Genomic DNA, 288358 nt, shown 5'->3' on the forward strand with positions numbered 1-288358 from the left:
TACGAAACGATGCTGTCGGTATTGTGAAAAATGTGTGCAGAAAAGAACCCATCTCAGCACACAGAAGAAGCCTTCACTGGCTCCCAGTTGAAGCCAGAATCTGCTTCAAGGCACTCACTTTGATACGGTAGTGTCATTATGGAGAGGCTCCAGCTTATCTTAAAACGTCCATACCCCTACGAGATCGACTAGATCCAGTGAGTGCATTTGCCTGACCATTCCAAAAAGTTACTGATCGAGAGGTTTGGGAAGATCTTTCCCTGCTCTGGCTACTCATGCATGGAACAATCTGCCCAAAGAGCTACGTGCAGATTCAGTCCTCCTCAATTTTGGAAGATGTCTAAAAACCTTTTTATATGAATAGTCAGATCGTCTCCCCCTCCCTCCTCTATTCATCCACTTCTGCACCCTAATGCCTGTGGGCTACGGCACTATATAAACTGATAAATAAATAAAAGGAATAAAATCCCACCTACCATACAAAGAAAGAATATTGCAAGTCAATTTACAGTTCTGTGACCTTATAAAGGAACTCAGACTTCGCCCTCATTCCTCTATTTGATCACAAAACTCCTTGATCACTTGCAATATCTTTATAATGTATGGTAGGCGGTTCAATATCCCATATATATCTTCCAACACAATAAAGCATTACTAAATTGGTTGTGTTATCTTCATGAGCGCTCTCTTTTAGCCAGAGACAGATTTAACTGTATACCTCTTAGAGTGGTAAATGTAGTCTGGTTCAGCATCCCCAAGAACAGTATATGGTCTACTTTGTGGAGCACCTAGTGAGAATGTATTGCACTTTGTGCATTTTTGCCCCTGCATATGACCAAATGAGAGCAACAACACTAGTTCCTCTATTGAGAGGAAAGTGTTTTGTTCACTCTCAGGCTGCTCCTACGTATTTACTAGTGGTGGATTATACACCGGTTGGATGGACTGTGCTAATGTATCTTAAGCATGCTGTAAAATATAGGAAACATCAAATTGCAAATCTGTAATGACACTTTGAAATGTTTTATTCTGGATTTTTATATGTACTATTTGTTAGCTGTATTGCTTTGTATTAGTTAATGTATTTCATCCGAATAAATGTACTTGATTGATTGATTGATTGATTGGAATTATGTCTGAAAAGGTACATCTGGCAATTGTCATTTTTTCTTATTGCATATTATTTTGAGAGACAATTATATCCCCTCTTTGTATGATCTTTTCTCCACTGTTTCTTTGCAATTACACCTTTCCACATCCATTCCCTATCCATTATATATATTTTTATATATATTTTTCAAGCATGCATAAAAAAAGAATAACCAATCTATCTTATGTGAGGTTGTACATGCATAGATGCCCTACTCTTCAAAATATCCTTAGTCTTCATGACTTTTTCAATAGAACATCAGGTTTAATTCAGTTGAAATATGTATTACTACCTGTACCTGACATAGCATATGGTGATCTAGCACTCTTTTTTCTCTCTCTCTCTTGATCTCTCTCTCTCTGTATCTCTCTATGTCTCTATCCATGCCTCTGAGTGCGATATCTCCCTCTCTCCCCCCTCTCTCTCTCTCTCTCTCTCTCTCTCTCTCTCTCTTTCTCTCTCCACCTCTAGGTCTCTCTCTCTCTCTCTCTCTCTCTCTCTCTTTCTCTCTCAACCTCTAGCTCTCTCTCTCTCTCTCTCTCTCTCTCTGTCTCCCCCTCTCGCTGTCTCTGTCAGTGTGACAAGAGGTAAAATACAGATAGTACTGGAAAAGATTTAGAAACAGGTTGTAACTTCAATAAATTGACAGGCATTGCAATAAAAACTTTCATTGAGGTTTTTGTGGAGTTAAAGGAATGGTTCGCCCAAAAAATTTTATTTCAAAAATAGATAGGCAATATAAAAAAAAACGATTGCCATTTTTTTTTTCTTCGAAGTCCCTGTGTAAATTTTGAGCAATTCAAGCTCAAAGATAGCATATGGGGGCGTCCATTTTGTGAAATGGATGCCCGCCGCTGTGCTCGCTTTGGCTTTTGCGGCACTAATGAAGGAAACAAAAGCTACCACTGGGTGGCTTTTTCTTCATTGGTGCTGTACGCAGAGGACGGGGACCGGAGACTACAGGCAGAAAAGCTGGAGGAGCCCGGAAAACTTCGAAATAAAACCGCAGCTGTAAAAACGTTGTATTAATGTTTGCGGTAGCTTTTGAAGCGACCGCAAACATAAATACAACGTTATTGTGTTTGAAAACGGTGCAGTTTTTCATTCTAAGTTTCTCAGGCTCCTCCGGCTCAGAGGATCCTGAGAAACTCAGAAAGAAACACTGCAGTGTTTCTGCCTGCCGTGGCTATCCCCCAGGAGAGCACCAGAGACCCAAAGTGAAAGCAAAGGCAGGCAGAAACACAACACGGTTGTGTTTACATGCCGCTGTGTTTCTGCCTAAATCTGCTTTCCCATTTGGGGCTCTATGGGAAAGCCCCAAATGGGAAAGCAGATTTAGGCAGAAACACAACGCGGTTGTGTTTGAAAACGCTGCAGTTTTTCTTTCTAAGTTTCTCAGGCTCAGAGGAGCCTGAGAAACTTAGAAAGAAAAACCGCAGCGTTTTCAAACACAATAACGTTGTATTTATGTTTGCGGTCACTTCAAAATCGACCACAAACATAAATACAACGTTTTTAAAGCTGCGGTTTAAAAACGTTGGCTCCTCCAGCCTGGAAAACTTAGAAAAAGACAACGCAGCTAGTGCTTATTTTAAAAAATAAATAAATAGCACTTACCAAGATGCAGCTGCAGGTTTTCTGCCTGTAGTCTCCGGTCCGCGTCCTCCGAGTCTCGGCACCAATGGAGGAAAAGCCACCCAGTGGTAGCTTTTGTTTACTACAGCTGGCTGGCTTTTCCTTCATTAGTGCCGCAAAAGCCAGCACAGGCGCGCAGCCATTTCACAAAATGGATGCGCCCATGTGCTTGCTTTTTCAATTTTTGAGCTTGAATTGGTCAACATTTTACATAGGGACTTCGAAAAAAAAAATGGCAATCGTTGCCTATCTATTTTTGAAATAAAAATGTTTGGGCGAACCATTCCTTTAATGTTTACTTGTTTGTCATGGCTGTGTTGGTTTGAGGGAAGATATTGGGCCATATGTGGGTGGAGTAATGTGTCTGAGCATAACAAAAGGTTTGTGCATTCCAAATTCGAAATTCTTTATTTTTTGGGGTAACATATGGACATTAGCAAATATGTGTGCGTGGTGAATGACTGCTGTTACTGGTTGGGAGTGACTGTTTTAAAGGCATTTTTTAATTTTTTTTACAAATGATAAGTGAAGTATCACATGAAGTCCATATATGAAAATTATTATATATTTATGTTAAGTCTGCATTCCTAAAGAAACAACAAAGGAATATTGCGTTATGGGTGTAATGCAATACTACATAGCTATGAGTGAAACACCACATTTTTATAAAGAAAGTTCATATGTCAAAATGCTATTCTAAAATATTATGAGGATGCACAACCGGTTTTCAAATTAAGTTGGTAGTTATAGAGTTAGGACCTTTCCCTTTGTGTTAGAGAAAAAATGCAAGTATATTCACACCCCTAAGGATTTGAATTATATGTCATAGATCACATCATAATATGAAACTGAAGAGCAGGGGAACCCACTCTCTGCATTTAGGAGCTACACATTTTTTGGAAAGAAAAATCCAGAGGACACAATTTACGAAGGCAGAAACATGATTTATTTAATGAATATGAATATTGAGTAAATCAAGAACAAATCAAAAGCCATAATTCAATGCAAGAACATGATATATATATATATACATATATATATTCAATGAAAAAACTTTGTTAAAGGGACGTTATGGTTCAAAGTAAAACCGAAAACCCCCTGAAATTCGGCAGTTATGGTAAGATAAGCAACCATAACTCGCGCCACCGTGCACTGCTAACACTAACACCCAGGACATCAAAGATGGCATCACAAATGTCATTGAGGATTCGTCCAGAGGGAGCGAAGTTATAAGCCACCCAAAAAATGCTCTTCCTATGGAAATACCAACTTAACCATAACTACAAGGACGCTATAATGGTTCATTTATATTTGCAGTCTGGCTGCAAATGAAGAATAATTAAATATGGATTTCGACTAAAGTTGACTCAGTTCCTTTAATTTACTGTTATTTAACATATTTAACACACGTCCTATGTGCATTTGATAAATAAAATGGTCGGTGTCTTTTGATCGTGTGATGTCACTTCTTGACACATCACTGTGGAGTCAAGGCTTGTGTAAGGTCCTTTGCTCGTCCCTTAATATTTTGCTAAAATGATGCACATGTTTCTATCATAAACATCATACTGTAAAATCCCAAGCAATATCTCACAACACCTGGTTTGTTGGGCTTGTTTTGTGGATACTTGGGGCCTAATTTACAAAGAAAGCGCTAAGTCTGCGCTAACTACTTTGCAAAAGAAAGAACTTTCTGCAGACGAGAAGAATAGCGTGGGGAGACAATACATGGAAGCAAAAGCACAAAGAAACCTGCTGCACCAAGAATAACAACTTGCGCCCACAACATGGAAATGTGCCCTGTCAAAAAACCTTTGCGCCAGACCCATTTAAAAAAGGAATCAAGAATTACTTACAAGCAGTCACCATTACATCCACCGCTCTCGTGCAACTCACAAGTCTACGCCCCAACCCCCTAACTCAAAGCAGCACCGCGTACCCCAGTAAAACAGTGCCTCGTCCCCCTAAATTAAGGAAGCACCCGCAAACACCAGTAAAACTGTACCTCGTTCTTCTAAATTAAAGCAGAAACCGTGAACCCTAGCTGAACTATGACTTATCCTACTAAATCAAAGCACCACCAGCAAGTCCTCTCTCCTCCCAATACCCCCTCTGACCTCTGCCCCAACCTCCAACCCAAGGCACCAACTGCAAGTTCGACCTCCTCCCAGTACCCCCACTAACCTCCACCCCCAGACCCAACCCAAGGCACAACCCGCAAGTCTGCCCTCCTCCCAGTATCCCCACTGACCTCTGCCACAAAACCCCAAAACAAGACACCACTTGTGAGTCCACCAACCTCCCAGTACACCCACTGACCTCAGCCCCAACACCCCAACCCAAGTCACCACCTGTAAGTCTGCCCTCCTGCCAGTACCCCACTGACCTCTATCCAAACCCCTAACCCAAGGCACCACCTCAGGTCCACCCTCCTCGCAGTACACCCACTGACCTCTACCCCAACCTCACAACCCAAGGCACCACCTGCAAGTCCTCGCTCCTTCCCTTCCCCCCCACTGACCTCTGCCCCAAATACCCCACCCAAGCCACCACCAGCAATTACTTCTTCCCATACCACCACTGACCACTGCCCCAAACCTACAACTGAAGGCACCACCTGCAAGTCCACCCTCCTCACAATACCCTCACTGACCTTTGCCCTAACCCCCAACCCAAGGCAACACCTGCAAGTCTGCCCTCCTCCCAGTACCCCGACTGGCCTCTGACCCAGACCTACAACTCAAGGCACCACCTGCAAGTTCACCCTCCTCCCAGTACCCCCAATGACCTCTGCTCCAACCTCCAACCCAAGGCACCATCTGCAGTTCCACACTCCTCCCAGTACCCCGACTGATCTCTGCCCCAACCGCGAACCAAAGGCACCAGCTGCAAGTTCGGCCTCCTCCCAGTAACCACAATGACCTCTACCCCAAACCTGACCCAAGGCACAACCCGCAAGACTGCCCTCCTCCCAGTATCATCACTAACCTCTGCCACATACCCCCAACCCAAGACACCACTTGCAAGTCTGCCCTCCTGCCTCTACCCCCACTGACATTTGTCCCAACCTCCAACTCAAGGCCCCACCTGCAGGTCCATCCTCCTTGCAGTACACCCACTGACCTCTGCCCCAACCCCCAACCCAAGGCATCACCTGCAAGTCCGCCCTCCTCCCAGTACCCCCCCAGTACCCTCATCGATCTCTGCCCCACACATCCCACCCATGGCACCACCTGCAAGTCCACCCTCCTCCCAGTACCCCCACTGACCTTTGCCCCAACCCCCAACCCAAGGCAACACAAGCAAGTTTCCCGTCCTCCCACTAACCAACTGATGTCTGCACCAAGACCCCAACCCAAGCAATCACTCACACATCTGCCCTCGTTCCAGTACCTCCACTGACCTCTGCCACAAACCCCCAACCCAAGGCACCAGCTGAAACCACATCCCCCTTCCAGTATCCCCACTGATCTCTGCCCCAACCCACCAATACAAGGCACCACCTGCAAGTCTGCCCTCCTCCCAATACCCCTATTGACCGCTGCCCCAAACATCTACCCAAGGCACCACCCACAAGTCTGCCATTCTCCCAGTGCCACCACTGACCCCTGCACAAAACCCCCAACCCAAGTTCCCACATGCAAGTCTGCCCTTCCCACAGTACCCCCACTGAAATCTTCCCCAGACCCCAACCCTATGCACAACCAGCAAGTCTGCCCTCCTCCCAGGTCCTCCAATGACCTCTGACCTAACCCCTAACACACGGCTCTCTTCTGAGTGCTGCCACTGACCTCTGCCACAAACCTCCAATGCAAGGCACCACCTGCAAGATTGCCCTCCTTCCAGTACCCCCACTAAACTTGCCCCAACACAAGGCACTACCTGCATGTCAGCCCTCCTCACCTCTGCCCCAACCTACCAACCCAAGGCACCACCTCTAAGTCCACCCTCCTCCCACTAATGTCTGCACCAAGACCCCAACCCAAGGCACCACCCACACATCTGCCCTCCTTCCAGTAACCCCAATGACCTCTGCCACAAACCCCCAACCCAAGGGACCAGCTGAAACCACGTCCTCCATCCAGTATCCCCACTGATCTCTGTTCCAACCCACCAATACAAGGCACCACCCACAAGTCTGCCCTCCTCCCAGTATCCCTACTGACTGCTGCCCCAACCCCCAACCCAAGGCACCACCCACAAGTATGCCCTTATCCTAGTACCTCCACTGACCTCTGCCCCAACTCAAGGCACCACCTGCAAGTCTGCCCTCCTCCCAGTACCCCCACTGACTGCTGCCCCACCCCCCAACCCAAAGCACCACCTGCCAGTCCGCCCTCCTCCTGGTACCCCCAAAGACCTCTGCCCCAAACCCCCAACTGAAGGTACAAGCTACAAGTCAGCCCTCCTCCCAGTACCCCCACTGACCACTGTCCCAAACCCCCAACCCAAGGCACAGTCCACAAATCTGCCCTCCTCCCACTACCCCACTGACCTTTTCCCCATCCCCCAACCCAAGGCAACACCTGCAGGTCTGCCATCCTCCCAGTAACCCAACTGACCTATGCCCCAACCCTCCAACCCAAGTTCCCACCCTCAAGTCTGCCCTTCACCCAGTACCCCCACTTAAATCTTCCCCAACCCAATGCACCACCAGCAAGTCTGCCCTCCTCCCAGCTCCCTCAATGACCTCTGACGTAAACCTAAACCCAGGGTACAACCTGCAAGTCTGCCCTCCTCTGAGTACTGCCACTGACCTTTGCCACAAACTTCCAACCCGAGGTGCCACCTGGAAGATTGACCTCCTTCCAGTACCCCCACTAACCTTGCCCCAACCCTAACCCATGGCATCACCTGCATGTCAGCCCTCCTCACCTCTGCCCCAAGGCACCCCTCCAAGTCTGCCCTCCCCCCTGCACCCCCACTGACCTCTACCCCAAACACAACACAAAGCACAACCTCCAAGTCTACCCTCCTCTCTGTATCCCCACTGATCTATGCCACAAAACCCAACCCAAGACACCACTTGCAAGTCCACCATCCTTCCAGTGCACGCTTTGACCCAACCTCCCAACCCAAGGCACCACCTGCAAATCCACCCTCCTGCCAGTACCCCCACTGACCTCTGCCCCAAACACCCCACCCAAGGCACCCTCCACAAGTACACCCTCATGCCAGTAACACCACTGACCACTGCCCAAATCTACAACCCAACACACCACCTGCAAGTCCACCCTCCTCCCAGTACCCCCAGTGACGTTTGCCTCAACCCCAAACCCAAGGCAACACCTGCAAATCTGCCCTCCTGTCAGTACCCCACTAACCTCTGCCCCAGACCTACAACTCAACACACCACCTGCAAGTCCGCCCTCCTCAGAGTACCCCCACTGACATCTGACCCAACCCCAAAATCCAAGGCACGACCCGCAAGTCCACCATCCTCCCAGTACCTCCACTGACCTCTGCCCCAACCTGCAACCCAAGGCACCACCTGAAGGTCCGTCCTCCTCCCAGTACGCCCACTGATCTCTGCCCCAAAGCTGACCCAAGGCACAACCTGCAAGTCTGCCCTCCTCCCAGCACGCCACTGACCTCTGCCACAAACCCCCAACCCAAGACCTCACTTGCAAGTCCACCATCCTCACAGTTTGACCACTGACCTCTGACCCAACCCCTCAACTCAAGGCACCACCTGTAAATCTGCCCTCCTGCCGGTATGCCCACTGACCTTTATCCCAACCTCCAACCCAAGGCACCAACTGCAGGTCCATCCTCCTCCCAGTACCCCCACTGACCTCTGCCCTAACCACCAACCCCAGGCACCACCTGCAAGTCCCCACTCCTCCCGGTACCCCCACTGACCTCTGCCTCAAACACCCCACCCAAGGCACCACACACAAATACGCCCTCTTCGCCATACCCGCATTGACAACTGCCCCAAACCTACAACCCAAGGCACCGCCTGCAAGTCCACCGTCCTCCCAGTACCCCCACTGACTTTTGGCCAACCCCCAACCCAAGGCAACACCCACAAGTCTGTTCTCCTCCCAGTACCCCCACTGTCCTCTGCCCCAGACTTACAACCCAAGGGACCACCTGCAAGTCCCACCTTCTCCCAGCACCCCCACTGACCTCTGTGCCAACCCCCGAACCCAATGCACCTCTGCAAGTATGCCTTTCAACTAGTACCACCACTCACCACTGCCCCACCCCAAACCCAAGGCACCACCCACAAACCTGTCCTCCTCCCAGTACCCCCACCAAGTTCTGCCCCATTCCCTCAACCCAAGGCACTACCCACACATTTGCACTCCTTCCACTTCCCCCACTGACCTCTCCCTCAACCAACCAACCCAAGGCTAAACCTATACGTCCACCCTCCTCCCAGTACCCCCACTGAACTATGCTGCAAACTCCAGCCCAAGGAACCACCCACACGTCTGCCCCCTGCCAGTAACCCAACTGACCTCTGCCCCTAGCCCCAATCCCAGGCACTGCCCGCAAGTCTGCCCTCCTATCAGTACCCCCACTGACCTCTGCCACAATCCCCAGCCCATGGCACCCGGTATAAAGATGACCTACTCCCAGTACCCGCACTGACCTCCGCCCCAACCCAAAGCACCACCTGCAAGTCTTCCCTCCTCCCAGTAGCCCCATGGACCTCTGCCCCAACCCCACAATCTGAGGGACCACAGCAATTCCACCTACCTCTCAGTACCCCCACTGACCTCTGCTCCAATCCCTCAACAGAAGGCACCACCCTCAATCTGCCATTCTCCCCATACCACCACTGACCTCTGCACCAAACCCCCAACCCAAGTTCCCATCCACAAGTCAGCCCTTCTCCCAGTACCCCACTGAAATCTTCCCAAACCCCCAACCCAATGCACCACCAGCAGGTCCGCCATACTCCCAGCTCCCCCAATGGCCTCTGACCTAAACCCCAACCCAAGGCACAACCCACAAGTCTGCCCTCCTCTGAGCACTGCCACTGACCTCTGCCACAAACTTCCAAGGCAAGGCACCACCTGCAAGATTGCCCTCCTTCCAGTACACCCACTAAACTTGCCCCAACCCCCAACCCAAGCCACCACCTGCATGTCAGCCCTCCTCACCTCTGCCCCAACCCGCCAACCCAAGGCACCACCTTCAAGCCTACCGTCCTTCCACTAACTCCACTGATGTCTGCAGCAAAACCCCAACCCAAGGCACCACCCGCACATTCACCCTCCTTCCAGTACCCACATTGACCTCTGCCACAAAGCCCCAACCCATGGCCCCAGCTGAAAGTATAAACTCCTCCCAGTATCCCTACTGATCTCTGTCGCATCCCACCAATCCAAGCCACCACCAGCAATTCTGCCCTCCTCCCAGTACCCCTACTGACATATGCCCCAACACCCCAACCCAAGGCACCACCCGCAAGTCTGCCTTTCTTCCAGTACCTCCACTGACCTCTGCCCCAACCCCCAACCCAATGCACCACCTAAAAGTCTGCTCTCCTACCAATACCCCTACAGAACTCTGCCCCACCCCTCCAACCCAAGGCACCAACTGCAAGTCCACACTCCTCCCGTTACCCCTGAAGATCTCTGCCTGAGCCCCGCAACTGCGCAACTGAAGGCACCACCTGCAATTCAGCCCTCCTCCCAGTACCTCCACTGACCACTGTCCCAACCCCCAACCCAAGGCACGACCCACAAACCTGTCCTCCTCCCAGTATCCCCACCAACCTCTGCCCCATTCCCTCAACCCAAGGCACCACCCACACATCTGCACTCCTTCCAGTACCCCCACTGACCTCTCCCTCAACCAACCAACCCAAGGCTAAACCCATATGTCCACCCTCCTCCAAGTACCCCCACTGACCTATGCTGCAAACTCCAGCCCAAGGAACCACCCACACATCTGCCCCCTGCCAGTAACCCAACTGACCTCTGCCCCTAGCCCAATCCCAGGCACTGCCCGCAAGTCTGCCCTCCTCTCAGTACCCCCACTGACCTCTGCCACAATCCCCCGCCCATGGCACCCACTATAAAGATGATCTACACCCAGTACCCGCACTGACCTCCGCCCCAACTCAAAGCACCACCTGCAAGTCTTCCCTCCTCCCAGTAGCCCCATGGACCTCTGCCCCAACCCCACAACCCGATGGACCACTGCAATTCTACCTACCTCTCAGTACCCCCACTGACCTCTGCTCCAACCCCTCCAACAGAAGGCACCACCCTCAATCTGCCATTCTCCCCATACCACCACTGACCTCTGCACCAAAACCCCAACCCAAGTTCCCACCCACAAGTCAGCCCTTCTCCCAGTACCCACTGAAATCTTCCCAAACCCCCAACCCAATGCACCACCAGCAAGTCCGCCCTCCTCCCAGCTCCCCCAATGGCCTCTGACCTAAACCCCAACCCAAGGCACAACCCACAAGTCTGCCCTCCTCTGAGTACTGCCACTGACCTCTGCCACAAACTTCCAATGCAAGGCACCACCTGCAAGATTGCCCTCCGTCCAGTACACCCACTAAACTTGCCCCAACACACAACCCAAGCCACCACCTGCATGTCAGCCCTCCTCACCTCTGCCCCAACCCGCCAACCCAAGGCACCACCTTCAAGCATACCCTCCTTCCACTAACTCCACTGATGTCTGCAGCAAAACCCCAACCCAAGGCACCATCCGCACATTCACCCTCCTTCCAGTATCCACATTGACCTGTGCCACAAACCCCCAACCCAAGGCCCCAGCTGAAAGTATAAACTCCTCCCAGTACTCCTACTCATCTCTGTCCCATTCCACCAATCCAAGGCACCACGAGCAATTCTGCGCTCCTCCCAGTACCCCTACTGACATCTGCCCCAACACCCCAACCCAAGGCACCACCCGCAAGTCTGCCTTTCTTCCTGTACCTCCACTGACCTCTGCCCCAACCCTGAACCCAATGCAACACCTACAAGTCTGCTCTTCTGCCAATACCCTTACAGAACTCTGCCCCAACCCCCCAACCCAAGGCACCACCTGCAAGTCCACACTCCTCCCGTTTCCCCTGAAGACCTCTGCCCGAGCCCCGCAACTAAAGGCACCCCCTGCAATTCAACCCTCCTCCCAGTACCTCCACTGACCACTGTCCCAATCCCCAACCCAAGGCACCGTCCACAAGTCTGCTTTCCTCCCACAACCCCACTGACCTTTGCACCATCCCCCAACTCAAGGCAACACCTGCAAATCTGCTCTCCCAATACACCCACTGACCTCTGCCCCAATCCACCAACCCAAATTCCCACCAGCATATGCGCCCTCCTGCCAGCTCCCCAAATGACCTCTGACCTAAATTCAACCCAAGGCACAACCAGCAAGTCAGCCCTCCTCTGAGTACTGCCATTGACTCTGCCAAAATCTTCCAACCCAAGGCACCATATCAATATTGCCCTCCTTCCAGTTCCCCCACTAATTTTGCCCTAACCCCAACCCATGACACCACCTGCATGTCAGCCCTCCTCACCGCTGCCCCAACCCACCAACTCAAGTGACGACCTCCAAGTCTGACTTCTTCCCAATACCCCCACTGATGTCTGCATCAAGACCCCAACCCAAGGCACCACCCGCACATCCGTCCTCCTTGCAGTACCCCCACTTACCTTTACCACAAACCCCCAACCCAAGGCACCACTGGCAAGTCTGCACTCCTCCTGCACACCTACTGACCTCTGCACCAACACCACAACCCTAGGCACCACCCGCAGGTCCCTCCTTCTTCCAGTACCTCCACTGACCTCTGCCCCAAACTCCCAACTCAAGGCACCACTGGCAAGTCTGCACTCCTCCCAGTACCCCCACAGAACTCTGTCCCAACCCTCCAACCCAAGGCACCACCCACAAGTCTGCCCTCCTCCCGATACCCCCGAAGACCTCTGCCCCAACCCCAAAACTGAAGGCACCACCTGCAAGTCCACCCTCCTCCCAGTATCCGCACTGACCTCTGCCCCAACCCTCCAACCCAAGGCACCACCTCAAGTCAGCCCTCACCCCAGGACCCCCACTGACCACTGTCCCAACCCCCCAACCAAAGGCACCATCGACAAGTCTACCCTCCTTCCACTGCCCCACTCACCTCTCCCCCAAACATCCAACCCAAGGACCAAGGAACCACACTCACACCCCTAAAGTGTCTCATGGTCCTTTGTCCCCTTCTCTGTTCTCCCACCCCTTGTTTGCCTCACCGCCCCCCCCCCCCACTCCTCCGAGCTCCTACCTCCCCAGCAGCTGACTGGCCAGTGCAATACTACAGGAAATGAGAAACTGAGAGCGCCATTCTCAACTCATTTATTTTAGCTTCCAAGTCCATGTTTAGGCCTAGTAACCCCCCTCATTTGCCTGTAAGGTTTCTGATGATCTTGTGTCCCCTTCTCCATGGCCCTTGCGGCTTCTTTGCCTCTTTGTACCTCCCTTCCCATTCCTCCAAGCTCCTGCCTCCCCAGCAGCTGTTTGTTTGGTGTGACACCACAGGAAGCGCCTTGTAGCTGGTGGAGCTAGGGCAGCCTTGCCGAGGCAGCCAGTCAGCATAGGGTCGCAAGGCAAAGGACAGCTCCTGAAGAAGCAGCTCCACTCTGTGTGTGCCCGTGTTTGCCTGAGAAGCCTGCTGTAGTCAACCAGCAGTGACAGATAAGGTAGTGTTGTCTGGGTTTGGAGTACAGCCATTACTGTACTCCAGTAAAGCCCCACCACTCTTAAAACCTACTAGAACACCATGTGTGTTAGTCAGCCATATCTCACATTTAGCCAACCTGCATTAGTCATATCTCACATTTAGCCCATTTGTGTTAGTCAGTCATATCTCGCAATTAGTCCCCCTGTGTTAGTTAGCCATTTAGTGCATTTATATTAGTCAGTCATATCGCACATTTATCCTATTTGTGTTAGCCAGCTGTATCTCACATTTAGCTTATTTTCGTTAGTCAGTCATATCTCACATTTATCCCACCTCTGTTAGTAGACCATTTCTCCCATTTAGGTAATTTGTGTTAGCCAGTCCTATCTCGCATTTAGCCCACCTGTGTTAGTCAGCCATATCTCGTATTTACCCCATTTGTGTTATTCAGTCATATCTTGCATTAACCATCCTGTGTTAGTCAGTTTTATCTCACATTCAGCCCACCTGTGTTAGTCAGTTCTATCTCTCATTAACCATCCTGTGTTAGTCAGCCATATCTCGCATTTAGCCTACCTGTGTTAGTCAGCCATATCTTGCATTTACCCCATTTGTGTTAGTAAGTCATACCTTGCATTAAAGATCCTGTGTTAGTTTTATCTCGCATTCATCCCACCTGTGTTAGTCAGTCTTATCTCTCAATTAGTCCACCTGTTTTAGTCAGCCATATATCCAATTTAGCCCACCTGTGTTAATGTGGTAATGTGTTTTTAAACTTGACTGAAAACTCAGAAATAAACTTTGCACTGACCTGATTCAGACAAAGTGCTTGTGATAAGGAGAGAAATTCCCAATGACCCTGCACCCCTCTCCCCCTCTAATCCACAGAGTGGAGAAAGCAGAACTCCCAGGGAAACCCTCTGGGGAAGAAAACCCTGATGGATGCAATTCTCTAGTAGTCCTCGGGTTTCAGTCTTGTTCTTGAATAGGGAGCAAGCTTGATGAGTCTCCTTCTGATGTCCTTTCCACCTTGGTTAACACCCCTGAGTGAAAGAGAGGACAGTGAGGGATTGCTATGGCTGAACTGGTAGGTGATGTAAAGAGACGACATGGAATGACCCTCAATTGGATGTGGCTAAACTGCCAGGGCAGAGAGCCCTGTTACGGGTTGTGGGAGATGTGCACCGGGGGAGCCGTAGTTGCTGTTCTGCATAGTAGATATAAAGGAGGTTAGAGACAGAAGCAGGGACAGAACAGTAAGTTTGCAGAAGAACGGAGAGTCCTACCTCTGTACTACTGAGTCAAGAGTCTCTGGACTGCTGGAGACTACTGCAAGCGAAGCCGCTGTTCTCTGAGGAGACGGAGCGGGTGCTTGAAGAGGTCTGCGCCTGGTGTTGGATGATAATACTACAGAAACAGACAGGATCGGATGAGTTAGAAAGGTGAGAGAGATCCGGGGTGACAAATAATGCAAAAGGACTGGAAGGTGGAAGATGCACCGTTGCTAGGTAACAAAATCACATCTGGTGGAAACTAGGAAGTAACCGTAAGCGCGTGAGCAGCAGCTGAGGTTCGGGAGGGCTCCGAAAGCTAAAAGGCTAATTTAAGAGATTATGACACACTCAAGACAAATATTACGAAAGACGTTTTCCCTAGAATTCAAACTTACCAAGTATCTGCTGTGAGGAGTAGCGAGTAGCGACGTGCTGCCTCCAAGTCCTGGCTCCCAGATAAGCTTTTCCACAAAGCAGGGTGGGTGGAGCCATAGGCAAGGGAAGCAAATAAACTGAAATGCGACACTAAATTTGAGGCGCCATCTTGGGTGAAAGTGTGGTTACCATGCCAAGGTGTTGCCACCGAAGCCAGAGGGACCAACGCCTGCCATGGGCCATGACAGTTAGTCAGCCATATCTCACATTCAGCCCATTTGTGTTATTCAGACACTTATCACATCATGCCCACCTGTGTTAGTCAGTCATATCTAGCATTTAGCCCACCTGTGTTAGCCAGTCATATCTTGCATTTAGCCCTTCTGTATTAGTCAGTCATACCTTGCATTTAGCCCATTAGGGTTAGTCAGCCATATGTCCCAAGACCCAGTGGAACTTGTGGAGCCAATGACCATGTTAAGCGGGACCACAGGTGTAATGTCAAAACCGTGGGTGTCCACTCTGTGAATCTGGCCTTCACTAGTGATGAGGAAGAAGTACTCACAGGGGCATCCTTCTCTTCTGATTCCTTACCCTGTGGGATAAGAGCAGAAGTAGTCTTAGTTTTCCTGGGAACCTATAGTAGCTGGGTCACATGCCTTTGAGGATAGTGTCATGGTAGATGGGTTAGAAACCACTGCCATTAGGGATACATGGGCCAGCAGAACTGTGGTGGATTCCGCAATGGTAAAACCAGAGAAGCTAGCCAGAGCTCCTCTGATGCCCACCAAGTTGGCTGATGGACCCATTCTCAAGTTCCCAATTATGCCTGTAACTCTAGCTGTGAATGGTGGAGTAGTTAGGATACCTGTGAGTGTTCAGAGGAAAGTCCCTGGGAATGTTCTGTTATGATATGATGTGATATTATATGGCGTTTATAACGTGCCTGTGCACAAGCGTTTCTACGTGCCACAAGACAAGGGGGAAGACACAAGGAGGATAAGACAAAAAAATCCTACTAGGCCTTGTGTCCTTCGGATCGTGTAAGTGCAACAACAATAAGTGCAGGGGAAGGAGAGGGGAAGTGCAAGGGACAGGAAAGGGGGAAGTGCAATCAGGGCAACGCAGCACTGAGTAAGTGCAGCCAAGGCAACACAGCACTGGGTAAGTGCAAGGAAGAGGACTGTAGGGATTACAGTTACAGCCTCTAACTGTGCTGCTGGTCAAAAGGCAGTGCAAAAGAGACTGGTCATGGAGGAGTCTGGTACCAAGTGAGACTCTGAGGGAGCTAAGAAACCAGTCGGCACAGCAGACAGGTACGTTAGCAAGGGAGAGAGAGAGAAGGCAGAGGAGAAAAGAAGGGTCTTGAGGTGCTTCTAAAACTTCAGGTGGTCTGGCTCAAATCTAAGAGGGGCAGGGAGGCCAGTCCAGAGGGAGGCACCTGCAGAGGAGAGAGATCTACCTCCCACTCTCTTCCTGGGGAAGCGTCTGATCCTCAGAGAGTTGGAGGTAGCTGAGTGAAGGGCTGTACAAGGAAGGTATTTCAGAAGAGAGAGTTGGATGAATTGCAGACCCCAGACCAAAAAAGCCTTGTGGACCATGCAGAGGGTCTTGAACTTGATCCTTGCAGCCACTGGGAGCCTATGAAGAGCTTTCAGGGCTGGAGGGATACAGGCCCTCTGCTTGAGGCTAAGGATATGTCTTGCAGTCCTGTTCTGGATTAGTTGCAGGGGGCAAAGAGTAGAGGTAGGCAGATTGAGAAAGAGGCTGTTGCAGTAGTCCAGCCTGGAGAGAAGCAGGACTCTGGAGACATTGAGCTTCTGGGGGAAAGTGAGAAATGGTAGAATACCTCTGAGGGGCTGCAGCTAGAAGTGGGCCTTTTTGGCAAGGTCTGTGATGTTAGGAGAGAAGGAATGAGTGGATATGAAGATGACACCAAAGTGTTTTACTTCACAGGAAGGTGAGGTTAGAAAGCCCAAGGAGGGAGGCCAGAGTGAGAGAGGGAAAGCGGGATCAGGGGTCCCAATGAGAAGGATATCTGTCTTACTGGCATTAAGGCAAAGATCAATGGAGGCGCACCAATCCTGGATTGCAGAAAGGGAGTCAGGTATGAACGAGGAAAGAGAGGACACTGAGGGCAGCCTGAAAGTGAGTTGAGTGTCCCTTGCATAAAACTGAAAGTTAGAAGAGAAGGTGGAGATCAGGTGGGTCAAAGGGGCCAGATAGACATTGAAGAGCCAGGGTTAGAGGATAGAGTCCTAGGGGACACTAAATGTAGAAGGAGAGAGGTGGTGGAGAGAAAGGACCCAGGTTGGATATCAGAGAGACTTCCAGGAGGATGGTGGTCAGCCACACCAGGGCCTGGTCCGTGATGTTCAGGTTCACACTGAGTTGGTTGATCAAGATGGCATGATTGACCATGTCAAAAGCAGAGAACATGTCAAGGAGGATGAGGACAGGGGGAGAGCTGGAGTCGAGGCTAGAGAGAATCTTCACAAGTGTTCAGGAGATCGTTTTCTGTGCGTCTGGCCTCTCTGAAGCCACACTGATGGACATGGGGGCAGCCAGCAGATTCAGTGCGGAGGGTAAGCTGGGAGATGTCCAGCTTTTCCAGGAGTTTGCCCAGGAAGGGAGTGATAGAAATCAGGCTATAGCTTGCCATAAAAGTAGGATCGGCAGAATGGTTTTTTAGTACAGGGTGGCAGAGGTGGCCAAAGGAGGCATGAGAGATGTAGCGGGAGAGGAAGAGGAAAGCAAAAGAGTTTTAGTGGTGAAATGAGAGGCTAGGACCATACAAAGGGCCTGGGATGGAACAGGCGAAGTGGAGACTGCAGTAGGATTGGCCAGCTCCTTGCAGATTTTAAAAAGTTTGGCTCTGTTATTAGAGGAAGCAGAGACGCAGGCTTGGATATGGACCGTCTTCTTGGAGAGGACAGAGAGTCCAGGCCAGTTTGTCAGAGGATACTTCCAAAGCCCTCCACTTCCTCTCAGACATCCTACACTTGTGTATAAGGGCAGTCAGAGTCGTACCAAGTGTTGCACTTAGAGGTAGGCGTCAGATGGATTCTCATGACAGGGGCAAGGATGTCCAGAGTGTTGGAGATAGAAAAATGCATGATAGAGAGTGCTGTGTCAGGGTGCGAGTCAGACATATGAGTAGGTGGAGCAGAGAAAGTAGAGGCAAAGGCGTCCACTGACACTAACTTCATGGGCCGAATGACCAGGAAGGAAGGTGGCCGTGCTGGGGCCTTCCAAAGCAGGGCCCTCACATTAGCCCTTACTGAACTCTTCCATATTTATTTATTTAATTGTTTTGGTTTATAATAAACCTTTTCAATATAATACAAAAAAAATAAATAAATACACATTTTCACATAAATAAATAATCTGTCTGAAATATTTCATATTGGAGTATACAAATATCATCAATTACATTCATAAACAGAAAAGTGCAAATATAACATATAAAACAGTTTCAAAACTTCACAACAAGCACTGACCATCACACTAAGAAAGATCACAAATATTTTTCAGAAAAGCACTAACATGTAATATCAAAGTTACTGAATTTTCATGCCTCATTCTATGTCAGAGCCATTCCCTATTGACACAAGCAGTTGAATTCACAAATTGAGCAAAGTACGCAATATGTTGACCCATAAGCATGGGACAAATGAGTAATAAATGTTTAAGTGTTTCCTCCACCCCCTCTTTTTTACAAAATTGACACCATTGCCAACCTCCCTAAGTTTTACTTCTTACGTTCCTAATTTGATTTGTCCACATCACATTCATTCTACAACGCATGACTTGATTCTGGGTCGTCCTGGACGGATATTTCCACAAGTATCCTTCAAATTCGGGAAAAAATGTCCATGAAGAATAGGTCTGACTATACAACTTTGAATTGGACACTATATTTAAAGTGTTTAGGCAATTATTTGCCCTGATAATTAGTATAATCTTATTGGGTTTGTTTATTAAAGTGCAACGTGCAATGCTCAAATTCCTGAGCAAGTTTTCACCCTCAGTATGCAATTTCTTCATAAACATACATGATGAAGCATTTCCAGCAGAGACATATAGATATTTTTTCCTAGGCATAATACATTTCCTCCATAAAAGGAGTATTTTCCCAAGTACAAGTGAGTGCAAAGATGGGATCCCAAATTCTTCTCTAATAACTTCAATAGGGATACATTTGGGTAGAAAAAATAAAATACCCCTCCATAATCTACCCTCAAGAAGTTTAAGGTAATCTATAAAATCTGACGCAAAAAATTCCATACCATATAAGAGCCTCGGAATCAATTTCATAGTGTAACATTTCTTCAGGGTTTACATTGTAAACGTGACACATTTCTTTTCAATAAGACACATTTGTCTCAGAGCAACTTCAATGTTCGCATTCAACTGGGCTTTTATTAAAGAAAGTGAACCTGTACCAGAAAAACAGTAAGCAAGATAATTAAACACTGGTTGTATTTGAATGTGTTTTCCCTCACAGTACCATGTGTAAGCATTCTCAATCTTACTAGATTTGCCGATGCGGATAATAATAGTTTTTGTTGGGTTAATTTTTTGTTGTAGCTGAGAGATAAACTATTCAAATTCATTGATAAGACGTTTAGTTTAGTTTAGTTTATTATTTATAGGGCGCGCCATACCCTGGGGCATCAGGGCGCACAGGACAAGAATATGCTCAGCTTAGTTACAAGTACATAATAAGTAGTAACAGTACAAGGGTATCATACAATATACAGTATATAGTAGGCATATATATACACGGCCGGAACTAGGTCCAGAGCCAACACAGTTTTACAGGTGTGGGTATACCATCGGGAGTATACAATAATATATACAGTAGTAATATACATACAATATATAGTATACAATAATATATGCAGTAGTAATATACAGGTATCAGGAACATTCCAGTGCAAAAGGAAGTTGATTTAGATACTCTGGTATAGGGGTGCCAGTGGAGCTTCAGTTAGTTTACCAATGGAAACAGTCAGGACAGGGAAGTTAGTTAGGCGTCATTTACTCTCAGCCAATTGATCAAGTTCTGCCTGAATTTCGCAAAGGGCTGGGGTTCTCTGATGCCAAGGGGTAGTGAGTTCCACAGCTGCGCTGCCTTGACTGGGAAGCTCTGTCCTCCTATAGTCGCGAGTTTAAATCGCGGGACTTGTAGGCAGTTAGCATTTGCTGTTCTTGTGGGTCTGGTCGATGTTCTAGGGTGTAGCCTATCCTTGAGGTATGGTGGTGCTTTGTTGTTGAGGCACTTGTGGGTGAGGGAGGCAATTTTGAGTTGAATTTTATCCTGTGTGGATAGCCATTTATGTTCTCTTCTTACCGAGGATATATGCTCCTTTCTGCTAATCTTGAGAGCTGCTCTCAGGGCATTGTTCTGGAGGACCTGGATTTTATGAATAGTCTGTTTATTAGCCCCAATGTATAGTCCATTGCAATAATCCAGTTTGGAAAGTATGAGGGCTCTGGCAAGCGTGATGCAGCTGTCTGTAGAAAGGAATTGTTTGCTCGCTCTGATGAGTTTGCATGCGTATGCGGTAGCTGAGGCTAGGGAGTTAACTTGTTTAGCAAAGTTCAAGGTGGCATCTAGGTAAAAGCCTAGGGTCTTCACTTCCTTCGCTACTTTTATGTTGTTCCCATCGATGATGAAATTGGCATAATCCGGGCTGAGTTTGGTTATGTATGTCGGGTTGCCTAGGATAATGAGTTCAGTTTTGTCATCGTTCAGGCATAGGCCGTGTGTGGCCATCCATGCCTGAACGATGCTGTAGATTTTATTCACTAAAGCCAGATCCCTGACGTAGTCACCTGAAAGCGGGAGGAGGATCTGGGTATCGTTTGCGTAATTGGTGTAGGCAATACCCAGATGATCCATTTCGTCAAAGAGTGGCTTTGTAAGCCCACCTTAGTGATATCCAGAAACAAAAAGTAATCCGCATAAGCGAGCCAAGAAACTCAGACGTTACCCAATTTGGGCGAAACCAAACCTTTGTTGGTCAGAGCATTTTGAGCACCACTTACATATAAATAAATAATTGTTGGTGCTATCATGCAGCCTTGGCGTAAACCATTATGTGTGGGTATCTCTGTTGATAGCAGACCCTCTGAATTTAAACATACTGTAAGTTTAGTGTTTGTATATAGACTGATCACAATGTCCAGGAGATGTGTTGGCATACACAATGCACTCATTTTTTTCCATAATGTAACTCTGTCCACTAAATCAAAGGCCATACTCAAGTCCATTGATGCGATAAACATTGACCTTGCTCCCTTTCTCATCGTTTGGCTTTGTAAGCAGCGTAATATGAGAACCCCACGGTCAGTACCACATTTTTTCTTAAAACCATTTTGTTTATTGTCAAGAATGTGATTGTTTGAAATCCACTGTTGGATATCAGATAAAACCATTGATGCAAATATTTTAGAATCGGGGTCCACAATAGCAATCAGCCTGTAGCTTGCTGGGCACATACGTGAGCCTTTTTCAAAAATTGGTAATACTATGGAGACCCTCCAAGAGCTAAGAATACTCTTAGTCACCAACACATCACAAAATAACATAGAATTCTCGCCCAATATAATGGATTAAGTTTCAGAATTTTGTTAGAAAGATTGTTAGGTCCAGGAGCCCCCGAATTTATAGATTTTTTAATGAATCCACTCACTAGTCCCACAGAGTTAGCAACAGACCATGAATTATTTAGAGTCCGAAGTTGAGGTGTACGACCCTACACCCTTTTTAAATATACTCCCGAAATGACCTTCCCAGGCCTCCTCTGTAACAGGATTGAAGGCCAAAGATTTCTGACAGCATTCAGTGTTGTTAATAAGGTTCCAAAATGTTGCCGAATTGTTGTCTCTTAAAGTATTCAGCATCAGTTCCCCATCTAATTGCTCTCTTATACTTCTATGGTTAAACAGCCAATTTTTGTAATGCTGTTTAATTTTTTTCTTCTTTTTCTAAAACTCGTTCATGGACCTCAAAGTCTGTACAATGTCTTTTAATTTTCATAGTGTTAATCCTAGCCACCCATGACCTCTCCAGGGCATTAGTATTTTTAGCAATATAAGGTACAACGTTCTTTACAGAATACCTTTTTATTCATTGACACAAGGGAGACCCATCATATTCCTTTATCATTGTTGAAGTGAATCTCTGAGCCCTGAAAAAGGACCATTTAATTTGATTCCCTGTAGGATTGATCAGAATGTCTTCTTTATAATAATTAGTTACTTGTTGTTTTGTCTTACACGCTATTTCAATAGATAGCATACAGTGATCACTAACTTGTACTGCTTCAACATTGAAATTAGAAGTGTTATAATACAGTTCAGCAGACAGAAAATATAATCGATTATTGAGGAAAAACCCCTTTCCTTCCACATATAATGATCATTGAGGGTGAAATCTAAACCCCATAAATCCCCAAAATGTAACCAGAGAATACCTCTTAATTTCGGGTTCCCACTCCTCGAAACATGGGAGGTCCTATTTGAATATAGGACATCCCCAACCACCCTGTCTGTCACATCCCACCCTTGGTGTCAGTGGAAGAGATGGAGTTTGAACAGTTCGGGACACTAGAACTGTGGTTAGTGGTCTAGTCTCCTTCCAATATGGCCGACGGATGTTTATAGGTATTCTCTTCCGGGTACTTCCTTGCGTTGTATCCGTCTGGAAGCCGCTCTGTTTTTGGCGGCCGTTTCTTGACTGCGTTCGCTTTCACTTATTGAGTGCAATTTTTTGCACAGCTTTCTCGTCCATCTATCGTTTTTCTTTTACCTCTTTTGCTTCCTTTTCTGTGCTGAATCTTATTTCTAGTTCTGTATTCTAGTATTATATATTTATTTTCTTTGGTACTTGCATTTTATTATTACGCGGTTCGCGTCTAGCCTTTTCAACCTTTTCTGCCTTTTCATGTTCCATTCCGCTACTCGCTCTCTCAGAAGTTTCCTACGTTTCTCTCTCTTTCGTTCTTGGTGCCCTGCCGAACGTATTATCTATTCTTACATACTTTGTTGTTTGTTTTTCTTGGTACTTGCCGTTAACCGGTGTCGGTCTGTGGACCCGCCCCCATTTGGGGGCTGGTTTCGCGGTACGTTTGGGTATCATATTCGCTTCTTTCTTTAGATTTTGTTTTATTTTGTAGTATTTTTTACTTACCAGTTTTTCCTTACCTGATTATCGCTGTTACACTTCTTATTTCGTCTAACTTCCATTTGTTTCTTAACTAAGCCTTTCTCTTTGCTTATTTTGTCTGCATTGTTCTGCTTCCTCTGTTCTTTCGGTGTTGGTTCTTCTTTTCATCCATTCCGCCTTTCCTTCTGCGGATTCTTCATTTAATCCGTTTGCCACACTACCTCTTCTTTCCTTTTCCTTTGAAAATAAGGATTTGCATTATCTTGAGGATCTGTTATATCATCTATCCAGAAATCAAGAAAAACTTACCTTTAAGAAAGAAGAACTGTTCCATTCCATCAAGGATAAAACTCGATCCTACCCAGGGTTTTTTCTGCCATTACAAGGCTTTTTCCCTTGAAGACTTTGGGAGCTTGCTCCTTGGGGGCGCTTTGATCCTGCATCCTAACAGGACAAGGTGGCCTCTGAGGAAGCTTGCCCCTATTTGCACAAGAAGAAGGAGAAGAAACCAAAGGAGACCAAGAAGGAACGAAGAAAGAAGATCTCTGAAGGGCACAAACACATCTCTGAAGAATCAGGTGAGGAGAGGGAACAGGAGGGTACCTTAAAACATGACACTGTTAACCAAACAGTCGGCATTTAGGTCCCCGGCTATAATGAGTTGTCAAATAGCCATACGTCAATCTTTTCCCCTAAAATAATCAGCTCACTCTCCAGTTGAGCATCTGTGTGCTCGAGCGGATTCCAGTAAACATTAACGATAGGAAGTGGATATCCACTACCACAGGCCCCAATCATAAAAGTGACAACCAAAAATGATTGCACATTACTCCAGACCCCCGTTTTTGTAATCTGCACAGATTCTTTATGAGCCAGCACCAACCCTCCCTTTGAGTGTCCCTTAGCACCACCTGTAGTACATATATCATCCACCGCATCACCGTCCCAGCCCAACTTGTCACGAGCCCAAGTCTCCTGTAGTAGAACAAAGTCGAAGGTGGAAAGTTTGTCAGTCAGGCTAGCATTATTCAATAAATGATGACATCCCCTTGAGTTCCAGCTGACCAATTTCCAATAAAACACACCTTCTAAAGGGGTTTCCCCAGCTGTTTCAGTGAGTTGATCGAATCTCTCAATGAAAGGGCCAACCACCTCCAATCCTGACTATCAGGATTGTCTTCTCGCCTGGTATGATTAGATCCAACTTTTGTCTCATAGGACACACCATTCCCTGTCTTGGGCCCACTTCTGCGTGCTCCCATAGCAAGGATTGGGGAGGTGAATGTAAACAAATCAAATCCTCCACTTTGAAGAGATTCCGCTTCTTTCATTAGAAGGGATAATACAACAGGTGACGGTATGACCAATCTTACAAAGTCATATCTAAACTTATGGATAAAGTCAATCAGCAATATATCCGCTGAAGCGATAAGACTTAGTTTGGGTATGGATGCAAGCAATGAAAGAATGAATAGTCTATTCAAAGGCCGCTGCCCACCCTTGTTAAACATTGAACATAAGATGAGGCCTGGAGTTTCGGGATAACCCGGTTTTCTTAAATTGTTCACACAGTATTCAAACCATGTTTCCTCCTTCTCAACTCAACCCTCATATGGATAATCTAATGGTTCAGTTTTATTCATATTTACTTCAGCACCAGTGGTTTCACAGAAATGTAACTCGTTCATTTGATTAGGTTCATCACTCATAATCACCATAGGCTCTTTTAGGCCTTGACTTAAAGCCAAAACCTTCTGAACATTCTCCCTCAGTATTTCTTCATTAATACCGCATTCTGCAGTCAGTTTGTTAACCGAATCATTATTATTCATTTTCACAGATGTTTTTACCCCTTTCAAGTCAGGGTTGGGCTTTGGGGCAGTAAATAGAGTGTTTTTCGTGAAGGGATTGGTATTTGATTTGGCAGCATCTTTCTGGCCCAAACCTTTATTCACTGTTAAGCACTGCCCTCTGACGCCGGATGCGGCTGGCACAGATTTAATCTTTGGAGTAAAAGTCCTAAGGGCTTCGCCTTCATCTGCAACCCCCCATGCAGTCCCTTCCATATTCCCTTTACCACTCAAAACATCCATCTGAAACTCCTTGCTCAAGTCATTCACTGGATTTTTAAAAATCTCGAAAATGGCATTCAACCCATTCACCAGAGATTTTAATTGTTTAACAGTGTTGACAGGATCTCTTTTTTTTTCATTATGTCAAACAACTTATCCTCGCCTTCCAAGTATTCACTCTGAGTAGCTTGGTCACTAGAGTACAGTTTAGACTGCAATCCCTTCCCTCAGAACTGACCACCTGTGCACATTCTGGGAAAACAGTGGATGGTACGGGGGTACCGATGATGCCAGCATCTCCCTCTTTTCCTCCTCCATTGTATGTTTGAACCCATAATCTCTGAGAAATGTGCTGGATGATTTTTTGTGCAACTCCAGTTTTCTTTTTTGTTTAGTCTGTTTTTTTTCTTGTTTTTTAGCAGATTTGTTTTTATTTTTCGACGACTGTTCAGGAATCGATGGCATCATCGTCCCCTCATCCATACCTCCGGCAGCACAATTACTTCATTTAAAAACTCCTCACGAATGACATTTTCCACCAATGAGTCTGGAATTGTAATCACCTCCCTTGGTACCGCTGTTACCCAAACATCTTTTCCAACTCCACTCATATCCCACTTATCCACATTACATGACTGCTCACCCAAAGTAACCCCCTGTGTTGAGGACATTAGAGCATTGACCAGTCTAGACGGTAACAAGGTGGACGCCTCAGCTAGTTTAGTTAGGACTTCGGTTTGCTTACGCAATTCAGCAAGCATTAACCTGTTAAAGATGCCTAGCATCGTTGAAAGCTCGTCCCGCTCCCCCATCCCCTATTTTCTTCACCACACACCTCTGAAGTTAGAACTGGAATGGAATTCTCGGGCAGAAAAATCATTGGAGTATCAATGTAAGGTTTGTCATTACTAAGGTCGCCTGAGGAAAGGGGATCATATGATGGCAAAAGACAATTGGGGTTGATGTTTACACTCTCTGTTAGCAAATCCTCCATAAACAGAGGTTACGAGGGGTCCCCAATCTCCTCATTGCTCCTCAGTGCTGCCGAACAGTCCTGTGCACAATGCAGGAGGAGCAGAAGCTCCTCCTCATCTACACCCGGTAGGGGAAGGGGGAGCGCCCCAGCCCGTGCCAGACTAGCCCGCCATGTGCTAACCGCAGCAAAGAAGTCAGCCCCTGGCTCTTTCCTAAGAGATGGCATTTTATTTCTCCTCATACCTCCAAACCGAATGCACCCCTCTTGAATATATTTTTTAAGATCAAGGGACCGTTGTAGTTATCCAATATTATTTAGACCTCAAGAAATAATTTGATATGGTAACCAACAGAGGTCACACACTATTTACAATGAAAGTGTGATAATTACGGTTAAAGCTACCTAGTAAAAGAAAACTGGAAGCCCCCAGCCCAGAAACAGCCATCCAGCCACAGCACTTCCATGCACTTCCGTTGCGCGCGTGGTGTGCTTGCCCGGAGCTTTTATGGAGAGTGGAGGCCCGCGGGCTAGTCCAGTGGGCGGGGCAAAAGAGGCTGCACACGTAACAGGTAGCCAGAATGTGGAGAAAAGAGAAGCAGGATTTAATGTATGTAGACCTAATGCGCTAAGGGCACTGCAAAGCACTGCAGGGAGGGTTCGACCTAAAATAAATATTTACTTTAAAGTCCTTGCCCAAAATTCACAAGCCGCTTCACGTGGTTCGCTTTCACTTGTGCTTCCTTTTGGCGACGGGACCATGTAGGGCAGAAACAAACAGACCGGCAGTGGCCACAAAGATCAACGCGAAAGATCAGCAGCAGAGCTCCTCGCCAAACAGCCACACCACTTCCATGCACTTCCCTGTAAGGACCACCTTCAGCAAGCAAGTTCTGCAGTTCAGGGTGCATGGGGATTGGGAATTTCAGGCAGCCTTCTTCCTCTGCAGGTTCAGTGTCTTGGCCAACTGCCTCCACCTCAGTGATATGTGAGTTGAGGGGAATATTCTCTTTCCCTCTTTTTTGTTTCTTTACTCCCATAGCTTTGGGGAATTACCTCAGAGACTTAGATATTGTGGGAGATACATCAGAAAAACACTGCACTAGGTCTCAGACCAAGGCTGCCCTGGTCAAGTCCAAGGCTGAGCCAAAACCAAGGGGGAATCCTTGGGCATGAGGTTTGTACAGGTATAATTCAGCCTCTTCCCATTTAGGCGCAAGCAGTACAAGACTGGTCTACAAACACAACCCGAACCCAAGTGAGAACTTTCCCGGGCCTCATTTGGTATTACAGGAATTTTGTGGTGGATTTTGGAACCATAGCTGCCTCCCTGATTGCCCTTTCTACTCCAAAGAAAACCAAGAAGATCACTTGGTCTCAGGAGTATGAGAAGGCCTTACATGGCTTAAAAGACTCCCTGTGCCAAGCCCCTTTTGTTCTCAGGGCCCCTGAATATCAGAACACTTTTATTGTGCAGACAGATACCTCTGATACTGGGATAGGTGCAGTTCTATCACGGCTAGATGAGAAAGGCAAGTAACACCCTGTTGGTTTCATCAGCCACCAATTTAAGGACAGCGTAATGGGGTCCTTGAGTTTTCTGGACCTAGGCATCCACTAAGGATTGTTTGGTAATTGAACAAAGTACCTAGGATTAGAGTGGTGGCAGCAGACACTTTTTGGCAGCAGAACCTGACAGCTATGTTCTCGTGAGTGGCCCCCAAGTGTGGGCCCTCACCCACCACCATCCGGCCTCGCCTTCGATGTCCTAAAGCAGTGCCCTGCCAACAGATGGCTGGGGACCCCAACTCCTTGCAGAGCCCCAGTAGCTCTTCCCAGGGACTCCTACCAGAGCCCTTGTCCTGCCTGGGCCTTCAACTACTCTGCTTGCATAGCCTCTCCTACTTCAGCCAGGCCAAATGCTAAAACCTGGTCTTGTGCCCCGGTACTAGCACGGAGAAGGCCCCTTGACTCCCATGCCACACATCCATCCCACAGGGAGAAGCTTAAGACACTTACCACAGACTATTATGCACGTAAAACGTGTGGTCAATGGAGCCTGGCTGCAGACAAATGTGGGCAACATCTGGGCAAGTTGTATCCCAAGCCATCTGGTGGGCCTGGTCAGATGGCCAGTTGAGCCTCGCCGGTCCAGACCTTAAGCTGTCAACACTGCTCTCGGGGCCACAACCGGCATGAAACTGTCTGTGGGATGAGCTTCGATCAGCAGAATTTGTGCCCACTGAGCGATGCTGGGTAGTCAGCCACTGTACGCCACATTGCCTGCGACCACTACCGGATCGGAATTTTGCACCGTACACTTCCATCCTCACTCGCCGTTACTGAGGGAATCATGTTTATTTAATTTCCATCCACTTAGTAATATGCTTAAAACCAGTGGTTCACCACATCTGATTTGAGTTCTTAGGCAACAGAAGCTCAGGCGACTGCCTCAGGCCAACCTTCACACCCTCAGGGTTGTCTGTGGGACCCAAGCCTCAGGGCATGCCCCAAGACTACATGCTGGGGTAAAGGTTGGTCACACAGGTGCCAAGGGCACTGCTGGAGGGGTGGGATGGAGAAGCTGGGCCCATGCGCAATTTGTGTGAAGGGGCGGCTGTTCCTCGCACGCCTCCACCACTGGCGTGGGGAATGTTGGGGGGTCTGCGGGGCCCTTGGTAGGTCAGGCAACTACTAAACGAATTGGAGTCTTGCTGGTCCGGGGGACCTCCCCAGGCAAGCAGAGTGCGCTGCTGGGTACACCATAGCTGTCAAGTATCCCTGTTTCATGCAGGACCCCTTGAGCCAGTCCTTATTTGATTTCACACAGCATGGTCATGAGAGTGGGCAGAGAGTTTTTATGAGACCTCTTTGGGCACTTGTCCATTCAATCACGTCTAGCAATATGCACCTCTGACAGTCGTACCTGAAAGCATGCAACATGTACAGGCACCCATTGCTGAGGATCAAGCAGCATTGATGTTGCTCCGAGCCCCAACAAATTCCATGATGACACGCAGGGATCAAGTCCTAAAAAAACTGGAGGTACTCATTAACATATGGAAATGGATGTGATGTCACCAGAAATTACCATATCAAGGTGAAATATAAACATTTCATTCAATCGGCTTTGCATAATCATACAAATTGCACAGAACAAATTGCATTTGCTTTTCATAAAATCAATAAACACAAAAAAACTGAGTGGACATTTTCTTCTATTAGTGTTTTGAATACGTTAAAAGGTGTGCATGTTTTAAAATCCAAGAATCAATAACAATGTTTTCCCAGGAACATGCAATCCTGAAATGTGACATTTCAGCTTTAGTTGTTTGCCAGTTTTCATTAGCTTATCTGGGGCAGTGGTGAAGTGCCTGGCCTGTGAATCTAGTGACCACAGTTTGACCTCTGAGGGTGGTGTAAATTAACAAGTTTAAAATAGACAGGGCATGTTTGCTCATTTTACATGCAGACTCTAAAATACCCAGGGGGACTGCGTCAACACTCACACAAAAGTGGGTGAACTCCTTCCACCCATTTGTGCACTCGACTTGAGCCCTGATGACATGCCATGTCTGGCCCATCATGCAGAGGGCTGAGAGATTACACAGAAAGTAAATGCTCCAACATGTCATTATCAGACATTCATACACATGTGTCAGTCTCAGCTGCTGAGTGTGGATGATGCAATCATCATTTGCAAATGAGCAACCCATAGAGGTGTCATGCCGGAATGTGCCTCACATGCCCCCAACATCTCAATCTGGCAACTGTTCCTGTCTGAGTACTTGCTGTCAGCAACTCACATTGTATGCACACAAGTACAATGTATCACCAAGAACTAACAGATGTCTGTCATCACATATGGCCAGCATCAGCAAGAGGCTGCATGCTTGTAAAGGGTTGTGCAACAAACATGCCATGTCCAGAAGAGATTACCTCAAATCATGTATATCCATACAGAACACAAAAACACTGCAGAGAGGAACATCCTGTGGGTACTCACCAGCACTTAGATCAACACATGCAGGTCAAGTATCCCAGCATGGACAGCTTGGTTGACCCTCTCCAGGACCCAGAGGTAAAGGGATGACACCCGAGGGTGGCCTGCATGATGCACCCCCACACTGGCACCTGCTTCGAGGGCCCCTTTTCCTTCACCTATATTCAGTGCCTGAGGTCCCCCCAGCGTTTCTTGGTGTGGTGCACAGTACAGACTGCTACCCTCTCCTCATTGATGGCAGCTGTTTTGCCTCCCAGATCTTCTGACGTCCACATGTCCCAAGCTCCTTCGTATGCAGTTTGAAGAGTGTGTCATAATGGGCCAAGACCTGCTCTCCAGGGATGCCAACTTTGGTGGTGGTAAAGTTGACAACCCTCAGCCTCACAATGTGAATGCTGGTTGATGTAGTGGATATGGCTCCCTCTGAGGCTGGTGGCATGCAACTGGACCCTGACTATGTGTGCTGTGGAGCTGTGATGGTGGAAAAGAGGGGTGGAAGTCCAAAAATTGCAAATGAGGTGGTCACAGAGCCTAACAGTTGAGCCACAGGATAACAGGCAACGAAGGAATATCAAGCCCTCCATGGCAGTTCTGGTGGTCAGCAGGCACCAACACACTAACAGGCACTAGGAGATGGTGAGGTTTGGAGGCAATCTAGGGCAGGAGGAGACAAGAAATGGCATAAGGCAGTGGGAGCAGGTATCACCTATGAATTAATGAGGCAGCAGTGTGAAGATCAGAGCAACAGGCCCCAGCACGTAATTTATACGCTGCACACATAGAACCTATGTGCCTGATGCATTATATACCATGCGCTCCCTTGTGTGCACAGTGCAGGAGAAATGTATGGTGTGCAACATGCATTTTCTGTCATGCACAATTATGGAGACATTTTGGGGTTGAACGCCTAGCTCATTTCCTGTCATGTGGGTAAACAGACATTTAGTTGGTTGAACGTGTATAGCATTTCCTGTTGTGTGTGGAGACAGAGTTAGTTATGGGGTGCAGCATGTACCTGTCATGCACAGAGCTAGACATTGTTAGGGGTGCAACGTGCATGTTGTGGAGCTGGTCATTTTTGGGGGGGGGTGCACATGGATTTTGCAGCCAGATTTAAGACTACCTTGCTGACTGCACCATGAGTGGGAGTGCTCTACTTAGAGGATGAGGACAGGGAAGAGTGCAGAAAAAAGTTCACCTACTACACATGGTGGTGAACCTACAGTTGTCCCTGCACAACCAATGTCCACTAGGGGCAAGAGGAGCCATCCTGCAAAGCAGGAAGAGGCAGCACCCCACAAAAAGGTACAGGTCAAAGAGAAGTGGCTACCAAGGAAGAAGTGCTTTTCAGATGAGCAGCTAACAATCCTCACAGATTGTGTTTCTGAATAGCAGGTCAACTCTACCCTTGGGATGGCAGTACCCTTCCTATGAAAAAGTGGTGGAGGATGCGGCAGGAGCATACAGACCACATCAATGCCTGTGGCATGTGGAGGCACACTGCTGTAGAGGTCCACAAGAGGATTGGCTACCTCATATGTTGGACCGAGGACAAGCTCGGCAGCAACGTGGCCTCTCCCCAGGCCATTGGAGGAAGATCACCACAGGAGGACGAGCTGACCCAATTTGAAGAGATCACCAGTGGGCTTATCTGCAGTGGGCAAATGGTTGGCATGGGAGGTATGGCCCCCCATGCAGCCACATCATGCGAGTGCCATGAATGCATGTCATGTGTGCTTCCATCTATGCATGATATGCTGTCAAATGTTAGTTCACAGTTGGCTCAGATTCCACTCATCCATCCATGGGTACTGTATTAATGGTACCATGGTCACTTCCATCACATGTTCTACATTGCAGGAGGTGGATGTGTAGCATCCTTGTGTGGTTGACGTTGATTTTACAGTAAACATTACTTTATACAAAATCTCACACCTATGGCAATACACCTATATCTGGCAATGGAACATGCTCACAGTTTCATGTGTGTGGATCGTGCATTATGAACCCAAATCATGACTCACACAGAATTACAGAAAGGTGTGAATGATCTCAGAGCCATCCATTCACTGGCCCTGGCCATCAGGGGACAAGGATAAGTGAAAATGTCAGTGCAAATATGCATGAGGCTCTGTTCCAGACAGAAGCTGCTGTGGCTGGCCAATAGATGTTTGAGTGATATACATTTCACAGTTGGAGTGTCAATAGTCTAGTGGCCACGCAAGTGCATACTGGTCACATCCATGTTGCACTCTCCTCACACATGGTTGAGTTGCATGTGAGCGTGAAAAACCACATATCTGGCTGAGGTCAATATGGCGATGGGGATTAGGAAGATTATGGCAACACATATGCCTGTTGGTTTCATCAGCCACCAACTTAAGGACAGCGTAATGGGGTCCTTGAGTTTTCTGGACCTAGGCATCCACTAAGGATTGTTTGGTAATTGAACAAAGTGCCTAGGATTAGAGTGGTGTCAGTAGACATATAGGTGAGACTTTCACATTTTGCAAGTAGACAAGTTTTGAGCAGAGGCTCAGTAATGATGCACAGCCCAACCTCCATTTGTCCACTGGGAGGACTTCTACTCTCATCCATGTCTGTATTTAGGTATGTTATCCTAATCCTCCAAACCATGACATGTTGCAGGGCCTAATATTCACCAACATGATTGCACAGGTCATCGACTGTCAGTCATCTATACTTTAGACGCACACTGATATCAGTTTGAATGTGTGATGTATGTGTGACGTACCATATTGTGTCTGTATGCACTGCATTTCACAAATGCATGCTCTGCTACATACTCACACATCTGTATATTGTTTTGTCTGTCTTTGTGCAGGTAATAACTCAGCAGATGAGGAGATGGAGGCACATACAACCACCAGTGCAGCCCGGGGTGCTGTGTCTAGTGAGAATGCCCACGTGCTGCAGAGCATCACCAGCAGGCCCGCCAACCCTTCGGTATTACCCAAATTGACCTTTTACAATTGACCGTTTGTCCTATTTGACCTACTAATCAATTACCTTTTTTACCTTCTTTACAATTGACCCTTAATTGGTACATGCACAATGTACCAAGAGTACAGCCATACAAGCTTGGGCCTTCTTATCGCACACTAGCTTTTTGCTGGTTCTTGCAATCATTTTCGACACAGGACTTGGTTAGAGGGTGGGAATAAGCCATCACTAAAGGTCCTTCATGAAGTGTTTAACAATCATTTTGTTAATCGCAGTTATTTAGGTGGAAGTGCAATTTAAACAGTTACATCATTAATGATGTGCGCTCTGCAGCATGTTTGTGTTCCGACCACACTCAGTAGTTTGTTTTTATACCCATCACACACTAATTTGACAGTCTTTGCTTACTGTTGTTTTTTGTAATTTTAGAACAGTTTTTAAACTGCAATGTATGGCCCGGTCCCCCTTCTGAGCATACCAGGCAAGACAAGACCCTCGCTTGGTGATTTCCCCTATTGCCAATTAACGGCATGGCTCTTAAATATTCTCTATTTATAACCGTGGAGCGGCTGGGGTAGGCCGAGTTAACAGTCTCTTGTGAGAAGCATTGTGGCCATAAATGTTGCATCCACAACCCGGGAGCGAACATTTTTCTGAAGGCAGTGGTTGTATTACCTGGATCTGAACCTTTACTTTTTGCATTTACAAGGGCAAATGCTTTACCTATTTTCATGAAGATCAAGTGCTGTACTGCCATGATGCTGTTCGGGGTTGGAAAGAGACGTACCAGGGCCCTACTAGACTTTTCAGAAGCCACCAGCTTCTCAGGTAACGCTTGCGATTTTCCTACAGGCCATACCACTTCTTTAAGATGAAGTTTGGCAAGTCCATGCCATGCACTGTGCTATTTACTGTTTCTTTTGGGGATTGTGGATATTAACAGCAGATGTCTGCTCTCTCGTGCATGCCTTTTTTTACGTCTGCAGCACACATTAAAATAATGTTGCACATCATTTTCTGACCAATTCTGGTAATGTATTTCGTCAAATTCTACAGGTTTGATTTCCCTGTATGCAGTGAGAAATAAAGTAGCAGTTTTTCTGCAGAAAATGAAAATGGCAACTTTATTTCTCACTTTGACGTGCCGATCTCAACCACAATGCTAGCTTTATTTAGGATGATCTTTTTCGAACAAAAGCGCATTTATGTTTTTATTTAACCTTGCGTGCAGCTTCAATGGACGAGCTGTTGCTCTCACAATCACTTTGTCTGTGAGCAGTTTTCTCGTGAACAAATGTCACTCAAGCAATTCGTATATATCCAACTCTTCAGATGATGCTGCTGAATCTTGAGTTCCTTGAGGCTGCTGAGTCTGAGGAGGAGACCAAGGAGACCATGGGGCGTGCTTTGGGAAGCCTTGCGCCAATGGTAGATTCAGTTTCTGTAAGATTGCCTTCACTCATAATGGACCCAGCAGCCAAGGCTGGTGTCAATTGAACGGTTGCAGACAACCAGCCAATGACAGTGCAACCCGGCTTGGAAGGCCCTGCACATAAGGTGGATATGTGCCTGCCGGACACTCAGATTGGGAGGAGGAGTTGCTTCGTGAAAGTGCCCAATGGGGTTTAGGTCCTGCAGCAGATGGCAAGGGACATCTATCACCTGGCTGAACATGTCATCTCCTCAACTGCTGCACACACTACTGAACAACCCCTATCACAACAGGATGGGAGAGAGGACACGCAACAACTGAGGCAGGCAATTAGCAAGGATGGTTCAGCTCTCCTGCAATTTCTGCATGATGAGTTATTGGCCTCCAGGGACCACCAGTGGCAGGTGATGGACAACTTGAGGGAAACACTTCTTGTGGAGATGTTGTCCTCAAGGGTATTCCAGCATCAAAATGCAGAAGCCCATAGTAAATGCCTTCAGGCATAACTGCTGTCTGTGAGGGAATACCTATGTCAAGACGTGGAAGCCCAGTGCAAATGTCTGCATGCAGAGATGTTGGCTTTGAGGGTATCCCACGTTAAGACGTGGAAGCACAGAGCAAATGCCGGCAGGCTGAGATGTTGACATTAAGGATGCTTGCCACCAAGACACTGAGACCCTGGGGCAGGCTCTGCATGATGAAATGTTTGCCACAAGGGATCTCCACTGCCAAGAAATGGCTTCCTTCGACAATCTCTCAAAATACAGTTGGAGACATCAAGAGTGAGAATGCATAATGACTCTGTGAACAATCACAACGTACATTACCAGAAACTTGAAGCAATTGGGACCATCATGCAGTTCAAGAGTGACCATGGTCAATGAGAACCAGGCTTTGGCACTACATGGCCAGAGTGCACGGTCCAAGGATCCACCACAGGATGGTGGTCCCAGTTGAAACATGCAGGTGTTTCCTTTGCCCATGTCCACACACACACACCTATCCTCTTGCCAATACCAGCCCTTCTTCATGTGCCCTGGGGTCCATGAGCCCCTGGAGGAGCTATGCAATTTGATTCAGATGTGTGGAACCCGTTCCCCCTCCATAGTGAATTCTATTTGCTTTGTGACCCAGTCCAAGGTAGACTATTTTCATTTTTTGTCATTGTCCAGGGTGGACTCTATTTGATTTGTACCCCTGTTCAAGGTGGACTATTCATTATTATTTAATGTTTTCCCTCATGTCAGGGCCATTGCCCTCTTGAGGGCATTTTCAGTCGGAGGACTGGACATACGGCCATGCACAGTGGAGTAAACTGACATGGTGTTGTGGACTGGTAAAGCCTCCCACTGTCACGACCCGTGACCCAGAACCCCACTGGCATGGTCACATGCCAGGAAGGGCTAGGACTCGGGGTTCATTTGGGGCCCCAAGGGTCTTACATTATCATCACAGACTCTCCTGGATTCAGTCCAGGCGCCTTTGGCGCCAGGCTCGTGTTCAGATTGGGACTTTTACTTGAAGGGACTACTTTTTCTGTAAAGGCCTGCAGCCAACACGGAGGCACCCATACATTCTAGTTCCTGAGAACCAGACTGTGCGGTGCAGTGTTTTAGGGTGTGGTAGCCCAGACTACTTTACCTGGACTACTTTACAGAGGACTACATAAGCCACAACCCAGCTACAGAACGTACTTCGCGTTATTCTGCAGCCAGCAGCGTGATGTTCATCGTGTTCGGAGACCAGCACCCGGCGATCCTGAAATAGCGGACCTGCAGAGGAGACAAAAGAACATCATTAGCAGTCTCAGCTTACCTGCAACTTTTCCATCCGTCGATTACTGCTGCTCGCGGTCTTCCATCGAGTTGGCAGCATCTTCAGGACATCACACACGCACCGGAACGAAGCACCTGGAGGGAGAGATAAAGAAGGACAACATTAAACAGGTTACTCACGGCATTCACAGCAGTAACCATAAAGTCCTCACCTGGCTGGGCATTTCTTGGCCGGTTCCACTCCCGAAATCTTCGCACGCCCAGAAAGACCATCGCAATCTGAAAAGGAATAAAGAATACAGGTTAGCCCAAAAAGACATTAGTGTGCCGCCACTTCGCACTTAACCTACCATCCATCATACGCTCCCGCGTCCATAATCCCGGCAGGCGCCTGATCCAAGCTGCGCAACCATCGAACCTCTGTACACCTAAGGGGGAAACAAACAAGGAAAGACATTAATAGCAAGAAAGAAAAGCAAAGGCTTCTAGAGACTGCCATAATCAGACTTACCTCCTTAAAGACACTTGAATGGTTGGCTCCAGTGAAGTTATCTCGGTCGCTTCAACCCGCAGAAAACTACGCGCCTCTGCGCAGAAAGCAGGACGGAGAACACGCCAGACATCATAACAAGGTGAGGATGGGGCAATCAGGTCGAGTCCAAGGGGCTGGTGGGAGGAAACAAAATCAGTTCCTAAGTCCAGTCCTCCTGTGTTTTCAGGCCCACCTGCCATAAAAGACATCACCCCGAATTTGGCACGTCCAGGGTGAATCCGGCAACCAGGGCATACGGGCGTCCCCCTGGATACCAGGTGAGCGTAACACCCATATACAGGTGCACATCCCATTCTACATTGATTCTCATATATTTAATATGTATGACTGACTCCTTTAGCTGGTTCAAATAAATATTCTATGTTTTTACAAGTATCTTGCCTCATCCGGTGCCCACACTTCCTGAGAGGACCACCCACCATCCTATTTCCACCCCTATGCTGGATAATGGCACTCCTTGCACCATTGCAGAGGCCCAGTGTTACAATGAGGTGGCGAGAAATGCACAGCACTACATCTGTACCAGCAGGTAAGGTTGTTCACTTGTTCACTGTTGATCATGTTCATGCCTGGTGATGTATGCAACCCAAAAGTGGCATACCATGGCACATTTAGGGTTTGCATGGATGATGTGATTAAGTGATGTTTGAGTTATAGTCACTATCACTGAAGATGTGAGTTTACCTACATGTCTGTGTGTTTGCATGTCTCCTTTATCAGCCATGCATGTGTTTTGGGTTTCTCGTTGCACATCCACAACGTACTGCTTGGATACAGTCTCCTTGGGATTTTCCTGTTTAAATGCTTCTGGTGGGAGCTGTGTGTCATTCCTTTTGCACTCCTGTCACGCCAGCTGCGCATGCCATCTCCTGCCATGTGTCATATTCAGTGGCCACTCCAAGATCATGTGTGGACTGTCATATTGGGCACTCTGGTGAATTCCCTGTCAGCCTCTGCACCCTAGGACTTGTTTGTGTGGTGTTTCCACATTTTCTCATGGGAACTGAGTTGACATTTCCATGGTCTATTTTGTTTTCCAGTGCACCCCTCTCCATGTTGTGCGCAAAACACCTGTCTGCCTCTTTCTTCATAGATGGATGATCCAGTTGATATGTATGCATGTGGGGGATGCTTGTAGTGAGCAGTGCATTGCTGGTGAGGTGCAGGTGCAGGTGCTGGATACCAGCATGTCCTTCTCATGTGTCATTAGTCATATGTCATGTTGCTGATGTGTTCCCATTAATATGGTTAATGAATGTTCATTAAGAGTGGTGTGTTACCATATCTTTTCATTCATGTTTGTGTATTCTGTGGTTGGCTAGTTTGCATTTCTCGTATTCCTGAAGAGCATATTCATGTTTGAATGGGGGAAATGTTGAGGTCCTCAGAGTCATGCATGTGGAGAGGGTGGGTGGGCAGCTGTTGATTTTCCTCAGTTCAGGAGCACTTACAGGGTTGTGATATGTGAAGGTGAGCAGATGCGGCAACAAAGGTGCAGTGGGAGATATCATGAACATCCTCACCTGCTTGCATAGGCATGCACTGTGGAATGAAACAAGGACTGGCTCAGGGAATCCTGTACGGAACTTGAAAACTTGACAGCTATGGCCTACCCAGTGGAGCCCACAGTCCACCGGCCCTGCAATGCTATAATGCGTTTATCTGTTGCCTGCCCTGCGAAAGACCATGCAGCCTGTCCCCATAACCCGCTTGGGTGTTGCCTCCCACAGGCAAGCAGCAGGTGGATAGGTTTTGCCAGGGCACCAAGGGCCCTTAACATCTGGGCACATTGGAATGCATTGCACTACCAGGTGGCTGCTTTCCAAGCCCGGCAATCTGGTATTGGGCCATAATAATGGGCGGAAGAACGAAATGAGCTGCATGCTCTAGAAATCAGATTTGAGCCAATTATAAAATGTACTCAATTTGGGTATATAAGGAGGCTGGACACTTTTGGGAAGACCTCCCCCCTTCTCACCCAGGGTACATAGACAACAAGAAAGCTTAGTCACCGTCCCCTGCAATACTGTAGGCAGTGTGTATGGGTCCTGTCTGTGCTCCACTTGATTCACACTGTCCAACCTAGGTCCCTATGGTGAAACCACAGCACCCCCCAAGCTGGACAAGGACCGCAACCCACTCAATTTACCAGGTCGGGTGCTGTAACCCCAATGTGGGCCTTTTAAGCCACCGCCGAGGATGTTTCTACAGCAGTTCAGAACAACTGTTTCATGGGGTGCTAACCCACCCTGTCACCACATAAGTACATGGAGAAACCCTTCCTCCTTGAAGTTGTACCTGGGCCCAGCCTCTCCCCTTCCACCCCCCACACCCCAGAGTAAGCTGGGAAACTTGTTCCCTTGTGGTTGACCTGTCCGCCTCAACCCATGTTTTGCTGGGGGGCACACTCTGATGCTTGTCTCCCGTAGTTGGCCCATAGGGTGTGAAGGTTGTCCAGAGGCAGGCGCAAGGCTCTCCCATTGCCATCCTCCAACAGGTGTGGCTACCGGGTTGATCCTGCCAGTGGCATATGCATGTTTCAAAGATTGAGCCATACACATGTAAGTACACAGTCTGTACAGTGACACTGAGAATGGCTCGTTGAATTCATGATGCTTCCTTTTGTAAGTGACTCCAATCAAGCAATCCCACTAAGTCAGTGCCTTGTCTGGGATGCCCAAGGGAAGCCCTTATTTATGTATTTTTATGGCAAGTTATAATCTGGATGATGAACTCTTGTATAACACCCCTCTCTTAGAATCCCCCTTGACCCCACTGAGCCAAGAAGTAGGCTTGTTTTGCAAATTTAAAAGGTTTATTTGAAAAATTAAACTATATATATATATATATATATATATATATATATATATATATATCACACTTCTATAAATACATTGATAATGGATAGCACAGTTGTGAATATGAGCAGTAATCAGCAATAGGTAATCCTACAGTAGCACAGTTCTTGATTACTTATGAATAGGAACAGAAGAATGAGGTGGGAAAGAATGCTTTATATGGTTCAAGGAAACACAATGATGAATGAAATGCAGTACAGAAAATAACTTGATATGGCTTCAACAAAAGACAATGTAATCACTTTTCCTTGACAATTCACCCCCCCCCTTTATGCAATATAAGGAGATGGAAAGAAGACCCACAGTTCTCAGGAATGCAATCAAATATAATTCAGTTCCCCCCTAGCAAGCTTAGAGGAAAACAGGTATGAGTTTTAACACAGGCAAGATACTTTGATGTGGTTGCAATTAAGTGAAAAATATGCTAAAAAGGCTTTTAATTCCCTATAGGGGGTTCAGGGTGGGTGATATCTAGTTTATATTAGTTCAGGCTCACTTTAGCAATGCTCTATGAGTAACTAGCAGGTTAAAACGAATTTTAGCAAAGGAAAGCAAGGAGCTGCTGATTTTTACACGTGGCTGAAATTGTGCAAAATGTCAAATCGTGGCAAAGTTAATTGCGTGCGTCGAGCGTAATTACGGAGGCCCTATAAGGAGTAGGAAGTCGGTTCTAGGTTCGTTGGAAATCCTAGAACCTTAGCTTTAAGATGACAGTTAAAACTTGCTCCTAGCACAAACGGTTCCAGAGATACGGGCGATTTAGTCAAGGTAGTTTTTCAGATTTGAAATTTTAAAGCTCAGAATGACAGATGACAGTTTTCAGTTTTAAAGATGACAGAATGACACGATTCTAGGAGGCAGTTCTAATAGGCTAAAATAGTTTGGATTAGATTATTTTAAACTAAGAGATTGGTTTTGGCACAGTGAGTACTCACACTATATTTATGAAATAAGCCGTCAAGGTCTGGTCAGGTTGGACGGGACTTCCGGCGAGTGGTTCTGAAGTCCTGGCTATCTGGGTCAGCTCTGCTCTCTGGGTCTGTCAAGCACCGGTTCTGCTCACAACGGTCTGGTTTGTGGTTCTCTCTGGTTCCGGATACAGCACTTCTTTCTGGATACTGCTACAGGTTCTTGCAAAAGTTCTTGGCAAAAAATTCAAACAGCTCGTCTGGCTGTTGAATAGTTTGGTTGGTTTTGAGGCTTGCTGAAGAGGATTCAGCTTGTGGATTCAGGCCTCTCTGCTACAAATTCTGGCGTTAATTTCTGCTACAGGTTCTGGAGATTGATGGATTTGAAGTCTGGATCTCTGGATGTGAAGTCTGAAGTCTCCTGGCAAAGCGTCCCGCAAGAAATTGGAAAGTGAATGTCCCTACCTGTCCTGCACTGTCTGCTTTTATGTGTTTAGAAAGTGGGTGTGTGCGTGGCATAACTGAGCCTGCCCCTCTCTACGTGTCATTGGCCCAATTCTCCCCTCTCCCATGATTGGGGGAAGGAAATGGATTGTCATCATGATGAGGTCTGTTTATGGGTCAGAGGATCCTCCCCTGGTCAATTTGCCCACAAATCTATATTTGATTCAAATACATATTTCCCAGAAACACAAGTGGTTGACATTACATGCACATATTACAGAGGAATTAAGACAGGTCTCTGTTCAAGCCCCATGTTCCTGCGAGCTGGGATTCAGAAATGACAACATTTTGCGCTTTTTGGTCGGTTTACCAATATCGGACATTTACCAAAAATTACACAAATGTGCGCAAGGAGTATGGACATTAATTGATGAAGTGTCAGATTTTTAACATGCAGACATCTGGAGTAAGACCCTATTTTCCGTTAGCAACCCCCCAGAATACACCACAGGGTCCTAACACCTCTTAAAACGTGCACAGAAAAATCACAAGAATAAAGATATTACTTATATAATTCTGACAAGTCCGTACTATGAATTATCCATCTTTTGTTTAACTTGTGCTCTGGCCCAAAGGGGTGTGGTTTCCACCAAGCACATGGTGGAGTTTATGGTTTGTCCACTTCCCCCAAGCTCAGTTTGCTCTCACAGGCACTGCCCCTCCCAGTTTCTCCCAAGAGGAAGCCATTTACGACCCCCCCAATATAACATTTGCCTGAGTCCAGAACAGGGCTTTGTTCAATTTACTGCAGTCTGCAGGTACCCCTCCCTTAATTCAATCAGAGAGGTGTGATCTCCTTTTGGTGGGGGCAGCAGGATGCAGCCAGGCCTGGGAAGAGTTGTTGAGCCAGTTCAACTCCGGTCGGGGGTAGTTGTCAGGCAGAATTCAATTTCTTTAAACCAAGCTTCAGCTAAATGTCCTGCTTGTTCCCAGTTTAAATCAAACTTACAATTTTTACACATGCAGCTAGAATGCTGATTCTAAGTTCAAAACCATGACATTTAACAGTTGCTAACTATGTGACACTCAAAAGTAGGTCACTCATTTAATTTAAACATTTCGATTTTAGTGGTTTTAAATCCAATTTCAATTAAGCTGCTGACATCCACAGCTCAGCCAGTTTTGTTATAAACATTGTTTTGGGCTCTTCATCTTTCCAGATTTAGTATGCACTCAAGAATTCATTCTGCCACATGTCTGCTGGTGTTCAGTGAGATTTTTGGATATCTCGCAATGTTTGAAATGGGAATTTTGAGCTTGCATTCAGAGAAACAAAGGGTGATTTTTAAAGTGATTTTTAGCTAACAGGCACTGCTGTTTTTCTCTTTGGCACCCCATTTCACCCATTGCTCTTCTGACCCAGCACGCTCGCACTGGTGGGTGGCAGGTCAGCCGATTATTTTGGTGTGCGCACAACTGCGCAGTTCTCCTGGACTCTGGGATGGAATGATGGGCGGCGACAGCTCATCCCCACATCTACCCAGTCTATTGGTTCAACATAGGTCAAAACCCTTGCCAAACCCCCCCGCCCGACTGCGCTTTGATTGAGTCAAGGGGAAGTCGGGTGTAAAGGATGTTTTGAGCCCTGAGCTGGTATGTCCGCATTATCTTCTTCCAATTCTGTAGATGGCACAGTTCAGCATCTTTTCCTCCACCCAGTTTGATCGATCAGTTCTCCTCGCCGGTCCTGATGGGAATATTGGGCGGTACCCCGGGCCCCTCGGATCTTTGCTCCCGGTCCCCGGTCGTCCTCCTTGGCCAGTCTCCAGTTTTCTTTCTCCTAGGACGACAAAGCAAAAGCGGCAATACCTATTCATAGACATTTTTCCACCACTATTGATATAGTGGGGCGACATATACATTTTATAAATCACGAGAATAGATCATAGCATTCTTATTTTGAAAAACAAGATATCATCATGAAACATTTTTTTTTTCAATCATAATATTTTAGAGACTATATGTGGGATATTTTAGGATGGGAACTGAATTAATATGGAGTGGTCCCCTCTGGTATTGCAGAGGACTCCTCCAGTTGCTGCAGAGTGTGCCTGGGATGGCAACCCTTTAGCTGATTTATATGTACCCACTTGTCTTCCCCTTCCGCCAGACTACCTTTGGGGATGCAGATCTTATATGCTACAGGGGAGATCTTGTCTATAATTTCAAACGGTTCCTTCCATGTAGGCAAACATTTTCGCTGTTTGGCCTGGTTCCTTTGGAAATTGTATAGATAAACCCGGTCTCCCACAGTATATTCCTTCCTGGTGGTCTTCAGGTCGTAGTGGGATTTCATGCTATCAGCTGATCTTTCTAGATTCCGCTGAGCATAGGCAAAAGCAGTTGAAGGTGTTTCCTTAAATTCTCCACATACTCATGAGTTGTGGAGGCATTTATCAACGTCTGCTCTTGGGTCCTGTAGAGCAAATGCTGGGGAAGCACCATCTTGCGTCCGGTCATCAACTCAAATGGTGACATTTTAGTTGCAGATGAAGGGGTAGATCTGATGGCCATTAGGACCAGAGGTAATCGAATATCCCAACTTGGCCCAGAATCTGCCACAAACTTTTTTAATATGCTCACAATGGTTCGGTCGTATCTCTCTACTGCTCCAGAAGAAGCTGTCCGGTAAGCAATATGTAGCTTCCTTTTGACCCCCCAGTATCTCCCACTACTTCTGTCTGACTCAATCCTTTGAGGTAGACCAAAACGGGAAAAGATGTGGTTAATCATCAGGGCAGCTGCTGTTTCTGCCTTGCAGTTTGGGGCCGGGAGACATTCCACTCACTTGGTAAACAAGCATGTGACGGTCAACATGTACTTGTTTCCTCTTGACGAGCGGATTACAGGGCCTACGAAGTCGATTTGCAAATCTGACCATGGCAGTGTCATCCCCCTCTTTTGGAGAGGCGCACGGTGTGTGAGGGATGATGGCTGAAATTGTGCACACACCAGACACTCCTTCCAGTATTGGTCGAGGACCTGCCCCATGTGTGGCCAGTATGCAACCTCTCTTAAGATTTCCAGTGTTGTATGAAACCCCCTATGACCGGCGGTGGCCGCATCATGGGCGTGACTTAACATCAGGCTTCGGAATGAGGTAGGGACCACCCACTGATCATGGCCAGCTTGGGATTTCCTTACCAACAAACCGTCTTGGATTCGGAACCTTTTTGGGCATTTCATCAACACTCTTAGGTCCTCCTTCCCAAATTTATCGGTATCCGTCAGGGGAAAGTTCCCCGGGTCCTCAATGTGGTAAAATTTACCAATTATTGGATCCCCCTTTTGAGCCGTAATTAAATCAGCATCAGGGGTCTCCTTACTCCATTGTGCAGTTGAAAAATCATTGTGAGCATTTGTCTGGGACCTAGTGATAGCAGTGACCTGGATTTCCCCCAACAGGGACTCTATTTCTATTAGATCCCCTTGGATGGCCCTGGTTTTGGCCAGCTGATCAGCTAAGTCATTTCCAGTTTTGTCTGGTCCCTCTACTTTGGAATGACCCTTGATCTTTTTCCAATAGATGGTCATCCCATTCAAGGTGACCAGATCATCAATGTTTTGGATTAACTTCCCATGTTTCAAGGGTTTGTTATTAGCACATAACATACCTCTGGTTTTCCAATTAACCAGGTGCTTCACGAACCCGTTCCGTACATAATCCGAATCTGTGATTATAACCAGTTCGTGGAGTTGATGTTGGACAGCAGTGAGGATGGCCTGATGCACAGCCATCAACTCTGCCACCTGACTACTTCGGAGACCAATTTTGTACCCAGCGGAGGGTTCTGGGAACTCCTTCACCCATTTATTCCCTACGCCAGCCACCAGTTCTTTCTCCCCGTTGTTGTCAACATGGTACGAGCATCCATCCACATAGACAGTGGGCATTCCCTCACACTTGTCTTCTTCAAAGACTTTGTGTGGGGAATTAAAGTATGCTTCCATGTTGTCCTTGATTTTTAGACTTTCGTCCTCGAGACAGTTTTCTCTGGCACAATCATGCAAGTCAGCCAGACCTTGTGCGAGGGGACTCTTCTTGTTTTGGCCATATCTGACCTCTACAGGAAAGCCCTGCATTGACAGAATCCAGGAAGTAATTCGGGAATTATTCACATTTCCGGCCCGGATTCTGTCACTTTGGAGGTATTGCAGAGGCTAGTGTGGAGTCTCCACTATTATGTGTTCCCCCTGGATGAACGGGCGGTAATTCTTCAATGCCCACACCGTTGACAGGAGTGCCTTCTCACAATCGTTGAATTTTTCCTCCACAGAGGATAAAGTTTTGCTCGCATAGGAGATTACTTTATTGACCTTGTCATGCTTTTGGTATGATACTGCCGTCAAGCACGTATTAGAGAACCCTGTCTCCAGGAAGAACTCCTTGTTTCTGACAGGGTAAGCTAGGCAAGGCGCTTGTGAGAGGCTTCTCTTGAGTTGTCTTACTGCCTCGGATTGTTCTGGACCCCATTCCCACTTGACCCCCCCCTTCAAGAGATGAATCAGGGGTCTGGTGATCTCTGCGTAGCCCTCAATGAACTTTCTGCTGTAATTAGTCAGTCCAAGGAGGCTCCTTAGTTCCCGCAGAGTTGTGGGATCCTTCAGTTTCTGGAGTGCTTCCACTTTCTTTTCCTGGGGACAGAGACCCTGAGGAGTAATCTCATGGCCCAAGAAATTAACACGGGTTCTACACCACTGTGCTTTCTGAAAGGAAAGTTTTGCTCCGGCGGCCCTCAACTGTGTCAGAACATAACGGATCTCCGCTATGTGTTCCTCCACAGATGAACTTTTGATGAGGACATCATCTACATAAGCCAGGTTACCCCTCGCACCCAGGTCAGGCATGGCCTTATGTAGGAAAATGTTGAATTCATTGCCGGAGTTGAGGTATCCGAAGGGAGTCCGGGTCCATGTCTACTGCTGGCCCCCAAAGGTAAAAGCCAGTTTGTATTGGTCCTCCCTACTGACAGGCACGGTCCAGTATCCATTGGTCAGGTCTATTGCTGTGAATACCTGTGACCCCTGAAACTGGGCCAGCCCTTGGTCAATGTAGGGCAGAGGCCATCGGGAAGTATGGACCCATTTGTTGAGCTCCCTAAGGTCGGTGCAGAGTCTCCACTGGCCGTTTGGCTTCAATATTCCCAGCACCGGATTATTGAAGGTGCTGTGTACTGGACGGATTATACCCCGGGACTCAAGGTTCTTAATTATTCAGGTAAGGGACTCCATGGATGCGAGAGGCAAACGATATTGCTTCACAAACACTGGAGTCATTCCAGGGTCTGTGGGAATTGTTGTGGTGTGGAAGTTGGTGCGACCACAGTCATATGAGTCTACCGCAAAGAGTTCTTGGAAATCCAAGAAAACTTGTTTCAACTTTTGCTTCTGTTCCAGAGTCACGCAGGCATCAGCTAGGTTGACTCTCTCTTCCACCATCTGCCTGAAGCCTGGAAAGACTTCTGGTTTTGCTATCTCAGCGGCCTCCTCTAGCTGGGTGGAGAAGTCCCTGGTCAGAGTGCTGATTTGGACTGGAGGCTTCAGGTGGGAAAGGCAGCCCTCATGGACCTGGAACATCACCTCATCCCTCCTGAAGTCACAAGTCACATCTTCCTTACCATAAGGGCAAGAAGTGTACACCAGGAAGTTCCCCCCATGCCGGGTGAAAATCCTGTCTGGTGGTGTATTGTCATCACTGTCACTGTCAAAACAGTCCTTGGGGATTTGTCCTAACAGTTAATTTCCTAAATCAATGGAGAAATGTCGCTCATCAACCGCCATTCCAATGATGGTGTATGCGGCTAGAGTCATACTCTGTAAGTCGCTGTTATCCGCCTCTATTGGAATGGTGTCATGTTCTATGTTGACTAATGGTGTTGGGTTTACCCCTAACCCTTGCTGTTGGAGAGAAGCATTTAGATGAATATAAGCATCAGGGTTTTTCAATTTTTGTCCTCTTTTAACTTTCACTTCCAGGGAGAATTGTCGGGTCCTTTCTGGGATGGTGACTTCCTCTTTAATCTGAATTTCAACTGCATAAGGTAGCAATTGAGCTGACCTAAATGCTTTTTCTGAATCATCAGAGCCCATGGGATTATCCGCTAATCGGGACCAAGCTTTGAACTTTATTAGGTCCAAACTAATGGCAAAGCGATTGAGAATGTAACTGCCTAAGTAAAAGGCGGCAGTGACGTCTCGCCCGACCCAACAATTATGGACTATGCGCTTGTTGCCAATGGAGATTTTGAGCATACACCTGCTTGGCAGGAGATGTTTGGAATTGGGTGCTTCCAGGTCCATTCCCCATTTATCTATCAGTTTGAATGTGGGAATGGCTGGATCTTTTGGGAGTTGGCGGAACATGGCTTCGCTGATGAAGCTCTTACCGTTGTTCACACACACTCAAGTGAGAACAGAGTCCTTCCCATCATTTAACTGAACAGGGATGAACAACTGCTCTCCAATTTGCTGAATATCAGCCAGGCTCTGAGCTGATTTCACATCTTTCTGGACTATAGGAGTGGGAGTGTCTGATTGTGGATTGGTAAAGAATTTCAGAGTGTTTCCTTCCAGTGTGGAATACCACCTTAAACTGGAAGGAAGGTTGATTTTCAGAAATAGAGAGGACCCCCCATCACCAGTCTGTTGTCCTACTGCTATTACTGTCACATCTGGAATTTGGTTGTTCTGGAAGTGAAATTCTACTTGGTCAGATTTTTGTTCAACCATGTGGCAGGTGCCGTTTAAACTAACATGGTTGACACTCTGTTTTAATTTTATTGGTCGGCTATTCTGGGTCCAGAGGACCTTGTTTACACAATCTATTAGGGGTGACAACCTTCTCAAGAGGTCATTCTCTAGTAAACAAGGGGTGCCCTCTGGAGTCACTAGTATGACCGGGTGTTTCACCTTGTGTCGCCCAATTTTGATGTCCAAATCTGCAGTCCCCTCGACAGGAATTTCCTTCCCGTCAAGGTTCTGCAGTTTTCCAGGAAGAGAGGTGAGAGGAATACGGTAATTCTCCCCCCTTCCTGCATTTAGTTCATCAAAGGCCCTTTTGGACAGAAGGGTAGCTTGGGGTCCAGTGTCCACCAGAGTCGAAATTGTACCCTGCCCCTGTACTTGTACCGGGGCATAATATCTTCCCTCCTTCTCCTCAAGGGGGCACAGATAATGCACATTTTTGTACAACTGGTGGGCTAATTCTCTGGTTTTGGACATTGCTAGCGAAGAGATTTGGGCAGAATTCTGTGGAGAGCCTGGGGAATCTGAAAGAAAAAGTTGGCAACTGGAAATGGTTTCGGGTCCTGGGCCGCCCCCCCCTTTTTGGATGCAGTCATCAGGATGGGTTGCACCCATGGGATTTTGGTATTGTTGGTTCTGGGATAGAATGATGGGCGGCGACAGCTCAGTCCCCACATCTACCCAGTCTGTTGATTCGGTTTTAGGTTCCCCTGGTTCCAGTTCTGGGCCGCCCCTGCCTTTTGGGAGGCAGTCACCAGGATGGGTTTGAACCAGGGGTTTTTGGTTTTGTTGGTTCTGGGATAGGATGGTGGGCGACGACAGCTCAATCCCCACATCTACCCAGTCTGGATTGGAATCTCTTGGGGCCCATTTTTCCTTGGGAAGAGTTCCCCCATCTCTGAAGGAGAAGATCCTTTCCCAGCGTCCTCTGAGGATCCCTCTCCCTCAAATTGGAAGACCTGTACCTCCTCCACAAAATGGGTCTGTTTGGGTCCTTTGTTTCTCCTACCTCCTCTTTGCTCTTTGGGTGGCAGACTTTCAGGGGTAGGAGATTTTGTTTCCGGTTCCTGGTTTTCCAGGGGCTGTTTACAAGTTGGGAAGGAAGCTTCCTCCCAAGCTTTACACCCCCCTTCCACTTGTGTCTCCTCCCTGGGAACCGGTGGGTTATCGGGGTGCTGCCCCCGTCATTGTTCTGGAGCACCAGGCCCAGAGTTTGGGGCATTCTACGGTGGCATGCTCACCTGAGGGTTCTGTTGAGCACTCAGTATGTGACCCAGATCCCGTGCCATATTTTAGACCTGGCGCTCAAGTTGTGAAACCCGCTCAGGCTGATACGGGGCTCTATTTTCTCCCCTGGGCTGATCCCGGGAAGGGTAGCTATCCCTTCTCTGGTAATACCCCGGATTGGGAAGATTTGGGTACCCCTCCACCCTTGGCCTCCCCTCTCCCGGATTAGGTTGTCTGGGCTCAGGGAATTGGGGAAAGAAGGATGGATGATTTTGGGGCTGGAAATAGGGTGGATACCTGGGAAAAAAGTTCTGCCCAGGATTTGGTGAATTTCTGCCCTCCTGGGGGAAGTTAGGAGGGAAGTTCCCTGGGTCAGGTGCTTGGCTGGCTCCCCCCCTTGGGCTGGAGGAGTCCACACATAACCCAGGATGGGTCGGTTTCCCTTGTAGCAGGGACTTACATAATCAGGGGAGCGGGGGACCCCATTTGTGGGACTACCTCCTCGACTCCCTGTCTGTGACTGGCCCGAGGGCCTTCTGGGCTGTGAATTATTTGGTGCAGGCAGGTTTTTAGGCCCCCCCATCTCCAAATCTAAAACGGGGGCAACCTTTACCTCTGCCACCTTGGCAGCAGCAGGGGTGCTGTTGGTTTTGGGGTTTTTCTGCGCATTACTTTTAATTTCTATGGGCTTCTGCACCTCATAGATCCGTGTAGCCTGTTCAATGACCCAGTCTAGTGACCTCTTCCCGTGAAAAACTCTCACTAGCTGGGTCATGATGTATTTGGGCAAGGCATGGAAAAAAGTATTGACAAATTCTCTGAGGTCCATGCTCACCATTCTGGTGGTCTGCGCAAAGGCACGCTTCAATTCATGCACGAATTCTTGTGGGGCCTGATCCTCCCCACATTGCAAATTGTAGGCTGCCTTGCGAGCCTCTTGAGGATTTCTATGAACAGAAAAATGTTTCAAGATGGCCGCCCTATATGCGGACCATCTTGAATGGTTTTGGTCCTCCAGCCCTGCAAAGAAACTGGAGTATTCTGGGGAGAATGTCCATTTGACGTACTGGATGCAGCTACTGCTGTCCTTCAAATGGAAAGTCTCCATCATTTGCTCTTAGAGCTCCAAGTGTTTCCAAACAGAATGCTTGGCGTTCTTATGATAAGGCCTGATGACACTCCTTATTGCCTTTATTTGTTTCAATGGGTCCTTAAGCAAGGCCCTTTTTGCCTTATTGGCCTTTTTGGTTCGGGTAACCCTGGTCCATTCATCCTCTGACTCCGAAGCACCGCTCCCAGAGGTGCCCGTCTGATCTTCCAGGTTTTCCCGGATTCTGCAAGCCTGGGAATGGCTCGTAGAATGTGGGGACCTGGTCTCCTGTGTCCTGTAACGCTCAGAGGAGTCTTCCGATCCCTCCTTGCTGACAGGATTTGCTGGGTACCCCCCCCACTGACCTAACTGGGCAGAGGTTTTCAGGATGCCCTTAATGGGCCTACTCTCCTGGGGTTCCCCACTAAATTGCACTGTGCTTGGGTGCCCATACCCGGATGCCCGCCCCTCCATTCCTGGGTGGTACTGGCCTATGAGCCCCATACTTTTGGCTGGATAGTAATCTGCCATTCCTGTGGCCCTGTGCTCATGCGCGCCAGGGGACATGGGGGTGGCAGAGTCCAGGGACTGGGAGAGATGAAGGCCTCTGGTACCAGGGCTCCTGAGGTTATGCTCAGGCGTTTCCCTTTCCCAGCGAACCTCATCTCTATCAGCCCCTGCTCCCTGTTGCAATGCAAGAGCCTGCGCTTTCATTTCCTCAGTTAAGGCCTTACTAGACTCTATCAGTCTCTCCTGCATGGCTACCTGTTGCTGGAGCCTATCATTGTGCTGACAGAGAGCCTCATTTTCTCTCTGTGCCTCCTGATTGGTCCTGGAGCATTGGGCCAGTCTCTGCTGCAGGAGGGTTACCTCCTGAGTCCCATCCCTACTGGCCTGCTCCTTTCTTGCCAGAGCCTCCTCCACCCTCCTGGTGTGCTCTAGCAAGTCGTGATGCTCTTTTTGGAGGTCACCCAGCCCCTGTAGGGCCAGGTGATTTTCTTCAAAGTTTTCTTTTAATTGGCAGACTTCCTGGCCTAAGGTGTCCCTTTCCTGACTAAGAGCCTGCATCTGTGCCGCCAGGTCATCCCTCTGCCTTTGAAAGGCACCAGCTTTCTGGCGCTCTTCCTGAAATTCTATCTGGGTGTCCAGGTCTTTCAGAATCAGTTTATTGCTCTCCTCTTTTTCTCTATCCAATTGGCTTTGCAGCGTGGCTACCTGCTTTGTGCATGCCCTATTGAAATCTATCTGTTGCTCCAGCTTTTTCTGGCTCTGCAGTAAGGAGTCCAAACTGTCTTGGTGCTCCTTCTGCAAAGCCAGAATTCTGGTATCCTGGTCAGCCTTTTCCTGTTGCAGGATATCCATATCCTCCTTCATTTTAATGATGTATTGTCTACTCTCGTTTTCTGACTCCTGGCTTCTGTGCAGCCTCTGCTCAGAAGAGACCAGGTCAGATTGGGCCTTTTCTATCGCCATCTGTTGCCTATTTGCCAGATCTTGGCCTTCAGCACATTTGTCCTGCATGGCTCCCAATATAGATACACATATGCCGCTATCCTGGCAATCTTATTGTGTTCATCTTTGGCCTTAGGAGCCATGTATAGTTCGCTCAGGGCCACATGTAAGGGGCCCTGATCTCTCCAGATATCTAACCCAGTTGCAGTGACCTGTTTTGTGATTGCCTGCAACCAGGCATCCTGGCCCTGCTCAGTCCATTCACCTCTCACAAATAGCTTATGTAAGAAGTGCTCTCTGGCTATTTTGGCACACTTCCCCCAAGCTCAGTTTGCTCTCACAGGCACTGCCCCTCCCAGTTTCTCCCAAGAGGAAGCCATTTACGACCCCCCCAATATAACATTTGCCTGAGTCCAGGACAGGGCTTTGTTCATATTCCTGCAGTCTGCAGGTACCCCTCCCTTAATTCAATCAGAGAGGTGTGATCTCCTTTTGGTGGGGGCAGCAGGATGCAGCCAGGCCTGGGAAGAGTTGTTGAGCCAGTTCAACTCCGGTTGGGGGTAGTTGTCAGGCAGAATTCAATTTCTTTACGCCAAGCTTCAGCTAAATGTCCTGTTTGTTCCCAGTTTAAATCAAACTTACAATTTTTACACATGCAGCTAGAATGCTGATTCTAAGTTCAAAACCATGACATTTAACAGTTGCAAACTATGTGACTGTGACGGTTTAGGTGCCTGATTTCCCTTTTCTCCCCCTTCTGTCCAGCTCTCCTCACCTGAACTGCCGGAATTACTGCTGGGATCCTGTAGCCGCCGTCGAGTAAGATAGTCCTTCTCCTTTTTTCGATGTGCCTGCTTGTCACGGAGGGAGGCCACCTTGACTGCTGCTGGGAACAGCTGGCCGGGGACCTCCCTTCCGGGACTAAGCCGAAAATAGGGGAAAAAACCCCAGATGGGGAAAAAACCCTGGGACTCCTCAGGTTGTCAGCAAGGTAGTATTGTACGTGGCCGTGTAGGTGAGCAGGAGAAAGTAATAAGCAGGATCCGCGTTGGTTGCAGGAACAGCAAAGCAGCAGGGGGGTCCTACTGAGTGGAAGAATCCCCGAAACCCCTGCCAGCCAAGCAACTAGCGGGGCGAGGACCAGGAATGGGAGGAGGTCAGGAAAAAAGCACCGGCAAGGCACCGGCAAGGCAGTCCAGAGAGAAAGCAGAGGAACGAAGGAAAAAAGGGGCGGAGCCTATCCGCGAGGACGGAACCGCAGAGAACTGAAACAAAAGTCGCCGAGGCACGGTGACTACAGGGAAAACTGGAGGAGAGAGAGGTAAGAGAAAAAACGTACGCCGTGAAGGGGCGCGAGAGCAGAGCAGAGCAGAGCAGAGCAGAGTAGACGGAAGCTGAACGGGGTAGGAGCGAAGAACCAGGAAGCAACGAGGGCTTCCACTGGACAGTTGCAACGCAGGGACCGCTGGGCCGGGAAGGTAATTATACTCCCAGCGGCCCCGCGTCGTGAGGAAGAAGCGTGATGGACACAAAGGAGGGACTAGTGCCCTGCATACCTGTGTCCTAATTTCCAACGCGGGAGAAGCCGCCAAGCGGAACGCCTGCGGGTGACAGTATGCCCCCTTCCAGACCGCATCACCCCCGGCTTCCCTGGGTGCAGGCGGTGAAATCTAGCGAGCAAGCGAGGCGCATGCACCTGAGAAGCAGGTTCCCAAGAGTCCTCCGACTCCGGATAACCCTTCCAGGACAAAAGGTATTCCAACCTGCCTCGATAGAACCTAGAGTCCCTAATGTTGGAGACTTCATATTCTGCTTGAGTGAGGGTCTGTGATGGAGCAAGTCTGGGCACTGGTCTGTGATGGGAATCGAAATAGAAGTCTTTAAGGAGAGAGGAATGAAAGACTGGGTGAATGCGACTTAGAGAAGGCGGCAGCCGAAGACGGTAAGCCACAGGATTGATTTTGAGAAGAATGGGAAAAGGACCCAGATAACGAGGGGACAGTTTAGAGGGTCTTGTCCATTTGGGTAGAAACCGGGTGGACAGCCACACCTTGTCGCCTGGCTTCCAGTCCGGACATTCTTTGCGATGTTTATCCACTCCCATCTTAGATCGTCTCCTGCTGTTCTCCAAACTCTGTAATGCTGTGTCATGGGCATCCTTGATCTGATCTAACACCTCTTCGGCCGTCGGGGAATTGGTGAAACTGGGAATTTCAGGGAGAAAGGACTTAGGGTGAACCCCATAGGTACAAAAGAAAGGTGAAAGACCTATGGCAGAGTGTTTGGCATTGTTATACGAGAATTCTGCAGTAGGGAGTAGGGAAACCCAATTCTCCTGGTGTTGAGTGACGTAACATCTCAGATATAGTTCGAGAGTGGCATTAAGTCGTTCCGTCATCCCGTTGGACTGGGGATGAAAACCCGAAGAGAGTGCTCTCTCAATTCCTAAACGGGTACACAGGGCTGTCCAGAATCTCGAAGTGTACTGGCTTCCCCGGTCCGAGATGATCTTGTCGGGTAGACCGTGTAGCCTGAAAATGTCTCGTGCAAACACTTCAGCCATCTTGGTGGCTGTGGGAACCCCAGAAAGAGGGGAGAAGTGTGCCATCTTGGAGAATGCATCTACCGTGACCATGATGCAGGTACATGATCCAGATTCCGGGAGGTCTACAATGAAATCCGTAGAAACCAACCCCCAAGGGCGAGTAGGCATTTCAACTTGGGTAAGTAATCCCAACGGTTTCCCCGTCGGATATTTTGATCGGGCACAAATAGGACAGGTCTTCACAAAGTCTAGGGTGTCTCTCCTCACGGTGGGCCAGGAAAAGGTTCTCGAGATGAGCTCCAGAGTGTTGATTCCCCCGCGATGACCCGCAAGGCGGGATGTGTGACACCAATCCAGAATCTTCTTCCGCAGCGGGCCTTCCGGAATGTATAGACGTTTCTTGAAGAACAGCCAGCCGTCTTTCTCTTGATAAGGAGAAGCGGGGTGCAACGCAATTCGAGGAAGCTCTTGACTCACGGCGGTCTTAACCCCTTGTAGGAAAGTACTGACCTGGGCCAATATCCGATTGTGATGAAACATGGGTTCAGTGTCTAGTGAAGCCCTTTCCTTGCTGGAGTCCTTGCGAGATAGAGCGTCTGCCAGACGGTTAAGCGAACCGGGAATGTAAGAGATCTGAAAATCATATTGTGAGAAAAGATAGGCCCAACGAGCTTGCCTGGAATTTGAGCACTCCATTTCTTGGAGGGCTTTCAGGTTTTTGTGGTCAGTCCTGATGAGGAATGGATGCCTGGCCCCCATGAGTAAATGGCGCCATTCGTCACAAGCCAATTTCATAGCCAACAACTCCTTTTCTAGGACCGAATAATTCAATTGGCTAGGTGAGAGAGTCTTGGATAAGTAGGCTACTGGATGCTCCACACCGTTGACAGTCTGAAGTAGAACCGCTCCAATCGCGATTGCAGAAGCGTCAGTCTCCAGGATGAAGGGCAAAGTCTGATCTGGGTGGTGGAGGATCGGAGCCGAGCAGAAAAGATGTTTGAGTAGTCTGAAACTGTTTTCGGTATCGGGCGACCAGTAGAACGGAGAGGCCTCTTTCTTGAGTAGGCGAGTGATGGGATATACTACTTCAGAGAAGTTGGGGATGAATCTTCTGTAATAATTGGAAAGTCCCAGAAACCTTTGCACCTCCCGGACAGATGTGGGTGCGGGCCATTCGAGGATGGCCTGAACCTTCCTCTGATCCATATCTATACCCTCTTCGGACAGCTGATAGCCCAGATACTGCACGGAAGGGACCGCGAATTTACACTTCTCAGCCTTCACTAACAGCTCGTTCTTTTGTAGACGTTCCAGGACTTGAGTGACATGCCCGATATGTTCTTGTAGGTTGGGGGAGTAGATAAGGATATCATCCAAATAGATGATGACGGAAGTAGAGAGCATGTCAGAAAACATTCTGTCCATAAATCTTTGGAACACAGCCGGGGCGTTAACTAGCCCGAATGGCATCACCTTATACTCATATAGGCCGAATGGAGTGCGGAATGCCGTCTTCCATTCGTCACCCTGGGAGATTCTGAGCAGATGATAAGCGTTTCTGAGGTCAAGTTTTGTAAATATTCTGGCCCCTTGTACCGCCTCGATGATGTCGGAGATAAGTGGCATAGGATAACAATCACGGATCGTCACCTTGTTGAGACCTCTGTAATCGATACAGGGTCTCAGATCAGTAGAGTCTCTTTTTTTTATGAAAAACAGAGGAGCCCCTGCTGGGGATTTTGAAGGCTGAATCAACCCGTTCTTCATATTAGTGTCCAGATAGTGTCGTAACACAAGTTTCTCGGCCAGAGTAAGGGAGAACATTCTGCCAAAGGGAACTAGGGCATTGGGTACCAGATCTATGGTACAGTCTTCGGGCCGGTGAGGTGGCAGTATGGAGTGAAGGTTCTCCCGGAACACCTCAGAGTATTTTGAACAATAGTTGGGCAATGCAAACACTCTCACACAGTCCGAGGTATAGGCCGTAACGGATTCAGGGCCCTTCTGGCTCTTCGGAGGAAGACAATGTTCGGTGCAGTATGAAGAACCAAAGCTCAGCTGGTTCTTAGTCCAATCGATCTGGGGATTGTGTTTGCGAAGCCATGTGATTCCCAGTATGATTGGGAAATGTGCAGCCCGGATAATGTCGAATCTTACCACTTCTGAATGATGAAAAACTGTTAAGGACAGATCTTCAGTGGTATGGGTGATGAGTCCGGATGATAAGGGAGAGCCGTCGACTCCTTCTATCTTCTGTCCTTCCTTCCGGGGTATCCTGCGTAGACCGACCTGGTCTGCCCACAGGGTATCAACAAAGTTGCCGGCTGCTCCGCAGTCCAGTAACGCGAGAGTCTCCACCTTCTCGCCTTTTACCGTAAGAGCGGCAGTAACTACCATGAGTCTGGTATCTTCCTTGGGTTCAGAAGAAGAAACTGTAAGCGAAACATAGGGACGAGTAGAGAGAACTGGAAACCCCCGGACACTAGTCCCTATTGATGCCGAGGGTGCTCGTTTCCCTGCCTCTTGCTAGGCAATTCAGAACAATCCTTAAGAAGGTGTTGGTCTGACCCACAATAGGCACAAAGTCCCTTTTCCCTTCTTCGCCGTCTTTCGGCAGCAGTCAAAGGTGCTCTTGTGGCGCCTATCTGCATGGGTTCTTCTGACGCGGCAGTGGAAGAGCGACGAGGGGGAGAGCATGCCCGAACATCCAGGGGGAATCCTGAGCCACGTTGTCTGCGTCTTTCTGTCTTCCTTTCTTGTAGACGATACTCGATATGCAGTGCAGCCGTTAGTAGGTCCGAAAAAGTAGGCGAGCGAGTAGACCTGGCTAACTCGTCCTTAATTTCCTCTTTGAGACCCCTCCTGAAAATGGCATACTGTGCAGGTTCTGGCCAGCCAGCGCCAGAAGCTACTGTCTTAAAGGCCGAAATATATGACAGGACATCCAAGGAACCCTGCTTGACATCCAACAATTCTTCAGAAGCAGTGAATGATAATTCTGGGCGTTCGAATGTCTGTCTCAGAGAATTCTGAAATGCTGAGTAGTCTTGAAGTATGGCATTGTTGCTTATGACTAGGGGAGTAGCCCAAGTCAACGCATTGCCGGTCATATTCGAGATTAGGAAGCCGATTTTAGCTTGATCCGTAGAGAAAGTGCGGGGTCGGAAAGTAAAGTAGACAGTACATGCCTCTAGGAATTCCTTCACCTTCTTGGGGGCACCGTCAAACTTTCCCGAGGATAGTATCGTAGGTGGTAGTTCTGGAGGAGGGGGTTCCCTGGCGGAAACCATTTGTCTAAGGAGGGCGTTCTCCGCCTTGACTCCCTGGAGTTCTTGAGACATAGCCTGGATCGCCTTCCAAAGCTCTTGCACTTGTCCCTCAGCGGACATCGTGTCTTTACTTGGCGTTGCAATCTGTGACGGTTTAGGTGCCTGATTTCCCTTTTCTCCCCCTTCTGTCCAGCTCTCCTCACCTGAACTGCCGAAATTACTGCTGGGATCCTGTAGCCGCCGTCGAGTAAGATAGTCCTTCTCCTTTTTTCGATGTGCCTGCTTGTCACGGAGGGAGGCCACCTTGACTGCTGCTGGGAACAGCTGGCCGGGGACCTCCCTTCCGGGACTAAGCCGAAAATAGGGGAAAAAACCCCAGATGGGGAAAAAACCCTGGGACTCCTCAGGTTGTCAGCAAGGTAGTATTGTACGTGGCCGTGTAGGTGAGCAGGAGAAAGTAATAAGCAGGATCCGCGTTGGTTGCAGGAACAGCAAAGCAGCAGGGGGGTCCTACTGAGTGGAAGAATCCCCGAAACCCCTGCCAGCCAAGCAACTAGCGGGGCGAGGACCAGGAATGGGAGGAGGTCAGGAAAAAAGCACCGGCAAGGCACCGGCAAGGCAGTCCAGAGAGAAAGCAGAGGAACGAAGGAAAAAAGGGGCGGAGCCTATCCGCGAGGACGGAACCGCAGAGAACTGAAACAAAAGTCGCCGAGGCACGGTGACTACAGGGAAAACTGGAGGAGAGAGAGGTAAGAGAAAAAACGTACGCCGTGAAGGGGCGCGAGAGCAGAGCAGAGCAGAGCAGAGCAGAGTAGACGGAAGCTGAACGGGGTAGGAGCGAAGAACCAGGAAGCAACGAGGGCTTCCACTGGACAGTTGCAACGCAGGGACCGCTGGGCCGGGAAGGTAATTATACTCCCAGCGGCCCCGCGTCGTGAGGAAGAAGCGTGATGGACACAAAGGAGGGACTAGTGCCCTGCATACCTGTGTCCTAATTTCCAACGCGGGAGAAGCCGCCAAGCGGAACGCCTGCGGGTGACAGTGACACTCAAAAGTAGGTCACTCATTTAATTTAAACATTTCGATTTTAGTGGTTTTAAATCCAATTTCAATTAAGCTGCTGACATCCACAGCTCAGCCAGTTTTGTTATAAACATTGATTGGGCTCTTCATCTTTCCAGATTTAGTATGCACGCAAGAATTCATTCTGCCACATGTCTGCTGGTGTTCAGTGAGATTTTTGGATATTTCGCAATGTTTGAAATGGGCATTTTGAGCTTGCATTCAGAGAAACAAAGGGTGATTTTTAAAGTGATTTTTAGCTAACAGGCACTGCTGTTTTTCTCTTTGGCACCCCATTTCACCCATGGCTCTTCTGACCCAGCACGCTCGCACTGGTGGGTGGCAGGTCAGCCGATTATTTTGGTGTGCGCACAAATGCGCAGTTCTCCTGGACTCTGGAATGGAATGATGGGTGACGACAGCTCATCCCCACATCTACCCAGTCTATTGGTTCAACATGGGTCAAAACCCTTGACACTTTGATGACTCCATCTGTTACTTTGATAACTGTGGTAAATTTACAGCAAATACATGCCAACAAATGCTGACCTCCCAAGATACATGCATTCATCAGACCAAGATCAATCCGCCCTCATGCAGCCGTTTTGGTAACTCTAGCTAACATTGGTTAGATCTCACATCCCTGTGATGGCTACGATACACTCTGATGTCTGGCCTACCAAATTCTGATGGTACTTCCTTTGCCTATCATGATCATCACAGGTAAGGGGGAGTCAGGAGTCAATTTTAGAGAGAGAACCTGAGAAACAGTTACCACATTTATAGAAGCCAGCAGGCACACACATTACCCACTCCCCATTCGGGAAGTAGTGAAGGAAATTCATGATACAGGAATGTTTTGAGGCCCTATAATTGGAAGGTGTACACTTTAAATCCTTTAACAGGGATTCATTGCAAAGCAAGTCTGTTGCCAGAAGCTGTGGTAATCCTAGCTCCAATAGCGTAAGTTAAAGTGTCTGTATTTAAAAAGATTGTTGGTGGATCTTGTGATCGAGCTGGCAGTCTGGCACGAGGTGCGCTAATGCCTGTCCCACCTCTGTCTCTAGGCACCACTTGGTGCTCTTGACTTAGTGTCCTTGGGGTCCAAAGTGTTCACTATTAAAGCATTAGATTGCTCAAAGCAGGCCAGTCACCTGCCTAGAAACTTCAGCTAGTAATGATGGAATATGACTCCAGTTGCATTTTATTTGTTTTTGGAACTGGGGTCATGATTAAGAGAGATTTATTGTGCCGCTAGAGCTGATATTCTTGGACCTTCATACTTCCGACTATAAATGATGCCAAGGATCGATCCAGCAGTGTTATTCCAATGACCTGCTGAGTAGCTACCAGGAAACCAAAGTCTTTAGGTACTAGGGGGAGCCTGGTTGCAAACTTGGAACTGAAAGGAATAGCTGGAAGGGCACCACCAGGAGTGGAGCCTCTGGTTTAATTTGACTCAACACAGGAAACCTCACCTGGCCCTGACACAGAAAGGATTGACAGGTGAATAGCTCTTTCACAATTCTATGGGGGCTGGTGCATGGCCATTCTTAGTTGGTGAAGCGGCTTGTCTGGTGAATTCTGATTACAAATAAGACTCTGCCATGCTTACTAGGTAAAACAAACCCCAGCAGTCATCGTTCAACTTCCTAGTGGGCAAGTGGTGTTCATCCACACGAGATTGAGCAATAACGGGTCTGTGATGCCCTTAGATGTGCAGGGCAATGCACACTGCACTGAACGGACCAGCATGTGTCTACCCTTCGTTGACAGGTGCAAGTAACACGCTGAACCCGTTCATGATAGGAATTGGGAATTGCAATCCAGTAAATGCAGATCATTGGCTCACTCTGATTAACTCCTGCACTTTGTACACACCGCCCATCGCTACTACCAAATGGATGTTTAAGTGAGGTCTTCGGATCAGCTCCAATGGGTTCAGCAACAGCCCTGGAATCTTGGAATGGACCAGCGCAAAGTCCGATCCATGAATCAGCAAATGTTTTTTGGCACGATGCAAAGTGTACTTTCACCGTGCAAAGTTTCTTTGCGCCACGCTAAATATTTTGTAAATTAGGTCCTAGTCAACTTAGCACTGTATCGGGGAGTCCACACATGTGCAAACAAAAACAATGTGTTTTACGCAAACATACATTTTTCAAATGGTGTGGAAGAGAAGGTTAATGAAAGCTTCTTCATTTAAAGCAATTATCAGTTAACAACTATGGTACTGTGCGGAATCTGAAATGCGCTGCTCATTGTCTCACAGTGTGAAAGTTATGAATTATACAGACTGCGAACAAAACTCCTTTATTCCAGCTATATTACCTCTTAATTAGGTGACTCTGCCACACGGTTCTCTTCTGTCCCACACGTGGACCTGTTTATGAACTAATTTACAGGTAGAGTTGTTATAAATACTGTCGCTTCACAAAAATAAATTTAAAGTTCCCTTTAAAAGGAGCTATCTTGATTTCAAAACAACTCCAAACATACAACATATGAGCTGTCCTGTAACATTTCCCAGTGGACGTCTTTTCGGTTGTGGTGCTTGCAATTGCAATATGCGCTTGCTTGACGTATGTTATTAGAGAAAGATAACAGACACACGCTAATACAAATGATGCAAAGAACACTTGATTTTTTTATTTTTTATTATTTAATTGCGTCTGCAGGTAGTAAGCACATCTAAACTCGGAAGCCAGAAGCAAATGTATGATGGTGCAAATGCACAATAATCATGCACACTTCCGCATTGCAATTCGCAACAAGAGAATAGTGACATGCAGCACCCTCGTCCTTCAGCATATGTCATTGCCCATGGTAGTGGCCTTGGATAGGGGTCATCTCAGTCCGCTTCTGGTTTCAGCAAATATTTCCGTTGCTGTGTTGCTTTCCATGCAAGCCTTTGTGCTTTCTTTGCACCGCACAACATATTGTTACTTGTTAGTTTTTGTTTTCGCCTTTACTTATGACAGGGCAAACCCAAGGCTCCCCTTTTAGCTCCTCCTTGTCACCTTCTGACTGTTCTTTTCCCGCGATTTTTTGTTGATGCAGCACAATGGCTGCCAGCATCACTTACACTCCAGGAAAAAGAACCACAGTAAGAAGACAAGGTACAATTGCTGTTGCAATCTCTGGGGATATGGGGGCACCAAATACTATGAGGCCAGGGTGACCATTGCAGATCAACTTTTGTACTACTGAGGCAGCAAGTTACAAATGTATGACTTTATCAAAACACGCTCCATTGCAGTCTGCAGGACTTGGGAAAGGTGACTGGCACTGGACAGACACAGGCCCAGGCCTGGTCTACTCCCAGAACAGGAGTGGACAGCAGAGCCAGCTTGTGCTGCTGACAGTGCCAACGCTTTTATTATGACTGGTTCCTTTGCCACAGTGCTGCGTGCATTTCTGAAGCTATGGCTCACGCACCCATCAGAGAATTAAATAAAGGCAACTCATATCTTGGTTCTCTTCACTTCTCTCTTCGCCTCGATGCTGTCTCTCTTACATTGTTCCCATACGTCTCTCTCTGTCTTTCTATCCTTCTAATAAACGACTGAGGCATTCAAGCAGAGTCATGACGACTACCATAGCAAGACCAACATATCAACATGTATGCGTGTGCTTGTGTACGTGTGCGCACGCACACACCCACTCTCTCAGTTGAAGAATGCAAGATGCCAATTTCAGCCATTGCTGCCTCTTCATGAACTCCACCTAGCTCCCTCTGTCTGCCGACCCAGCCCTAACAACTAGTCCAGTTGCCTGAACTCGCAGGTATCACAAGACTGGCAGGTCTCAAGCATAACAGTGAACGGATGGCAGCCCAAAATCCGGAGAATAAAAATAATAAAAAATGCCAAAATAATCACTGCACCTTTTTGAAAGGAAAACTAGGTGTATTACATGCAAAAAGGGTCTGTAGAACCTACCTGACATTTTGCTCCCTGATTTTATAAAGGGTTACATCTGTTTCTAGGCTGATAAGCCATAATTAACCATAGTAACATAATAATGAGTTGCAACACAATGCCACCATCCTCATATGCTACCACCTATATAGAACATGCTAATCCCCCCTATAGTCTCTTGACTGATTGGCCACATTTACGCTAAACCCATTCCCTTAGAAATGTGGTGCCTTACATCATCACTATCGATCCCAGGTATATGACTGGTGGGTTTGTATCAATAGGTTTGTAAATATGGAACCATCATGAGATGTGCACCCTCCTATTCCAGACGCGATTAAAATAACTTGGTGAGGCCAACCCTGTTTTTATTTTTTTTATTTTATATTTGTATTCAAAATAAATCAACATTTCAACATTTCAGCATCGGCCAACCCTGCTTTTGATGAGAAAATAGGAGGCTTCCACATTAACCCTGGCGCTATGGTGCACACAAGCTGCACCCCCGACTTTGTACTAAATGTATTGACAGAGAGGTCATTTCACCAAAATGCCAGGGGGTAGCAGAAGTGACATCACACAACCCTTGACCTCGGATGACATCACAGCAAGTAATGTAATTTGACCCCACCCCAAAGTTACATCACAGGAAGTGATGGAACACATCCTTTCAACCCATGACAAAACAGGAAGTGGACTCACATAGCATTGTTTCTGAGTACACTCTGAAATATACGTTTACGATATCACTGTAAAGTGATATACATTTCATACAAGAATGGATCACCATATGTATCGTTAATATCAATGCGTATAGGCCCATATTACTAAATCACTGTGAATGCAAGCAGACGTCCAAGGCCAAAGGATAATGATGTGTTATTATACAGCACTTATGCTTAAGCACTTATTATATAACAAATATACACACAATATCACCCTACCTGTGTTGGTACTCTTTATCAACCTCAGCAGGATTAAAGGCTGAGTTGACCTTGCTGTGAGTCGAACCTTCAACCTGCAGATCACACACACATTGCAGCAGCCAGCACTCAACCCACTGAGCTATCCTACCGGCTATAGCCATCAGAAAACCAGCCACTCCAGAAACAAAGAGCCACACGCTGCTGGCCACAGCTCATCATCCTCAATATAAAAAAATATATTATTTTGTAAAACTTTTTTTAGAGGTAGCAGTGGAGACCACAGGGGTAGCTCAAGTTGCGGCCCCTGTTGACCCCTAAATGCACCCATGGGTATTGGCATCTCCTCTGCTCCTTCTGTCCCAAATCACAAGAAGTTCTAGTCACGGCTTCCCACTTTATCTCCTCCCAGCTGTTGCTGTCCAGGGATGATGTGACCAGGGTACTGCTCTTGAGTCTGAATTTTGGGAATTTTCTTTGCTTAAGTTGTGTGTCGAGGTGCAATTCATATGGGGTGTTCACCCAGGATGAGGGTAGTACTGTTCCAAATCTTCGCCTGGCTCATTGGCATCACAGAGCCGTGTGCCTTATTATCATGAATTTGTCCTTCAAAGAGTGCATCCCTTCCTGATCTTCCATCAACTAACATTCTGTTCCCATCATGTTCAGGCCCCACATCTGGATACAATTAGTGCTTATCTGTGCAAAATGAATGCTTCTGACCTCTGCTTCTCTTCTCGGGAACGGGAAAGGGAATTGTTTTTGGAGCTGAACTTCGTTTCCGCAGCTCCACCCAAAAGCCTGTGTTCTCTTTTGTTCATTGTGTACTAGGCCGCAACATCAAACATGGTGACACTTCTCCCAAGTTAATACACTGACCTTGCTTCTACCACACTAGCTTGCTGGCTCCATCTTCCGCTTACTTCAATACTTCCTGCACATCACACTATTCTACATCACTACAATACATCAACTAAATACTGGGCTTATAATACTTCCCTATCTATGCCTATGCAACCACAACATTTATAAATGTGTTGCTCTTCTGTTTTGCTATATGTGTGTATCTAATGTGTATCAAATCTAACTAAAGCAACATATGCACTGTCTGTGGCACAAACTTCACTCTGCTCCTCTGATGTTGCTTTCTAATAGGTTTTACTCAACCTGAACCTTTCTGCCTGGCTGGGATGCTGCACGTGCATCCCAACATTCCCACCTTTAGTTAATACTCCATTACTTAACCCTTCTTTCTTCTTTCTATACTTGTCGTCCTTGGGTACCCATGCTCTACACACTTGACTTAAGCCCCCCGCTCCCTTTGAGCATATTCTTCTAGGGTGCAAGTCATGAAACAGCGCCCTCAATCTCCTGCCAAATCGAACCAACACTCTATATAATCTTCTGGGTTTGGTAGAGGTTTTGACACCGTCCCCAGGGGTTCTACAGGCCGCTCTATTATTACCATTTGTTGCCTGACAACCCTTCCCCACCTATCTGTCTGGGTGTACTTCTTTTTTATGAGAGGAGAAGCTTAACCCGCCCTTATTTAAATCATAATTGTGACTCTCTTCGGAAAAGTCTTCATGCAACACCTCAGGGTCATCTGACAGGAACAAAATATCACTAACAATAATACTATGATGGGAACCAGTATTTTTACAGCTATCTCTAACCATGAGGGGGCCCAAGAAAATATGGCCTCAAACCAGTCATCTGCATTCACTCCAGCTTCTTTCTCCATGGCAGTCCTCAAATTGTGACGGGCCCTTATTGCATGGGATAACCATCCATTGTCAGCATCATTTGGGGGAACGTACATACAGCTAGACAGTCCAATGTTCTTGCATACACCCCCGTATATAGCTGCGGTCAAGTCCAGAAACTTTTCGGTACTGGAGAGTCATGAGCCTAATGGCTCTCAAATCACTCTTAATTGAACTAAGGCCCTCCTCTGTCTGGGTTGCCATCTGAATCATCTCCCATCTGGCTGCAGTCTGCATACCTGACACCATAAGGAAGGCAAAAAGGGTTTCTGTCTTGGTAAAGAGCTGGTATTGATCGGGAATCAACTCTACTTTCTGGGAGGAGTCTTTGGACTGGTAATTAGGTCTCTTCAGCAAAAACCTCTGAGTGAGCATGCACATGCTAAATGGTTGGGAGCCTAGTTGGTTCTGGGGCTGGCACATTTAAAACTGATAGATGAGAATCAGTAACTACTAGAACTGCGGAGAGTAGGGTGGTCAACGAGCATACACTCCTCCATGATGACAGGAGGTGTAAATATGCATATTGTCCACACACCGAGTACCCATTCATTAATGCTGCCATGCCCTCAGTTACATCAGGGATTAATAATGTCTTATTGCATAGGCTGTTTGTTTCTATGGGTAAAGTGTCTTTTCCTTGAAATCAAAAAAGAGAACTCTGCCAGCCTTTGTACTTTAGCTGGTGTTTCGTTTGGCCCAATCCATGTCAAGTTTGGCACATAGTAAACCAATATTTTGGCACCACATCTTCAGGAAACCCCAGTCAGCCCCCACTACACAGCTAATACTCCTGCCACCCAACTATTGTTGGAAAACATGGCTCCTTCAATCTGCAGCAATGGCTACACCTCGCACCATGTCTTTCCTTTCTTCTTGGCACATTCGAAAATCATCCCTTTCCATAATTACTACTTGGACAGTGTGCCCTTGGAAAAGATTCCATACTCTGCACAGGGGTAAGTGTACCAGACACAGGCTATAAGAGGCAGCATTTCCTGGGGTATAAACAACTTGGTTGTGCCCGTCGCATGAGGTATCAAAGAGCTTGCAAAGCAGCTCTCATTTGACCTCTCCCTCCCCACATTGTGGATGTGGTTATACCACATGCTTTCCCATTCAGAGCGATGCACATTGGCCACAGTGTCAAATATAACTCCCTTATACTGATTGTATTTTATCTCATCCTCAGTTTCCCTCCTACTTCATGTTATCCCCAAGTGTGTTTCATTCTCAAAGACATTGCATAATCCTCCTAGCCCCTCCTTTATATGCCCCCACCATATAAAATTCACACAGAAACAATATACAACCTGCTAGGAAGACGAAAATATACAACATAATATATATATTACACAAAGTCTGCGGTGTTGCACCAGCAGAGGGAGAGAAAAAAACAGACAACCATGCAAACAACCGTAGATCCGTCATTATAGAAAAGGTACCAGAATCAGCTGTAACATCAAAAAGAGACCATAATAGCTTACATATGTTAATATCAGTGAACAACTGAGTCAGAAAGGAAACGTAGCATAAAGTAACAAGTCAATAGGGAATGTACTGCACGATGCAACTCATACTTGTTCAATACTTAAGTCAGTTAGGAGAATCAGGAATGTAATGCAATATGCAGCTTATTCTGGATCTATACTTAGGTCCCCTGCATGAGAAGGTGTAGCGCCATTGTGTGCCTTTCGAAGAAAGGATTAGTGAACCCGATGTCGGAACTACTTCACCTTAACAGCAAATGGTGTCACAAGCATCACAGTGAACAGCCCCTAGAACTTTTGCTGGTTCCAGTGACGGGCAAAATTATGAACGTAGATCTTCTCGCCTGGAAATAACTGTAGTGGCGGCAAGTTCATTTCATCAGTCACAAATGTTGCGGTTGCATCTTCTCTTCTAGGAGCAATCTGTCAAGTGAGCACTTTAATTCATTTGCTTAATTCACACAGATACACATGCAATTTCTCCCCCTAAACTCATGCTGCCTTATGAGCATCTGATTCTGTGCGTGTGTGTTTAAAGTGGTGTGTGCATCTTTCTCCCAGTCACTATTTTGTGCAGGGACAAGTGGTGGTCTTTGCTGGGCTGAGTTCACAAGCTAAACAGGGCCAGCGGGAGACATTACACATAACATGGACGGTTTGCTCTCCAGAAATCTATCACAACTTATGCCGATATTTCAATAGAGATGCAATCTCCTTAAATAAATCATTAAAAAGTGAGTTGCATTATCAGATTTTAGGAACTCACATACCCACCAATGAGGAAATACCTCATGTACTAGAAATGTTGCAGCATATTTTGCATCTGGCCGTGGACAGGGGCCAGCCTCTACCCAGCAGGAGAACAGATATACTACAACAATAAGATAATGGTAAGTATTACACCTGTTAGACATTTCCGCATAGTTAATGTGAAGTTCTCAGAAGCAGCCAAGTGGAATGGGGCAATGTGCCATGCAACGTCCTGAGTGTCTGGCCCGTGTTGTAGAGATGGTACGTTGTGCAGTTTGTCACAAACGTGTTGAGAAATTGTTGCATATTGAGGATGAACCAGTGCTCCAAAATATCTGAAGCAATGTGCTGTTTCAAAACATGTGCCAGGTAGTTCACCTGGTCAAAAGAAACAGCAACTCCTGTGGCATTATCACCTTACCTGTAATATTTTGCCTCCAAATCAGATCCATTGGGGACTGCGAGCAGCCCCTCTTCATCCACAAATCTTTCTCCTCTTGGGGGTCTATCCCTGCAAATCAATTATTTGTTTAATTGGTGCTGTAGTGTATGGAATAGTTAACTGTAACTGTAGATTTGCCACCTTAGGATATGTGCTGACATCTGGATGCCTGTGATATGGTGATCCTTTGGCAGCCTTGTTTGCTGCATCATTGCCGATTGAAAAAGGGTCTGTATTCTGCGTGTTGGAGCCGCATTTAACTGCGGCTACGAAAGGGGCAGGAAAATGCATACATCAGTATTTCAAATAAGGCCACATACTGCACAGGCATGCCGTCAGATATACAAAAAAGCCTCCTTTTTCCACTTGGACAACCCTTAATGTACAGTGGTGGGGACGTACACCAAATCAGAGAAAATGGTCAACAAGAATCTGTGAGATGCATCCAGTGCTTCAATTAATTTAATGAGTTCTGCTGCCTGAGCAGAATAATGTGTTGGTAATCTCATTTGAACAAAAACCTCATATTCTCCATCTATGAGGCACACTGCTGCCACACCTGTGTGTCCCTGGCCAGTCTTCTCATCATTGATGAGCCATCAATGAAGAGGACTCTCTCCCTCCTCCAGTGTGGCCTCCCGTGCCCACACCAAATCATCTTCGGGACATTCATAAGTGACACAATCATGTGCTTCATCTCCTTCCTCAACAGGGATAGCAATGAACTTGGCAGGGTTCACTGTGCGGCATCTTATAATATGAATGGAGGGGCTGGACAAAAATACTTCATACGTGGAGGCCCTTTGTGTGGTTAATGTGGATTTTGATCATTCTAGTATTGCGAACACAGCATTCTCTACATATAATGGAACTGAGCACCCCATAGTGATGGTTGAGATTTTCTCAATAGAGAAAACTGCAGCAGCCAAAACCTTTTCACAAGGAAATTGGCCCGGCATTACTGATTCTGTGGCTTTTGTCCCAGGGATGTTTGTTAGGCCAAGATAGCAGTAATTACTTGTCTGTCAGAATAAATAAAATTGTTTCCTGCAATCAGGGATTGCCAGTACTGGAGCATTACTTATAGCATTTTTCAATTCTGTGAAACATGTTATCATATTGCCTGTCCATATCAGAGACCCTTTCCTCTTCTGTGCTTTTTTGGTCTCTGCAGGAGAGGTTTTGTGTAACTGGAATTGTCAAAATTGCAAACTCCACAGCAGTTACACAAACTCAGGAATTGTTGCATCTCTTTAGTATAGTGGACTGTGTTGTATTCTACACTCCAGCAGCTCTTTCCAGAGTTACCCTTTCCACTGCTGTCGATATTATTTCTCAGAAACCCACAACCTCCTTCTGGCAATTTTGAATGTTCACCTTGTCTGCTTTGTATTCGTTGTCTGCAAGCATTGTCAATAGTGTAAACAAATCTGTTCTGCTCATCCCTTCTGTGGTGCTACACACTAAAAGATTGTCTACACACTGAATGATTGTACTCAGTACATGATTATTGCCCAAATCCATGTGTAACGCTCAAGGACTCCTAGTACCCCTGTGGGAGTCTGGTGCGTTGAAATATCTGCCCGCAGTAAATAAAAAGGGCACGATATTAGCAATCAGGGTGCAACAGGGTTGACGCAAATGTGTTTTTCAAATTAATTACAGTAAAATTGAGGCCTCTTTTGGTATGTTGCAAAAAATTGTGGCGGGATTCGGTACGGATGGGAACTCTGCTTCCACTCTCCTATTCAATGGTTGTAAATCTTGTATGAGTCTCCAACTTGACCCCTTTGCTTTTTTGACAGAGTATATCACTGTATTACACAGTGACTCTGAGGACAGTGCCCTGTCACCATAGTGCACTAATTTGCTGATGTATGCCTTCATCTGCTTCTCTTGACAATTGTTACTGTCGAAATCTAGGCAACACTGGTCCTTGCCTCAACTTAATACATACTGGTCCTATGCTCTTCAAGATCCCAATGTCATGTGGGCTGTCCGTCCATAAAAAGCTTGGGGCCTGTAGCAAGCAATCTTGTAAATGTGCAGGTATGCTTTGAGCAATAAGTACAGAATGTGGGACATTCCTATGCTGACTCATTATTTCACATGGAATGCAAACCTCCAATATAGGTTCACCGTCATTGTCACTATCTTCAAACAACTGTCCACCCAACAGCTCACTCAATGGTTGAGCAGGATTTACACACAAAACTGTTAGCCACTCGCCTCCCTCTTTGTCAGTCCCTATGAGCATTATTTTGTAATCCACACTCAACACCCCCTCAAAATCTAATGTGATATTACTACCTGGGACATTGACTTGGGGCACTGCTGGTTTGAAGAGAAATCCTGCAGCACTCTCCAAGACCTGTTTTGAAAATCTGGCACCAAACTCAACAAAACTGTTACTCCATATATAAACAAATCATGGTGCACGGGTACTCCCCTAGAAGCGCCCTCACTCAAGAATGCTCTTGTTATCGCCAGGACCCTAGCGTAACACATTCCAGGTGTGGAACACAGTACCCCTCCCTCTCAAAATGAAATGGTCATGTTCAATTTGGTTAACAGATCCCTTCACAACAAATTTACCGGCATAGCCATTGAACACTACAGTGGAGCTAATACCTCTCGGTTACCTACCTTGATGGGGATTACCGAGAAATATTTGATTCCGAAATGACCAAGGGAGAAAAAAAATGAAAGTAATTTTTTTGAAAATAACTTTCGGTTTTGTCTCCCACAGACATTTCCGACAACCCAATGCCCCCCACCCCATTACTTAGCTTCTTGGGGCACATAGCGAAGTGTGCCTGCCTCCGCAATCCCCTTGCGAAGCCGGTTCCCTTCCCGCACATGAAAGGGAACCAGTGTTGGAGGTCCTTTCCTTTCTTTTTATTAGTTCACTTGACCCCGGATTTCCTTTTTGTGGAAGGAGGGACACCTCTGTAACCCCCAAGGCCCAGAATGTTGATCAAGGGGAGTGGGAGAGACCCCTGCAAATCCTGCTGCCCTTGATCGACATTTTCAAAATTTATTTTCTTACAACGTCATTTTCCACATTTTCTCCCTTTCACTTTTGTTCCGTTCTTTTCTCTGGATTCCCCTTGATGGGTAGGTTTTCTGTGAATGGTACCAAATGTATTGCCCCAGAGTATCCCTACATGTCCATTACTTTACCCGAAAAGGGGAAGCACCTTTTCTTTATACATGATTTTGTTGCACCTGTAACAACCATGACAACACTTTTTTGTTGCATATCTCCACACCTACCAGGGGTTCCTCTTATGGGTCGGCAGTGACTGACAGGACTCATCATGAGTGTCATTATCCATTTGTACCCCTGGATATCCTGCTTTCTTCCAAACATCATCTGCTTGATACCCCAATACTGCGACAAACAAACTTTTCATATCTCCTACTGCCAATGTAATAACTGCAGTCATTTTCTGAAGCACATAGATCTGCTTGCCTGCTCCTGCGGGGATGGAGTGTAGCACCTCAACATATTGTTTCTATCCATGTGTGGCCCAGGCACATACTATGCTCTGCCAGAGCCCTTACGTAACAAAGGAAACTGCGCTCCCACGTGATTCGCTGGTAACTTCTTCCTCCCTCACTTCCCTTTTACCACTGCCATACGACCTGGTTGTGCCCTAAATCTTTGGCCTCACAAACTCTATACTCTTGATGTAACTCTTGGCGGCACCTCTTCTCCCTGCTCCTCATCTGTCCCCCATTCTTCCTCCTCCTCCGCTACTCCTGCATCAGCATCTGAACAGATGGATTTGTAATCTAAACTATAAGCTCACAGTCGCCCTCCCCTATATCTTTCATAATTGCAAACATCTTCTCTCATTTCAACATGAACATCTCTAATCACAGTGCTGTCAATTCTAAATAAAATATTGTCCGCTCTCCAAACATCTGTACCTTTCAGCGCTTGTTGCCCTTCTGCCCTCTCCTGCCTTACTCATGCAAGCTCTGCTTCTATCCTTCGGAGCGCATTTTCTAAATCACTTTGTGCCCTATTGTCTGTTTAACTCACGAGTGGGTTGCACGTGGCACTCGCTGCTAGGGGCTGCAGACATTTTTATAAGACATTTTTATAAGGTGTAGGTGCTTTAGTGCTGTTAGCATACCTTACAGCTGCTTGCATGGGGTAACACCCCTGTTGGTGAGGCAGAGTTGTGGGGGTTGTGCGGATTTTCGGGTGTTTCGGACTGCCCACAAGGTGCTCTTGTGACACTAGGTGAGATGGGGGTGATGCAAGGTGCTTGTACCTCTCCTCTTTTGGGATCCTCAGGGGCATCTTCCAAATCCTCTATCATTCTCCAAAGCTCGAGAATACCCTTGCTATACCATACTTATGTCCCCTTATATTTCACCACCAAATAAGTGTGCATGTGACTCAAAACCTCACAATTATTTGTTCCTTCTTCGGGCCAGGGCTTATATATCCCCCCTCTCGTATCAGTAACCCACTCATTGTGATACTTCATTATCTTTTAACGTTACAGCAGATGTGCGGTACACATATATTCGGGTGGCGTCAGGGAACTCATATTGTAACCAGGCCCTACCTCGTAAAGCTATCTCACTTCCTAGACACTGATCCAGCGGTACCAATCTTCCCCACCTTCCCACTATTATGCACCCTTCCCATTACCCCTCCCTTCCCTTGTCACCACACACACTAAACACTTTAGCCCACACGACTATCCACACCATTCAACAACCACTGTTTCAAACCAAAAAATGCAATAACACCTTAAACCACAAATCAATAAAAACACAAATATATACACAATGCTTTAGAGCCTTCCTCAATCTCCACTTTGAGACAAGTGCATGTACCTCCTTACGCACCCTTCTGCCGGGCAATGGTATCCCAGGTCTACAATATAATGAACCGTCACAACAAAATCATACTTCTTTACACAATGGTGTAGACCCTTCCTCTTTCCTCTTGCCTCGGAAAGAGGGAATTTACCTTCTCACACTCCACTGTGCTGAATGGAGGGTTCCCAGGTCCTCCATGTAATGGACCTTCCTCCTTAGTTTATTCCTTAGGTTATTCCACAGCACTGCCTTTCCTCCACAATCAGAGAAGTTCCAGTTAATCTTCCATCATCTTTTACCTGATAATATATACTGTGACGTCACCAAATACGAAACTACTATATACTGACACATGTTTGTGTCATACTTCACTTATTCCCCATCAACTCATTCATACACACACAATTTCCTCTTCTTTTTTTCTCCTTCAAAGGTGCACTTACATCTATGCATTCTCCTAAGTTCCCCCGATACGGGGTCCTGTAAACGGCCTGCACAATCTGATGGCAATGCCCTGTTACAAAGATCAGAGAAGCCTTCTGGGAACACAGCGCCTATGAACCTCTCATGCACAGAACTGGTTGCTGCAGGTGGGTGCCACCCCCCAGAATGCACAGCTGGGACAACCCCGACCTCACCGAGAGTTTTGGATCACCTGGGTGTCACCAAATTCAAGGGAATGCAGCCCCAAAACAAGGGAATGAAAACAATAAAACATGACAAAATAACCATTGCACCACTTTGCAAGGGAAAACACAGTTTATTGCATGATAAAAGGGTCTCAGACAGTCCAGTAAAACCAAACATACATGGAGCTCCCTGATTTTACAAAGTGTTGCATATGCAATAGGCTGATAAGACATAATTACAATACTAACATAATAATGATTTACAACAAAATCTTACCATTCTCATTAGCTACCACCTATAGAGCATGATAATCCCCACTATAGTCCCTTGACTGATTGGCCACATCTACGCTACCCCCATTCCCTTATACATGTGGTTCTTATCAATAGTTTCATACATTTGGGACCATCATGTGATGTGCACCCTCATGTTCCAGACGCGATCAAAGTAACTTGGCGAGGCTAAACCTGCTTTTGATGAGACAATAGGCTTCCACATTAACCCAGATGCCATGGCGCACACAAGCTGCACCCCAGAGCTTGTACTACTTTCATCACCTCTGCTCCTTCTGTCCCAAATCACAAGATGTTCCAGGCACGGCTCCCCCTTTATCTCCTCCCAGGATCCAGGTGCCCAGGTATGATGTGACCAGGGCACCACTGTCGAGTCTGAATATCGAGGATTTGTCTGTTTAATTTGTGTGTCTAGGTGTAATTCTTATGGGATGCCCAACCCGGGCTGGGAGCAGTAGTGTTTTAAATCTTTGTCTGGCATATTGGCATCACAGAGGCTCGATCCCTATTATAATGAATTTGTCCTTCAAACGGTGAATGCCTTCCTGCTCTTCTATCAACTAGCATTCTGTTCCCATCATGTCCAGTCTTTCGCAGCTGGATACAAATAGTGCTTTTAGCACACCATGGCTGCCTCTGACCTCATCTTCTCTCCTGGGGAAGAGGAATGTGGATTTGTTTTTGAAGCTGTACTTCAAGTTCTGCAGCTCCACACCAAGGCCTGTATTCTCTTCTGATCATCGTGTACTAGGCCTTAATATAAAAAAAATGTAATCTCTGCCAAGTTAATACTCCAACCTCGCTTCAACCATGCAACCTTGCTGACTCCATCTTCTGCTTATTTCAATCCTTCCTATACATCACACTATTCTACGTCGCACAATACATCAACTAAATACATGTGTTGCTCTTTCTATGTTGCTACATATGCTTATCTAATATGTTTCAGACTTAACTAAAACACCATATGTGCTGTCTGTGGTGTAAACATCAATCTGCTCCACCAATGTCGCTTTGTAATAGGCATTCCTCAACCTGAACCTTTTTGCCTGGATGGGATGCTGCACATGCATTTGCCAGGTAGAACTAGTACCAGTGACCTAGGACCAAGGAATCCCACACCGTGACAGGCCTGATTAAATGTTTTATGGGCTAAACGAAAAGCAATACAGGAAAACCTGGCAGGTAAGAAGACAGCTTGTTTAAAACAACACTGTTTGTTTACATTTTGAAGCAGTTAGTGTCTTTTGCTAATTTTCGTAGTGTACAAATTGCCATTAACAGGTGCATTTGTCCTGTTGCTGTGAGCGTCCTTCGAGGAATGCATGTTTTCACTGTGCTTTTGCGAATTTTTCCCGACATTGCCCATAAATTCTGTTCGCATTTTAATGATAAAATGCAGCATTTGATTCGCTTATGGCAACATTTTGACTAGATGTGCACATTGTATATTTGTTAGTTTTGTTTAGCCACGTTAGATTTGACTGCCATTGCTATTTTTGAGTGTATTTTTTTTTGTATCTGGTTTAAATTAAACCTTTACAAAAACCATCATCATAGAAAAAGAAATGCAAAGTAATCAGAATATTTACATAAATTACATAGAACATAACTACTGCTGTACAGATTAGACAAAAAATAGCAATACAAAAAACATCTAATAACATTCTTTCATAGCAGGTTTTTGGAATTATTCAGCATCACAATGTGAATCACAGCAAGCAACATGTTGAGAAAACACACCAAAATAAATGTGCAATAGGGGAAACAGGCGAATATTCCAACAAATTAAGGCTTTTGATAAAGGCTGATAGCACTAAGCCTTCATGAGCGTTTTGAATATTAAGACAATGTTTCCATACGTTTCCAGCTATACAGCCTAATCGATACTTCATAAGAGACACCATATATGTATTCCTCCCAGATGTTAGTGCATCACAATCCAGTATTAATTGCTTAGTAGTTTCCACACCCACATTTCAGAATCTACATGTCGGAAGCGGATTCCAACGCAGCCTAAGTAAGATCCCCCTATGATAGTGATTGGGGAATTGGGAGAGCAGGGTAGATAAAATTCCCCAACATTTATACTCATGAGATAACCGACTCATTGATGAGTAGGAATGGAATACATTGGTTGTTGTAGGCCAATCAAGATCGAACAGAGCCCTTTTAGCCTCCATTAGGTTGTTAATTAAGCTCTCCAGGTCATGGACAATTCTTTAAAGAATAACTTTGCCTCTCTTTCCAAGCTGGGCCATGTGATTGAAGTTAGCCTGAAAAGCACTTTTACATTTTGACATTTGATACTAGTGCTCAGGGTCTCATACAAGGAATCCGGCATTGGTGAGGCCAATTTTGAATATAACGTCAACAGCCACCACTCAACCCTGGCCGTCAAAGATATAACCACAAGTTCAAACCTGATGGCCGCTAAAGGTATTGCATTCAGAATGCCCAAGATCTTCTCCATAGCTTACCCTCAATCCTATCCAATAATCTAAATATGCTTTCATTGTATAGTTTAAGATCATATATTAATTTAGGGACAATTTTCCCTTCATAAAACATGAGAGCCAGTTTGAAAGAGAATCTGGCAAATTTCCGATCGATCTTAATGATCTGGCACTGAAGCTGTGCTACCTTTTGCAGAAGTATGTCTGTAATATTTCCTATACCTGCATGAGCCCCAAAATGGAACCCTAAGTATAAAACTGTTATGCGTGCGGGTTCTCGGAATGGTGTACGTTCTTTTCATGCAACCAGGAAAAACACGGGAATCAGCCGAACTTCGTGTAATGGTTCAAGGGGAGGAATACTTCGAACCTCGGTCTTCCGAGGTGGCTGGAGGTTGCCATGGAAGTTTAGCAATGTGTTGCTAAGGAGACGCAACGTGCGTGCTGGTTCACGGCGGTGATCATGTGATATTGGGTATTTAACCCCACCCCCTGCTTCCTCAGTGCTTCTGATCAAGCATTTTTGGCGCTACTTGTTTCCTGACCTTGCTTATTGTTTACCTGGTATCTTGAACCCTTGCCTCTGTGACCTGACCTTGCTTTTGGATTTTCCTAGTCTGTTTTGGTGCTTCAGTGATTTACTGGTTTTCGACCCATGCTTTCTGCCCTTGGATATTGTTATTGCCTAATCCTCAGTCTAGTTTACCTGTGTGGATTTGACCCGGATTGTTTAAATGATTTCTTTTGGAGGTGTTGACTTCAGTTACTCTTGTTATTTCTTGGTACTTCTTGTACTGTTAAACACAGTATCTGTTACTTTGTGGAACAGCCTCAGCTGCGCCGCGGGACAGCCTCTGCTGCAATGTGGGACAGCATCAGCTGCGCTGCGGGAGTGACGTGGGAAAGTATCCGCCGTCCAGCGACACAGCCTCCGCTGCTACGTGGGAAGGCCTCTGCCGTCCAGCGAAACAGCCGCCGCTGCAATGTGGAACAGCATCTGCTGCGCAGTGGGTGCGACGTGGGAAGGCATCCGACGTCCAGCGACACAGCCTCCGCTGCTCCGTTGGACAGCGTCCGCTGCATCGCGGGAGTTGTTTCAGCATTTGGTAAAACTGCAGAACACTTTAGCTTTTCGTATTCCTTCTAACTCAGATGGAAATCTGGTTTTTCTCTTTCATCATGAATCTTTGCCAGTCATACTCGTGTGCAATCAACCCTGGGATCCCTCAGGTAAGAATCTCTGTGTCTTTGCTTGTTATTGGTAGTTTAGTACTAAAACGGATTGTAAACCAGAGAGGTCATTTGTTTTTGCAGAATATTCCTATAATTTCCCGATTCCTGCTCAGATCGTGGTAAATCTTCTTAGGATAAATTCTATCATTGAGCATGTTAGTGTGGGAGAAGAGTTAGTATTTAGTGAAGCCACACAGTATACTTGGATACTAATTGTGCTTCTTTCCTTCTACAGCTACGCTGGTCTTGGAGGGATATCCAAACATCTTTCAATTAATTGATCCCTCTGTATGTGTGTTGTTACCATTCAGAGGGGTACATTGGTGGGAAGAATTCTTCTTCTACACTATGGGGTCAACCAGTGAAGAGGAATTCTGACAAAAACACTAAGACTATTTTTTATATTTACACCCTCAACGAGCCAGGAGGTATTGGTAGTTTTCGGCCTTTTCCTTGCGAATGCCAGAATTTTTGTCTTTCTAGGGTTGATAATAAGCCCATTCTCCCTGGCATAGTCAGAAAAGATTTTCAACAGCCTTTGTAGACCAACCCTAGCTTTGTGAGAAATCAGAACGTTGTTGGCGTATGCCACCCATGAAATCTTTGTTTGAGCAACCTTCAGGGAAATAAGACCTCCTTCACCCAGGCAATCATGAACGTCAGACAGATTCCGATTGACAAGCCATGGTGCCAGCACACATCCCTGCCTGAGACCCCGAAATGAGCATATTCTCCTAGAAAGATTGCCCAGTTGGTTTAGCCGAACCTGGATTACACAGTTTTCATAAACACCATTAACCAGACACAGAAGCCCCTCAGGCATGCCCCAACCAGCCAATTTCACCCATAAACAGCTCCAATCAACAAAGTCGAATGCTGCTGATAAATCGATTGAGGCCATATAAATGCAACCCTCAGGTGTCAACCATGCCGATTCTTGTATACATTTTACTACAAGGCCATTAATGTTGGTTGAGTGCCCTCTGCGAAAGCCTGTCTGCAGTTTATTTAGGCCATTGGTAGTGGACGCCCATTGTTGCTAATGAGTCAAAAGAAAGGCAGAAAAGATCTTGCAATCCGCATCGATAAGGGAAATTGCCTGGTAATTTTTAGGTTCAGACCTACTGCCACATTTAAAAATAGGTACAACATGAGCTGTGCTCCATGAGGCTGGCAAGATGGCGTTGGATAATACTGCCAAATTGCGGGAACAACAAAGTTGCCCAATTGATTTGGACAGCCTTAAAAGTGTTGTTTGTTAAACCATTTGGGCAAGGTGCTCGAGATTTTTACACTTTTTTAAAAGGAGTTAGATAGTTTTAATATCCAGGTGCGGCTGCCAAATATAGTCTGGTGAATGAGGGCAAGAACCCTGATCTGCCCCCACACAAGAGTTTATAAGCAGCCCAAGCATGTTCTTGGTGTCCTGCTGCTAGATCTTTTCATATCATCATCACTAAGGTGCTGAGGTTTCCTAATTTCCCCCCTCATGGTGGATTTAGCTGCGGCAGGATCTTCATTGTAACATTGTGGGGATCTAAATGGTCTAATTGGTTTAAATCCTGGATGAGATTGTACCCGGGTTACCAAGTCATGAAAAGAGGCCTGGATCTCATTCACATTAACATTTTGCATATTCCATTCCAGTGTTGTGGATTTCATATGAAACAGAGATTTTGGTTTAAGATGAGAATGTTAGATTCAGACCATCGGATTGCATTACCAGAGAAAGTAGTATTTAAATGAAACGAGCGAGTGTACTCTCTGGTAATCAGTCCAATATCAAAATCCACCCTAAGGATGGCATGATCACTCCAGTTGTTTCTAAGTAAGAGGAACAGCAATTTGTCAAGCATTTGTCCACAGAAATATAGTCTACCATGGAAGAGCTCCTACCTCCATACCAAGTATGCATATCTGTCTCATTAGATTGACTAGATAACTTGCCCACCAGGGGCTGCAACCCAAGTGCCCCAAAGCAAGACACCAGCCTCTGCCTTCTTGGTATTTAGAAGTCAGCGGAATCATGTCCAATGACAGATCCCATAGATCCCAATACAAGTCCTGAATGAGACAATTGGAATTAAAATCTCCTGCTACAAAAACTCCACCACAAGGATGTCTGGATGACCACACGGTTATACATTCACATACCGCCCTCACAAAGTGTGGAAGCTCAGAAATTCCCTTATGCCAGTATATATTTACTAGCAATAGATTTAGTGCTGAGTCTGCGGAAGAAAGAGAAACAAATGGAAGATCATGGAGGAGAACCATAGTCATACCCAGGGCTGAACCCACCGCAATAATAAGCATCCAGAGGCTCTCCCACCCTTGTTGGACTTTGCTGTTTGGGTGAGCACTTGACATCCATCCAACACTGGGGCACTAGTCAGCCAAGTCTCCTGTAGGAGTATGCAATGTGCCTTTTTGAGGGTAGCCATAGAAACAGGATTATTGAATAGATGTCGGCTCCCACAAGTGTTCTAAGATTTAAGACATAAGGCTATCTCTCTCTTCCCCGTACCCAACGCGATCAATGGTTTATGGGATTGGTTTCCACACAAATGCTAACGTAACTGCTGCCCAGTCGATATTCCCCCCATCTGCCTGTTCATCCACCTTACCCACTCTTCTACCACCATCACTGTGTGGCTCGACCACAATGTGTAACCCTCCCAGAGAACCTAAAGGACCATCCTCCTCTTGTACGATAGGGCATATTTCGAAACCCAGAGCTTGTTAACAGGATCATTAGGAAAGTACAAGTTGAATTGAGATAGATGATACTGGTGATAGAGTGGTTCTTGTCTGCGATAGCCACTCTGTGGATACCCGATGAACAGAGTAGTCCCAAAGCCGGGATTTCACCAAAAATAAGTAGGATGTTCAATTAAGACAGACCGGGAAATTAGAGCCCAGAGCACTCCACATTTTAAGTTGGAACTCCCCTTTAGCCACTGAGGATTCAGTTATCCACCCCCTGATTTCTGTTGGATTTGTCCCATATGGCATCATTCCCTCTAGCATGCTGCAGGATACTGTAGGATTTTCACCGCTGTGGGTCATCACATCTTGAATGAGAGTCCATCAGTGTTTGTTAGGTCAGAACGTTCAATCTTTCCAGGAGATGGCCCACACCAGCCACCAAGGTTGTATAAAGGTTAGATGGCAGATTTTGTAATATTTGATCACCTACTACCCCTGTGTCAGTATCTAGGACTCGACACCCAAGAGCTGGAGTGGATAGTTGGACAGCAGTCTGATTCACACTGCTAATTGGGAGACAGATAGACTAACAGTTTTCCCCATCTACCCACCAGATTCCCCTCTCCACCCTCCATATTATAACCAGTTGAACCAGAATTAGCTGCTAGATTACAAGCAATGGGTGATAAAGTTAAAGGCTGAGTTACCAACCTAGTAGACAGCAATGTAGACCCCCTCAATCCTAACACACTTCCCAGCACACCACACTAAGGGAACAGGCACAATGGTTTGAGAGTTAACTACAATGTGGGAAAACCCCTCTCATCACTCCAGACACAAGAGCTTATTGCCCCCTTAGGGATGGTCAAACAAGCAGGCATTGAAGATTCCCAAAGGACTAAGTCTGTCTGTGCAGTGGAGTCAGTCATAAGAGGCTTAGCTGACACCAGTTCCACTGGACTTCCTTCTTCGAGTAACAGAGGCATGCATGTGCAAAAGAATGGTTTGGAGTTAAGTCTTAAAAAATGTGTCGAGTCCTTTGCTGCAGGATTTTCTTCTTAGCATTTTTAGGTAACATCCCTTGAGATTGTTTGGTAGGCTGAGACTCCTCGACAGCCCTGGAGCCCTCCTGCTCTTTTGAGGGCAACAAAGGCTCTGTCATCACATCAATTATTGAGACACCCTTTGTGGTGGAGCAAACTAGCTGAGAGGCATTATGTTATAGGATGCTGCTCTAAAAATGGATCAGTAAGGATAGCTGGAGCCATTTCCATAGCAGGCAAATTCAATGTGTCAGAGATTTCAATTATTTCACTTGCATCTATAGGTCTCATATTTGAGGACCCGGGAACAGCTTCTGATAAACCCAGACCATTGCCTATTGGATGAAAGCACAGCTCTGACCCGATAAAATCAATTTGCAATTCACCTCAGATATCAAGGTTTTTGTTGATTTCAGCTCACTTCAAATAATATCTTACAATGATACAAAGGAGCTCAATACAATGTTTAAGGCAGAGACCGTCGGATGGGTGATGCAAATTCTCTCATCAACTTCCCTCATTGTATGGTGCATTGCAGCATTGTCATACTGATCTCCAGCCTCAGATGGTGATTCCACTCGAACCCGGGCATGGCCATCAGGTTCATTTGTTATTGGATATTGATCAATTATGTTAGTAAGGTCCATTGGGGTACCCAACAGAGATGCATCACACGTTTGTTGATGGACACTGCCAACATTGTCAAACAACGGAGACCCCTTGACGATGATGATTTCCACAGCCTGATCTGCAAACTCAATGATGCTAAGGTCTGTAAGATCTTTATGCCAGCAAGATTGTCATGCACTGTCATCACGGAGAGATCAAGCATTGCTTTTTCTCTTACAGGGGGTGCAGATTAGAAGTAGTGATCCAGAAAACAGAGTTCATTTGAGGAGTTTAAAGGTAGCTAATGCTATTCTAGAGATATTCACACATGCTCCAACCTGAGCACAATCAAGATGGGCTACATCCGTGCTTATCAGCCTAGCTGGATTGAATTGGTCGTCCAAATTTAGAATCAGTTGAGGTAACACTAGCACTGTAGATGGGTACGTTGAAACCTTCCTGAGCACTTCCAAAGTAGGGGGGAGGCGAAACCCTACATAGTGATGAAGATTCCTGTGGTATCTGGAGGACCTGAATGTTACATCTCATTGAGAGAGCGTTATCCTGATGTTCCCCAGGTACCCGAGCAGTTTCATGGCCTGGCTGAGTTTCAGAGCCAGATTGCCTTTGCAGTCCCAATCTCATTTTCACCAGTTACAACAAGCTGACAAGGCCAACAAGCTAATGGGGCCAACAGGGCCATCAGGGTCAGCAAAGCCCGGAAAATTAGCCAACAAAGCCAATGGAGTCTGGATGATTCACAGTTGTCAAGGACAGATCAGCATCACGTATGCCGGGTGGCAGGCAAAAACAAGAAACAGTTGGTAAGTGCCCCAGATCAAATGGAAAGAGTGGTACAATTAACCGTTGGATAGTTGGAATCTGATGTGGAAGTTAGCTCCGACTGCTGGTAGGTGCCCCAGATCAAAGGGATATGTAACTCCTGCAGCCTCTGTGGAGCATTATACAATTAGCAGTAGAGTAGTTAAAGTCCAATGAAGAAATTTGCTATGGTGCGTCACTTACCAGTCAGTGTATTATGGTGCAGCACCCAACTTCCAGCCACCCCATAGCCCTCAGACTGCAGACTGAACACTTAATGGATCACCTTGCGGCCTGCTTTGTGGTTTGGTCCGGCAAAGTGGAGAAAGTAGTAGGTGGGACTTGCAGAGCTCCAGTAGACACGGAAAAAACACTCCTCACACATCATAGCAGCAAAGTAGAGTGGGTATAATCTGCAGGAACTGCAGACTAGGGGTGTACTGAACTTCGGCTTCGAGTACGTATTCAGCCGAATTCCGACTGAAACTAAGCTATTCGGCTCCAGCCAAATAGTTTCTTGCTATTTGGCTCTTGCCAAATACTTTGAATTTCTCATTTGAATACAATGCAACAAGAACTCAGAAAGGTAAATATTGTCTTCAGTTTGTAAAACTGAATAGAATTAGACCAGCCACTTAGTCACAAGACCAGACAAATAGCTATCACAGAGCTGCAAAATATCTTATATTGTAATCTGCTCTTTAGGGCATGTTTTGTTACAGATTCTTAGACATAAAAAAGGCTCATCTTTTACAATTAGCCTGCAACAATACAGGAACATCTTTTCTTTTGGCGAATGTTTATATACAATGTGCACGTTTTTCAGTTAGAAAACTGAAACTGAAAGAAATGTGCATATTTCACTTTACGTACTTTCAGTTCCTGTCATGTCACTTCCCATTGCATACATCATAGTCCTCCCTTTTCTTTTTTTATGGATTTAGTCCTGAGTTTAACATTATCTGATAATCAGGAATGATAGGTTGAATATATTTGTGTATTGGCGAGAGGAAGTGGCGAGGATAAGTGAAAAGTGAGCAGCATTTGTTTGGGTGGGGTGAATGGTTGTAGGATGGAGTTAATGCATTTAAAATTTTCTCTTGACTTGTGTCCTGCATGAGCCAACATTAACCATTTTATGCATTTCTATGTTAGCTGTAAAGAAGTTTCGAAACTCGACCACATCATCTTTGCAACTGGATAGTGAAGGCAATGCATATGATTCACAAAGGCAGTTGCAAATTGCAATATCCATTTTGTTCATTGCGACCTAGTGCTTTTGCATTTGGGAAGGCTCCTACGTGAACTGGCACTGATAAAACTATGCAACAAACTTCTGTACATGTGGTCCCTTTGGTTAAATCTGCTTTTTTACTGGCTTTTATTCTTTAAATAAAGATGCTTCATTAATTACAATGAAGAGAAATAAAAGAATAGAATGCATTTAAACTGGTGCTTCTTGTTTTTTAATTGTGTTTCATCAAGTTTGGAACATGATTTATTAAATAAAGCAACAATGTGGCTTCGGCCGAATAGTTGACAAACTATTCGGTATTCAGCTGAATACTAAATGTGCTGTTCGGCATAGCCCTACTGCAGACTGAACACTTTACAGACCACATTGAGTATGTTGAGGCTTATTGTGTTGCTCTAAGATGCATTTTATTACATCAGAAGTTGTTTTGGGAGAAATCACCACTAGAAAAGCAAAATTAGTAAAATACTCCACCAATTTCAATTTGCCAGCAAAGCAGATTTTTTCCTGATTCACCTCATTGGCATTTAATTTTGATCACCTAGATTTGGAATTTGGGCAGTTTTGGCAAAATAATTCAGACAATTATGGGATGATGCATTTTACTGTCTGCCAATTGCCAGCAATTGTGGGCACACTGCAAAAAAAGAGAAATCAATACCGAAAAAACAACCAGAATGGCCCATTTCAGTGGATTGATTTTCTTGAGATTTACCAGTTTCACTGGCAGTGAATGTTGGCCTGTTTGTTGACCCATAATTGGAGCATTAAACATAGGTTGTGTTTTAAAAAGATTTTTTTTAAAAGGTTTATCTTAATTTTTTAGTAAAGGCTATATTTGATTTTTTTTATTGCATATAACTATTTATATATATATATATTCAGTGAAAAAACTTTGTTAAAGGGACGTTATGGTTCAAAGTAAAACCGAAAAACCCCTGAAATTCGGCAGTTATGGTAAGATAAGCAACCATAACTCGTGCCACCGTGCACTGCTAACACTAACACCCAGGACATCAAAGATGACATCACAAATGTCATTGATGACATCACTGTTGACATCACATGGCTGGCTCTCCCTTTTTTTCCTTTACTGACATATCTAAGCCACATAGTTTTCTTCAGTAACAGTCAGGAAGTACAAATTGAAAATGTACTATATCTGTAGACTTAGGGTCAAGTCACATCATATGAAACATATACATAGCGGAAGACACAGGCTTGAAAGAGAGCAATCCTTTCTGTGCATGAAGATAATCATTAGGGTTATCAGCACTTTCTCATAGTTTTATTTTTATTACTCTACCTTCCCTGTATATGCTCATATTTGTATACATTATACTCACTCTCCTTACCTTTGGGTGCAGTCACATCATGTGATACGCTTACATATGGTAAGTGCCAGCTTTGAAACAGAGCAATAGTTTCTCTGCATAAAGACAATCAGTTAGGTTATGCACTCTTTCTGCTACTACTTCTGCTTTTTTGTTTACTTCACTGTCCCTGTATATACTCATATTTGTATGTGTTGTTGTCTCTTTGTGTTTTGTCTGTAATAATTATGTATTAAGTGGGTTTTATTATCTACTTATTACATGTTTCACAGTACGCAAAACTCTAATAAGAAAGCAGTTATCATTTCACTATTCAACATGGCAAGATTATGAATATGGCACCTTCATCATGTCTGCTGCACACACTGCCTATGCTTCTGCATGAGTACCTTAGTATACTGGATAGAACTTCATAATAGAATGCTATTTATATCAATGCATTGCTTAATGCACTAATTAGCTCATGATATTTATCCCAATGATCCTTGACAGTTTTTGGTCAGCATTATAAGAATCCCTTGTACAGAGTTTTTATGAAAAGTAAATGCACATGTGATGTCATCAGTGATGTCATCAATGACATTTGTGATGTCATCTTTGATGTCCTGGGTGTTAGTGTTAGCAGTGCACGGTGGCGCGAGTTATGGTTGCTTATCTTACCATAACTACCGAATTTCAGGGTTTTTTTGGTTTTACTTTGAACCATAACGTCCCTTTAACAAAGTTTTTTCACTGAATTTCATAGGATTTTAGTAGCGCAACTTAACCATAACGTCCCTTTAACAAAGTTTTTTTACTGAATTTCATAGGTTTTTAGTAGCAAAACCTAACCATAACGTCCCTTTAACAAAGTTTTTTTACTGAATTTCATAGTTTATTAGTGCAACATAACCATAACGTCCTTTTCAATGGAGGAAGACCACTAGCATCCTAGGTTCTCAAAGTGGGAACCCGGGGTGGTATTTTTCTTCCCAAACTGGGACGCCGCAGGCAGGCGTCCCGGTGTAGGAAGGAAAATCTTTTACCAAGATGGACACCAGGGAAAGGGAAGGCAGGGTGTATAAAGAGAACACAACAGGGCATTGGCGGGGGGTCGGGAAGACCAGGAGAGAGAAACGGGGCATGAGCAGGGGGTGGAAAGAAGGGAGACACGGGGCATGGGCGGGAAAGAAGGGAGACACAGGGCATGAGAGGGGGGTGTGGGGGAAGAAGGGAGACACGGGGCATGAGCGGGGAAGAAGGGAGACACGGGGCATGAGCGGGGGGTGGGGGTGAACAGGGGAGACACGGCCATGAGCGGGGGGAAAAGGAGGGAGACAGACACGGAGCATGAGCGGGGGTGGGGTGAACAGGAGAGACACAGGGCATGAGCGGGGGTAGGGCAAGGTGGGGCCCCCACCCCCGCTCATGCCCTGTGTCTGCCCTGTTCCAACAGTGCAGACACGGGGCATGAGCGGGGGTGGGGGGTAAAGAAGGGAGACACGGGGCATGAGCGGGGGGTGGGTGGAACAAGAGGTCAACAAGGGGCATCATAGGAGGGGGGACAAGAGGAAGACACGGGGCATGAGCAGGGGGTTGGAGGGAACAGGAGGAAGACACAGGGCATCAGCGAGGAGTGGTGGGGACAGGAAGAAGACACGGGGCATGAGCGGGGGGTGGGGGGAACAAGAGGTCAACAAGGGGCATCATAGGAGGGGGGACAAGAGGAAGACATGGAGCATGAGCGGTGGTGGGGCAAAGGAGAGAGACACGGGCATGAGCGGGGGGTGGGGGGTACAGGAGACAGACACGGGGCATGAGCGGGGGGGCCAACAGGAGAGAGACACAGGGCATGAGCGGGGGGTGGGGAGAACAGGAGAGAGACACGGGGCATGAGCAGGGGTGGAAGGTACAGGAGACAGACACGGGGCATGGGTGGGGGGCAACAAGAGACAGACACGGGGCATGAGCGGGGGGTGGGGGGAACAGGAGACAGACACGGGGCATGAGCGGGGGGTGGGGGGAACAGGAGACAGACACGGGGCATGAGCGGGGGGTGGGGGGCTACAGGAGAGACACGGGCAGGAGCGGGATGTGGGGGGCTACAGGAGACAGACACGGGGCATGAGCAGGGGGTGGGGGGAAACAGGAGAGAGACACGGGGCATGAACGGGTGGGGGAACAGGAGACAGACACGGAGCATGAGTGGGGGGCAACAGGAGAGAGACACAGGGCATGAGCGGGTGGGGGGAACAGGAGACAGACACGGGGCATGAGTGGGGGGTGGGGGGTACAGGAGACAGACACGGGGCATGAGCGGGGGGTGGGGGGCAACAGGAGAGAGATGCAGGGGGTGGGGGGAACAGGAGACAGACATGGGGCATGAGCGGGTGGTGGGGGGGAACAACAGAGACAGACACGGGGCATGAGCGGGGGGTGGGGGGCAACAGGAGACAGACACGGGGCATGAGCGGGGGATGGGGGGCAAAAGGAGACAGACACAGGGCATGAGCAGGGGGTGGGGGGAACAGGAGACAGACACAGGGCATGAGCGGGGGGTGGGGGGCAACATGAGACAGACACGGGGCATGAGCGGGGGTGGGGGAACAGGAGACAGACACGGGGCATGAGCGGGGGTGGGGAGAACAGGAGACAGACACAGGGCATGAGCGGAGGTTGGGGGGCAACAGGAGACAGACACGGGGCATGAGCAGGGGGTGGGGGAACAGGAGACAGACAGGGCATGAGCGGGGCGTGGGGGAAAAACAGACACGGGGCATGAGCTCGGGGTGGGGAGAACAGGAGACAGACACGGGGCATGAGCGGGGGGGGTGGGGGGCAACAGGCGACAGACACGGGGCATGAGCGGGGGGTGGGAGGAACAGGAGACAGACACAGGGCATGAGCGGGGGGTGGGGAGAACAGGAGACAGACACAGGGCATGAACGGGGGGTTGGGAGGCAACAAGAGAGAGACACGGGGCATGAGTGGGTGGGGGAAGAGGAGACAGACACGGGGCATGGACGGGTGGGGGGGAACAGGAGACAGACAGGGGGCATGAACAGGGGGTGGGGGTGAACAGGGGAGACACGGGCCATGAGCGGGGGAAAAGGAGGGAGACAGACACGGAGCATGAGCAAGGGTGAACAGGAGAGAGAGACACGGGCATGAGCGGGGGTAGGGCAAGGTGGGGCCCCCACCCCCTCTGATGCCCGTGTCTGCCCTGTTCTAACAGTGCAGACACGGGGCATGAGCAGGGGGTGGGGGGGAAAGAAGGGAGACACAGGGCACGAGCGGGGAGTGTGGGGGGGGAGGAAGACACAGGGGATGAGTGGGGGTTGGGGGGAAAAAGGGAGACACGGGGCACGAGCGGGGAGTGTGGGGGGGAAGGAAGACACAGGGGATGAGCGGGGTTTGGGGGACAAGAGGAAGACATGGAGCATGAGCGGTGGTGGGGGGCAACAGGAGAGAGACAGGAGGCATGAGCCGGGGGTGGGAGTACAGGAGACAGACACGGGGCATGAATGGGGGTGGGGGGCAACAGGAGAGAGACACAGGGCATGAGCAGGGGTTGGGGGGCACCAGGAGACAGACACGGGCATGAGCGGGGGGGTGGGGAGAACAGGAGTCAGACACGGGGCATGAGCGGGGGGTGGGGGGCGGGGGGAACAGGAGACAGATATGGGGCATGAGCTGGGGGTGGGGAGAGCAGGAGACAGACACGGGGCATGAGAGGGAGGTGGGGGGCAATAGGAGAAAGACACGGGGCATGAGCGGGGGTGGGGGCAACAGGAGAGAGACACGGGGCATGAGCGGGGGGTGGGGGTACTGGAGACAGACACAGGGCATGGGTGGGGGGAAACAGGAGACAGACATGGGGCATGAGCGGGGGTGGGTGGGTACAGGAGACAGACACGGGGCATGAGCAGGGGGTGGGGGGCCACCGGAGAGAGACACGGGGCATGAGCAGGTGGGGGGAACAGGAGACAGACACGGGGCATGAGCGGGGGGCAACAGGAGAGAGACACGGGGCATGAGCGGGTGGGGGGAACAGGAGACAGACACAGGGCATGAGCGGGGGTGGGGGTACAGGAGAGACACGGGGCATGAGCGGGGCATGGGGGGTACAGGAGACAGACACGGGGCATGAGCAGGAGGTGGGGGGCAACAGGAGAGAGACACAGGGCATGAGCGGGTGGGGGAACAGGAGGCAGACACGGGGCATGAGCGGGGGGCAACAGGAGAGAGACACGGGGCATGAGCGGGTGGGGGAACAGGAGACAGACACGGGGCATGAGCAGGGGGTGGGGGGCAACAGGAGAGAGACGCGGGGGGTGGGGGAACAGGAGACAGACACGGGGCATGAGCGGGGGGTGGGGGGGAACAACCGAGACAGACACGGGGCATGAGCGGGGGGTGGAGGGCAACAGGAGACAGACACGGGGCATGAGCGGGGTTGGGGGCAACAGGAGACAGACACGGGGCATGAGCAGGGGGAAGAGGGGACAGATACGGGGCATGAGCAGGGGGTGGGGAGAACAGGAGACAGACACGGGGCATGAGCAGGGGGAACAGAAGACAGACACGGGGCATGAGCGGGGGGAACAGAAGACAGACACGAGGCATGAGCGGGCGGTGGGGGAGACAGACACGAGGCATGAGCGGGGGGTGGGGGGCAACAGGAGACAGACACGTGGCATGAGCTGGGGTTTGGGGGGGTTTGAGAGAGACACACGGGGCATGAGCGGGGGTGGGGGGAGGGAGAGAGACACGGGGCATGAGCGGGGGGTGGGGGGGAGACACACAGGGTATGAGCGAGGGGTGGGGGAGGGAGAGAGACACACGGGGCATGAGCTGTGGGTGGGGGAGGGAGAGAGACACATGGGGCATGAGCGGGGGTGGGGGGAGGGAGAGAGACTCACGGGGCATGAGTGAGGGGTTGGGGGAGGGGGAGAGACACACGGGGCATGAGCGGGGGTGGGGGCGAGGCAGAGAGACACATGGGGCATGAGCGGGGGTGGGGGGCAGGGAGAGAGACACACGCGGCATGAGCGGGTGGTGGGGGAGAGAAACACGGGGCAGGAGGTGGGGGTGAGGGGAGAGACACGGGGCATGAGTGGGGGGTGGGGGGAGGGAGAGAGACACACGGGACATGAGCGGGGGTGGGGGTGAACATGAGAGACACGGGCCATGAGGGGGGGAAAAGGAGGGAGACAGACACGGAGCATGAGCGGGGGTGGGGGTGAACAGGAGAGACACGGGGCATGAGCGGAGGTAGGGTAAGGTGGGGCCCCCACCCCCGCTCATGCCTGTGTCTGCACTGTTGGAGCAGGGGGTGGGGGGAAAGAAGGGAGACACGGGGCATGAGCGGGGGTGGGTGGAACAAGAGGTCAACAAGGGGCATCATAGGAGGGGGGACAAGAGGAAGACACGGGGCATGAGCAGGTGGTGGGAGGGAACAGGAGGAAAACACAAGGCATCAGCGAGGAGTCGGGGGGACAGGAGGAAGACACGGGGCATGAGCGGGGTGTGGGAGGAACAAGAGGTCAACAAGTGGCATCATAAGAGGGGGGACAAGAAGCATGAGCGGTGGTGGGGGGCAACAGGAGAGAGACACGGGGCATGAGCAGGTGGGGGGAACAGGAGACAGACACGGGGCATGAGCGGGGGGTGGAGGGCAACAGGAGACAGACACGGGGCATGAGCGGGCTTGTGGGGGGCAACAGGAGACAGACACGGTGCATGAGCGGGGGGTGGTGGGCATCAGGAGACAGACACGGGGCATGAGCGGGGGGTGGGGAGAACAGGAGAGACACGGGGCATGAGCGGGGGGTGGGGGAACAGAAGACAGACACGGGGCATGAGCGGGGGGTTGGGGGGCAACAGGAGAGAGACACGGGGCATGAGTGGGGGGTACAGGAGACAGACACGGGCATGAGCAGGGGGTGGGGGGCAACAGGAGAGAGACATGGGGCATGAGCGGGGGTGGGGGGTACAGGAGACAGACACGGGGCATGAGCAGGGGGTGGGGGGCAACAGGAGAGAGACACGGGGCATGAGCGGGGGTGTGGGGGGCAACAGGAGAAAGACACGGTGCATGAGCGGGGGGTGGTGGGCATCAGGAGACAGACACGGGGCATGAGCGGGGGGTGGGGAGAACAAGAGAGACACGGGGCATGAGCGGGGGGGTGGGGGAACAGAAGACAGACACGGGGCATGAGCGGGGGGTTGGGGGGCAACAGGAGAGAGACACGGGGCATGAGTGGGGGTACAGGAGACAGACACGGGCATGAGCAGGGGGTGGGGGCAACAGGAGAGAGACACGGGGCATGAGCGGGGGTGGGGGGTACAGGAGACAGACACAGGGCATGAGCAGGGGGTGGGGGGCAACAGGAGAGAGACACGGGGCATGAGCAGGTGGGGGGAACAGGAGACAGACACAGGGCATGAGCGGGGGGTGGGGGGGTACAGGAGACAGACACGGGTATGAGCGGGGAGCGGGGAGAACAGGAGACAGACACGGGCATGAGCAGGGGTGTGGGGGGCAACAGGAGAATGACACGGGGCATGAGCGGGCTTGTGGGGGGCAACAGGAGACAGACACGGTGCATGAGCGGGGGGTGGTGGGCATCAGGAGACAGACACGGGGCATGAGCGGGGGGTGGGGAGAACAAGAGAGACACGGGGCATGAGCGGGGGGTGGGGGAACAGAAGACAGACACGGGGCATGAGCGGGGGGTTGGGGGGCAACAGGAGAGAGACACGGGGCATGAGTGGGGGGGTACAGGAGAAAGACACGGGCATGAGCAGGGGGTGGGGGCAACAGGAGAGAGACACGGGGCATGAGCGGGGGTGGGCGGTACAGGAGACAGACACGGGGCATGAGCAGGGGGTGGGGGGCAACAGGAGAGAGACACGGGGCATGAGCAGGTGGGGGGAACAGGAGACAGACACGGGGCATGAGCGGGGGGTGGGGGGGTACAGGAGACAGACACGGGTATGAGCGGGGAGAACAGGAGACAGACACGGGGCATGAGCAGGGGTGTGGGGGGCAACAGGAGGCAGACACGGGCCATAAGCGGGGGTGTGGGGGGCAACAGGAGACAGACACGGTGCATGAGCGGGGGGTGGTGGGCATCAGTAGACAGACACGGGGCATGAGCGGGGGTGGGGAGAACAAGAGAGACACGGGGCATGAGCGGGGGGTGGGGGAACAGAAGACAGACACGGGGCATGAGCGGGGGGTTGGGGGGCAACAGGAGAGAGACACGGGGCATGAGTGGGGGGTACAGGAGACAGACACCGGCATGAGCAGGGGGTGGGGGGCAACAGGAGAGAGACACGGGGCATGAGCGGGGGTGGGGGGTACAGGAGAAAGACACGGGGCATGAGCAGGGGGTGGGGGCAACAGGAGAGAGACACGGGGCATGAGCAGGTGGGGGGCAACAGGAGAGAGACACGGTGCATGAGCGGGGGGTGGTGGGCATCAGGAGACAGACACGGGGCATGAGCGGGGGTGGGGAGAACAAGAGAGACACGGGGCATGAGCGGGGGGTGGGGGAACAGAAGACAGACACGGGGCATGAGCGGGGAGTTGGGGGGCAACAGGAGAGAGACACGGGGCATGAGTGGGGGGTACAGGAGACAGACACGGGCATGAGCAGGGGGTGGGGGGCAACAGGAGAGAGACACGGGGCATGAGCGGGGGGTGGGGGGGTACAGGAGACAGACACAGGTATGGGCGGGGGCCAACAGGAGAGAGACACGGGGCATGAGCGGGGGGTCGGGAGAACAGGAGACAGACACGGGGCATGAGCGGGGGGTGGGGAGACCAGGAGACAGACACGGGGCATGAGCGGGGGGTGGGGGGATCAGGAGACAAACACGGGGCATGAGCGGGGGGGTTGGGGGGCAACAGGAGACAGACACTGGGCATGAGCGGGGGGTGGGGGGCAACAGGAGAGAGACACGGGGCATGAGCGGGGGTGGGGGGTACAGGAGAAAGACACGGGGCATGAGCAGGGGGTGGGGGCAACAGGAGAGAGACACGGGGCATGAGCAGGTGGGGGAACAGGAGACAGACACGGGGCATGAGCGGGGGTGGGGGGGTACAGGAGATAGACACGGGGCATGAGCGGGGGGTGGTGGAACAGGAGACAGACACGGGGCATGAGCGGGGGGTGGGGGAACAGAAGACAGACACGGGGCATGAGCGGGGGGTGGGGGAACAGAAGACAGACACGGTGCATGAGCAGGGGGGCAGGGGGCAACAGGAGAGAGACACGGGGCATGAGCGGGGGTGGGGGGGTACAGGAGACAGACACGGGGCATGAGCAGGGGGGCAGGGGGCAACAGGAGAGAGACACGGGGCATGAGTGAGGGGTGGGGGGGTACAGGAGACAGACACGGGGTATGAACGGGGGGTGGGGGGAAACAGGAGAGAGACACGGGGCATGAGCAGGGGGTGGGGTGACAGGAGACAGACACGGGGCATGAGCGGGGGCATGGGGGGGAACAACAGAGACATACACGGGGCATGAGCGGGGGGTGGGGGCAACAGGAGAGAGACACAGGGCATGAGCGGGGGCTGGGGGTACATGAGACAGACACGGGGCATGAGCGGGGGGGCAACAGGAGAGAGACACGGGGCATGAGCGGGTGGGGGAACAGGAGACAGCTACGGGCATGAGTGGGGGGTGGGGGGTACAGGAGACAGACACAGGGCATTAGTGGGGGGTGGGGGGCAACAGGAGACAGACACGGGGCATGAGCGGGGTGGGGGATACAGGAGACAGACACGGGCATGAGCGGGGGGTGGGGGCAACAGGAGAGAGACACAGGGCATGAGCGGGTGGGGGAACAGGAGACAGACACGGGGCATGAGTGAGGGGTGGGGGGGTATAGTAGACAGACACTGGTCATGAGCGGGGGGTGGGGGGCAACAGGAGATAGACACGGGGCATGAGCGGGGGGTGGGGGAACAGGAGACAGACACGGGGCATGAGCGGGGGGTGGGGGAACAGAAGACAGACACGGGGCTTGAGCGGGGGGTGGGGGAACAGAAGACAGACACGGTGCATGAGCAGGGGGGCAGGGGGCAACAGGAGAGAGACACGGGGCATGAGCGGGGGTGGGGGGGTACAGGAGACAGACACGGGGCATGAGCAGGGGGGCAGGGGGCAACAGGAGAGAGACACGGGGCATGAGCGGGGGTAGGGGGTACAGGAGACAGACACGGGGGATTAGCAGGGGCAGCAACAGGAGAGAGACACGGGGCATGAGCGGGGTGGGGGATACAGGAGACAGACACGGGCATGAGCGGGGGGTGGGGGCAACAGGAGAGAGACACAGGGCATGAGCGGGTGGGGGAACAGGAGACAGACACGGGGCATGAGTGAGGGGTGGGGGGGTATAGGAGACAGACACGGGGTATGAACGGGGGGTCGGGGCAAACAGGAGAGAGACACGGGGCATGAGCAGGGGGTGGGGTGACAGGAGACAGACACGGGGCATGAGCGGGGCCATGGGGGGAACAACAGAGACATACACGGGGCATGAGCGGGGGGTGGGGGCAACAGGAGAGAGACACAGGGCATGAGCGGGGGCTGGGGGTACAGGAGACAGACACGGGGCATGAGCGGGGATGCAACAGGAGAGAGACACGGGGCATGAGCGGGTGGGGGGAACAGGAGACAGCTACGGGCATGAGTGGGGGGTGGGGGGTACAGGAGACAGACACAGGGCATTAGTGGGGGGTGGGGGGCAACAGGATACAGACACGGGGCATGAGCAGGGGGTCGGGGGCAACAGGAGACAGACACGGGGCATGAGCTGGGGGTGGGGGGGCAACAGGAGACAGAAACGGGGCATGAGCGGGGGGTGGGGGGAACAGGATACAGACACGGGGCATGAGCAGGGGGTGGGGAGAACAGGAGACAGACATGGGGCATGAGCGGGGGGCGGGGGACAACAGGAGACAGACACGGGGCATGAGCGGGGGTGGGGGGCAACAGGAGAGACACAGGGCATGAGCGGGGGTGGGGGGAACAGGAGACAGACACGGGGCATGAGCGGGGGGTGGGGGGAACAGGAGACAGACACAGGTCATGAGCGGGTGGTGGGGGGAACAACAGACACGGGGCATGAGCGGGGGTGGGAGAACAGGAGAAAGACACGGGGCATGAGCAGGAAGGGTGTGGGGGACAAAAGGAGACAGACACGGGGCATGAGCGAGGGGTGGGAGGAACAGGAGACAGACACTGGGCATGAGCGGGGGGTGGGGAGAACAGGAGAAAGACACGGGGCATGAGCGGGGTGGGGGGCAACAAGAGAGAGACACTGGGCATGAGTGGGTGGGGGGAACAGGAGACAGACACGAGGCATGCGCGGGTGGGGGCAACAGGAGACAGACACGGGGCATGAGCGGGGGGTTGGGGGGAACAGGAGACAGACACAGGTCATGAGCGGGTGGTGGGGGGAACAACAGACACGGGGCATGAGCGGGGGTGGGGAGAACAGGAGAAAGACACGGGGCATGAGCAGGAAGGGTGTGGGGGACAAAAGGAGACAGACACGGGGCATGAGCGAGGGGTGGGAGGAACAGGAGACAGACACGGGGCATGAGCGGGGGTGGGGGGAACAGGAGACAGACACGGGGCATGAGCGGGGGGTGGGGGGAACAGGAGACAGACACAGGTCATGAGCGGGTGGTGGGGGGAACAACAGACACTGGGCATGAGCGGGGGGTGGGGAGAACAGGAGAAAGACACGGGGCATGAGCGGGGTGGGGGGCAACAAGAGAGAGACACTGGGCATGAGTGGGTGGGGGGAACAGGCGACAGACACGAGGCATGCGCGGGTGGGGGCAACAGGAGACAGACACGGGGCATGAGCGGGGGGTTGGGGGCAACAGGAGATACACGGGGCATGAGCGGGGGGTGGGGGGAGACAGACACGGGGCATAAGCGGGGGGTGGGGGGCAACAGGAGACATACACGGGGCATGAGCGGGGGTGGGGGGGAGGGAGAGCAACACACGGGGCATGAGCGGGGGTGGAGGGGAGGGAGAGAGACACGGGGCATGAGCAGGGGGTGGGGAGAGGGAGAGAGACACAGGGGGCATGAGCGGGGGTTGGGGGGAGGACGAGAGGCACACGGGGCATGAGCTGGGGGTGGGGGGAAGGAGAGAGACACACGGGGCATGAGCGGGTGGCGGGGGGGAGAGAAGAGACACACGGAGCATGAGCGGGGGGTGGGGGGAGGGAAGAGACACAGAGGGCATGAGCAGGGGGTGGGGCGAGGGGGAGAGACACACGGAGCATGAGCGGGGGGTGGGGGGGAGGAGAGAGACACACGGGGCATGAGCAGGGGGTAGGGGGCAACAGGAGAGAGACACCGGGCATGAGCAGGGGGTGGGGGGCAACAGGACAGACACGGGGCATGAGCGGAGGGGCCAACAGGAGAGAGACACAGGGCATGAGCAGGGGGTGGGGAAAACAGGAGACAGACACGGGACATGAGCAGGGGGGTGGGGAGAACAGGAGACAGACACGGGGCATGAGTGGGGGGTGGGGGGAACAGGAGACAGACACGGTGCATGGATGGGGGGCAACAAGAGACAGACACGGGGCATGAGCGGGGGGTGGGGGGAACAAGAGACAGACACGGGGCATGAGCGGGGGGTGGGGAGGAACAGAAGACAGACACGGGGCATGAGCAGGGGGTGGGTGGCTACAGGAGAGACACGGGCATGAGCGGGATGTGAGGGGCTACAGGAGAGAGACACAGGGCATGAGCGGGTGGGGTAACAGGAGACAGACACGGAGCATGAGTGGGGGGGCAACAGGAGAGAGATACAGGGCATGAGCGGGTGGGGGGAACAGGAGACAGATACGGGGCATGAGTGGGGGTGGAGGGGGTACAGGAGACAGACACGGGGCATGAGCGGGGGGTGGGGGCCAACAGGAGAGAGATGCAGGGGGTGGGGGGAACAGGAGACAGACATGGGGCATGAGCGGGTGGTGGGGGAACAACAGAGACAGACACGGGGCATGAGCGGGGGGTGGGGGGCAACAGGAGACAGACACGGGGCATGAGCGGGGGATGGGGGCAACAGGAGACAGACACAGGGCATGAGCAGGGGGTGGGGGGAACAGGAGACAGACATGGGGCATGAGCGGGGGGTGGGGGGCAACAGGAGACAGACACGGGGCATCAGCGGGGTGTGGGGGAACAGGAGACAGACACGGGGCATGAGCCGGGGGTGGGGAGAACAGGAGACAGACACGGGGCATGAGCGGGGGTTGGGGGGGCAACAGGAGACAGACACGGGGCATGAGCAGGGGGTGGGGGAACAGGAGACAGACTCAGGGCATAAGCGGGGGGGTGGGGGGCAACAGGCGACAGACACGGGGCATGAGCGGGGGTGGGAGGAACAGGAGACAGACACAGGGCATGAGCGGGGGGTGGGGAGAACAGGAGACATACACGGGGCATGAACAGGGGGGTGGGGGGCAACAAGAGAGAGACACGGGGCATGAGTGGGTGGGGGAACAGGAGACAGACACGGGGCATGAGCGGGTGGGGGCAACAGGAGACATACACGGGGCATGAGCGGGGGGTGGGGGGAGGGAGAGCAACACACGGGGCATGAGCGGGGGTGGAGGGGAGGGAGAGAGACACGGGGCATGAGCAGGGGGTGGGGGGAGGGAGAGAGACAGGGGGCATGAGCGGGGGTTGGGGGGAGGACGAGAGGCACACGAGGCATGAGCTGGGGGTGGGGGGAAGGAGAGAGACACACGGGGCATGAGCGGGAGGCGGGGGGGAGAGAAGAGACACACGGAGCATGAGCGGGGGGTGGGGGGAGGGAAGAGACACACAGGGCATGAGCAGGGGGTGGGGCGAGGGGGAGAGACACACGGAGCATGAGCGGGGGGTGGGGGGGAGGAGAGAGACACACGGGGCATGAGCAGGGGGTAGGGGGCAACAGGAGAGAGACACCGGGCATGAGCAGGGGGTGGGGGGCAACAGGACAGACACGGGGCATGAGCGGGGGGGCCAACAGGAGAGAGACACAGGGCATGAGCAGGGGGTGGGGAGAACTGGAGACAGACACGGGACATGAGCAAGGGGGTGGGGAGAACAGGAGACAGACACGGGGCATGAGTGGGGGGTGGGGTGAACAGGAGACAGATACGGGGCATGAGCTGGGGGTGGGGAGAACAGGAGAGAGACACGGGGCATGAGCAGGGGCTGGAGGGTACAGGAGACAGACACAGGGCATGGGTGGGGGGCAACAAGAGACAGGCACGGGGCATGAGCGGGGGGTGGGGGGAACAGGAGACAGACACGGGGCATGAGCGGGGGGTGGGGGGAACAGAAGACAGACACGGGGCATGAGCAGGGGGTGGGGGGCTACAGGAGAGACACGGGCATGAGCGGGATGTGGGGGGTTACAGGAGACAGACACGGGGCATGAGCAGGGGGTGGGGGGAAACAGGAGAGAGACACAGGGCATGAGCGGGTGGGGGAACAGGAGACAGACACGGAGCATGAGTGGGGGGGCAACAGGAGAGAGATACAGGGCATGAGCAGGTGGGGGGAACAGGAGACAGACACGGGGCATGAGTGGGGGGCAGGGGGGTACAGGAGACAGACACGGGGCATGAGCGGGGGGTGGGGGGCAACAGGAGAGAGACGCAGGGGGTGGGGGGAACAGGAGACAGACATGGGGCATGAGCGGGTGGTGGGGGAACAACAGAGACAGACACGGGGCATGAGCGGGGGGTGGGGGGCAACAGGAGACAGACACGGGGCATGAGCGGGGGATGGGGGCAACAGGGGACAGACACAGGGCATGAGCAGGGGGTGGGGGGAACAGGAGACAGACACGGGGCATGAGCGGGGGGTGGGGGGCAACAGGAGACAGACACGGGGCATGAGCGGGTGTGGGGGAACAGGAGACAGACACGGGGCATGAGCCGGGGGTGGGGAGAACAGGAGACAGACACAGGGCATGAGCGGGGGTTAGGGGGGCAACAGGAGACAGACACGTGGCATGAGCAGGGGGTGGGGGAACAGGAGACAGACACAGGGCATAAGCGGGGCGTGGGGGGAACAACAGACACGGGGCATGAGCTCGGGGTGGGGGGAACAGGAGACAGACACGGGGCATGAGCGGGGGGTGGGGGGCAACAGGCGACAGACACGGGGCATGAGCGGGGGGTGGGAGGAACAGGAGACAGACACAGGGCATGAGCGGAGGGTGGGGAGAACAGGAGACAGACACGGGGCATGAACGGGGGGTGGGGGGCAACAAGAGAGAGACACGGGGCATGAGTGGGTGGGGGGAACAGGAGACAGACACGGGGCATGAGCGGGTGGGGGGAACAGGAGACAGACAGGGGGCATGAACGGGGGGTGGGGGTGAACAGGGGGACATGGGCCATGAGCGGGGGAAAAGGAAGGAGACAGACACGGAGCATGAGCGGGGGTGAACAGGAGAGAGAGACACGGGGCATGAGCGGGGTAGGGCAAGGTGGGGCCCCCACCCCCGCTCATGTCCCGTGTCTGCCCTGTTCTAACAGTGCAGACACGGGGCATGAGCAGGGGGTGGGGGGGAAAGAAGGGAGACACAGGGTACGAGCGCGGAGTGTGGGGGGAAGGAAGACACGGGGGATGAGCGGGGGTTGGGGGGAAGAAGGGAGACACGGGGCACGAGCGGGGAGTGTGGGGGGAAGGAAGATACAGGGGATGAGCGGGGGTTGAGGGACAAGAGGAAGACATGGGGCATGAGCGGTGGTGGGGGGCAACAGGAGAGAGACAGGAGGCATGAGCAGGGGGTGGGGGCAACAGGAGAGACACGGGGCATGAGCGGGGGGTGGGGGGAACAACAGAGACAGACACGGGGCATGAGCGGGGGTTGGGGGGCAACAGGAGACAGACACGGGGCATGAGCGGGGGTGGGGGCAACAGGAGACAGACACGGGGCATGAGTGGGGGGTGGGGAGAACACGAGACAGACACGGGGCATGAGCGGGTGGGTGGGGGTCAACAGGAGACAGACACGGGGCATGAGCAGGGGGTGGGGGGAAGAGGAGACAGATACGGGGCATGAGCAGGGGGTGGGGAGAACAGGAGACAGACACGGAGCATCAGCGGGGGCAACAGGAGAGAGACATGGGGCATGAGCGGGTGGGGGAACAGGAGACAGACACGGGGCATGAGCAGGTGGTGGGGGGCAACAGGAGAGACGCAGGGGGTGGGGGAACAGGAGACAGACACGGGGCATGAGCGGGGGGTGGGGGGAACAACAGAGACAGACACGGGGCAAGAGCGGGGGCTGGGGGGCAACAGGAGACAGACACGGGGCATGAGCGGGGGTGGGGGCAACAGGAGACAGACAAGGGGCATGAGTGGGGGGTGGGGAGAACACGAGACAGACACGGGGCATGAGCGGGTGGGTGGGGGTCAACAGGAGACAGACACGGGGCATGAGCAGGGGGTGGGGGGAAGAGGAGACAGATACGGGGCATGAGCAGGGGGTGGGGGAAGAGGAGACATACACGGGGCATGAGCGGGGGGAACAGAAGACAGACACGGGGCATGAGCGGGGGGAACAGAAGACAGACACGAGGCATGAGGGGGTGGTGGGGGGAGACAGACACGAGGCATGAGCGGGGGGTGGGGGGCAACAGGAGACAGACACGGGGCATGAGCTGGGGTTTGGGGGGGTTTGAGAGAGACACACAGGGCATGAGCGGGGGTGGGGGGAGGGAGAGAGACACGGGGCATGAGCGGGGGGTGGGGGAACAGAAGACAGACACGGGGCATGAGCGGGGAGTTGGGGGGCAACAGGAGAGAGACACGGGGCATGAGTGGGGGGTACAGGAGACAGACACGGGCATGAGCAGGGGGTGGGGGGCAACAGGAGAGAGACACGGGGCATGAGCGGGGGGTGGGGGGGTACAGGAGACAGACACGGGTATGGGCGGGGGCCAACAGGAGAGAGACACGGGGCATGAGCGGGGGGTCGGGAGAACAGGAGACAGACACGGGGCATGAGCGGGGGGTGGGGAGACCAGGAGACAGACACGGGGCATGAGCGGGGGGTGGGGGGGATCAGGAGACAAACACGGGGCATGAGCGGGGGGGTTGGGGGGCAACAGGAGACAGACACTGGGCATGAGCGGGGGGTGGGGGGCAACAGGAGAGAGACACGGGGCATGAGCGGGGTTGGGGGGTACAGGAGAAAGACACAGGGCATGAGCAGGGGGTGGGGGCAACAGGAGAGAGACACGGGGCATGAGCAGGTGGGGGAACAGGAGACAGACACGGGGCATGAGCGGGGGGTGGGGGGTACAGGAGATAGACACGGGGCATGAGCGGGGGGTGGTGGAACAGGAGACAGACACGGGGCATGAGCGAGGGGTGGGGGAACAGAAGACAGACACGGGGCATGAGCGGGGGGTGGGGGAACAGAAGACAGACACGGTGCATGAGCAGGGGGGCAGGGGGCAACAGGAGAGAGACACGGGGCATGAGCGGGGGTGGGGGGGTACAGGAGACAGACACGGGGCATGAGCAGGGGGGCAGGGGGCAACAGGAGAGAGACACGGGGCATGAGTGAGGGGTGGGGGGATACAGGAGACAGACACGGGGTATGAACGGGGGGTGGGGGGAAACAGGAGAGAGACACGGGGCATGAGCAGGGGGTGGGGTGACAGGAGACAGACACGGGGCATGAGCGGGGGCATGGGGGGAACAACAGAGACATACACGGGGCATGAGCGGGGGGTGGGGGCAACAGGAGAGAGACACAGGGCATGAGCGGGGGCTGGGGGTACAGGAGACAGACACGGGGCATGAGCGGGGGGGCAACAGGAGAGAGACACGGGGCATGAGCGGGTGGGGGAACAGGAGACAGCTACGGGCATGAGTGGGGGGTGGGGGGTACAGGAGACAGACACAGGGCATTAGTGGGGGGTGGGGGGCAACAGGAGACAGACACGGGGCATGAGCGGGGTGGGGGATACAGGAGACAGACACGGGCATGAGCGGGGGGTGGGGGCAACAGGAGAGAGACACAGGGCATGAGCGGGTGGGGGAACAGGAGACAGACACGGGGCATGAGTGAGGGGTGGGGGGGTATAGTAGACAGACACTGGTCATGAGCGGGGGGTGGGGGGCAACAGGAGATAGACACGGGGCATGAGCGGGGGGTGGGGGAACAGGAGACAGACACGGGGCATGAGCGGAGGGTGGGGGAACAGAAGACAGACACGGGGCTTGAGCGGGGGGTGGGGGAACAGAAGACAGACACGGTGCATGAGCAGGGGGGCAGGGGGCAACAGGAGAGAGACACGGGGCATGAGCGGGGGTGGGGGGGTACAGGAGACAGACACGGGGCATGAGCAGGGGGGCAGGGGGCAACAGGAGAGAGACACGGGGCATGAGCGGGGGTAGGTGGTACAGGAGACAGACACGGGGGATTAGCAGGGGCAGCAACAGGAGAGAGACACGGGGCATGAGCGGGGTGGGGGATACAGGAGACAGACACGGGCATGAGCGGGGGGTGGGGGCAACAGGAGAGAGACACAGGGCATGAGCGGGTGGGGGAACAGGAGACAGACACGGGGCATGAGTGAGGGGTGGGGGGGTATAGGAGACAGACACGGGGTATGAACGGGGGGTCGGGGGAAACAGGAGAGAGACACGGGGCATGAGCAGGGGGTGGGGTGACAGGAGACAGACACGGGGCATGAGCGGGGCCATGGGGGGAACAACAGAGACATACACGGGGCATGAGCGGGGGGTGGGGGCAACAGGAGAGAGACACAGGGCATGAGCGGGGGCTGGGGGTACAGGAGACAGACACGGGGCATGAGCGGGGATGCAACAGGAGAGAGACACGGGGCATGAGCGGGTGGGGGGAACAGGAGACAGCTACGGGCATGAGTGGGGGGTGGGGGGTACAGGAGACAGACACAGGGCATTAGTGGGGGGTGGGGGGCAACAGGATACAGACACGGGGCATGAGCAGGGGGTGGGGTGAACAACAGAGACAGACACGGGGCATGAGCAGGGGGTCGGGGGCAACAGGAGACAGACACGGGGCATGAGCTGGGGGTGGGGGGGCAACAGGAGACAGAAACGGGGCATGAGCGGGGGGTGGGGGGAACAGGATACAGACACGGGGCATGAGCAGGGGGTGGGGAGAACAGGAGACAGACATGGGGCATGAGCGGGGGGCGGGGGACAACAGGAGACAGACACGGGGCATGAGCGGGGGTGGGGGGCAACAGGAGAGACACAGGGCATGAGCGGGGGTGGGGGGAACAGGAGACAGACACGGGGCATGAGCGGGGGGTGGGGGGAACAGGAGACAGACACAGGTCATGAGCGGGTGGTGGGGGGAACAACAGACACGGGGCATGAGCGGGGGTGGGAGAACAGGAGAAAGACACGGGGCATGAGCAGGAAGGGTGTGGGGGACAAAAGGAGACAGACACGGGGCATGAGCGAGGGGTGGGAGGAACAGGAGACAGACACTGGGCATGAGCGGGGGGTGGGGAGAACAGGAGAAAGACACGGGGCATGAGCGGGGTGGGGGGCAACAAGAGAGAGACACTGGGCATGAGTGGGTGGGGGGAACAGGAGACAGACACGAGGCATGCGCGGGTGGGGGCAACAGGAGACAGACACGGGGCATGAGCGGGGGGTTGGGGGGAACAGGAGACAGACACAGGTCATGAGCGGGTGGTGGGGGGAACAACAGACACGGGGCATGAGCGGGGGTGGGGAGAACAGGAGAAAGACACGGGGCATGAGCAGGAAGGGTGTGGGGGACAAAAGGAGACAGACACGGGGCATGAGCGAGGGGTGGGAGGAACAGGAGACAGACACGGGGCATGAGCGGGGGTGGGGGGAACAGGAGACAGACACGGGGCATGAGCGGGGGGTGGGGGGAACAGGAGACAGACACAGGTCATGAGCGGGTGGTGGGGGGAACAACAGACACTGGGCATGAGCGGGGGGTGGGGAGAACAGGAGAAAGACACGGGGCATGAGCGGGGTGGGGGGCAACAAGAGAGAGACACTGGGCATGAGTGGGTGGGGGGAACAGGCGACAGACACGAGGCATGCGCGGGTGGGGGCAACAGGAGACAGACACGGGGCATGAGCGGGGGGTTGGGGGCAACAGGAGATACACGGGGCATGAGCGGGGGGTGGGGGGAGACAGACACGGGGCATAAGCGGGGGGTGGGGGGCAACAGGAGACATACACGGGGCATGAGCGGGGGTGGGGGGGAGGGAGAGCAACACACGGGGCATGAGCGGGGGTGGAGGGGAGGGAGAGAGACACGGGGCATGAGCAGGGGGTGGGGAGAGGGAGAGAGACACAGGGGGCATGAGCGGGGGTTGGGGGGAGGACGAGAGGCACACGGGGCATGAGCTGGGGGTGGGGGGAAGGAGAGAGACACACGGGGCATGAGCGGGTGGCGGGGGGGAGAGAAGAGACACACGGAGCATGAGCGGGGGGTGGGGGGAGGGAAGAGACACAGAGGGCATGAGCAGGGGGTGGGGCGAGGGGGAGAGACACACGGAGCATGAGCGGGGGGTGGGGGGGAGGAGAGAGACACACGGGGCATGAGCAGGGGGTAGGGGGCAACAGGAGAGAGACACCGGGCATGAGCAGGGGGTGGGGGGCAACAGGACAGACACGGGGCATGAGCGGAGGGGCCAACAGGAGAGAGACACAGGGCATGAGCAGGGGGTGGGGAAAACAGGAGACAGACACGGGACATGAGCAGGGGGGTGGAGAGAACAGGAGACAGACACGGGGCATGAGTGGGGGGTGGGGGGAACAGGAGACAGACACGGTGCATGGATGGGGGGCAACAAGAGACAGACACGGGGCATGAGCGGGGGGTGGGGGGAACAGAAGACAGACACGGGGCATGAGCAGGGGGTGGGTGGCTACAGGAGAGACACGGGCATGAGCGGGATGTGAGGGGCTACAGGAGAGAGACACAGGGCATGAGCGGGTGGGGTAACAGGAGACAGACACGGAGCATGAGTGGGGGGGCAACAGGAGAGAGATACAGGGCATGAGCGGGTGGGGGGAACAGGAGACAGATACGGGGCATGAGTGGGGGTGGAGGGGGTACAGGAGACAGACACGGGGCATGAGCGGGGGGTGGGGGCCAACAGGAGAGAGATGCAGGGGGTGGGGGGAACAGGAGACAGACATGGGGCATGAGCGGGTGGTGGGGGAACAACAGAGACAGACACGGGGCATGAGCGGGGGGTGGGGGGCAACAGGAGACAGACACGGGGCATGAGCGGGGGATGGGGGCAACAGGAGACAGACACAGGGCATGAGCAGGGGGTGGGGGGAACAGGAGACAGACATGGGGCATGAGCGGGGGGTGGGGGGCAACAGGAGACAGACACGGGGCATCAGCGGGGTGTGGGGGAACAGGAGACAGACACGGGGCATGAGCCGGGGGTGGGGAGAACAGGAGACAGACACGGGGCATGAGCGGGGGTTGGGGGGGCAACAGGAGACAGACACGGGGCATGAGCAGGGGGTGGGGGAACAGGAGACAGACTCAGGGCATAAGCGGGGGGGTGGGGGGCAACAGGCGACAGACACGGGGCATGAGCGGGGGTGGGAGGAACAGGAGACAGACACAGGGCATGAGCGGGGGGTGGGGAGAACAGGAGACATACACGGGGCATGAACGGGGGGGTGGGGGGCAACAAGAGAGAGACACGGGGCATGAGTGGGTGGGGGAACAGGAGACAGACACGGGGCATGAGCGGGTGGGGGCAACAGGAGACATACACGGGGCATGAGCGGGGGGTGGGGGGAGGGAGAGCAACACACGGGGCATGAGCGGGGGTGGAGGGGAGGGAGAGAGACACGGGGCATGAGCAGGGGGTGGGGGGAGGGAGAGAGACAGGGGGCATGAGCGGGGGTTGGGGGGAGGACGAGAGGCACACGAGGCATGAGCTGGGGTTGGGGGGAAGGAGAGAGACACACGGGGCATGAGCGGGTGGCGGGGGGGAGAGAAGAGACACACGGAGCATGAGCGGGGGGTGGGGGGAGGGAAGAGACACAGAGGGCATGAGCAGGGGGTGGGGCGAGGGGGAGAGACACACGGAGCATGAGCGGGGGGTGGGGGGGAGGAGAGAGACACACGGGGCATGATCAGGGGGTAGGGGGCAACAGGAGAGAGACACCGGGCATGAGCAGGGGGTGGGGGGCAACAGGACAGACACGGGGCATGAGCGGAGGGGCCAACAGGAGAGAGACACAGGGCATGAGCAGGGGGTGGGGAAAACAGGAGACAGACACGGGACATGAGCAGGGGGGTGGGGAGAACAGGAGACAGACACGGGGCATGAGTGGGGGGTGGGGGGAACAGGAGACAGACACGGTGCATGGATGGGGGGCAACAAGAGACAGACACGGGGCATGAGCGGGGGGTGGGGGGAACAAGAGACAGACACGGGGCATGAGCGGGGGGTGGGGAGGAACAGAAGACAGACACGGGGCATGAGCAGGGGGTGGGTGGCTACAGGAGAGACACGGGCATGAGCGGGATGTGAGGGGCTACAGGAGAGAGACACAGGGCATGAGCGGGTGGGGTAACAGGAGACAGACACGGAGCATGAGTGGGGGGGCAACAGGAGAGAGATACAGGGCATGAGCGGGTGGGGGGAACAGGAGACAGATACGGGGCATGAGTGGGGGTGGAGGGGGTACAGGAGACAGACACGGGGCATGAGCGGGGGGTGGGGGCCAACAGGAGAGAGATGCAGGGGGTGGGGGGAACAGGAGACAGACATGGGGCATGAGCGGGTGGTGGGGGAACAACAGAGACAGACACGGGGCATGAGCGGGGGGTGGGGGGCAACAGGAGACAGACACGGGGCATGAGCGGGGGATGGGGGCAACAGGAGACAGACACAGGGCATGAGCAGGGGGTGGGGGGAACAGGAGACAGACATGGGGCATGAGCGGGGGGTGGGGGGCAACAGGAGACAGACACGGGGCATCAGCGGGGTGTGGGGGAACAGGAGACAGACACGGGGCATGAGCCGGGGGTGGGGAGAACAGGAGACAGACACGGGGCATGAGCGGGGGTTGGGGGGGCAACAGGAGACAGACACGGGGCATGAGCAGGGGGTGGGGGAACAGGAGACAGACTCAGGGCATAAGCGGGGGGGTGGGGGGCAACAGGCGACAGACACGGGGCATGAGCGGGGGTGGGAGGAACAGGAGACAGACACAGGGCATGAGCGGGGGGTGGGGAGAACAGGAGACATACACGGGGCATGAACGGGGGGGTGGGGGTCAACAAGAGAGAGACACGGGGCATGAGTGGGTGGGGGAACAGGAGACAGACACGGGGCATGAGCGGGTGGGGGCAACAGGAGACATACACGGGGCATGAGCGGGGGTGGGGGGAGGGAGAGCAACACACGGGGCATGAGCGGGGGTGGAGGGGAGGGAGAGAGACACGGGGCATGAGCAGGGGGTGGGGGGAGGGAGAGAGACAGGGGGCATGAGCGGGGGTTGGGGGGAGGACGAGAGGCACACGAGGCATGAGCTGGGGGTGGGGGGAAGGAGAGAGACACACGGGGCATGAGCGGGGGGCGGGGGGGAGAGAAGAGACACACGGAGCATGAGCGGGGGGTGGGGGGAGGGAAGAGACACACGGGGCATGAGCAGGGGGTGGGGCAAGGGGGAGAGACACACGGAGCATGAGCGGGGGGTGGGGGGGAGGAGAGAGACACACGGGGCATGAGCAGGGGGTAGGGGGCAACAGGAGAGAGACACCGGGCATGAGCAGGGGGTGGGGGGCAACAGGACAGACACGGGGCATGAGCGGGGGGGCCAACAGGAGAGAGACACAGGGCATGAGCAGGGGGTGGGGAGAACAGGAGACAGACACGGGACATGAGCAAGGGGGTGGGGAGAACAGGAGACAGACACGGGGCATGAGTGGGGGGTGGGGTGAACAGGAGACAGATACGGGGCATGAGCTGGGGGTGGGGAGAACAGGAGAGAGACACGGGGCATGAGCAGGGGCTGGAGGGTACAGGAGACAGACACGGGGCATGGGTGGGGGGCAACAAGAGACAGGCACGGGGCATGAGCGGGGGGTGGGGGGAACAGGAGACAGACACGGGGCATGAGCGGGGGGTGGGGGGAACAGAAGACAGACACGGGGCATGAGCAGGGGGTGGGGGGCTACAGGAGAGACACGGGCATGAGCGGGATGTGGGGGGTTACAGGAGACAGACACGGGGCATGAGCAGGGGGTGGGGGGAAACAGGAGAGAGACACAGGGCATGAGCGGGTGGGGGAACAGGAGACAGACACGGAGCATGAGTGGGGGGGCAACAGGAGAGAGATACAGGGCATGAGCAGGTGGGGGGAACAGGAGACAGACACGGGGCATGAGTGGGGGGCAGGGGGGTACAGGAGACAGACACGGGGCATGAGCGGGGGGTGGGGGGCAACAGGAGAGAGACGCAGGGGGTGGGGGGAACAGGAGACAGACATGGGGCATGAGCGGGTGGTGGGGGAACAACAGAGACAGACACGGGGCATGAGCGGGGGGTGGGGGGCAACAGGAGACAGACACGGGGCATGAGCGGGGGATGGGGGCAACAGGGGACAGACACAGGGCATGAGCAGGGGGTGGGGGGAACAGGAGACAGACACGGGGCATGAGCGGGGGGTGGGGGGCAACAGGAGACAGACACGGGGCATGAGCGGGTGTGGGGGAACAGGAGACAGACACGGGGCATGAGCCGGGGGTGGGGAGAACAGGAGACAGACACAGGGCATGAGCGGGGGTTAGGGGGGCAACAGGAGACAGACACGTGGCATGAGCAGGGGGTGGGGGAACAGGAGACAGACACAGGGCATAAGCGGGGCGTGGGGGGAACAACAGACACGGGGCATGAGCTCGGGGTGGGGGGAACAGGAGACAGACACGGGGCATGAGCGGGGGGTGGGGGGCAACAGGCGACAGACATGGGGCATGAGCGGGGGGTGGGAGGAACAGGAGACAGACACAGGGCATGAGCGGAGGGTGGGGAGAACAGGAGACAGACACGGGGCATGAACGGGGGGTGGGGGGCAACAAGAGAGAGACACGGGGCATGAGTGGGTGGGGGGAACAGGAGACAGACACGGGGCATGAGCGGGTGGGGGGAACAGGAGACAGACAGGGGGCATGAACGGGGGGTGGGGGTGAACAGGGGGACATGGGCCATGAGCGGGGGAAAAGGAAGGAGACAGACACGGAGCATGAGCGGGGGTGAACAGGAGAGAGAGACACGGGGCATGAGCGGGGTAGGGCAAGGTGGGGCCCCCACCCCCGCTCATGTCCCGTGTCTGCCCTGTTCTAACAGTGCAGACACGGGGCATGAGCAGGGGGTGGGGGGGAAAGAAGGGAGACACAGGGTACGAGCGCGGAGTGTGGGGGGAAGGAAGACACGGGGGATGAGCGGGGGTTGGGGGGAAGAAGGGAGACACGGGGCACGAGCGGGGAGTGTGGGGGGAAGGAAGATACAGGGGATGAGCGGGGGTTGAGGGACAAGAGGAAGACATGGGGCATGAGCGGTGGTGGGGGGCAACAGGAGAGAGACAGGAGGCATGAGCAGGGGGTGGGGGCAACAGGAGAGACACGGGGCATGAGCGGGGGGTGGGGGGAACAACAGAGACAGACACGGGGCATGAGCGGGGGTTGGGGGGCAACAGGAGACAGACACGGGGCATGAGCGGGGGTGGGGGCAACAGGAGACAGACACGGGGCATGAGTGGGGGGTGGGGAGAACACGAGACAGACACGGGGCATGAGCGGGTGGGTGGGGGTCAACAGGAGACAGACACGGGGCATGAGCAGGGGGTGGGGGAAGAGGAGACAGATACGGGGCATGAGCAGGGGGTGGGGAGAACAGGAGACAGACACGGAGCATCAGCGGGGGCAACAGGAGAGAGACATGGGGCATGAGCGGGTGGGGGGAACAGGAGACAGACACGGGGCATGAGCAGGTGGTGGGGGGCAACAGGAGAGACGCAGGGGGTGGGGGAACAGGAGACAGACACGGGGCATGAGCGGGGGGTGGGGGGAACAACAGAGACAGACACGGGGCAGAGCGGGGGTGGGGGCAACAGGAGACAGACACGGGCATGAGCGGTGGTGGGGGCAACAGGAGACAGACACGGGGCATGAGTGGGGGGTGGGGAGAACACGAGACAGACACGGGGCATGAGCGGGTGGGTGGGGGTCAACAGGAGACAGACACGGGGCATGAGCAGGGGGTGGGGGAAGAGGAGACAGATACGGGGCATGAGCAGGGGGTGGGGGAAGAGGAGACATACACGGGGCATGAGCGGGGGGAACAGAAGACAGACACGGGGCATGAGCGGGGGGAACAGAAGACAGACACGAGGCATGAGGGGGTGGTGGGGGGAGACAGACACGAGGCATGAGCGGGGGGTGGGGGGCAACAGGAGACAGACACGGGCATGAGCTGGGGTTTTGGGGGGGGTTTGAGAGAGACACACAGGGCATGAGCGGGGTGGGGGGAGGGAGAGAGACACGGGGCATGAGCGGGGGGTGGGGGAACAGAAGACAGACACGGGGCATGAGCTGGGAGTTGGGGGGCAACAGGAGAGAGACACGGGGCATGAGTGGGGGTACAGGAGACAGACACGGGCATGAGCAGGGGGTGGGGGGCAACAGGAGAGAGACACGGGGCATGAGCGGGGGGTGGGGGGGTACAGGAGACAGACACGGGTATGGGCGGGGCCAACAGGAGAGAGACACGGGGCATGAGCGGGGGGTCGGGAGAACAGGAGACAGACACGGGGCATGAGCGGGGGGTGGGGAGACCAGGAGACAGACACGGGGCATGAGCGGGGGGTGGGGGGGATCAGGAGACAAACACGGGCATGAGCGGGGGGGTTGGGGGGCAACAGGAGACAGACACTGGGCATGAGCGGGGGGTGGGGGGCAACAGGAGAGAGACACGGGGCATGAGCGGGGGTGGGGGGTACAGGAGAAAGACACGGGGCATGAGCAGGGGGTGGGGGCAACAGGGAGAGAGACACGGGGCATGAGCAGGTGGGGGAACAGGAGACAGACACGGGGCATGAGCGGGGGGTGGGGGGGTACAGGAGATAGACACGGGGCATGAGCGGGGGTGGGTGGAACAGGAGACAGACACGGGGCATGAGCGGGGGGTGGGGGAACAGAAGACAGACACGGGGCATGAGCGGGGGTGGGGGAACAGAAGACAGACACGGTGCATGAGCAGGGGGGCAGGGGGCACAGGAGAGAGACACGGGGCATGAGCGGGGGTGGGGGGGTACAGGAGACAGACACGGGGCATGAGCAGGGGGGCAGGGGGCAACAGGAGAGAGACACGGGGCATGAGTGAGGGGTGGGGGGGTACAGGAGACAGACACGGGGTATGAACGGGGGTGGGGGGAAACAGGAGAGAGACACGGGGCATGAGCAGGGGTGGGGTGACAGGAGACAGACACGGGGCATGAGCGGGGGCATGGGGGGAACAACAGAGACATACACGGGGCATGAGCGGGGGGTGGGGGCAACAGGAGAGAGACACAGGGCATGAGCGGGGGCTGGGGGTACAGGAGACAGACACGGGGCATGAGCGGGGGGGCAACAGGAGAGAGACACGGGGCATGAGCGGGTGGGGGAACAGGAGACAGCTACGGGCATGAGTGGGGGGTGGGGGGTACAGGAGACAGACACAGGGCATTAGTGGGGGGTGGGGGGCAACAGGAGACAGACACGGGGCATGAGGCGGGGTGGGGGATACAGGAGACAGACACGGGCATGAGCGGGGGGTGGGGGCAACAGGAGAGAGACACAGGGCATGAGCGGGTGGGGGAACAGGAGACAGACACGGGGCATGAGTGAGGGGTGGGGGGGTATAGTAGACAGACACTGGTCATGAGCGGGGGGTGGGGGGCAACAGGAGATAGACACGGGGCATGAGCGGGGGGTGGGGGAACAGGAGACAGACACGGGGCATGAGCGGGGGGTGGGGGAACAGAAGACAGACACGGGGCTTGAGCGGGGCGTGGGGGAACAGAAGACAGACACGGTGCATGAGCAGGGGGGCAGGGGGCAACAGGAGAGAGACACGGGGCATGAGCGGGGGTGGGGGGGTACAGGAGACAGACACGGGGCATGAGCAGGGGGGCAGGGGGCAACAGGAGAGAGACACGGGGCATGAGCGGGGGTAGGGGGTACAGGAGACAGACACGGGGGATTAGCAGGGGCAGCAACAGGAGAGAGACACGGGGCATGAGCGGGGTGGGGGATACAGGAGACAGACACGGGCATGAGCGGGGGGTGGGGGCAACAGGAGAGAGACACAGGGCATGAGCGGGTGGGGGAACAGGAGACAGACACGGGGCATGAGTGAGGGGTGGGGGGGTATAGGAGACAGACACGGGGTATGAACGGGGGGTCGGGGGAAACAGGAGAGAGACACGGGGCATGAGCAGGGGGTGGGGTGACAGGAGACAGACACGGGGCATGAGCGGGGCCATGGGGGGAACAACAGAGACATACACGGGGCATGAGCGGGGGGTGGGGGCAACAGGAGAGAGACACAGGGCATGAGCGGGGGCTGGGGGTACAGGAGACAGACACGGGGCATGAGCGGGGGGTGGGGGAACAGAAGACAGACACGGGGCTTGAGCGGGGGGTGGGGGAACAGAAGACAGACACGGTGCATGAGCAGGGGGGCAGGGGGCAACAGGAGAGAGACACGGGGCATGAGCGGGGGTGGGGGGGTACAGGAGACAGACACGGGGCATGAGCAGGGGGGCAGGGGGCAACAGGAGAGAGACACGGGGCATGAGCGGGGGTAGGTGGTACAGGAGACAGACACGGGGGATTAGCAGGGGCAGCAACAGGAGAGAGACACGGGGCATGAGCGGGGTGGGGGATACAGGAGACAGACACGGGCATGAGCGGGGGGTGGGGGCAACAGGAGAGAGACACAGGGCATGAGCGGGTGGGGGAACAGGAGACAGACACGGGGCATGAGTGAGGGGTGGGGGGGTATAGGAGACAGACACGGGGTATGAACGGGGGGTCGGGGGAAACAGGAGAGAGACACGGGGCATGAGCAGGGGGTGGGGTGACAGGAGACAGACACGGGGCATGAGCGGGGCCATGGGGGGAACAACAGAGACATACACGGGGCATGAGCGGGGGGTGGGGGCAACAGGAGAGAGACACAGGGCATGAGCGGGGGCTGGGGGTACAGGAGACAGACACGGGGCATGAGCGGGGATGCAACAGGAGAGAGACACGGGGCATGAGCGGGTGGGGGGAACAGGAGACAGCTACGGGCATGAGTGGGGGGTGGGGGGTACAGGAGACAGACACAGGGCATTAGTGGGGGGTGGGGGGCAACAGGATACAGACACGGGGCATGAGCAGGGGGTGGGGTGAACAACAGAGACAGACACGGGGCATGAGCAGGGGGTCGGGGGCAACAGGAGACAGACACGGGGCATGAGCTGGGGGTGGGGGGGCAACAGGAGACAGAAACGGGGCATGAGCGGGGGGTGGGGGGAACAGGATACAGACACGGGGCATGAGCAGGGGGTGGGGAGAACAGGAGACAGACATGGGGCATGAGCGGGGGGCGGGGGACAACAGGAGACAGACACGGGGCATGAGCGGGGGTGGGGGGCAACAGGAGAGACACAGGGCATGAGCGGGGGTGGGGGGAACAGGAGACAGACACGGGGCATGAGCGGGGGGTGGGGGGAACAGGAGACAGACACAGGTCATGAGCGGGTGGTGGGGGGAACAACAGACACGGGGCATGAGCGGGGGTGGGAGAACAGGAGAAAGACACGGGGCATGAGCAGGAAGGGTGTGGGGGACAAAAGGAGACAGACACGGGGCATGAGCGAGGGGTGGGAGGAACAGGAGACAGACACTGGGCATGAGCGGGGGGTGGGGAGAACAGGAGAAAGACACGGGGCATGAGCGGGGTGGGGGGCAACAAGAGAGAGACACTGGGCATGAGTGGGTGGGGGGAACAGGAGACAGACACGAGGCATGCGCGGGTGGGGGCAACAGGAGACAGACACGGGGCATGAGCGGGGGGTTGGGGGGAAAAGGAGACAGACACAGGTCATGAGCGGGTGGTGGGGGGAACAACAGACACGGGGCATGAGCGGGGGTGGGGAGAACAGGAGAAAGACACGGGGCATGAGCAGGAAGGGTGTGGGGGACAAAAGGAGACAGACACGGGGCATGAGCGAGGGGTGGGAGGAACAGGAGACAGACACGGGGCATGAGCGGGGGTGGGGGGAACAGGAGACAGACACGGGGCATGAGCGGGGGGTGGGGGGAACAGGAGACAGACACAGGTCATGAGCGGGTGGTGGGGGGAACAACAGACACTGGGCATGAGCGGGGGGTGGGGAGAACAGGAGAAAGACACGGGGCATGAGCGGGGTGGGGGGCAACAAGAGAGAGACACTGGGCATGAGTGGGTGGGGGGAACAGGAGACAGACACGAGGCATGCGCGGGTGGGGGCAACAGGAGACAGACACGGGGCATGAGCGGGGGGTTGGGGGGCAACAGGAGATACACGGGGCATGAGCGGGGGGTGGGGGGAGACAGACACGGGGCATAAGCGGGGGGTGGGGGGCAACAGGAGACATACACGGGGCATGAGCGGGGGTGGGGGGGAGGGAGAGCAACACACGGGGCATGAGCGGGGGTGGAGGGGAGGGAGAGAGACACGGGGCATGAGCAGGGGGTGGGGAGAGGGAGAGAGACACAGGGGGCATGAGCGGGGGTTGGGGGGAGGACGAGAGGCACACGGGGCATGAGCTGGGGGTGGGGGGAAGGAGAGAGACACACGGGGCATGAGCGGGTGGCGGGGGGGAGAGAAGAGACACACGGAGCATGAGCGGGGGGTGGGGGGAGGGAAGAGACACAGAGGGCATGAGCAGGGGGTGGGGCGAGGGGGAGAGACACACGGAGCATGAGCGGGGGGTGGGGGGGAGGAGAGAGACACACGGGGCATGAGCAGGGGGTAGGGGGCAACAGGAGAGAGACACCGGGCATGAGCAGGGGGTGGGGGGCAACAGTACAGACACGGGGCATGAGCGGAGGGGCCAACAGGAGAGAGACACAGGGCATGAGCAGGGGGTGGGGAAAACAGGAGACAGACACGGGACATGAGCAGGGGGGTGGGGAGAACAGGAGACAGGACACGGGGCATGAGTGGGGGGTGGGGGGAACAGGAGACAGACACGGTGCATGGATGGGGGGCAACAAGAGACAGACACGGGGCATGAGCGGGGGTTGGGGGAACAAGAGACAGACACGGGGCATGAGCGGGGGGTGGGGAGGAACAGAAGACAGACACGGGGCATGAGCAGGGGGTGGGTGGCTACAGGAGAGACACGGGCATGAGCGGGATGTGAGGGGCTACAGGAGAGAGACACAGGGCATGAGCGGGTGGGGTAACAGGAGACAGACACGGAGCATGAGTGGGGGGGCAACAGGAGAGAGATACAGGGCATGAGCGGGTGGGGGGAACAGGAGACAGACACGGGGCATGAGTGGGGGGTGGAGGGGGTACAGGAGACAGACACGGGGCATGAGCGGGGGGTGGGGGCCAACAGGAGAGAGATGCAGGGGGTGGGGGGAACAGGAGACAGACATGGGGCATGAGCGGGTGGTGGGGGAACAACAGAGACAGACACGGGGCATGAGCGGGGGGTGGGGGGCAACAGGAGACAGACACGGGGCATGAGCGGGGGATGGGGGCAACAGGAGACAGACACAGGGCATGAGCAGGGGGTGGGGGGAACAGGAGACAGACATGGGGCATGAGCGGGGGGTGGGGGGCAACAGGAGACAGACACGGGGCATCAGCGGGGTGTGGGGGAACAGGAGACAGACACGGGGCATGAGCCGGGGGTGGGGAGAACAGGAGACAGACACGGGGCATGAGCGGGGGTTGGGGGGGCAACAGGAGACAGACACGGGGCATGAGCAGGGGGTGGGGGAACAGGAGACAGACTCAGGGCATAAGCGGGGGGGTGGGGGGCAACAGGCGACAGACACGGGGCATGAGCGGGGGTGGGAGGAACAGGAGACAGACACAGGGCATGAGCGGGGGGTGGGGAGAACAGGAGACATACACGGGGCATGAACGGGGGGGTGGGGGGCAACAAGAGAGAGACACGGGGCATGAGTGGGTGGGGGAACAGGAGACAGACACGGGGCATGAGCGGGTGGGGGCAACAGGAGACACACGGGGCATGAGCGGGGGTGGAGGGGAGGGAGAGAGACACGGGGCATGAGCAGGGGGTGGGGGAGGGAGAGAGACACAGGGGGCATGAGCGGGGGTTGGGGGGAGGACGAGAGGCACACGAGGCATGAGCTGGGGGTGGGGGGAAGGAGAGAGACACACGGGGCATGAGCGGGGGGCGGGGGGGAGAGAAGAGACACACGGAGCATGAGCGGGGGGTGGGGGGAGGGAAGAGACACACAGGGCATGAGCAGGGGGTGGGGCGAGGGGGAGAGACACACGGGGCATGAGCAGGGGGTAGGGGGCAACAGGAGAGAGACACCGGGCATGAGCAGGGGGTGGGGGCAACAGGACAGACACGGGGCATGAGCGGGGGGGCCAACAGGAGAGAGACACAGGGCATGAGCAGGGGGTGGGGAGAACAGGAGACAGACACGGGACATGAGCAAGGGGGTGGGGAGAACAGGAGACAGACACGGGGCATGAGTGGGGGGTGGGGTGAACAGGAGACAGATACGGGGCATGAGCTGGGGGTGGGGAGAACAGGAGAGAGACACGGGGCATGAGCAGGGGCTGGAGGGTACAGGAGACAGACACGGGGCATGGGTGGGGGGCAACAAGAGACAGGCACGGGGCATGAGCGGGGGGTGGGGGGAACAGGAGACAGACACGGGGCATGAGCGGGGGGTGGGGGGAACAGGAGACAGACACGGGGCATGAGCGGGGGGTGGGGGGAACAGAAGACAGACACGGGGCATGAGCAGGGGGTGGGGGGCTACAGGAGAGACACAGGGCATGAGCGGGTGGGGGAACAGGAGACAGACACGGAGCATGAGTGGGGGGGCAACAGGAGAGAGATACAGGGCATGAGCAGGTGGGGGGGAACAGGAGACAGACACGGGGCATGAGTGGGGGGCAGGGGGGTACAGGAGACAGACACGGGGCATGAGCGGGGGGTGGGGGGCAACAGGAGAGAGACGCAGGGGGTGGGGGGAACAGGAGACAGACATGGGGCATGAGCGGGTGGTGGGGGAACAACAGAGACAGACACGGGGCATGAGCGGGGGGTGGGGGGCAACAGGAGACAGACACGGGGCATGAGCGGGGGATGGGGGCAACAGGGGACAGACACAGGGCATGAGCAGGGGGTGGGGGGAACAGGAGACAGACACGGGGCATGAGCGGGGGGTGGGGGGCAACAGGAGACAGACACGGGGCATGAGCGGGTGTGGGGGAACAGGAGACAGACACGGGGCATGAGCCGGGGGTGGGGAGAACAGGAGACAGACACAGGGCATGAGCGGGTGTTAGGGGGGCAACAGGAGACAGACACGTGGCATGAGCAGGGGGTGGGGGAACAGGAGACAGACACAGGGCATAAGCGGGGCGTGGGGGGAACAACAGACACGGGGCATGAGCTCGGGGTGGGGGGAACAGGAGACAGACACGGGGCATGAGCGGGGGGTGGGGGGCAACAGGCGACAGACACGGGGCATGAGCGGGGGGTGGGAGGAACAGGAGACAGACACAGGGCATGAGCGGAGGGTGGGGAGAACAGGAGACAGACACGGGGCATGAACGGGGGGTGGGGGGCAACAAGAGAGAGACACGGGGCATGAGTGGGTGGGGGGAACAGGAGACAGACACGGGGCATGAGCGGGTGGGGGGAACAGGAGACAGACAGGGGGCATGAACGGGGGGTGGGGGTGAACAGGGGGACATGGGCCATGAGCGGGGGAAAAGGAAGGAGACAGACACGGAGCATGAGCGGGGGTGAACAGGAGAGAGAGACACGGGGCATGAGCGGGGTAGGGCAAGGTGGGGCCCCCACCCCCGCTCATGTCCCGTGTCTGCCCTGTTCTAACAGTGCAGACACGGGGCATGAGCAGGGGGTGGGGGGGAAAGAAGGGAGACACAGGGTACGAGCGCGGAGTGTGGGGGGAAGGAAGACACGGGGGATGAGCGGGGGTTGGGGGGAAGAAGGGAGACACGGGGCACGAGCGGGGAGTGTGGGGGGAAGGAAGATACAGGGGATGAGCGGGGGTTGAGGGACAAGAGGAAGACATGGGGCATGAGCGGTGGTGGGGGGCAACAGGAGAGAGACAGGAGGCATGAGCAGGGGGTGGGGGCAACAGGAGAGACACGGGGCATGAGCGGGGGGTGGGGGGAACAACAGAGACAGACACGGGGCATGAGCGGGGGTTGGGGGGCAACAGGAGACAGACACGGGGCATGAGCGGGGGTGGGGGCAACAGGAGACAGACACGGGGCATGAGTGGGGGGTGGGGAGAACACGAGACAGACACGGGGCATGAGCGGGTGGGTGGGGGTCAACAGGAGACAGACACGGGGCATGAGCAGGGGGTGGGGGGAAGAGGAGACAGATACGGGGCATGAGCAGGGGGTGGGGAGAACAGGAGACAGACACGGGGCATCAGCGGGGGCAACAGGAGAGAGACATGGGGCATGAGCGGGTGGGGGGAACAGGAGACAGACACGGGGCATGAGCAGGTGGTGGGGGGCAACAGGAGAGACGCAGGGGGTGGGGGAACAGGAGACAGACACGGGGCATGAGCGGGGGGTGGGGGGAACAACAGAGACAGACACGGGGCAAGAGCGGGGGCTGGGGGGCAACAGGAGACAGACACGGGGCATGAGCGGGGGTGGGGGCAACAGGAGACAGACACGGGGCATGAGTGGGGGGTGGGGAGAACACGAGACAGACACGGGGCATGAGCGGGTGGGTGGGGGTCAACAGGAGACAGACACGGGGCATGAGCAGGGGGTGGGGGGAAGAGGAGACAGATACGGGGCATGAGCAGGGGGTGGGGGAAGAGGAGACATACACGGGGCATGAGCGGGGGGAACAGAAGACAGACACGGGGCATGAGCGGGGGGAACAGAAGACAGACACGAGGCATGAGGGGGTGGTGGGGGGAGACAGACACGAGGCATGAGCGGGGGGTGGGGGGCAACAGGAGACAGACACGGGGCATGAGCTGGGGTTTGGGGGGGTTTGAGAGAGACACACAGGGCATGAGCGGGGGTGGGGGGAGGGAGAGAGACACGGGGCATGAGCGGGGGGTGGGGGGAGAGACACACGGGGCATGAGAGGGGGGTGGGGGAGGGAGAGAGACACACGGGGCATGAGCAGGGGGTGGGGGAGGGAGAGAGACACACGGGGCATGAGCGGGGGTGGGGGGAGGGAGAGAGACTCACGGGGCATGAGTGGGGGGTGGGGGGAGGGGGAGAGACACACGGGGCATGAGCGGGGGTGGGGGCGAGGCAGAGAGACACATGGGGCATGAGCGGGGGTGGGGGGCAGGGAGAGAGACACACGCGGCATGAGCGGGGGGTGGGGGAGAGAAACACGGGGCATGAGTGGGGGGAGGGAGAGAGACACACGGGACATGAGCGGGGGTGGGGGTGAACAGGAGAGACACGGGCCATGAGGGGGGGAAAAGGAGGGAGACAGACACGGAGCATGAGCGGGGGTGGGGGTGAACAGGAGAGACACGGGGCATGAGCGGAGGTAGGGTAAGGTGGGGCCCCCACCCCCGCTCATGCCTGTGTCTGCACTGTTGGAGCAGGGGGTGGGGGGAAAGAAGGGAGACACGGGGCATGAGCGGGGGTGGGTGGAACAAGAGGTCAACAGGGGCATCATAGGAGGGGGGACAAGAGGAAGACACGGGGCATGAGCAGGCGGTGGGAGGGAACAGGAGGAAGACACAGGGCATCAGCGAGGAGTCGGGGGGACAGGAGGAAGACACGGGGCATGAGCGGGGTGTGGGAGGAACAAGAGGTCAACAAGTGGCATTATAAGAGGGGGGACAAGAAGAAGCATGAGCGGTGGTGGGGGGCAACAGGAGAGAGACACAGGGCATGAGCGGGGGTGGGGGCAACAGGAGAGAGACACGGGGCATGAGCGGGGGATGGGGGAACAGGAGACAGACACGGGGCATGAGCAGGGGGTGGGGGGAACAGGAGACAGATACGGGGCATGAGTGGGGAGCAGGGAGAACAGGAGACAGACACGGGGCATGAGCAGGGGTGTGGGGGGCAACAGGAGACAGACACGGGGCATGAGCGGGGGCTGGGGGGCAACAGGAGACAGACACGGGGCATGAGCGGGGGTGGGGGCAACAGGAGACAGACACGGGGCATGAGTGGGGGTGGGGAGAACACGAGACAGACACGGGGCATGAGCGGGTGGGTGGGGGTCAACAGGAGACAGACACGGGGCATGAGCAGGGGGTGGGGGGAAGAGGAGACAGATACGGGCATGAGCAGGGGGTGGGGGAAGAGGAGACATACACGGGGCATGAGCGGGGGGAACAGAAGACAGACACGGGGCATGAGCGGGGGGAACAGAAGACAGACACGAGGCATGAGGGGGTGGTGGGGGGAGACAGACACGAGGCATGAGCGGGGGGTGGGGGGCAACAGGAGACAGACACGGGGCATGAGCTGGGGTTTGGGGGGGTTTGAGAGAGACACACAGGGCATGAGCGGGGGTGGGGGGAGAGACACACGGGGCATGAGAGGGGGGAGGGGGAGGGAGAGAGACACACGGGGCATGAGCAGGGGGTGGGGGAGGGAGAGAGACACACGGGGCATGAGCGGGGGTGGGGGAGGGAGAGAGACACACGGGGCATGAGCGGGGGTGGGGGGAGGGAGAGAGACTCACGGGGCATGAGTGGGGGGTGGGGGGAGGGGGAGAGACACACGGGGCATGAGCGGGGGTGGGGGCGAGGCAGAGAGACACATGGGGCATGAGCGGGGGTGGGGGGCAGGGAGAGAGACACACGCGGCATGAGCGGGGGGTGGGGGAGAGAAACACGGGGCATGAGTGGGGGGAGGGAGAGAGACACACGGGACATGAGCGGGGGTGGGGGTGAACAGGAGAGACACGGGGCATGAGCGGAGGTAGGGTAAGGTGGGGCCCCCACCCCCGCTCATGCCTGTGTCTGCACTGTTGGAGCAGGGGGTGGGGGGAAAGAAGGGAGACACGGGGCATGAGCGGGGGTGGGTGGAACAAGAGGTCAACAGGGGCATCATAGGAGGGGGGACAAGAGGAAGACACGGGGCATGAGCAGGCGGTGGGAGGGAACAGGAGGAAGACACAGGGCATCAGCGAGGAGTCGGGGGGACAGGAGGAAGACACGGGGCATGAGCGGGGTGTGGGAGGAACAAGAGGTCAACAAGTGGCATTATAAGAGGGGGGACAAGAAGAAGCATGAGCGGTGGTGGGGGGCAACAGGAGAGAGACACAGGGCATGAGCGGGGGTGGGGGCAACAGGAGAGAGACACGGGGCATGAGCGGGGGATGGGGGAACAGGAGACAGACACGGGGCATGAGCAGGGGGTGGGGGGAACAGGAGACAGATACGGGGCATGAGTGGGGAGCAGGGAGAACAGGAGACAGACACGGGGCATGAGCAGGGGTGTGGGGGGCAACAGGAGACAGACACGGGGCATGAGCGGGGTTGTGGGGGGCAACAGGAGACAGACACGGTGCATGAGCGGGGGGTGGTGGGCATCAGGAGACAGACACGGGGCATGAGCGGGGTGTGGGGGAACAGGAGACAGACACGATGCATGAGCGGGGGTTGGGGGGGCAACAGGAGACAGACACGGGGCATGAGCAGGGGGTGGGAGGAACAGGAGACAGACACAGGGCATAAGCGGGGGGGTGGGGGGCAACAGGAGACAGACAAGGGGCATGAACGGGGGGTAGGGGGGCAACAAGAGAGAGACACGGGGCATGAGCGGGTGGGGGCAACAGGAGACATACACGGGGCATGAGCGGGGGGTGGGGGGGAGGGAGAGCAACACAAGGGGCATGAGCAGGGGTGGAGGGGAGGGAGAGAGACACGGGGCATGAGCAGGGGGTGGGGGGAGGGAGAGAGACATAGGGGCATGAGCGGGGGTTGGGGGGAGGACGAGAGGCACACGGGGCATGAGCTGGGGGTGGGGGGAAGGAGAGAGACACACGGGGCATGAGCTGGGGGTGGGGGGAAGGAGAGAAGAGACACACGGAGCATGAGCGGGGGGTGGGGAGGAGGGAAGAGACACACAGGGCATGAGCAGGGGGTGGGGCGAGGGGGAGAGACACACGGAGCATGAGCGGGGGGTGGGGGGGAGGAGAGAGACACACGGGGCATGAGCAGGGGGTAGGGGGCAACAGGAGAGAGACACCGGGCATGAGCAGGGGGTGGGGGGCAACAGGACAGACACGGGGCATGAGCGGGGGGGCCAACAGGAGACAGACACGGGACATGAGCAGGGGGGTGGGGAGAACAGGAGACAGACACGGGGCATGAGTGGGGGGTGGGGGAACAGGAGAGAGACACGGGGCATGAGCAGGGGCTGGAGGGTACAGGAGACAGACACGGGGCATGGGTGGGGGGCAACAAGAGACAGACACGGGGCATGAGCGGGGGGTGGAGGGAACAGGAGACAGACACGGGGCATGAGCGGGGGGTGGGGGGAACAGAAGACAGACACGGGGCATGAGCAGGGGGTGGGGGGCTACAGGAGAGACACGGGCATGAGCGGGATGTGGGGGGTTACAGGAGACAGACACGGGGCATGAGCAGGGGGTGGGGGGAAACAGGAGAGAGACACAGGGCATGAGTGGGGGGCGGGGGGGTACAGGAGACAGACACGGAGCATGAGTGGGGGGGCAACAGGAGAGAGATACAGGGCATGAGCAGGTGGGGGGAACAGGAGACAGACACGGGGCATGAGTGGGGGGCGGGGGGGTACAGGAGACAGACACGGGGCATGAGCGGGGGTGGGGGGCAACAGGAGAGAGACGCAGGGGGTGGGGGGAAAAGGAGACAGACATGGGGCATGAGCGGGTGGTGGGGGAACAACAGAGACAGACACGGGGCATGAGCGGGGGGTGGGGGGCAACAGGAGACAGACACGGGGCATGAGCGGGGGATGGGGGCAACAGGAGACAGACACAGGGCATGAGCAGGGGGTGGGGGAACAGGAGACAGACACGGGGCATGAGCGGGGGGTGGGGGGCAACAGGAGACAGACACGGGGCATGAGCGGGGTGTGGGGGAACAGGAGACAGACACGGGGCATGAGCCGGGGGTGGGGAGAACAGGAGACAGACACGGGGCATGAGCGGGGGTTGGGGGGGCAACAAGAGAGAGACACGGGGCATGAGTGGGTGGGGGGAACAGGAGACAGACACAGGGCATGAGCGGGTGGGGGGAACAGGAGACAGACAGGGGGCATGAACGGGGGGTGGGGGTGAACAGGGGGACACGGGCCATGAGCGGGGGAAAAGGAGGGAGACAGACACGGAGCATGAGCGGGGGTGAACAGGAGAGAGAGACACGGGGCATGAGCGGGGTAGGGCAAGGTGGGGCCCCCACCCCCGCTCATGTCCCGTGTCTGCCCTGTTCTAACAGTGCAGACACGGGGCATGAGCAGGGGGTGGGGGGGAAAGAAGGGAGACACAGGGTACGAGCGGGGAGTGTGGGGGGAAGGAAGACACGGGGGATGAGCGGGGGTTGGGGGGAAGAAGGGAGACACGGAGCACGAGCGGGGATTGTGGGGGGAAGGAAGACACAGGGGATGAGCGGGGGTTGAGGGACAAGAGGAAGACATGGGGCATGAGCGGTGGTGGGGGGCAACAGGAGAGAGACAGGAGGCATGAGCAGGGGGTGGGGGGTACAGGAGACAGACACGGGGCATGAGCGGGGGGTGGGGGGCAACAGGAGAGAGACACAGGGCATGAGCGGGGGGGTGGGGAGAACAGGAGTCAGACATGGGGCTGCAGCGGCGGGTGGGGGGAACAGGAGACAGATATGGGGCATGAGCGGGGGTGTGGTGAGCAGGAGAGAGACACCGGGCATGAGCAGGGGGTGGGGGGCAACAGGACAGACACGGGGCATGAGCGGGGGGGCCAACAGGAGAGAGACACAGGGCATGAGCAGGGGGTGGGGAGAACAGGAGACAGACACGGGACATGAGCAAGGGGGTGGGGAGAACAGGAGACAGACACGGGGCATGAGCGGGGGGTGGGGGGAACAGGAGACAGATACGGGGCATGAGCGGGGGTGGGGGCAACAGGAGAGAGACACGGGGCATGAGCGGGGGGTGGGGGTACTGGAGACAGACACATGGCATGGGTGGGGGGCAACAGGAGACAGACACGGGGCATGAGCGGGGGGTGGGGGGAGACAGACACGGGGCATAAGCGGGGGGTGGGGGGCAACAGGAGACATACACGGGGCATGAGCGGGGTTGGGGGGGGAGGTAGAGCAACACACGGGGCATGAGCGGGGGTGGAGGGGAGGGAGAGAGACACGGGGCATGAGCAGGGGGTGGGGAGAGGGAGAGAGACACAGGGGGCATGAGCGGGGGTAGGGGGGAGGACGAGAGGCACACGGGGCATGAGCTGGGGGTGGGGGGAAGGAGAGAGACACGGGGCATGAGCGGGGGGCGGGGGGGAGAGAAGAGACACACGGAGCATGAGCTGGGGGTGGGGGGAGGGAAGAGACACACAGGGCATGAGCAGGGGGTGGGGCGAGGGGGAGAGACACACGGAGCATGAGCGGGGGGTGGGGGGGAGGAGAGAGACACACGGGGCATGAGCAGGGGGTAGGGGGCAACAGGAGAGAGACACCGGGCATGAGCAGGGGGTGGGGAAAACAGGAGACAGACACGGGACATGAGCAGGGGGGTGGGGAGAACAGGAGACAGACACGGGGCATGAGTGGGGGGTGGGGGGAACAGGAGACAGACACGGTGCATGGATGGGGCAACAAGAGACAGACACGGGGCATGAGCGGGGGGTGGGGGGAACAAGAGACAGACACGGGGCATGAGCGGGGGGTGGGGGGAACAGAAGACAGACACGGGGCATGAGTAGGGGGTGGGTGGCTACAGGAGAGACACGGGCATGAGCGGGATGTGGGGGGCTACAGGAGACAGACACGGGGCATGAGCAGGGGGTGGGGGGAAACAGGAGAGAGACACAGGGCATGAGCGGGTGGGGGAACAGGAGACAGACACGGAGCATGAGTGGGGGGGTAACAGGAGAGAGATACAGGGCATGAGCGGGTGGGGGGAACAGGAGACAGACACGGGGCATGAGTGGGGGGTGGGGAGGTACAGGAGACAGACACGGGGCATGAGCGGGGGGTGGGCGGCAACAGGAGAGAGATGCAGGGGGTGGGGGGAACAGGAGACAGACATGGGGCATGAGCGGGTGGTGGGGGAACAACAGAGACAGACACGGGGCATGAGCGGGGGGTGGGGGGGCAACAGGAGACAGACACGTGGCATGAGCGGGGGATGGGGGCAACAGGAGACAGACACAGGGCATGAGCAGGGGGTGGGGGGAACAGGAGACAGACACGGGGCATGAGCGGGGGGTGGGGGGCAACATGAGACAGACACGGGGCATCAGCGGGGTGTGGGGGAACAGGAGACAGACACGGGGCATGAGCCGGGGGTGGGGAGAACAGGAGACAGACACGGGGCATGAGCGGGGGGGTGGGGGGAAACAGGCGACAGACACGGGGCATGAGCGGGGGGTGGGAGGAGCAGAAGACAGACACAGGGCATGAGCGGGGGGTGGGGAGAACAGGAGACAGACACGGGGCATGAACGGGGGGGTGGGGGGCAACAAGAGAGAGACACAGGGCATGAGTGGGTGGGGGAACAGGAGACAGACACGGGGCATGAGCGGGTGGGGGCAACAGGAGACATACACGGGGCATGAGCGGGGGGTGGGGGGGAGGGAGAGCAACACACGGGGCATGAGCGGGGGTGGAGGGGAGGGAGAGAGACACGGGGCATGAGCAGGGGGTGGGGGGAGGGAGAGAGACACAGGGGGCATGAGCGGGGGTTGGGGGAGGACGAGAGGCACACGGGGCATGAGCTGGGGGTGGGGGGAAGGAGAGAGACACACGGGGCATGAGCGGGGGGCGGGGGGAGAGAAGAGACACACGGAGCATGAGCGGGGGGTGGGGGGGAGGGAAGAGACACACAGGGCATGAGCAGGGGGTGGGGCGAGGGGGAGAGACACACGGAGCATGAGCGGGGGGTGGGGGGGAGGAGAGAGACACACGGGGCATGAGCAGGGGGTAGGGGGCAACAGGAGAGAGACACCGGGCATGAGCAGGGGGTGGGGGGCAACAGGACAGACACAGGGCATGAGCGGGGGGGCCAACAGGAGAGAGACACAGGGCATGAGCAGGGGGTGGGGAGAACAGGAGACAGACACGGGACATGAGCAAGGGGGTGGGGAGAACAGGAGACAGACACGGGGCATGAGCGGGGGGTGGGGGGAACAGGAGACAGATACGGGGCATGAGCGGGGGTGGGGAGAACAGGAGAGAGACACGGGGCATGAGCAGGGGCTGGAGGGTACAGGAGACAGACACGGGGCATGGGTGGGGGGCAACAAGAGACAGACACGGGGCATGAGCGGGGGGTGGGGGGAACAGGAGACAGACACGGGGCATGAGCGGGGGGTGGGGGGAACAGAAGACAGACACGGGGCATGAGCAGGGGGTGGGGGGCTACAGGAGAGACACGGGCATGAGTGGGATGTGGGGGGTTACAGGAGACAGACACGGGGTATGAGCAGGGGGTGGGGGGAAACAGGAGAGAGACACAGGGCATGAGCGGGTGGGGGAACAGGAGACAGACACGGAGCATGAGTGGGGGGGCAACAGGAGAGAGATACAGGGCATGAGCATGTGGGGGGCACAGGAGACAGACACGGGGCATGAGTGGGGGGTGGGGGGGTACAGGAGACAGACAAGGGGCATGAGCGGGGGGTGGGGGGCAACAGGAGAGAGACGCAGGGGGTGGGGGAACAGGAGACAGACATGGGGCATGAGCGGGTGGTGGGGGAACAACAGAGACAGACACGGGGCATGAGCGGGGGATGGGGGCAACAGGGGACAGACACAGGGCATGAGCAGGGGGTGGGGGGAACAGGAGACAGACACGGGGCATGAGCGGGGGGTGGGGGGCAACAGGAGACAGACACGGGGCATGAGCGGGTGTGGGGGAACAGGAGACAGACACGGGGCATGAGCCGGGGGTGGGGAGAACAGGAGACAGACACGGGGCATGAGCGGGGGTTGGGGGGGCAACAGGAGACAGACACGGGGCATGAGCAGGGGGTGGGGGAACAGGAGACAGACACAGGGCATAAGTGGGGCGTGGGGGGAACAACAGACACGGGGCATGAGCTTGGGGTGGGGGGAACAGGAGACAGACACGGGGCATGAGCGGGGGGTGGGGGGCAACAGGTGACAGACACGGGGCATGAGCGGGGGGTGGGAGGAACAGGAGACAGACACAGGGCATGAGCGGGGGGTGGGGAGAACAGGAGACAGACACGGGGCATGAACAGGGGGGTGGGGGGCAACAAGAGAGAGACACAGGGCATGAGTGGGTGGGGGGAACAGGAGACAGACACGGGGCATGAGCGGGTGGGGGAACAGGAGACAGACAGGGGGCATGAACGGGGGGTGGGGGTGAACAGGGGGACACGGGCCATGAGCAGGGGAAAAGGAGGGAGACAGACACGGAGCATGAGCGGGGGTGAACAGGAGAGAGAGACACGGGGCATGAGCGGGGTAGGGCAAGGTGGGGCCCCCACCCCCGCTCATGTCCCGTGTCTGCCCTGTTCTAACAGTGCAGACACGGGGCATGAGCAGGGGGTGGGGGGGAAAGAAGGGAGACACAGGGTACGAGCGCGGAGTGTGGGGGGAAGGAAGACACGGGGGATGAGCGGGGCTTGGGGGGAAGAAGGGAGACACGGGGCACGAGCGGGGAGTGTGGGGGGAAGGAAGATACAGGGGATGAGCGGGGGTTGAGGGACAAGAGGAAGACATGGGGCATGAGCGGTGGTGGGGGGCAAAAGGAGAGAGACAGGAGGCATGAGCAGGGGGTGGGGGGCACAGGAGACAGACACGGGGCATTAGCGGGGGGTGGGGGGCAACAGGAGAGAGACACGGGGCATGAGCGGGGGGGTGGGGAGAACAGGAGTCAGACATGGGGCTGCAGCGGCGGGTGGGCGGTGGGGGGAACAGGAGACAGATATGGGGCATGAGCGGGGGTGTGGTGAGCAGGAGACAGACATGGGGCATGAGAGGGAGGTGGGGGGGCAATAGGAGAAAGACACGGGGCTTGAGCGGGGGTGGGGGCAACAGGAGAGAGACACGGGGCATGAGCGGGGGGTGGGGGTACTGGAGAGAGACACAGGGCATGGGTGGGGGGCAACAGGAGACAGACATGCGGCATGAGCGGGGGTGGGGGGTACAGGAGATAGACACGGGGCATGAGCAGGGGGTGGGGGGCCACGGGAGAGAGACACGGGGCATGAGCAGGTGGGGGGAACAGGTGACAGACACGGGGCATGAGCGGGGGCAACAGGAGAGAGACACGGGGCATGAGCGGGTGGGGGAACAGGAGACAGACACCGGGCATGAGCGGGGGTAGGGGGTACAGGAGAGACACGGGGCATGAGCGGGGCATGGGGGATACAGGAGACAGGCACGGGCATGAGCAGGAGGTGGGGGGCAACAGGAGAGAGACACGGGGCATGAGCCGGTGGGGGAACAGGAGGCAGACAAGGGGCATGAGCGGGGGGCAACAGGAGAGAGACACGGGGCATGAGCGGGTGGGGGAACAGGAGACAGATACGGGGCATGAGCAGGGGGTGGGGGGCAACAGGAGAGACGTAGGAGGTGGGGGAACAGCAGACAGACACGGGGCATGAGCGGGGGGTGGGGGGAACAACAGAGACAGACACGGGGCATGAGCGGGGGTTGGGGGGCAACAGGAGACAGACACGGGGCATGAGCGGGGTGGGGGCAACAGGAGACAGACACGGGGCATGAGTGGGGGGTGGGGAGAACATGAGACAGACACGGGGCATGAGCGGGTGGGTGGGGGTCAACAGGAGACAGACACGGGGCATGAGCAGGGGGTGGGGGGAAGAGGAGACAGATACGGGGCATGAGAAGGGGGTGGGGAGAACAGGAGACAGACACGGGGCATCAGCGGGGGCAACAGGAGAGAGACATGGGGCATGAGCGGGTGGGGGGAACAGGAGACATACACGGGGCATGAGCGGGGGGAACAGAAGACAGACACGGGGCATGAGCGGGGGGAACAGAAGACAGACACGAGGCATGAGGGGGTGGTGGGGGGAGACAGACACGAGGCATGAGCGGGGGGTGGGGGGCAACAGGAGACAGACACGGGGCATGAGCTGGGGTTTGGGGGGTTTGAGAGAGACACACAGGGCATGAGCGGGGGTGGGGGGAGGGAGAGAGACACGGGGCATGAGCGGGGGGTGGGGGGAGAGACACACGGGGCATGAGAGGGGGGTGGGGGAGGGAGAGAGACACACGGGGCATGAGCAGGGGGTGGGGGAGGGAGAGACACACGGGGCATGAGCGGGGGTGGGGGGAGGGAGAGAGACTCACGGGGCATGAGTGGGGGGTGGGGGGAGGGGGAGAGACACACAGGGCATGAGCGGGGGTGGGGGCGAGGCAGAGAGACACATGGGGCATGAGCGGGGGTGGGGGGCAGGGAGAGAGACACACGCGGCATGAGCGGGGGGTGGGGGAGAGAAACACGGGGCATGAGCAGGAGGTGGGGGTGAGGGGAGAGACACGGGGAATGAGTGGGGGGTGGGGGGAGGGAGAGAGACACACGGGACATGAGCGGGGGTGGGGGTGAACAGGAGAGACACGGGCCATGAGGGGGGGAAAAGGAGGGAGACAGACACGGAGCATGAGCGGGGGTGAACAGGAGAGACGCGGGGCATGAGCGGAGGTAGGGTAAGGTGGGGCCCCCACCCCCGCTCATGCCTGTGTCTGCACTGTTGGAGCAGGGGGTGGGGGGAAAGAAGGGAGACACGGGGCATGAGCGGGGGTGGGTGGAACAAGAGGTCAACAAGGGGCATCATAGGAGGGGGGACAAGAGGAAGACACGGGGCATGAGCAGGCGGTGGGAGGGAACAGGAGGAAGACACAGGGCATCAGCGAGGAGTCGGGGGGACAGGAGGAAGACACGAGGCATGAGCCGGGTGTGGGAGGAACAAGAGGTCAACAAGTGGCATCATAAGAGGGGGGACAAGAAGAAGCATGAGCGGTGGGGGGGGCAACAGGAGAGAGACACAGGGCATGAGCGGGGGTGGGGGCAACAGGACAGAGACACGGGGCATGAGCGGGGGATGGGGGGAACAGGAGACAGACACGGGGCATGAGCAGGGGGTGGGGGGAACAGGAGACAGATACGGGCATGAGTGGGGAGCAGGGAGAACAGGAGACAGACACGGGGCATGAGCAGGGGTGTGGGGGGCAACAGGAGACAGACACGGGGCATGAGCGGGGTTGTGGGGGGCAACAGGAGACAGACACGGGGCATGAGCAGGGGGTGGGGGGGAACAGGAGACAGACACGGGGCATGAGCGGGGGGTGGGGGCAACAGGAGACAGACACAGGGCATGAGCAGGGGGTGGGGGGGAACAGGAGACAGACACGGGGCATGAGCGGGGGGTGGGGGGCAACAGGAGACAGACACGGGGCATGAGCGGGGTGTGGGGGAACAGGAGACAGACACGGGGCATGAGCCGGGGGTGGGGAGAACAGGAGACAGACACGAGGCATGAGCGGGGGTGGGGGGGCAACAGGAGACAGACACGGGGCATGAGCAGGGGGTGGGGGAACAGGAGACATACACGGGGCATGAGCGGGGGGTGGGGGGGAGGGAGAGCAACACACGGGGCATGAGCGGGGGTGGAGGGGAGGGAGAGAGACATGGGGCATGAGCAGGGGGTGGGGAGGGAGAGAGACACAGGGGGCATGAGCGGGGGTTGGGGGAGGACGAGAGGCACACGGGGCATGAGCTGGGGGTGGGGGGAAGGAGAGACACACGGGGCATGAGCGGGGGGCGGGGGGGGAGAGAAGAGACACACGGAGCATGAGCGGGGGTGTGGAGGAGGGAAGAGACACACAGGGCATGAGCAGGGGGTGGGGCGAGGGGGAGAGACACACGGAGCATGAGCGGGGGGTGGGGGGAGGAGAGAGACACACGGGGCATGAGCAGGGGGTAGGGGGCAACAGGAGAGAGACACCGGGCATGAGCAGGGGGTGGGGGGCAACAGGACAGACACTGGGCATGAGCGGGGGGGCCAACAGGAGAGAGACACAGGGCATGAGCAGGGGGTGGGGAGAACAGGAGACAGACACGGGACATGAGCAGGGGGGTGGGGAGAACAGGAGACAGACACGGGGCATGAGTGGGGGGTGGGGGAACAGGAGACAGATACGGGGCATGAGCGGGGGGTGGGGAGAACAGGAGAGAGACACGGGGCATGAGCGGGGGGTGGGGAGAACAGGAGAGAGACACGGGGCATGAGCAGGGGCTGGAGGGTACAGGAGACAGACACGGGGCATGGGTGGGGGGCAACAAGAGACAGACACGGGACATGAGCGGGGGGTGGGGGGAAACAGGAGAGAGACACAGGGCATGAGCGGGTGGGGGAACAGGAGACAGACACGGAGCATGAGTGGGGGGGCAACAGGAGAGAGATACAGGGCATGAGCAGGTGGGGGGAACAGGAGACAGACACGGGGCATGAGTGGGGGGCGGGGGGGTATAGGAGACAGACACGGGTCATGAGCGGGGGTGGGGGGCCACAGGAGAGAGACGCAGGGGGTGGGGGGAAAAGGAGACAGACATGGGGCATGAGCGGGTGGTGGGGGAACAACAGAGACAGACACGGGGCATGAGCGGGGGGTGGGGGGCAACAGGAGACAGACACGGGGCATGAGCGGGGGATGGGGGCAACAGGAGACAGACACAGGGCATGAGCAGGGGGTGGGGGGAACAGGAGACAGACACGGGGCATGAGCGGGGGGTGGGGGGCAACAGGAGACAGACACGGGGCATGAGCGGGGTGTGGGGGAACAGGAGACAGACACGGGGCATGAGCCGGGGGTGGAGGGAACAACAGACACGGGGCATGAGCTCGGGGTGGGGGGAACAGGAGACAGACACGGGCATGAGCGGGGGGTGGGGGGCAACAGGCGATAGACACGGGGGGTGGGAGGAACAGGAGACAGACACAGGGCATGAGCGGGGGGTGTGGAGAACAGGAGACAGACACGGGGCATGAACGGGGGGTGGGGGGCAACAAGAGAGAGACACGGGGCATGAGTGGGTGGGGGGGAACAGGAGACAGACAGGGGGCATGAACGGGGGGTGGGGGTGAAAAGGGGGACACGGGCCATGAGCGGGGGAAAAGGAGGGAGACAGACACGGAGCATGAGCGGGGGTGAACAGGAGAGAGAGACACGGAGCATGAGCGGGGTAGGGCAAGGTGGGGCCCCCACCCCCGCTCATGTCCCGTGTCTGCCCTGTTCTAACAGTGCAGACACGGGTCATGAGCAGGGGGTAGGGGGGAAAGAACGGAGACACAGGGTACGAGCGGGGAGTGTGGGGGGAAGGAAGACACGGGGGATGAGCGGGGGTTGGGGGGAAGAAGGTGCACATGCCTTAGTAGTTGGTATCGTAGGAGATGTGCCAGTGTGTTATAGGACTGGCTATGATAGGAGCATAAGAGTGTGTGTCGTAACAGTGGTTAACATAACAGAGCATGTCATAATAGCATGTGTCATGCAAGCATGAATAATAGCACATTACTTAAATGTGCCATAAGTGTGTGTTGTAAGACGGTGTGTTGTAATAGTGTTTGTGGTGTGTGTCTTCAGTGTGTGTGTTATAAAAGTTTGTCATAGAAGTGTGCGTCTTAGGACTGTGTGTCAGGAGTGTGTGTAATAGAACTGTTTGTCATAGGAGGCAGTGTCATAGGAGCGTGTGTCATGACTGTGTGTGTCATACAGAGTGTATTACAGTAGTGTGAGTGGCAGATGGATTTGTCAAAGGATTGACTGTTGCATGAGTGCATGTCATAGGAACATGTGTCATAGTATCATGTATTGTAGGACCACATGTCAAAGGAGAGTGTTGTAGCAATGCATTTCATTGGAGCATTCACAGAACTAGCATGCATCGTAGTAGCATATTTTGAAAGAGCATGTGTCGGAGGACCATTTGGCGTAGGAAAGTGTGTCATAGAAAAACGTTATAACAGCGTGTGTCATATGAGTGTGTGTTGGAGGAAACTGTCTCAAAGGAGGCTGATTCATAGGTGAGTAGGTCATAGCTACATGTCTCACAAGAGCGGGTGTCATAGGAGTGTGCTGTAAGAGTGTGTGTCAAAGGACCAATGTCGTAGAAGCATGTTTCATAGGAGCATGTGTCACAGGAGCATGTAGCAATGACATTTTTGATGTCTTCTTTAATGTCCTGGGTGTTAGTCTTGGCAGTGCACACTGGTGGCTTGAGTTATTGTTCCTTAGCTTACCATAACTGACAAGTGTCTGTGTTTTTTAAATTTTACTTGTAACCATAACGTGCCTTTAAAAATGTTACTTCACTGAATTTCAATGGTTCTGTTAGGGATATTTATCATTTTTAGGCTTCATACCCTCTCCTAGTGAGACCACCAGTACTTTTTGCTGGACTTCTGGACCTTTTTTCTTAAAATACCGAATGAGTGGAGTCTTTTTCCACTCATTCATTCTTGTGGGCTCTGTCTTTTGGATCTCTAGTCTTTGTATTCTACCTGCTATGGAGTCTATTTTGATCCATAACTCTTAACAGCATCTGAATGTTAATATGGCACCACACAGCTCCTTATGGGCTGTGTTGCTGGGGACCCTTAGGGTCCTCCTTTGAGATTATTTTCTTTATCCTAGAGTAACTACAGTTCTTCAGGGTAGAGAGATCCTTAGTATCTCTCCTAAAACTTTATAGCCGGAGAGATTGGCACACACCACCTTATGTGGATTGCCATACAGATACCTAGTATCCCCCTTCTCTCTGCTCCTGTGACTATTTTGCCACATACACAATCTCCTAGTTATGGCTGGTGACAGTGGATGTGCCCTATCAATGTTTGTGTAGGTTCTGTACTAGAGGCTATGTCCAAAACCTCGGTAGTGCACAATAGGGGCACCCAAGTTCCAACGTGGGGCCTGCCTTTTTTTTCACCATTACTAGCGTGGTTGTCCTTTGTTAGACCTTCTTCTACTATTCTGGGAGGGGGAGGTCAATGTGTGTGTTTTACCTTTGGCGGGAACCATTGGATATCCCTGCCTAGGCTCCACAGTGTCTGGGCAGACAGGAAGGGGGGTGGGAGGAGTTTTCCACCCAACTGTCCTTTGTTTGCCAGAGTGCCTGAATAGGACTTTGAAAACAAAAAGAAGATATTGAGGCTGAGTACCCCAAAAGGAAATACACCAAACGCGGGTTACAAAGAAAGATACAAAGATCTTTATTCTATACTGAACAGTTTCAAAGGACAAAACAACAGATAGCTATCGGCCCTCAGCACAAAACAATGAACTCCAGCGCTGTTCGGTGTGCTCAGTGAGTGGGACTGTACATTAGAATAGTCGCACTTTTTATACTCTCGAAATCATGATGTTCAGCCCACCTACAAGTTAATACAAGTTAATAAATCACAGATCTAGGGTTTGTGCCGAGTTCTTGCATCTATACATTTAGGGTTTACCTTTAATACATTCATCAACAAGTCACAATGGCAAAAGTATGTCTTAGGATTCCTCGTTAAGCCTTCTCATACATTTTGGTACAATGTAGTTAAACAAGTGTGGCAATTGGTTGGAGTTCTCTGGTTCGGGACTCCCTACCTGCCGCGCACCTTTCTTTGGAACACAATTTAGGTCAACTCCTTGTTCGTCTGGGGACCAACTCCAGATCCTCAATAGGTTTAAAGGATACTGGCATGACAAACTGTGGATGATGATGGGCGCTGGGGGGCTTCACTGGCCCATGCATGTAGCGATTGCATAAAGAATTGGTTTCATGGTCAGATTAGAAAAAGTCTTCTTTATACATTAAAACGTGTTGTTTTATTATTGCTTATGCAACTCCATACGATAAAAAATGAAAGAACATAGTGATGTATACATCAGTCATAACCCATTGGTAAGTGAAACCAGCCGACGCGCGTTTCGACCTAAGTCTTTTTCAGGGCAAGATCGGTAGTAGGATGAGCTCTGAATAGGGCTAGAGGCTGGTCCTCCCGAGTACGGGCACCAGTTGGGCTGGGTAGCCTGATCTGAAGCCGTATCCAGCTAGGAAGTGTGTGTGTCCTGACGAGCGGATTCTCTAGTTAAACAAGTGTTCACATTTCAGTATTTGAATATATTGTGTTCAACATGTGCTCGCGGATTAGCTTCGTTGGCACAGTTAATCCTCTACACACCGGTCAGCGAAGGATGAGGTCTCAGTTCATGACCCTAACATGTGGCCTGCAGGCAGGTTACATTTTAGCTTATACACAGAGGTCAAGACGGACATGTTACATTCAGAATTACACTGTCCACCATTTTAGAACACAGGGTGACTTTAGAGAGAGAATCTAAAATGGCAGATAGACCTAAAATGGTGGCTTACTCAGATCTAAGGTCAAGACCTTGCAACGCGGATTTCTTCATAAGTGGCTTGTAAGCAGCTTGGCATAGGCCAATATACATATATTCATATAGTATAGGAGGCACAATATGATTTCCCATTCGACAAACCCTCCTTTTGGCCTATGCCAAGCACTAAAACTATTGCTGGTCACTTTGCGAACAACTCCATGTCTCAACGTCCATACACCCAGAATCGCTGTTGGAAATATCTATTGCCATTAGATCGGCTATCAGCATTTCTTTCAACACATATTTTTTGGAGTTCTTATCTGGGGCGTATACGTGGTGTCCTAAGGTACCTATCACCAGTGGGCAACATCCCCCTAGCATCGAACATATACTAGGTAGACACTGTATACAGCAAAAAAGGAGCAACAGAATTCCCAAAATGATCAGTAAGACCGAAAGCACCTTCCAACCCCAAGATCGTAAGTAGTCCCAGAACCAAGCACTAAGATCCCACTTTCCTTCGGGAACATGCACTTCTGAACTAAGGACATGCAGATTTTGTATTGCCTTAAAGATAGTTGGGGAGGAATCTGGCACGAAAACACAGCAAGCGGACCCCACTAATTTACACACTCCACCACGTTCAGCCAAAATGACATCTAATGCCATCAGGTTCTGAAGTGCTACTAATCTTATTGCTTTCTGTTCTAATGTCATATTATAGAGTATGTCTGTGGTCCGGTTGATGGTTCTCTCCAGTACTCTCGCTAGTCTCCTGATGTATTCAGAGTTCGCTATTTGTCCCCAAAATGGCACAAAGGATTTTGCTACGTCTCCCGGAACCTTCCCGGGAAGGGAAGGTTCCCGGGAAGCTTCCGGCGAGACGAATACTGGAGTATCACCATTCTCGTCTCGCCGTGGACGAGCTTTTGAAACCTCTACAGTACTGGCCATGAATACCGCGGGTAACAGGATCCCTAAATAACAAGTTCCCTGGTTAGCCATGGGAATGCTACATTACTGCAAACAAAGTAGACAGGTTTGCCTACATACAAAGGTCTGTCTTCCCCAGTCAAATTTGCAACATTGGCGCAATCTCTAAAATTTCCCATTGACTGAGTTCCATTCCTCTGTATGCAGAAAGAAACTGAATCGGGGCTATGGTTAACAGTGTAAGAAGGAAACATGGCATCCTTATTGCCTATAAGAGCCATCTTGAAAGAAATCAAAGATTGAAAAGGACAAGACAGTCTGTCAGAAGGCCTAATAGAAGCAACCTTGAGCTTGCTCCCATTCGTGAAAAGCGAGCATCCCAGGGGCGTAAGAACACGTTTCTCAAAACTATTCAAATTAGTACCGTCAAAGTTCCCCGAGATGCTATCGTTCCATCGGCCAAAGAACAATGCTCTAAGAGAAGCATAGCAAGCAGTTGTCAAAGGTAAAGGATGAATATACCAACCTAGCCCCTTATCCCTGTGTTGCGGTAAATGCGAACAGACCCAACAATTGGACATGTGTAGCATTCATGATAAGTAACAATGTATTATTGTAGTATCTTTGTCTATGCTGAGAGTATCTAGGAGATAATGGGCCTCATCACGAGTTGGGCGGTATTACCGTCGGTGGTATTAGCCCTACCGCCAAACCCCCCAGTGCTATTAGCGCCAGATCACGGGTTTGGCGGTAATGGAATTCCCCATTCCTGTCACGCCCCCATCCACATCCACAAACCCTCCTATTGCATCCCGTAATTCCATCAATATACGGCAGAATCATAGTACACAACAAGACACCACACGCACCATTGCACATTCTCACCTTCAGGTTTGCCGACAAGGGGCTGGCCGAACTCTACGACGCTGGTTTATGCCTCGCTCTCCAATCCTGCATTGGCGGTTGCCGTGGAGACGCGCCATGAACATTCCGCGTCTCCGCTGCCGACGCTTGGACGTTCTTCCTCCACGCATCCAATCGCGTGTGCGCCAATCACGTGTGTGAGTCACGTGACCACTGGAGCGAGCGTTCAAAAGTGACGCGCGAACTCCCATCCACGCTTCACAGCTGATCTTGGTTGGATTACGGACGCTGCTATCCTTGATCTTGGATTTTGCCTTTGGATTCCGAACCGCTTCCTCTTTTGTACCTCGCCTGGACCTGCTTCTTCCTGGTTTTGACCTCGGCTACTCCCACGGACTGATTCTTGGATTTCCCTAGTTTGGTACCTTGTCTTGAACCGCTCCCCCTGGACACGACCTTGGCTTTTCTCCTGGACTGCAATTGGATTATCCTTTGGTTTGAATTCAGCTCTCTGCATCACGTGCCATCTAGATTGGCTCACAGTACCAGGTTCCGTATCAGGTGGTGATTCCATCCTTCAAGTGCTTTGCCAGGCTGCGACCTTGTCGTCAACCCTGCCGGCCCCTCAGACGCCCTACATCACATTCCAGACAACCACTCAGGGTAAGCTCCTTATAGGTATACATTTAGGATTGTGCACAGGGTTTATTGGTTATCTAACCCGCGTGTTTGCCTTACAGTGGTCAGGGGAAAACATCTTCCGGCATTCCTGGTTCCGGCTGACGACATTCACCACCTGTGGCCTCAAGGGCTGCTCGGGCAGTATATTGACTGTTTGCTCGAGTGGAACTTGGGGACAGAGATATCATCGCCTACACGACCATCAAGTCCTGACAATTCCCCACTGAGCCCATTCGGGAATGCCCCTTTCCCCATTGGGCTCAATGGGGAATTGTCACGGTTTTACCGCCGGCGGATTTCCCGCCAGCGGAAATAGCGCACATTTTCAGAGGATTTCCCCCCAGCTCGGAGCTGGGGAGAAATACGCTGAAGCCCTGATTTGGCGGAACCTTGAATCCAGCGGTAATAGCACGACCGCCGGATTTAAGGATTACCACCAAACTCGTGATGAGGCCCAATATGTGCAGTTGCACGAAAGGAGTAGAGACTGGATGCACTTCTTCCAGGTACCAAAAGCCTAAAACAATTACTATCATAAAACCAATTGACATTATAAAAAGACAGCAGTATGTTTTCGGGGCCCAAACAGTTTGTCCATTATCACAGCCGGTCACACGATCATTTATCAGTTCTGTACGAGCAGTAGCGGTTGCAGGTATTGCAGTCTTCAAACGAAAAACCCCAGTGTTTTTGGCTGTCGACCTCTAGCCGAGTGACTTCTTAGTCCTTCCTCAACCCTAGCCAACAGAATCCCCTTTTTCAAACAATTACTTGGCAAAAAGCAAGCCCTTGATGGTTTTTTTCTTCTTTCTTCTTCGAACGCACAGCCGAACCGTGCTATAAGTCTATTTCCTTGGATGCAAATTGTACCTTGTTGTCCCTGGTAATGATTGATCCAAGAACAACGTGTCGCCACTTCCCATTGGAAGCGACGTATCAGGAGCAAGTGAAGATGCAAGTTCCGGAACAGTTTCCGGAAGCAAAACTTTTGGAGAGTGTGGAGACAAGATGGCCGTTTCCCCAGGCCTCACAGGCTCAGAGAGAATCTCTGATGCACTCTCAATGCTGTTTACTGCTTCGGGATCGTTGGTTGCAGTATTGGTGAGGGGTTCTGTTTCTTCTGTATCGTATGGCACGATAAAAATTGACTCTTTTCATTATATGTATAGGTTTTCGACATTATTGTTTTCTACATTTTTTTTCTACATTATTACTATAAACCATGGTGGAATGATATAACAGAACTGTATATGATATTGATTGTAGTTCAAGTGAGTAAAGTGCTTATGCAATATGTATTTGTTTATACTAGCTTTGGTTACTTAGTTGCATACAGTGATGAAGCTGGAATCCCTGGTTTAGTGGGAAAAAAGGGTATAATTTGTTACGTAGGATAGTTTAAGAGCTTTAATTGAGAGCTTTAATTGCATAGCATTCTATATATGCATTTACTTTCTTGACCCTTATAAACAGTACATTCATAGAGGATTATTAAACACTATTATAATTATGTGAGTGTAAGTGTTATAGTATATTTGTTTGAAGTATGTTGTGATTAAAGGAATGTTTAAAGTAGTTAGATACCTGTTGGCGTATTCTAAATACATTAGCCTTAGACAGAGTTTTGTAGTAACAAGAATTCTGATGGCGTGCTTAAAGTGTATTGTAATAAAGGATATTTTTGAATTAGTTAGATACCAGTAGCTGTATTGTAACTAGAATCACGTTTAAAAGTACTATTGTAGTATTACGGATGTATTTAGATACCTGTTGTTGTATTCTAACTGTTAATTGTGCTACAAGTTAGTGGGTACATTTTGGTTGAAGGAATATTAAGTAGGCATTTGTTAGGTTTTCAGGTAACCTTTGTTTTGGAATAACTGAGGTGTTGATACATTCAAACCAACCACTACTTTTTTGACATATGCGGCATAGTGCCCTGAAGTGGTTGTGGCACCAGTGTGGTATATTTTGCCTACTGTTGTGAAGTTCTTTTTTTTGTTTGCCAAGAGATACTTGGTCATGTGTAAAGCTAGTGAGCTTATAGTTATTTTTGGTGCCATCTTCATTGTACCTTAGAAGCATTAGTATCACATATTAGCTATGTGAGTATATGTGTATGCTGGAGCGATTGTCTGAATTGCAAAAAGGGCATACTATGCCATGATTTGCATTGTGCAGAAGCTGGTGAAATGGAATGGATTCACAATTTGGTATGGAAACATAAACAAATGGTTTGTTAGGGATATGCTCTTGTGAAACGTGGTTGCAGAGAGTGCATGTATGTCTCTAAGTATATGAAATCTAGACCATTTTGTTTAGAGGCATTTTTTTGGTTTCTAGTACTTGTAGTAAGTTGATTAGGAATTCTTGATGATCTTTTTGTGTGTTTAAGGTAAATTTTATCATTCCTGCACAGTAGTCCATCTCTTGCCTTATTCCTGAGACACTAAATGCTGTTAGGATTATTTGTTGCATTTCTATGAAGGACAAGCATTTGCAAACAGAACTGGTGGGAGCTGTTTAAGTAAATGTTGTGAAATCGGTGGCATTTGGAAGAGAAGATTGATTGTTACATTCTGATAGTGTCACAATTTCTCCCCTTCTCACCTGTTTCTCCTTACTTGCGACCTTCTTGGAAGTGGCTTCCTTCTTTCGTACTGCCCGAGAATTGTATAGGCCTGGGTCTTCGGATTCCAGCGTGAGTTCTTGTTGCATTCCGCTAGGAAGCATTCAGTATCCAGGACGTGGAACCACGAGGGAGATAGTCCAGGCTCGGAAGGAACCGAAGCGTCGTAGGACTGAGCACAAGATTAATCCAGGAATGGATAACGGAAGGGGAAATGGAAGGGGACGAGTGCGTAGGAGGAATAGGAAGGATGAAAACAAAGGAATCAAAGGGAGCACGGAGCGGACTCTGAGACACACGTGTAACTACTCCAAGCAGTAGCATTGAGACGCACGGCGCCGTGCGGACGTGGCTCCTTTCTAGGAAGTCGAGCGTAACGTAGAGCGTAACACAGAAGGGCTGGTGTGCAGTGTTTCCGAACTGTCGGCCATGTTGTTAGAATCACGGAGTTCATACCGTGGTGCATCATGGACCATGAAGTCCAGAATGGACGAATTTGGCGGTTGATGACAGTATGCCTCCTCTAAGCCCTGCACCTCCAGGTTTGCCTGGGTGGATCCGATGATATCTTTGTATTAAACGGGGGGCATTCATGTTTGAGACAGGTTCCCAGGTGCGCTCGCTGGGAGGATATCCTTTCCATTCAACCAGATACTGGAGTTGACCTCGTCTGTATCTGGAATCACATATCCTGGAGACCTTGAATTCAAGTTCATTATTGATGTTTACTGGAGTGGGTCTTGGAGCAGTTTGGGTGGATTGTACAAGTGATTTTAACAAGGAAGTGTGGAAGACCAGATGAATCCTTTTCCACGACTCTGCAAGTTGAAGTCAGTAGGCCACTGGATTAATGATTTCCCTTATGGAGAAGGGCCCATAATACTTGGGGGCCAGTTTATTTGGTCGCAGATGTCGAGGAAGAAGTTTTGAAGACAGCCAAACCTTGTCTCCCACTACGTAAGAAGGGCTTGGTCTCCTTTTGGTGTCTGCATATTGTTTGACATCTTTTCTGGCCTTTTCCAGTCGTTCCTTGGCGTCTTTGTGTACGTTGATCAGTATTTTGACCGCAGGAACTAGGGTAGGATGAGGAAGAACAGATGGTAGAACTGAAGGATGAAATCCCTGGCTACAAAAGAACGGACTGGTCTTGATAGCTGAATGATCCAAATTGTTGTGAGCGAATTCAGCTACAGGAATCAAAAGTGACCAATCATCCTGGACTTTGGTGTTGAAACAGCGAAGGTACTGCTCTAGGGTCTGGTTGACTCGTTCAGTTGCTCCATTGGTTTGTGGAAGGTATCCTGACGACAATGGGCGCTGGATTCCCAATATTTGACATAGTTGTTTCCAAAACTGGGATATGTATTGGGGTCCTCTGTCAGAGATGATTTTGGAAGGTAGTCCATGATGCCTAAATATATGTTCCAGGAAAATCCCAGCCAATTCAGATGAGGATGGTAGCTTGAACAAGGGTGTAAAGTGAGCCATATGTGTAAACAAATCGATGGTAACCATTATGGTTGAATATGCTCTGGATGGGGGTAACTCCACGATACAATCTGTGGCGATGTTTATGTTTAACATTTGTATAGCGCAACCAGGTTCCCTGAGGCTTAAGAGCGCTGTGAAACGTAAAACAGAACAGAGACAACAAAAACGGTGCCAAGTCTGGGATTGGATCAAAATCAGAAATCATACAATGTCAGGATCAGGCGTGAAGCAGCATGATTTTATGCGAAGAGTGCCGTTTTCAGCCCCTTCTTAAATATTTCCGTAGAAGAGGTGGTCCTCAGTATTGATGCAAGAGAATTCCATTTAAGGGGGGCTGCCGAGATGAATGCTGATTCCCTGGATTTTTTTGTTTTCAGGCGTGGCATAGCTAGGGTATTAGATTTCCCAAGGTGGTTTTCGCATTGCTGATTGGTGTAAGAGACCAGCTGGTCTTATGTTATCATGTTTATTCTGGTTGCAAATTGCAAAGGATTGGACATAGGTTCTTATCTTTCATCCTTGGCCACCAGAACTGCCTCTGTAAAAGATGGAGGGTGGTGGTGATGCCTCGATGTCCTGAATGGAGGGTATCATTGCATAGATTAGTAATCTTATGTCTGAGTTCTTGTGTGGGTATTGCCAGCCGTGTTTCCTTGAAGAGATATCTGTCCTTCAGCAGGAGGTTCCTTGGATTGTTCCCCTTGTATTCCTTCCAGAGTTCGGAAGAAGGTGTCTTTGCATCTTGGGAAAGGTCTGTGCTTCGAGGGGCTCATAATCAGGACGTCTGGACAAGCCATCAGCTATGATATTATGTGTTCCAGGAAAGTGGAGTATTTGAAATTGATATTGGGCAAAAAAGAAGGCCCAACGGGCCTGACGGATGTTTCTGCACTGCAGGGATTGTAGCACTTGTAAATTTCAATGGTCCGTACGAACTTGTACTGGGTTTTTGGCACCCAAAAGAAGATGACGCCAGTCGGTGAAGGCTTGTCGGATGGCCAACAACTTTTCCAGGATGGAATAATGTGCCTCACTGGGAGTCAGGTGCGGGATAAATATGCAATAGGATGCTCCATCTTGTCTTCAAGTTCTTGTTTTAAGACTGCTCCAATGGCATAGTTGGATGCATCTGTCTCTACCAAGAAGCATCGATCTATATCAGGTTGAGCTAGGATTGAAGCTTGTGTGAATTCCTGTTTCAGTTGTTGAAAGGCCGTCTCTTGAGCCGAGGACCATTGAAACGGAGTGTCCTTCTTTAAGAGTGTTACAATGGGATATGTACAATGTCAGAAAACGTGGGGATACATTTTCTGTAGAAATGAGCATGTCCCAGGAAGGATTGAATCTGTTTCACAGTAGTGGGAGCAGGCCAAGACAGGATGGAATCAACCTTAGAAGGATCCATTCTGATACCTTTGGAACTAAGTACGAATCCAAGATAATGAACGGTTGATACATGGAAAAGGCATCTTTCAGGTTTGTCCAGGAGCTTGTGTTCACATAGGCATTGCAGAACTGCTTTTACATGTTCATGATGGGCCTGGGGTTCCTTGGAGTAAATTAGTATATCTTCCAGATATACAATGACAAAAAGGAACAGCATGTCAGAAAAACCTGATCCATGAAGCGCTGAAATACGGCAGGGGCATTGGCGAGACCAAAGGGCATTACCAGATACTCAAAGTGGCCAAAGGGAGTTCTGAAGGATGTTTTCCACTCATCGCCTTCCCTTATGCGAATGAGATGGTAAGCACCCCTGATATCAAGTTTAGTGAAAATGACAGCACCCCTCACTGCCTCCAGAATGTCCGAAATAAGTGATAATGGATAGCGGTCCTTGTGTGTGCATTGGTTGAGGCAACGGGAATCCAGACAAGGTCAAATTTCCATGGTATCTTTTTTAGGAACGAATAAGAGGGAAGTACCGGCTGGGGATTTGGAAGGTTGAATAGTACCGTTTGTCAAATTGCTATCCAGATATTCTCTGAGAGCTTTCTTTTCTGGTTCAGACAAAATGAACATTCTTCCGAAGGGAATCACTGCAGATGGTTCTGTATCAATGGCACTATCCTCGGGTCTATGATGTGGGAGAGCTTGAAGAATGGCTGTTGAAAACAAATCTGCTTATGTTTGGTATGTCTGAGGAATTTGGATAATGTTGGAGACAGTTACGGATGGTTGTTTGAGTTCCTGGAAGTCTGACAAAGGACTTGGCAATGTGGCAAGAGATAAACAATGGGACATGCAATGTTCTGAACCGAGAAACAAGGATCCAGTTGCCCAATTGATGTAGGGATTGTGTTTCTGTAGCCAAGGCATGTCTAAAACCATGGGGTAGTGAGCAGACTTAATGATGTCAAATTTAAGTATTTCCTGATGGTTGTTTATTGAAAGCATTAAGTCCTTGGCTTGGTGAGTTATGGGTCCAGAAGACAAGGGTCTGCCATCAATGGCTTCAACAGGTTGTACTATCTCTTTGGTTTCTCGAGGAATGTGATGGTTGACAACCCAATCATGGTCTATGAAAATACCCATGGCACTGCAGTGTACTAAGGCCAGGATGGGGTAGGATTCTCTCTTGGAAGGGGACTTGAATGTCTGTAGAATCACGAGAGTGTTCTGTCCTGGGGATTTCAAGGAAGGAATACGTGAGGAGCTGACATCTTTCTCCCGAAGCTGTGCTCCGCTTAGGATCGCGAGCTGACGTTTCCCGAATGCTGAGGTGGCGCTATAGGACATTCTCTTACAAGGTGTTTATCAGAGGCACAATACATGCACTGTGCGGTATTAATATGACGGATCCTTTCTTGGGGAGAAATAGGTCCTCGGAAGGCGCCTAGTTGTATGGGTTCTGGATCTGAGGCTTGCGAAGCAGTTGTTTCTTTTGGGTAGGGATAACCTGTGGCTGTCTTTGGGGGTGTTGACTTAGACTTCCTTTTCTCTGCCTTTCTTTCCTGGATCCGGAAATCAATCTGTAGGGAGAGGTCCATGAGAGCTTGGAAGGAACTTGGGCGAGCAACTCTAGCTAATTCATCCTTTATCTCATCATTTAAACCTATTCGAAAGAGGGTAAAGCTGGCTTCTTGGGACCAATCGGCTTCTTTTACTAGCTGTTTAAAGTGAGTCACATAAGTGAGCATATCCTGAGTTCCTTGTTGGAATTCAAGCAGTCTTTCCTGTGCACTATAAACAAGTTCTGGGCGATCAAACATGGCCTTAAGGGCTTCCACAAACCCATCGTAATTATCCACAAGAGCATAACCCGCATTGACTAAGGGAGTTGCCCAGGTTAAGGGATTGCCCGTGAGATGAGATATCATGAATCCAACCTTTGCTCGTGGGGTGGAAAAATAGTATGGTTTGAAGGTGAAATGTACTAAACAAGAATCAAGGAAGGCACATAGGGTTTTTGATGATCCGTCCTATTTGTCCACTACTCCTCCTAATAGGACACTTTACTTGGCTGCAAAGTCTTGAGATATGACTAACTGCTTTAATGCCACATTCTCAGCCTTGAGGGTTTGGACTTCAGTGGTTAATTCCTGCATACCTCTCATGAGGTCCTGAATTGCGGCTTCCATATCTTCCCTTGTATCAGGTTTGAGGCGTCTCAATCTGTCACACGTTTCTCCCCTTCTCACCTGTGTCTCCATACTTGTGACCATCATGGAAGTGGCTTCCTTCTTTTGTACTGTCCGAGACTTGTATAGGCCTGGGCGCGGGTCTTCCGCTAAGAAGCATTCAGTATCCAGGACATGGAAACAGGAGGGAGATAGTCCAGGCTCGAAGGAATCGAAGCGCCATAGGACTGAGCACAAGATGAATCCAGGAATGGACCACAGAAGGGGAAAAGGGGACAAGTGAGTAGCAGGAATAGGAAGGATGAAAACAAAGGAATCAAAGGGAGCACGCAGCAGACTCTGATACACAAGACTAACTACTCCAAGCAGTAGCGTTGAGCCGCGTGGCGCTGTGGGGGCATGGCTCCTTTCTAGGAAGTCGCGCATAACACGGAGCGTAACGCAGAAGGGCTGGTGTGCAGTGTTTGGGAACTGTCAGCCATGTTGGTGGAATCACAGAGTTCATATCGCGGTGCATCATAGACCATGAAGTCCAGAATGGATGAATTCAGCGGTTCATGACAGATAGCCATTTACTCCAGTTGTGTTGTTGTATTTAAATGGAACAGAGAGTTGTGTCTCCGCATCTTTTGATGGGCCCGCACATTATTTTCAAGAAGAGATATTTCTCTGTTTCTCTTCAAATCAACGTGCAGGTGAGTTTGTGGTAGGCACTTTTGTGGTTGTATTATTTTTTGTGATGCTGTTGAGAGATCTGTTAAAGGTTCAGTTTGTATTACTTTCTTTTTAAAGGTTGTCTTTTTTGAGGTACAAGGTAAATATCTAGATGGGGGCTGTACAGTGCACATAGCCTGTTGTATTCTAGGATGCAAGGAATGTATGCATTTACTTTGTTTCATCAAAGTTAACTAGGAATAGACCATTGAGTGTATGGAGACGTGAAGGTGCTATGTAACTCTTACCTTCTTTAAAGACAGTGCTGCCAATGTCAATTAATGCGCGATCTAGGGTTAGACCTTGAGATTTGTGAATAGTGACAGAATATGCAAGAAACAGAGATAATTGTTCTCTGCGTATGTACATGTCTTTGAAAAGAAGGAAATGTGCTGTTATGCAGCTAATTTCTTTAACTTCTGCAAGTTCGTCAAAGTGGATGTTGACAAACTGAATGTTGTTATCATGTGGATATGCTTGGAAGCCAACAATTGTACCAATTGCTCCATTGACTTAACCTTTTTCTACGTCAAGGTTACGTTTTAGAATTATTCTGCAATTTAGACACAAAGTTAACATTTCCTCCAATCCAGCTGTGTTGGAGATACATTTTTCTAAGCTATTTGTTTGTGCTGTTGCTTATTGACACATAGGGAGTGTCATGACGTGCACTTCCAGTTTGTCTGTGAAGCTGATATGAAGTATGCGTTGCATTTCTTTTTTTAACATTGTCTGGTTGAATTGACTACAGCTTTGAAGGTTTGGCATACTATATTTTGTTGAGTTAATTGTTCCATGACATCAGGAGCAGATGTGTGTCACCCATATAGCTCATGGATTAGTCTACCATTTAAGATGGATTTAGCATCTTTAGTAAGCAGACTAGTTCTCATGCTTTTAAAAATGTGTGCATAGGTGAGGTCTGCAGAATGAGGCATGTTTTGAGTTTTCTGTACTGGAAACGATGCCAGGGATTTACATTTCCAGTGATGCCAAGTGTGTTGCATCATTGTTTGTGTCCTAATGTTTTGAGAATAGGTTGACCTTTTACTGGTGTTAACTGTAGGAGGTCTCCATAAAAAATAAAGTGTTTTCCTCCCAGCAGTTCTTCGTGGTCAGTTTTTAGGACTTCTTTAATTCTGAGGTGAATTAAAGCTAACATGAGGCTTGAACACATGCTCACTTTATCTCTTAGGTGTACTCTAATTTGTTTTAGAATTTTGTGTACTTCACTAGCAGCTTCTGCTGATAAATTGTAGTATTATCATTTGTATAGGTGTTCTATTGGAAGAAGCAGTAGTCGGTTTAAAGATAAACCTCCTATGTTGTATGCAGCTAAACCTGAGGGGGCTATTACAACAGCCAAAAAGGTGTTTGATACATTTTGTAGACATTTGCTGATTATTTTAATTAAGAATGTTTTTACCAGAGCCAGCTTCACCACTTACAAACAGGAACAGAGGTTTCTAATTTTTACAGCTACAAGTTTTAGTTTCATTTTTAAAGTCATGTTCAATTTGTTCAGTGACTTGTAGATAAATGCTGAGTTGTTCATCATTGTGATTTGAGCACTGGCAACTCTTTTTCAAATTGTTTATATTCATACATGGTATTTGTTACACCTGTCATGGCTATTTCTTCTTCATTTAGAATGAGTGCTTCCCAAAGTGGTTCTTGGCTTCCTGTGAGGGAAGTTTTACTACCCTCAGGAGTGTCTTTATCTAGTTGAGCTTCAATGTATTTTTCTTGTTGCTGTTCCTTGTCCAACAGGTCTTTGTATTGTTTGAAATTGACATATGTTATACTGCTTTCATTTGCTTTGAATGCAGCTTCAAATGAGTCATAGTCACCTAATAATTCTTCATTTCTCCAAGGTTTGAAAAGTTGCAGCAGGGTCATGTTATACAGTTCTCTATGTTGCAGATAACTTTATATGATTAATTAGGCTGGGTTAGGTACGTTTCACTAGGCTTCCTTCACAAGTTAAGACTGAATATTTGCCAGTTGTCTCATCTGGTGTGACATTGTTTTTGTAGGAGTAGTGTTGGGCTATCCAAAGCAGTACTTCACTGTTTCGGTAGCATATGTCAATTAAATTGCTTTTTTAAATTTGGTACAGTATTCATGTTAGTTTTTATATCTATATTGGCAATATTTGCCACACTTATGTTTTTGGAAGTGTAAGATGTGTCTTTTCTCCAAAAGAAGTGTTGCACTTCTCTAAGCAGGGGGGGGGTCATTTTATTGCATATTAAGTGCAGCAAGGCAATGACGCCATGGTGAAATATATATTTTTTATATATATTTCATCTTTATTTTGGTTTGCAGTGCGTAAGAAGTCATGCAAATCTTCCCATGCATATTCAGCACGACTTAAAGTAACAAACCATGTGGGTGGGCCTAGGTTCCTGAGCATACAACGAACACCAGCGTGACATCAGAACAAGTATTCTTTTGAACCACGGATGTTTGCCAAGGGATTTCTGATACTTGACTGCAAAACTTAATCTTTGTCTTTTATTTTTTGAGGCAGTTGGGTAGCGGACATGTTTAAAAAATTAAAGCCTGTTTTTAACGAGTGTGCAACTCCATAAAATAGAGTTGCTAGTTCACTTTCGAACACAAGGTTGAAAATGTATTCTACATTTTGTCTGAATCTGCGGTCTTCAGAATGTATTCCTAAAGAGCGATATTCTGATGCACTAATTTGTGTGGACCTTTCGTCATATCTTCATTCTTTTCCTGTATGAAAGAGTAGAGGAAAACAACATGCTACAACACTTTTTTCCCATATGCTCATTTGGGATCCATTGGCTTGACGCATTTGTTATGTTTCTAATGCATCTTCAATGGTTTCTTTGGAGTGTAGTAGCTGAATTGTATACTGGTCTAAAATGTTTTCCGCAGTAAAAGGATCTACATATTTAATTTGGCCAGTTGCTGGTGAATCTTGAATTATTTGGGTGGTTTCTCTTAAGTATCTTTGTAGTATTCATTGGTGTCTTTCACAAATTGTAGGGTTTGTCTAACTTTGTTTAAGTCGACTAGTTGTTGCCAAATGTTTTTGTCTTTTGTTGGTACACCATTAACTAGTACAATTAAAGGTTGCACTCCTAGATTTTCTAGATTTTCTACACTTTCTTTAAGATCTAATGGCAAATACACTACTTTGCCATGGATTCCCTTTAGTAATTCAGATGGAGGCAATGTGGCTGTTTTTGGTTGAAGACACATTAAAGCTTGAAATAGGTGTACTATTGGGATTATAATGCTGTCATACAAGTTAAGTTGTTGCAGAGTCTCTGGAAGTAGGAATATTTCTAAGTTATTAGTCATAGCACGTGCAGCATTTGGTTATTGTCAAGATTTGTTTTGCAGTACATACAAACTATTGAGGGGTTAGTTATTGTGTATGTATTTTCTGCTATTAGATATAAAGCTGATTGGAACCATTGGGATTCCTCATTGTCATCGATTTCATAGGCCATAGCCACTATTTTTGTGCTGTTTTTATAAAAAGTTCTCCGACAACAGACACATACCTGGTCTGGTATTTCAGCAGATGTGTTTTGAAATTGAGCTATTTCTTTCTGTATGTGTTTATTAGGAGGTTGGTGTCTGTGAGGTTTTCCATGATGTTTTCTGAAGTTACTGAATTTCTTAAGTCAACTTCAGTTCCAAGGTATTTACTTTGGATGTGCTCTTTTTTGGAGTTCCTTGGCTGTTACATGTAGGAGAATGTTATTTAAATGTTGCAGTTCTAGAGCAGGAGTTTTTGCATAGTATAGTCTATGCACAAGATACTGTATATCGGAATGGTGGTTTGCTAACATTTTGATGTGTTAGAAGGTGCTTTTGCAATCAGTTCCTAAAATGCAGTCTAATGAATGTCCTGAAATTCCAGTGTAGCTGTGCACTGGACAAGAGTACATGGTTTGTATAGTTTTCATTTTATGTCTGTTAGTTTCACATAGTAATTGAGGAATTGTCGTAAAGATTTAAAGGATTGTTGGCATATGTTACACATTGAGCTGCATGTCCATTTGTATGCTGGATGGTTTATTTGGTTGAAAGGAATATTTGGTTGAAAGTTTGTTGGGAACATTTTTTCTCTAAGGGTTTCTTTTTCATTAATGGTGTCTCCTACCACTTCATACCGTTGGCCATCACTGTCGATGGCATTTATTTTTGTTCTTGTTTATAAGCCTCTTTATTAATATGTTTCTTTGCGGCCTGTTTGAATTCATTCACCTTTACAGAAGTCTGAAAATGTATCTATGTTGACATTGCACATGATTAGAAGTACTTTTTGTAAATTATTAATGAATTTAGTTAGTGGGAGGCGTGGCTGAGCGGCCATGGGATAGCTTGTGTTCCACTGGGGCTCCTGCAGATCCTACATGATCCTTCATTGCACGTATGCAGAGTCCGGTGCATTTTGGACAGAAATGATACAACTGCTGCAAGAACGCTTGCTGATTACAAGGATGGTACTGGCGAGGTGGTCCTCAACGTGAATGCAGAGATACCAGTGAAAGAAGTGCTGCGAAATACCACAGAGGCATAAACAAGATGGCGCCCGCACTAGAACAAAGGGAGAGCTTTAAGAGCCGGAGCAAGGACTGAAGAGATTGTGTAGTACGATGTTTGCGGCTGGCCCTGGAAACTGCAGGAGAAAAGATAATGTTGGAAAGACATTCTCCGATTGATCCGCAGATGTTGCAGCCTTCGGAAATCTACTGAATACAAAGAAAGTCGTGACCCATCGGTGCGGAGTCCCATTTTCTACGGGTAACCTCATCCAGCTGCAGCCCACGGCCGCTCAGGGGTGAACCCAGCTGAAGCGCCTGGTTCCTCCGGAATATGAGAGGCAAAGGCGAAGGCACAAATGGTGTGATGCAAGGCAGTGTGGCGAACAAGGGTTAAAATAGTAAACATAGAACTGGAAGTGCTACTTTTACACGCCGTGACAGGAGCGCCCCAGCTGCAGAACATATTGTGGGAGCGCACGGTGTTAGAAAGGCTTTCTGTGAAATAGGAATCTGGGCTGGATGCAGCCTGATACATGAGAGGCAGCGGGACTGGGTGTGTGCATTGTAACAGTTTCTCCATAGAACCAAGTGCAACCCACGCCCTAAGAAAGATCGCAAGTGACCAAACTTTCGTTTTCCCAAGTACTTGCAGAAAATGACAATGCTCGGATACAAAATAGCAGTAAGGGAGGTTTAGAGCCCCTGACTGCACGGCAACTGACAAACGCATGAGAAGGGAGGTTGATATCAAGCAAGGGAACTCGTTTCAGACATCACAACGGTTGAAACGAAGGAACTAAGAAAACACACTTGCACTAAAAGGTGAGCTGGAGAAATGCAGCAGAAAAATTTGCTCAGACTTCTCGAGCAGCGTTGGGACAACAGCACAGTTACTAACAGTAGTGTTCCAAGGAATTTGAGCTAAAACAGGTCAATAAGGCCACGCAGCAGCTCTGAATGCAATGGTGCACAGACTCAACATAACTGCCCGTGCACATTAATGAACAGTGAATCCCAGACTCAGAAGGCAGCAAACAGCACAAAGACTGTTAATGGAGTCTAGTGGCGGACGTGGCCAGACTGGGTACAGAATGAGGAGAAGCACACCAGACATCTGATTTAGAGGGGGATGTGGAGAGTCACTGCAGTAATTGGATGATACATTGGCAGTTTAGCCCTGGCTTGTAATGCATTGCAAGGATAGAAGTACCGATAAATGACCCCGACACTGGTGTTAACAGTGGATTAAGAAAACAGGGCATAGCAAGTGTCGCGCAGTTACTGTGGCAGCATTGCTCCTTCGGGATGCTTGTGGCTTTGGCAGTGGGGATTGTACATTGATACAAGCTATGTGACTGAAGCTCACGCAGGTCAGAAGGAAATACCTGCAGACAACAGTGGTGCCAAGAGGTGGAAGGGTACATTGCAGCGGGCTGAAGAAGAACCCACAGCTGGAACGGAACTACAGTGAAATGGGTTTGGTACCGGTATGGCCCCGCTGACGGCAAGCTGCAGAAGGTCACACTGGTGGAAGGACCACGGTGCTCTACAGAACGTCACAGAGGACTGAGGCGGTCGTGGCAGGTGACGACACCGGATCAGTGTGACACAAAAAAGGTAGAATGGCGTCTAAATCAAATAAACCAAAAGGTGAAACAGCCATCAATAGACATTTTTGCCAAATCGACTCAGGCTACAGAAGTAGCAAAAACACCAGAGCAATGCACGCAAGGAGTGATAACCCCGATACGAGATGACCAACAGATCCTGGCAGCTATTGCAGAGTTGAAGTCATCATGGGAGTCCAAGATCGATACCGACATTGCAGAACTGAAGACGTCGCTGGAATCCAAGATTGATGCCGTTAATGTAGATGTCAACCTCCTTAGACAAGATGTTTGAGCATTATCCGAACACACAGGAGGACTGGGAAAAGAGGTGAAAGCCAACATAAATGCTTGCACCGCTAATGCCACAGCCATCTCCATATTGCAGTAGTGCATAACCTGGAAAGCATAGCGGACGAGGCGGAGGGATGTGCATGTAGGAACAATATACGCATGGTGGGGCTACCGGAAGGAGAGGAAAATCCAGATCTGACAAACTATATTGAAAACATGCTGTTGCAAGAAATAGGCGCTGGTGCACTCACCCAGGGGTTCACTGTAGAGAGAGTGCATAGGGGTCTGACCAGAACGGTGCCACCGGGAGCCCCCTTGCGTCCAATCATTGCAAAGACATTAAATTATAAAGACAGAGAGAAGATCCTGGAGCACTTCCGCAAAGGAGGAACTATTAGCAGAGCATCGGCAACCATTACGGCGTATCCAGATTACACCTTCCTGGTACAGAAAAATGGCTGGGTTATGTGTCGGTCAAAAGACGGTTGCGTGAATCCGGGACTCAGGTACATGTTGCTGTATACAGCGAAACTGAAAGTACTGAAAGTACTGCATAAGGATAAAGCTAATTTTTTCGATACACTGCAGGATGCAACAAAATGGATGGACATAATTAACTGCTCAGTGGGCGCCGATGACCAAGTGGAGAGGGAACGAGATAAATGAGATTGAGTTCCCGCAAGGCCATGACTATGGACACATTGGACACCGCTAGGTAAAATTTCATGAAGACACTTCTAGCCATTTAGCAGAAGCATAATCTAAGATAAGTCAAAACATGAATAAACTACAAAGACAGAGACATTATTTTGGAACACTTTTTCAAGGGCGGAACGATAAGCAGAGCATCAGCGACCATTACAGCGTACCCAGACTACAACTTCCTGATACAGAAACAACGGTTGAACTACGTGGCATCAAGAGAAGGCTGCGTCAAGCCGGCTTTAAATATATGGTGCTGTACCAAGCGAAATTGAAGGTTATGCACAAAAATAAGGCTCTTTTCTTCGAGACTCCTGAAGATGTGATGGGTTGGTTTGACGCAATGAACTGCCCGACAGGAGCAGAGACCCAGATGCCGAGCAGACAGGATAAGTGAACCTGCATTCCTCCTTTAATATACTATTGATCAGAACAGATGCTGATAGATAATGGTTATAACACTGACATTGGCATTGGGATGTGGTACAATCTAGAGAGAATTACAACGGATGCAATATGTTAAGGCAGTGATTGAGGAAATTGAACTATTGTGCAGAATATTGGGTGCTAGGTGGAATAGAAAAGTGAACCTGCGTTTTCCCTAAAACGTGCTTTTGGATAGAGCAGATGCAGTGGGGTAATGCTTAAGCAAGGACAGTGACCTCGGGACTAGAATATAATGTGGAATATGCAGAGAATAGTGTAAAAAGTGCACATGTGGGATTTTTAGAATACAAAAGCCATGCAGTATATTGTTAGCCTAATGCAGGAGATACAGGTAGGTGCTGTATAGGAATAAGCGGCACTAGGAGACACGCTATCACCCCCAGTTGTTACTTTAGTTAGGATACTGGTAGTGTGATAGCCTCCTGCTGAGCTCTGAGTATCGGTAGCTGACCGAGAAAAGGACTAGATGTGGGGTATCCTGAGATCCAGGGATGGGGGTGGGCAACAGTTGGGGACAAGTTGGGAGGACGGTTTTACTGCTGCGGTTACCGCCAGACTCGTAATGAGGCCCAATGCCCAGATGCAACAAATCAGGAATGATGACAGATTTAATTATCATAATTTTCCCTTCCAATGTCAGCTCTCCCAATTACTGGTGTCAAACCAATTTTTCAATTGTATTAACTTTGTTCTGCAACATCTTATACCCAATGGATCTAAATGTACTCAACTTCAAACACACATTTGATTGATGTGTCCATTGACCATACATCATATATTTACTCTTTTCAACATTTAACTTTGAACCAGATACACCACATAATCTTTTCAGAATGCACACTGGCTCCATAAAAGGAAAAACTTTATTCACACACTCTGTTTTTACACTTTATATCCAACTAAAAAATAAAGGAGCACAACTCAAGGGTTTGAATATTCAAATTAATTAATGTCTTTATTCGACAATGTGTCATTGTGCTTGCATGTAATAACTTCAGTACACAAGACACCAACATTTTACAATAAAACATCAATACACATATGATACACTAATACATCAAATAGGCTACTGGTATAAAAAATTATTGATAAACAATGATGACAATATTAAGAACAAAAGAACAACCAAGATAAAATACTGTGCAGATTCACGACAATGAAAGATTAAAATAACCAATGCAGCATTTAAAATTGTAAGCCAATACACATGTGAAATTCTGTGATACACTTCCTCCAAGCCTAAATTCACTACACATACTTTCAATTTTCTATCTGTTACAACTACAGTTATTTAGAACACTAGCGGAACACCAAAAAAGGATACTCAGGTATACAAAAAGGATACAAGTTGAGTTCCCGGAGGGCTTCTCACAATGACGTATTCCGGATGACTTCTAAGAGGAATTAGATGATTGAAAACCTTCAAACTAATGTCACTATCAGACTAGATAAAAACAGCCTGAGGGAGTAATTAGTGGAAAGGGCCAGATATGGAAAGGATATCACCAGTCTGCTGAAAAGAAAACAAGGAGTTTTAATCACTACTCTTCATGAACTAATTACTAGGTTAGAAATACACTAACCTGCAGCTAGATGGACTGAGGACTGTAATCTGTCAAGGGTTTTGACCCATGTTGAATCAATAGACTGGGTAGATGTGGGGATGAGCTGTCGCCGCCCATTATTCTATCCCAGAACAAACTAAATCAATAGACTGGGTGGATGTGGGGATGAGCTGTCGCCGCCCACATTCACGCCAGAATCCAAGAGACCTGCGCAGTTGGCACAAGGCCACTCCAAAGATACAACCTTCTTGTGGGGGGTTCCACATCACCACTCTACTGTAAGGATGCCATCAAAACAATGTTAAGCAAGTGTTCTATTCTATCAAGCAAAAGACCACTCTATTGAAATGCAGTAATTCAAGACAGATCCCAAAAATGGGTGCAGTACCAGCTTTGTCCACAAACCGGCACTAGCGGTCTAAACTCTGACAGGGAAACTGTATTTAGGAGTTGCAAGAGGGGCAGGGACTTCAAAGCCTGTTGGTTAATTAGAAATCTTAGCCACCTGCTGTTCCCAGAGGCCAAGAGGCTGAGAACTCTTAACACCCCAGAAACTCACAACAGGAGGCAGGATATCACATGGCCCTTCTGAGTGAGAGGGAGGGGTTTTCCCCTTCAGCCTGGAGGAGAGAGACAATAGCCCCCTTTCAGTTGAATGGGGTATGTTAATTTTGAATGTTGGCTGTAAACAAAGAGCTGCCTGTGAGCAGAGACATGTGGTCCCTGGCCCACCCAGCTTCAAGGGGCAGGCCAGACTTGAGTGTGGATTCCTATTGCAGCAAATATATATTTTATAGAAACATTATAACTTATTGTAACCAAATGACAGGAATGTACAACTGAGATTCTTAGTATGAAAAACGCCCTCACGATTTGAGTCCAAACTCCAATTTCTACGGTGTTCTAGGACCAAACCCCGCTATTTATTGATATTACAGACACCAGGTTTATGCTAGAAACCTAGTAAATAGCTGGAATGTGTGGAGAAGGAGGGTGTACATTTGTATAATTTTTGATGAAAAACCAATGTTGCAAAACCCACTAAAATCGAAAATAAGTTGCCATTTTTTAATGCAAGCTCCTAGAAACGCCAGAGTCGGAACAGAGACTACCTTAAGCAATGTGTAATATGTACATGTAATGTCAACCACTTGTGTACCTGGGAAATATGTATTTGGATCAGAAATAGATTTGTGTGCACATTGACCAGGGGAGTGTCATTTCTGTAGGTCATCAAAATGACATCACTCTGACACACTATCCCTTCCCAAATCGGGGACCAAAGAATCTATTGACCTATCAAATTAAGAGGGGCAGGCTTAGTGAAGCTAGCCTCTCCACCCACTTTCTAAACACATAAAAGCAGACAGTGCAGGACAGGTAGGGACATTCAATTCCATTTTCTGCGGGATGCTCTGCCGGGAGACTCCAGACTTCACATCCATCAATCTCCAGGACCCAGAAATTTACTTCAGAACTTAAAGCAAGGGCCTAAACCCACAAACTGAGAACTCTTCTCAGCAGGCCTTAGCATCCTTAAAATCATTTGTAAACTATTCCACAGCCGGGCGATCTGTCTGAATCCTTTGCCAAGAACTTTTGCCAGTACCCAGAAAGCAGTGTTACATCCAGAATCCACTTGATCCGAACCGGAAAGCAGAGCAGTATCCAGAACCAGAGGCCGCTGTATCCAGAGAGGCTAGACCAGCAGAGCAGAGCTGACCCAGACGCTGTGAGCAGAACCGCCCGAAGTCCAGTCCAGTTGACCAGATCCGTGACGAGGCCCATTCATTTCAAAATTAGGAGTGAGTATCTGCCAGAACTGTGCAGAACCCAATCTCTTAGTTAAAATAATCTAATCCAAACTATTTGATCCTAAGTAGAACTGCCTCCTAGTAATCATGTCATCTGTCATTCTACAGTTGCGAGCTGTCATCTGTCATTCTAAAGCGGCAAGCTGTCACCTGTCATTCTGAGTTTTACTTTAAATTCGAAAAACTACATTTACTAAATTGTCCGTATCTTCGGAACCGTTTGTCCTAGGAACGTGGATTTAAACGTGGTTTAACTTTCATTTTAAAGCTAAGATTCTAAGCTTTCCTACTCTTTATAGTGCCTCCGCAATCGCGCTCGACGCACGCGACTAAATTTGCCGCAATTTGACATTTTGTTCAATTTCAGCCACGTGTAAAAATATTTGTCCTTGCTTTGCTTGCTGAAATTCGTGTGCAACCTGACAATCATTCATAGAGCATTGCTAAAGTGATCTTGAACTGATTCAAAGTATCTATCAACTACCCTGAACCCCCTATAGGGAATTAAAATCCTTTTTAGCATATTTTTCACTTAATTGCAAACGCATCAAAGTATCTTGCCTGTGTTTTAAAATCATGCCTGTTTTTCTCTAAGCTTGCTAGGGGGGAACTGCATTTCGTAGTGCATTTTTGATGGGATTCTTGAAGACTGTGTGCTCTCCTTCCATTTCTTACATTGCATAGGTGGGGTGAATTGCCAGAGAAAAAGTGATTATCTTATCTTTTGCTAAAATCATATCAAGTTATTTCTGTACTCCATTTTATTCCTCATTGCTTTTCCCTTGAAACCATAAAAGTATTTTTGCTACCTTATCCATCCTATACTAACTCCTCATTGATTGTAAAGAAGTGTGCTAGTGCCAGAATACCCATTGTTGATCAACATTATATCCATAAGTGTGATATCAATTATTAATTTATTATAAAAGTGTGATATATATCTTGTTAATTTTTAAAATAAACCTTTTAATTTGCAAAACAAACCTACCTCTTGGCTCAGTGGGGTCAGGGGGATTCTAAGAGGGGGGTGCTATACAAGGGTTGTCATCCAGAGTACTGAACTGGACATAAAAATACATCAATAAGGGTTTTCCTCGGCATCCCAGACTAGGCATTGACTTAGCTGTAGTGTTGATTGAATATTGCTTACAAATCCAGGAATTCCAAATCCGAAAACAAAAAACAACTAAAGGAAAAGGGAAGTTAGTAAATTGACTAACCCGAACGGAACGAGGACCGCACTAGTGACGGGTTGGTGCACACCGGATAGCGTCCATAAGTTCAGTGCACTATCCTTGCAGCAATGAAGGCTGAAATGGATGGATATTCGGTTGGAAATAAGTCTAAGGAATTCCTAGAACAAGAAGGTCCAGGATAGGCAGGGACTGGCAGGGCCCTTTAAGGGAGGTTGGGGCTGGGATAGGAACTGATTGCAGAGTAACACAGGACTCAGTTCTCACCTATATTCACCCCCTTGTGGAGACAGTATAACTGGCGAAGATGAAGGAGGAACGGAGAGGATCCGGTACCCTGGACGTGGAGAATAGAATAACCAGCTGAGCCGCTATGAGTTGCTGCAAGGAGCCAGAGGACCACTACTTTGGGTTAGTGTTATGTTGTGGTTGAATCTGGTAAGAAAGGGAGATGTTATATATAGTCTTGTACATTGTCACTGGCCTGGAGTGATTGCCAATAGAATGTGATGTATGATGCAGCCAGGAGAATGTTGAGTGCATCAGTGTATGAATGTTCTGAGTGAGTCAGTTGGGGGCCTGAGCTGGAGTGAGTGGATGGCCGGTGGGTCTTCTCCTTCATGTGTACTGTACTACCTATCCCTGTCCTTGTCCTGTCATCCAGACTACTGTAAATACCTGAGTGTAACTGGAACTGTACATATTGTACCAATAAAGCATACCTGGAACAACATCAGTCTCCACAGCTGGTCTGTGTGTCCCTTGTGACTAATTAGAGACTTTATTACATTGGCGACGAGAGTTAAAGAACCCAGGAATATGGACAAATACAACTTAAAAGGACAGAGTGCAACTAAGGAGCTGCAGCTACAAACATGTACAGTAAGGAGAGCTGTGGGGGGGAAGCAGCCTAAGAGTGACCCACCGTTCCCCCAAAGACTCAAAAATAAACATCCTGCCAGCTCCAGGGTTGAAAATGTATATGTGCCACTGGACTCTGGGAGGGAGGTCCCCAGCAACCAATAATTTCCCCAAAGTTCCCTCATGTAATGCGCACCAAAACATTTTTAAAAAAAATAAAAGAGGAATAAGCCCCAGAGATCTTATGGAGACAAAAAGGGCCCTGCTAGCTGGGAATTGACTTTTTGAGCCCCGTTCAAATTAATAAGTAAAAAGATAACTCTCAGCGTAGGAGTTGGGGGCAGGTGTGTCAATGAAATGCAGTAACTTCATGGGAGCATTTTACAGTTTCATTGACCACCCTGTACATTCTGCAAACCACCGGGTGGCGCAAGAGCTCCATGCACTCAGAATATTAACTGTGAAAATGAATACATAAAGGCAGTGTGCAACCCGTAATCAAAGACATTTTTGTTGTGCCAAGTTTTTTGTGTGTATTAAGCATTGTCTCCCATGTGGAATGAACATGGATAAAGTTTGGAGTTTGATTTTATCAAAGATCCTGCCTGAATTTCAAAAAATGCTCCGTGTAATACAGTTACATCAGAGGCCCAGCGAGGTCTGTTCTCCAGTGGGTGATGGTGATCCATGGAATGCGGAGCAGACAATGGAAGCCTGTGATGAGTGGCAATTTCGTTCCTTCAACTTAATATGGGTTAATGGAGAAAAAAGATGCTGAGTTCGCCATCGTGACGTGCAAACATGTCCGGGAAATGAATAATTTCAATGATTGCCTTAAACAAACTGGTGGTATTGGGTGCAGGAAGGAACACTTGCAAGACAAAATGTTATTTTATCAACAGAACTGAAATTACAACGTGGGGGAGATAAGTAAAAGAAGCTACAAGAAAATATATTTTCTGTTGGCTCCAAAATAGTGGATTTAATGGTTTTTGGCAAATATGCAAACACTTGCTGCCGTGTGCGTACCTTAGGAAAGCTTTAGTTTGGGGCGCTGAAAGGAACATTTTGCACGACATTTTCTTTATCATTATATACATCAATTGGGGAGCTGAAAGGAACATTTTGCAAGACATTTTCTTTATTATTATATACATCAATGGAACTAAAGGGACAACGTGAGCAAGCAGCATACTTGTGAAATAAGCTACGAGAAACCCCTTCCCTTGGCATCATTATTTTGGATTGAATTATGTTTGGCAATAATGCAAACGTGACAATTTACAATTTTTCTTTATTTTGATTTTTTTTTTCTTAATGAATCTGGAAAAGCCACCATGGACTTATGCAACTCTTATCAATATAAATGAAAAAACAAATTTAATTTTTTTTTTAAGCACAAAGTAATAATAATTTTTTTTTTATTTTCTCAAATTTCCACCATCATCAAGAAATGTTTATATACTGAATAATGTATGTTATGGTTATGGTGTTAAGGGTCTGATTTACCCTTTGGAGAGTTGTTGAACAAAACATTAGTTACATTGGATACCCTGCAATTGACTTTGGGCCATTGACTTGCTCAGTTTGTGTGATGTTGTGGCCCACTGTTATGTGTTCCATCCCGGCCATGACACACGTGTTGTAGTTCATGGTCGCGGTGCAGGGTATTCCTGTTAATGTGTACTAATCAAATAGTCTTGGAGATATTTGAAGCCAGGTGAGAATTTTAAATTTCCACCAGAGCCACAAAGAAAAATGTGGCGGTATGTATACTCTTTTTTGAGGTATATGTTATATGCGTACGCTCTAATGTGAGATGCTTAAGTGGCCAACTGACTGCATAAGGGTTGCGTCATGAAAGAGTTTGGGCAGCTGACTGAATAAGGGTTGTGCCTAAAAAAAAAAAAGAGAATTTTTTTTTATTCCCAGCAAATGTACATTCTGTATATATATAGTGCGCACTTTTGCATTAGTTACTGTTAAGCATTCACCATTGTTCCTTTAGTAATAGTTTTAAGGTTAAGACCTCCGGTGCTGCCAGGAGCACCTCATCTGTTACATGTAGTTCATCTGTGTGAGATTGTGGTTGTGTTTAGATTTATGAGTGGGCGAGTGATGTGCATTTGGCTGAACTTCCTCCACCCCGAATGAAAGGATGATGTTTGTGTGTATGAACCTGATATGAAAGGGAGATGTCACGCGTGGGTACATCCGGTATGAAAGGGAGATGTTAAGTTGTGGTTGAATCTGGTAAGAAAGGGAGATGTTATATATAGTCTTGTACATTGTCACTGGCCTGGAGTGATTGCCAATAGAATGTGATGTATGATGCAGCCAGGAGAATGTTGAGTGCATCAGTGTATGAATGTTCTGAGTGAGTCAGTTGGGGGCCTGAGCTGGAGTGAGTGGATGGCCGGTGGGTCTTCTCCTTCATGTGTACTGTACTACCTATCCCTGTCCTTGTCCTGTCATCCAGACTACTGTAAATACCTGAGGGTAACTGGAACTGTACATATTGTACAAATAAAGCATACCTGGAACAACATCAGTCTCCACAGCTGGTCTGTGTGTCCCTTGTGACTAATAAGAGACTTTATTACAGTTAGCTGGAGTTCCTGCCGAAGATTGCAGCATGGGTCCGGCTGACAGCAAAAGGAAGAACAGTCTGGAAACTGCTGGGAAGCGTGGTAAAATACCGAGCTCCGTAACGCTGACAAAAGAACAACGATCAGAAGCGCCGTATCGCGGGAGGCTCCTGTTTAAGTACCAGTCAGCTGATGAGGGAGCGTGAGTAGCGCGATGACGTACCATCATGTGATACTCGCGCATACCTGTGGAATAATTGGTAAGCGGTATACGCGGTATGAAATGTCCGTTCGGGAAAGCAGAAGGTAGGCAGCAGAGAAAAGCACGATAGAAGTCTTGCAGGGATTAGCGGGAATGAAGGCGTTTGCCAGAAAACTTCCCCCAGAGTCGCCACCGAGTATAAAGCGGTCTGGCTGATCTCTGGGCTGCACGTGCAGGGTGCCGAGCATGAGCATGAGAGGATCTGACAGGCATGACACTATCCCAGACATACCCAATCACATTCCTTATTAAAGTCAAACTATGAAACATCTTTCTACCTTACAATGTGCTGACATTCACTTCATGTATTAAACTTTACTGATACAATTCACCAATATTTTCATGTACAATTTTAATCCACTGAAGTAATGATGTGGGTTTCCAATTTCTCAAATCTGTTTTATCATCCTTCGTAACCAATAATGAAATAGTATAATCTCAAACAGATAAGATACAGGAACCTTACCAAAGAGTGTTGTCTCCTTCAAACCATCAGCAGACAACCATCAGCAGCCAACTATGTAACATCTATCTTTTTAACATCATATAGTTTGTCAGGCAATTGTTTTGCAATAGCACACAATATGAAGGCTTTTATTCATGCAACAACTTGTTAATCGTTTGATCCTTTTGAATTTACAATTTATTTTCTAAAAAGAACCTCTTCCATTTCCACTCTTATCAATGGAAATGTGCTCTACTTTGAAACATTATATATATTTACTCCTTTCCTGTGCCAGCAACAATTTATATTAAACAAATCTCTCTTCTTACCTTAGTTTAAACTCAAGATTGAATTAATGATTCAATCTTTCCATTATATTTTGCAACATAATTTGCATCTTTCAATCCAAATAAGATTTCTGAATTCCCATTGATAGAAAACAATCTGAAATTATATTTTTGCCAAAAGCCATCCCTTTAGATTTCAAAGACACATTGCTCTGACCCCCATACCTTAGATTCTTTTTTAAAAACATGCTTTAGCTTTTCATCAAATTGCAGTTATACATTCAACTTCCAAGTGCCTTTTACATAAGTAATATTATTTTAGAACCAACATTTTAGACAAAAGAATACAATGATCTTAAACATACAGGGATACAGTTGCTCTACTACATTCCATTATTTTCAGTTATTAAAGTACATTAAATTGTAGATCTACAAGATCCATCAGGAGAGCTCAATGTATGCCTTGGCACACTTGGATTTAAAATTCAAAAACAGTTTGTTTCTCTTAAGTTTATCACAATTTGTTTAAATAATCCAGTCGAGTTAGCAACTGGAGCCTGTCCGACTTTGTCATTCTCTGATGTTACACACATTCAAATCCCCATCACAATTACACCTCTTTGTGTCAAAATAGAAGATTTTAATTCTTAAAAAAGGGGATAGATTTAATGTCAGTCTGGGGAAGCGTAAATATAGATTAAAGACCAATTAGTTCCAAAAAATAAAACCCATTCTTACTATTCTCCATCCTTTTAAAACATCACATTCTAATGTAGTGATATTATATTTCACCAATATTACAGTACAACTATTCATGCATGTGTTTGACCCTGACCTGAAAGAACCCACATGTTTCCACTTCTTTTTAAAATAACCATAATTATATGCAAAATGTATACCACATTCCTGCAAGCAAAATACATCTGCTAACATGTAATTTGCAAATCTCACCAATGTATCATGTCTTGTACAACTGTTAATGTTTCAGACATTCAAGGTCAGAATTTTCAGGGGCCATACAAAACCCTGATGTGCAAAGAATCCTATTGGGCCAATTACTGTACTGCATCTCCAAAACATGCCGGACCAGTATCTGATACATATAGTTCACTATCCACAGCTGCCAACACATCATTTTTATTAGGTCACTGTATTCTCATGGACCCCCACAATGTGAATCAAACTCCTTAGTCATGTTTTTAACTCCTCCTATAACATCCACTTGACTCAGATTCTGATACTTTACGTCATTTATAGCACAACCTTGAACACATGGGCGTTAGGGCGCAAACTTAACAGAGACAGCAACAAGAAACACAGAGAGAGGAATCATACTGTAGGGCCAGAGAATGTACGTCTGAGGGGAACTATGCAAAGAGCCAGGTCTTCAATTTCCTCTTGAAACTAGTATGCAATGTGTGATCCCGCAGATCTGGAGAAGAACATTCCAGGCTGCTGGGGCTGCCGTAGAGGAAGCTCCCTTTTCCATCTTTTTAGATTTGCTTCTACAAATATTCATTAGGTTCTGGAAGCTAGATCTAAGGGGTCGGATACACAATTATATTTTTAATTTTCTTTTTACAGCTAGTTATAATAGTCCTCTACCTTGACCAGCAATTGTGTCCCACTTTCCTACAGAATCTGTGGCAGTATATGTTCATCTGCACCCACATCAAATTCTGAAAAAATCCATGTTCTCTCATTCTTATCAGTCTTTTTACATCTTGGTTGCATCCCTTAAAATCTCATCTCATCAAGTGTATGCTTATCCACACCAGGAATAACAACAATCTCTTCCAAATCCCTATTCTCAACCTGTACACCTATTTCCCTTTTTGGTTGTCCTGCTGGTGGACTGCATGGTATAGACTCCTCAGAAGACCGCATAGTATAGACTCTTGGGAATCTATCGATTCATCCATGTCTTCTTTTCCTCCCATATGCCCTTCCTCTTCATTTGATTCACCAGTAAAACTGCCTTCTTCAACAGTATTCTATACTACACTTTCACCTTCAATTCCCTGCTCTAAAACCTCTGCTGCTTTTTTCATTGAACCACAGCTTCCTTTTTCTCAATTGTTTCTCCTTGCTCCACCCCAACACTGATTATGGCACCACTTTCCTCTGCTAACTTTCAACTAAAACTGTATACAGTTGAAAGCTCACTTTATCATCCTTGTTCATTAAAGCATCGGCGAAACATTTATGATAATCACAGTAATCAAACTCATGACTGAGAAATGACCAAAGTCATTGCAATTGCATATTTTATATTCTAGATATTCTTTTGCTACTTGACCCACCTTTTCAAAATGAGTACCGATTATTTTGCTACACACATATTTAAAGTAACCCTCATCACCACTCCATCATCCTTTTGTCTATCCACTGTAACATACAAATCCTCTGTTTACTACTAACATATATGTAGGCAGCACATTCTTTAATCTGACTGTCTTTGTAGGTCTAGTTCTAGTTTTAGAAAAGTGTCCAGGAACCAGTTGAAGTTGTATCACCATCAATAATCTTTTCCAAATGAGATACCTCAGTACAGTGAATATCTAACAAAGCTTTAAATCAATTTCAGAAACCGTCTCATAGTACATCTTTATAATAACTGTTTTAGCTCCAAAAATCCATAAGCTTCTCCACTTCCAAATTCTGTACTTTCAAGTCACATGTTTGCTTTTGGTATGTAGTCCAAGAATCTGTAAATTCAGAAATGTCAAAAAAAACTAAAATCCCATGCATTATCATTTTGCAAAGCAATAATACAATACATGATATGATATGATATATGACATTTCTAATGTGTCTATACACAAGCATGTCTTTTGCACCAATATTCAATGAATTCTGCAATACCACTTTACTAAAATCTAATCTGTCCATCCCCATCTTCTTAACACCTTCTAAAAACTCCAACATAAAATCTAAATCAAATTATCCTGTGGACCCTAATCCTTGGAGAAACAATTTTTCTACCAAAAACACCAAGTACTTTTTTTTTAGCAGGTCAGCAGCACGACAAAAATATACACACATCTGAACATGGTTTGAATTCCTTACAACATTCAAGGAGAGGAAACAAGAAAAGAAATTAAGGTATCAGTGTTTCAGGCATGAGAGCATTGTTGTTCTGATGTTGGTGGTCAGCCTTGATTGTCGTGCAGCTATAAACTACCTCCGTCCCCAAGTACCGCTCGAGCAGTTAAAGAATACTGCCCTAGCAATCTTTGAGGCCACAGGTGTGGAGTGGCGCCGTCAGTCTGATACCGGGAACACCGGAAGGACCCCTGAGTGCTGTAAATCAAAGGTTAGGATCAGGTATACTTTGAAAGGAATGGCAGTGCAAGCAAACAAGGTAAAATGACAGAGCTTACCCCGTAGATGGTAGAACTGGTGGGAAACCTGAATGGGCAGCAAGGGAAGACAAACAGCAGGCTGGGATGTACTGCAGTTCCTCCAACCCACACCTGCAGCAAGAACGTGACCAGTTAGCGAGTCAATCCAAGGTCCAGGTAGTGAGCACAATAGTTAGTGAACCCCAAGTGGTTCAGGAGACAAAGCGTGATAAACAGGAATTGTGTGGTTCGTAGTTCGCCAAGACAAAAGGGTAATCCAGAGCAGTACCAGGGCCAGAAAGGGAGGTCAAGAGTTCCAAGGGTCCAGAAGATACGTCGAGTCCAGAGGAAAATCCAATACAAGTCCAAGCAATGTTCCGTGGTCGAGTTCCAAACTGTAGCAAGAAGAAATGAGTAACGCCGAACAGGTCTCTGGTAGAAACAGCTGTGAAGCGCTGAGCGTTTCCTCTCGGCTCCTTTTGTGATGGAAATTGAGGTCACGTGACAAGGCACGTGACCGCACAGGAGCGTCACGTGAGGCCGGATGCCAGCAGTGATTGGTGTTGCCCAGTGTGTGGACGCCGGCGTCAGCGGCAGACGAAGAACCCGTGACTAATCACGTGATCGCCTGAGCGAGACGCGATTGGGTTCTCCAGTGCGCAGGAGCTGGAGCCGACGGCCCCGGAGCCGTCGGGCATGGATGAGACGCCAGGGCAAGCGCCAACACGGAAATGGGCGGAAGGAGGTGGTCCTGCCCCCTCTGACATCTCGCCTGCAGTGTCTTCCCCGTTGGTGTGGGTGGTGGGTATGGGAACGGATGGTGTCGGGTAAGTGTCAGAAGGAGGGCAAGATTGAGGACGTGACAATTGTGTACAAGAGAAGCAGACATTACAAGTCAAGGCGAGGACACGGGTGTTACATCTGAGTCTGAGCCCAGGCCACACAGGTAAAGGCGCAACAGTGTCCAAATGTCCTTGGGACGAGAGGGTGACAGGACCGACAGTACAAATAGTTCCTCATCATCATTCACCATACAAGCGTCCTTTAAGAAAGTGGCTCTGGATGGGGCGGTAGGGGACTTCCAACATTTAAGAATACAGCGTTTGGCAATGATGTATGAAATATTGAATAACCGCCTTGTGGTTTCCTTTACCTTGCCTACATCGCCCAATAGGTATTTCAAGGGCGAAAGAGTCGCCTGAATGGCTGTAATGTCTTCGAGAAGTTCTGCAACCTCCCCCCAGAATTCAACAATCAATGGACATGACCAGTACATATGATAAGGCCCCGCATCAGGGGCGTCACATTTAGGGCAGGCACCTGTGCAGTTCTCCACAAATTTAGCCACTCTAGCAGGGGAATAATGTAATTGGTTCAAAACTTTAAACTGGATTAGCCCGAGCTCAGAATTCATGGACACTGATCGAGTAAGTTGACAATAACGGGCCCAACGGACCTCATCTATCTTAGTGCCTGTGTCTCGCTCCCAGACCTCTCTCATTGTGTTGCGTGAAGGGGAATGGGCCTGCACCAGAGTGTATAGCATAGAGACCCCTTTGCCGTTGCTATTTGTGGACACTATTGACCTGATACATTCATGGGTCCGGGGTTCCTGCGGGAATGTTGGCCATTTCGCCAAAAAAGCAGCCCTCATCCTGTAATGTTGAAGGTGTTTAAGCTGCCCCCTTCCCACCACTTCAATGAAATCCGTGAGGACACAGAACTCCCCATCTGGGAACATGTCACGCAGCGTGAAAAGTTTGTTGGGGTCCCAGGATTGCTGAAGGGCCTGACCAAACATGGGGGAGATGCTAGAGAAGTTCCATAGGGGGACTTCCGGATCATAGGGGGATTCCAGGCCTATCCTCTTGTAGATTCTGGTCCACGCATGAGTGGTTGTATATACTGGATCAAACGGGCATATGTCTCCATAGCATGGGTTGAGGAGGACTGAACGTATGTCGTTTGGGCGGACAGAGTGTTTTTCAATCAATATGTGGGGGCCGTGTCCTCAGGGTCAAATCAATGCTTCGCAAATTGAGCTTGCGCACACAAGTAATATAGCTCAAAGTCTGGTGCAGCAATGCCACCCTGCCCAAAAGGCTCAACCATCTTATCCCAACCCATCCTGGCGGTCTTTCCGTTCCAGATAAATGAGGAGGCAAGAGATTTATTTTAGCAAAGAAGGGCTTACCGGGCCAAACAGGGATATTATTAAAGTAATAAAGGAGCTTGGGGAGGAGCACCATCTTGAGTAACGCAACTCTCCCATATAGGGATAGTGGAAGGTTGGCCCACAGTTGAAATTTGGTCAAGAGGGTTGACAATAATTCCCCATGATTATGCGTATACAACAGGTTTTTATCTCTGGCAACCATTATCCCTAGGTACCTTACTTTGGTGGGGGCAGATCTAAATCCCTCTATTTCAGTTAAGTCTCCCATACCGTCAGTAAGGGGGAATATTTCAGACTTTGGTCCATTGATTCTATATCCCGAGTATTCTGAAAATTCATGTACATCTGCCATGATGTGTTGCACATTCTCTATGGGATCTCGGACATATTACAGGGTGTCGTCTGCATATAGCGATATTATCTGAGGGGGGCCGGTCATCCTGAGCCCTCTATGTGCGTGGCGTTGACCTATGTATTCCGCCATTGGTTCAATGGTTAGAGCAAATAGTATGGGCGAGAAGGGTCATGCCTGCCTGGTCCCCCTGTGTAGATGGAATGCCGGGGAGAGAGTGGTGTTGGTTAAAACCTTAGCCGTCGACTGTGTATACAGTAGTCGCACACAGTTGATGTAGTACTGACCGAGAGCAAACCGCTCTAGCACCAGAAAGAGATATGTCCAGGATATGGAATCAAAAGCCATCTCGGCATCTAATGCGACCACGGCTGCCTTGGCATCTGGATCTATTTGTGCCATAACATTAAATAGGTGTCTCAGGTTGAGAGCCGTGGACCGGGCTGGTATAAAGCCTGCCTGGTCAGGATGGACCAGGATCGGCATATATGGAAGGAGTCTGGTGGCCAGTATTTTTGCAAAAATGTTTGCATCAGTGTTAATTAAGGACAGGGGTCTAAAGGACGGCATTTCCTGTGCCGGTCTGCAGGGTTTCAAGAGGACAGTGATAATTGCCTGTCGCATCGATTCCGGAAGCACCCGCAGGCTCATTGCCTCCTCCCATACTTTTAACAGTATCTGGCCAGTTCACTAAAGAACTCTTTATATAATTCCGCAGGCAGGCCATCAGAGCCAGGGGAACGGCCGCTCTATAAAGCTTTTATGGCCTCTACAATCTCCTCCATAGTGATTGGCCCGTCTAATACACTTCGGGTCGCAGCAGTTAATGTGGGAAGGTCGAGGTTGTCCAAATATCGGAATGTGTCCTCTTCGTTCTTTTTATCGTGGTTAGAATAGAGAGAGGAATAGTACTCCATGAATGCGGAATTAATGTCCTGGTCTCCATTCACCGTTGCTCCAGTCGGGGTCTGTATACTCGGGATCGGGTTATGGTGCCTGTCAGTTCTGAGCATGTTGGCAAGGAATTTCCCAGCCTTATTGCTTTCCCCATATCATCAGGCTTTGGCTGGTGCACCCATGTAAAGAACCTCTCTATGGGCCAACTTATGAAATTCTTCCAGCGTAGTGTGAATTTGCGACAGGGTTTCCTTGTTCTGTGTGATACTATATTCAGTTTGTAATAAGTCAATTTTAGCCTCGGTCATGCCCAATTCCTCCCGTACCAATTTCAACATACCAGTTGACTTACCCAGGATGGCTCCCGGATCCAGGCCTTAAATGTATCCCATAGAGTAGCATAGGTGGAAACCAAACCCTCATTTAATTCTAGAAATTCCGCAATCTCAGTATGTAGCGAATCACAAATGTTAGGGTCTCTTAGGATTGCGGGGGGCATCCTCCATCTTCTCGCCGGGGGGGAGACATCACTTAAGTTGATGTCAAGCGTCACCGGTGAGTGATCCGAAAGGGTACGGGGATGTATATTGCATCGGGAGACCGCCCCAGCCAGGATTGACTAATGATCCAATAGTCAATGCGCGAATGAGAATCGTGCACTGATGAATAAAAAGTGTATTTCTTCTTACTTGGGTGCAATGCACGCCATGCGTCTAACATGCCCATTTGTTCCATCAATTGTTTTACAACCAATGAGGCCTTGGAGGGGGTTCTGGGGACAGTCGAGGAGCGATCCAGGGATTGGTCCAATATCATATTGAAATCGCCACCCCAGAGTATTCGTGCCTCCCCAGATGAAGTTACCATATCCATTATTGTACAATAGAACTGTGGATCGTCTAAATTGGGACTGTATGTATTAATCAGGATCACCTGGTGCCCCGCCAACTCCCCCCACACCTGCACGTATCTACCATGTGGGTCTATTTTGCTGGATTGATATTTAAAGCACAACCTGGGGTGTATAAGAGTCAGCACTCCCCTGGATTGTGTCGAGTAGTCTGTGTAATACCTGTGGGGCCCCCACCTCGGTAGAAGTTTAACATTGACCTGCCCAAGCGCATGTGTCTCTTGTATAAACAGAATATGAGGGTTGTGGCGTGCAACATACGCTGAGATCTTCCTTGCCTTGATCGGGTTATTTAATGCCCGGATATTCCAGGAAAGGAGCTTAATGTCCAAACCCTTATTAGCCTGTGTCATGGTCGCACCTTAAACTAGGTGTATGTCCACACTCCCGCCCCTGTCGCGAGAGAAATGGGAATCCTGCTGCAAAACCGCTCTCTGATTTAATCATTATAACAACTCGGAACATGGGTTCCCCCAACAAGACCGACATATCGTTTGGCAAAACCATACCTCTATTCCACCCCCAACCCCCACCCACATCATAAACCTCAACTGGACGATGTACCCCTAGAACCATAACCTGGGAACACTCCTGGGGGTATGAGCTGCACTCACATGGCCGCTAACCCAGGAAGTCTGCACGGCTTCATTCAACAAAACATTAACAATCAGGGCTGCCCAGCGGCCGTCGGATTAAAGCATTATAACAGTGTGGCGTCAATGAAGACGCATCAACCCTCGGGGTCGTCGGGTTCTGCCGCACCCCGCGGTGGCAGATTCTGGTTCCTGGACCGGTAAAGGGATGAAGCCTCAACGTACAACATGGCTTCGGTTGGATTTTCGTAAAAATGAGCCCGGCCACCATGCTGGATTCTCATTTTCGCTGGAAAGACAAGCGAGTATGGGACCTGGCGGAGTCTCAGTTGCCTCTTGACAGGTTCATAAGATCTTCTCAGTGTTTGGACATTTGTGGAAAAGTCCGGATATATGTGTATCCTGTTGTTGTCGTGTAATAGAGTGCCCTTTTCCCTGGATATCCGCAGGATAGCGTCCCTGTCCCTATTGTTGAGGAGACGGGCAATTCATGTGTGAGGCGGTGCTCCAGGCCTGGGCGGACCCCCTGCCAAAGGTTTCGGCCACCCCAACTAGACGGATGTTGTTCCTCCTAGAGCGGGATTCCAAATCCTCGCATTTGTCAAGGGTTTTCCAGAGGTCCCCCTTCAGTTGGGCAATGTCGCGGCCATGTTGTATCATCGAATCTTCATTGGTAGCAATCCTGCCCTCGGCCTCAGTAATGCGTGTGCTTTCCTTGTCCACCCTCGCCTTTAAGGAACTGATTGTTGCCCCAATGTCATCCAATTTAGTGTTCACCGCCAGGAAGCCATTCTGGACCATAGCCATCAATCGATCCACCCTCTCCTCCATTGGAAACTCGGGTTGACTATCCGCCTGCTGCGGCGGAGGCACTGCGGATCCGCCGAGCTGGGCACTAGCGAAGGAGTCCATTGGGCCTGTTTTCTCGGAGCCCAATCCCTTCTGCTCGTAACGGCCCATATGCAGAGGCAGGTGGTCCGTGATTTCTAATACCTCCAGTACCACGTGTATCAATGGGCCTCATTACGACCCAGGCGGTAAGTTACCGCCTGGGCCGTGACTTTACCACCATGGCGTAAACTATGTTTACGCCATGGTGGTTGGCGGATTTACCGCCCCATTCCAACCTTGGCGGGGCGGTAAATCCCCATTTTCCCATTTTCCCTTCCCCATTCCCATTTTGCCCCATAGGGCATAATGGGAGTGGGGAAGGCGTTAATTACGCCACCGTAAATTACGGTGGCGTAATTAACTCCATGGTCCCTTAGCGCCATGGATTTTAACACCTGCTAAAAGCAGGTGTTAAAACCTCCATGGCGCTAAGGGACCTCGTACTCAGGCGGTAAGGGTCAGCGCTGTTTACGCCGCCGTAAACCCCTTACCGCCTGAGTTGTAATGAGGCCCAATGGGCCTCATTACGACCCAGGCGGTAAGTTACCGCCTGGGCCGTGACTTTACCACCATGGCGTAAACTACGTTTACGCCATGGTGGTTGGCGGATTTACCGCCCCATTCCAACCTTGGCGGGGCGGTAAATCCCCATTTTCCCTTCCCCATTCCCATTTTGCCCCATAGGGCATAATGGGAGTGGGGAAGGCGTTAATTACGCCACCGTAAATTACGGTGGCGTAATTAACTCCATGGTTCCTTAGCGCCATGGATTTTAACACTTGCTAAAAGCAGGTGTTAAAACCTCCATGGCGCTAAGGGACCTCGTACTCAGGCGGTAAGGGTCGGCGCTGTTTACGCCGCCGTAAACCCCTTACCGCCTGAGTTGTAATGAGGCCCAATGTGTTGTAAGGCCTCTATATAGGGTTGGTGGCGCACCCGGGCCTAGTCGGCGTGCGGTAGAAGCACCTAAAGTGTTAATTTGGGAGGGTTGAACAGGTGCGATCAAGAAGTAGTGAAGATGCAGGGTCTGTCAATGATCGACTCCAGGACAACGAGGTTTTAATGGCCCCAGCAAGGAGGGATCGTGGGTACAGCGTAGATAGGTGGAAACCAGCCTCTCAGGGTCAATTAGCGCTGTATGCAGTGTCACCTAGCAATGACCAGTATAGGCAGCTGCGCACAGCCACCAAGTTCTGCCACAGGGGTGATATTATGGATCCGGGCGGCAATCAAGGAGTCCCCGGTCATGCGTGTAGGCGCCACCCCAGTCCAGTGTCCCAACCACTCTCGGCCTTGTGTTGTCACCAGGAGAATTGCCCAAGATTCATATCATAGCAGGCAGGCCTGCGCCATCAGTTTGCTGCGCCGTGTATGCCGGGCCCCCGCCGGCATCGCAGGCAACCACTCCGGGGATCAGCACGACCAGGCGTCCCCAAGTGGTGCCCCACTCCACCAACAAAAGCCACCGCCCAGGGAGGGCCGTATCCGACAGAAGTGTTCCCTCCTCAGCAGACCCTCCGTGGGGTGTACACCCTCGTCACACGTTTCCCCACCTGCTCTTACTTGTATTTCGGTCAGGGTCCGTGAAGGAAGGGGCGCCCCCCCTGGCAGGAAACACCAGGTGAACCCTGGAGGCCGTCCATGGGGTCCGGGCCCCCACACGATCCTCGGGGCAACCAGGGGGGCGGCCGCCCAGCAGGACCGGAGGGCGAACCAGCAGCAGTGCACGCAGCGGTCGTCCACATCGCGCGCGGTCGCCGGCAGGGCCCACTGCGTACACCGCCTCCAGCACGCGAGGCCGCGGATAGTCACCGGCAGGGAGCCCCCGCGACAGCCAGGCCCTCCCGGGTCTCCGCGTCACGTCGACCCGCCGGCTGCAATGCTCCACTCGCCTCAAGGAGATTTAGCCGAGCGCGGCCTCTCAACACTCGACTCGGCCCCTCCCCCCGCGGCTCTGAGGGGGAATCGCCCGGAACCCACAGGCGGCCAACGTCCTAGCCTCCCTCCGCAGGGTTTTCAAGACGGCGTATCTACAGCACGGTCCAGCGCACAAGCCCCAAATTTGTCCAGTAGGTGCCCGCAGTTGTACGCCACAGAACACTGCATTTTGTTTGTTCCGCGGGCGGCCCTGAGACAGGATGATTAACTTCAAGGATTCATAAAAGCCGGAGCTCTGGGATCAGTCGGCCATCTTGGATGTGCGCAACAGCGCCTGAAAAAAAACACCAAGTACTTTAAAAAAAAAACAAGGAAGAAAAAGGAAAAAGAAAATAGTAGACTAGACTGCCCCTGAAAGATAATTCAGAATCTACCAATCTGAGTGACCCCTGAGCCCCTCTCACGCGCAGCACTTCCACAAGCTGAACAAGCAAAGGTACTGGAGGAATAAAAATGTTTCTTGCCCCTTCTTTCTGGCTTCCTCCCATGGGCACCCTTTCTACTCACTGGCACTCTCTCAAACCTGCAGTCCAAAGACTCAGAGGTGATCACCTTCCTCTCTCAACCAGGACCAGTATGAGCCAGTACAATCACCATGATGTCCGTAAAGGGCAGACCTTCTTGGTGGAGGTGGCTTCATCTTAAACCAGTGGCTACCACAAGCCCTGTCATGTCAGACAGCAGTGGTTGACACTATAATTGATCCCGACTAAAAGGCCAAGATGGTTTCAAGCCAGACTCACAAGACATAGTCAGGTTGGGTAGTTATCAGTCATGTGTAGCTTGAGTCTATAAGCCTGGCTGAATAATGAAGACATGTGGGCATAGGTGTCCCTCTCTGAGTGACTTAAGCAACACTGCATATGGTAATTCCCCTTATATAATGGATTGGCAGGCTGCAAAAATGTTGGCCTGGGGTGTTTCTCAGAACCATGCTGCTGGTTATGATTGATTCAAAACCCTCCAGCCGTCACATTTACAGTTGCTGAAAGTCACCCTGAGTATACTCAATTGTGAGTCCCAAGTGTGCTAGGTTGAGAGACCCAAGCTACACCTCGCTAATAATGGCCAGTGAGCTTGCCTGGGGTTGTCAGTGGTCTCATGCAGAAGGGATGTGATCTGGAAGGTCAGACTGAATGTCCCCTTTGAAGTGGTACCAAACCTGATATACATGTGAGTTTCCCACTTCTGTTATGGCCCAGAAGGCTGGAAAATGATGGACAGTTCCTCAGAGCAATGTCCATGGTTATGATTGATTCAAAACATTACAGCCCTCACTCTTCGGTTTTGCTTGCAGTTCTGGGAAGACAGGTATCCTTCAGAGATGCTACATATTCTGCTTTAGTTAAAACATTGTATGGTATGGACTTTCTTTTGATTAAATTATTGTAACATGATCGGCTGCTTAGCATCCACATTAGATGCTTTTGAAATCAGCTTCAAATAGATATTCTGAACTCTGGTATGAACATAGTTGGTGCTTCAATATCTAAATACTTTGATGGCATAACTGTGCTGTTTATGACTGAGAGGTTTCTAAGTTCTTTAAGAGTAGCAAACATGCTTGGGGTCGATCAATACTGGCCCTAAAAATCATCTTTTTCTATCCTTCAATTGCAATCAGCATTTTTTGCTAATCTTCAAAGGCTTTACATGGGTGACATGTATGATCTAGTGTACATTTTAGGACTGAAATCCCTCATGCATTCCAGGGCTTTCTAATTGTTTTGTTTAAAAAATGTGTCTTTTGATATAATGGAGATAGCTTATCACACAAATTATTTAATGTTGTTTGTAATTTAGCATTTTCTATTTGAGAGTCTGGCTGAGGAGACATGATAATATTACCTAATTATCAAAAAAGCGGGGGTGAGGCGCGCACTCCAATTGCTGGCCAATATATTACCTAAACAAGTATCCAAAAATACTCACAGGGTTAAATCCCAAAGTGTCCAAAATATTCACAGGGTTAAATCCCAATAAAGTTCACAGGGTTAATTTTCTTCTTGCACTGTTGTACTCCTCCAAGCGCTTTCATATCTGCAATACTCATCAGAGAGGCTGAGTTGCCATTCAATTCAGATGAAACCAACATAAATTCAGTTGCAGTCTATAGGAATTATGGTCACTGTAGTGAACCCATGTAAACAATTCACATGACCAGTGAAAGACTCCCCTCCAAAACACACATCATACCCTTAGCAGGGGAAGGGGGAAATCTATGAATATGGCTCGCCAGTGTAGGGCAAAATAACCCTGGTGCTGCAGCCTCTGGAGTCCGGATCTCCAAAAGTTAATTGTTCAAAAAAGCAGGGGCGAGGCGCGCACTCCAATTCCTGGCCAATATATTACCTGAACAAGTATCCAAAAGCACTCACAGGGTTAAATCCCAAAGTGTCCAAAATATTCACAGGGTTAAATCTCAATACAGTTTAAAGGGTTAATTCTCTTCTTGCACTGTTGTACTCCTTCAAGCGCTTTCGTACCTGCAATACTCATCAGGGAACTTGAGTTGGCATTCAATTGAGGTTAAACCAATATTTATGCAGTTGCAGTCTCTAGGAATTATGGTCAATGTAGTGAACCCATTTAAACAATTCAGGTGACCAGTGAAAGACTCCCTCCAACACACACATCATACCCTTGGCAACTCAGCCTCCCTGATGAGTATTGCAGATACGAAAGCGATTGGAGGAGTACAACATTGCAAGAAGGTAATCAACTCTGAACTATTGGGTAGCTAATTGGGATTTAACCCTGTGAATTTTCTGGACACTTGGAGGCGCACAACAGTGCAATAAAAGAGAATCAACCCTGTGATTGGGATTTAACCCTGTGATTGTTTTTGGACAATTGTTCAGGTAATATATTAGCCAGGAATTGGAGTGCGCGCCTGGCCCGTGCTTTTTTGATTATCTAATTATCAAGTCAATAGTTATACAGTCCCATTTGCATTTATGTGATTGCCTCTGAGCGTTGGCGTTAGATTGCTTTTTCTGTATGGAGATGTGCATGGGCACAGCAACTATCTCACAGTTCAACTATTGTTTCTAGTAAAGGAATTAAGTCGATCAAAAGAAAGGAGTATTGGAAATTAATTTCTCTCCACAGGTGTCCTTATAAATAGCAGAAGAGATTTTGTTCAACGCAAAACCATTTCCTAATATATAGTGAATTAATATGGAGTGTCTCTCAGATCTGAAGATGCAAGAGTGACATGTTTGCAGGTAGCAATATGTTAGTATGTGTCCGATGCAAACTTCTCACACCGTACAGTTAGGTTGTAGATTACCCCAGTCTAATTAGAGGGTGTATGGTCTGGTCTGGTTTGCCTTTCTTATTTGCTTGTCACAGAAAGTGTTTCATTTATGCAGGACCTGGATCATTGCTGATGTCAACCTTTTTATCAGTTTGTGGTTCCATCCATAAGGCTTCTACTTAGTTTGATCTGAGAGCCACATTCAAATGTGCTGGATGTGCCAAAGAGTTAATTGCTGTACTGTAGTCTGTGATTGGCAGAATTTAGGCCTTTGGCCTTTTTAATACTAATATGTATCCATGTGAAGTCCAGTAAGGTAACAATATTGAGATACTGTATTTTGACTTGACAGCGTCTACTAATTTTCCACAAATGTTTTTGGTTGCATGATTAGAGAGTAATGACCATTTTGTTAACAGGAATATTTGCTTGGTTATCATTGCCTCTTCCTTTTCTGATGAGAAATGTTTAGCCCAAAAAGCAAATTAACCTTTGCAAGCAGAACCTGCAGGGTCGGACTGGGACAAAAAAAAGGCCCGGACACCTAAAAAAAAGTGGCCCACCCCTCGCATCAAAAAAGTGGCCCACCCCTCGCATCAAAAAAGTGGCCCTCAAACCATCATCCGTGATTCGCGTCAATTCACGACTTTACAGAAAATGCTACTTATATAGGGTTCATGTGTCTGTTACATTACAACACAACTCATCAAATAACATAACATTGTATACAAGAATGAATCACCATATGTACCATTAATATCTGTGTGTATAGATCCATATTGTCAAATTACTGTGAATCCAAGCAGACGTCCAAGGCCAAATGATAATATGTTATTGTAGAGCACTTACGCTTAAGCTCTTTTTTTATATAACAAATATGCATACGATATCACCCAACCTGTGTTGGTACTCATGTATCGACCTCAGAAGGATGAAAGGTTGAGATGGCCTTGCAGGGATTCGAACCTGCAACCTGCGGTCTGCTTTCCAGAGCTGTTTGGGTTGGTACACGCCGCTGGCATTGGGCTTCTGATGGTGCATGGCACCAGGGGTCTCGGGGCTCCTTTCAGGTCTCTTATTTTCTGGCCTTCCTTTTGTGCCAGGTCACAGCACGTGCAAATACTTTTTTGAGAGCCCACAGTAAAGAGTTAGAGGGGCGACATATTTTCCAGCAAAGCAGAATTTGGAGATTTCGCCTGCCATTCCCCGGAGGTGCCTTCTTTCTATTAATGTGTGCGGGAGTGGGCGGAGGGGGACACCTTAGAGCTACACCTGCAAGCTCTCTGGGAGGCCAGTCCCAGTGGAGCGCCTGGGGCTGGAGCAGAGTCAGCCCGCCTTCTGGACACAGCAACAGGGGACTGAGAGTGCCCCCTCACTCGCCAGCCTCGCAGTGGCACCAGCTAACCTTGAAAGCTCACGGGCCTCCAATAGGCCAGTCCTAGCTCCTGGTGATGCATATTATGCTGCGCCCACTCGTGCATTAACCCTGCAAGCGCAGGGTTTGCAGGCAGCGCAGAAGAGATGCATTCCTGGGTGGTATTACAGAAAACATGCACTGGTGCTGGGGCAAGTGGCACTTGTTTGCCCTTGTGAAAAACAAATATAATTTCAAGGAATGTTTGCACCAGGGCAAAGGAATGTAGGGTAAACAATGCTCTGGTGCAAGGTTGCATTGCAAAAGTATGTTTCTGTACTAAGGCAATGTGTGCCCTCGTGATAACGATACTTGTGCCTGTGTACAATTTCTATGACTTCACACCAGCTGCTCATTCTAAGTACACGGCTGCATTTCAGGACATCGCCCGGACATCACACCTCCGACACCGTTCATTGACTGAAGCCCCGGCACAGAGTAGAGTAACTTCGCTGAAAATGTTGGGGGGACATGACATCCAAAGAAAAGGTGTCCCAGCCAAATGAATGGGGACAAAATGGTGTTCCATGACAGTTGAGGGGGACAAACACCCCTGTCCCACCCCTAAAATTACGCCCATGCCGGCACACTACCACCTCGACCCGCAACACACCGTAGCCTTTCGAATTATACTAAGGAGGACATCCTGGAATTGGACACCATAAGGCACCCCCTGCGGGGTATCCCCTGCAGGGCACCCCCTCCCTCTCAGGCCCCACTGCATTTACCAAGCAAGATACCAGTCCAGGGCGTTGTATGCATGTCCCAAATCCTCGGGGACTTTTGATCTGGGCAGTGCACAGGCAAACAAATCATCAGGTATACACCAATATACAAATTGCACTTCAGATCCAAGACCTCTGGTGACAGCAACACTGCTGGCGCTTAATAATATGAAGAACTGTGACATTGCTGTCAAAAACCAAGGGTATTAAAAGGTATTTAACACTCGTTAACTGCTTAAGTGGTCACGGAATGTGGAGGATAGCATGAATTTGTGTTATTATAGCATACTCACAAGGCCCAGAACGAAATCCAACCCTGAGATGCCAGAAGCTCTGAGATGCTCACATACAAATGTGATTCACACAGATTTGATCATGCGCGTTTCAGAGATGCTCCGGGCATTTCCGGATTTCCGGCAGTTTTAGGTTTTGTGAATCAGGCATGAGGTTGCATGCGCTAATCTGAGATGCTGAAGGGCTCCAGTGTCCATTCTTTGCTAATTAGTCCCACTGTGCTTGATTTTTGTAAAACGTGCACATCACAATGAGATGGGAAATCCCACAAAGATGCACATGCAGGCTCACACATCTCACTGCAATGTCGCCAATCAGAAAAGGGCTCCACGTCAAATATATGACATCTGACCCAGTGCTGCATGACAAAACAGGCCATGATGGATGCATACTTTTTATGCACATTTTGTCCCAGTCAACATGTTGTTTGAAAACGTGGGAATCTGTTAAATGAATTAAACAAGTGTGCATTTAACTTCAAAACCTAGACACAGCCGCAATCCATGCCTGGTTGGCCCCAGAGACTATAGATGGCTGTGAAGAAAGACCAGGGGAGCAAGTGTGGTGGGAAGGGGTGCATTGGAGCATTCGTGCAGGAAACAAAGGACACTTTTCAACCTTGATGGGAATAGAGACGGCATTGCTGCGTGCCGTGTCCTGTGGCTTGAAACAACAAGCAACATCAATGGCATTGATGTGCACCAGAGCACCCCATGTGAAGTGAAGAAGCACTGGGGGACATACAAGTGCAGGGCCATGGCCCAGAGCAGGGCCCATGGAAGTGGGGCGGGTGGCAGACTTGCCTCAGCCACAAAACGTACACCTGTAGAAGAAGCGGCGGCTGAGAGGAGGCCAACACTGGGGGACTAGACGCTACACAGCAAGAACCAGGAATGCATGCACAGCACTCCTGGGTTACTGCACGGTGGTTTGTGCGCGTGTCTCGCGTGCTGCAGGAAGCACCGAAAGGTTGGCAGCGGGAGTGTGTACTTGGAAAAAAAAAAGTCTGTCAAAATGCAAGTCTCGGGCGGATCGCTCAGGGGCAGTAGTGGCGACTATGAGCAGAATAAATAAAGAAATAATTATCTAATTTCAGTGGCACTCACCGTCGATACTGGACGCTGCGACTGTGATGTGTGGTGTGTGGCAGGCTGCAGCAGGTCTCGAGTCGATGCCTCAACACACAGACAGCAAAGTGGCCCGGGCCGAGGCTCAGTCTGCTGCTGCTGCTGGGGGCCAGGCTCAGGGGGGGCAGGCTGCTGGCTGTGAGCGCCGCAGCCACTACTAGTGCTGCTGACTGCTGGCTGCCTGCAGTCTGCAGACAGTGGGCCTGATCACGACTTCGGCGGTAACCCTTAAATCTGGCGGTAGCTCTAATACCGCCGGATTTAAGGGTCAGCCGAATCAGGGCTTCGGCGGATTTCGCCCCAGCTCTGAGCTGGGGGGAAATCCGCCAAAAATGTGCGCTATTACCGCTGGCGGGAAATTCGCCGGCGGTAAGAGCGCGAAAATTCCCCATTGAGCCCAATGGGGAATGGGGCATTCCCAAATGGGCACAATGGGGAATGGGGAATGGGGAATTACTTTACCGCCGAACACGTGATCCGGCGCTATTAGCGCCCGGGAGTCCGGAGGTAGGGCTATTACTGCTGGCGGTAATACCGCCGGCTGTAATGGCCAAGTCGTGATCAGGCCCAGTGTCTTCTTCATCAGTCTTGGCAATGGGCACTGGGCTGGCTCAGCTGGCTGACTCTCAGTGGGCTGCCGCCTGCCTCGTCGACTCGTGGCCAAAAAATAATGGCAGGTTCAGGAGGAGGCCCACTATACCACCAGAGAGAGAGTCACCCACATGTCCACACTCTCTCCTGCTCCAAGATTGTGGCGGCACAGAGTCTGTCTGTCGTCGCAGCCTCAGGCACAAGTTGCTTTCAATTTTCAGGAACTTGTTGATACTTCCTGAAAGTTGAAAGCAACTTGTGTGTGAACTTGGGCAGCCCCGTCCCGGCAGCCAGGCCCCAGCCCTGCAGGCAGAGGAACCGGAGGGAGCGAGCAGCCCAGCCAACCTCCTGCTGTGTGCTACAGTCTGACTGCAGACCACCCCCACCGGAGTTTGTATTCGTTCATTTGTTATTGTTAACACGACTACACTATAAGTTCTCACCTGGGGTGGGGGGGTCCGATGCGCCGCCGCCAGCCTGGTGCGGCCTGCCCTCTCATATGCATGAAGCATGCATGATGCATGATGCATCATGATTATTTATGCATGCATCATGCATTGCAAAAATGAAAGCAAGGTAACAACGTGTGTGTTGTTGTTACTTTGCTTTGATGAATATGCTAATGCTCCTGAGGTCAGGACAAGAGCACCGGCAGCTCCAGGCTTAGCCACTGAGGCTCCCCCTGGCTGGGTGGGCCGGCCCGGCCCCCCCAGCCCCCAGAGAGTAAGAGCGCTGCGTGCGGCAGCGTGACTGACAATGTGTCAGTTTCCTTTGTGTTTCCTTTTCGGGCCCGGCGCCCGAGGTGAGCTGGCTGCTCGGGCCACGCCCAGCGGCCCAGGCCGCCACAGGCATGGCACATGCACCGTGCACACTGCGCGAACAGCGCACACACATAAAAAAAGGCCCAGCTAAGCTTGGGCCACCCACGCCGTGCCCGCACCGACCTTGGGCCGCCCGCGAAAAAATGGCCCAGGGGTGTCCTCAGGAAAAAACTGGCCCCCAGGTCCCAAAGGTCATCGTCCAGTGGCAGATGGGCCGATAGGGCCAGTCCAACTCTGAGAACATGGTGATCTAGAGGTTTTCGCTAGGGGTTCAATGGGGAATTTCTGTGCTGCATTTTTTCCAAATTCAAAGCATACAAGTGTGAATAATGTTCAACAATCCAAACATCATGCGTTTCTCCATCACAAGGAGCGTGATTGTGAAATTGATTTGGCACCGAGTTCAGTAGTGTTGACTAACTGAAGGTATACTGTGTTTGTGAGAGAGAAGTAGACATGTATGGCTTACATAGAAAAAAAATACTCATAGTAGATCATTTTCATTTGATTGCTATAATGTTTTTAATGTTCCTGCTTGTATCGAATTGTGATGCTGCTGCACAGCACCAGTAAACAGGGCTTAATGTGCCAAGGGTACTGTCATTTACAACCTGTTTTTCTCTTTCCTGACTCATCATTTGAATCGTTCTATCCTACCAACTATCCCATCTTATTAGCCTAGTGCCTTGCCATATCTGTCCTTATAATGTCCTTAGCATATTTCCCCCTGCTCTCCACTACAGTATCTTTCTAGCACTCTCCACATTTCACTGGCTTTTTTGCAATTCATCATTCTGAATGTCTACGCTATAGGCACACACATTCTACTTCTCTCAGTCAAAAAGGGTCTTATTCTGATATCCAGAGAACCTGTTTTGACCTTGGTACATTCAAGTTCTTGCTCCTCTTTTCATCTTTCTAAGAACGACCTCCCAGTTCCACTTCCTCTTCTATGAGATTGCTAATAATTAAAATAATATTGTGTTTATAATGGTTTCATATTGTATATGTACAATATAATCAGCCTACCTGAAATACCATGTGCGTGCTTTGACCTTATTCTTAATAAAACGGGGAGTTACTGTTGTAAATTTCCTGCAGCATAATTTCAGAATAATAGGTATATTAGTAAAATACAGGACATGATAATTATCTTCATTGTCACTCCATCCTTGCCTCTTTCTTGCATATGTCACATGTCATTACCTTGATAATGAATTAGAGGAAACCAATTCATGTTGCTTTGAAAAACATCTGTTGTAACCGAACCAAAATTAACCTAAAAAGCACTCTTGATCTCTGTGCTGCTAGTAAAACATAGTTTGCCAGGCCACTCTTCACTAATACCCTCATTACCTGATCACTCATACATTTCTGGAAGCTCTGAAAATCATTAATTGATTTTGTGGGAGGCTTGTAACTTTGCTGATACTTCTACATTATTTTTCAGAAGAGCTGGGAGGGGCATAGTTCAGCAGACTGGAAGGCAGAGGCCAGGCATTGAGGGAGTGCTGTCAGGGTGTGAGGATGCCTGAATTTGTGGGCTTTCTAGTGGGGTATTATGTGGTAAATGTGGGAGTGCATTATGGAAAATTAGTTGGGGTGGTGTGGGCGTGCATTGCTGGGAGAATCTTCCACATCTTTCTGGTTCTGATGTTTTCCTGGGAGCCTGGAGACATGCACACAATTTGATGGGCTGTTTCCATGCCTGAGGGTTGCAAGAGGGGCTGCATATCCTTACTATACGCACCCAGAATGGTTCATAAGCAGAATCAGGGTGACAGTGAAATGGAATTGGTGGATGATATGTGGTTAACTTTCTGGGCAGTGTATTAAGTCATGATCAGGAGGCAAACAAGGAGGCATGATAAGTATCAATGTTATTCTCTCTTCAAAGTAAAATGAGCTACTCATTCCCAAAACATGTAATACTAAGCCCTATTCTACACAAAAGAAAGTCTAAACGGGTGCACATCATGGTGTCAAAATGTATAAACATAAATGAAGTGCTACATCCAGAATCCTATTCTAACCTAATTAGCTATCCCTACTTCTCAGAAGAAACACCCTACCACTCGAAGAAACACTTAAAATGACCAAGAAATACTGTTGGGCATTGTGCAAAGAAAGGGAAGATTGCTAGCTTCTGACCATCACCCCTTTGTCTCTTTACCATAGGTCCTGGTGTGTGTTTACAGGTCCAACATATAATTTGTGCACTGTTGTAGAGTCATCCCAGGGTCCAGCCATGTCTCTCTGCTTCTATTGAAAAATGGGGTTTCTCACAGTCCTTTTCTCTTCAGGATGACTTTCTTCTGGTTTGCTCCCCACCCTGGGGAGATGGGGAGCAGGTGCAAGTTGATCTAGGTCACCTGGCCTAAGCCCCGCCCACCTGGTGCCTTCCTTCCTGCCTGCCGCTTTTTTTTACCACTTAGCAAGCCCCGCCTACCTGGTGCCTTCCTGCTTCCTGCTCTTTTTCACCACTTAGCAAGCCATGCCCACCTGGTGCCTTCCTGCTTGCCGCTCTGTTTCCCTACTTAAGGAGCCCTCCAGCTTGTTTTCCTTTGCAGATGGGGAGCAGGTGCAAGTGGATCTAGGTCACCTGGCTTAAGCCCCGCCCCCCTTGTGCCTTCCTGCCTGCCGCTCTTTTTCACCACTTAGCAAGCCCTGCCCACCTGGTGCCTTCCTGCTTCCGCTCTTTTTCACCACTTAGCAAGCCACGCCCACCTGGTGCCTTCCTGCTTTCCCCTCTGTTTCCCTAATTAAGGAGCCCTCCAGCTTCTTTTCCTTTGCAGATGGGGAGCAGGTGCAAGTGGATCTAGGTCACCTGGCTTAAGCCCCGCCCACCTGGTGCCTTCCTGCCTGCTGCTCTTTTTCACCACTTAGCAAGCCCCGCCCACCTGGTGCCTTCCTTCACCATCACTGTCTTGTGGCCAATGCTGGATTTGACTTTTATGGACTTCATTCATTCACAGTGCGTCACTCTTTCTCAACTCTCATGCTGGACTTCCTTTGCATCTTGTACTCGTGGTGGCTCTGAATCATGCTATTCCCATCTTCATCTTGTATCCTGGCTTGCAACATTATGTGTTACTAATGACTTCTGCAATTGTATTCACTCTCCACTCTTGCTTCTCCACTCTTTTTGACTGCTTACTCTCTGTTCTCTCCTCCATTCCCTTCTCCCTTTTCCTATATCCTCCCCTTACTTTCTTCTATGCACTTACTCTATCAGAATTGTCCCTGGACCTAATATGATAGCAAACTCGTCTGTTTCCGCCACCCTCCCATTACTGTTTTTGTTCCTCCCCACCACCCCTCCAGCACTATCTGAAATGTCGTCAGGCCTAGTATGATAGTCGCTTGTTTTGTTCCTCCCCTCCCTTTCTGCACCCCTCTCCCTCACCTTTTGTTTTTCTCTGGCTCTACCAGAAATGTCATCAGGCCTAGTACGGTAGTTGCCTGTCTGTTTCCATTTCCTTCCCACTCTCCCCCTCCCTTCCTTATCTATGTGTTAGCTCTTGCACTATCTGAAATGTCGTCAGGCCGAGTACGATAGTTAATTTCACATCCTTACTGTTCATGGCCTTAAAGAATGTGGTTGTATTTTCCCTTGTTCCCTCCCTTGCCTTGAAGTGCTTTGAAACACATTGTGTATAGGCGCTATATAAATAAACAATCATATCATATATCATGTATCATATACCCTAACAGAGTCCTTTTAGTATCTTTATACCCACTATTGGATTCTCAGTAGCCCCACTCTGGGGCTTCTCAGTGTCATCCCTGCTCTGGGGCTCATCTCTGTCTTTCTCCCCACTCTGGGGTTTCTCGGTTCCTTTCCTGCTCCGGGACTTGACTGAGTCTTTATCCTAACTCTCAGGTTTCTATGATCTGCCCCCGCAATGGAGCTTTTCTCTAATTTTCACCCCACTCTGGGGCTTCTTGGTCTTTCCCTGCTCCAGGGCTGGTATCTGACTTTCTCCCCACTCTGAGGTTTCTCTGATCTTTCCCCACTCTGGGCTTGTCTCCCTCTGTCTAGCTGTGACACCAGACTCCTGCTGTATTTTAGCTACTATATACCTGATCGTGATTGGTGTGGTGGTCCTCGGGAGGGGTCTGCAGGCTCTCTGGCAAACCTCGCTCTGTGGAACCACTTACGAGACTTCTCAACTGGACTCAGAGTTGGCCGACGACTTCTCTCCTTTCCGGGCCTCTCCCTGGTTGGTTTCTTCTCAGGGCCATTCTTTGGTCATCCAAGAATCTCGTCTCCTGAACTTGTTGCGGTGCCAGCTGCTTCCGTTTAGCCATCCTTGAGGCCTTGCTGCACTCACCAAGTGCAGACCGCCACATGGAATGCTTTGTCTGGTGTCCTCACTCTCTTGCTGGCCACGCCTCCTGTGTAACTGCTACGTATTTGAATTCTGTGGGCTGCGCAGATAGCTTCTCCCATTTGGTTCCTCAGATGACGTGCCTCCAGGATGCTGTTCATGTCGCCTTTCTGTTGATTTCCATAGGGACTGAGTGAAGTTTGTTGCATAAGCACATCCAGACATTAAAGGTATTTTAGGACTATTATACACCTTAGCTCCTACATAACGGATAAAAGGGGGAGGCGTGGTGACTTAAGTCTCTCTCTTGGTGTTTCCTGTCCCCTAAGGGAATGTCACCTGCAGATGCCTTCTGCTTACTCTTCCCCTTTTGGGGTGTTTAGCATAGCAGACTCACCTCCCTGGTCCAAAAGGGGATGGCTCCGCCTTTGGGAGAGGTGCAAACTCTTTGGATTTGTCACTTACCCACACCATTTATTCCAGACCTTCCTTTAGTGGTTCTGCAAGCCTGGTTAGGATGTCTTTCTGCCTAACCCATTCAGAAGTCAACTCCGGAAATTCCTACCAGAATGATAGTGGGGAATAACATCCCTATTTCCTCCATTGTAGTAGAGTATTGGAGTAGATTGTTGCAGAGCCTGAAAATTAAATTAGGGATGTCAATCCTGCTAATTACCTCCTGGTGTAGTCTGGGAATCAATGCTACTTTAAGCAAAGTTGTAATTACCCGAACTTCCAGGGTCAGTGGTACTTTGGGGTGGATCTCAGCATGCGCACACATGAGCTGTACGGCTTCCCTTAACCCTAGGATCTTAGGGTCGACAACGTCTGACCGGACAGCAGTCTGCTTACTGCTCGATTAAGGCATTGGCCCAGGTCATCTTTATGGCTTATGAGTTTTTGAATTCTTCCAGATAACTCCATGGGAATTTCTTCGGGAGTAAATAGGTTGCACATAACCTATGCTGGAAAAGGGTTTCTGTCTGAAAGACCCTGTTCTAAAGCTGGCACACATGTTTGAATAGTCAGAGAAAAACTGTTGGGTCAGCAGAGACAAACTCTCACATTTCTTCTGAGCAGGTAGGTAACTTACTGGTCAGTCATGAAGCTGTTGGGCCTCGTTGATGGTCATCTCATACTAAGGTAATGGATTGACTTGGGATGGTTTTCATGCCCCAGTAGCCCACAAGGGGTATTTGATAAATGTGCTCTAACATCATGATCTCATGGTGGGTCTGACTCTGTATTTGGTTACAAACATTCCACTTCTGCCACCACTTGTGGTAAGTAGTTATACCAACAAAAACTGCATCAGTAGATGAAAGATGACAATGTACTCTGATTTCCCTTTACTTAATTCACAAAAATGATTTTATTTCATCATATACAATTAAATAGCAAAATCAATATCCATATCTAAAAAAGCTCAACCTTTTTCCCATCATTCATACACTTTTCTGCATTCATACATACAATCTCTCTAGTTTGTTCAAAAACTGATGTCATTAACAATATCACCATATCACACAATTCAATAAATATAATGTGATTGCACCCTTTCTTATTTAAAGATTTTGTGAGCTTTTATAGATATGGATATTGATTTTGCTATGTAATTGTATATGATGAAATAAAATCCTTTTTGTGAATTAAGTAAAAGGAACTCAGAGTACATTGTCATCTTCCATCTACTGATGCAGTTTTTGTTGGTATAACTGTATGCTCACCTGGAGGACCACAGATTTTTGCCAGGTATCATTTATTTTCAAACCACTTGTGGTAAGTCCGAATCAGGAGATGGACAAGGATGCAAGATTAGTATCAATATTATTCTCTATTCAAAGTAAAAATACCTACTCTTTCTCTAAACTAGTGATACTAAGACCATCACTATGCAATAGAACGTCCAAAAGGGTGCTTGCCTGTGTCTCAAGATGGATAAACAGAAATGAAGTCCTCCATCCCAAATCCTATTCTAATCTAGTTGTCTCTCCATACCCCTCAAAATATAACCATAAAACAACCAGGACATTGTTTTGGCCATTGCCCAATGAAACAGAAGGCTGCTGGTTTTTTAACCTCAACCATGTGTCGCTTTACCATAGGCCCTTGCCTATGTTCACAGTCTCAAGCTCATAGTTTGTGCATTGCTGTAGAGCCACCCCGGGTCCTGCCATGTTTCTCTACTTCTCTAAAAAATGGGGTTTGTCACAGTCGTTCTGTCTTTGGGGAGGCTTTGCTCTATTTTTCTCCCCTCCCTATTGGGGTTCTTTCATTCTCTTTCTCCCCACTATGGGCTTCTTGTTATTCTCACCACTCTGGGGCTTATTACTGTCTCTCTTTCCACTCTGGGACTTCTCACCACTCTGGGGCTTATCACTGTCTCTCTTTCCACTCTCGGGCTTCTAGGTTTCTTCCCCACTCGGGAGCTTGTCTCTGTCTTTCTCCCCAATCTGGGGTTTCCTGGTTCCTTCACAGCTCCGGGATGTGTCTGTGTCTTTTTCCCCCACTCTGGGGTTTATCAGATCTTTCCCCACTCTGGGGCTTCTCATTCCATTCCCTGATCCAGGGTTTGTCTTTCTTGTTCTACCCACTCTGAGGGTTACTTGGATCTTTGCCCACTCTGGGTCTTGTCTTTGATTATCATCCCACTCTGGGGCTTTTTGGTTCTTCCCCCACTTGGGTGCTGGTCTCTGTATTTCTCCCCACTCTGAGGTTTCTTGGATCTGTCCACACTCTGGACTTGTCTTTCTATTTCTCTTTACTCAGGGTTTTCTCAGTTATTTCCACATTCAGGGGCTTGTCTTTCTCTTTTGCTCTACTCTGGGGATTCTCAGACCTTTATCTGCTCTGGGCCTTTTGTCCCTGACTCTTACCATACTCATGAACGTCTTGGTTCTTTCCCCACTCTGGGGATGGTCTCTGTCTTTCTCCCCACTCTGAGGTTTCCTAGTCCTTTCCCCATTTTGGGGCTTGTCTTTGTCTTTCTCCCTACTCTGGGGTTTTTCTGAACTTTCACTTTTCTGGGCCTTTTATTCTAACCAAACTCTGGACCTTCTTCGTTCTTTCCCCACTCTGATGATGGTCTTTGTCTTGCTTACCACTCTGGGATTTCTCTGATATTTCCCCGCTCTGGGGTATGTTTTTCTCTTTCTCCCCACTCTAGGGTTTGTGCGATATTTCCATGCTCTGGGGCTGGTCTCCGATTCACTCCCCACTCTGGGGCTTCTCAGTTCATTCCCCTCTCAAATCTTTCCCTGCACCGGGGCTTGTTTGTGATTCTAACCCCCTTCTGTAGCTTCTTGGTTCTTTCCCCACTCCAGGGCTGGTTACTGTCTTTCTCACCACTCTGGAATTGCTCGATATTTCTTCACTCCAGGGCTCATCTTCCTCTGTCTTTCCATGCCACCCACCTCCAGGCTTCTGGAGCCATCACGTACCTTCTCATGATGGGCCGTCCTCCTTGGGAGGGCTCTGCAGTCTCCCTGGCATTAATAGCTCCACAGAGCCACTTACATGACTGGTCCTCCGTACTCCATGTTGGTTGATGACTCTGCTCCTTTCTCAGTCTCTCCCGTGAGGACCAGTGGAAGGTTTCTCTTTCGGGGCCTTTCCCTGACCCACATAATCTCTCTGCTCTTGCTCCTGTTGCGGTGTACACCACTTTAGGTTAGCCATCTGTGAGGCCTTTCTGCACTCTCCACGTACATATTGCTGCGCGGCATGCCTCATCTGGAATCCACTCTCTCCTGACAGTCACACCTCCAGTGTGCGCTGTGATGTATTTGAACTTTTTGGGCTGTGCTGAGTCCTTTTCCTTATTGCTTCCTCAGATAACATGCCTTCAGCACGCTGCTCATTTCACCTGTCTGCGGTTTCCCATAAGGACTAAGTAAAGTTTGCGTCATATGCACAGCGAGACAATAAAAGGATAATTATACACCTTAGCTCCTAGATACCCCATAACAGTGTTAGTGTCTGGAAGAAGGGATAGTGACTTAAGTTCTTCTCTGATTGTTTCTTGTCCCCTAAAATGGAGTCACAACCAGAAGGATCCTGCTTCCCCTTCCACTTAATGGGTGTTAAGTATGCCAAGCACATCTCCATAGACCCTTGGGGAGAGGTGACGAACTCCTTGGATTCATCACAGCAGGTGTCCTATTGGTATGATTTTGGTTCAAGTGCTAGGGGTGGATGACAAGTTTTGCATTAATCCAGGGGGTTCATTGAACATGGATAGCAAGCAGCTACAGCAAGGCCATTGGATCTGTCATCCCCTTTCCAGGGATGCTTATTAGGAGGGCAGGGTGTTTGAGGTGAGAGGTCGTTTTTGGTACATGTTGAGTGGTGCAGGGGGCAAAGCAAATCTGACTTTTTCAACTGGGTAATGGTGTTTTGAGTTGAGACTGAATGTCGAAGTTAAGAGACTATTGGGGCAGGTGGTCGGGAGCAAGTTGGCTTCTTATGCAACTCCTCCCTTAGGGTGAATGTTGTTGCATAGCCATCACCCTTTCCCATGCTCTTCCATGATGGGTGGGTAGGGTGGGAGGTGACAGAATGTTAGATCACAGGTTTTGGAAAGGAGAGAATGTGGATGCCTAGTAAGGGTTCATTATTAATGGAATGCTAGAATGCACCATCTCAGGTCTGCAGGCTACACCAACAGTAGCATTATGTACTGTTTTACACAGTTTTAATAATCACCGGCTTTGTTCAATGTGTGGGGCTGCCTGACCATGAGTGGAGACTCCTGATGCCCGCAGATCTGTATTGCATGAGAAAAAATAGTCACAATTATGATAATGGATTAGATTGCATAAGCACTCTTACATCCTTTTCCACCTAAACATTTGGAGTGTTGAATAGTAAGCAGCAATAATGATACACTTTAAGGTCCTGACTGGTATTCCACAACAATTCTTTGATGGGGTAAAGAAACAAATGTGCCCCTCATTAGAGTTTATTAAAGTTGAGAGTTCTACAGCAATAGTTTGATGGGGTAAATTCCAAAGAGGATAATTAATTCCCATGAGTGAAACCAACATGCTCATATGTATTTATTTATTTATGTATTTATTTATTTATATTTCACAAACCAGCCCTCGGGCATTGTGTCACTGTTACAGGCAAGGCGTACTTAGTTAAATGACAAAGTGCAGAATATACATTCTTGGAAAGGCTCACCTCTTGTTGCTTCATACAGTGCATAGATACTAATAAGAACTTGCCTCTTGTTGCGGGGAGCTACATCCAAAATACATATATTGGTCATAATAGGAATGGTGTATACATGCTTGGAGAACTCACCTCTTGTTGCGGGGAGCTCCATCCAAAATATCTATATCGGTCATAATAGGTACGGTGTATACATGCTTGGAGAGCTCGCCTCTTGTTACGGGGGCCTTCATCCAGAATATAAATATGGGACATAAAGGGTGGGTGTAGATAGTACAGACTAGGAAAAGCTTGCCTCTTGCTGCGGGAGCTATTTCAGGGATGTAAAAAGACACATAGATCGGTGCAGGAAGAGTACATAGTACTGAAGGTTCAGCTTTGAAACAAAAGGCCACATCAGGCATGCATAAGAGCAGGAGGGAGGTAAGACATAACTATAATGGCAATGGCTCTTCTCATGCTAAGGGGGCTGTAACAATGAAACAGGCAAAATGGTAGTTGTGAGAAAATTGGAGTCACACAGAGTAGAGCACTTTGCGGGGTACAATGCTAACAGGTTAATGCAGTTATGGCAGAGGTAGGCAAAAAGTAAATAGGAGTGCTATGGTTACGGCAGGCATGCAGGCAGAGGCAGGCAAAATCACGAGTATCAGTTTCCGCATTAAGGCAGTAAATGTACATCTCAGATGGGGTCCATGATCAGTGTTCCTTACGAGGTGTAGAGGAGGTCCCGAGCGAAGCCTGCACACCAGTCGCCCATTTTGAAGTACCAGGAACGTTCATACAGAGATATGACGTATGATGAGCAAATAAACCAGCAGAGAGCTGCACTAGGGCTCTGCCCAGTGCCTATCAGAAGAATAATACCTATTGAAGCACCGATAACCAGACAATCATGGACAGTAAGGTATCTATTGAGAAAACCCTCCCAGCAAATTAAACGAAATGAAGATTGCTTAAACACTGTCCCAGAAGAAACTCAAAAGGCCTTAATTAAAGATGAATGGTGACGTCACGAAGACCCAGACAGACTTGCAGATAGAAGATAAGACGACCCAAAGACGACACACATAGACGAAATGCCATGAATAAGGATATCGTGAACTTAGAAGGAGAGACGATGTTGACATATAAAGAAAATTAAGCAGTAAGCAGGATGAAGATATTGAACCAGCTAACACTTGTATGTATGCTTGAAACCGCAAGAAGCTAAGAAAACAGTGCGGCTTGCTATGCTTAGTAGAAGATAGAACGCGGCAAGCGCCACTTATAGATATCTACCTCAACGAAGCAAATTATACAAGTGCGAGTCCTCTTTACACAAAAGCAGAATTAACTCAGGTTACTAGAGGTCAAACAGGACAGGATTCATGTTCCAGCTAAAACGAGAAGAGATGGCTGAATCGAAACTCAGCAAGAGCAACTCGTGCCTGGGAAGCCAAGGTCAGACCAAGAGAAGGAGTGAACAGTAGCTTCATGGAATCGAAACCTAAGAACAGAACAGCCTATCTCAGGAAGGCCGAGATAAGGAGGCCCAGGCAGGTGGCAACCCAAATGAGAATTAAATGCACAAACTGGAGAAAACGAGGCAGATCCACAGTGTGTTAGCATGTGACCAGCCGAGCGAGAAGAGGCATGGATGCTCTCCTATGCCTGGCTGTCACCCAGACAGACATATCATAACTTTTCCTGACAAGAAGATACAGTTTCAAGGCCAACTACAGCCAGCTAATTGACACATAGCCACTAACGTAATGATTGATGGAAGGGAGGCCGGGTGAATCTTGGGGCATCCTGCACCTGGCTGACCATTCTGCATGCTGCTAAGTAAAGTGAAGATTTATTCATGGAGTTGAAGCCAACCCATCACAATGGACCAAATAATCAAGGGTCCTATAGATGGTAGAACCAATGGGACATCATACTTCTAGTGACGTCTACAAGATTAATGTTGGAAGGATGGGTTTAGACGCCCACCTGATAGTGTTTATCCAATCCCTGCACTCCATTACCATATACAGATATAGCACCTATGTTAAAGTTACCTTTTCCTAACCAATAGGATCACATGTTAACTTTTCAAGTGTTACACGTCAATGATGATGAGTTTTGGGTATAAATGTTACTGTTTGTATGAAGTGTTTGGGAGTTGAAGCGAGACGGGCTATCGCATCACTGTTGATTTCCATGTTTCCCCGTTTTTTGTACTTGTCATTAATGGACTCCCTTTTGCCAAACCATTGAGTTGTCCTTATTGATTGGTGTTGGAGTAAGAAAACCAGCACCCCCATCCATTTCAAGGTGCAACTATCTCATCTTAAAGTACTGCAGAGCAAACCCTGACTCTATGGGCCAACCGGGGGTCTCTCTAGTACACTTGGTAGCAAGATCGGATGGTTTATCAACTGTCTATTATTGATTTGAATAAGAAACCTATTGGCCGTCGATATAAAGTAACATAAAGTAACTCTAGTCCTTTGCCATTCGGCTGAGTAGACCGTGAAGCTCCCCGTAGACAATGGTAGTGTAAAAGAAGTCTGCAGTAAGGGCCTGAAGGGACCCATTTTCCCACATATCCCTTCCCATTCCTACGGGCAGCTGATCAGGCGAAAAGCTGAAGAAGGCTGTAACAAAGGCGGTGATCCCGAGGGTCCAGAGACGATCCATGAGAACTGTGAGTGAAGAAAAAATTGAGTGCTTTGGCAAACAGTGTATGCCTTAGAACAATTAAAGGGAAAAGGTAACGGAGGGAGGAGGAAAAACAAAATAGTCAGAAGTAGAGAAGACTGTATATATATATAAGGGGATAATGACTTGAGAATAATAAAATAAATAAAGGTTACCGGGGTGGACACCTGAGAAGAGAGAGGTTACCAGGGTGAACACCTGAGAAGTGAGAGGATTCGCCTTATTCCTGCACTTTAATATAGCGGCCAGAAGAAATGTGTACCCAAAGTCCCTCATAATGGGGAATAAATAGGCTACCACAATGTTTAAATACGTTGTGAAAGGGGTTTGTTTACACTCCATGAAGGGGTAATGATTAAAGGCAGAGATATTTGTGTCCAGCTGGTGTCTGCCTAGACTGTTAAGCGTCTGTCTTACATGTTTTCTGTCGTGACGTCATATGTATTGAAAAATTTCTTGAGGAAATTGAGTTAAAATTTCATGCAATTTGATAGCTGAGACATAATCGTATGTGAATTGACGTTTTTGAACAAATTGAAAGTATAAAAAGTTTTTCATAAAAAATTTGTATTGGAGCTTGCGATGCTTGTTGCTCACTCATATTATTTGTAGTGTTGAATTTGCATGAAAGCATTGATAAGTGTTATATAAGAGGAAAGGGAACACATTTAAGCATGGAAGACATTACTCCATTAGCACACTTATGCAAGAAATTGCCAAAACACGCACCCAAGCTAAAGAAATATAGCACCGAGTGGGTTAAAGGTACCGCCCACAAGATGTTTAGGCCGTGGCTACAAAATGGGTCTTTATCTAAAGCTGTCTTACAGCATATGACGACTTATTTGCATGTCACATATACAGGCAAGAAGTTAGAAAAACGCCTTGCTGTTCTCGAGTTGTGGAAAATGTACGAAGAGGTAAAGGAGGAAGAGACGCCAGCAGATTGAATACTGAATGTATGCCCAGAGGTGGGTGAGATGCCTACCGTGCCACCTGCCCCGCGTGAAACAAAAATCGAAGAAAGTAAGGATGAGGGATTATTCCCATTAAGGGAGCTCAAAACAGCCACGGGTTACAGCAACCCTGCATATGAGTCACCTAAACATAGTAGTGACGAGAATCAAGGCAGAGATAAGGACAAGAATATTACCTCTGCAGTCCCAAGGGACAAGGGGAGATGCGATGATGAAAGAAAAGATCAAGCACAGACAAGTGCATCTCTCAACAAGGAGAGAGAAGGGAAGAGATGGAACGGGAGCGAAGACAGAACTGATTAGATAGCATTCGCAAAAGACAAATGGATGGGAGGACAAATTCTATTGAAACACGATGGGAAAGGCATTGATGACCCGAGGCAAAAGGAGAGGTTAGATGAGACACAGAGAAAGGGGAAAGAGAAGGAGTTAAGAGATGAGAGGATAAGAAAGAAAGACAAACAAAGACGAGAACAGCTATATCGCGAAGAGCAAGATCGACAGCTCGATGGCAACCCAAGAGCAGCCTATGATCAAGACAGGGAGAAACAGCAAAGGTTAGAAGAAGAGCAAAGGGTACGTGAAAAAAGGATAAGGAAACAAAGAAATGAGGACATTTCGAAGGGCAGATAAACGTAGAAATAAAAAGAGAAAGGAAGAAGATAGGGTCAGAGAAGAGGCGAGGAAGCGCTAAGAATTTGATGATGATATTGAACGTAAGCGAAGTCAGAGAGCACGCAATCTCGAATATTTGGAGAGGGAAGTTAAAAAACCTGATCCAGTTTTACACTGGGAAGACATTGAAGAATTCTTTCCTGCGTATGATTCAGTACCAGGCATGTCTAGGGCAAATATTGAAGATGACTTCGACACCAGAAGCATCGGGGAAACGATCAATAAAATATATGATGAAATGGGGCTAGAACAAATACCCCAAGAAGAGGGGGAGGACGAGCGCTTGGAAAGCACTCAACTGTATGACACTGAGGATGTCACCCGAAGTAGTGGGAATAGGAAACAGCCCCTGGATAGATTAGAAATCAGTTGAAACAATGAAGACACAAAAAGTTGCATGAATTGGGGACAAACAATGTCCGACTCAGAAAGGGAGGAGCACAAGGAAAACGAGGAAGGGAGGCGGAGCGAAAGACGACTCCCAAGGGAAAGAGGGATATGATGGTCAGATACTAGCAAGTCCGCACAGAGGGCATCAGATTCAGCCACGAAGTCCGACCGACATGAAGGAGTACCTCATGGTCAGAGGGGAGTGTCTTCACCGCCCTATGTAGACAGAGTAAGGACATTGCCAGGTAGATGGCGATGCGGGAATATTACCCCTGCAATAGACAGGAGAACAGTGAGAGAAGAGAAGGAAGGCTACGCTTTCCAATTTCCGCTACTAGAGAAGGGGGGAGTAAGACCACAATGTATTCCATGTCCACATATGGATCGAGGTAACTTGAAAAACAAGCTTCCTTTGCTGACATAGAGAGACGGAAAGTGGATAGATGAGTTAGAAAAAATGACAGGAGGAAACACGCTAGCTATAGGGGATATTAAAGGTCTCCTGATCGCCATACTTGGTGAGAGAGCAGACGATGTGTGGGCACGAGCAGGCTACCCGGGTGTAACCACAATTAATACTGTGCATGATGGAGTTCCATTTAACAATTGTAGAGCCGCAGTATGGAAAGCGCTACGAGTACTTTACACAGATACGTCCGATATGGGAGCTATAATGACTAGAAAAATGAAGGATTCTGAGGATCGTTAATTTATATACAGAATTTCCAAGACGCGTGGCTGCTCGAAGCACATGAATCTTGGACGAAATCAATACCTGTGTTTTATAATATATTGTGCCAAGGGTTGCCAAAACCAGTGCAGAAATAACTCAAGAAATTGGTAGGAGTTAAGGCTAAACCGTGGGCAGAAATACAGTTGACCATCGCACATTATTGTAGACTGTTGCAAGAGAAGAATCGCAAAAAGGAAGCAACTCGAAAGGGTGAAGAAGCGAAATTGGTGCAGAAGAAACTATCAAAATATGCTCTTGAAGGAGCTATGCTAATTAGCGCAGCTGAACAAAGCATGCAGCAGGTGGCTAGTCCACGGCACAATAATCAGGGTAACATAGGGTTTTACCCTCGGGGAAGAGGATTTAGAGGAAGAGGATGGCAGAGCAATCAGGGAGGTTTCCAATATAATCAAGGAGGCTTTTAAAATATGCAAAATGGAAATCTGGATATGTGAAATGGGCAAATAATCCGACCACTGCAAGTTTGTTGGCTGTGTGGAATGACAGGGCATTTGGCGTGCACATGCAGAGGTCAAGGCATGATGCAGAACGGCCAAGGAATGGGAGCAGGCACAGCAAATCCACCTGCAATTTTACAACAGACCGTTGCACAGAATCACACGGTGCAATAACAAGCGCCAAGAGCGCAACAAGGAGCGCAACCTCAGAGCATGGGTAGTTTTCCACAAAGACAAACCCAACAGGCACCGTTGCAAGTGACAGATACTATGAGCACAGGGCAGACCCAGAATCCTGGAAGGGGAAGTAACAATGGGAATGGGGAAAATCCACAAGTGCATAGTGGGCCAAACTAGTAATTAACTAGGACAGCTCACGGGGTACCCTGATGTGCTCTATCCTATCAGTGACACCAGACCCTCATAGGGAACCTAGGGTGGATGTCGTTATAGGGGGTAAAGAATATTCCTTCCTAGTGGACATGGGCGCGACACGCTCGTGTATACATGAAGGCACGTTTTCCTTGTCCGGCGAGGCCATAGATGATCAGAGTTTTACAGGAGCTCATAGTCGAGTTCCCTTTACAGACACACTCCCAGTCTCCACAGGAGAGTACGAAATGAATGTACCTTTATTATATTCACGTCAGACCCCAGTAAACATTTTCGGTATAGACTTAATGACAAAGTTGAACATGACAATTTCCTTCATGGAGGGGGGCATAGTATGCTCCACTCCAGGAATGCACTATTCAAATGTATGCAAAATGGTTAGAGCATACTCAGGACACATAGCCATGAGGGCATACCATTAGAGCCAGAAATGTTCGCATATGGCATGCAAGTGCTTATGGTGGGATTGCCAGGTCTTGCAGACAGGATCATGAGAACCCCTGATGAGTTTTTATTCAGACCAAGAATACCTATGCATGAGGAGGAGGGACAAGTATTTCCATTGATGATACACAGAGCTGCAGTGCAAGGGAAAGTGGTCTTGGTTGATGGTTACGATGATGAAGGCAGACAATGGTGCGCAATAATTGCTATTGAAGGAGAATATCGAATGACTGATGTCACTGATGACGGTTTCTTTGAAGAACAAGCAGACAAGGGAGAGACAATGGTGGAAGTAAGTCTCACCTTTTGGGTAAAAATTATCAAAAGAAAAGTGCCTCAGAGAATGATGCTGGTGCTAAAACATCCTGAATATTTTAATGATGATATAGTGCCTGACTCAGTGTGGACTACAGGAACCTATGATGTAGGCCTCTTGAAGGGGGTGTGAGAAGTGAAAATTAAACTGAAAACAGGAGCAATTTTAACAAGAGCCCGACAACATCCCATGTCCAGAGAGGCAGATGAAGGGATTTCTAAGACAATTTCTGCCAAGATGGACCAGGGCATCTAAGTGACATCAGAGTCACCATGTAATATGTCAGTTTATCCTGTCAAGAAATCAAAGGGGCGGTCTTGGAGGCTAATTCAAGATCTTAGACGTTAAACAATTTTGTTGAGGCCGAGTTCCCTTTAGTCCCGAACCCGGCTACAATATTATGCAATATACCCGTTAAGGCAAATTATTTCACGGTGATTGACTTGAAAAATGCATTTTTCTCAATCCCGTTGCACCGTGAATCACCAGATCTGACGTCATTCACATTCAGACAAATGCGTCTGAAAAGCATGAGGCTGCCACAGGGATACTGTGAGTCTCTGTCTATTTTCAACAGAGTCCTGCAGATGGATTTGAGCAATATTGCACTAGAAAGTGTCATCTTAAGTATGTGGATGACATCCTAATTTGCAGCACCACAGAAGAGCAATGCAGGCACGATTCTGTTCAGCTGCTGACTATACTGGCTGAAAACGGTTATAAGGTTGACAAGGAAAAGTTACAATATTGTCAACAGGAAGTGCTGTACATAGGCCAACTGATCTCACATGAAGGCAAGAAAGTGACCCCAGAAAGGGATGAAGCCATATTGAACACGGCTAAGCCACACACAATAAAGCGAATGCAGAGCTTTTTAGGCCTGTGCAACTATGTAAAGGCATGGGTTTTCGATAACAGCTCTTATACTAAGCCTTTACTTCAGGCCCTAAAGAAGGACCAAGTGACAAAAGAATAGATTGAATGGTCGGAAGCCATGGAGAAATGGTTTGCTGAACTCAAGAGAGCGATTTGTACAGCTTCAATTCTCGGAATTTACAATTATGCAGAGAAATTTTACCTATTTTCACACACAGATGGCAACGTCATGACGGCAGTGCTCGCTCAAAGAACATCCTTGGGGTACAAGCCCCTGGCATATTACCGTGGGAATCTGGACCCAGCAATGAGAGGTCATTTTCCCTGCGAACAAAGTTTAGCTGCCGCAGCGTTCGCCATAGAGAAGGCGACAACCATTGTAATGGGATGCTCTATGATGTTGTATGTCGAGCGCTCATTGTTAGCCATTCTATAGAAACCAAAGGGCACATTGACATCAGAGAGCTCCTGCTTATGAAGTGATCATATCAAACCCATTGATTAAAATTGTCCGATGTAAGACAGTAAACCCAGCTATGTTTATAGCAGAGCCAGTCACGGAAGGAGAGCCGATACATGACTGCACGAATTATGAAGAATTCTATGATGAAATTCCCATGGTAAAAGAAAATGCTTTTGCAGGAGGAGAGATCGTCTTTATTGACGGGTCTTCAAGAATCGACCAAGCACACAGCAAATATAGAGTTTCAAGTGCTTCTTAGTGCACGAATACCATCTCATTATTCAGCACAGGCTGGAGAATTATTGGCGTTGATACTCGCCATTGAGAATCACGTAGACCAGGAAGTAACAGTATACAGTGACTCTGCCTATGTGACGTCAACAGTGCATGCAGGCTTAGTGCGCTGGAAAAGAATGGGCTACCTCCGAGCGGACGGCACGCCAATGCTGCACGCAGCCTTATTGGAAAGACTGGTTAAGGCACTACAGCTCCCAGTGGCCATAGCAGTCATGAAATGTGCCGCCCACATCAAAGGGACAGATTTTGTCTCACATGGAAATCACGCAGCAGACACTGAAGCCAAGCGTATGGCATCCAAATGTGAGACGATTAGGGAAGTGGAAGTTATGTACACCCATGAAAGAATGATGGTTGCACGAACCACACCTGAAGGTTACAACGATCTTGGGCAAACACAGCTAATGGAACTCCAAAGGGAGGCACCGCAGGATGAGAAAAACCTGTGGAAACATCGAGGGTGTTCTTTAAACCCCTTTGACAGCTTGTGGCAACAAGACAGCAGTGGTAAACCAGTAATGCCTGTAGCCCTATTAAAAATAGCGCTGGAGCAGTTACATTACCCGGCGCACATGACAAAAGAGAATCTGGCAGCAACGCTCGCAGAAGACTGGTTCATACCGAATTTAGCTGAGCATGTAGCATTTTTTATGGTGAACTGCATAATCTGCCAGCAATCCACCACTAGGCACACATTAAAAGTAATGAGAGGAGTCATCCCCAGGCCAAATGGGCCTTTCCAGCACTTTCGATTATGTTGACATGATTCGAGTATGTAACGGTATAGATACTTAATTGTTGTGGTGTGTCCATTCTCTAGATGGATAGAAGCAGGTCCATGTACACACCCAAACTCCACATGTGCGGCCACATTTTTAGTGAGGGAAGTGTTCCCGAGGTGGGGGGTGTGTGAACTCATGAGATCAGATAATGCATTCTGTTAATGCAGTGTTCAAGCAGATTAACTTGCTGCTTGGTATAAAGTACAAGTTCTCGTCGGTGTTTCATCCACAAGGTAATGGGATCTTTGAGAAGCTCAATGGCTTGTTGAAAGAGAAAATAACCAAGTTGAAGCTTACTCTAAGGAAGGGATGGTTGCACAGCCTTCCACTGGCATTGTATGCTCTTCGGAACCATCCTGGCTCCGACCATCATTTTACGCCACACGCGATAGCCACAGGAAAAAGAATGACAACTCCCCTCACACCCCGAGATAGAGCTAGACATGATGCCCAGTCAACAGGAGAGGTTTTACGGTCTGAAATGCAAAACTATCTGAATTGCATGACATCTTGCCGTACTGTAATTTCAGACCAGCTACAGCGATGACGAAAAGCGTGCAGCGCAGCACAGAACACAGAAGGAGACACTACATCAGACTCAGTTCAAGGTCTATGTGTTCCACTCGTCTTCCCTGGAGACACCGTCTTGGTGAGGAACCATACAAGGAAAAAGTGGGATGAGCCGAGGTTCAACAGTCCTTTTACAGTGGAGGACTGCACTCCGTCTGCAATCAAGCTACAAGGAAGAAGAGCTTGAATCTTCCTGGGTGGGTCCAGCCATACATCGGAGGAATCCCCCTGCCTGCACCCCACCGCGAAGAGACTACAGACAACGGGGAAGAACCACAGCATGTGCAGACGAGATTCATGACGAGGAAGAAGGACGCATGACCAGCAAAGTACAGACAAAGAACCTTTTGCAAGTTCTGGCTTAACTTGGACACTTCCTCTAAGCAAAAAAGGGGATAAGGACAGGACATAAAAACAGACACTCTGTGCATCGTAGTTGCAGGGTGAAGAGGAAAATTGCGCGTATAAGCCACAACATGTTTTGTTGAGTTGAACTGAGGCACACTTAAGCCGTGATGAGAAAAAAGATTATGACAAATTTTGACCAAGGATATTTACATTGGAAACAGATACAGTATACCGATTCATCCAAAAGCGAGACTTTGTTTGGAAGCACTTATGGTGTCCCACAGTAGAGATATCACAAAGGACGTGGTCACCTATTTCAACTTAGTGCTAAGATCATACCCATCACTGGTAGGGAGGCTCACCAGTGTCACAGACTTTCTCCAAGATCATGAAAAAAATGATAAAACAACTGCTTACTGTCATTGCCGAACAATTTATTATACTCCCTGAGTACAGCGAGAAAGAATCAAATGCTCCCAACACAGGCAGAAATAGATGAGCTCATCAACACCCTGTTGATGAGCATAATCGAAGACTGTCCAACTCTTATTGGAAGGACGACAGACAAAATCACGTTTCTTCGAGACCCAGCGAACGCTGAACAATTAAGCAATCTTTTAAATAAAGTAATCATTTTGGTCGGACTACACGCGACTAGGCAGTGCAGACATTGTTTACATCGAGGAAAGAACATATAATCCTGAATCTCAACAAATACAGAACAGTTGTCCCTGACACCAGAAGACAGCAGATTTGCATACAACGTCTTCTTTCACCTTATTGAAGACTTTCCAGAGCTAGTGGGAAGACCAACCGATGTTGATGTACTTACATTTCTCGGAGATCCAGTAAAGTGTACTCAGCTAAACATGCTCTTGCATGCTATTATAGCTCAAATCAAAACTTCCAATCTCCATCGAATCCTTAGGTGAAGATCGTGAAACGTTCCGCCGAGGGACAGATCGAGGGAGCAGATTCAAAAACTCCATTTGTTATGTTTGTTGTTATTTTCCCCTATTTCTTCATACTGAACAGTGTCCAATATGTCCTTCGGACTGAAGCAGATTCGAGGAGTGGACTGGGAGCTCACGTACTTTGAACATGCACAGTAAAAGTGACTCACCAAAGTATTATTTTAATATATTTTTTTCCCATAGTCTAGAAAAGGAACTGTATCCTGAAGTAAAAGACAATTGTCGCTCGCAAGATGGGGGACACTTGTGAAGCATCTGACACTTTTGACACAGAACTCGAAGAACGATATTGGGTGGGGGAACACTAACATTGACATTCGGTAAATGATCGAGATGGGGGCCCAGAGCAGCAATCTGGTCCTCCCACAAGCAGAGAGGCACCCTCGCTTCTCTGGATGGAAATGTTGTCGCCTTACATATCGAACCATAATGTACTTCTGCATTGTGTTTATCATTATTTTACTGTCATTAACGATCAGAACTGCATTCTTTATTGGTGCACAAAGCGTTCCAATTTCAGTGCACCCACCTGATGATATTCGCATGAAACCCACAATAGCACCCACACCGTATATAGTAATGCCAGTCGCTAGAAAATCTGATGGTAGATTAAATTAACTTGAAATGAACGTGATTAATAGTGATATACACACATTTATGGTAACGAATGAGCAGAAAAGCTGGAGACAGGGTTGGCATGATGAAATGAATGAAGAAAAAACACTGACAACTACACGCACACACACACTGAATGCACACGAAACAGGCCCAGTGTCAATGAACACAGAACCACAAACGAAAGCAGCAGAGAAGATGAGACTGCCTGCCATAAGAACCTTCACAGAAGATAGTGCGAGAAAACAAGAAGAATTAAGAGAAAGACCAACAGAAGCAGTCATATCAGAAACCCTTAAGAAAACAGAAGCGGCTGCAGAAAAACTCTCTGCAAGGACACAAATGCTAGTAAACTTACTTTTCCCATACATAGCCAAAGTGAGGAAACAACAAGAGGAACTGAAGAACAAAACGACAGACTGTATTACCCAGCATACATGTTGTAACACAAGGGACAAGTACCAGGTCTACAATACAGCCATATACCGGACCAGTGTCAGGCTGGTTGGCATGGGCATTTTCACGCAGCAGAGAAAAGATGCATGAGGACCAGGAAAGAGCTGCAAGACTCCTGTCCACTCAAATGGCACAGCTAAAGAAGCCTGCACCATGGGCCAGGATACCTGAGGATCCTCCCACAAGAAAAAGCCATACAGATGCTTTCAGAGATGTAGTTGTAGCAAACTACAGAAAAAACCTTAAGAATCAAGAGAAGCATGCATGAAGATAACAATGAACTAAATGATTACCTGGATAGCACAGCACACTTAGGTAACAACATTTGTAACCAGCACATGAAAGAAGTTGGAAGACGAAATTCAGAAGGAGAATGCTTTGTTTGTGCACTTCTACCATACAGCATGGGGAAATCCAAGATTTTGTGGCTGTAGAAATCGATGTCCCGACAGCACACTGTCTCTCACACATAGCAATGTGCAACACCAGAGGCCAGATCATGGGAAGAGATGCCTCATTGATATGGGCAACTGAAACAGCTTATCCCGATGAAGATGATTGTGTCCAGGACATTAAGACGAGAAATAGAGCCCATACTAGGAATCACGTGATCAGGTACGAGAAACCTGAAGTTAAAGCAGCAGGAATAAGATGGGAAGTAAACCCGAAACTGAATGTCCAAGGATAAAGTCCAGAAGAGGCTCAAATTTGGAAAAACAGAGGCCAAATGCAGATTTTGGGAACAGTGCTTTCACCAACCGGATGGGAAGAAGGAGTAGTGATCTGCCGAGCCCGAAAGCAATTGAAAACTCACAAAGACTTTGCAAACCACTATGGCCAAAACGTGCAAAATTACTGACATGGGTCTAAGACAGAGGAGAACCCTTTCAGATAGTGCCACTAGAAAGCCCGAAATTGTGCTTCAGGAACAATGGCACAAGGAAAATGGGAGAGAATCAGAACTGAAGACACATTTTTGAAGCCCCAGAAATGACTCATGGGACGGCAGTGATCATGGATCATTATTGGGGATGCAGATCCAAAGCATACATCAGACTGCCGAAAAACTGGGTGGCATATGCACTATAGTGAATGTCCACGTTCCAGCATTAGTCATCCCGAAATGTGACCTGAATATTGATAGCTTCTTCGAAAGCAGATGCTCACCTGAGGAATAAGAGATCTGTGGAACTGATAACTCGAATGAAGAGAGAAAATTACTTTTCTGCCAAATCAGAAGAAGCATTTCATGCAATTTCATAAGAACACAGGCTGTTTAGCCTCACCTCATCAGTGTTCGCAACAATCTTCATGCCAAGATTCCAAGTTGGAGCAAATACTAAATGGTTGCAGATAACCAGATGGGAAATACTGCAATCCATCAACACGACAATAAAAGGATTCAATGCGATCAAGGAAGAGTTAAGAGCCATCTGACTGATGACTCTCTAGAACAGATATGTACTTGACATGATCACAGCTATGGATGGAGGAGTTTGTGCAAAAATAGGAGAATCATGTTGCACATTTATACCTTCTCATGACGAGGAAAATGGAACTTTAACAGAAGCTCTAGGTATGCTGGCAAAATTACAGAATCAGATGATCAATGAAACCGACGAAGTTGATGATGACAGCTGGTTTGGATCACTGTTTTCATAGGTTCCACAATGGATGGCGGATGCATTCAAGTTCCTAGGAGCCTTGCTAGTGATGATATTGCTAGGATTTTGCATTATCAAGATAATAATCTCGCAATGCCAGAAAACTGCGAAGAAAGCCATAGGGATGAAGATCATGATAGATGTCAAAACCGGATGGAAGCCCAGAGATCTGATTGATGAAGAAATAAGAGACTTTATGAAGGCTAGCGAGCATGCGCCAGAAGGTACAAAGTTTCTTCTCCCCAGGAAACACAGAAATTATGAAGGAAAATGGATTTATTTCAGCCCAAATAGACAATGTCAGCTAATGACATGGAACAAAGACGAACATGTAAGGACAGCAGGAAGCCTGAGAGGAGTGATGAAAATATGGACTCCAAAGAGAGACTTCTTCAAACCATCATGTACAAAGCCAGAAGATAAAGAAGAAATGAATACAGAAGAACTGAGTAAGATGAATCCAAAAGAGGAAGTGGCCGATGAATCGACCAGAGGGAGGAGTGTAGAGGAGGACCTGAGTGAGGCCTGCACTCCAGTCGCCCATTTTGAAGTACCAGGAACATTCACACCGAGATATGTGATGTATAATGAGCAAATAAACCAGCAGAGAGCCGCAGTAGGGCTCTGCCCAGTGCCTATCAGAAGAATCATACCTATTGAAGCACCGATAATCAGACAACCATGGACAGTAAGGTGTCCATTGAGAAAACCCTACCAGCAAATGAAACAAAATGAAGATTGCTTAAACACTGTCCCAAAGAAACTCAAAAGGCCTTAATTGAAGACGAATGGTGACATCACGAAGAACCGGACAGATTTGCAGATAGAAGATAAGATGACCCAAAGATGACACACAAAGACGAAATGCCATGAATAAGGATATCGTGAACTTAGAAGGAGAGACAATGTTGACATATAAAGAAACTTAAGCCGTAAGCAGGATGAAGATATTCAACCAGCTAACGCCTGTACATATGCTTGAAACCGCAAGAAGGTAAGAAAACAGTGCAGCTTGCTATGCTTAGTAGAAGATAGACCGCGGCAAGCGTCACTTATACATATCTACCTCAACGAAGCACATTATACAAGTGCGAGTCCACTTTACACAAAAGCAGAATTAACTCAGGTTACTAGAGGCCAAACAGGAGAGCATTTGTGTTCCAGCTAAGACGAGAAGAGATGGATGAATGGAAACTCAGCAAGAGCAACTTGTGCCTGGAAAGCCAAGGTCAGACCAAGAGAAGGAGCAAACAGTAGCTTTGCGGAATCAAAACCTAAGAACAGAACAGCCTATCTCAGGAAGGCCGAGATAAGGAGGCCCATGCAGGTGGCAACCCGAATGAGAATTAAATGCACAAACTGGAGAAAACGAGGCAGATCCACGGTGTGTTAGCACATGACCAGCCGAGCGAGAATAGGCATGGATGCACACCTATGACTGGCCCATACAGAGATATCATAACTTTTCCTGACAAGAAGATACAGTTTCAAGGCCAACCACAGCCAACTAATTGACACATGGCCACTAAAGTAATGATTGATGGGAGGGAGGTTGGGAGAATCTTGGGGCATCCTGCACCTGGCTGACCATTCTGCATGCTGCTAAGTAAAGTGGAGATTTATGCATGGGGTTGAAGCTAACCCAATCACAATGGACCAAATAATCTAGGGTCCTATAGATAGTAGATCCAATGGGATGTTGTGCTTCTAGTGACGTCTACAAGAGTATTGTTAGAAGGATGGGCTTAGAAGCCCACCTGATAGTGTTTATCCAATCCCTGCACTCCATTACCATATACAGATATAGCACCTATATTAAAGTTACCTTTTCCTAACCAATAGAATTGCATGTTAACTTTTCGAGTGCTACACACCAATGATGACGAGTTTTGGACATACATTTTACTGTTTGTATGAAGTTTTTTGGAGTTGAAGCAAGAGGGGCTATCGCATCACTGTTGATTTCCATGTTTCCCCATTTTTTGTACTTGTCATTAAACTGACTCCCTTTTGCCAAACCATTGAGTTGTCCTTATTGATAAGTGGAGTAAGAAAACCAGCACCCCCATCCATCTCAAGGTGCAGCTATTTCATCTTAAAGTACTGCAGAGCAAACCCCAACGCTATGGGCCGGCCGGGGGTCTCTCTAGTACAGAGGCACATTAGACAGAAACAATAAACTGAAAAAGTAATACAGAGTGTCATGGCGGGTTGAAAGATGGTGCAGAGGCCAATGTTCGCAATCGAAGTTGGCATTGTTATAATCTTCGAAAATGCAACTGTGATGTTCAGGCTTGGACAGTGGTGGATGGAGCATAGCATTCAGCTACACGAGGAGTCATCAGTGCATGTAAAGTAGAGAAATGGTGAGAGCTTTCATATAAAAGTGGGGGTGATGACAGGAATGCTAAGTGGGTGGGTGGTGGCCGGGTCAGGTGCAGGATCAGGAATTAAGCACCTCTTACCTGCGGGATGTTCAGGGGGGGGCCCCGGGAGCAGGTGGCCAGCTCTTATCAGGACGATTGCCCAATGGAGGTGAGAGGAGCCTGGAAGCCATGGAATAGACAGGGAAGAGTCAGGGGGCCTGAAAGCGGGCCTTTAATTTTAATGACAGGCCCTAAATTGGGCCTCAGTATTTGCTGAGGAGAATGGCTAATCAGATGGTTGCATCTTGTTGGTGCCTCTCCAGGCACTCCAGGCAGGTCGAAAATGCAGAGAAAATGTGGTGGCCATCTTAGAGGAGCTGCAAGGTCTGCTTCTGGCTGATGGAACAGCAGCAGATTCTGTCCCACAATCAGGGGGACATTTTTCCAGGGCAGCTGGTACAGGGTAGAGGGGAACACAGTAAGTAAACACAACTAGACCAAATAAACCAAGATTTTCGTGGTTTCTTTTAAATCCCTTTTGATCCCTGGCAAGTCACTGCATCCAGAGAATTTCATAAAAAAACAATGGCTTCTCTACTCTTCCCTTCCCTTTCCCGTTATCCTTTACTTTGGTTTTCTGGGTCAGAAGTCCCAGAAATAAGATTTTGGAGTTTACGCTTTGGAGTATATAACACACTCTCAGTAAACAGAGCGTGTTTGCATAAACAGTCTCCTTGAGCACATCTTTGAATCCAAACACCCAATGCACTATTTTACTTGCGAGATAGTGATGACAATCCGCCATCATGCCTATTGGTGACACTTCAACACATCACTGTTTTTTCGCTACAACATTTACATACTGCCTGGATGGAAAACTGAACACAAAGTTTCAAACATTCTCCACATGTATAACTTGCTTACACCTATCCTCCTCCTTTCCCTATCCCCAGGCATTAGAACCAGAAATCCTGGCATAAAATGCAACCCCTCGGAAAAGCCTAGGCATGATGTGGCCAACAGTGTGGTGATGTGGCACAATTTAAAAGCTCTATAGCATTACATAACATAAACATTACTGAGACCTTTGCTTCATTTCAACCTGGCCAAGTCTCATGCCTATCACCCACCCTGTTTAATGTTGATATCAGGCCCCTGCTCGACCTATTGGACACCATTATGCTGATGACACATAGGTTGTCCTTGAGCTGAGAGGGAAGTATGAACAGGATCTAGCTGCGATAAATAAAATATACGTTGCAGTCCAGGCTTAGATGGCAGGCAATTCACATTCCTTGAACTGCGACAAAACTGATTGATCGTAGCATCCAGATCCCGTCTTAATAAAGTGGATCCGGCCTATTCCAACCTGTGTATTGCAGGCAACATCATCAATGTGCCCAAAAATGTCAAGACAGTAGGGTCATTCTTGATGCTGAACTGACTATGAGACATGTCTCTTACATCCGATCCTCTTGTGTCCTAATCTCCAAGTTACTAAACTACATCTGCCCATTTCTCCCCACCAAGAACTGTGCGCTACTAGCTTCCAACTTAAGAAAAAACAGACTTGACTATTGTAAAAGCATGCTTGCTGGAACCACACTCTCAAACACTCAATTGCTACAGGTTGCACAGAATGGAGCAATTCGAGCCATCTATTACATGCCCAAATGCGCCCATGTATCTGATGCCCAGAGGACATTACACTGGCTACCAGTGCAACACAGGATCACCCACAAGATCCTCACGCTGTCTTTCAAATGCCAGTCCAATGCATGCCCAAAATACCTAAAGCATCATGTGAAGTCCCACAGATCAGGGAGACAACTACGGTCCTATGCCTACCCCACCATTGTGCAGCCTAGATACTGACTGGTGTGCTTTGGGTGGACTTCATTGGAATGTACTTCCAGGGCTAATACTCCTGGCCAACAATCTTGTGATGTTCAAGAAGCAAATCCGAACTTACCTGTTCAACCTCAACCCAGGTTAAGTATGCCCCTGCCTCTTACACTCCCTGACTACTGACCCTCTCTCTGCCCTGTCTGTCATTTTTTGTGAGCTCTGAGGCCCATGGGCTAGTGGCGCATTATAAATATTAAAACAAATAAATTAATATGTTCATGCCCTTTCTAAAGTAGTGAACCCAGAGACCTGGGGTCCCTTAAGATGAAGCAGCAATACCTAGAGATGGATGGGGACATCAACGGACGCCGCACAGCATAATCTCGCATTCTCGAGAACTCAACTTGATACATGAAAAAAACACACATTTATAGTAAGAATTCGTCATCATTGACGTCACCCTACGAGGCAAACTAAGAAGACCTACTTGGGGATGTGATAGGCTTAACAAGAACATCTAGGTATGCGTTCCATACTGATGGGGGTTGTGATAGGGTCTCTAACATCAGGTTGACAACTAAGCCCATCCCAAGTGCAAGTCATCTTCTGTGTCATACTAATACTCAACACTTTATTGGTTACACAAACTATAGAGTTCTTGGATAGGTGGCCCTCCATAATTGATTGGCACTCTTGTACCCTTCTGGAATATTCCACTTGTTAGCAGCACGCAAGCTGGTTACCCGTGGTGCTAGGAGAGTCGACATGGTCAAGCCTCCCCACCCAATTAGCCCAACATCTATCATCACTCCTGCGATCTGCCATCCAATTAGGCTTAGAACTCGGCCTTGTAGAAGCTCACTGTGCCTGAGAATAAAAGGGAGTGTGGCATGGTTTTATCTTCTGGTTTAGGTGTAGCTCGACCCAAGGTTTATTTTCATCTGATCATGTAACTGGAGACCACGTTTTCTAGCTTTTCATTGCATAAAACACTATTAAATTATGAACTTTTGACGCCTTCAGTGTTTTTTTCATTCCACATCAAACAGATGTTTGTTTCTTTCTCACATTCATATAGCTTCTTGACAGACAACCAGGCTCACGGTGGCCTCGACTCTTGGTGCTGGGCCAGCCAGCCTTTCTCGAATTCTCCTTCGCCATCAGCTATTTTTCAACTGCGCCACACTTCAAGCCCTTTCTATTCACGGGGTTCAAGTTTGCTAAAGTGCATTGTGGAACATCCAGATTCTATATATTCCTATGTACATACATTGGCACATTGCTGCAATCTCTTCACTACGTAGCCAGCCTCAGGATTGCTTTGTCTGCTTGCGTTACAGCATCTGTACAAGTATACAGTGACTTTTCATTTTCTTCAGTGTTTCTTCGCACAAGCATCTTTATTTCGAGCCCAAAATGTTGCTTAACTTTGACACCTTCTCTTCAGATCTTATAGAATGTTTATGTTCCTTCTTCATTTGTGTCTTTTCTAGGTGTGTCAGTTCTGCTTCATGTGACATCGCCAGTACTTTTTTCTCATTCATTTTCATAGTACTTCCGGGACTCTCTTCAGAGGATCATTACTTCTTCGTGTATGCATATACTGTTTTCTCAGTGGATATCGTGTCTCAAGAATTCCTTGCGGTATAGGCATACTCACGGATACTGCACATGTCGTAATTTCCGGATCCCAACATATAGGCAAAATGGGGCAGAGCCTCTTCTAGGGGTATCTGGTTCCTCCTCTCCTCTGGTCAGGTCATCAACCACTCTCACATCAATCTTCACACAGAGACATCCTCGTATGAAGAAGTGTTTCTTCAGAGTCCATATCTTTATGACTCCTTTCAGGCATCCTGCTGATTTCCCATGCTCATCAACACTCCAGGTCATAAGACTGAATTGTCCATTGGGAATGCATTAGATCCATTTTCCCACATACTTCTTGTGGTTCTTCGGATACAGGAACTTCGTTCCTTCAGGTGCATGAATACTGACCTTTACATAGTCTCTGATTTCTTCATCTGTCAGCTCTTTGGGTTTGAATCCTGATTCGGCATCAATCACAATCTTCATTCCTACTGCTTTCTTTGCAGTCTTCTTGCATTGTGTAATTATTATCCTGATCACACAGAATACAAACATGATCATCACCAACAGGGCTCAAAGGAACCATGAGAAGATCGATGCAAACCAGCTGTCATCATCAATATAGCTCAGCGGCAATGTGCTTGCCTTGGAAATAAGACGACACGAAGCAGGACAGGTTCGATTCCCGGGTCCGCGCTTAGAAACCTAGTGGTTTTAAGCGCTTATAAATATGCAACTAATGCAGATTCCTATAACAGCACCTCAATGCCTGAGGCTGTGTGAGCACTTTAAAAATGCAAATAAATAAAAAATAAAATAAAATAAATATCTTCTACTTCGTCTTCAATCTTGACGTGTGGGTTTGTCAGCATCATTATGGCCTCTGTCAAAGTGCCATTCTCGTCGTCATGAGAAGGTTTGAATGTGCCCATGATTCTCCGATTATTTGGCAGAAGCACCTACATCCATAGCTCTAATGATATTCAAGACATATCTGTTCTGAAGAATCATCAGGCGTATGGCTATTAGCTCCTCCTTGATAGCATTGAATCCCTTAATGGTGGTGTTGATCGTCTGCAGAGGTTACCATCTGGTTATCTGTAGCCACTTGGCATTCACCATCAACAGTAAAAACGGGAGCAGTCTTGGTGAACAATCTGTGCTAATATGGAATAGCATCAAAGGCCTCTATCGATTTGGCTGAGAAATAGTTTTCTCTCATCATTCAATCAAGGAGTTCAACAGATCTATTCTTCCTCAGGTGAGCATCTGCTTTCGGAAACTCGCCAATGTTCAAGTCACTCTATGGGATCACCAATGCTGGAACATGAACACTCACTATAGAACACAGTCCTCCCTAATCTATGGGCAGCTTCATGTATGCTCTGGATCCACAGGCCCAGTAGTGATTCATTATCACCACTGTCCAATCTTTCATTCCTGGCACATCAAATATTCAACCACACTGCTGATTCTCTGCAACTTTTCTCGTGCCATTGTTTCTGAAGCATAGAACTGCACTAGCCAAAGGCACTATCTGCAAAGGGCTTCCTTTGTCTTCGACCCACATCAGATGTTTTGTGAGCCTCGGCCAGAGAGGTTTGCATTTTTTTTCCACTTGTTCGATAACTGGCTTGTGATGACCAGTTACTGCCACAGCTCTGCATACAACTATGCCTTCTTCTCAGCCATCTGGAGAAAGTACTGTTCCCCAGATTTGCATCTGGCCTCTTTCCTTACAGCTTCATACATCTTCATAAGTCCTTCCTTGGCAATTGAGTTTCCTGTTTATTTCCCATCTAATTCCAGCTCCCTTCATACCAGGCTGTTCATATTTTATCACATGATCACTGGTGTGTGCTCTTTCTCTTGTCTTCAAATCTTGGACATAATAATCTTTATCTGGGGCTGACCATTCTGTCATCCATACCAAGAATGCCGTTCCACCCTTGATCTGACCTCTTGTATGACAGAGTGCAAGGTGAGTCAAGCAATTAGCTGTTTGGACATCTATCTCAATAGCTATGAATATCTTAGACTTTCGCATAGCATAAGGCAGGAGAGCACATGCATTGCAATCCTCCTTAGAAGTCCTTTTTCCCACTTCTTTCATGTGCTGGTACCACATGTTATTAACCAAATGTGCTGTACTGTCTAAATAATCATTGAATTCATAATCATCCTCCCTTGCACTTCTCTTAGGTCTCTTTCTTTGCTTTGCTAAAAGAGCTTGTATCTAATACTCATTAAGAATATCCAAAACAGTCAGTCCTACAATAGGACTCCTGGGAACATTTGTCAGAGAAATTGGTGCTGTCACATGTGCAACAGGTGTAGAGACAATCACATACGTCCTTGGCCTTCTTACAGTGTCTAGTTCTGCAAAGGTGACTGGAGTGGGAAGAATTAATAGAACTCCTTCCCTTTTGGGACCATTAAAGTAAACAGTATGGATCAACAGAAACAGAAAAACGATAATAGATGCTGAACAGACATATATTATGCACCAATACATAACACCCCATATCGGTGTCTCTCCAAATGTCGTTGACTATGCTCACTTTCTGGAACTGCAATATGTTAAATAGACCACATTTTGCCTACAATTACTTTTTAGGAAGCAAACATTATTTTGAATTAGGCAAATTTGTCAGGTGTTCAGGAAGCTGCCTGATTTGTTCTATAATTGCTGCCAATAAACGTGTAATCGTCGGGCCATTTATGGGATCTTGGATAAAAGTGTGCACATCAGTGCTGCACCCAACAAGAGCAGGGTAAACTTGGAGTATAAAAATGAAGACAGCAAGAAGTAGTCTGTATACATCAACATCTGACAGAACCAAGTGCACTTCCAAAGATGCATTCAGTGAGAAACGAGTCAGGGAACAGCTCGCTTTTCCAGTGGTCGAAAAGGAAGTCAAGATCGGGCACATCCCATTTTCTTACACACTCCAAGGTCCAATGTCAACAAACTCCTGTGGCTCAAGAATAATAACTTTCTCACTTCCTGCTATAATATGTACACAGAGTGTTTCAAGGGAGCCACAGTCCAAATGTGCATTGTCATCTATCTACTGCATAGTCTTTGCATCCTTCTTCCTCGTCATCGATCGAGTCTGCACATGCTGAACTTTTTCTTCTTGACTTGCTTCCGAATGAGTTTGGGGTGTGTCAGCCTCTCCAGCGTGGACTTTCACATCTCCTAAACGTATCCAAGCTTGTCTCCCTTGGACTTTAACTGCTGAAGTTGTAGTATCTTCCACAACAAAAGGGCCACTAAATCTGGTGTGTGCCACTTCCTTGTGAAGTTTCTTACTAGAACAGCATCTCTGACAAATAATGTAGGAACTCTTAGTTTTACAAGTCCGGTTGCTCTATTGTCTTCATCTGTGTCCTGAGACCGACACCCCTTCCGCTTGAATTGATCTGAAATGACAGAGATACTGGCGGTCATACATGTTGACTATGCATGTAGCTCATTTCCTAAAAATTCTGTAGTTGTCTGGGCATCACTCCTAGTCCTTGATGGAGGAGTTAGAGGCATTCTCATCTGCCTCCCTGTATCAAGTTTGTGGGGTGTGAGGTGGTGGTCTGTACCAGGGCTGATTTCTCAATGCATATAATGCAAGGGGCAGGCAATTCAGCCACCCCTTTTTCAATGTCAATTTCAACTTTGCTATCCTTTCGTTGAGCAGACTGTTGAGTCTCTTACATATCCTGTTTGCTTGCGTTGATAAGCAGAAGAAAACGTATGTTTAATGCTAAGCAGTAAGCTAATCTGTTTGAGTACCTCATTCACAAAATGAGGTCCATTATCTCCTCTCAATACCTCACATACTCCCCATTTAGGAAATTCCTCTCAAACTTAAAACTTTGCAGTGCAAGTGGCATCAGGATATGTGCATGGACCTGCTTAAATCCATCTCGAGAAGGGGCACACTACCACTATCACATTCCTATATCCATTACAAACCTCCAGCATGTCAACATAGTCAATATGTAAATGGTGAAAAGGATCATTTGGTTGAAGAATTACTCCTCTGACTGCAGCGTGTATCCAGCAGTAAACTCTTGAAATATGAGACAATTTGCTACTGGAAAAGCAACATGTTCTCACAGGTTCGGGTCGAACCAGTCCTCCTCAATGGTTGCTGCAAGGCTCTCCCTAGTAACATGCACAGGGTAGTTTAGCTTTTGTAACACCACCCTTAACAAGGCTACACAAGGCTACAGGCATCGCCAGTTTACCAGTGCTGTCTTGTCACCACAGTGCTTTGGAAGGGGATTAAGAAGACCGCCTCTGTGTCCATAGTTCTTTTTCTTCCCGTGGAGCTCCACCTTGAATTTCCATCAACTGTGTTCTTGATACATGTTTGTCTGTTTGTTTGTTTATTAATTTATAATGCGCACCGGACCCTTGGGTAACTGGGCGCCACAGCATACACGGTTACTTTAAGCTTAGTTACATACATATAACAGTACAGGTTCAGCAAGTCAGACTAAAAGATTATACATCATTTCAGTGTTCAGAATATACATCATCAAATCAAACTAATAGGATTTATACATCATTGCAATATACAAATAAACATCAGGAATATATACATAGGCTAGGTACACAGAGGTCTATCTATGTGTAAATGGGTTAGTTACAAAAGGGGGTGTGGTACAGAGATAACTGGTACAGTGAGCGTAGGTTAATCTTGGCAATCATTTGATCGTAACCAATTGAGAATGTTAAATCTGAAACTGTAATATGATTGATCTATTCTAAGGTCAAGTGGTAGTGTGTTCCAATGTTGGGCCACTTTAACTGGAAAGCTACTACCTCCTGTTTTTTTACCTGAATTTAGGTATCTGGAGGGAATGGGAGTAAGCCACTCTAGTAGGACGGGTCAATGTTTTTCTCACTATTCTTTCTGTAAGGTAAGGTAGTGCTGCATTATTGAGGCATTTGAAAGTTAGTGAAGCTCTTTTGAGCAAGATCCTATCTCTACATTTTAGCCAGTGGTATTCTCTTCTCCTATTCAATATGAGATCTTTAGTGGGGATGTTCAGGGCGGTTCTTAAGGTGTTATTTTGCAGTATCTGCAATTTGTCAGTGATATATTTATTAGCTCCTGAGTACAAAACATTACAGTAGTCTAATCTGCATAGTATTAGGGCATTGGCGAGAATGATGCAGCTGGCTTGTGTTAAGAAAGCACGGCATGCCCTAATAAGCTTACAAGTGTAGGCTGTGGATGATGCTAGAGTATTTACCTGTTTTTTCAGTGTTAGGGCTGAGTTGAGGTAAAAGCCTAGTGTTTTCACTTCTTTTGCTACGGTTATTATGTTACCATCAATGTTGAACGCGGAGTAACTGGGTCAAGTTTTTTTTAGGTTAGTGACAGAACCAAGGAGCAGGATCTCTGTTTTATCATCATTCAGGCAGATGCCATGGGTTGCCATCCATGCCTGAATGATAAGGTATATCTTGTTTACCAAGGCTGTATCAGTGACAGAATTGCCTGAAAGGGGAATGAGGATCTGGGTGTTGTCTGCATAATTAGTGTAGATGACACCCAGTCTGTCCAATTTGTCAAATAAAGGTTTGGTAAAGATATTATACATAGTTGCCGAGACACAAGTTGTTTTGATGAGGTCCACCGAGCGTAATGTAGAGAAAACTCTCATGGTTCTATTGTCCAGAAATGACTGGACCCAAGCTATAGCCTCACCTGAGAAGTGGGCTGCCGATGCCAGATGATCACACAAAACTACATGGTCCACCGGGTCAAGGGCCGCCGACAGGTCAAGGGGGAGTAACATGGCAGTGTTTCCCTTGCCATTAAGCTTGTCAATGTGAGTTTTGAGATCGATTAGAGCTGTCTCAGTGCCATGTTGGGTTGTAAAACCAGATTGGCGGGATCCTAGAAGTTGGATTGTTTCAAGATAGTGCTGAATCTGTAAGCAGGCCACTCTGTCTATGATCTTGAGATGGAATGGTACTGTGGTGATGGGCCTGTAATTGGTGGGAAAGGAGGGGTCTAAGGTTTGTTTCTTGAGGAGAGGTAAAACCCATGACTCCGTTAAAGTGACTTGGGACAGTATTTGTGGAGAAGGAGGAGTTGATTAGTTCAGTAATGAATGGGGCTAGATCCCTTGCAGCATCTTTAATTAGTTGGGCAGGGCAGTTGTCACCCTTACAATTGGAGGGTTTTAGGGATGTGATAATTTTTTCAGTTTCCTGGATGAAAACTTTGGCAAATTTAAAAGGGGTTGGGTGTTGCGTGTTTTTGATTGGGCTGCTAGGTCTTATTTCAGTAAGGGACAGGGACGCTTTTTTTTGGCAATTTTAAGTTGGAGTGTTTTTATTTTATTAGCTAGGGCACCCTGGATCATGGTTCACCATTGTTTGTCTTTAGGTGTATTGTCCGGGGGGGGTATTAGAGATATTGGAGATTCCAATTCCCTGAGGATAACAAATAATTCCTTGGTGTTAGAGCTGGCATTGGAAATTCTCTCATTGAATAGTTCTTTTTTTGTTAATCAAATTTCTTTTTTGTAGTTATTGGCAAAGTGTTTACATTGCAATTTACTTTCAGCGGAGGGGGAGTGTCGCCATAGGGATTCCAGTTTCCTTTTTTGTTGCCTTAGTTCTTTAAGATGGGGGTGAACCATGCATTGTGGTGTGTCTGTTGTTTACTCTTGTGTAGTTTAAGAGGGGCATTGCAGTCTAAGGCCTTGGTCATTGTATTATTATAGGCCTCCACAAGGAGACCTGGGTCCAGATTATTTGGGAGTTCATTAAGGGTAGACAGGAGGAGTGGCAAAATATTTTTGGGTGTTATATCTTTTGTGACTCTAGTAGGGAGAGGGGGTGCCATAGTTTTGTTTTTAATGATCTGTTTATCTAGTGTTAGAGTGAAGTCAATTAGGTAGTGGTCTGTCCATTGTTGAGGGGTGATTTTGGTGATAGTTGTAGGGCAATTCAATGTGGCGACCCAGTCAAGGGTTCTTCCTTTGTTGTGGGTTGGAGTGAGGACTTTTTGCATTAGGCCATGTTCAGTAAGCATAGTCGCTATAGATTGGGTTTGCTTGTCTTCTGGATCATTAAATCCTAGGTTGAAGTAGTATTAGTAGTTGGGAGGAATCTTTGTTGTTCGCTAATAGGCTGGATAGGTCCTCTTCAAAGGTGCTGATAGGGCCATGAGGCCTATATATTAGTTGAATATCTAGGGTGTGACAGTTAGAAATGGGCATTTTGGCAGAGATTAGTTCACAAGATTTGAAATGGGGTAGAGATATGGGTCTTAAGGCAAGGTTGACTTTGGCTGTAATGGCAATTCCGCCACCTGTACCGCTCTGTCTGTCTACTCTGATTAATTATTAGTTTTCTGGTATGGCTAATGAAGGTGCAGGGCCTGCAGCTTCGTGCAGCCATGACTCTGTGACCGCTAGTAAGTCAAGCTCATTGGAGAATAACATGTCAGCTATTTCCGTAGCGTGGGCTACTCTAGATCTGACATTAATTAAGGAACCAGATATAAAAGTTGAGCTAGATTCTTTTTGAGGTTCTATCGGAGTAGGTTTAGGGTCAATATTGTAATCATAGGCTGTGGGTCTTCTAGGGACTAACTTTGGGTGTGGGCGGTTATTTTAAGTTGTGCGTTAAGGTTCTTATGGCTATAAGTTCTGGGTTCATAAAGGCATGGTAATCTAGCTCGGAGTCTAGTGTTTCTCTCCAAGGTAGGGCATGGTATGTATTTGGAAAGGGACATAGTTATGTAGATTAGTGGTAATGTGAAGCAGAGCAGGGAAGTTGCCTGTGTCTTTCTGGGGTACATAGTTAGGAGTGGGTGTGGTGCGCTTTAGATTAATATAGTAGTTTTAGGGTAGATACAGTCAGTCCTGTAGGTAGTACACTTATAAATCCGATCAACGACTGTACGGCAGTCTAGGCACAGTATGAAAGCATCTGGTAATCAGGTCTGAGTATGGGGAACATGTAGGTCTGAGGTAGGCTAGTCTAATATAGGCATGGCATATAAAAAAGCAGTATGGGCTAGTTTGTTATGTAAAACACGTTTTAGGATAGTCCAGTCTATGCAGATGGGTATAGATTAACTGCTGGTCTAACATAGGTAAGCTATATGTAAGAAGGTAAGTCAGTTAATCGAACATAAACAGTAAGGCTAGTCCGGCATAAACAGGCAGGTTTAGTCTGCTGGAATCAGACATATGTGGGTACAAAGTTGTCTAATCTAGCATGGGGCATGCATACAGCTGTGTCTGGAATAAACATGTATATGAGTGTTCGGCAAGTGGAAACATATAAAAATCAAGCGGACTAGTCCGGGCTAACAAAGTAAGTTCAAACATGCTAAACAAAACTAAGCATATACATTCGAACAGGCTAATTCAGCATTTGCATGGTAGGTAAATCATTAAGAAAATTAGTATGGCATACATAGTCATGTAAAAGGTATTAGTATAGGATCAGAACTATATAAAAATAAAAAGGCTTACATAATAGCTAGTGTAGGAATAATGTGGATAGTAAAGTTAGGACAGGAATTGGCAGTTAATTGCAGGTGGTTTGGCCAGTTAACAATACTGTTTTTCGCTATGTGTCGCATATAGCTAGTGAAGCAGTTTATTCCACTACTTTTGGTTTTGTGAGGTAGCTAGAGCAATTTTAGCACATAGTAATGTAGTATGCCACTGGTAGTTTGTCACTAATAACATAACAGTAATAAGCTCATTTTTTGTCGGTACATAGTTCGTAGGGGGCGTTGTTGGCACCAGTATACAGGCCTCGTTGTTGAAATAGGGTTAGTTGAGGTTCACACAGGTCATATAACCAAGGCAAGCACTAGGAGTGATTCGATCAGGGTGCAAATGCAATGTAGCAATATGTAATTTGCTCGGGCGTGCGTTGCAGCCTCATTACAGTGGGTGTATAATGGATACAATAGGCGAGTAAATCCAGGCACAATAGGTAACATACCTTATGTGCTTGTGTGAGGAACAGGCACAGCATAACGCAACCATGCACAGAACAGGAGCAAAACATGGCCTTTACGATGCGTGCCTTCACGGTGGAGGCCCGGCTTCCGCATTGCCTTGCCATGATTAAACCCTTCATTCACAACCATTACTACGACAATTTTTTCTTTCACATCAGGAGTATCAAAACTAGAAATATCAGATGAATATGCAACCCTTTTGGCCTATTCGTCTGCGGCTTGGTTCCCACTTGAAATAAAGTCAGTTTTCTTAGTATGTGCTGCACACTTAACTATGGCAATGGCTACTGGGAGTTGTAGTGCTTTAATAAGCCTGTCCAATAATGCTGCGTGTTGCACTGGAATGCCGTCCGCTCGGAGGTTGCCCCTCCTTTTCCAACGTGCTTGCCCTGCATGCACGGTTGACGTCACATAGGTGGAATAACTGTATGCCGTCACTTCCTTCCCTGCGTGATTCTTGAGTGTAGCAATAAGCGCCACCAGTTCTAAAGCCTGTGCTGAAAAATGAGACATTAGTCTTGCACTTGCCACTACTTCAAATTCCCTGTGAGCTTTGTGGCTTACCACAGCTGAACCTGAATGCCTTTCTCCATCAGTTTGATAGATCTTCGAAGACCCATCAATAAAGAAATCCTCCCCTGCTGCTGAAGCATTCTCCTTTACCCTTGGGATCTCGTCATAGAACTCCTCATAATTTGAGCAATCATGCACTGCCAATGGTTCGGCTACAAACAAGGCAGGGTTCACCATTTTAGACCTGACTATTTTGTTGGCTGGATTCAATGTAACCACCTCATAAGCAGAAGCTCTTTGATACCTCAGTGTACCCTTAGGTTTCTCCAAAACAGCAAATAAAGCATGATCAACAAATAAAGTCATGGAACACCCCATCACTCTGCTTGCAGACTTCTCAATAGTGAACGCGGCTGCTGCCAATGATTGTTCGCAAGGGAAGTGACCCCTCATTACTGGGTCTGAAATCAAGGGTTTGTACCTCAATGTGGTTCTCTGCGTGAGTACTGCTGTCCTAACTGCTCCTTTGTTGTGCGAAAACAAAAATTGGGAATTCCTAAAACTGGAACTGTGCAAATTGTTTTTTTCAATTCATCAAACCCTTCCTCCATCTCCTCAGTACATTCAATTTTTTTCTTATTGACCTGTGCTTTCTTCAGAGCCTGCAAAATGGGTCTCGTATATGAATTATAATCAAATACCCATGCTCCGACATAATTACACAGTCCCGCAAATTGCTGCATTTGCTTTATCATGTGTGGTTTTGATGTTTTCATAATTGCCTCAGCTCTTTCAGGTGTAAATGTCTTTTCTTCATGTGAAATGAACTGACCTATGCATAATACCTCTTCCTGACAATATTGCAATGTCTCTTTATCCACTTTGTGTCCTTTGTCTGCTAAAATAATAATTAGCTGAATCGAGTCTCGTTTGCACTCTTCCTCTGTTGTGCTACATACTAAAATATCATCTGCGTATTGCAGCACAATGCTTATCAAATCAATACTGCTTAAGTCCATCTACAGGACCCTATCAAATATCGATGGAGACTCACAGTACCCATGGGGGCAAACGTGTGCTTTTCACTTTAGTCTGACGGAACGTAAATAATATAAGATCTTGGGAATCTTTGTACAGCAGGATTGAGAAAAATACATTTTTCAAGTCAATCACCGTAAAATATCATGCTTCTGGGACAATAGTGCATAAAATCGTTGCAGGATTCAGAACAAGGGGAATCTCTGCCTCTAGAATCTGGTTAATCAGCCTCATGTCCTGAATTAAATGCCATGACCCACCCTTCGATTTCTTAATCGTATACACTGCGGTATTACATGGTGACTCTGACGTCACCAAAATGCCTTGTTCCATTATGGCTGATATAGTCTTGAAAATGCCCTCATCTGCCTCTCGAGACATAGGATACTGTCTTGTTTGAGGTAAAATTGCTCCTGGTTTCAACTTAATCTTGAATTCTCCCACCATGTTTAACAGGCCTACGCCATAGGGGCCTGTACTCCATAAAGAGGTTGGCACCTTTTCCATTTCATCATCAAAAAATGCTGGTCGCTGCCGCACTATCATCATTCTCTGTGGGATCTCTCTTCTTTCTATCCTGATCCATTGAATAATGCTAATTTCGAACACCACTGTGTCGTCTGACGGATTGTCTTTAAACATATCCTTGTCAGTGATATCAGTCAATCTGTACCCTTCCCCAATGGAAATCACTGTTCTCCATGGCCTGCCCTCATCATCAAATCCTTCGAGCATGGCCAATTCCCCTTGCACTATGGCTGACTGCAATTCCAGGAGAAACACCTCTCCCTCTACTTCATCCATAGGTATCTATGGTCTGAACAAAAATGTGTCAGGTATTCTCATAATCTTGCCCACTAAACCGGGTAGCCAAGTTAATAAAATGCGTACCCCATAGAGAAAAACATCTGGTTCTAATGGTGTTCATCGCAGATCTATTTGTTCTGTAAATGCCATGATAAATTCGCCCACATTTAAATAATGTATTGCTGGCATGGAATACACTATGCCTTTGTCAGTGAAGGAAATTGTCATATTTAACTTTGTTATTAAATCTCTGTGAATAATATTAACTGAAGTCTTTCTTGAATACAACAATGGGACAGACATATCACATTCTTTTATAGAGACTGGTAATTTCTCAGTAAAAATAACTCTACTTTTAGCTCCAGAGAACCCTTGAGCATTCATGGCATTTCCTGATAACAAAAATGCTCCCTCTAGTATATATGAGCGAGTTGCCCCAGTGTCTACTAAAAATAAATTAATTTGCCTCCTATATTAACATCAACCCTTGACTCCTCTTGAGGATTTGGTGTCACCGATAGTACTGAACAAATCAAGTCACCCTCTGAGCTGTCCTATTGTGGGTACATGCTGATTCCCGTGCCTGTAATAGGGTTCCCTCCTGCAATAGTGGCACCCCCTACTATAGAAGTCAATAACTGTCCTGTGTTTGCACTCTGCTGTATCTGCATCGGTGCGTTCTGTGACTACCCTTGCAGATGATTCAATGGTGCTTGCTGCTGTTGTAAAGCTTGTTGCATTTGCAGCACTTGTGCTTGGTACACTGTCTTATCTTGGGCAAACCCATCCCTATGTTGTGGGCTATATGCTGGAGGATAAGCTGTCCCCCCCTCTTGAGAATTTCCCATTCTGTACATCCCCTTAACTCAAACAGGTCCGTGCAATGTGCCCTGTGTTTCCCAATGTCAAACACACATGATGGAGTCTCCTAATCTGCCCTCCCTGTATGCCTTGATTATCGTATTGCACATTCTGAAAACTACCTTGGTTATTCTGGAAGCTTCCTTGATTATTCTGAAAGCCTCCCCTTCCTCTGAAACCTGTTCCCCTGCGTCTTGGCACAAATCTGTTCCCTCCTTGATCCGACTGCTGCTGATTATTCGCATGCAGGACCCCTGCTACTTGCTTCATCCCCAGCTTCTCTACGCTTGTCAACATCGCCCCTTCTATAGTATATATTGACAGTTTCTTCTGAACTAGCTTAGCTTCCTCGAGTTACCTAGCATCTTCCCTTGTCCGATTTTTCTCTTGCAACAATCGGCAATGGTGCGCAATGGTTAGCTGTATTTTCGCCCATGGCTCTGCTTCCATTCCTACCAGCTTTTTGGGCTGTCTCTGTACCTGCTCTGGCAGTCCGTGACATAAAGATTTCCAAAGACCACTGTTCCTGAAAATTCCAAATGTAAGCAAGCAGATCTTCGCCTTCCTGCATCTTATGTGCCATAATTGCACCCATAACCAATGTATCAGGATATTGTACTCAAAGCGCTTTCCAGACTGCCGCTCTACAATTATTAAATGGTATTCCATCATGCGCTTCATTCTGTGCTCTGACACTTGAGTATCCTTCTCTTGTCCAAATGTTGTCAGCCCTTTCCCCAAGCATAGCTGCTAGAAGACCCTTAATGTCTCCTATAGCTAAGGTATTTCCTCCTGTCATGTTTTCCATTCATAAATCCATTTCCCCGCCCCTGCCGTTAAGCTGGGAAATTTGCATCTTAAATTGTCTTCATCCATCTGGGGCCATGGGATATACTGCGGTCTGGCCCCTCTTTTTTCTAACAAAGGGAATTACAAAATTACAAAATCGCAATCGGCTCTACATCTTCTGCCTATCCATATTAAGGACAATGGTTCCTGATTACCTTCCTCCTGGTAATGTCCTCACCCTGCTCACATATGGTGGCGATTACTCCCTCTCACTATGAGATCGCCTTTTAGGTCACTCTGGATACGCCATTTGTTCTAGCATCCTTCTTTAGGGTGGTCTAAATCTGACCACCTTACTTCCTTGTCTGTCTGAAAACCTCTCTCAGGACCACATGCACTAACACCATCCTCCTCACAGAAGGTTTCCCTGTCTTTGTCTGACATATTCTGTCCCCAACTAGTATGGCTGTCATCCAAAGACAAGACTCTGTGCTCCAGACTAAACAAGCTTCCCGCCTTGCCTCGTGACTGGGCAATTTCAGATTGATCACCTTTCCCTCTTTTTGTTGATTCAATTTTTGTCCTTATCTCCTGATTAGCCTTCTCGATTCTGACTCCGATACTTCCTATCTCAGAATTCTCCTCTAGATTTACCCTGGAGGGTCCTGGCATCACTTCTTGTGACGGGAGAAGCTCCTCTATCTCTTCCCACAATATTACTGCACTTGGTTCCATTAGCTCTTTCTCAATGCGATCAATATCACATGCCCTTTGTCTTCTTTTCGTTCCATTTCTACATCAAATGCGCTTCATTTATTTGCTTCCTGTCTACTTCCTGTTTTTTCACTTCTCTCCTCTCATTGGCCCTACGCACCTTTCTGTCTCTTCGTCTTTGTATTCTTTTAACCCTTCATTTCTGTTCTTCCTCTTCTTCTCTCTTCTTTTCTAACCTATCTCGTTCTTCGATGGCTCTTTGTCTATTGTCATGTCTTCTTTGCTCTTCTGCTCTTTTTTTCCTTTCTTAACTGTTCTTCACGATACATCTGTTCTCATCTTTGTCTACTCATTCTTTCATACTCGTCTTCTTTCAATTGCTTCTCTCGTTGCCTGTCTTTTTTTATCCTGCACATCTTGTTCTTCCCCTTGCCTTACTTCCTCAGTGCTCTTCCCATCAAGTTTGAGTAGTATCTGACCACCTATCCATTCGTTATGAATGAGCGCTATCTCGTTAGCTTTGTCTTTTTGTTCATTCCATCTCTTAATTTCCCATTCTATGTCTAGGGTCACACTTGGCCATTCACTTTTCTCTTTTTCCTGTAGGACTTAAGAGATCACGTCCTTTTATGAAATTCTTTCTGGGCTCTCGCCACTGCTATACGCAGGTGGTTCATGTATTGGATTTCTATCTCCTGTCGCTGCTTTAAGTTCTCTTAATGGATACAATCATTCATCTTTTGTACTATCGCCATTTGCTTCAGGCGCAGTCGAGGTACACAATGCTCAACACCCCCTTTTTACATTGGTTATGCATTCAGTCTTCAGAAGGCATGTCTTCCCTTTCCTCCGGATGCATCTTCCAAAGCTCGAAACTAGCTAACCTTTTCTCCAATGTCTTTCCCGTTTACGCAGCGTGCAAGTATGCGGTCATGTGTTGCAAGACTGCTTTTGACAGCAATTCCCCTTGACGCCATGGCATTAACATTTTATCTGCTGTGCCCTTAACCCATTCTGCACTATATTGCTGATGCTTGGGTGCGTGTTTACGCACTTGCTTACATAGGTGCATAAGTGAAGTAACATCCTCCATTGTGACAAGTCTCAATTGATTATCGATACTTACCATTATTTTACACATAAATACTTTTCAGAAAAACAATAAATATGAGTGTGCACTAATTGTCACCGCTCGAAACCTCTATGTCTCTCTTTACTTCAATCTACCTATTCAGTCGATACCATCAATGACAAAATAAATCAATAATTCACTCTCAATCCTCTTAAAACAATCTATAATATGTCGCTCTTCGACATCTCATTGTTTCATCTATTCATAAAATACATACAGCACACAAACGGATAAACTGGCCAGCCCCAACATATATCTCTTCTCAGCGTTCCTCGCTGCTATTCTTGCCACTAAATTTTACTCTGATGGGAGTGTACATTATTTCCTTTAGCAAACCTTGTACACTTGTCAACTATTTATCCACTTGGATTTTAAAATAATTTCTTCTAGACATTCCTTGAACGTAAGATTCTGGGCTTATCTTTGACGCTCTTCGTCATTGATTAAATACCCCTATGTGAAGCTTTTCGTAATTAACTAAATACCCCATCAACCCTTCGTTACTTTCTTCCCATTATCACTTTCCCCAATCAATACTAATTCCTTTTTTGCCACCTTTCTCAATCTACTCACCAATCGCTTTACAGCTCTTGACCCTCGGGATCGTCTCCTCCTCAACCGGACACCTTTGCCTTTGGTCCACTCAGCGCCTTGTGGAAACCAGGAGGGGATTTCATGAAAGAGGGACCCATCCCACCTACCTCTTAATGTCTTGCAAGAACTTTTTTGGCCGCTATCAACAAGAAACCTGGCGGTCCTCCAGCTAAATGGCAGAGGACATCCGATATTCTGAGTCCCTTAAAAGCCTACTGGGGAATAACCATTCTGCTATTATATCCCGGTGACACTGGGATGTGAGGCGCGGAAACAGTATTATGGGGTTAGTGGCAACCCGCCAGCTACCGGCATGGTTTACCATCGACCACGTAATGAGGCCCATGTACTCTTTAACAGGAGAAGACCACACAATATTTTGTATTAAGCAATCCTATTTACATTTTCTCAACACAATCCTGCACAGTCTGATTCGAATTCTGTTGTCGATCAGTGGATTTTAAATACAATGCTTGGCATGTTTTTTTTTTCATATTGGAGGACTTTCAGCTCATTAACTGCTGTGAGGGCACCATTATCATTATCACTTATCATAAGTAGGGCACATTTTAAAAGCACACTGGTTTCTTTGCTCTGCAAAATCGCACTGCATTATACTTTTGCATGTCAGAATACATGTTGATTGTGTATTACTACTGTGCATGTGGTTCAGTGTTTGGCTTGGGGGGGGTCATACATGGTACGTAGGGTTGAACTTTTACCATGATATTCCTCAGGAATTTCCCACTAACACAAGGCTAGGTGTATGGGACTCCTTGAACAGGCAAATGGGTGTTTAGGAACTAGGTTGGGGGCAGCTAGTGATATTCAATAGCGTACAGGGAGTCTTTGAGATTGGTTATGTCGTTGGTGATGATTGGGCAAGAAGCAAGTTGGCACAGATTAGAGCAATGGAATGATTGTAGCAGCCATATTGCTGGGTCTGGAAGGCTACACCAGGTGCCCTGAGGCTTTTAGTTTAACTGGACTCTCTCTTCAAGACACCGGGATATCACTGCCACACCTCCACTTCAATGATCTTATCCTCACCAAGAAACCTGATGGTATGGCACTTTACAGAAAAGTGATTTCATCCTCCCCCCATCCAAAAGTTCCTTCTGTGTACCCAGCATTCACCTTTCACACAACCAATTCTTGGCTCTGACGAATGGCAAGTATTCATATCTGGGGAAGCAGGGCACATCATACCAATGTTGTTTGACAAACATTGGCCAACAAATTAATAAACAATACCTGGGCACATCTTGGGTCCATAACATTTTGGAAAACTGCCTTCACAGAAAATACTTGTCTCCATGAGGAATCACATTTTGCTTTTCTTTAATCATGACCATTTTTTTTTACTGTGCCAAAACCCATTACGCCGTGTATCGGAGGTTAAATGAAAGCACGTAATATGTGTCCCATATGAATATTTTTCTTTTTCCATCCAATGTTACTTTTATTTTTATTATCGCTAGTATTGTCATTGTCTAAAGGCTGGCCACAGAGAGCCCAGCGGTTGTATGTTATAAAATCAATAAAAATGTGTTATTAAAAAAAATCATGACCATTTTTTACAGCAACGCCCATTACAAGTACTTATTACACGGCCTAAGGTAGCGGCTGTGTACTTATGGTTAAGTTGCTCAACTCATAGGAAGACCACTTTTTGGGCGGCTTATAACTTCTCTCCCCCTGGACGAATCCTCACCAAACTTTGCAAAAAAGTATATGGCCCGTCCTGAATTTTTTGGCAAGTTGGTGTGGTTTCGTCAAGGGGGGGCAAAGTTATGGGGGGGTCCAATTATAATTTGTTTTCCATAGACTGAATGGAAACAAAATTGCTCACGCCTGCAGGCCAAAACGCTAAATGGATTTTCACCAAATGTTGGGCAGGAGCAGCGGCTTGGTCCCGAAAGCGTGCTTTTGTAAATTTGGTGGAAATCCATCCAGTAGTTCTTTTTAAAACAACCACAAAGTAGGTCCCAAAAAATGTGTGATATCTGGGTTCGGTCCGCGGACCCATTTCCCTGTTGGATTTGCGGACATCCGCCGGTGTCCATGGACATCGCAGTAAAAACATATGAAAAAACACAACATTGCACTTGTCAAACTTATCAAACAATCTCTGGGGAAGTGAGGGGTTATGAGGATGGGATGGGATATGGCAAGAAGAAGCCAAAAAACTGGTGTTTTTCACCATAAATGTCAGCCAACGGTCCAGGCCTGTGAAGTTCACTGAGATTTACAGGGTTGGTGAAAAGCAATTCTTGGATGGCTTATAACTTTGGTACCACCCAATGAAACTGCATGAAATGTTGGCAGTCGATTCTGAACCTGGTTCTGAAGGGTTTGGTGGGATTCTGTGAAGAGGGGGCAAAATTAGAGGGTGTCCCAAAATAATGTAAAGGCTTATAAATGTGGTGCCTTTTGACGAATCTGCACAAATGTTTGTAAAACAATTTTAAATCTGGATATACACATATTTGCAAAGTTTGGTGGGATTCTGTCAAGAGGGCGCAAAACTAGAGGGGGGTCCCAAAATATTGTAAAGGCTTATAAATGTGGTGCCATTTGACAAATCTGCACAAAGGTTTGCAAAATGATTTTAAATCTAGATATACATGTTTTTCTGAAGTTAGGTGGGATTTTCTCAAGAGGCAGCTAAATTAGTGGGGGGGTCTCAACATTTTTAAATGGCTTATAACTTTGTTGCCGTTTGACGAATGTGGACAAAAGTTTTCAGAAGGATTATAGACCCAACCTTGATTGTTTGTGTAAAGACTGAATAGATTTTGTCAAATGGGGGCTGAGTTATATGACTATTGTATGTACATACATTTTGACACTTTTGAAAAAATAAAACATGGGCGGATTTCACGCAAACTCATGTAAGGAGCATTGGCAAGGACCTGAAAGCATGGTTTTGCAAATGTGCCTGTGTTTTTTTTTATGACAAGTGTCATAATGTAGGTACAAAAAATAGTGATATACCTTTGGTGACCGAGGTATAGCATGTGGTCATGGGCAATGGCCGGATTGACCGTGTCATGATATAAGGTCATGACCTGGACAATCTGGCTACTGGCCATGGCCCCAAGGGATGAAAAATGGGGTTAAAGTGGCCATGTCCACCTGGGACCTGCTACGTGGTAGAGTTATTCAAAAGTGGGATAGGTTTGAAAGGGTTCTGTCTTTGCCTTCAGCAGGCTACCATGGAAAGGGAAGAGGGGCTCTTTACGGAGCCCCGCCTTCCCTTTCCATGGTGACCATCTTGGAAAAAGATTTTCCTTCCTACATTGGGACGTAGGAAGATAAATCTATTTTTTAGCATCTCAGGTTCCCGCTTTGGGAACCAGGGCTGCTAATGGCCTTTGTCCCCCATCGCAGGGCCTGCAATGGAGGATAATGGTCCGGAGCACTTGTTATTTATTTATTGGTGGTTCTCATACTCCTTGATTACAGCTTCAAAACCACTTCAAAATTGCTTCCCCCTGCAGAGTGGTGTGTTGCAGTACATACAGAGGACTGTTGTCTTCGAAAGATATGGATCAAAAGCCTCTTTTATTGCTTGCAAGATAGTTGGTGGGATTTTGTGTCCCACAGAAGTATGCTGTGTGGTTACAGTATTGGCTGAAGAAGATGATGTGGAGGAAGGCAGCCTACTACTTGCTAAGAATGGAACAATCTTTCTGAGAGCATTGCGGTGGTTGGATTTGGTGTGGCGGCGCATGGAGGTGGTCCTGCAGGAGAAGTGTCCAGGTAGTCTGTGACTGAGTACAAAGCTGCACTCAGTGCATTTCAATGAGTGGTAGTGGCTCTTGGGGAGGAGGGATGGCAAAAGCTGAAGCCATTTTTAAGATAAATAGCAGTTTTGCTACTATTTTTCCAAATATGTGCTTTGTACTAGATAGTTAATGGATAATGAGTAAGAATAGTTGTAGGAGCTGTGCAAGGGTAAATTTTGAGCTTGAAAATTCCTAAATCAGTAGAAAATGCAGTTTTAAACTGTGCTCAAAGCAAGGACCCGAAGGCGAAGTGCAAACGTGTTCTTGGACACATCATAATGCCGCACGCAAGCGCATGGTCACGTGACACCTGGCACTGTCCAGAAGGTCAGATGGTCACGGACGTTGACGGAAGCAAAAACAGTGGAAAAAGTATAGAAGTGAAAAAATAGTGCTAGAAGGTGGGAAATGGCACTGTTTTAAGGTGAGTATATTATCATTCACTGGTAAAAACCCATTTAATTCTCTGACAAACATTTTGTTAAAGAGACGTTATGGTTAAGTGGCACCAATAAAAACTTATGAAATTCAATGAAAACACTTAATTAAAGGGATGTTATGGTTACAAGTAAAACCAAAAAACATCTGAAATTTGCCAGGAATGGTAAGCTAAGCAACCATAACTTGCGCCACCACCGTGCACTGCTAAGACTAACACCCAGGACATCAGAGATGACATCACAAATGTCATTGATGACATCACTGATGACATATGTGAATTCAATTTTGATGAAAAGTCCCTATAATGGGTTGTGTTTATAATATTGGTAACAAGATTTCAGGTGTGATTGTGTAATGTAAAACATTTAATAACTAGCTAGCAATTCAAGACGTACTACATACTTGTGCTGGTACAAACAATACATATAAAGACCCACTATGCATACACATCAGAGGCACATACATTGAAACTAAAGGAAGGAAGAAAGAAACAGCATCATCAGAAAATGTTAATAGAATTAAAGTTTATCTTCATGTATGCAAATTAATTGTGTGTTTGAGGCCTGCCTATTGCCCCATGTATGTGCACCATGAGCTGAGACCAAACCCTAAGGAAAGTACTTTAAGAACATATGGCAAGGTTAACTTCTAGATATACAGCAGCTTTCGAATTTTTATATTCTAACTATCAGTGAACAAAACCACCTGGCCTAGATATCTCAGTGAACAAAAACAAGTGGGCCAGATATGTGATGTCATCAGTGATGTCATCAATTACATTTGTAATGTCATCTTTGATGTCCTGGGTGTTAATCTTAGCAGTGCACAGTGGTGGTGCGAGTTATGGTTGCTTAGGTTACCATAACTGGTGAATTTCTGAGGTTTTTCGGTTTTACTTGTAACCATAATGTCCCTTTAACAAAGTTTTTTCATTGTATATAGATAGTGATAAAATCACTTCTCACATTCCCTTCACATTCATCCCCTTGTCGCTCAATGTATCTTGGCAACTTGTTATTCCAGTCACTATTGTTAGCTTTATCTTTACTATTCTTCAGTTCTCTAAACATGATCTGATATCCCCAGAGGGGCCACAATTGCCTAATCATCAGACAAGTTCTCAATGCCATAAAACCACCATGATGGAGAGTGGCATGGTATAAAAGGCATAACATTGGTTTGTGCCAATGTTTGTCCTTCGGGGCTATGAATAAGGTAACAAGAGAGGAATGTTTTTATTTCCATTTGATTAAAGACACTTTGAAATCAGTACATGAGGTACACTTTTCACTGAAGTGAAGTTGTTGGGCCTTTATCAGTCTATTTAGTAGTGAGCTTGAAATGGGCCTTCTTTGCAAACCTACTTCTGAGGTTATAACCATCTGAATCAATTAGAGCACAATGAATGGCTGACACATGGGATAAGTGAGCTGTATGTGATGTGCATGTAAATATAAGAAGTTAAGAAGTAGCAGGACTCACACAGAGTCCACAATCCACAGAAACCGTACCAACTGCAGAGACTGCAAACACTTTCCACGACACTTTGCACAACACTTTGCACACCCATGTGTCTAATACCCTGAAGACCAGGGTCCCAAGTCTTGCGCCTGCATCAGAACCCTCTCGCCCAATAAAGCGTACAAACATCATAAGGTAACTACAGAGATTGCAAACAACACTTCACGGATGTTACCCCTTGGAAAGAATGACTGTGGGTAATGCATCTATTATTGAGAAATGCAAACACTGCCCAAGTGAAATGGCTCATTCTTTGCTTGACACCTGGTTAACTTTGGTCAGTATCAGCAATTGCTCTAAAAGATCAAGTTTGATGGATAGGATAAAGAAATAACTCTACAAGTTACTTTACGATCAATGCTTTTGTGCATTGTTTCTTCTATTTGAAACAATATAGAGACTCATAAATATAGTATCATGAGTTTGCTTACTTGAGAAATCTTAAGCTCACTTTCATTAAAGTATACAATTGTAGGGCAAAAGTGAAAAACAAGGAAAGCAGCCTTCGAGGGAGCTCTGGCCAATCAATCAATGGAAATAGCATGGAGTGTTTTGTCTCTGAGCTCAAAGTATAACCCTTAATTTCATAGACGGTTATTTTAGATAATATTGATTGAATCTGTACTTTTTTCCCTTCACTTTGCAAAAATATAGCTTGAAACTTAAAATAGACATGTCGTTATTGTATTTTCCTTCCTTGTCCTCTAAAATAATCAATTGTGCCTAACCACTCACAAGAGTGCATTGTAATATGTCAGCTTCATCGATCCCAAATGACTCTTATTTTTCCGACATGTAAGTAAATGTGCCAGGCAAATTATAAATCCACATTCTGATGTATCTGTTGCCAGTACTTTCCTTGGATGGATCCAAAGCAATTCATATTTGTCCTCAAAATGTCATACACAGACTTACCAATGATATTCACTAAGTAAAATAATTGTAAACATGTTAACTGCTGTGTGTTGGCCAGTGCACCAATTTCTCGTTCTGCATGCATGAACATATTCATTTGTTCAGCCTACTTTACAGTGTCTAAAACCGTGGCTGTACTTACCTATTTTATGGGCCTCATTAAGAGTTTGGCAGTGTGGCCAAAAACGGTGGTAACAGAGTTACCGCTGCACTACTGGAGCATTACCGCACTATCGAACTATGGTTTAGAAGGTAAGGTGGAGGAAAAACCTACATCATAATGCTGGAGGTAATTCCTCCACCCTACTGTCACCAAGAAATTGCAAAATTGGCAGAATTCCCACCAGAGGTAATTCCGCCAAAATTCCCATGGAGTCCTATTGACTCCAATAAATGGGGACTCAGGCCACCTATCACCTCTTAATTCTGCCAGATCAAGAGGCTTTAAAGGTAAACCGTTTGGTGGACATTAAATCACTATATCTCATCGATTCAAAATAAATGGTCTTATATGTCAGTGTTTCTTTGGCATGAGCCTGGTCATTCCCCTGTCACAGATGATACCTTTGTTGCATGTTGCTGGAGAGTAGGGGAAATACAAGCTGCACATATGCAACACCCTTTTCCACCAGAGGCCTGAGCACACTTATTTGGTGAAATTCGGAGTCCCCCCAACTTCAGGAGATGCAGCAGAACCAAACTTTTATGGAACTTCCTGTATGGTTTGTGCAAAGAGGTTCCATTGGGTTTGGTCTCACGGATTATAAATAAGGCATGCACGTATGTAGAGGCAGAGGATTGCTAGAGGAGTTGTGGGACATATAGACATCGAAATGCAATCTAGTTCAGGGGGATTCACATATTTAAAATAGTCTTTATTTTAAAGAGACAGAACAATAAAACAGGATTTAGTGGATAGAGAGATAGAATATTATAGAAAGGATATAAGGAGAGGGCAGAACATAAAGAATAATAAGCCATCTTCTCTGACTACTCGGCATGGAGAGGATCCCAGGGACCGCTTTCATGGCATTTCTTGGTAGTGTCTATTAGGGCGTTGGGAGAACATCACAGTATTGTTTGGGGACAGGAAGGAAATGTTAATTCATTGGCTGCAGCTGAGTGAAGCATATTTTGATAACGAGGCAAAGCACCCGTCGCAAAGAGAAAACTCTACAATCATTTCAAGGCGGGCAATTTGATTTCTACCCGTTGGCTGTGCTTTTTTCTGCGGTGAGACAAAATACTACCACAAAAAGAAAATGATGCAATTGTTTGGATTAGGATTCATTGAAAGTAAGTGAGTGTGCCATATTAATGCGAGGAGACAAAATACATGGGAAAATCAAATAATTGAAGTGCTGAGATGACTCTCAGTGGCTGAATTGGGTGCGTCATGTATTTCTGTTGAGAAAAACTACTAGTAGCAGAGTAACATCATACATTGTTTGGAGGCAGCAGAGGAATCTCAGTGGATGCAAGTGAATGCAGCCTCTGGTCCTAATAAAAGTAATCACTGGTAGCAAAGAGAATCCGGCCCTCATTACAAGTTATGCCGGTAGCCATGCCGGCAAAACCGCATCCGTGTCCGTGTCCTTGGAATGAGGACTTACCGGACCAGTCCGAGTTTGGATGGCCCGGTAATTCCTCACTCGAGGACACGGACACGGTTCACCCCTATTCCCATTCAGCCCCTTTAGGGCTGAATGGGAATGGGAGAGGGAGTAAACAACGGGCCATTACGAGATGGCCCGTTGTTTGCTTCCTCTTCCCCTCGTGGGACCCGGTATGCACGCCTGGTTTTCCCAGGCGTGCTTAACGTGTCTCACGAGGGGACCTCGTAATGTGGTAGAACGGGTTGAACGGCGCCGCAGCCTTTTACAGCGCCGTTTAACCCTTTCCGCCACGGTCGTAATGAGGCCCGTCTCTGTTTGGAAGCAGTCAGGAAGTTACATTTCAGCAGGAAATATATGTTTATTAAATTCAATTGTATGCAGACTTTTTAAATTATGCGCGCACGCATTGGTATTTCCAGCGATCAGAGGAACTGTAGGCTATGTGGAGAGACAATCATGGAAACCATGAAACCCCTATTTGCTGATTGCACAAGTTTGAATGTTATTAGGGAAACATTTTTTATTAAGTGTAGTAATGATGGTAGAAGGAATTATTGTACAATATTTTATCACCAAGAGCTTTGAGGGTGTTTTATGGGGGTTGGGGTGATCTTAATATTATGTATTATGATTTCAAAAATGTTGTGCATATTTTTGAAATGTTGGCGGAATTCGTTTTATGAACTGGATCTTATTAAGTGTTGTGTATATATTTGAAATGTTGGTCAAGTTAGTTTTATGAAATGGATTTATATTCTTCTTAAATGTTTGGCTTTAGGGATGTATTGTTTTTATATGGATTTTGTATAAAGTCATTATTTGACTATATGTACAATACGAATAAAATAAAAAAATGAAAATAAAGATTCCTCAAAAAAGCAAGTTACATTTAGTGAATATAATGTGTGTGTCATCTTTATTTGACTGAAAAAATACTGCTAGGGAAGAGAAAATTACTTGAATAGTAGCTGCAAATTATTGTGCCCTTTTTGTGAAGATAAAAACGTTGCTGGATTACACCTAGAGGCTGTGAGTGTGCCATATATTTTCACTGGAAGAAAATACTTGCAGTGAAGAGAAAATCCTCAAATTCTTTGGGGAAAGAGAATAAATTGACCGTTACTGAGTATGGTGCCATACTTTTGCAACAAGATAAAACACAAGCAGTAAAGAAGACATTTCAAAATTGTTTGGATACTAGGTATGACATAAAGGGGGTAATTCATGGATTATTTGTGAGAAAAAAAAACTGATTTTTGCGCCATTCAGCCAGCAAATCCCTGTTTAACAAATGGGGATTTGCGGCAGTATGGTGCACAAATCCCATTTTTTTCGGCGCAAATAATCCTTGAATTACCCCCTCAGTCTTCTAGACTGAGTGTGCTATATTTGTGTAACAAGACTATATACTAGCAGTGAAGAGAAAATCATAATTGATCACGTGACATGAGAGTACATTTAGTGGCTGTGACTGGATGTGCTATATTTTTGTGACAAGACGATATACAAGCAGTGAATGGGTAACAGGTAGTGAAGAGAATACCCTACAGCTGTTTTAGGCACAATATTGCATTTTCAATACCATAATTGAAGACATCAATCTAACAATTAGAATCACCTTCATCACAAGACATAGGCCTGCATTACAAGTTTGCCGGTAATGCGCTGGTGATTCTGTGAAACTGGTTGCACAATTTACAACCACAAACACGTAATCACTGAAACATCACAAACCCACGGAAAGCGAGCAATCTGGCATGTCAGTAATGGTGGAACCGGCAGAACGGAAACACTATCATTGATGACCAAAGTCATTGGCACCGTCATCAAAAATGCTGGTGGCACCGTTACCGGCATGTATCCAATGGAAACACTGGCAACGGAACCACTGGACCGGAAACAGTGTCATCGCAGGAACTGGAAGCTTGCCGGCAGCCATCTTGAAAAACCCAATCCACATAAAATCACCAACATCCTGTTGCTATCCGGTCCCTCTGATACCGGCATCCTTACTGCAACTATGAAGTCCAGTGTTCCTGATGTGTGCCGGCAGAAGCTACACTTCAAGGAACCAGATTTGACCGTACTAACAGAGACCATAGTGGACAATGCAGGGAAACTGCCACTGACCACAGGTGGAGTAGCCAAATCTGCAAAAATGCCAGATGGGAGTAGGTTGCACAGAAGGTGTTGCCACAAGCGGTGGGATGACCTCCACCTGAGGTTCTGCAACCTGCAGTACTGGTCATGTGCACATAGTGACGACATGAGAAGCAACACATACACAAGGCACGCACCTCATCAACGTGGCATGCATGCACCATGAGCAATGTTCCCCCATACCAAACACACATGCATGCATGCATCAAAGCCGTCCTGACATCATGACTCCATGCACAGGCATCATGTCACACAATATTGAAACTGCATTTTGCAAGGTCATAGGATGTCATAGAAGTGTCTAACGACATGCCCATCTCACCCCACAGGCACCTTGTCTGAAAGTAAGTATGGTGGATCAAGCACATCACAGCCATCTACACAGAGGAGAAGGTTCTCACCCTGCGTCACCACTGTCAAGGCCACACCAGCCCTGCCAATGCAAACTAAGGGCCCTTTGTGACCAAGCCAGCTGCCCCTGCAGCTGCAGCCCCAGAGACACAGCCAGCTGCCCCTGCAGCCGTACCTGCACCCACAGAGCCACAGCCCCTGCAGCTGCAAATGCACCCACAGAGGCACAGCCAGATGCCCAAGAAACACATATGACCGGCCCGCCAAGACGACCACCTACCCACTCCCACCAGCCTCCCAGATACGCTGCCATGTCCACAGATGACGATGCCATGCAGGAGGGCTTGGACTGCACCAAGGGCTCACCAGACCACACCCCTACCATTATCCTGCCTTCAGTCCATCAGACCTGCACAGCCCACCATCACCACCGATCCCCAGTATCCGGGAAATGGATGCGTGCATCTGGAGGATTGAATCAAGGCATGAGGAGATGGCTGGACTCCTGAGAGAGCATCTTGAGGAGACACGCATGATGTGTGAAAGTATGCAAGCCACCGACTGGTGCTGTGCCTGTGCCCTGGGGTGCTCTACCGGCGTAACGGTCCTGCTGGCACAGAGGATCTGGGAGGGGAACAAAGCCATCTCTGCACTAGCAGAGTCCCTCACCCTTTCCCTGCAGGCTGCCCTAGAGTGCAGGGATACGGTTGGTTCTGACCCCCCTCTACCATCACCATGCCTGCCAGCTCCCAACAGAGCGGCCCAAGGCGCTGTGCCCTGCAACTGTCAGGATCACCAAGAAAGGGCAAGTTTGGTGACAAGAGGACACGGAAGTGACTCTGAACAACAGTTAATGTGACACAACTGCATCCAACTGGGTTTGTCGGGAGGGGTTAGTTGGGGAGGGACTAGTGGGCAGGGTTAGTTGGGGAGGGGGTGGGTCGCACGTTTTGTGAAGCCTTTCTTTCAAAATCCATATAGTTGTGCAAAGACATTTACGCTTGGACATGCATTTTGTGAAGTGGTCTGCTTTATTTTTGCACTGCATCACATGGAGTGTGTACCAAGGATTCTGTGCAGAGGATGGGTGCTCAAAAGTAGTTCTCAATCAGATCCTGGCATTGCTGTGTTGGTGTTATTGCATGTCTTCGGCTGCATCACAATCATCATCAGCGTCCGCAGGAGGCATATCTATGTCCAGGGCCTGGGTATGTTCCTCCTGATGCACATATTGTGCAATACTACACAGGGCAGGAGTATTTTCCCCACCTTCACTGGCCTGTACATTATTGCCCCACCTGAACAATGAAGACACCGGAAACGTTCCTTCGAGATTCCTCATCCCGAGTCGGGATTTGCTGGGTAATGTGATATGGCTGTGATGCATTTCAGTGGCTGTAGTGCATTGCGTGTGCCTGTCCATCTGTGCTCAGATTGTGATGGTGTGTCCATCTGTTGACACATGTGGTAGATGCCAGTCGCAGCCACCCACTTTTGCATGCCGATTTTGTCCCTGCATTGGCATGGTAGCTGTGGGACATGCACTGGTGCTAGCCATAGAACCCTCCGTATCCTGGTTCCCATTCGACTAGGTGTGTGAGTTGATGCTTTCAGTCACCCAATAGCAAGGTCAGCTGTCCTCCATAATGCACCATGTATGCAGGCATGGTGCTGTTTAGCAGGACCATGGAGTTGTGGGTTGATCCCTAGAAGTGGGCTCAGCAGTAGGTGATTGTTATGTCTGCATCACAGACCACCTGCACATTCAATCAGTGGTACTGCTTACAGTTTCTATACACCTCCTCTGTGGCGTGGGCAGCCACAAGCTCTATATGTGTGCAGCACACTACTCCCAATACATGAGACATGCCCTCAAATGCATTGAAGCAGACCTTGGGGGTGTTGACCTGTGCCTGGGTGGCTGGTAGGGCGATGTTCTAGGGCACATGGTGCAGAAGGGCCCCCAAGCCCTGCACCAGCACAGTTGAAAATGCAGGCTGCGAGATCCCATGCAGCTAGCCGATTGAGTGATGAAATTTGCTTCTGGCAAGAAAGTGCAGCACTGACACCACCTTCAACAGGGGTGATATGGCATTCCTGATGCCTATGATACTCTGAATATTGTCCTGGATTAGCTACACAAGTTCCAGGATGGTCTCCCTGTTCAGGTGGTATAGGGTATTTATCTGCCTGTCAGACAGGGCCCAGAGTGTGGCCCTTTTGCAGGGTATTGGTGCACTCCTCCCTGGAGCCACATGCAAGTCATTGTTCATCAGCATTCTCCATCTCATCCTCTTCCAAATCCTCCACTGCCTGTAATCCTCTTGCCACGGATGGAGCTCCTGCTCATGAAGCAGCACTCCTGCATGCAGCACCTCCAGGTCCATAACTACTGCTGCGAGAGGCAGCATGGTTGTGTTGGCCAGTGTGTGTTGTGTGGGTGTGGTCCTTTTCAGCAGTTCTAGTGCTCATTGTGAGCAGCTGGGTGCATTGGGTGCACCGGTGTCCTGTTCCGCTACACTTGGGCCTGGTTACCGCCTGATCCACAGTGCCAGCGTTACCGGCACAGTTTTCCTGTTGGCACCGGCATTTGTGTGCCGATGTTTCTGGGAAAACCACTGTTGTGATGCTGCCTTTTTACTGTAGTGCCAGTGTCTCTGGCACAGCTTCCTGAGGGTCCCATAGCTTCAGTTCGCTGTGCTACCGGCAACGATAGCACAGTGGATGCTGTTACTGGCGCCGTAGTTACCGGCATCCCCTTTCCTATTAGTGCGTTTCGGAAAGAGTTCTGGTAAAGCAAACCTACTCCTATATGTGTGTTCAGTGACCTTCAAACACAACCTATAGGATCTGAAAGAGCAAAACAGCAATTTGTGGAAGCCAGACCATAAAACCCATCACCACCACCTTCACAGTCAGATGAACACAGTAACACAAAGCAGCCCTCCACTGAAAATCAACAGTGATAAATATTTTTAACGAGGATAACGTCCAACAACCTCTCACAACCTGCACTCTGTACAAGACAACTGTGTACTTGGTGATCCTGGGATCAACTTGGGTCTCACATATTTTCAGTCCGATGTCATATAGCACTATCCGCAGAACAAAGACAAACTCACAATGCCTCAAATATTGTGGCAGAGCCTTCATTGCTCTGAATTCCAAACTAGGCGTCATTATCCACATCCAACCACCTTTGTCTTTCTGCAAGGTCAGTGTAATGAAGGTGTTTAAGCATGAACAGTGATATCACGCATCACATGCCAAAGCGGTAATGTTGTAATTTTACTGCTAGAGTTATCCCTTTGTCAAAAAAGATGGTGTCTGTTTTATGAGTAAAACTCAATTACTGCTAGGAAATTTCCAATCAATATGGCTTTTCATTGAAGACTACACTGGAGTGTACAACGTGAAACATTTTACCGTGAAACGGGCACTAGATCAGAATAAAGAAAGGATGTCTACTTAAGCATATATGTGGGGTCCAATGGACAGATCATTGAATCAACATAGCTGTTACTGTGAACTCCTAGTGACTATCCATTTCTCTACCAGGTGAGATGTCCCTGTTCTGATCCTGATTTAATCCATGTGTGGAGAAGGTGCATATTATTTGGCAAAAGACCACTTTGTACATGAATGGTCTTGATGGCAGAGGCCTCAAGGGAGATGACATCTGGAAGATGATGGAGGAGGTAGTGGCAAAGTGGAAAAACCCTTCACTATGTTACATGGCTTTATTGCGGCTGACAATCAGTGTACAGTATTTGCTGCCCCATGATACAGCAAGACAATGCATGTTTTTTTTAATTGGTCTTTTAGATAGCACCTATAGACAAGAACTAGCATTTCAAAGTGCTCCAACGCAGGGAGGGCGAGAGAAGCAAACAGGAATGACATTCTTAATAGGCATTGGGACATTCATAATGGACAAGTGCTGTACGTTTGAAAATACAACAAAGAACAAGAGGTATACAATCTGAATACAACATATGACATAATTAATTGTACGGTCGTTGCAATAATGCAAGAGCAATACATATAATAGAGGAGAGGGGATGGGCAGAGTGAAACAAAACAAGGAAGTGATAGGAAAAGTAAGTGATGTGAACATAAAGGAAGGAGAGGGGGAGGGAGGAGGAGTACTAGAAGAGTAAAAGAGTGTGAGTGGGAGAATAAACAAATGAAGTGCCAGATGGTGGGTGCAGCAGAGGAAAACAACACGATTTGAAAGTCTATGAGTGCACACAGATGCATAAAGATGGTGGGTGCAGCAGAGGAACAACAATATGATTTGAATGTCCATGAGTGCACACAGATGCATAAAGATGGTGGGTGCAGCAGAGGAAAAACAACACAATTTGAATGTCCATGAGTGCACACAGATGCATAAAGATGGTGGGTGCAGCAGAGGAAAAACAACACAATTTGAATGTCCATGAGTGCACACAGATGCATAAAGATGGTGGGTGCAGCAGAGGAAAAACAACACAATTTGAAAGTCTATGAGTGCACACAGATGCATAAAGATGGTGGGTGCAGCAGAGGAACAACAATATGTTTTGAACGTCCATGAGGGCACACAGATGCATAAACATGGTGGGTGCAGCAGAGGAAAAACAACACAATTTGAAAGTCCATGAGTGCATACAGATGCATATAAGATGGGGATTGCCAAGATGTCAGGGTCCGTTTCAAGATGCTGCAAGATGCATGGCCTTCCAGAAAGGATGAGGACTAGAGAGCCATTAAAGGCAGGAAAGGAAGCAATGAGGGGGCAAGAAAGCAAAGGAATCAGGGAGCGGGATGGGGGGTGAGTATGCATTAGCACAAGTGCATAAATGGGTTACAGGAAGGGCAGACAACTGAGTAGGGTTGAGCAAAGGATGAATGGCACTAGCACAAACAGGACGTTGCTGCTTGATGGCACAAATCTCTTACCGCGAGAAGGAAATGGATGGGATGAACAAGGCACGCAGGTGACCAGCAGTGGTTTAGGAAGCCGAAAGGAATGTGGACCGATAGAATGATGCGGTCCATGGCCCGTTCAGGACCGGACAGGAACAGACTGGTCTTTGCCCTTAGATGGAGGCCCTTTGAGTGGTGCCGGTGATTGCCTTCAGGCTCTGTCGGAGGTGTGTTGTAAATACAGGCCCCCAACCAATCCATGCTCCTCCATGGGTCACAAGGCCTGCAGATCAGCTGGTGCTTTGGGTTGTGCAAGGCTGCCAACATGAAATGCCCTTGTGGTCTGGAACAAGGATGATCCCTCATGGGGGGGTGCAGGCAGCGCGAAGATGATTTCTCTCTCCACAGCGCTTGAAGGAAAAGAAGAAGGGAAAAGAACGATGCAGTGAGTGCATCGCCCTTATGTAGGTCGGCCTTTGAGTGGGGCCGGCGATCGCCTTCCAGCTCCAGCGGAGGTGTGTTTTAAATGCAGGCCCTTGACCAATCGTGCTCCTCAATGGGCAAGGGGCTTGCAGACCAGCTGGTTCTGTGGGCCGTGCAAGGCAGCCATCGTAGAGTGCCCTTGTGGTCCGGAACAAGGATGATCCCTCACAGAGGGAATGCGGGCAGGGGGTAGATGATTGTGCTCTCTGCAGCGCTTGAAGGAAAAGAAGACGGGAAAAGAATGGTGCAGTGAGTGCATCAACCTTATATAGGTCGGCCCTTGACTGGGGTCGGCGATCACCTTCCTGCTCAGGCAGAGGTGTGTTGTAAATGCAGGCCACCGACCAATCCGTGCTCCTCCATGGGTCACAGGGCCTGCAGATCAGCTGGCACTATGGGCCGTGCAAGGCGGCCATTATGGAGTGCCCTTTTGGTATGGAGCAAGGATGATCCCTCACAGGGGAGTGCGGGCAGGGGGAAGATGACCGCGCTCTCTGCAGTGCTTGAAGGAAAAGAAGAAGGGAAAAGAACGATGCAGTGAGTGCATCTTCCTTATGTAGGCACCCCCTTCACTGGGGCCAGAGATTGTCTTCCAGCTCCAGCGGAGGTGTGTTGTAAATGCAGGCCCCTGACTAATCCGTGCTCCTCCATGGGTCACAGGGCCTGCAGATCAGCAGGTGCTGTGGGATGTGCAAGTAGGCCGTCATGAAGTGCCCTTGTGGTCCAGAACAAGAATGATCCCTCACAGGGGGACTGTGGGCAGGGGGTAAATTATTGCACTCTCTGCAGCGCTTGAAGGAAAAGAAGAACGTAAAAGAACGATGCAGTGAGTGCGTCACCCTTATGTAGGTCGGCCCTTGAGTGGGGCCGGCAATCGCCTTCCAGCTCCAGCGGAGGTGTGTTGTAAATGCAGGTCACCAACCAATCCATGCTACTCCATGGGTCACAGGGGCTGCAGATCAGCTAGCGCTGTGGGCCGTGCATGGTGGCCATCATGGAATGCCCTTGTGGTATGGAACAAGGATGACCCCTCACAGGGGGAGTGCGCTCGGCGGAAAGATGATTGCACTCTCCACAGCCCTTGAAGGAAAAGAATAAGGGGAGAGCTTTAAGTACCTTTATCTGCACATGTTCTTCCCATTGTAATGACAGACTTCATTAGCATTTGCCATTCCGTGAAGGAAATGATTGATGTGACCCTTTTTTGCAATGCAAGACATTTGGTAACCCAATTGCAGATATGCCACAAGTTGCCACAGCACAACATAAAAACAAATGTTATTGACTGATGGTTGATATCTGTTTTGTAGCATGGTCTTTGGAGGACTGCAAACGTATTAGCTGTCCCACTAGAACTCTGTCAAATGTGATAAAGACTGTGATTTGGCTGGCAAAGTGGATACAGCAGGACTGGTAATGGATGTGCTCTCAAACGTGTGCGTAGCTCAATGGAGCATTACAGATTCAAAGAGCAGAGTGGCTATATCATGTCATCATGTGGCAGATGAAAACTCCTTGAAACCATTAAAATAAAAAATAAAAACCTCAAAGATGTGAACAATGAAGACAGGATGATTACTTAACCTGTGTGCTAAGCACAACCAAAGAGATGTCGAGATAATTGTCTTCTGTATCACCAGGACTTGGATCGTATGTGAACACTACTGATGGCAGTGATAATTTGGAGTTGTAGATCGTGTTGTGATATACACGTCACACAGTTAAGATGGTTCAGTGCAGATGCGTCTTGTGCTGAAATGGCATGTGTTGGGGTGACCATGGGACAGTATGCCACCATCCAGCACAGATATAGGGTCTGAAATCGAGAAACAGTGGATCTCTATTGCACCTCAGTCCATCACCAGCTTTGAAAGAATTTCATACCCACCTTCCCTTGAGAGGCAGGACAAGGCCTAGCAAGTGATGTGAACACTGGGCCAAGCAACACATGGGATAAGAATGAGGATTCCTGAGGTTCTGCCAAGGAATTCTATATAGTAAAGGTAAAAGGGACGATGCCCTCAGTAGAGAGGAATATGCTTGAGGAGAAAATGCCCTATACTTATACCAAGAGACACCACTCCCAAACCCCTCTGGAAGTATTGTGACTGGTTCCATGGATAGGAACTACGATATCCAAAAGATACTCCAAACCATCATGTTTAGACAGGAACTCCTGCCCCCTGCTATGAATTATGCATAGGTTGGATTGACCCTATTCATGTTTTGTCCATAGCTTAGTGCACCACTGAACATCTGAACGAGTAACAGATGTGCCAGGGAAATTGCAGGTCAATTTGAAGTGCCGATCCCATTCTGAAATGACAGGAAGACACAGCAGAACATGCATTGGCAATTTCTATCACCCTCAAACATATAAAAAGTCCAAGGGCTTTGGCTGGTTAAGGTTCCTAATGGATAGAGTTGGAGAGTAGAGGAGCTAACATATTGGAGCTGAAAGGAGGCCAGCAAGGAGAATAGGTTAGAGGAGGGCAAGGAGGACCACAGAAGGGGTGGAAGTGGATGAACAGTACAGGGAGGATCATGGAGAGAAGGAGAAGAAACAATATGAGGTTGGAAAGCTATGGATAGGGAACATGAAGAAGGAATTACATGGTAGAGAAAGAGAATCAGGAGGTTGTTGGAACAGTCCAGAGATTACATGGAGGATAGAGGCAAGGGGTAGTGAGAGAACAATGAAGAGTTTGGAGAAATCTCAAGAAAGTACAGGAAGAGATTGGATTAATAAAGATATTAACAAGTAACACGAGGGTGGAAAGAGTTTGCCCAATTTAACAGAGGTAGTAGGGCTGAACTATGAACATCAACATCAACTATGAATATTAACAGAGAACAGCTTGAATTCTGTCTAAACGACATTAAGGAAAACATCAAGGAAGATGATTTATGTGACAGCATAATGACCACTCTACTTGATCACCTCAAAGAAATGGTTGACCACAAAACTCCGCTTCAATCCAAAACCCTCAGATCCAACGCTAAACAACACTCGTGGTTCACTAGTGAGCTGACACAACAGAAAAAGACAAAATGAAAATTAGAAAACAAATGGAAAAAAATCCCACTATAGAGATCAAGGAGAAATGGAAGAACAGGGAGAAAAGCTATAATAATGTGATATTGAGCCAAAAAAGAACTATTACAATAATCAAATTACATCTGCAGATAACGTCCCCAGAAAAATCTTTAACATACTAAAGTCCATTGAAAACCACAGTGAAATTTCCCCCTCTTTCACCACCACTCAAGAAGAGTGTGATAATACGCAAAATGTTTTTTTTCAGAAAATCTACAAAGCTAGAGACCTAATCATGAAATACCAAACAAACAAGTGTAGAGCTACAGCCCTCCCCATAGAAAAGGCTATTGATAACATCAAGGTCTTCAGGTTTTCGGGCATTACCCCAGAGGACATGATAAAAACCCTTAACTCTATGAAACCAACCACCTGCGCCGAAAACATCATACCCCCAAAAATAATACTGAAACACTATGCTATCTTTGTTCCAATACTAAAAAAAATGATCAGTTCATCATTTAGGGATCAGACAGTACCCCAGGACATAACAAGGGCTACAGTAACCCCTCTGGTCAATAAACCAAGCATGGATCCAAGAGACCCTAGCAATCTTAGGCCAATCACTAATTGTAACTTCTTCCTGAAGATCATGGATAAGATAGCTACATCACAACTTCAAGCCCATGTAGAGGCCTCAGAATCCCATCATCCCCAACAGACGAGATTCAGACCAGCACACAGTACTGAGACCGCTATGATAGCCCTCCAAACTAAAATGCTAAGCATCATGGACAGAGGGAAAGTAAGACTTCTCATCCTGCTTGACCTTAGTGCATTTTTCGACCTGCTTGTCCACAATCTGCTCGAAACTGCGCTGAAAAAAACAGCCAACTGCTCTGCAGAAGCAACTGGTTTGATAATGTAATTCCTAAAAAATAGAATTTCACGTGTCCATTGGGGGGATACATTTTCCATAGAAAAAGAAATTCTCTGTGCTGTCCCACAAGTGGCGAGTATGTCCCCACTACTATTCAAACTGTATCTGAGATACCTCTGCCTCGTAATAGACCACATAAATACCTTTTTTACCAACTACGCTGATTACAGTCAGCCTATGGTCGAACTTAATGGGACCACAAGAAAGATAATGAGCAATTGCTTAAGGTATATTCCATTATAGAATTGTGGATGGACACAAACTGGATGTGTTTGAATGGTAAGAAGACCGAGTTAATGGTATTTGGATTCCATCATGCCACATCCACTGTCTCTCCTGAATTTTGCTAATTTCAGATAGAAAACAGCCAAATTCAGGTACTTGACAAAGTCAAAACTTTAGGTCTGATGCTAGAGGCCTCCATGGGCCCTAAGGCTCAGGCCCAATACATAAGGAAAACATGTGCATACCATCTCAGACTTCTGGAAGCCATCAGGCCATACCTGTAGGAGGGCAACTGTGCTACTGTAGATAGGGTGAGAATACTTTCCCGCCTATACTATGGTAATGCACTGATGATTGGGTCCGATAAAAATGCCTCCAAGACTATCAGATCATACAAAACAATGATGTAAGGATCATAAAGAACAAAACCAAATTTGACCATATTAATGACTCCAGGAAAGAGCTACATCGGTTCAAAATCGAAAACTGAATCCAGTTTAAGGGCCTCATCCTGGCTCACAGATGCATCCACGGGAAAGCACCAGAGTATTTAAAAACTAAAATACACCCTTTTGCATCCAATCGCATGCTCAGATCATCAGACCATGGTACGATCATGGTAGCTACCCACAAGCGTAAATTGGGCCTTGGGAAATCCTTCCCCATCATTACGGCAGGTCTATGAAATAATCTCTCAGCCTACATAAGGAAGGAAGCCAACTATTTGCGATTCCGCAAACTAGTGAAGACCCACATCTTCATTGTCAGTCCTTTGTGTCCTGGTTTCAGCGCCCCGAGACTCGCGAGTTACCGGCTCAATATAAATAAATCAACATAGAGGTGTACCTTTGAAGATACTTCTAAGAGTATTTTTTAATACAAGCTACGCACAATTAGGCTTTTCTTTTGATTCCCAAAAGTCTCTTTATGGGGCCTGGGTCCAAAATACCTTCAGCTATCCCTCTGTAAATACCTCTCCTCTCGAGCTCCTCGCTCCTCGACCTCTAACTCCCTCAGGGTCAGTCGTTTTTCAAAGAGACGAGCTGGGGGTAGATCTCTGTCTTCGGCTGTTTGCGCTACTGTTCTACTGTTCACCCATCCCTGAAAGCTCAGGTCACTTTTGAGAATAATGCAATGAGTGCAAATGAAAAAAGTGCATCCTATGCAGTGTTTTCATTTGTGCTAATTTTGGGGAATCGCCCCCATGGTTTCTAAAGTACCAATGATCTCAGAAATTAAGAAACAAGATACACACAGGATTCAGACTATCTTAAACAGGTTATCAGGGAATGGATGGGCTTACTGAGAAGGCAGAACCAAGACAATGGATCAAGATAGGGTAGGCTATGTGTTGTAATGGGATGGGGAGTTACTCACAATCAGCGCTGGAGTTTGGGATGTGGGACAGCCAACCAGGTTTCTGGACTCAATGGATCTGGTCACGGCACCATGGCGGGACTCTCCTAGCAGAAAACAGCTGGGCATGTCTGGTAACAGCACAGCATCAAGCAGGTAGTGGGGCAAACAGCCGGTTTGGGCACAAGATACTCTCCAAAAGGGTACCACAGCTTTTCCCCCTTCCTCCCTGAGTTAGTAGGATTTTGGTATGGGGATTAGATCTGAAGGGTAGTTCTGCCTGGATAGGGTCAGCTATGCTCTGGCCTGGCAGTGGATCTGGAATCAGCAGGATGGATATGAAATGACTGGATACGCAGCAGCTGGAAAATTCAGAAGAGTGTGTCCCAGTGAGCTTCCCACTTTTATAAGGCGGGTGACATTACAGGATTTACTGTGGGGCAGAAGTAATCTAGACCTACCCCTATGAATCGGGTAGGTCAGCCTATGTCATGTCTCCTCCTCCCTAGAAGCAGATTGGGCTGGAGGAGGGGACTGAGTTTTATGTGGTGTGTTTTTATGAGGTACAGAGCCATCACCCAGTCATTTTTGCCAAAAATCAGTTAACCATAAATCACACATTTTTACACATGTGGCACTTTTGCAAATCTCATAGACACATTACATATTCTACACAGAGCATGGCAGTCCAACTCACAGGTTTGTACGACATTGTTTTATCCTTCTAATAATCTTTTGTACATTTTGGTGGGAAATATTTCACTTACGATTCTATAACTTTATATATGTGTACATATTATCATAAGGCATGTTAGTATTGAATTTCAAAGTGGCACCATATACATTTTCCTCAGAATAAACAATTTTCCGTCATTTCCGTCCCAAACATGCTAGTGAAGGCTACCACGTCTTAATTTAAAGCCACAAAAATTGCATTTAAACGGTAAAACCTTCATATTACTGCATTGTTCAATAGCAGAAATAACAGGCTTAAAGTTCATTAATTAAAATAGTCTTTTGAGCCAGATGGCCAGCATTGTCTGCCAAATAAGGGCATCATCTCCAAGGCTGCTCTGGAGTTGGCTGTGAAATGCCCCAGTTGAAGTTGAGGGGAAGTGTTATTTGCAATTTCACACCTAAGTGTCATGGGACTCTACTGTACCAGGCTCAAGCCCAGATACAAAGTCTGACGAGCATGTGAGATGCTTCCTCTTGGTCCATTCACAGTTTTCAACGGGCTGGCTCCTTTGGGGGAAGGCAAATCCTGTTCCCAGGAAGCAAATGTCCTTTGAAGCCAAGCAGGAAAAATTGTTCTGTGGCTTCCACAGTAAATGCACTTATTTATTTACTTATTTTTTTTTTGTAAATCAGAACCAAGTCTGTTGAAATGAAACATCCCCTATACGTTTTCAAACAAAACCCCCCTTGCATTTCTAGGGAAGGACAGGGCCTTATTCAACATTAAACTTTTAAAACAGAATGTTTCCTTGTTTTCAAAAGCAACCTTTTTTACACGTGGTGAATTTTCCTTTTTCTGTCACCTCCCAATGCGGTTTTCTCTTCCATCTAGATTCTAAACATTGTTTGCAGCCCTTGTCAGTTTCTCTTACACCGCAATCTGTTCAAGGCAAAGATCCACTGATACTGACATATGCACAGAGGAATAGGGCTTCTTTTGAAGAGTTCAGCTCTGATATTTTGTTGCAAAGTGAAACCCTTTTTCCCCTACGGTTGGGAGTGAAGTTGTTTGTGATTTCACAGAATTTGCCTGACACAGCCTGTCATTCAATGAGAAATACTTTCTTTTGCTGGAGCACAACCGGAATATGGCTGGGCATAGCTTGGTCTTACTGGATTAGAACTGTGTTAAACAGTTGAACAGATGAAGGCATCAGTGTTAGGGAGAATTCTCTGTTAAGGCTAATTTCCCAAACCTAGTGAGTCCCCCAGCAGCTTTGCTGGATTTTTGGGGTTTACTTTTTTCTCCTGCTAAGAGTGAGACTCTTTTTCTCCCACTCTTAGACATGATTTGAGGTGTTCCTTTGACTTTGTATGTGTTTTATGGGCTATGGGGACCTTTACCCCATAGGGCTTCATGTGTTTTTGGTATGTGGGTTACACAGCACCTTCCGTGCAGTAACCCAGGGGTGTCGTAGCGACCCCCAAACATAGACTCCATACCCTGGGACTGACTACTGTCTCCCAGGGTATGTAAAGTCACCATTGGCTTTACTAGTCTTAAGTTGTGAACAGAACCAGTACAAACCATCATATTGTGGACGTACTGGTTGGGGCAATTCGATTGCTCCGGGGTCTGTTGTTTGAGGGGGCACTCTCCAGTCCCCCCGACCGAGTTTTGGCTGGTGGCAGTGGATATTACTTTTTATATTCGACCGCGAATATAGTCCTATGGGATTTTCCCATTGTTCGAGGCTACCACTTTTTAATATAGCCTCGAACATACAGCCGGTTTATTAAATTAATATAAATTCACTGGTTGGTATTTTTTGCCGAAACTCGGTTCCAAAATGGCGTTTGTGTTCGCTTCTGTGACTCCAACCCAAGTCGAGCCCTTTGTTCCACTTTTTGGCGGGCTTCTCCACAGAAGCCTCCAAAAGTGGTGCCACTCTGTCTGGGTACCACAGGGGGGGTGGGAGGGGGTTTAGGCACCCTGGACTGAGTTGCATTGGCAACTCAATTTGCACTCTGGTGTGATTGGCACAGTGGTGAGCCGCCCGGCTCACCACTTAGCATGTTTGAGTGACAGCTAGGACTGCTGAATGGGGGTTTTCTGCATAAAAGCAGGTCTTTGGGGACTGGAACTTCAGAAGTCGCCACAGGACCTAAAGAATCTGAGGAGGGAGAAGCTGAGCCGACCAGTGGAGCCCTGCTGAACCGTCTCACCACTTTTCCCGACGACAGAGGAGATCTCCAGTCCGGAGAGTCTTCTTCCTTTGACTGGTGGGGATAACCAGTTTGCCAGTCTTTTCGCTTTCCTGGATCATCTTGTGGCCGCCTTGCCTCTGCCAAGCACCCCAGCAACTGGAATACCACAGTTTAGCACTACTGTGAAGAAAAGGGTAGTGCCTTGTAACCTTAAAACTCAGTGGCTGGTTTCTTCCCTGGCAGTGCAACGACCTTCATCTTTCTTCCACGTCGAGACCTCCTCTTCTTCTGGACGAAACACTGCCCCCGCTGGAGCGTTCTTCCCACTTCAGGTACTGTGTCCTGACTGGCTTCCCTTGCGACAGATCGTTCGGGGTGACAGTAAATCCTCGACTTTCTAACCCGGGTTAGCCTGGGGTCTGTTTACTAACTTTTCCTGACTTGATCTCATCTTTTTGAACTATCTACAAAGACTCTTTGGGCATAACCTCACTGTGTGATCCTGGACACATTTTGCTTGCTCTCTCTAAGAGTGGGCCTGGCATTTGAACTTCCTTGCTCTCCAGTAGACTTTGCCTAACCTGCCGCACTGTGGTTCTTTTAAAAGTATTGAAATTGTGTGCTTTCATAACTCTGCCTTTTCCCTCCCTTTTTTATTACTTATTAGAGTGCCATCTTAGGTTAAGCGCTCACCTCTGTCTGAAAATAAGTGGTGTTTCTCACTAAGACTTGTCTAATAAGTAATCAGGGTTGTATATCTATAATAGTGACTGTGTGTTGAATTTACTTACCTCTTTTTGTGCTAGTGTAATTTACAAGTGTGTCTTTAAATAAATAATTATATACTTTTGCACCAAAGCTCTGGTCAGTGCTTGCTTGTGCTACTACTGTATCTCTGTACCTATTGTGTATACTCTATATACTGCCTAACTCTTTTTGAGAGAAGTCTGACTGCTCAGCCACAGCTACCAGGTAAATCTGGGTGGTACAGACTTCGACCAATTGGGTTTACTGCCAACACCTGTAGTCTTAAGCCTTTTGCAGTGGTCCCTAAGGGAACTGCACAGGTTTCTGCCTAACAATCAGGCTCTTTCATTTTAATGCAAAATATTTCCTTTTTCATTTGGAAATTTTGAGTTAACAGCAAAGCAGCACTGCTTTTCAATTCTCTTCTTTGGTGCACATCAGGAAACACACTGGCAGCCGTTCGTGTGTTCCCTGTTCCATTTTGCCCAGTAGGTGCTTGGGAAGACAGTGCGGCCATCATTTTGTAGCTGCAAACCACAGTTTTGATGCAAGGGGATGGCGCTCTGCAGAGACAGCGCCACCATTCTTCTGGTAGCTGCTGAAGTGCAGATTGGTGATGGAGGGGAATTCTGCTGGGTGGGTAAATATTGTAAATGCATGCATGGAACACACTTACCGTCCTATGCATGGACGCATATAAATAAACTTACTTGGATTTTAAACTGCGTCACAGTAACTAACATCACTATGCTTTGTTATATAGTAATACCAAATGTTCTGCTTGCTCCACTGTACCTGTGAAAATAGGTCCTCATTCTACTGAGATTCGTGCATACTACTCAAATGCATGTACTCTTACTCGGTGGCCAACCACCACAGCCTCCATAACTCTGTTTCAATGGCTACAACTCTTAAAGCATGTTGCAGTTGAAACATATTTTACTTTGTTCACCTTTGTTTTGTAGGTGTTCACTCAGTCATTTTTACAGCACTGTCGTTTTGTAGCTCGCCCCTTCTATAGGAAACCGAGCAATACACGTGTTTAAAAAAACATTTATTTCCACAAAGATATATTGTAAGAGCAATTAGCCCAGAACTATGCACCTGCCTCAAATACATCTTGGGATTTCCCAACGATATCATCAATACTCTGCAATACTTTGTTTGGCTAGTCATAAGGCAGTGTTCTGGCTTCAAAGATCAAATCACTAGACTAGCTCAGAATACAGAGTGAAACAATTCCAACCATATAAGTCAGCATGGTCTCTCAGATCATTATCTGAAAACAATCCAGCCATACACCTAGTGAAATATGCTTGATTCTGCTTTAGATTTCTTTATCTGCCAGCCCTGAATATATGGCTTTTTCTCCTCCAGACCCATTTCTCATATCCGAATGGTAAACTTTACAGAAAGGGGAGATGACTGACATATTGTAATCAAACATATATGTATTTAATTAGTGTGATTCTTATAGCACACACATTGTTGCCATTCAGCTGCTTCTAAAATCCTATATACAAAAAGAAGGGTAGAAAAGAGAGTGAAAAGATTGTGCATAGTCACCTGCGAAAAGAGCAATGGAAAACGATAGCAATATATATATCTTCCAAGTATAGGAATAAAGGTGGTGAGCAAAAGATGTAGGGGGGCAGTAGGCCACTAAGTTAATGGATGATGAGGGGGCGGTGGAGGGAAACAGTCAGACGGAAGTATAGCTAATCAGGTAGATACACTTAAACTGTTGTTATAGTCTATGGTATATTCATTCACAGCAATGGCAAGTCATGTAACAGTCCCATGCTTCCTTAAAAGATTTGGTCTTCAGCATCTTTGCTGTGCTGTTCACATTTTTTTCTTTTTTTTTTCTAGAAGATGACATGTGGCTTCGATGTACCGGCATTTTTAGCACCAAGCCACTTTTTGCAGGTTGTTTTGGTTTTGGTCTCTGAAAAGGACTGGTGCATAAAGCATGCAATTATGAATGTTATTTCTGCTGCCATAGAAGAATAATTATAGGGTAAATATGGTCTGATGCAATCCCGTTATATCAAAGCCAGAGGCCATTATAGGCAGTTACTTATGTAATCTTTGAGAAGCCAAATTACGCTGCCCTGTGATAGTCGAAATGTGCCATGGGTAAAGGTCTGGTCAAATGGATACATTAGCTTGCTTTTTCGAGAGTCAAGATTAGCAAAATGAAGATTAGCTATATCTTGGAAATTTCCTGGGTAAGAGATTTGCAGCGTTGGGTCATGGCAGAGGCGAACATCCTACGGAAACAGAGAGATCCGGAGGAAGAGGGCGCTGAGGGGATGGACTAGGTGCAAATGCTGAATGAATAGATGACCTAACCGGACTTGAGACCACCATGAAAAGTAGGGGCTAGGTATGAGAGCATTGAAGAACAATGAACAGGGCAGGGTCATATGGGAAGGGATTTACGACTACAAGGAGAAGAGTTTTACATTTCAGTTGCAAGATTGGGGAAGTACTGTATTGATGATGCTGTGTTTGAACCAATTGTTGTCATTTGTTGAGTTTAAAAACTGGGAAAAAATAAAAAAATAGCTAAAAAATTGTCAGTAATTATTTAAAGGTTAAAACGAACACACTTAACCAATGCATTGACTCGAGAGATGGAGGAAACGTTAAACAAGATACTTGCACTTTTTTCATATTCTGGATGGCATAGGGATTGTGTGGGCCCATTCACCAGTACAATAGATCATTTCAAACTCTACCTCATCCAGTGAAAGGTACGGTCTAGACATTGGGCCTCATTATGACCCTGCCGGTCCGGAAACAACGGTGGCAATACATCCGCCGCCACCGTTGTTTTTGGACCGGCTTATTCCGAGTCCTGCAGGCTGGAGGGTGTCACTCCCGCCAGGTCTGACCTTCAAGCGGACATGGAAACACCGGCTCTGTCATAGATGTATCCATGGTCCCCCTCCCCATGGAGTCCTATGAGATTCCATGGGAATGGGGATTTACTGAATTCCACCTCCAGAATTACCGGGTCACCGGGGTTGTAATGCCCCGGTGATTCCGGCAATCACAGATTTGTAATGTTATTACCAGTCCAGCGGCAGCCTGGTGGTATTTCCGGCATGGCGACCGCCAGGCTCGTAATGAGGCCCATTGTCTGATGTTGCTCAACTTAACCCCATCTTTTCTAGTCGTAGATGGCTTTGAGTGTTATGTACATCAATCTGGAAGTACAATTGGTCATTTTCAAATAGTTGGGCCAGGAGTTGTATATATTGAACAAAAAGTTGAAAGTGAGGAGTTTGTGGTGCATCAGGGAGTTCCTTCATGGAGGCGGTTTCAGAGGATCTCAGATTAATGTTGTGAATACATTGATGAGGCAAAATTTAATCTACTCAAAAGCAGAACTAGACTTGCATTTATTCTCTTTGTCTTTTTATTACGGGGACATGATCCTATTGCAATATCCAGTTGAGAGTTCATGAGTAATAAGCACTGCGTTATGCCTTTCACCCAAGGTGAACAGCAGGTCTTTGCTTATGTTTACTAGTGTGGATTCATTACATCTGGTGTGCCTCTGGTCATATTGGTGGTTGTGAGGGGTCATAAATGAGAAGCGGAAACACTATTGTAATTTTCTCAATATTAGTGAAGTTTATTAAAATAAAAAAAGGGATTGGGATAAAGGCCTAGCCGACTGTACTCTAAAATGAATGCCCCTGCCTATCAGAACTATAGCTAAAGAAAATTGAACTTGTGTTCAAATGTATCCAACCCTCACACTAACATATACAACCAAAATGTGTAAGGTAAAAGTGTTTGTTTTCAGTTCAACAAAAATGTGCCCAAGTTCACAAATATGACTTCAACAAAGCAATCCTTGTGTGCAGGGTTTGACTCCCTTTTGTCTATTTCACAGGACACCAAAACAACTGTTTCTCTTAGGAAATATTCTTCTCCAGATGTCAAATGTGATTACTTAGAAGGATGAAACAACAATCTTTTCAATAGAATACTTTTTTCAGAATGGCCTAACCAATGTCTCTTGTTGTACTATAGTTTGTCAGGATGATAAAGTAAATTAATTCTATCCACAACATTGCTTATCAGGGTTTGCTCGCCTGACAGGAATACACATCAACGTCTTTCCTGGTTTGGTTTACTCGCCTGCCAGGTAGAGTTTCTACTTCACAAAATTGCTCCTTTCCTGGATTACTCACCTTCCAGGAATGGTTTCTACTTCACACAACTGTTCATATCTCTCTCTCTCTCTCTCTCTCTCTCTCTCTCTCTCTCTCTCTCTCTTTGTCATGTGAGTAGAATGGCACACCTTTTGCCTTTCCTTCTCTTCTTTTGGCTGGTGTCAATGCGAGTTACAGATTTCCCCAAACTGGCAGCCCATGTGAGGAGAATTGTACCCTTTTTCCTTTCCATCTCTTCTTTTGAAGGCTCTTGAAAAATGGCAATCCGGGTTCCAGGTTTCGTCAAAATGACATTTCACGTGAGAGGAATAGTAACCTTGTTGCCTTTCTGTTATCCTGGGTTGGTATTCAAATTGCTTGCTCAAGTGTCCTTTTACTTTATACCACATCCCGGGGTTCCCCAACCCCTTTAGGCTGACTCACCGGCTTAACATATGTCTTTACATAGAACCGTGTCAGGCTGATTTCCCCGCTCACACAGAGTCTTTCTTGGTTCCCACGGTGGCCTCATGCACCTCTGGAAATGAAAACTTTGTTGTTCTGCACGACTGCGTCTCACAAAGTCCTGCAGCCTCTGAATTTCCCCAGAGTCCTTCTCCTCCGGTACGCAATGCCTCCCGGCGGGTGCCTATGACCGACTTCCCTCCTCAGCACGGATCGTTGGTTGCTGCGACTGCTGTGGAGCTTGCCTCTCGCTTTGCATCCTCCATGGCTTTACACTTCATCTTCTTTCTGGAACTGACAACCACCTCCTTTCCAGCTACTCCTCCTCCTTTGTGTATAGCCAGACGCACCATTTGTAAATCTCCCACACAGCGTTGTGCATTGAATACATTAAACAGTCTTATGTCGCATATGTGTTAAAAGGTATTTAAGCCAGCAGTGACTTCAATATTGGTTGACTTTTCAGATGGTGGACTAATGTTTTGTGTTTTCCACAGCTGTAACCATTGTTAGGAACCAAAAGTGTGTTGTAAATTAGGTGGCGTTTGAAATCAGCTGAATAGCTCACTCACTGTTCACACGGTTTTACAATCAGTTGGTCGTTGTTGAACTAAGAGAGATGGTTCAAATGTACTATTAGTAATACTAGTGAGAATGCTTGTCCTGTTGCACAGCACAGCAGCTACTACCTTGGGTATTGACCTAGCTAGTCCCTTTATGAATTGACCAGAAGGTTTCTAGAAGCGGCGGGTTCTTGTACAGAATTCTTGACACACCAATTGTTAGTGTGAATGCTAACTGCATATACATCCATTTGACCATATTTTTTCCTCTGTCTTTTCTTCTTTCCACTCTCTCAACTTCCTCTTTTGGTATCAACGTCTACAATCGCGCATTGGCATATGTCAATTGCCACTATGACCTTTGATGTTTTTCGATGTTGCTGTTTGTATTCACCTTGTGGGGATGTCTTCACCTGGCATGACTATGCCTGACTCACGTGGTTTTAAAAAGGACAAACCTGAATGCACATTGAAATGTTTTTGACATGCCCTTTATGCATTTGATTGCCAGCACACATGACACCTATTATATAATGGACCGTTGTCATGCTTCCCATATGATCCCACCATTTGATTCTTGAATAAAACACTTTATAGAGACATTATATATTGTGAAGTACAAATGAGCACTAAATGAACATTTGACAAATGTCTTCTATCTGTTTGAGCTAGAGTAATGAATTGCAGACCTCACCGTCAGATTTCTACCCTAGGTCTTGTTATTATTTCAGTTGTAAGTACCCATTGCGGACACACTTTTTGAGAGGGTGTGTACCCCAAATTCAATGAGAAGTTAAAGTAAAGCGTTAATAGAAGAATCAAGATAATGCTGAAGTTTGGCTGTGCCCACAAACCCATGTTGTAGAAGTAGTTTCAAAACAGTGTTGATCAGTGCAGGTTGGTAGTAAATGGGTCCTAAGTGCTGATGTGATTTCTATGGGTTTGATGAATACACTTGGGGGTATGTTATTCGATATGGAGATTCCAAGATCTGTTAGAGTTGAATGCTCTGTGTCTGGTTTGCTGGCAATGTAGTGCGAGTGTGATGGGGTTACATTAGAGAACTTAGTAATAGTTTGAGTAGTGTTGATGTGCTAATGGCTAGGCCTGTGGTGGGAGATGTGTATGTCTATTTCAAGGTGACATGACATTTTAGAAGGGAGTTGGTTGGAGGGGTAGGGAGAGAGGAATAGTTCTTAAAAGGCAAACCAACTCTGTGTTCTCTCTCTCTCGCTCGCTCGATCTCTCACACTCTCTTGAATAGATTAATTGTACCAAATATGCAAGATAGGTCTGAGAATTGGCAGATGAGGAAAAGGGCATTTTAGATATGATACACGTTACATTAAGCTATATACGAAGGGTTATGGGAGTCAAGACATTTCAGTTCAGATAAAATTCAGCTTCAAATATCAGGTTTCCCAGCAACAAATTCACCTTTCTTACTTTGTAGGTTGCCATGCAGAGAGCCTCTTCAATCCTTTTTTGCCTATGTGCTGTGATTAATTGTCAGGTAGGACTTTTGCCAATGAGGGTAGAGATTGTTATGTCATGTTAAATATAGTTGTAGAGCGCAGGACCATCATAGACATCTTGGCACTAAGGATACCAACAAAACAACAGAAAGAAAGCGGAAGAGAAACTAAAACAAATATGTTTTTAACCGACGTCTAAACTGAAAATGATTTTTGGTGGCCCTAAGCGTAAATGGCAAATAATTCCATAGCTTGGCTGCAGAACCAGAAAAGGATTGGCCACCGAAACTAGCAAGACAGAAACGATGGACCAGAATCAAGCGGGCATAATGAGAGCGCAGTGAGGAAGTAGGGCAGTATGGTGGAAACTTGGCCTGCAAGTACTCTGTGTCCTGACCATAGAATGCCCGATGGACTGTACCAAGTGATTTGAAGGAGATGCGTTTGGAAACAGTCAACAAATTCAAACAGCGGAGGACAGGAGAAATATGAGAGCCAAAGCAAATCTTTTGGCCGTTAAAGCTGCCAGATTTTGAAGGAGCTGAAGCTGATCAGTGAGATAAGGTGGTTGAGCCAAGGAAAGGGAATTACAATAGTCGATGCAACAAATGGTGAAGATGAGAAGGAATAAAAGGCAGAATTGTCTGCAAGAATTACAGATGAAAATGGCCAGTCTGACAGACAACAATAACTTGTGCCTCGGTAGAAAGAGATGCAGAAATCTTAATTCCAAGATTTTTGATCACAGGAACAGGAGTAGGAAGTGGGCCAAGATCCTGTGGCCAAAATGGAGAAGTCCAAAAAGAAGAAAGGGTCAGAGATCGAAATGAGGACCCCACCACCAAGACTTTCATCCTATCCCCATATAATTTGAACCAATTGCTGCCCATCCATCCTGCGAAAGCCTAAAACGAGATGCTTTGTCCGGCTGAGAAACATCAAGCCGGACGATGATCTGTGTGTCATCAGCATAGGGATAAGAGTGGAAGCCACGGGAACTGATGAGCCATGCAAGACGTTGGATGTAGACTTTGAATAAAGTAGGGGAGATGGCAGAGCCCTGGGGAACAACACAGGAGAGAGTGTGAAAAGAAGAATAGAAAGAAAAGAGAGTAAGAGTTTGACCCGAGATCATCCCGAGACTCTCTACTCTTTTGTATACATGTGCCTTTGTTACTGTGAGCCTGAAGCCAGGGAAGTTGAGTATTTGATGTGCCATGCCTAGTTGTGTATTTAAGTTATACCAAAATAGTAATTCAGGAATCTGACTTCTGATGTGATGTTTTTTTTTTTGTTCTGGCGTTACTGGTGGGTTCAATGTTCTCCTCTTAATTGCTCGTGTCAATTTCAGCAAATTAAACATTTCATTGAAATCACAATGGTTATGTGTTGTTTGCCTGGATCATGATTGTGCAATTGCTGTAATTGTATATTATTGTATTGTATTGTATTTATTTATATAACGCACCAAGACCTTAGGCATCTCTGCACATTGCTTACAGGTTACGTAGGTACAACAAGCACAGAAAAGACTGTTACATGAATAACCAAGTTGCAAAGTCATTATTTAAGCAATAGAACCCGAGCGTCGGGGGCATTACCGTTTCAGGTAATGCCCCACGGCCCATAGGTAAGGACCCGAGCGAAGCGAGGGCCTTACCGAAGGCCCCGGGGTATTACCTGAGACAGTAATGCCTCCGACGCAAGGGTTCTATTGCTATTAGTACCCCAGCCCGCAAAAATTGCGTGACCGGGGCACTAAAAGCTTTTTTTTTGTCCTGAAACGCTGCGGTGTTTCGGCGCTGCGGCGTTTCAGGAGAAAAAAAACGACCAAGAAAATGGCCGCCGCCATGGAAAGGGAAAACGGAGTCCGTTTTCCCTTTCCATGCCGGGCATCGGGAGCGGACGCGCTGGGAACACAAGTGTTTCCAGCGCGCCCGCTCCCGAAAAAGGATCAAAAATAAGGTAAGTGGGGTTTGGAGGGCGGGAGTGGGATGGGGGAAAAAAAAGAAAAAAAACGTACCTGCGTCCCCGGAGGGGGACGAGGGAAGCCTCCAGCCGTGTGGAGGCGCAGAGCGGGGATGGCCCCGCTCTGAGTCTCCACACGGTTGTAGGCTTTCCTCGTCCACCGCCGGGGATGCAGGAACAAGAAGATAAGTGGTGGGGGGGGAGGGAATTTAGTAAACAAAAAAATTCCTTACCCGAGTCCCCGGCGGGGGGTGAAGGCAGCCTCTCAGCCGCAGGGAGGCTCGGATCGGGGATGGCCCCGCTTCGAGCCTCCTCATTAGCTGAGGGGCTGCCACGCCCCTGCCGGGAACAAAGGCTGTGGAATCCCGATGAAGGTATTCCCGGCCGGGTAGGGACCTGGCGAGCGCCAATCAGAATGGCTCTTGCCTTCTGATTGTCTCTCGCCGGGTTACTAATTACAAATAGGATATGGTGAAGTTACAAATACATTGTTAAATATGAAGCAGATAGATACCGCAGGAGGAGGACATTGTACAGATGTGGACATATTAGCAACCAAGGTAGGAAAACATATTACCCTCGCTATAGATTAAGTAGGGAGTGATCAGTTACCAGTAGCATATACATTATTTACAAATATGAAAAGGTGTAGTTACAAAAACACTGTTTAAATGAATGAAGACGTTAGATACAGCAGGAGGATAATGTACAGATGTGGGCCTAAGTGGTATCAGGCAGGGTAAATAAACAAGGGTCACTCATTACAGAGTGATCTGTTAGCCTTCATTCTTGAAAATTCAGTGTTTGAGGCTCACTCAGAATGTATTGTAGGAAGGTTCCAGTCTAATATTAAAGGGTAAGGCGTTCCAATTATTGGCTGCCAGAACTGGGAAGCTTCTTCCACTTGCCTTTTCGAGTTTCAATCGACGTACAGTTAGGGTATTGGAATGTGAGGATCTGGTCAGTCTGTCCAAAGTGTGGAGTATGAATGTGTCGCACAGGTATAACGGTGCTTGATTGTTTAGACATTTGTAGGTGAGTGAGAGTTTCTTTGTATGTGATTCTTTGGTTTATTGAAAACCAGCAAATACTTTGTCTGAACTCATGTGTAGAGTTATTGGGAAGTTGGTTGCTGCTCTAAGCGCATTGTTATGAAATGGTTGTAATCTTTTTATGTTGTGTTGGTTAGTGCCCACATATAGGGCATTGCAATAGCCTTGTTTTGTTAGTAGTAGAGCCCTGGCTAAGGTGAGACAATTGGCAGTATTCAGGAAAGGTCTGCTTGCATTTGTAGGCTGTGGTGTCAGCAGTTGCATTGATTTGTCATGCCAAAGGTCTTGATGTCTTTAGCGACCTTGATGTGATTACCGTCTATGTTGAAGGTATTGATTTGGATGTCAAGTTTGTTCAGTCTGTGTTAGTGCCTATCAGGAATAACGCTGTTTTGTCGTCATTTAAACATAGTCCGTGTGTTGCCATCCATGCTTGGATGATGATATATGTCATTAATTTGTTTGCTGTCGGTAATATAGTTGCCTGAAATGGGGATGAGAATGTGGGTGTCGTCAGCGTAGTTGGTATATGCGATACCCATTTGGTCTAGGATGTTGAAAAGGGGCTCAGTAAATATATTATAGAGTGTTGGGGAAACACATGATCCTTGCGGGAATCCACAGGTGACGTCAGTGGGTGGGGCAGGCAGAGTCGGGGCAAATACTCTGGTAGTTCTATTGCTGAGTAAAGATTGGATCCAAGTGATTGTGTCATTAGAAAAGTTTGCTGCGGATGAGAGATGGCTGCAGAGGGTTTCGTGGTCTACTAGGTCAAAGGCATCTGATAGATCAAGTAGTAGAAGGAGGGCGAGGTTGCCTTTATCTTGTATAGCTTCTATTTGGGCTACTAGGTCTATCAGTGCTGTTTCAGGGCCATGCCTATGTCAGAATCCTGATTGTCTTAGGCCCAGTACGTTCTTGCTTTCCAGATGGTGCTGAATCTGTAAGTAGGCTGTGCTGTCGATGATCTTGAGGAGGAATGGTACTGTTGTGATCGGTCTGTAGTTAGTCGGAGTGTGAGGGTCAATGGAGGGTTTGTTAAGAAAGGGCATCACACAGGCGTCCTTAAGGTTGGTTGGTACTTTATTATTTGTGAATGAGGTGTTTATCAACGAGGTGATAAAGGATGCAAGCTCTTTGGCTGTTTCTTTAATAATAGGAGCTGAACAGATGTCGCCCATGCATCTGGAGGGTTTAAGGGATAATAGATTTCCTTGACTTCCTCATACTTAGAAGGGAGAATTTGAACAGGTAAGGCTGCTCAGGTATGGCCGAGAGTGTCAGTTAGGGAGGGTTATTGACTAAGCAGTCTTTTTTAGTTTAAATTTTCTTTTGAAGGAGCTCAATTTTGTTAGACAATGCTTTTGAATATTGAGGCACCAAGTGGTGTCTTTATCACAGGAGGTGGGAGGTACTGAAAGAGTTTAGAGCTCTCTCAGTATGGTAAATAGTTATTTCGTATTAGATTTTGCATTCTGAATCCTATGATTGTAGGAGTCACATGGACGCTATTTTGAATGTGGAGGAAGCCAATGTAAAGTTATGTTTATTGGCTGTGATAGGTATGCTTTTCCATGTGGTTTCAGCTGCTCTTTTATTTTCTCACAGTGTTTTTAGGTGTGGGGTGAACCAAGTGTTCATGTGGATGAGGGGTTTGGCTTTGCATAGTTGTTGCTGTGCAATCTTGTCGATGGCCTCCAGTATGGTCTTATTATAGAGGTCCACGAGATGGGTGGGGTCTGCATTAGGATTGTTCGTAGTGTGGCCTCAGTGATCGGTTGGAGTAGAAGGAGAAGCTTGTGCGCTGTTGCATTGCACATGTTTCTAGCTAATTTTGGAGGGGCCACGGGTTTGTCAGGGTTGGGGTTAGTGCTCATTTGGATGGTAAAGAGAATGTTGTGGTGATCTGTCCATGGGCAAGGCTAGTTGGAAACTATACTGATATTGCAGTTGGTGTCTGCAAAACAATCTAGTTGTCTGCCTTTGTTGTGTGTAGGTTGTGAGAGCCTTTGTGTGAATCCCAGATCAGCGATGTTATTACTGATCGTTATGGCATTACGGGCTTTAGAGTCATGCAAACCTAGGTTAAAGTCACTTAGGAGCAGAATTTAAGATCCAGGCTTGGAGTTTGTGGTGAGCAGTAGCAATAGGTCTTCCTCAAAAGAGGACAGAGGGCCAGGGGGTCTATAGATCAGGTGCATGGTTATGGTTATGGTTTGTGTGGGTGACAGTGGTTGTTTTATTGAACAGAGTTCTCCTGAAGGGAAGATTTGGATCAGGGCTTGTCTGAGACCTAGGGATATTTTGGCAATGAAAGCCACGCCCCCGCATTTAGATGTGTTTCTGTCTTGCCTGATTATTGTGTACTGGTCTGGGATGGCTAATGAGAGCAGTCAGCCAGATGTAGGTTGGAGCCAGGTTTCTGTAATGGCTAGGGGGTCTAGATTGTTGGCCAGAATGAGGTTGTTGATATCGAGCCCATGGGCTGTTATTGACCTTGCGGTAATAAGTCCTGACTTGATAGTGGTGGAGATCATTTCTGGGGACAATGCAGAGACTTTCCATTTGTTAGTTGGAAGACTTGTTTTGAGAGGTGAGCTACTGGTAGCATTATTGTTCTCTCGAGTAGGAACTGATTTGGTCGTGGTTTGAGGAGGGTTGTTTATGGCTAGATAGTAAACCTTCGGGATTCTGTTGCCAAGTCTACTATTTCTAGTTGCAGTGGGACATGGTGCTTTGAGTGTAGGTTTGGAGGGGGATGCAGGAGGGTTATTGGACAGTGTAATACTTTCTGGAGGTGGACTCTGTCTAGGTTGGTAGATTTTGTCTGCAGTGAGTCTGGGTAAATTAAGTGCATGTTTGATGTGGTCAGGTTTGCGCCCTGGTGGAGTTTGAAAAGTAGGATCTATGAACGGTCTGAATGCTGTAGGTGTCTTTGCGATTGTAGTTTGTAGGATGAAGTTGGGCAGGAATGCAGTAGGTTTGATGGTTTCTGAAGATGGCAGTACTGGGGCCATAGAGAGGGGGTGGCTCACTTTGTTAGCAGTGAGTTGAGTTTGGCCAGGAAGTGTGGTATTTAGTGGTAACATTGTAGTGGAGCCAGGGGTCCAAGCCCAGCTTGTCAAGAGGAATACTGAGAACCAGACCAGACTATATAATGTAGCAGGAACGGTTAGCCGGTGTTGGGACATGTCTGGGAGATATGTAGCCAGGGGTTAGTATCAAGGCCGCCTAGGTGTTTGTGCGGTTGGTGCGATGAGAGACAGAGAATAGCCCAGTCTAGGCCGTGTGGACTACCACACAAGTCAGCCACAGTCTGGGTTCGTAGCATAGCATGGGAAACCAGCAGTAGTGAGGCTGGAATTCAGAGTTATTAGCGATATCACCTACATTCAATCTCAGAATAGAAAGACATGACTAAGGCAGTGCAGGTTGAAGTTAGAACGTGGTTCAGCGGCAATCTGGGACAGTGGCACAGAACGGGCAATCTCAGTGAGGCATTGCAAGTAGCTGCACGGTGCAGTAGAAGTCATAAGTCCCTAATATAGAATAGAGTGAAGCGATCAAATGATTGAAGCCGACTCAAATCGGATTTGTGCACAGACCCAGGCAGTAACCTCAGAAGGGTGCAGTGTACGATGATGCCGGTTATGAGGCAGGGCAAGGTGGTGAGAATCGTGGGTACAATACGGACAATCGCCTTCCTGTATTACTTCGTGAATGGACACAACGGTTTGAAACAATAGGTAATTTTAGAATGTAGAAGTGTTGGACACAATGCGGACAATCACGTTACTGTAATAGTTCATGAATGGTAACCACAGTTTGAAACAATTGGGATTTTTAGAAATTAGAAGTGTTGGACATAATACGTACAATCGCGTTACTGTAATACTTCATGAATGGTAACCACAGTGTGAGACATTTGTCAATTTTAACAATAGGTGAGTTGCACGTTGGGGTGACTAGAGTAAACAACAGTTTAAAGGCACCATGGGGTGATCAGACGACAATGCATAAGTTACAGGTTAACAGACGGCGTAGAGCATGCTGGACGGAAGGCAAACTGATGCTGGTGTTAGTTGTCATAATGTTATGGATGCTATACTGTGATTTTTGCCGGGATATGTGGCATGGTTCCGCCCATGATGGTACTGCTGATAGAGCGAGATAGCAAAGTACACTTTAGATGTCAGAAGTGCTTACCCGATAACAATAGCAAGATTTAGTTCCAAGATAGTAGCACCGCGCTCATACGTGTTCATAGGTAAGTCAGGTGGATCAGACAGGGGTTCTCGCCGACGCAGGAGCCTTTCTTGGATGTCTTAATTGGGGCCGGCTATCGCCTGCTGGTGATAGAGTGACAGACAACGTGTAAGTTGATGCCCCAATCATACATAGAATAAACACTTCTTAACATGTTCTGAAGCATGTACCTGAAAGCTGCCCCTTGCTCCTTTGTTCAGTAAACAGTTCTGATGTCTTTTTGGAAACTCTGAGGAGCGGTGAATACATGCCATTCGGATAAGCCATCTGAGTGTGTGAATGATTCATAGAGGTTACCAGCAGTAGAACTGAAATACTCCTGTTTTACACCTGGAAAGAGATGAAGTTATAAGACCAGGCTACTACTTGTAACTTCTTTGTGAATGTATTGGTCTCTCTCCAGAAGAAACTCAAGGTTAGTTATTCGTGAAATGGCTTCTATGTTATCACAATGTGTGTTGGATGCAAGAAATAATACACAGTTGCTACGCACATTAGTACCACAATCTAACATTACTGAGCTATGTTTTGTAAAATGTGCTAAAACCATAGCTCTCACATGGCACTGCACTTCACCCTTATTTGCAATCATCACCGGGAAGAAATTGATTATATTTTTCAAACTGACCCAAGTCACCAGAATCCGGTGGCAAGGACTTAATGGTTTGGAAACACCTGTGCTACCAAGTGCAATTGCTGGAAATTGTTACATTGCTAGTGACTGATGTGGTTTTGCAACAACATGTAGTATTGTTAAATAGTTGTTAAATTGTAAAACGGGATGCTTTTTTTTGCAAACAGCAGCACTGCTCATTGCAGTCTACAGCCAAAACATGGTGACCTGCCGAGTAATAAATGGCTTGCTTTTCAGGGCTATTTCTGACTGCTGACTTTGCAGTTTGTGAGAATGGCTTGGCTTGTCTTCCTCTAACTGCCACCTTAGCACTGTGGTTGATGGATCATGGGGGCTCAGGATAGTATGAAAGTCCTTGGGGGTCAGTACCATTATGAAGAAACAATGTGGGAGTTCCTTAAACAATAATACTGCACTTATGCCGCTCAACCCTATGTTATGTCAGTGCTACAGAAAGCGTTAAGGCATTCCTCAAAGCAGCAGCATCTCAACAGAATAAGAGCGAAATCTCGTAGAAAAAAAACAAACAAAAATAGAACATTATAAGCATAAGGATGGGGATCCAAGTAGTGGGTTATGCTTTAATTGAAACAGTGTCTCGTTCACTTTTTTTGTTCACGCTATAATATCGGTATTTTCTCTGGCCCCATGCATTTCTCTCGCCGGTCTGACAACTTGAAGCAGCATGCAGGCGGGAGGCTACCTCTTAGAAATTCGGCTAAAATCCAGCAAGACATCCGAAAGTCATTTTAAAGGGTTATCAGTGCAGAGTCAACTGCAAACTCTACGGATTAGCGCAATTGTTCAATCAAGCAACTGACAGTAATTACATGCAACATTCATAGGTCACCTGAAATATATTCACAAAATGCTCATCCGCTAGACCTGACAAAATTAAACATGATTCAATCAGCGCGCGAGTTACGTAAACAGCAACACAAATGTCAAGGTAAAGATCAACCTGACAAGATCACGGGTGGTGTCAGCATTTTTGAAAACCTACTCGGGGTGCTGGACCTCCTGGCGCCTGATGAATTACAGGAGCACGCTGTGTGCCTTGTACACTCAGAAGAGGGCAGGCAATGAATCTGGTTGTGCAGCTGGAGTTCAATACGTAGTTTCCCGAATAAATAACATTAGCATGCATAAGCCATGAGCAGCTAAAATTGTAGCAATGCTTAAGGTACTAAACACGATTAAACCAGGCGCCCTACCAAAGGATATTTGCGGCAAGAACTACGAAAGCAGGAAAGAGACAATAACACGACTTGAGATGAGCATGTCTTGCCCAGAATATATCCGACAGGAATCTTCATGAAAAATAAATATCCCCAGATCTAAAACATTGTAAACATATATAAGTGCTTCTTTAAGTTCATACCTACAGTTTGGATATGCGTTGTTTGACTTAAAAAACGTGACCTACTGCCGATTTGACCAAATATTTTTGGTCGAATTTTTTATGACCTACTGTGCAGAGAGACATCTGCAACCCTCCTAATACAGGGGGAGACCTCCCCTCCTACCCCCGACTTCCGCCACCTTAACCTGTTCCCTTACCCCACCTCACAACTATTTACCATTTCACCTACCGAATTCGACCAAAAAGATGCAGTCAAATCAGGGTAGGTCAAGTTGGCATGAGGTCAACTATGCCAATACCCACAGGTTTTACACGCTGCCCCAAAGCACAGTGAATACATGAGGGTAAATGGTTTCTCAGGTGGGTTCTTAGATTTACAAACTATACGTTGGTAAAAAATAGCCGCATAATACAAAACATGCATAACCAGGTGTCATTACCAGATCAGCAGAAAGCATTGTTCCTTCTGGATCAACATTTGAAACACCTTTTAGAAAATGATTCAAACATAAGGATGCATAAATCTGTAAAACCCAAGAAAGAGTGGCAGCACACGCAGCTTCCAGACAAAACAATCAGTTAAAATGGCTAGTTTTGGACATATAGCCCTTTAATTATTCTCTAAAAATGTGCACACATTTCGCGTTCATCATGTCACAGCATTGCTGCAACATATTGTGCATCTGTGATAGAGGATGACACCTGCCCACCTCAATACCTATGTTGGCTGCTTGTTCAGTTAAGTTCAAATCAGATATGATATGATAGTCTATTTATATAGCGTCTATACACAATGTGTTTGAAAACGCTTCAAGGCAAGCGCGGGAACACTGCAAAAAACAATGACATTCTTACAGGCCATGAACAGTAAGTATGTGAAATTAACTATCGTACTCGACCTGACGACATGACATTTCTGGTAGAGTCGTAGAAAAACAAAAAGCGAGGGAAAGAGGTGCAGAAATGGAGGGGAGGAACAAAACTAGCGACTATCATACTAGGCCTGACGACATTTCAGATAGTGCTGGAGGGGTGTGGGGAACAAGTATGGGGAGGGGAAATAAATAATGTGGCGTACAAACAAAAGCGTATGTCTTGCAGAGCAAACTAGTAGGTTGGAAGTGGTTAGTCAGCGTTCACCCACACAAAAGGTATTAGACATTCACGATTACCGCTTCATGTGCACGAACATTCCTTTCTGTGACTGTGCCCCTCGAGCAAGGGATACATTCTCCATTCCCATGCTTAGAGGAAAGAAATGACAGCATCATAATGACTGCCAAACCAGACTTATCCCATTCGCCACCCTCAAAGCACTGCACAACCAAAATGTGATTGAAGCCCTAACGAAACATAGAAGACCCATGTATGTGTTAAATGATAAGGTGACATATTATATAAATACCAGAGACCACCACCAGAAGTGTTGAAATTAGACATTACCACGAGCAGTATGATTTTACTCACTTAATATTGCCAGCATTTTTTAAATATACAGACCTATTTTGATGTTTTTTAGCAACTACACGAATACAACCAGGAGTAATTACCATTGCTGGAAAAATACTTTTTATCATATAATCACATTTTAGTGGTTGGAAAGTGACTCACATTGACCAAACAACTCCTGCATAATCACATGTTTGCATTGTTCACAGACAACTCAGGGACACCGTGTTTGTCTTGGAAGCAAGACAAAGCATAGCAACACAGGTTCGAATCCCGGGCGTGCGGTAAGAAAATGGCTCTGGTTATAAAAGAACAATTATTATTATACTCGATACGTTCTGTATCAAAAACACAAAATGACATACATACACCATACAGAAGCATGTATTGAGTGTACAGAATACATACATTCTGTATTGTTCATAGACAAATCTTAATACATTCTACATACTTCAGACATTCTATATACAGCAGCAGCTGTTTATTACTGTTCACATTCAGCGAAAAGTTGGACTTACTTTGGGAAGTACATACAGCCAAAACCTGGATGTATCTTGTTCGACAATGGGAATTGCCGGCAGAAAAATAATTCTGCCAGCTGTATTTTTCGTATGGTGGTAATCCACCTCAGGGGACACGCGTCAGTTTTGCTGGCCATACACATTTTGCTTATATGTAATAGCAATTTCATTACAGCCAGCTGTAATGGGGAGTTACCACTGGCCATATTGCTAGACCCTTTACGATAGATGTCCCAAGGGGTTGTGATAGTAACATCGTGGGTTCAAAGACAGAGGGCCTCATTACAAATGAGGCAGAACGGGTTAACGCGACCCACTAAAGGAGGCGGACCTGTTAAACCCGTTCCGCCTCATTACAAGCACCCCTCGCGGGACCCGGTAAGTAACGCCTGGTCAAACCAGGCGTGCTTACCAGGTCCCACGAGGGGAAGAGGGAGCAAACAACGGCTGCTCTTAATCGGCCCGTTGTTTGCTCCCTTCCCCATTCCCATTTCAGCCCTATGGGGGCCCTATGAGGGCCCTATGGGGGCCCTATGGGGGCTGAAATGGGAATGGGGAAGGTCTGTGCCCGGGTTCCTGGAGGGAGGAATTACCAGGCCCTCCGAACTCGGAATGGCCCGGTAATTCCCCATTCTGGGAACCCAAACCCGGACCCAAAATCGTAATGAGGCCCAGAGACATTAAACAGCGGCATAGTAAGGAATTCCATAACTAATACAAATAAACCCAATGCATGTGAAAAAACAATTGTAAAGAGACAAGAACTGAGCGTCATTTGACGTACAGATTCGGCACATTCAGTTTCAAAAGCAGGGATGCAAACCACTGCACTAGCCTACCAGGGCCACAGCAACACTGCAGGAAAGGGGATCTGCCCAGAAGGAGAGCAAGTGCCGGGAGCAGCACAACATAGAAAATGAGGAGGCGTCCATCCTCATATACACGCACTAGAAAGCACTCCACTGAGTTGAACGGGCTTTTAAATCAGGAGCATCAATACTAATCAATCTCTTCAAGTGCAGAGGAGGATACCCATTTCATAAGACTCTGCCAATCAAAAACAAATACATGTGTGCAAGGGAAAGGCATTTTAAGCATAGCCCTTCACCACACATACAAAATGGCTGAAGGTGGAAATACATCCTGATTCACAACGAGTGAGAAAATGGTCAAGAGCAAGACCCTAGCAGGGAACATATCCATGGAGAGGGAACACGTAAAGCAAGTTGAATTACATGATTCCAGGGGAGTTGCTAGGTCTGGAAAAGACCCGGGGCTAAGCCTATGTCCGAACTGTTGGGACTGGGGGCTAGCTAGTCTTTTGGCTGTAGCTCCTGAGATTCTATCCGGGGCTACAACCAAAAGATCAGGGGCTATAGCCCCCTTAGCCCCCCCTAGCAACGCCCCATGCATGATTCCATTTGCAAAGGATTTACCACACACTTGTGAAGTGGAAAACCTTCAGGGGAGAAAAAGTTACAAAATGTTGTATTTGTCCATGGACATTTGACTGCGTCTATTATTCACGCTTGGTTGGGACAGTGGCAAGTTGCTACAAAGGAGAATAGAAGCACGAGATTTGCTCCTGTGCTGACCTGCTAACACGATCTTAATGTAATGGTGCGCCCTTCTTTTGAATTGCCTGTCTATTGCCCCGCCCATACACATGGGCTTAATCTCGTCAAACACAACCCATAGTTTTCAATGTAAAAAACCTGGACCCATTGAACCCAAGAACGCTTTTTTTCCTGTGTCACATAACCATGGCCCTTAGTTACTCTACGCAAAGTGCTTGACCCCCTAATTAGCCAAAGGCAGACTGCTAGTGCTTTGCTTAATGACCACTAAAACGCAGTCAGTCACATCACATTTTGTGTTCTACATATAATAATAAAGATTTATAGACCTGCAGCTCGGGCAGGTACCAGGCGTTATCGGCCCTTAAGACCGAGTTTAACAAATTATGAGGGACCATAACGCCCGGTACGGCCCGAGCTGCAGGTCTATAAAGCTATTAAAACACCCTCAGTATTTAATTAAGTTGGAAAAAATACTACTGATTAATATATGCTGCAGAAATTATTTTTTATTGGGAAAATGGTTAGAGGGTGGAAATGGTAGTTCTGTAAAGGAAAACATCTATTTTAGGTTCAAATGTGTGGTGCCACAGAAAATAGGGCAGATAACCTATTAACCACAAGTGTTTTTCTTGGTTGTCCCTTTTTTAAATATGGTTGTGTGAGGTAATTAGCAATATGTGGGTGGAGTATTTAATTGGGGGAAAATTCAGGTGCGAATTATTTTCAGGTATGCAAAAGTGGTGCCAAAATACTTACATATTACTTACAACTGAACAATAAATACTAATTTCATGAACATTTAGCATGTGGGTATTGGTATGATTTACAATTAATCAGTACTTACGTTTGCATGTGCTACTTTTCATTGCAGGGTTGTAGTACCACAGAACGGCTTTCTTGTCTTTCCCTGGGGGGCAGGGGCCCGGTTATAGATGTGTGTGCACGACACGACACATTTGCTGTGAAAGTAATGGGTGGCGGCAGTCAGCATCAATTATTTTCCGGGCTATATTGAATCAGCGGGCTATACCAGTTGGTATAGCCTGCAGATTAGCCAATCAGGTTTGTGGAAACACCACTATGGTGTTCTAATTGAACCTAAAGACATACTTTACTTAGGAGCCAACAAGTACATTCTAAACAAGATCCAAACTCTTCAGAATAATGCCCTAAGAATGGCACTAAACATTCCAAACAAAGATCACATATCTGAGCTCAGAAGACAAAACCATTGGCTGACAATCAAGGACAGCATCCTGCTTAAAACAACCACCGTGACCCACAAATGCTTGAACAATGCTGCCTCCCAATACCTCACCAACCGGATAGTCAGGAAAACAGCCAACCGCCCGACCAGGACTGCCAACTCATTCTGCCTCACTGTACCGCAATTCAACTTATCCAAATATGGCCGCAGAAGCTTCCCAGTTATGGTAGCACAAACATGGAACTCACTCCCGCCCTCACTCCGTGCTGATCAAACTTACCCAGCTTCAGACGTAACATTCAGAAATGGAGCAGAACTAACGACGCTCACCCTAGAACCTAACAAAAATAATACCATTCAGCATCTTTTCTCCATGTGCATTCATGCCAATAACCCTATGTATTTTATACCATTGCTTGCCCCTTCACTCTCTCCTGTTACCTACATATCCTGCTAACTCTGCAATTGTAAATACTCCTAACCTTGTTCTGTGCAAATACTGTGACTGTTAACTGCTGTTATCTATTGCAATCCTTGTAATTGTAAATATCTCCAACATTGTTCAGTGTAATATTATGTATGATGTAATCTGTAACTAAGCCTAAAACCTACTTGTAGTACTTGCACCCAGTTACCTTCGCGTTTGGTGGCTATACAAATAAATACACAAACAAACAAAACATCACTGCATCATTCTGAAAGGCTGCAGGACCCTCACATATTTCAAGAAGATGGGAAAAGCACCTGTGGAAAGGCCGTCAGGAGCCAGTTGGAAATCATCCTGCCTGAAGTCAGCAAGGATTCCAGGCAGAGCAGGACGGGAAAGTGAGCTCCTTCTGGGGGAGTCGGCAGCCAAGCAGCACCAGCAGACCACGGAGTGTGAGTATTGACCCATTCTAACCTCAACTGTGGGTATGAGGGAGGGTATTGAATATTGTGGAGTACTGTTTAGTATCAAGTTTTGTCAATGTATTGTGTAGTATTGTCAAAATTAGCAGGGACAGGAGTGGCGGTAGATGTCCATATTCTATGTTTAGGGCACATCCGGGTTTAGACGTAAACAGTTCTGGTGAACAACCTAGACTATTGACTTGAGGGCGCGGATGACAGAAGTTATGTAAATAAGTGGAGTTCCTTTGGGTTGGACGTTTTAGCTCGGGTCATAGATGACAGTATCCTGTAAGGGTTAGCAAGGGAGCTGGCCTAGATTGCAGAAGGTGAGTTGACTGGTTAACTCTCCTGGCGTGAGACGTTTTGCATGCTAGGTGATGCAGCGGGTACAGTTCGACCAGAAGAGAATATTGCTATACTCTGCCTGGAGGCGGGAAGACAGCTGTGGGGTTTTGTGTTGTTGGGAGTAACAGGCTATTACTCTGCGCGCGTTTAGTAAACTGGTGATGTCAGCCATAGGTTCGCACATAGGACATGGAGACCATAAAACAGCGAGGAGCTAGTATTGGAAAATTGGGATGGGCAGACGAGGTGAAGAAGTGGCAGTGTGTAGAAGACGCATGTGCAGGATTGTGGGTGTGCATGAGGAGGCAGTGATTGTGAAGGAGGGGCAGTACGTGGAGCATGCCTGATAAGATGTACAGCCAGAGAGGCTTGTAGACACTGAAAAGTAGTGCCATTATATTGTACCTTTTTCCCTAAACAGCTGATTGAGGTCAAGTAAAGGAACAAAACATGTATCAAGGGTAATGTGGGGGGATACGCCCATTCAGCACTTGTGTCAGACACTCCCTCCTTATCAGGTGAAGATTTGTAAATATAGCATGGAATGGTCCAAAGGTAACGAGGGAACGTTAACTAAACCATGGACACCATGCAGAAGTTTCAGCAATCACTATTGACACACATACAGGGTACTGATAAGGGGAAGAAGTTAGCAAAACACATGGGCATATTTTAATTGTTGAGCATGTTTCAGGAGGTGGATGCAGCAATGCATCAGCGGATGCTGAGTCAGCAGGAGGGGAGTGTAGCATCCGATAACACAGACAATAACCAAGGGATATACCCCATACAAGAATTAAGGGCAAGAGAGGGGTACTCAAATCCGACATACAAGTCACCACCATATACAAAGGAAGAGGGGCTGAAAGGCGCAGGGAAGCTAGTTATTGAAAGAGAGACAAGGAGCGAAGCATAGAAGGGCGCAAGGTAGGGGCTCGGGAGTATAGCCACAAATGAGTGGATAGGAGAGCTGATACTCCTGAAGCTGGAATAGAAATCAGATGGGGAGGCAGAAGGGGTGACTAAGGCCAGGAAGGGTCTGAAGGAAAGCAGGGAAGCATCAGACTGGGTGGAGATAATGGATGAGACAGAGACAGACAGGAAGGAGAAAGAATGGGATGAGAGATTAGAACGAGAAGACAGGGAAAGGAGATGAGAAGAGAAGCTGGAGAGGAAGGATAGGGAACAAACGAGAGAGGAGGAGAAGGAGTGCATGGAAAGGGAGAGAGGAGAGGATCGAAAGGGACCTCAAGGAAAGGAAAGGAGCAGAGCGGGAGCAGCAGGGTAGAAAGACAAGAGAAGTGGAAGAGATTGAGACGAGAACGGAAGTAGCAAAGCGGGAAAAACGCAAGTTGGCTAAGAGGGAAGAGAGGAAGTTACAGTTGGATAGACTGGCATGAGAACAAGCACAAAGAGAGGAGGACGAGTGAGCAATAAGGGTGGTAAAGACACAAGGAGCCATAGACAGGGGAAATGACGGACTTGAGGAGTACAGACAAACAGGACCAGATAGCACAAGCTCACAAGGTAGGAGCACAGCAAAAATAAACAGAGCAGGCCTAGGGGCCTGGGCAGGAGGAAGCAGGTACGACTTGATATACATTGAGCTCAGCATGAAACTTTACACCGATTTTATATCGAGGAGACTGAGTTTCACAGATGATTTTTGTAGTAACATGGACACATCGTCCGACAACGAAGACAGGAAGAGTGGGGATCAGAGGGGAGAACAATATAGAACCAAGTCAACGGGGAGAGGAGCAGACAAGCAGGTGTCATGGGAGTTGCGGACGCACACAGAGAGAGAAGGAGGGCGAAGCTTGAATGAACAGGCATGACTGGCAAACAACTTACTCACCCTGCATGGCACCACTATATATGTCGATGGACTTAGAAACCTCCCAGGACGAAGGAAATGGAAGACAGCAATGGCTTGTTCAAGGGGAAGGTTAACAAAGAGATATGACGACAGTATTAGAGTACCCATACTAGAACCGGTGGATGTATGCACAGACATTGAAGGCGAGAGAGGGGACAGACAGGTTGGATTGACTAGAAGAAAGTATGAGGAGGAAGGGGAGTTCACACAAATGCCCTTATTAGAGAGTGGAGGGCTACAACCTTGGTATATACCATGGAAGCAGGCAGATAAGGAGAATGCAAAATGTAGACTGCCCTCATTGAGTGCAGGGGGTGGGAAGTGGATTTATGAAATGGAGAAGTTGACAGCTGGAAATAGGCTAGCAGTGGGCGATGTAAATGGACTCCTAGTGTCGATCTTAGGGGATGCAGCTGATGACTTATGGAAGAGGGCAGGGTTTCCGGGTGTGACGACACAGAACACAGCACACAATAAGTCACTGGTTGCAAACTGCAGAACTGCCATATTGCAAGCACTAAGGACACACTACCCAGAAACATCAGGCATTGGGGCGATTACGTCCCAGAAAATGAGGGAAGAAGAAGACCCTGTGCAGTTAATTTTGGAGATTGAATAGCTTTGGTGCCTTGAAACTCGAAAGCTGTGTGACAAAACAGTAGCAATATTCTATCACATACTAGTACAGTGGTTACCAGAGCCTGCCCAGAAAAGCCTAAGGAAGTTGGTAGGAATGGAAGCAAAGGGATGGCCAGAAATACAACTCACAATAGTTCACCATTGTGGTTATGGCCGGAGAAGATAAAAAAAGGCTAGGGACAGGAAGATAGACAAAGCAAAATTGGTGCAGAAACAAATATCGAAGAATGCAATAGAAGGGGCGGTATTAAACAGCCCCACCCCACAGGAACAGCAGCTTCAGTAGCAGCAACAACTACACCAGTTCGCAACACGCAGCAAGGGTTGTGAGGAAGAGGGAGCCAACAGGGTTAGGACCACAGATGCATCACAACCAAGGGAGTTTCCAGGAGGGTTTCGGGATATGGGCAGCTGATGTAGCTGGATTTTTCAAGGGATTTCCAAGGGGAAGGGAGGGAGCCATCACACTGTTGGATGTGTGGGCAATTAAGACACATTTCAAGAGTGTGCAGGAGCAGGGGGATGCAGCAGAATTGGAGAGCACAGGGAAGTGGCCTTATAAAGGGGACCAGGATGATTACTATACACAAGATCAACAACCGCAAGGACAGATGCAGGGCACACAAACAGATGCCACAAGCACAAGTGCAAGCAACACAAAAACAAGTGCATGTACCACAGATGCAAGCACCAGTACCACAATATTTGCAAGCACCACAGATTTAAGGAAACACACAGCAATTGGAGCAGATACAGAGTAATGATGCAGAAGCACACGTGGACTACATGGTTATGGTTCCCGTCAGACAACTGGGAGGAGTTACCATGGTAGGGAACAACTCCTTTACAGGGAATGGGATGGCCTTATACACTCAATAGGATAGCCCAGAGACAAACTTGATGTGTCCCATCCTGTCGATCACACCCAACCCTGCGGAGGAACCTCGCATAGGGGTGGCGATAGGTGACACAGCATTTTCCTTTCTTGTTGACACAGGGGCGACTGGGACCTCCATAAGGGAAGGAGCACTTACGTTGTCAGGCGATGCCATGCACATTCAAGGATTCTCTGGGGCTCAAGAAGTTGTTCCGTTCACAGTCAACATTTAACTATATATAGGAGATCATGATCTATCACTGACTTTACTCTACTCCAGACAGATACCTGCAAATTACTGGGACGAGACATTATGAGCAGACTAAACGTGACGATTTCATTCACAGTCAAGGGAATAGTGTGCTCAACACCAGGAATACACATACTCAATGTAACACATATTGTCTAAGCTTATTGTGGATGTACGGTACAGAGGGGGTGCCAGTGGACGCAGAAATGTTCCGGTATGGAACTGACGTTACCATTGCATGTCTTCCGGGAATTGCAGGGAAAGTGTGGGAGGTTCCAAATGAATACTTATTCAAGCCTGAGTTACCATTGGCGGTGGAAGAGGGAACCAAAGTGCCAATAGAAATAAAGGCAGTGATTGTGATATAGAACTAGATAGCGGTGCACAGGATAGATGACACAGGATGGGCATGGAGAGCAGTGATCACAGTGGCAGAGGGGTGCAGGTTGACCACAGTGACAAAGAGCTATTCAGGGAAGAGAGACTAGAAATAAAGATGGTGTTCGAGATGAGTGTGACTTACTGGCTAAGGATACACTATATGGAAGTACTATAGAGAATGGCAATGGAGGCACCAACCCCATTCTGTGAAGAGGACATGGCCAAGGTACCCAGCATCCTATGGACAACAAGTCCCTATGATGTGAGTCAAATAGAGAACATAGGGGGAGTGAAGATAAAGCCAGGAGCAATTTTCCAAGAGTGAAACAGTACCCCCTCAATAAGGAGGCAGATGAGGGCATTTATGAGACAATCACAGCACTGATTGAGAGAGGTATTCTTGTACCATCAGAGTCCCTATTCGACACAGTGGTGTACCCAGTGAGGAAGGCAAATGTGGTGTCATGGTGTTTCAAACAGTATGTAAGGCCTCTTAACCACATTATAGAAGCAGAATATCCTTTAGATGCAAACCCAGCAGCAATTTTGGGCATAATTCCAGTGGAAGCTGCCTGCTTCACGGTCATTGATTTGAAGAATACGTTCTTCACAGTACCACTACACCCAGACTCACAAGACTTGACCAGCTTTATGTATAGAAACCAGAAGTAGAAACATACAAGACTTGCTCAGGTGTACTGCGAGTCAACATCAATCTTTAACAGAGTGATACAGATGGACTTCAGCAATATAAAGAAGGAGAGCACGGTCTTGCAATATGTAGATTTCATGTGGATTTGCAGTAAGACAGAAGTTCAGTGTAGGAAGGACTCAGTACACATGCTGACTGTGTTAGCTGACAAGGGATACAAGGTGGAAACATCCAAATTACAGTACTGTCAGAAAGAGGAAAGAGGTGCTATACATTGGGCAGAGAATATCCCAAAATGTCAGACAGATCACCCCCGAGAGAGCAGAGACAATATGCAAAACACCTAAGCCCATGACAGTGAAGGAAATGCAACAGTTCTTATTGTTATGCAACTACTAAGGCCCCTACTGGGCGCTCTGAAGGAGGTGCAGAGGGGAAAAAAAACACTGACATGGACCACAGAAACAACTGAGGCATTTCACATGCTGAAAGAGGAAATTTGCACTGCACCAGTGCTTAGGATCCCGGACTACAAAAAGTAATTTTTCCTATTCTCAAAAAATTACTGATGAAGGCAGTGCTGACACAACAGACAAGCATGCAAGCATGGGATGTAAGCCAATAGCTTGCTACAGTGGGAAACTCAACCCAGTAATTAGAGGTCACTATCAGTGCAAACAAGTTTTGGCAGCTGCCGCATTTGCAGTGGACAAGTCAGCCGCAATAACAATGGGGTGTGCCACCACTCTTTGCGTGGAGCACACCCTCTTTGCGATACTGCAGAAACCAAAGAGCACACTGACAACACAAAGAACTTCAGGGTACGAGGTGATACAATCGAATGTGGTGATGAAGCTAGTGAGAAGCAGACTTGTCAACCCAGCAATATTCCTATCAGACATCCTACAGATAGGAGACTATGCACACAACTGCACAACAAAAATAGAGATGTTCAGTGACACTCGGAAAGTAGAGGAGGAAGCACTTTAGGGGGGAGACATGCTCTACATTGATGGGTCTTCAACAATTGACCAGACAGATGGGGTCAGGCATACAGGAACTGCAGTAGTAAGACTGAAGGAAGACGGGACAAGTGAGGTAGTAGCCAGTGTGTGACTACCATCTCATTACTCAGCACAAGCAGCAGAATTAGTGGCCCTAATATTAACAGTGGAACTGAGCAGAGAGAAGGAGGTGACACTGTACTCTGACTCTGTCTTTGTGATGTCCACAGTACATTCAGGACTGTCACGAGGGCTCAGGAGAAGATTCAGGATGGCAGACAGGATCCCAGTACAACATGCACTACTATTGGGCAGATTGATCAAAGTGATTATTTATCCAACACGGATAGCAATAGTGAAGAGCCAAGTGCACACTAAAGGAGAAGATCCAATCTCAAGAGGGAGCGAGGCGACATATTGTGAGGCAACGTGCACAGCACATTTTGGGGAGCCATGGGAACTAGAGGAAGTTCGAAATGCTCGAAAGTGCACCAGAAATATGGTACTTAAGGAAGGGTACAACATACTGCCAGAAGCACAAATTATTATTTGCAGCACCCAGGGGAGAAAAGGAGTTATGGACAACAGAGGATGCACAATATCTCTGATAGATGCCCTATGGCGACAGAATAACACAGGAAATTGGTCATGCCACTAGCATTACTGAACACTGCACTGGCACAATTGCACTACCCAGCACGCACAGGAAAAGAGGTCATTGCTACACACATTGGAGAAACATGGTTCTGTCCTAAATTGGCGGAACACATGGTGAATTTGTGAGTAACTGCTTGACTTGCCAGCAGGGTTTGAGATTGAGGCAGATCCCTGTTCACTTACGGATGCCCTTAGAGTGACTAAGTAACTGGTCAGGGAAGTGTTCCGACGATGGAGTGTGTGAGGTCCTGCGGTCGGCAATGGCCCCGACTTCTCCAATGAAATGTTCCAACACATCACCATGTTGTTGAGCATTCAACGCAAATTTGTCTGTGCATACCACCCACAAGCAAATGGGATGTGTGAACACCTGAACAGCCTCCACAAGGAGTCTATAGCCAAAACACAGCAGAGCACAAGAAAATAGTTCACTGCACTGCTTACCTCTTCCCTTGTTTGCATTACGCAAAACGCCTGGGTCCAACCGCCATTTAATGCCCAATGAGGTGGTGACACGACAGCACATGCATCTCCCACTGGCTCCTCCCAAAAGAGCACTGAAAGACTGTGAGAATAGTGCAGATGTGTTAGGACAGGAAATGCACATGTATATTACTTCTTTGATTGCTAGTGTTTCTTTTATCTCATGCCAGATACAACAACACAGGGAAGACCCAGAAGCCAGCGAAGAGAGCAACTGCGACAGCACACCACAAGACTCTGGATTTAAAATCCCTGTGAATGTAGCAGATATCTCCCTCCTGAGGAATTTTGTCAGGCACTGGAATGCACCACAGTTCAAGGGAACACACGTCGCTGAGAAAGTGGTCGACCGCGCTGTCAAACTCGAGGGAAAGCCGTTCTGCAACCACCTGGCAGACACCAAGCCCTACAAAGCAGCGGCCTCACCTGGAACTAAGACCACCATGATCGACAGGGCCATTGTGCATCACCTATTTGAACAACAAGCAAGTTTTTAACTTACACGACCAAGTGGAGGACATCCAGTGGCCACACGCTCGCTGGCAACAGAGCTAGCGACAGGACTCCTCATTACTTTAGAGTTAAGGCACAAGGTCTGTTTGTTATGTTTCTTTTTTGCACATAATCAATGAGTAAATCGATGGACTGATTTATGATTGTTCATGTTGCCCTCTGCCCATCACCAAGTTCCTTCTCAAACCAATTTGTCCATACTGTGAGGAGACCCAATAAATTCAGAACATGATCTCCCGGAGTATACTATCTTGCCTTAATAGAGTATCTGGCCCAAACATACCCACAGCTCGAGCATGACAATACCCCTATCCTCGCCACACTGAGAGACTCATCCATTTGAAAAGTGTGGAAGAAGTATTTTCCTTCACTATCAGTGATTACTTGGTCTGCAGGACATAAAAGCAGTTCCAATGCTAACCAAATAAAGCATTTCTTCACGCAATTCAGGCGGGCAACTATATCCTCAAGCTGCAAGGATCAAGCAGCGTATGTAAACATGAATGACATATTAAAAAATGTAATGGTTCTGTTGGGCAGACGTGAAGGGAGAAGACACGTATCTCACCGACACTGCTCGAGTGTCTAATAACGTGGTACAAGCACATGACCAAAGTAGGTAAGGAATCCACCAGGGAGAGCCGTTATGTCTGTTCATTAATCCCCTAAGCTATGAGTGCCTACAGAACATCCAAACCAACTGAAATACCTGCAGAAAGACCACAATGCTTAATGTATCTCTCGATGGTGACAACTCGAGGAAGGTTTCAAGGGAAGACAGCGACATTAAGATGGATGTCCAGAGCAACGTTCCTGTATGAAGACAATTACATAAAGACTTTAGACGTGATTAACTATTATTGGCAGCTAGATGAAGCTATACAGTACATAAGTGATGGGCCTGACAAGGGAGAAACTAAGACTACCACTTTGTAGGAATTGCCATGTGCATTGTCGAGAGTGAAGGAAACAGGAGGAGATCCTGGCTACTGGGAGAGACCACAGATACGTGTGTATGGCCACGTAGACACTGAAGATGGATGGAAGGATGGAGTGGTGGGAAGCACACCACAGACACTAGCACAGCTTAGTGAACAAGTACAGGAAGAAAACGACAAGTGCCTGAAAGAATGGGAGGCGAGTGTGAGGTTACTGATATAGATGGAGAATGAAGCTGAACCAATGCTGATAGACACCCGCACTGTATTATCAGAATAATGGTGAAGTTGAAGTTGGTGAAAATGTCGGATGCAGGAGCATCAAAAAACACACAACGATGAAGGCAGGAACAGCAGTACTGATGGACCATTACTGGGCATGCAGATCGAAAGGCATACAAGAAGCTGCCCCTGACTGGGGAGGGGTATGCTCATTGGTACACATCAACATGCCTTCATGGTCATGCCAAAGAAAGATGTGAAGCTCGATAAGTTCCCGAAGATGGACAATAACAAGAGGAAGAAGTGGTTGATCGAAGTGGTACCAACAACCAAGGCAGAGAAGCCAGCTGGATTTAGCAGAGTAAACAGAGGAGGAAATTACTTCTCAGAAGCATCAGAAAAAGCACTAGATGAAGTGCCAGCAGATCACAGATTTTTCAGCAGGATGCAGGTGTTATTTGCATCATTAATAATTCAAAATGGTTACAAATTACCCGTTGGGAGATGATGGTGACAACTAACTCCACAGTGAATGGATTCAACGCAAGAAAAGAAGAGCTCTGAGCAGTAGGGCTGGTGGCACTCCAGAATAGATACTTTCTGGATCTGCTCACAATTATGGAATAAGGAGTTTGCACAAACATTTTGCATGTTCATACCTGCCAACGATGAAGGCAATGGGACCCTGTAAATGGTGCTACTACAGCTATCTCAGATGCATGCCAAAATGGAGGAAGAAGCAAGGGGGGCTGGAAAGGACTAGAGCTGGATAGCATACATTTGGTCATGGCTGTCAGACGGACTAAAGGTGATAATGGGTGCACCAATACTAGCAGCAATTTCAATGTGTGGGATAAAAATCTGCATGGCAAGGTGCAAGAAAACAGCGGAAGAGGCCATCGGAATGCAAGTCCTGATGGATGTAAATATAGGCAGAGGAAGGAACATGATTGTGGCAGAGAGGAACAAGATCAGGGAGAGAATTGTGCAATGAGAACTGTACCCACTTGGAGCAATTAAGTTGGACAACCCATTCGATGCAAAGTACTATGAAGGAAAGTGGGTGTGGTGTAACTCTGACAGAGTGTGCTGTTAAATGAACTGGTCGTTCGATGATCATCCAAACTACTATGTCCACCTCAGAGAAATCACAAAGATATGTCTGCCAAGAACAAAAGGACTGTTGTAATAGGATGTGCTCAACAGGTCGACCACAGCGGGGGACTGAAGATGAAGAAGAAGTTGGGATCCTGCCACCCCCCTCCCATTAAATTCATGGCAAGACGAAAAGCCAGGAAACACCACAATTGTCCCTTCTATTTCGGACAAATTCCTAAGGGACCAATGATTGACAAATACATTGAGAGTTATCCTCTCAGCCAGCCATACAGACCAGGTGCAGTACAGATCTATCCATTTGTGGACAAAGAGCCTCAGGCCATAGTCCGAGACACCTATATGGACTGCCTGGACTAAAGCACCAAGAAGCCATGTTGCTGATGTCGATAGAGACACCACGACATATCAGTGTCTGACATGAAGCACACGTGCCATCCACACTTCGGGACACAAACACACACTTGAATACATGAAGAACATGAGCGTGCAGTTCTATAGTTAGAGGACAGATACATATACAGCCTGTCGTTGATTTTATTATTTTTTGCCATTAGCCAAGTGCAGCAATGCAGAAACTGCAAAGCACAAGGGATCCTGAGTAAAGCTTGCAGATGCTTAAGTGCGAATAACCCTATGGAACTGCAGGAGCACCTATGGGACCTGACAAAGCCAAGTGTGACTAACCTATGGAAAACGTAATATAGTGTTGACAATTTAGACACCACCTTTTAAGGTTTAGGGAAATTATAGCAGGCCTCAGGCTTCTGAGCAAGAGATGAGCTGAGTTGATTCAGGCTGGACAGAGAGCAGGACATGTGAGACAACCCGCAGCCAGGGTCAAGAGATACGGATTACATTACAATCCCCAGACGACAAATGGACCAGCTGCAGAAAAATACGAATAAATCCTCATAATTCAGAGCAGCAAAGCTCAAATTTGTGGTCTTTAAGCACGGGACGCGGCCAAAGGAAACAATGGACAGTGATTGACAGTGGGAAAGGAGAGCTGCTCCCAGGAATACAAATGCAAACTGCAACAAGTATGCAAGTATGTGTTGCGCCGGACAGGAGAATATTCTCATATGGCAAAAGTGGTGCACACAAGTGACAATACAGACACATAATCATTCTCATAACCATGAAAATTTACACAGTGAGCTGAGAACCACTTTGGGTCCCAGAATTGAGGACATCAGCTCTAGCCAATCACAGTTTAGTACACTAGGGGGGGTAGCACCTTGCAAGAACCAATGGTAAGTATTCAACCATTCAACCAGTACTGGGTACCTCCCACCCACCGCATTGCTGTTCTCTGCTCCAACTTTCAGTGCTATGCGGATGCCACTCTGTCACCTCTTCTCCCTTTCTCATCCTGATTGCCTGTATGCAATCCAGGAGTGGTGTGCAGCCAATGATCTCTGCCTAAACGCCAGTAAGACTGAGATCCTGCTCATCAGAACAACTGCACCTTTCTTTCCTGCACACTCTCTGGTTGGCCTCCCTTGGCTCTCTCCCTGCTCCCCCCTGTGAGGCTAAGAACCTCAGGGTCATCTTTGACTCCACACTCTCCTTCTCTCGTCACATCTCTGATGGCTCTAAGAAGTCAAACTACCAGCTGCACCTCCTCAGAGGTATTCATCCCTTCCTCTCTTTTCTCCAGAACCTCACTGTCTCCAGAGTTCTATCTAGGCTGTACTACTGCAACAGCCTCTTTCTAAATTTGCCTGCCTCTACTCTCCGTATTCTACAGCTCATCCAGAACAGGACTGCAAGACTTGTCCCTGGCGTCAAGCCCGGGTCTCATATCTCTCCAGCCCTAAAATCTCTCCATTGACTCCCAGTGGCTGCAAGGATCAAGTTCAAGATCCTCTGCATAGTCCAAAAGGCTTTCTGGGGCCTGGGACCACAATACCTCCAACTCTCGCTTCGGAAATATATTCCTACTCAAGCTCTTTGCTCCTTCACCTCCATCTCCTTGAGGGTTAGTCGCTTGTCCAAGCAACGAGTTGGGGGGATAGCTCTTTCTTTGGCTTGCGCCTCCCTCTGGAACAGCCTTCCTGCCTCTCTGAAAATTGAGCAGAACCATTTCTGGTTCGGAAGCACCACAAGAGCTTCATCCTTGCTTCTGCCTTCTCTCTTCCTCTCCCCTCCTGATCTCATGTCTGATACTGCATTTGTCACCTGGCCACACTCTGAATTTGGGCCAGGTCCCTGCCTGTCCAGCTACAAACCTGCACTGCCCTTTGGCACCTCCTGCACTTGTGGGCTGCATCTGTAACCCTACAGTCACTTCCAAACACCCGCACTTGCCACCCGCTGGCTGCACTATTTGATGTTTCCTGTTCCTTTGTCCTGCACTTGTCCAACCTCCCACTCCCCACTAGCACTTCTCCCCTCCCTGTTCCCCTGCACTTGCGCAATATGAATGTCACTAGGCCTAGTAAAATTATTGTTTTTTGTCCTCCCTCTGTTTCCCCTCCTTGCCTTGTCGCACCTTGAAACTTGTGTATAGGCGCGTTATAAATGACATATCATATCAGATCATATCAGTACTCTGCAACAATGTACTAAGTTGGATTTTGGGGAAGGGACAAGCCAATCACCTGACATGCAAGGGCCAGTAGAATAACCTCCATAGTGTTCTGTATAGGTGAAAGAATACTCAGTACCCAATAACCTGGCCCGATAGGTTATCTGGGGAAGGGCCCAGGTTGTGAAGAAGTGCTGACACCACTTGAGAGTAAAACTGGCCTGCGAGCCGAGGACGAGCATGATGTTTATAATTAATTCTCTATCCCTGTGCTGTTCCCTGTTGGCTTTGTCTGTAATAAACAGCAGTTTGAACTTGCCGTTGACTGTGTCATCCATGTATTCTTGGGAATGGTCTTGTGCCCTTCAAGTCCGTGAACTTCCAGTGTCCCTCTGGCATACCTGGGAGTTCTCCCCAACAAGTATAATGCTATTTTTGTACAACCCTTTCACTCTCCATGCTGCCTATATGAAATTTGATTGGCCTGCGATGTATGAGTGACATCATAGAGAAATAGACAGAAAGACCTGTTTTTCCATTTTTTTTCCATTTTTATAAATAAATACAGACAGAAAGCACATTGATTTCCATCTCTATTTATGTGTGAACATCAATAGAAATGGAAAACTGGAAGCCTTATTTATACCGCGCCTGTATGCAAGTGTTTCTAGGCACGACAAGACAAGGGAGAGAAGGCAGAGCGAGGACAAGACAAATGATCTTACTGGGCCTTGTATCATTCCGATCGTGCAAGTGTGAAAATGAGAAGTACAAGGGGAAAGGGAGCGGGGAAACAGGGCAGCAATGCTTTAAGTAAGTGCAGCCAGGGCAGCGCAGCTCTCGGTAGTGCAATGAGAACAAGGGACTGTAGGGTTACAGTTACACCCACTAAGTGCTTGGTGGGCCCAGAGGCAGTGAAAGGGTCACTGATCAAGAAAGAGCCTGGTACCCAGTGAGACTTTTAGGGTAGCCAAGCAACCAGTCGGTACAGCAGTCAGGTAGGTCTGGTAGGTCAGCAGTGTAGGGAGAGAGAAAAAGCAGAGGAGAAGAAGAATGTTTTGAGCTGCTTCCGGAACTACAGGTGGTCCGGCTCAAGTTTGAGA

Source organism: Ambystoma mexicanum, chromosome 5q (genome assembly GCF_040938575.1).
Source record: "Ambystoma mexicanum isolate Mex_15411 chromosome 5q, UKY_AmexF1_1, whole genome shotgun sequence".
NCBI lineage: Eukaryota > Metazoa > Chordata > Amphibia > Caudata > Ambystomatidae > Ambystoma > Ambystoma mexicanum.